Consider the following 223,083-nt stretch of genomic DNA (forward strand, 5'->3'; position numbering starts at 1 on the left):
TCCCTTGCAGCAGGGGCTGGCGGGCACAGTCCTGGCCAATCAGCCGGCAGGACCATCATTTGGGGCGTGATGCCCTTAGAGCCTTGTTAAGTGGACCAATTTAGGTTTTATAGCAGTGATGGCCTCGCCAGGTCGAGCGTTGGGAAGCTCGCAACAGTTCCCGCTCGCTACCACACTTAGAAACCTTTCTATTAAAACGTACCCAACAAGATATCTAATGGCATTGAACAAAAATATCTATTTTGTTTAAATTATTTTAGAACTCATATAAAACATGCACCAGGGATATTAAACATTGTGGGAGTTATATGCATCACTGACCGCACTTTATTTTGGTTTGAGAAACTGATAACATAGTTAAGATTGACGCCTTTGGTTTTCCAGTTGGAGTCACATTGGCGCATCTCCGAGTCAGACTGAGTGCAATGGCTGGAACACCCGCTCTATAAATGTACCAGGTTCAATCAGAGAGTGAAGAGTCCACTTGATTCCGCTGATCCGGAGTACACTGAAGTCAGGCGTCACAGCGAGAACTCAACAGTGGAACAACTCAACCCACTCTGTCCACATCATGGAGTTTCAGCTTCTCTCTGTGATCTGCAGCATCTTACTGCTGGCTCAGCAGTTTGACATTGTGCAGACAGGTAATAATCCACCTTGTAGAAGTTGAAGTTTTCACTTATTTTGAATATCAATGATTAAAAATATTTGTGACTTTACAGAAAAATAGTTGTGATGTAATAACCCCTCAAAGCAATAACTCCTGGAACTGAATCTAGCGGGGCAAACAACTTGATCACAACTTCCTGTGTTTATAGCAGAGATCTGGTGCTCAAGAAGTAGAATTTGCTGTCAGCTTTGCTGGTAAAGCAACAGGAATGAAAAATGGACAAAAGTGTGGAGCATTCTTGATTTTATTTAATCATTTCTGGATGTGGGCACTGCAGGCAAGGCCAGCATTGTTGCCCTGCTGAATTCTGACATTGTCCTCATCATTTTCATTTTATATTCATTTATGGAACTTGGGGTTTGTTTCCATTTTTTTCCAATTCTCTTCCCATACCTAGTGGTGCAATAGTCAGCCGTGCATATGCGCGGCCCGGGACCGGCCCATTCTCCGTCTGTTTACGGCATGGGCGGCGGGAGTTTCAGTCGGTGCCTGTGCTAGCACCTCACCGGTACCGAAATCGGTGAGGGTTTCATGCCAATTTCCCGGTCATTAAAGACCACACATGCTCTGCTAGCGTCAGCATTTAGTCTCCCAAACGGATAATCCAGCCCAATGTCTTTTGACTTGTCTTTTTAGCATTTTTACGCATTGTGTTTGCACAGTACAGCACAGGAACATGCCCGATGGCCCTCTAAGCCTGCACCGATCATAATGCCTGTCTGAAGCGGCACGGTAGCACAGTGGTTAGCAATATTGCTTCACAGCACCAGGGACCCGGTTTTGATTCCTGACTTTACTGTGTGGAGTCTGCATGTTCTCCCCGTGTCTGCGTGGGTTTCCTCCGGGTGCTCCAATTTCCTCCCACAAGTCCTGAAAGCTGTGCTGTTACGTAATGTGGACATTCTGAATTCTCCCTCTGTGTACCCGAACATGTGCCGGAATGTGGAGATTCATGGATTTTCATAGTAACTTCATTGCAGTGCAATGTAATTCTACTTGTGACACTAATAAAGATTATTATTATAAAACTAAAACTTTCTGCACTTCCAGGGTCTATATCCCTCTATTCCCATGCTATTCATGTATTTGTCAAGATGCCTCTTAAACGTCGCTATTGTAGCTACAACCACCTCCCCTGGCAGCCCATTCCAGGCACTCCCTACCCTCTGTGAAAAAACACTTGCCTTGCACTTCTCCTCTAAACTTTCCCTCTCACACCTTAAACCTATGTTCCCTAGTAATTGAATTTTTCAACCTGGGAAAAATGTCTGACTTTGCACTCTGTCCATGCCACTCATAATTTTGTAAACTTCAACAGGTCATTTTCTCAACCTCCTTCATTCCAGTGAAAACAATCCGGGTTTATCCAACCTCTCCTCATAGCTAATACCCTTCAGACCAGGCAACATTCTGGTAAACTTCTTCTGTACCCTATCCAAAACCTCCACATCCTCCTGGTAGTGTGCCGACCAGAATTATACCCAATATTGCAAATATGGCCAAACTAAGGTTCTGTACTGCTGCAGCATGACTTCTTGACTACCTTTGCCACTTCCAGTAATCTGTGGACCTGTACACCCAGATCTCTCTGTCTGTCAATACTCCGAAGGGTTCTGAAATTTACTGTATAATTCCCACTTGTATTAGAGCTTCCAAAATGCATTTGTCCTGATTAATCTCCATCTGCCATTTATCTGCCCAAGTTTCTAACCGATCCATATCCTGCTGTATCCTCTGACAATCCTCTTCACTATCCGCAACTCCGCCAATCTTTGTATTCCGCAAACATATCAATCATTTTCTTCCAAATCATTTATATATATTACGAACAACAAAGTTCTCAGCACTGATCCCTGTGGAACACCACTAGTCACAGCCCTCCACTCAGCAAAAAGCACCCTTCCATTGCTACCCTCTGTCTTCTATGACCGAGCCAGTTCTGTATCCATCTTGCCAGCTCACCACTGATCCCGTGTGACTTCACCTGATGTAGCAATCTGCCATGAGGGAGCTTGTCAAAAGTTTTATTAAAGTCTATACAGACGCCATCCACTGCCCTTCCTTGATCAATTATCTTTGTCACTTCCTCAAAAAATCTGCTAGCCCTTGTTCCCTCTGTCTTCTACTTTTCATAGATTATCATAGATTATCATAGAATTTACAGTGCAGAAGGAGGCCATTTGGCCCATCGAGTCTGCACCGGCTCTTGGAAAGAGCACCCTACCCAAGGTCCACACCTCCACCCTATCCCCATAACCCAGTAACCCCACCCAACACTAAGGGCAATTTTGGACACTAAGGGCAATTTATCATGGCCAATCCACCCAACCTGCACATCTTTGGATTGTGGGAGGATACCGGAGCACCCGGAGGAAACCCAAGCACACACGTGGAGGATGCGCAGACTCCGCACAGACAGTGACCCAAGCCAGAATCGAACCTGGGACCCTGGAGCTGTGAAGCAATCGTGCTATCCACAATGCTACCGTGCTGCTACCGTGCTACCGTGCTTTCTGCTTTTCAGTCTTTCATTTCCAACTTTGTTTCCCCCTCTTGCGTCTCCCTACTCAGGTTCCCAACCCCTGCCACTCTAGTTTAAACACTCCCCCACAGTACCTCTGCGAGGATATTGGTTCCAGTCATGCTGTAGTGCAACACTTCTAGTTTGTACAAACCCCACCTTTGCCAGAATTGACCCCAATGCCTCAGGAATCTAAATCTTGCCCTCCTACACCATCTTTCTAGCCACACATCAATCTGGTCTATTCTCCTATTCCTGATCTCGTTCGCACTTGGTACATAGAGTAATCCTGACATCACTACTTTTGAGGTCCTGCTCTTTAATTTATTTCCCAGCTGCCTATATTCTGCTTTCAGGACACCATCCCTCTTTTTGTCCATCATGGTGGTATCGATATTGACCATGGCCTCTGGCTGTTCACCCTCTCCCTTCAGAAAGTCATTCAGCCATCCAGTGACATCCTTGATTCTGGCAACTGGGAGGCAATGCACCATCCTGCTTTCCACATCTCCATCACTTAAGTAACTGTTTTTCATGTGTTGTTGGATTATTCAATAGGAGAGGCCTGCATCGTGGCAAATTTAATCTACTCCTTATCCACAATTGACGCACATAAACATTGTCTATCAGGAGTGATAGGTCATGGTCAGAAGTGGGAAACAGGCTGATTTTCTTCTTCCTAGTTCAGTGTACTGAGGTGATAGTAACACATTTGATGTTGTAATGGCAAATGTCAGCCACCACCATCCTGGGGTACTTTTACCGGTCAGTAATGGTTTGGTTTTCCATTGATTTATGTTTTTAGGCACCAAGATATTTGTTTACTGGTTCAGTTATTATGTAATTTTACAAAGGTTACATGCAGCAATATGCATTTTTTCTAGATGTGCGAGAATCCTGCTATTTGTTGCCCAGTCCAGGAAGCTGCAGGGCCTTAATGCCTCGCTTTTTTTACAATAGAAGCACGGAGACCTGCGAGCCATTCAATTATGGTGGCTGTGGCGGTAATGCAAACAGATTTCTCACTCTAAGTGATTGTGGAAACCGTTGCAATGGAGTTCACCGTGAGTATATGTGAAAGCATTTCATCCTGTTAAATAATGTACAGCTTTGCCAAAAGGGGATGTTCATTCGGAAAAAAGAAAACATAATAGGAATAGTGAGAGTTTCCACTTATTGGAACTGTTTTAAATAGTTTGGATAGTTGAAAAACTGAACTGTGCAACTGGTGATTATGAACTAAAAGTTAGAAGCACAATACACATTTCTGCATTAATTCTCATGTGAGTGGATTTCTGTTAATATTAGGATTGGGATTCTCTGTGGGCCGACACTGAAATTGGGAAAGACGATTGGGCGGAGAATCAGTCATGAAGTCAAAAATCATGCCGGGCGCCAGGCGGGTTACAGATTGCCAAGCTCAGGTGCCTCGACAGTGGCGCCAATGCATTCTACTCCGCACATCCAGTAAATTCTGTTTTCTATCATTAGTGGGCCCGACCCGGTATTCTCTGGTATCTCTGTGATGCTCCGCCTCCACCAGGGGAATTACCGACGGCTAGTTTCATTTGTCGTTTTAACAATCGGGAAACAGGCGACGTGGCTGATGAGGAAGAGAGACAAGTTAGGACATACAGAGGCTACCGGTCCTGCCGCTGGCAGGGCTGGTGGTGAGGTGCCGGGGTGCTTCCGCCAAGCCCGGGGGAGGCAGCAGGGGGTGACAGAAGTGACCAGGTGAAGGGCCATGGGGTCGGGGTGACCCCCCCATGGGACCAGGGTGTCCAGGCATGAACCGTCATTTTCACGGTCTGCAAGGCAGCCATCTTGTTGCGCACCCCACTGACTGCCCACCGTGGACCTGGTCGTGCAGAGTGACACCGGCATGTGTGCCCCCACCCCATGCGGCCCCGCCCCACTCTCCCCACCAACATTCCCCATCAACTGGCCCCACCCGCTGGTGGGGTAGCATGCAGCCCACAGTAGCCCCTGCAGGAAGGTGGCCAACAGGGGTAGCAGACCGTCCCGCTGGCATGGGTAGTGCCAGCCACCGGTTCAGTGATAGTAGGGATGGGCGCCAGGGCCAGAGGCCCCCATGGTGCCGGGCACTGACGGAGCCAGGGGTGTTGTGGGCAGAATGCCGGGTAACAGCCAGGAGTGTGTATAGGGATGGGGAGGGGAAATGCCAGAGCAGGGACTGCAGTGCAGACCGAGGTCACCATGTACCCGTTGGACCTGGTTGGGCACGGAGTTTTGCACCATGCAAACCTGTCAGACTTTCACCCCTGCAGACAATGGACTTCGCAACAACCAGGAATTGTGGCCTCATCCTAGTCGTCGCAGCTCTGTGGGCTGCAAGGAGGCCTTACGAGCTGGAACTACTCTAGGAGGAGGACGCAGCAGCAGCAGAGCCAGCCCCAGAGGACCAGGAGGCAGCCGGTGAGCATCAGGAACCGGCCTCCCAAGAGGCCGATGAGGAGGAGCTGCAAGGGAGGTGCCTCATGAGGTCTCATGTGTACTGGCAGCCCTTGTCATTCGAGGACCAGCCAGACCAGGTATGCCGTCGAAGACTCTGATTCAATAGTGCAGTATATCTGCCAAATCAATGTGCACCTTGCATCATGGAGGAATAGGGGAGGACTCACGCTCCCGGTGACCATCAAGGTGACGGTCGCCCTGAACCTTTACTCAATGGGGTCCTTCCAGGTGCCGAGTGAGGATCTCACAGACTTTGGTGCACAAGTGCATCCGTGCCATAGCAACGGTTCTTGACCTCGTGAGGGGTTGGTTCCTTGACGATGGAGGTTATCTTCTGCGGTCGTGGCTGATGATGCTTTTCCAGAACCAAGTGGGGGAGGGAGACAGCGCAGCGGGGAGCGCTGGCTGAACTCCAGTGCCTGGGCCAAGCCCACCCTCAATGTTCACCCATCTCTCTACACCCCGCCTGTGTCCCCAGACAAGCCTATACCATCCCTCACACCCTTCTGACAGAGCACCAAGGCAGGTTGTAACATTGTGCACAGGTATTGAATGTGAACAAGTATATACAGATTTGTGCTCTAACCCCTATTGCTATACTGTGCCCTAGCCTGTGCCAACTTAACTGGTGTCTACCTTTCTGGCCTTACAGGCCCTAAGGCTACATCTAGGTGGGTCCCCAGCCAATACATCAGGAGTGGAGGTGGCCTGATGTGATTCTCGCCATGTGACCTGGATCCCCTTTGGCGGGCGACTTCTGGGCTACGGGTCTGGATGGGCCCGGCTGCTGCCTGGGTGTCCCACTTGGTGTGATGCTGCGGTGTTCTGCCCGTTCCCTACCAGGTGCATCAGAACAGGCGGGGTTGGGGGGAGTACGAGGCACTGTGCTGTTGCGGGAGTCACCGGTACAGGCCCCATCACCACCTTCTCCCTCATGCTGTCCTATGGCCCCCGAGCTATTCCATGGGCCGGGGATGCAAGTGGAGCTATTCCCTCCTGCTACCCCGCCAGCTACCACTGCTACGTGGAGACTCATGACCATGGAGTACAGGGAGTGGATTACTTCCCCCTGGGACTGTGCCACATCATGCTGCGACTGTGCCACCTCCTTCTGGGTCTGTGCCATGTCAGCCAGCACCTCAGCAATGCCGCTAATGCCCTCAGATTTGTCATGCTGTGACTCGACCACACTCATGACCGCCGTTGCAATGTCCAGGTTGCCCTGACACATGTAGAACTGTGAGTGGGCAACCCTGTCCTAGGCCTCGACCACTGCCCGCACAGAGTGTCCCAGGCCTTGGACATTCTGAGTCATGGCCAAAACCATTGCCCCCAAGGCCTCCACCGTGTACGCTACTTGTGTGGTGTTAGCCTGGGCGGCACGCATGGTTGACACCATCTCCTGCTCCTGCAGGCGTTTTGAATCCTCCAGTTGCACCTGCAGGCACTGGATTCTCGCCGACACCTCCTCATGCAGTTCCTGGCACTGCGACTGCATCTCCACTGTAGATGGGACTGTCCTTTTCTGAAGCACGAAACCCGTCCAGACGACAGCTGATCACTGTGGTCGGGTCGCCCTCAGAACTTCCCCCCCCTTGGGGGTTCCTACCTCCACCTGCTGTACGTGTGTGATGCGCGCCAGATAGTGCCCCAGGAGCCTCTTCACTATAATGCCGAACCGAGGTGAGTGTCTCTGGAATGGTGAAGTCACCAGACTGGTGCTCCAGGTGTCTCTTGCTGTGGGGTGAGGTCTCCCATCCATGTCCGTTTCCTTCTCCTCCTCGCTGTTCACCTCCTGGAGTAGCTTCCACCTCATTGCCAGGTGATCCTGCAGGACACAGGACAAGACGCATGATTGGGCCATCCCCGGGTGGGGGAGAGCAGTGCGTGCGGAACGGGCGTTAGTGCCAGAGGCACAGTGCCACCAAGGTAGATGGTGACATCTGAATTCAATAAAAATCTGAAATTAAGTCTAATGATGACCATGAAACCACTGCTGATTATTGTAAAGACCATGGGCGGGATTCTCCGACCTCCCCCGCTGGGTCGGAGAATTGCCGGGGGGCGGGGTGAATCCCGCCCCCGCCGGCTGCCGAATTCTCCGGCACCAGGTATTTGGCAGGGGCGGCAATCGCGCCACGCCAGTCGGGGGCCGTTGGCAGCAAACGCCCCTGCGATTCACCGGCCTGTGATGGGCCGAGCGGCCGCCCGTTTTCGACGGGTCCCACCGACGTATGTTACGACAGGTATTTACCGGCGGGACCTGGCTCCGCGGGCGGCCTCCAGGGTACTCGGAGGACGCGGCAGGATCTGGCCCCACAGGAGCAACAATCCTGCGCCCTAGAGGGGGCCAGCACGGTACTGGAGCGACTCACACAGCTCCAGCTGCCGATACCGGCGTCAAACGGGCGGCGCGGGTCTGCGCATGCGCGCTGTGACCAGCGCAAACTCGCGTATGCGCACTAGTTGCCTTTTCCGCACCGGCCCCGATGCAACATGGCGTAGAGCTACAGGGGCCCGGCGTGGAGTAAAAGAGGCCCCCACCAGGAGAGGCTGCCCCACCGATCGATAGGCCCTGTGTGGTATTATCAGGTATTACAGTACGCAAGAGGCTGAAGACCATTGGTTAAACCTCGGAGTTTACCATGGGCTGTTGGTACGCAGCTCCGCCTTGACGGGCGGGGTATAAGAACCGGTGCCGTCCCAGCAGCCCTCACTTTCTGTACCGAAGCTGCTGGGGAACAGTTCTAGTCGATTAAAGCCGTCAGTTATGTTACAACCTCGTCTTTGAGTTTAATTGATCGTGCAGCAATTTAATCGACTACACTTAAGCTGAAAGAATGGATCTCCGAATCAAGCCGGAGTGTTTACAACTCAGCCCCCACGCGGAGAACTCAGCGGCGATATTTAAGCACTGGCTGGCGTGCTTTAAAGGCTACCTCGAGACGACCGGAGGCACCCCCTCAGGAGAACAGAAACTGCATCTCCTGCACTCGAGAGTAAGCCCTGGAATCTTCACCCTCATCGAGGAGGCGGAGGACTTCGATGCTGCGATCGAACTGTTAAAAGGACATTATATCCACCCTGTAAACCAGGTTTACGCACGCCACCTGCTCGCAACTAGACGGCAAAGCCCCGGGGAATTGCTGGAGGACTTCTACCGGGCGCTACTGGTGCTGGGCAGAAACTGTGGCTGCCTGCAAGTTTCGGGCAGCGAGCACAAGGAACTTCTCATCCGGGATGCCTTCGTAGCAGGTATGAGCTCCTCAGAGATCCGCCAAAGTCTCTTAGAAAAGGACACACTGGGACTGAGAGGGACACGGGCCCTGGTTGGGTCCATGGATGTTGCCTCCAGAAATGCGCAGTCCTATGCGCCTGACCGTGCCACGGCCCCCTGGACTGGGTGGCATCCCGCAGCGGCAGTCCCACTGACCTTCCCCGTGTCCCCGCAGGCCTGCGCTGTAAGACGGCCCGCTAACTCCGTCGGGCCCTACTGTTTCGTCTGCGGGCAGGCGAAGCATCCCCGCACACACTGCCCGGCCCGCACCTCCACCTGCAAAGGGTGCGGCAAGAAGGGCCATTTTGTGGGGGTCTGCCAAGCACGAGCCATGGCCGCAGTCTCCAGCGACTCCGGACCGTCGCGGCGATCTTCCCCTTGTGCCCCAGGCGGCCAGCACTCACCACCACCCCCCTATCATAGGGCCACCTCCGATCCACGGGCACGGCCATCTTGCCCCTCGGACACCTTGCTGGACGGATGGGCGCCGCCATTTTGTCCATCCCCGCCGCCATTTTGTGCATCCCCGACCACCATGTCCGATCCATGGGAGACGCCATCTTGGATGGGGCCCCAGGCCCCCAGCATGGCCGACTAGACGCTGCCCGATCACAACCCGCAACTGCTCCATTTGGCCTCGATGACGCTGGACCAAAATCGACCTCGGACACTCACGACTGCAACAACGACGGTGTTCATCAACGGCCACGAGACGTTTTGCCTGATCGACTCTGGGAGCACGGAGAGCTTTATACACCCCGACACATTAAGGCGCTGTTCACTTGTTACCCACCCTGTAAACCAAAGAATCTCCCTGGCCTCCGGGTCACACTCGGTGGAGATAAAGGGGTTCTGCCTAGCAGACCTCACTGTCCAAGGCAGGAACTCCAACAATTTCCGCCTTTATGTCCTGCAGCACCTCTGCACGGCTACACTCCTGGGGTTGGACTTCAATGTAACTTGCAAAGCCTGACCGTTAAATTCGGCGGCCCTATAGACCCCCTTACTGTCTGCGGCCTCGCGACCCTTAAGGTCAGCCCGCCTTCCCTGTTTGCGAACCTCTCCCCGGATTGCAAACCCGTCGCCACCAGGAGCAGACGGTACAGTGCCCAGGACCGAACCTTCATCAGGTAAGAGGTCCAAAGGCTACTGAGGGAAGGGGTCATTGAAGCAAGCAACAGTCCCTGGAGAGCTCAAGTAGTGGTGGTAAAGACCTGGGAGAAACATAGGATGGTCATTGACTACAGTCAGACCATCAACAGGTTTACGCAGCTGGATGTGTACCCTCTCCCCCACATATCCGACCTGGTGAACAGGATCGCGCAATACAAGGTCTTCTCCACAGTGGACCTCAAGTCCGCTTACCATCAGCTACCCCTCCGCACTAGTGACCGCAAATACACTGCCTTCGAAGCAGATGGGCGGCTCTACCAATTATTAAGGGTTCCCTTTGGTGTCACTAATGAGGTCTCGGTCTTCCAACGCGAGATGGACCGAATGGTTGACCGGTACGGCTTACGCGCAACATTCCCGTATCTTGATAACGTCACCATCTGCGGCCATGACCAGCAGGACCACGACACCAACCTCTGGAAATTTCGACAGACCGCAAAAATCCTTAACTTACCGTATAATAAGGATAAATGCGTATTTAGCACCGACCGCCTAGCCATCCTCGGCTACGTAGTGCGAAATGGAGTTGTAGGCCCCAACCCTGAACGCATGCGCCCCTTAGGGAGTTCCCCCTCCCTCACTGCCCCAAGGCCCTGAAGCGCTGCCTCGGGTTTTTCAGTTATTACGCACAGTGGGTCCCCAACTACGCAGACAAAGTCCGACCCCTAATCCAGTCCACAACCTTCCCCCAGTCGACGGAGGCCCGCCAGGCCTTCTGCCGCATCAAAGCGTACATTGCAAAGGCTACGATGCGCGCCATCGACGAGTCCCTCCCCTTCAAGGTCGAGAGCGATGCGTCCGACGTAGCTCTGGCGGCCACCCTCAACCAAGCGGGCAGACCCGTGGCCTTCTCCCGTACCCTCCATGCTTCAGAAATTCGCCATTCCTCAGTCGAAAAAGAGGCGCAAGCCATAGTAGAAGCTGTGCGACATTGGCGGCATTACCTGGCCGGCAGGAGATTCACTCTCCTCACTGACCAACGGTCGGTGGCATTCATGTTTGATAATGAACAGCGGGGCAAGATAAAGAACGACAAGATCTTACGGTGGAGGATAGAATTCTCCACCTACAACTACGAGATCTTGTACCGTCCTGGGAAGCTAAACGAGCCTTCCGATGCCCTGTCCCGTGTCACGTGTGCCACCGCACAAGTGGACCACCTCCGAGCCCTCCACGAGGACCTCTGGCACCCGGTGGTTACTCGTTTTTTTCCACTTCATTAAGACCCGCAACATGCCCTACTCCATCGAGGAGGTCAGGACAGTACCAGGGACTGCCAAATCTGCGCGGAGTGCAAACCACACTTCTACCAGCCAGAGAGGGCGCACCTGATAAAGACTTCCCGTCCCTTTGAACGCCTCAGCATGGACTTCAAAGGCCCCCTCCCCTCCACCGACCGCAACATGTATTTCCTGAACGTGATTGACGAGTACTCCCGGTTCCCATTCGCCATCCCCTGCCCCGACATGACCGCAAACACCGTCATCAAGGCCCTCCAGGGTATCTTTACACTGTTCGGGTTCCCCGCGTACATACACAGTGATAGGGGGTCCTCCTTTATGAGCGACGAACTGCATCAATTCCTGCTCAGCAAGGGCATCGCCTCAAGCAGGACGACCAGTTACAACCCCAGGGGAAACGGGCAGGTAGAGAGGGAGAACGGAACGGTCTGGAAGACCGTTCTACTGGCCCTACCGTCCAGCAATCTCCCCGTCTCCTGCTGGCAAGAAGTCCTCCCGGAGGCCCTCCATGCCATCCAGTCGCTGCTCTGTACAACTACCAATCAGACACCTCATGAACATTGTCTTTCCCAGGAAGTCCTCCTCCGGGACCTCGCTCCCAACCTGGCTAGCGACACCTGGACCCATCCTGCTTCGGAAGCACGTGCGGGCGCACAAGTCAGACCCGTTGGTCGAGATAGTCCACCTGCTGCACGCTAACCCCCAGTACGCCTACATGGCGTTCCCTGACGGCCGGCAAGATACAGTCTCCCTCTGGGATCTGGCGCTCGCCTTAACCCCAAGCGCACCCGAACCATTACCCCCCCCCCCCCAGCATCTCACTGGAGGGACAGTCCTCCCGCTACTCCTACCTGGGCCATCCCACCCACCGACGCCCCCTACAGGCGCCCCCCTCTCGGCCCAACCGTTGGCCCCACCAGCACTGTCTAGGGGTGACGAAGCTGCCATGGAGGCCGACGCCACACTCCCGGAGTTGCAGACGGCCGGAACCCCACCAGAATCACCACCGAAGCCCAGATGATCCAGGAGGACGACCAGGCCACCTGACCGACTGATTGTTTCACTGTAACTGTAACTGTAAATGAACACTGAATGTCTATATCTTCCACGCTTGTAAAACATTCTCGACAACTCTGTAAGGAGATATCACGGTACCTCCATATCTGATCATACCATGTAGATGCAATTGTAACCACTGGCCACCACCCCTGCTGGACTCTTTTTTAACAGGGGGTGAATGTGGTATTATCAGGTATTACAGTACCCAAGAGGCTGAAGACCATTGGTTAAACCTAGGAGTTTACGATTGGCTGTTGGTACGTAGTTCCGCCTTGACGGGCAGGGTATAAGAACCGGTGCCGTCCCAGCAGCCCTCACTTTCTGTACCGAAGCTGCTGGGGAACAGTTCTAGTCGATTAAAGCCTTCAGTTATGTTACAACCTTGTCTTTGAGTTTAATTGATCGTGCATCACCCTGATCGTGGGCCAGGCCACAGTGGAGGCCCCCCCAACCCCCGGGGATGGAGCCCTCCTCCCCCCACATCAAGCCGCCCCGCAGGATGGACGCCGAGGTCCTGCCGTGTAGGACCACATGTGAACGGTGCCGGTGGGACTCGGCCTATCTCGGCGGCCACTCAGCCTATCCCGCACGGAGAATGACAAGCTGCAGCCGCATATACACACTTCACTTCTCATGCACACCATCGCAGCCAGCAAAATGGCAACGAGGAGAGCAGCCCCAAAGTTCGTCGAGCATCCAGTACCTGCAGGTGCAGTTGGAGGAGTCCAACCATGTGCAGCAGCAGGAGGTGGTGCCGACAATGCATGCCACCCAGGCCAAGACCGCACGGGTGGCACTGGCCCAAAAAGGCCAGTGTCACTCTGAAGAACCAGGGGCCAGGGAGGGTGGGTCAGTGGGTGTGCAGCAAGATAGCTGACTTTCAGGCCGTGGTAATGGCGGTCCATGCCTGAGCACTGCCCCAGTCCTGTGGGGGCTCACCCCGGTCACTCAGCCTGTTCCTCCATCACCCCCCCTCCCCCGAACATGACAGGGCCCTCCCCACCCCAGCCAGCCCAGCCAGTGTCTCTCTCAGCAGCCCACGTTCGCTCCTCTCTGTGTCCTAGCTCCTCTATCTCTCCCTCATCAGCCATGATGCTGGTTTCACAATTTTTAAAAGCACAAGTGAACCGCGCCATCAGGAACTCGGCCCATCGGAGGCAGAGAATCGCGGAGGGCCCAGAAAATATCGGGTTGGGCCTGCTAATGATATGCAAACGGTGTTTACTGTACATGCATTCCGGACTGCATTGGCGCCGCTGTCGAGCTGATTTATGGAGAATCGTGATTTGGCATCAAATAAGCGCCCGTCGCGATTTCAGCGTCAGAATCTATTCCCACCCAATCGCGTTTCCCGATTTCGGTGTCGCTAATGGAGAATCCTGCCCATTTTCTTTAAATTAAGTTATTTTAAATGGAATAATACTTTTCAATGCAGAAGGTTAGCTGATTTCAAAGCTATGGTTTCTTTACAGTTGTGCCCAAATTGTGTAACCAGCCAAAAATCGCAGGAAGTTGTTCACAACGAATTTTGCGGTATTTCCACAGTCAAGTGACCTGCAGGTGTGCTGCATTCTATTACGGCGGCTGTGGTGGAAATGACAATAACTTTGTTACTCTTCAAACTTGCCAAAGGGTTTGTCCCACACGTAAGTAACATAATTTGTAGTAACAGGGAGGTGTTCGGAACAGTGGGGAAGGGATGCGATGGCAGAGTTCTGAATGGGAAATGTGAAAATAAGAATTTCCAACATGTTCTGTCTATATTATCTTTAATTTACTGTCGGTTTCACACCCTTGCTGCTTGCTGAGTGAAGAGGGTTGTAGCAGAGGGGTGAGAGCAGGGAGGGAGGGAGAGCGGAAGATGACCCAAACACAAGATCAATAGAGTGCAGATACTGGGAGCGTGATTCACCGGTCGCTGGCGCCGCAATCGTGTTCGGCAATCGACCGGAGAATCAAATCGGCGCCGCTTTCGCGATACACCACCCCCTCCAAAGTTCCACCCCCTCCGAGTACACTGCGCAAAGTATCGATGGCCTCAGGACGTTGCCTGAGGCCCGCCCCCGTAGCTCCACTCCCAACCAGCCGAGTTCCTGGCGGCATGGGTCTCTCATGGTCTCATCCTTCGGGAACTCGGTATGGCAGCTGCGGACTCAGTCCAGCGCCGCCACAGTCGGGGGAGGGCCGATCCGCAGGCAGGAGAGACTTTGCCAGGTGCTGGGGGCACTGTGGGGGGGGGTGGTCCGGGGAGTTTGAGCCGGCCAAAGGAGGGGGGGCACTATTTCGCAGGCCGGGTCCGCGAGCGGCCGGCGCCATGTTGCACTGCACGGCCGCTGCAGGCCGCCACCGTGCGCATGCGCGGCCAGGAACCCGACAATTCTCCGGGCCATATCGGCAGCTAGAGCTGGGTGCTCTATGCTGCTCGACTGCTAGCCCCCAGCTAAATGAGGATCGGTGGCTGTTTTAGCGCCATTTTGTCTGTCATAAAACGCCATCGTTCCCACGCCGGCATGGGGACATAGCCTCAAAATCGGAGAATCCAGCCATGGAAATCTGAGATTAAAATAGAAAATGTTGGAATTACTCATCAGGTCAGGTGACATCTGAAGAGAGAAAATCAGAGAGAATGTTTCAGGTCTGTGGACTTACATCAGATAAGATTTAGATTTAGATTTATTGTCACGTGTACCGAGGTACAGTAAAAAGTATTGTTCTGCGTACAATCCAGGTAGATTGTTCCATACATGAAAATCATGGGACATATGATTGATACACAATGTAAATACATAGACATCGGGTGAAGCATACAAAGTGTTCTGCTACTCAGTAGAGAAGATGCGTGGAGAGATCAGTTCAGTCCACAGGAGGGTCATTCAGAAGTCTGGCAACAGCAGGGAAGAAGCTGTTTTTGAATCTGTCAGTGTGTGTTCTATTGGATACTGTTGAGGGTGATGGCTCACCAGAGGAAAGCAACAGCAGCCATGTTCATGGCACCGTGGCTGGCTCTGCTGCGCAGGAGGGCAGGAAGAAGAATGGTGGGGCTATAGTGATAGGGGACTCAATCGTAAGGGAAATAGACAGGCGGTTCTGCGGACGCAATCGAGACTCCAGGATGATATGTTGCCTCCCTGGTGCAAGAGTCAAGGATGTCTCGGAGCAGCTGCATGACATTCTGGGGTGGGGAGGGTGAACAGCCAGCTGTCATGGTACATAAAGGCACCAACGATATAAGTAAAAAACAGGATGAGGTCCTATAAGCTGAATTCAGGGAGTTAGACGTTAAACTAAAAAGTAGGACCTCAAAGGTAGTAATCTCAGGATTGCTACCAGTGCCACGAGCTAGTCAGATTAGGAATGTCAGGATAGATAGGATGAATGTGTGGCTCGAGAGATGGTGCAAGAGGGAGGGATTCAAATTCCTGGGGCATTGGAACCGGTTCTGGAGGAGGTGGAACCAGTACAAACCGGACGGTCTGCACCTGGGCAGGACTGGAACCAATGTCCTGGGCGGGGGGGGTGGGGGGGGGGGTTGCTAGTGCTGTTGGATAGGGTTTAAACTAATGTGGCAGGGGGGTGGGTAAAGGAAACTATAATTGAGGCATCTTAACCTGTCGAACTACGCCAAGTTTGGGGGAAACTTAGTTGATGAATCAAGTCCTGGCGCAATACGACAAGTTATAAGATTTGTACTATTTGTAGACTGTGTTAAGTTGTTCGATTCCTTGTATTATTCGACTGTGTATAGTTGAAGGAATTTATATCATCTCTGCTATTCGGTTATCAGTAGCACTTTGCGAATACTGGAACTCAGCAGAAATTTGCAGTATAAACTCCTCAGGTGCCAAAAAGAATTGTTTTATTTGTAGTCGCTTGATTACAATTTGAAAGTCATTTAAAAGGCAATTCGTAGACAATTCGAAGCTTTCAGAGAATTACAGACATTATCTTTCTTTGCTTAGGCAGACAGCTCGAAAGTAACTTTTAAAAGGTCAAAGTCTGGCAATGAAACATGAAGAGAGAGAGAGAGCTAATCTTCAGCTAAACTCAAACTCAAAGTCAAAAGTGGACTAACATCACTGACACAAGTTAGACTGACAACCCCCAAAAGACATAAACCTAAAATCTAAACACTAAAACAAAACTGACTAAACTAAACACTAAAACCAAACCTAACCTACAAAGACAATACTCACAAAGACAACAAAAACCCCAACCTAACCTAAAATGGCCGGGAGAAACTTTTTAGTTATACACTTTCATATCTGTCTTAAGTCGTCTAATTACACCCCAATATAATCCTAATTGGTTTGGGTTAGACTCAAACACATTTGATTTGATGGCAAGCCGTCCATCTTCAATGTGCAACATCAGCTTTTCTGACCTAGCTGTTATCTGCATTGTGAACAATGGTGCCTTCATGTTGCTGTGTATTCAATCCCTTGACCTTGACAATTAGCACAAGACAGTGTCAAATTATCTTGCAACTGTGCTTTTTTTAATGTCACACTGTCTTTGAAAATATGCATTTGCCAGAACAACGGACTTCAGTAAAAGTGAATTATGCTGTATAAATGGGTATTAAAAACTGGGGCTCAACATTTATGCTTAAATAGCTATCTTTTACCTATACTAGTTGTATTTGAAATACTTGGCTTCTACAGTCGGCCCTTTGATAAATCGAAAAATTGAGATATATCAGAAAAGATTAAAATACATCATCAATGCGATAGGATAGGTAAAAGCGCAAAGAATCATGGCAGTTTTAAACAATAAAATGGAATTAACATTGCAACAGGCATTTCAAAATAATTATTATAATTAATAAATTAATCAAATTTGATCACATTGGTAATTAATAATAACTTCTTGTCAAATGATTATACAATAAAAGTTGAACATATGATCTAGTAATAAATGGTAAAATGATTATCAAAATTGATGTCAAGTCTTTGACATCTTCTGGATAATACACAAAAGCTTGTTGAAAGGGTTAATTTTCTTGCAGAGACAGAAAGAGGCGTATAGCTTGGAATGATGCCATTCTCATCTTTAAACTTTTTTTTTGTCACTCAAATGGACTGGGAGTAAAAGTTGGATTGCTGCCAAATTCCCGTTATCAAATTTCTTTGAACGATATGTTCTTTTGGCTTTTAATCAAAGATTGTTGTTTTTTTTTTTTAAAAAACCAGCTTCCACATTGTTTAAAGTTTTAATTTCCAGGCTAATTTTAAACATTTATTTTAAAATATCAAATACAATAACTTATTAAATATATAACTGAACCAATCTTGTGCTGTATCTTGATTTTCTGTAGATGAATTTGTCGATTCTGTTAAAGGAAACACAGCTAACAAGATATGTTAATTTCTTTCAATTAATAAAGCAACGTTCAGAATAATTACAGTTTTCTTAAGTTGACAGTTCTTGGCAACTTTTTAGCGATACATTGAGCTTTCTTTAGCTGCTTTGATGGCAGCCGTTGTGTTCTGAGTAAGTTCCCTTTTTCCTTTGGAAATTTTCTGTCCCAAGTAAACATCTTTCTGGGCAATTTGTGCTTTGTGAAAGCTAGCTTTGCGACTGTTAGTACTGAGGTGGTTCAAGACCATCCGTAAATCTTTGTCATGATCATCTTTATTGATAGAGGTTATCAGAACATTATCTTCATATTGGATAATGGTGGAAGGCCGAACAGGCAGTTGCCTGAGATGATTCTGTAAAGCCATGTGGTAAACAGTTGGGCTATTATGATACTGTTGTTGATTAACTGTAAAAGCAACCCATGGTTGTAGTTGCTTAGCCAGTAGGGCTGACCAGAAGCCATACTGGGTGTGTCTTGTTGGTACGTGTTACATGGTTGACCACGAGGTGGAGATGTATTGTAGTGAACATTGTCTACTTCATTATCATCTCTTGAATCCATCCGTTGTTTTTGATAGCATTTTGCCATCCAGTGTCCTACTCTACCACAGGAAAGACATTGTGGTATTTTCTTACGTGATTTTAATGGAGCAAGGGTACATGTTTGCTCTGGCGCTGGTGGTGAAATTGTAGTTACTGCTGATATTCCTGTAGGTGCTGCAACAGCCGCCGCTGGAGCAGCAGGTAACATGGGCTGGATTTGAGCAATAGGCTGCATTTGAGCAGCTGCAGTGTTAAAAGTTGCCTGATTGTGCAAACCACGATCTATCTGAATGCATCGGTCAACTATGTCTCGGTATGTGCCAGCTGTGGCCCAAGCTGGTAAAACCAAATTCAAGGCAGCAGAAACTCCAGGTTTAACACCGGCTATAAAAGCCGTTTTTAATGGACTTAAAGTGCTTGCATCCCATGTGTCATTTTCCTGGTCGAGTGTCATTCCTGAATATTCCATCCAAGTACGTAAAAATCTTTCCTCAAAATCCTGAATATCTTCATTCTTTTTTTGAAAGCAAGCTGTGATCTTAGACCAATTGGTCCTCGGGGGGCGAAATTGTAATAGCCAATTCTTGATTGTTAGCCAACCAGCTTCTAAATTTTGCAAATCGTCTCCAAGGGCAACTTCTACTTCATTTTTAAGGGTTGAACTTATACGAGTACCTAGCATGATAGTCAGAATTTGTACTCCATCAAATGGGTGGAGACTGTAAATGGCTTGTAATCTGTGAATTCCATCCCATGTGGTCTTACCACCCTTTTTAGGGTGTGGAAGACCCTTGGACCATTCGTCAATTTTAGAAGGATCAATTTGTTCATGAACCCATTGGTGGTCAAATATGTTTCTAGTGATAGTTTCACCATCTTCTTCTATTTTTTTGCTTCCAACTCTAACCCGTTTGCGTTTTAAAGGGGCTAGTCGAATTGCTTTAGTATTTTGTATTGTAGGAACACTATCTTCGTCTGATTCATCCGACAGAGAAAATGATTTATTTTTAACAATTGATCTCGGCTGTGCAATTGCCGATTGTGCCACTAGGTGGGTGGCTTGGACTGCTTTCTGAGTTTGTTCAATCTTTTGTACAGAAAGCATGTTTGTCAAAGATTTACAATGTTCAGTCACGCTGGTTATATTTCTTTCTAAAACACATCTTTCTTTCACTAACTTGCAATTTTCAAGTTCAATTCGCTCAGTTTTTAATTGCAATTGTCGGTATTTTGACTCCACTTCAAAGACTTGATTTTGGAATTCTGTTATTTGAAAAGATAACTGCTGGAGTTCAGAGGTTTTGTTTTGCAAATCTGTTTTAATTTCATCATGATGCTCAAGTTTGGATTTTGCAACTCGTAAATCTGTTTTAATTTCATCAGAATGCTCAAGTTTGGATTTTGCATCTTGCAGTTCTGTTTCAAGTTTGGATTTTGCATCTTGCAATTCTGTTTTAATTTCATCATAATGCTCAAGTTTGGATTTTGCAACTTGCAAATCTGTTTCAAGTTTGGATTTTGCATCTTGCAAATCTGTTTTAATTTCATCATAATGCTCAAGTTTGGATTTTGCAACTTGCAATTCTGTTTCAAGTTTGGATTTTGCATCTTGCAATTCTGTTTTAATTTCATCATAATGCTCAAGTTTGGATTTTGCAACTTGCAAATCTGTTTTAATTTCATCATAATGCTCAAGTTTGGATTTTGCATCTTGCAATTCTGTTTTAATTTCATCAGAATGCTCAAGTTTGGATTTTGCATCTTGCAAATCTGTTTCAAGTTTGGATTTTGCATCTTGCAATTCTGTTTTAATTTCATCAGAATGCTCAAGTTTGGATTTTGCGTCTTGCAAATCTGTTTCAAGTTTGGATTTTGCATCTTGCAATTCTGTTTTAATTTCATCAGAATGCTCAAGTTTGGATTTTGCATCTTGCAAATCTGTTTCAAGTTTGGATTTTGCATCTTGCAATTCTTCAACAACTGTAATTAATTGTTTTTTAGTGGACCTATACTCATCATCGCTTCGCTCAGTAGTTAATTGCAACTGTTGGTATTTTGACTCCACTTTAAAAACTTGGATTTGAAATTGCTGGAGTTCAGAGGTTTTGTTTTGCAAATCTGTTCTAATTTCATCATAATGCTCAAGTTTGGATTTTGCAACTTGCAATTCTGTTTCAAGTTTGGATTTTGCAACTTGCAATTCTGTTTCAAGTTTGGATTTTGCAACTTGCAAATCTGTTTTAATTTCATCAGAATGCTCAAGTTTGGATTTTGCATCTTGCAAATCTGTTTAAATTTGGATTTTGCATCTTGCAATTCTTCAACAACTGTAATTAATTGCCTTTTAGTAGACCTATACTCATGATCAAATTTAATTTTAGCAATTGTCTCTTGATGTTTTTGGAGCTGTGCCATTACTGCAAAAGACCATTTCATACGTCTTCCACCGTTTAACCGTGTGGTCTTACCCCATGCCTTCTTGATATTATCAAGGGACCACTGTCCTTTGGGGATATCATATTTTGATTCAATTTTTGTAGCAACTTCAGACAGTCCAAATTGTCTACGAATGAAAGATCTAAAATCCCCCAACATATCTTCAACAGAAACATCTGGTATTCCAGCACCCCCCTTGGATGTAGTGGGGAGTAATTTTCTGTCTGCTAAAGGCTCTGAATCTACACTTTGAATTGGATCAGCCATAACTTTTCTTGACCGCTGACTGCCGTTTTATTTTAGTTACTGCAGTGACTAATCTTCCAGTCACGTCTGATAGTCTGACCGACTGGCACTTGATTTATTTAACACAGTCTATAAAAAATGTTCTTTTCAAGGGTCGAAGTACTGATTGATGCGGCTTTAAGACTTTTAATGGGTGAAAAAGATATTTCTTACCCCAGTCTAGCCGTGGGTTCCGGCTGTCTTCTGGGCCTCCTCCGATTATCTCCGAAGCTTCCCGCAGGTTCCCGACCTCCTCCGATTATCTTCGAAGCTTTCCGTCGTCACCTGGGCCTCCGAAGGTCGTCCTCAGTACTCCCCCCTTCTGCCTGACTACGCCAATTAAAGGAAACTATAATTGAGGCATCTTAACCTGTCGAACTACGCCAAGTTTGGGGGAAACTTAGTTGATGAATCAAGTCCTGGCGCAATACGACAAGTTGTAAGATTTGTAATATTGTAGACTGTGTTAAGTTGTTCGATTCCTTGTATTATTCGACTGTGTATAGTTGAAGGAATTTATATCATCTCTGCTATTCGGTTATCAGTAGCACTTTGCGAATACTGGAACTCAGCAGAAATTTGCAGTATAAACTCCTCAGGTGCCAAAAAGAATTGTTTTATTTGTAGTCGCTTGATTACAATTTGAAAGTCATTTAAAAGGCAATTCGTAGACAATTCGAAGCTTTCAGAGAATTACAGACATTATCTTTCTTTGCTTAGGCAGACAGCTCGAAAGTAACTTTTAAAAGGTCAAAGTCTGGCAATGAAACATGAAGAGAGAGGGAGAGCTAATCTTCAGCTAAACTCAAACTCAAAGTCAAAAGTGGACTAACATCACTGACACAGACTGTTAGACTGACAACCCCCAAAAGACATAAACCTAAAATCTAAACACTAAAACAAAACTGACTAAACTAAACACTAAAACCAAACCTAACCTACAAAGACAATACTCACAAAGACAACAAAAACCCCAACCTAACCTACAAAGACAATACTCACAAAGACAACAAAAACCCCAACCTAACCTAAAATGGCCGGGAGAACTTTTTAGTTATACACTTTCATATCTGTCTTAAGTCGTCTAATTACACCCCAATATAATCCTAATTGGTTTGGGTTAGACTCAAACACATTTGATTTGATGGCAAGCCGTCCATCTTCAATGTGCAACATCAGCTTTTCTGACCTAGCTGTTATCTGCATTGTGAACAATGGTGCCTTCATGTTGCTGTGTATTCAATCCCTTGACCTTGACAATTAGCACAAGACAGTGTCAAATTATCTTGCAACTGTGCTTTTTTTAATGTCACACTGTCTTTGAAAATATGCATTTGCCAGAACAACGGACTTCAGTAAAAGTGAATTATGCTGTATAAATGGGTATTAAAAACTGGGGCTCAACATTTATGCTTAAATAGCTATCTTTTACCTATACTAGTTGTATTTGAAATACTTGGCATCTACAGTGGGAACCGATGCAGGAAGTCGGAGGGAAGTAAAACCGGGCCAGAAACAAAAAGCAGTGAGGGGGGAAGTGTAAGGCAGAGAAGCCATAGTTAAAAATCAAAAAGGGCCACAGTACAGGGTACAGTGACTGAGGAGAGTGTGAAAAGGGAGGTCGCCAATGCAGGATTGAGGGCGTTGTACCTAAATGCGCGCAGTATACGGAACAAGGTAAATAAGCTTGTTGCACACATTGAAATTGGTCGGTACAATGTTGTGGGCATCACAGAGACGTGGCTACAAGGGGATCAGAGCTGGGATCTAAATATCCAAGGATATATGTCCTATAGAAAGGACAGGCAGATGGGCAAAGGGGGCGGGGTTGCATTGTTAGTAAGGAAAGATGTTAAATCGATAGCAAGGAACGATATAGGATCAGAAAGCATAGAATCTCTGTAGGTAGAGTTATGGAATCACAAAGGTAAAAAGACCCTGATGGGAGTTATGTACAGGTCCCCAGCAGTAGTCAGGATGTGAGGCAGAAAATAAATCAGGAGATAGAAAAGGCTTGTAAAAAAGGCAATATTACAATAATCAGGGTGATTTCAATGTGCAGGTGGACTGGGAAAAGGAATTTGTGGAATTTCTAAGAGATGTTTTTTGGGAGCAGCTTGTGACAGAGCCCACTGGGGAACAGGCATTTCTGGATTTGGTGATGTGTAATGAGGCAGACTTGATGAGTGAACTTAAGGTGAAGGAACCCTTAGGGAGCAATGACCACAATGTGATAGAATTTACCCTGCAGTTTGAGAGGGAGAAGCTGGAATCAGACGTAACGGTATTACAATTAAATAAGGGTAACTACAAAGAAATGAGGGAGGAGCTGGCCAGAGTTGATTGGAAAAGGAGCCTAGCAGGGAAGACAGTGAAACAGCAATGGCAGGAGTTTTGGGGGGTTATTCGGGAGGCCCAACAGAAATTCATCCCAAGGAGAGGTAAACATGCTAAGGGGAGGACAAGGCATCCATGGCTGACGAGGGATGTCAAGGACAGCATAAAAGCTGAAGAAAAAGCATACAAAGTGGCGAGGATAAGTGGGAAGACAGAGGATTGGGAAGCCTTTAAAAGCGAGCAGAGGACAACTAAAAATGCAATAAGGGGGGAGAAGTTGAAGTATGAGTGCAAGCTAGCTAGTAATATAAAGGAAGATAGGAAGAGATTTGTTCAATATATCAAAGGTGCGAGAGAGGCAAAAATAGACATTGGACCAGTGGAAAATGTGGCTGGAGAAGTAATAATAGGAAATTAAAGAAATATCAGAGGAACTGAATAGTTACTTTTCATCAGTCTTCACGGTGGAAGACACCAGTGGGATGCCAGAGCTCCAGGAGAACCAGGGGGCAGAGGTGAGTGCAATGACCATTACTAAGGAGAAGGTTCTGGGGAAACTGAAAGGTCTGAAGGTGGATATGTCACCTGGACCGGATGGACTACATCTTAGGGTCCTAAAAGAGATAACTGAGGAAATTGTGGAGGCATTAGTGATGATCTTTCAGGAATCACTGGAGGCAGGAAGGGTCCCAGAGGACTGGAAGGTGGTGAATGTAACACTACTGTTTAAGAAGGGAGGGAGGCAGAAGACGGGAAATTATAGGCCAGTTAACCTGACTTTGGTCATTGGTAAGATTTTCGAGTCTATTATTAAAGATGAGATTGCAAAGTACTTGGAAGTGCATGGTAAAATAGGACTGAGTGAGCACGGCTTTGTCAAAGGGAGTTTGTGTCTAAGAAATCTGTTAGAGTTCTTTGAGGAGGTAACAAGGAAGTTAGGCAAAGGAGAACCAGGGGACGTGATTTATTTAGATTTCCAGAAGGCCTTTGACAAGGTACCGCATAGGAGACTGTTAAATAAGTTAAGAGCTCATGGTGTTAAGGGTAAGATCCTGGCATGGATAGAGGATTGGCTGACTGGCAGCAGGCAGTGAGTGGGGATAAAGGGGTCTTTTTCAGGATGGCAGCCGGTGACTAGTGGTGTACCTCCGAGGTCTGTGCTGGGATCACAACTTTTCACAATATACATTAATGCTCTGGAAGAAGGTACTGAAGGCACTGTCGCTAAGTTTACAGATGATACAAAGATCCGTAGAGGGACAGGTAGTATTCAGGAAGCAAGGGGGCTGCAGAACATCATGGACAGGCTAGGAGAGTGGGCAGTGAAGTGGCAAATGAAATATAATGTGGAAAAGTGTGAGGTTCTGCACTTTGGAAGGAGGAATTTAGGCATAGACTATTTTCTAAATGGGGAAATGCTTAGGAAATCAGAAGCACAAAGGGACTTGGGAGTCCTTGTTCACAATTCTCTTAAGGTTAACGTTCAGGTTCAGTCGGCAGTTAAGAAGGCAAATGCAATGTTAGCATTCATGTCAAGAGGGCTAGAATACAAGACCAGGGAGCTGCTTCTGAGGCTGTATAAGGCTCTGGTCAGATCCCATTTGGAGTATTGTGAGCAGTTTTGGGCCCCGTATCTAAGGAAGATTGTGCTGGCCTTGGAAAGGGTCCAGAGGAGGTTCACAAGAATGATCCCTGGAATGAAGAACTTGTCGTATGAGGAACGATTGAGGACTCTGGGTCTGTACTCGTTGGAGTTTAGAAGGATGAAGGGGGATCTTATTGAAACTTACAGGATACTGCGAGGCCTGGACAGAGTGGACGTGGAGAGGATGTTTCCACTTGTAGGAAAACCTAGAACCAGAGGACACCATCTCAGACTAAAGGGCCGATCCGTTAAAACAGAGATGATGAGGAGGAATTTCTTCAACCAGAGGGTGGTGAATCTGTGGAACTCTTTGCCGCAGAAGTATGTGGAGGCCAAATCACTTAGTGTCTTTAAGACAGAGACAGATAGGTTCTTGATTAATACTTGATTAATAAGGGGATCAAGGGTTATGGGGAGAAGGACAGGAGAATGGGGATGAGAAAATATCAGCCATGATTGAATGGCAGAGCAGATTTGATGAGCCGAGCGGCCTAATTCTGCTCCTATGTCTTATGGTCTTATTGTCTTATGGTCCTCAGACTTCTGTACTTTATACCCGATGGAAGAGGTTGGAAGAGAGAATAACTGGGTGGGAGGGGTCTTTGATTATGCTGCCCACTTTCCTGAGTAAACGGATGGGAGGCGGATTCGCGTGCTGGACTGGGCTGTGTTCACAACTCTCTGTAATTTCTTTCGGTGTTGGGCCGAGCAGTTGCCATACCAGGCTGTGATGCAGCCAGATAGGATGCTTTCTATGGCGCACCTGAAAAAATTGGTAACCATAAGACCATAAGAAGAAATTGGTAAGAGTCAATGTGGATACACCAAATTTTCTTAGTTTCCTGAGGAAGTAAAGGCACTGTTGTGTTTTCTTGATTATTGCGTCAACATGGGTGGACCAGGTCAGATTGTTGGTGATGTGCACAGCTAGGAATTTGACGCTGTCAACCATCTCCACCTCAGCACCATTGATGCAGACAGGGGTGTGTATGATACGTTACTTTCTGATGTCAATGACCAGCTCCTTAGCTTTGCTGGCGTTGAGGGAGAGATTGTTGTCATTACATCACTTCACTAGGTTCTCTAGCTCCCTCCTGTACTCCGACCCACTACTGTCGTGTCATCAGCAAACCTGTAGATGGAGCTGGAGCCAAATATTGTCACACTGTCATGTGTGCATAAGGAGTATAACAGGGGGCTAAGTACGCAGCCTTCTGGGGCCCCAGTATTGAGGACTATCATGGAGGAGGTTTTGTTTTTGTCCATTATTGATCGTGGTCTTTAGTCAGGAAGTCGACGATCCAGTTGGGGGTGGTCCAGGGGTGGCTAAGGGGGTTTCAGGGGGACACTGTCTGGCAGGCCGGGTCCACAAGCGGCCGGCGCCATGTTGTATGGCGTGACTGCTGCAGGTCGCTGCCGTGCGCATGCACGGCCATGGACCCGGCCATTCTCCGTCCAGATATGCAGGTAAAGCCGGGGGCTTTCTGTGGCGTGGCTCCTAGCTCCCCACTGGAGAGAGCATCGGTGTGGGGGCGGCACCAACATTTTGGTGGTAAGACCAGACACTTCCTCCAGACATAGCCTCTAAATCGGAGAATCCAGCCCGTATTGTTCAGACAAACAGATTAACAGGGATGAAAACATTATCTCTGCCCACCTCCAGGGGCAGCCATTATAATCTAAAACCAAGTAAAGACTGACCTTTGGTCTGTGGTTTAACCAACTGAATCTCAAGAGTTTAATATACGTAACCTGCCACACAGAGGCTGCAGCAGATCTGCATGCTGTCATTGCCATGTGTCAGGGAGTTGGAGCAGAAGACGCCTCGGGGAAACAGTCTGCAAGACACTTTGGCTAAGTGGCAGCGAGACACCACAATGCTCCTTGTTATAACATGAGAGTGTCTGGCAACTGAGTTGCTCGTGTTAACATCTCAATGCGAATCTCCATGCTGCACTCTCCTTTATGTCACACCATCAGGGTTCTCACCTAAGCCGTCCAGCAAACTATTCGTTACCCGAAATGTGACTGCAGCCCACTCATGCCCAATAATTCACTGTGTGCTTAACCCAACTCTATACCAAACTCCAAAATACATGCAATGCCAATATCTGAGCTGGTGACACTTGAGTCTTTAAATCAGGATAAAGAGTTTCTTCATTAGTGTTGCAATGTTCTCCCTGTTCCTCCTGGGTTTTCTGTTACTGACCAGGCAGTAGTTCAGAAAATCAGAAGGGGATGGTTGATGTGGTGAACAGGGTGATGCGGTGGGTAGATCCATGGTCACACCATCAGCAGCTTGTTTAACAGAATGTGGGTGAGCTAGGAGTTAAGGCAGGAACAATGTTATCAATTACACCAAAGGCAGCCCCAGAATGCTGATGGCTATCTCCTCTATTAGGCTCAGGAGATGCAGATGTCTTTGTCCCCTGACTCTTCTAATGCATTCCACTTTGTTCTGCAAGGGAGAGGGTAGAATGTCAGTGGTTGTGTCAGACGATGTTTGGGTGATATGTCTACTGTAGCTAAATAACAAGAAGTATGTGGAGACAACGAGTGGTGGGTAAACATTCGGACCAATGGTAGGTGTTTGTATGGAGGGACAGGGTATTGGTGTCTCTGAATGTTAGTTGTGAGTCCTGAGTGCTGCTGGGTAAGTGATTGGGGCGTGGTGCATGGTGCATTGAGTAGAGTGAGAGATTATGATGTGTAGGGAATGTCATGTGAAGATGCATTTATTGAACTTAACCACTTTTTATTAATTCATCTATGGGATGTGGGCTAGTTGGGCCAGCATCTATTGCCCATCCCTAGTTGCCCTTCAGAAGATGGTGGTGAGTTGTCTTTTTGAACCACTGCAGTCCTTCAGGTGCAGGTACACACACTGTGCTGTTAGGGAGGGAATTCCAGGATGTTGTCCCAGTGACAGTGAAGGAATGCTGACATATTTCCAAGTCAGGGTGGTGAGTGACTTGGAGGGTGTAGCGCACAATGACTTACGCGAGACGAGAAGCGATGAAGTCGATCTAGGCTTTATTAAGCGAGACTTGTCCCCAGCAGCTCAGCAACAGAATGAGGCTGCGGGGCGAAGTTCGAGCTCTTATACTCCGCCTTCAGGGCGGAGCCAGAAGTCGGCAGATCCAACCAGGACACGGGACCTGTCAGCCAATAGCCTCTCGGCTTCACCGGTACCACATTACCCCTAATACATACCACCACATTCACCCCTTGTTAAAAAGGAACCCGGCGGGGTGGTGGTTCGCATGGTGGTAAGGGTTTACAAGGCTGGCCCTGGAACAAATTTCGGACTATGTTAATACAGCTTTAGCCCTACACTGGGCTATGTACAAGTTTGTGAGAACTATTTACAATCTGAGCAAAAAAAATTTTACAACAACATTCTTGCTTTTCTTGGTGTCACGCGGATTCCACGAGTCGAGCGGGCGGTCTGGTCTTCCTCGTCGATCGCCTCAGCCCCGGTGATAGTGCAGGTGCTTGCTCGGGCGTTGTCGTCTCCGGGAGCTTTTCGCTGTTTGTTCCTGTTTTACTCCTGGGCGGGCACGGGAGGAGGACCGATCCCCCCGGGAAGGGGGCGGTCGTGGGGTGCGCCGGTGGCAGGGAGGGGGTGATCGGTGTCGGGGGTGTGTGTGTGTTGCCGGCGGGCGCCAGGTCTCGCAGGGAGACCGTATCCTGTCGGCCGTCGGGGTACGCCACATAGGCGTACTGCGGGTTCGCGTGGAGAAGGTGGACCCTCTCGACCAACGGGTCCGATTTGTACGCCCGCACATGTTTCCGGAGCAAGATGGGTCCTGGGGCCGCCAGCCAAGTCGGCAGCGACGTTCCGGAGGAGGACTTCCTGGGGAAGACAAGGAGGCGCTCATGCGGCGTTTGGTTAGTGGTGGTACACAGCAGCGACCGGATGGAGTGGAGAGCGTCCGAGAGGACCTCCTGCCACCGGGAAACTTGGAGATCCCTGGACCGTAGGGCCAGTAGGACGGTCTTCCAGACCGTGCCGTTCTCCCTCTCTACTTGCCCGTTCCCCCGGGGGTTGTAGCTGGTCGTCCTGCTCGAGGCTGTGCCCTTGCTGAGCAGGAACTGGCGCAGCTCGTCACTCATGAAGGAAGACCCCCTGACGCTATGGATATACGCGGGGAAAGCGAACAGTGTTAATATGGTGCCAAGAGCTTCAATGACTGTGGCCGCTGTCATGTCGGGGCAGGGGATGGCGAAGGGGAAATGGGAGTACTCGTCCACCACGTTCAGGAAGTATGCGTTGCGGTCGGTGGAGGGGAGGGGCCCTTTGAAATCCAAACTGAGGCGTTCAAAGGGGCGGGAAGCCTTGATCAGGTGCGCTCTATCCGGCCTGAAAAAGTGCGGTTTGCACTCTGCGCAGATGTGGCAGTTCCTGGTGACTGTACCGACCTCCTCCACACAGTAGGGGAGGTTGCGGGACTTTACAAAATGGTAGAATCGAGTGACCCCCGGGTGGCAGAGGTCCTCGTGGAGGGCTTGGAGGCGGTCTATTTGTGCGTTGGCACATGTGCCGCGGGATATGAAATCGGACGGCTCGTTCAGCTTTCCGGAATGTAGAGGGGCTCTGACCATCACATTGTCCTGCTTGCAGGCAGGCCCCTCACTGCATTACCATTCCCCTTCGATACGTCCCTACCTGCTTGGACCGTATCGACACAGGTGAAGGGCAAACATTTCCTTTTGTGTGGACCGTAGGCCCCCCCCCTCAACAAAACTACAAGTCCCAAGACAGTTCCCTTAATCTAGGCTACCCCTAATTTCATTGAAAGGGAAAGACGAGACCATACTTAATTTAAACACACAGTAACATACACACATTTCACCGGAACCCCAAACGTAAGGGTCCCTGTACATATATCACAATCAAATAACTGAAACCCGCGAATCCATACAACTATTTACATTTGAATCTCTTTATTACACTAAGGATCCTCTTTTCTGGGCTGCACTTCGCTTCTTCCCAAAAGCCCGTTGAAGGCTCTTCATTTTCCTCCGTCGTCGATACCTGCAGCTGAGAGATTCAGTACAACTGAGGCGACAGCATAATGTACCCCATGGTACAACATTTTCTTTGTGGCGACAAACACTAAACCATTCTCAGGCCCCCTGGTGGTGATCGGACAGTTGTGAGGGTCGATTGGTTGGGCTGTGGGCAGGGGTCTCTTTACCTGAACCAGCAGTTCGGTAGCTTTTACAGTCATCCCTTCCCTGGGCGTTACACATCCCTCCCCACTGCGGTCAATTAATCCCGTTCCCTGGGTTCTGCCACCACCTTACAAAAGTGATCGATGCCCCTTGTGGACATGCCTTGGTAGACCCCCATAAACACAAATAAATGCCCTGGTCAGAAGCCCACCACTTATCCCAGCAAACGGTGATCCTACCCGGTGACCCCGTGATGGTCCGGTAGGTGTTGTTGTCCAGGCGTTCCCAGTCCGAGGACCGATCCCTCATGTCCAGGCTCAGCTTCCTGGGCCACCACCATCTCCCCAAAGGAACGTCCCCCTTACAGGTTAAACACACCCGCCTGCCCTCAGTCACCCTAACCCGGTCAGTCGCCACCTGTATCTCCTTGCAGAGTACAGAGGCCTCTCCATAGGTGAAGCTCTGGTGGCTGGAGTACCTGGTCGAGTTCGACCCCAGCCATCCAGGCCACCTCCCCAGGTGTGAGTAGCGGGTCTGCTCTGTGGCCACCTGGTCTCCCTGTCCGGTAGTGACAAGAGGGGCTCTGCCGCCAGAGCACCCATAAACAAAGGACTCTTCTGTCTCGCCTCTGCGGAGTTCTCCCAGTCTCACCATCGCCAAGATCATCAACAAGCTCCACATCGTCGGGTGCCCCATCTGTAAAACAGACAAAACACATCCTTGCCTCTACAGAACTACCTACCTTGAAGTGCATGGCTTCTATCCAGCGGCAGCAGCAGCACTCACTTTGAAGTTGGGAAATCGACATGAAATTGCCGCAGCCTCTCTGTGGTTCTGTGTCCACAGCTCGGCTCCGCCAGGGTCCTTGTGCCTGCTGCTCATTCATTATATTACTGCAGTACGCGCTTCTGTGATCCCATGATCCTAAATAAGCCACACACCACTAAACACTAATTAGAACTAACAGGGGGGGGAATGCTATATACAATGCCACCCGTCTCCGGGTGGCCAAATTAAAACTGGACCCCGCTATACTGGGGCTGTTCACCTGTTTGGACCAATGGCTCGGGCCAGACCTCCCCCTCCCGGGGGTCCAGACTGCCCCTTGCCTCTCCTTCCCCAAAGGGGTTCGGGGATCCCTTTCTGCTCCCTCCGGAGACTGGGCTACCTGTGGCAGCACTGGATAATGTCCTACATCCCTCACCGTTCCCTTCTACTGGGGACCATCTTACCGGGGGCTCCTTCGTCCCCTGGATGGTTCCCAAGCCCAAGGTGATACCTCCCTCTCCTCTGCCTCCTTAGCCTCTATACTAAGGCAGGCCACCTGACCCACAGGTAAGGGCTTGGGAATCGTTACTGTCCCTGGGCTGGGTGCTGGCAGCACCGTCGGTTTCTTTGGGACTGCCCCTTCGGGACAGCACCTTGTCAACGGTTGTGTGACCGTGGAGTCAGGGACCTCCCCCACCGTCGTTAATTCTACGGGGGGTTTCTCCACTACCACCCCCAGTCTTCCCCCCAACTTGCTCTTTCTTGCCCTTACGGGGTGGAACAATTTAAATTGACTGATGTGGCGTTCGCAGGGGTCCCACCTTAAGGGATTTAAACTGCAAATAGCCGGTGAGGCAGCCTCCAGAATGGGACCTTGCACCTGGACCGGACCAGGGTCTAGGGCTAGAACTACCCCTGCGCTCCCTTTTTCCTGAGGCTGCTCCCTGGGTAGTCATACGGGTTCTTGTGGTGTGGGTGCGGGCAGGTCCTGGCTCGTTGCCATTGCCACCTGTCCCGACCCAGCTGCTAGGCTCTGCAAAAAGGCTAAAAGCCTTTTCAAGTTGATGGTTTCCGGGGCAGCTGCTCCTGCCGCTGGGGTCTGACTTTCTACTGCGGGAGCCCTCTCCTCCTTGCCAGGGTTCTCACACTCCCTCTTGAAATGCCCGGTCTTACCACACCCATAGCATACCGGTTTCTTGTCAGAGGTCCGGGTGCCCTCATGCTTCCACTCTCTCTTAGGGGGTGCTGGTGTGATTCCATGCACCTGGCCCTAATGGGGCTTTTCCTCACTCCTCTCCCCATTGCGATATGCAAGGGTGAGTTTTCTAAGGACCTCTGCCTCATTAAGGTCCGGACTCTGCGCGTCGAACCAGTGTTCGGCCTTTGCCCTAACGTGAGGGAGACAGTTAGCCACGGTGGGCTGTTCTCTCATCTAAATTCTGCCTATCCGCGGGAGTCCCGCACGCCTCCACATAGACAGTCCACAGCCTGTCTGCGAACATATTTGGGGATTCCCCTAGCTGCTGCTTGGTTTCCCCCACCCTCATGAAAGGGCTACCCAGATTCAAGCCCATTGCCTCCAGAACAGCAGTCCGTGCTGCCGCCCATGTGTCAGGTCGTCCCCCATTCCCGGAGGTCACTGCCCTGCATAGTTGGGAATCTAGGGTCATCAGGAGCATCCTTACTTGCTCCCCCTCGTCGCAGTCATTAATGCTGGCTGCCTGCTCCACCTCCATAAAATGAAGCGACAGATCCCCTTTCGGAGTTAGCCTGGGAACGTGGGCCACCATCCCCCTGAGCGCGGATGCCCCATGAGGAATGATGATGTCGCCCACAACCAGTCCCCTATTTACCAGCCCCGCTGGGGGACCATACCTTCTCTGCCTGACAGGGCACATCTGCCCTACCTGGGGATCCTGCTCCTCCGCCTCCCCGGTGTCCAGCTCTCCTGCCCCGTTGGGTAGTCCCCCTGTCCCCGGGCTAACTACCCATATAGGAGACGCCGCTATCTGTGGATACACTACTGACCCCCCTTGGACCTGCCCCTGACCGGGCGGTCCGAACCCTACCTGCTGACCCGGCCCCATTACTGGCATCCCAGGCAGCGGTCTGTCCCCATCCCATGGGGACCCACATACGAAACCAGGCGGGCACGCCGCCAGCTGGGTGTACCCTGCCGACCCCCCTTGGACTTGCCCCTGAACGTGCAGTCCGATCACCCCCTGCCGTCCCAGACACAATCCCGGCGCCTCAGGAGGCGGTCTATTCCCCTTGGCCTTTGGGGAATCATCCGCTACGAGGAGCACCTTGCCCCTTGGGAACCCCCCTGGACCTACCAGGTATACCTGTCCCCTGACCTTGGACAAGGTCTCCTCCAACTCCGTTATCCGTGCCTGGCACGGCCCATGAGCACAGTCCCCTACTTCCTCGCGAGCCACTCGGTACGCTGCCTGGATGTCCCGGTACTTCCCCTCCAGCTTCCTACACTGCTCTGTACTCCGAATATAGAGTTCCTGGAACCTCCGTTCCTTTTCCTTACCCTCCACTATCTGGCAGTGGAGATACTCCTTCTCATACCGGTTAGACTCGTTGTCCTGTATGCTGCCCCGCTTTACTTCTGCTAATTCCTCCCGCAGTCGTTCAGCTGCGCTAGCGCTGTCCCCTGCGCTGGCCCTAACTTCTCCCAACTCCTGCTCTAATTCTTCGACCCTTCGCTCTGTTTTGGCTACCTGCTGGGACAAGCAGACCAGCCACACTGCCTTCTCCAAGTGCCTTTTGTGTGCCTTACCTTCTGTCCATGCGGCCGCCGCCATTACAGGTCGCTCCGCATTGATTAATTCTGAGACCCAAGGTTTGGTGAGGTTGACCTTTTGCCACATATACGAGGAGATTCTCTCCTCCATTTTACTTTGTTCCCTCACCCCCTCTGCCAAGTCACATACTCCAAACCACCGGGCTCCTGCCGCGGTCGCCATTGTAGAGGGTTCCATCTTTGCTACTCCACTACTGGGCCGATATCTGGGGTTTGAGTATCTGTGTGTGTCTCCCTCCAGCTGGCACTGAAACTTCAGAGGCCAGGGGATGCCGCACTGGGACACCTCCGCGGGAGAGAACACTGAATCAAGCCTGCCGTTTATCCCTAACCGGAAGCCTGAGGCTTATATCACACAGATATCCAGACCCCCACCAATGCCCAGGTGATTCTCTCTCTTGCCGGTGGTGCAACACCCACCCGGTTCCTACTTCGCTGGAGTAGCTTTCCCAAGAGAGAGAATAGGACACTGCTGTTTATTACCTAACCAGCAGCCTGTCCTGAGTGAACGGGTTCGAATCGTTCAAGATGACCCCAGATTCTCGACCCCGGAATTAAGGTGAGGAATATCTTAACAATGACTTGGTCAGAGATCGCTGGTGAGAGATTGAAGAATTTAAACAACCTCAATTATCAGCAAATCGAGGTTTATTGCAAAACCCAGGTCAAAATCATCAAACAGAAGAAATTATAATAAAATCTTAAGCTCTAACACAAACTATGTCTATTCAGGAAGTACTATAACGGACACAACGTAAAATCTTATTGTTACACAATTTTAGCAATGGTACAAAACACAAATCAAGCCCCCTGCCCCAAAGCCTCAACCACTATCAAAGTCAAGGGAGTTTCGCACGCTGCTGCAGGGTACTTACGGTCCAAGGCTGCGGCTCGAGCGGGAGGTCAAGTCGAAGGTGGAGAGGTCAAGCCAAGAGACCCTCAATCCAAACACAGCCCCTTTTATATTGTTTTACCTGGGTTTTTCCTGTGTTCGGCCAGCCCCTTTTGCATTGAATCGGTAAGGTTTAAAGTTCCCGCTGGTCCCGCCCCCTTTGAGCCGGTCAGACCTGTCGACTTCCGGGTTTCCCTCGCATTTGCATTGTATCGGTCCAAGTTTAAAGTTCCCGCTGGTCCCGCCCCCTTTGAGCCGGGCAGACCTGTCGACTTCCGGGTTCTCCTCGCAGGTCCGCTCCTTCCAGCCAGGCAGACCTGTCCCGATTTGAATTTGGCGCCGACTCCGCCCCCTCCACCCAGTGAGTTCCTGCCGGCGGCTCCTGTCAAGATTGGAGTACCTCCCCCAGGTCCGCCTCCAACTTGGGTTTTTTCCACCGGTTGCCTTGCAGGGCCTGGCCCAGCGCAATACACTAGTTCCAGACAGTCTATTCTTTTGGATAACAAGGTTAAGCTCCCTTTTGAAGATTTTTCAAGGGCTTCCATCTGCTTCGGAGATCGCTGCTATTCTCACCTCGCTATGTTGATGGGGTGTTGATTGGATTTCGCTCTGGTGGAGACAAAGTCATTCACATCTGCATGGGGGCTATGACCATCACATTGTCCTGCTTGCAGGCAGGCCCCTCACTGCATTACCATTCCCCTTTGTCTCTGTTTTTAATCCTATTTAGTTGTCTGGCTTCTTCTTCCTTGTAGCTCCGGGGGGGGGGGGGGGGGGGTGGGGGGGGCGGTTTGTAAATACCCATGCCCCTACTCAGCTCAGCGGGCCAAGCCTGCTGGGCAATTTGGTTATGTTCCAGTCTCTGGGTTTTATTCTTGGGCAGTCCAAAAAGGGCCGAATTGCCCGAAAACCTTACAGGACGATACAAGATCTCATAATTGTAGGTGGAGAGTTCGATCCTCCACCTTAAGATCTTGTCATTCTTAATTTTGCCCCGCTGTGCATTATCGAACATAAAGGCTACCGACCGTTGGTCGGTGAGGAGAGTGAATCTCCTGCCGGCCAGGTAATGCCTCCAATGTCACACAGCTTCCACTATGGCTTGGGCTTCCTTTTCCACTGAGGAGTGGCGGATTTCTGAGGCGTGGAGGGTCCGGGAGAAAAAGGCCACGGGTCTGCCCGCTTGGTTAAGGGTGGCCGCCAGAGCTACATCGGATGCGTCGCTCTCGACCTGGAAGGGGAGGGACTCGTCGATGCCGCGCATCGTGGCCTTTGCGATATCCGCTTTGATGCGGCTGAAGGCCTGGCGAGCCTCTGTCGACAGGGGGAAGGTAGTGGACTGTATTAGCGGGCGGGCCTTGTCTGCGTACTGAGGGACCCACTGGGAGTAATATGAAAAGAAGCCCAGGCAACGTTTCAGGGCTTTGGAGCAGTGGGGGAGGGGGAATTCCATAAGGGGGCGCATGCATTCGGGGTCGGGGCCTATTACTCCATTGCGCACTACGTATCCCAGGATGGCCAAACGGTTTGTGCTAAAAACGCATTTTCCCTCGTTATATGTGAGGTTCAGGGCATTAGCGGTCTGGAGGAACTTTTGGAGGTTGGCGTCGTGGTCCTGCTGATCGTGGCCGCAGATGGTTACGTTGTCGAGATACGGGAACGTGGCCTGCAACCCGTGCTGGTCAACCATTCAGTCCATCTCCCGTTGGAAGACCGAGACCCCGTTCGTGACGCCAAATGGGACCCTTAGGAAATGGTATAGCTGCCCATCTGCCTCGAAGTACTTGCGGTCACCTGAGCGGATGGGGAGCTGGTGGTAGGCGGACTTGAGGTCCACGGTGGAAAAGACCTTATACTGAGCAATCCGATTGACCATGTCGGATATGCGGGGGAGAGGGTACGCATCTAGCTGCGTGTACCTGTTGATGGTCTGACTATAGTCTACAACCATCCTTTGCTTCTCCCCGGTCTTTACGACTACCACCTGGGCTCTCCAGGGACTATTGCTGGCCTGGATTATGCCTTCCTTCAGCAACCGCTGGACTTAAGATCGAATAAATGTCCGGTCCTGGGCGCTGTATCGTCTGCTCCTAGTGGCGATGGGTTTGCAGTCCGGGGTGAGGTTAGCAAACAAGGACGGCGGTTCAACCTTGAGAGTTGCGAGGCCGCAGATAGTGAGTGGGGGTATTGGGCCGCCGAATTGGAATGTTAGGCTCTGAAGGTTACATTGGAAGTCTAATCCCAGTAATGTGGGCGCGCAGAGTTGGGGCAGGACGTAGAGCCTGTAGTTCTTAAACTCCCTCCCTTGCACCGTTAGGTTTGCGATGCAGAACGCTTTGATCTCCACTGAGTGGGATCCTGCACCTAGGGAAATCTTTTGCGTGCTTGGATGGATGGTCAGAAAACAGCATCTTACCGTGTCTGGGTGAATAAAACTTTCTGTGCTCCCGGAGTCGATCAGGCATGGCGTCTCGTATCCGTTGACCAGCCCCGTTGTTGTCGTCGTCTGGAGCGTCCGGGGCCGCGATTGATCCAGTGTCACCGAAGCCAGTCATGGTTGTAGTGTCGCGGCGTCTTCTTCGGACCCCGTGGAGACATCGATGCTGGGGTCCTTTGTTGTCAACCAAGATGGTGGCGTCCATGAATCGCACGCGGCCGGGGGTGGACAAAATAGCCGCCCCCATGGGTCGCACGTGGTCGAAGGTGGACAAAATGGCCGCCCCCATGAATCGCACGTGGCTGGGGGGTCACAAGATGGCGGCGCCCATCCTCCCCTCGTGGTGCCCGGGACCCAAAATGGCAGCGCCCGCAGGTCGCACATGGGGCGCTGGGGGGGTGGGGGTTGGGGGTTGTTTGGGATGTGCTGTCCTCGTTCTTCTCTGGGGATTGCGGTGATCCCCCGGGACCGGCACACTGCGCGAAATGGCCCTTCTTGCCACAGCTTTTACAAGTAGTTGCGCGGGCCGGACAGCACTGCCGGGGGTGTTTCACTTGTCCGCAAAAATAGCAGCGGGCCCCCCCGGGATGGTCTGGCGCTTTAACCGCACAAGCTTGCGGGGGGTGGGGGGGGGGTGCCGGGGAGTTGGTCGCGACGGGGGTCCACGCAGCCCAAGGGGCTGCCGCGCAGTCGGGGCCGTAGGCGCGGGCGTTTTGGGAGGCCACATCAAGGGAGGCTGCAAGGGCCCGTGCCTCTGAGAGTCCTAGCGACTCTCTTTCTAAAAGTCTCTGACGGATTTGGGGAGAGTTTATACCTGCCACGAATGCATCACGAATTAGCAGGTCCGTGTGTTCGATCGCGTTCACCGGCGGGCAGTTGCAGCCTCGTCCCAAAATTAGCAGCGCGGCGTAGAATTCCTCGAGCGATTCTCCGGGAATTTGCCGTCTCGTCGCGAGTTGGTGCCACGCGTAGACCTGGTTTACAGGCCGAACGTAGATGCCCTTCAGCAATGCGAGCACCGTCGGGAAATCCTCTGCGTCTTCTATCAGCGAGTAAATCTCCGGGCTTACCCTCGAATGCAGGACCTGCATTTTCTGCTCTTCCGTGATCCGGCCGGGGGCCGTTCGGAGGTAGCCTTCAAAGCATGCTTGCCAGTGTTTGAATACGGCTGCCGAGTTCGCTGCGTGGGGGCTGATCCGCAGGCACTCCGGGGCGATCCGGATCTCCATAGTCTTTTAAGCTCGCTTAATAAATTGTAGCGCACAATGACTTACGCGAGACGAGAAGCGATGAAGTCGATCTAAGCATTATTAAGCGAGACTTGTCCCCAGCAGCTCAGCAACAGAATGAGGCTGCGGGGCGAAGCTCGAGCTCTTATACTCCGCCTTCAGGGCGGAGCCAGAAGTCGGCAGATCCAACCAGGACCCGGGACCTGTCAGCCAATAGCCTCTCGGCTTCACAGGTACCACATTACCCCTAATGCATACCACCACAGAGGGGAATCTCCAGGTCATGAGATTTCCAGGTATCTACTGCTCTTGTCCTTCTAGAAGGTAGTGGTCATGGATCTGAAAGGTGCTGTCTAAGGAACCTTGGTGAGTTCCCGCAGTGCATCTTGTAGATGGTACACAAGGCTACCACTGTCCGTGGGTCATTAGAGATTTAGATGTCTGGTCCAAGTTCTGGGATTTAGCTCTCTGGCTATTTGCCCCCACTTCTTTCACAGAGTGTGCCGTGAGGGGCAGCTTCCCATAAAGATGGACAGACTTTCTTTGAGAAGTAGAAGCTGGCTGCACCAAATCGCAAATCAGGTCCGCTAGCCTAACTAATGCCATGTTTTATTTTTAGCCTAAGAGCTGTGCCAAAATGTGCCAGACCGAATTGAGACATCAGCTTCAATAAGTCAGCATGTGTTCAGATGGGACAACCATAAGTCATGCTGGTTGACGCTGGCCAGTGTGGAGGTAGGGGTCGGTGTGGAGAGGCAGGCGGAGAAGTGACGGCATGGCCGTAGGTGTGGGGAGGGCGCAGGAGCCGTTGGAGACTGTGTGCCGGGGGGGAGGTGCTGGGGGGGAGGTGCTGGGGGAGGGGCTGGGGGGAGTGGCTGGGGGAGGGGCCGGATTGGGAGGGACTGGGAGGGGAACGGGCTGCGGGGAGAGGCTAAGGGGGTTGGAAGGGATGGGGGGAGGAGCTGGGGGAGGCACTGGTGGTTCTGGGGGGGAGGGGCTGGGGGGAAGGGGCTGAGGGGGAGAGGGTGGTGCTGGGGAGGGTGCGTGATGAAGAGGGTGCGTGCCGGGGAGGAGTGGGGGGGGGGGAACGGTAGGGGAGGGTGCATGCCGAGGGGGGCCGGGGAGGTTGGGTGATGGAGAGGGTGCGTGCCGGGGAGGAGGGGGGGGGAGGCGGTTGGGGAGGGTGCTTGCCTATGGGGGCCGGGGAGGGCGAGTGATGGAGAGGGTGGGTGCCGGAGAGGAGGGGAGGCGGTTGGGGAGGGTGCGTGCCGGGGAGCAGAGGGGAGTTTTGGGGAGGGTGCGTGCCGGGGAAGAGATGTGAGGGGTTGGTTAGGGCGAGTGATGGAGTGGGTGCGTGCCGGGGAGGAGAGGGGGGGATTGGGGAGGGTGCGTGCCGGGGAGGGGGGGGGGAGGGGGGGGGGAGGGGAGGGTTGGGGAGGGTGCGTGCCTGTGAGGAGAGGTGGGGGATGAGCCAGGAAACCGTGGCACACATCTGCCACCTGATGGCACACCTGGCACCGCATGGCACTGGGGGAGGACACCCTCTCCCCGTGTCCGTTAAGGTTACGGTGGCCCTGAACCTCTATGCCACGGGGTCATTCCAAGCGCCGAGTGGGGACCTGTTCGGCATCTCGCAGGCATCAGTGCACCGGTGCATCCGTGCAGTGACAAACACCCTCTATGCCATTGCGGACCGCTACATTCAGTTCCCTGTGCACCGGGCCAGCCAGGATGCCCGGGCAACGGGCTTCGCTGCCGTGGCCAGGGTGCCCATGGTCTAGAGGGCGATCGTTGGGAGGCACGTCGCCGTGCAGACACCTGCGGATAACAGGGCTGTGTTCACGAATAGGAAGGGGACCTATTCCATGAACGTGCAGGTGGTCTGTGACCACCCCATGAGGATCCTGCACATCTGCGCCCAGTACCCGGGCAGTGTAAATGACTCATTCGTATTGGCGCAATCTTTCATCCCCACCATGTTCAAGGGACGCCCCCGCCCCGGCTGAGGGGCTAGTTGCTGGGCGACAGGGGTTACCCGTTGCGGTCGTGGCTGATGACGCCTATACGGAGGCCACAGACTGACGTGGAGAACCGCTACAACGATGTCCATGCAGCGACCAGCTGTGTGATAGAGAGGTGCTTTGGGCTGCTAAAGATGCGCTTCAGATGCCTGGACCACTCTGGAGGGGCCCTCCAGTACCCGTCAGATAGGGTCGGCCGTATCATTGTGGTCTGCTGTGTCCTGCAAAACATAGCCCAGCAGAGGGGCGATGTGCTGCAGGCAGAGGAGGGGGAAGGGGAGTGTCATGAGAATGTCACTTTCAGAAATGTTTGGCTGCTCATGTTACTGCAGTGATGTCAGAGTGTGGGTGGAGCTGAGCTCTGGTTCTGCTTTTTAGTTTCACTTTGAGAAAAGCTTGGGTGTGTCTCTCTTTTTGGTTTCGTTTTTCAGTGTGTTGAAGTCAGCCAAAGCAGCTGTATTGTTGATCTCTGCCGTGAAGGACTATCTCTTGATCGTTTGGTGAATTCAGAATTATAAATGTTTTCAGTATTGAATGTAAACTCTGATGTGCTTCTGTTTAGAGGTTTGTTAAGTCTTTTGGATGTTAAAAGGACAGCATTCAGGTTACTTAGTGTTGTATTCTTTGGGGGTTATCTTTGAATTAATGGTTGCTAAGATATTCACTGTTTGTTTTATAAAGGTTAACTTGAGTACATAGAATAAACATTGTTTTGCTTTAAAAAATACTTTTCCATTTCTGAAGTACCACACTTGTAGAGTGGGCCGTGTGCTCCCCATACCACAATCTAGTAAAAGTTGTGGATCAGGTGAACTCTGACGCATAACAGGAGGAACAGCAAGACGAGGCGCAGACCTCCCCAGATGAGGAGGATGGGGGCAATGGTCAGGACAGACGGGGTGGACATGGACGGGAGGCTGCCCACCGTTACCGGCTGGGCCAGTGGGCACGGCCCGGTTCACGCATTAGGAGGGCGTGGAAGTCGCCGAGTATGGGCACAGATTGCACACCATGGCACCAGCCTACCTCCCTCACCCCACCCACCCAACACCAACCACCCTCACCCCACCCACCCAACAACAACCACCCTCACCCCACCCACCCAACACCAACCACCCTCACCCCACCCACCCAACACCAACCACCCTGACCCCACCCACCCAACACCTACCACTCTCACCCAGCTCACCCAACACCAACCATCTTCACTCCCCCCGCATGCACACCACCCCTCCATTGCACATCCACCTGCGGCACAACGTGCCGGGCTCACACGGTCGCCGGTGGAAGCGTGTCTATTGCAGGCCATGGAGAATGATGACAACCCGCCCTGTGATGAGCTCTGGGCTCTATATCGTTAGACAATGTCTGACTCATGGCCACAGTACCACCCTCCACCGGACCATCCCTGCATGCGGCTGTGACACTGCAGCGCACGGTCCCGTCGTCTGCCCGGGGGGATGGCGAGAGCGACTCGGGGGGGGGGGGGGGGCACACTCACCTGAGGGCGACATTCTATCATCCCTCACGCACCCACTGGTGCTCACCTCACACCCACATCCCCGCACGCATCGGACAGAGCACAAAGGCAGCTTCTGTAGGTGTGAAAGTGATTTTAATGACAAACAGTTCATACACGTGCCCTAGTCCCAGAACTAATCTGTGCCCTGCACCCATGCCAACATACTCAATGTCTAATTTTTTGGCCTTACGGGCCCTATGACTACGTCTAGGTGGTTCCCCAGATGGTGCAGCAGAACTGGCGGTGGACTCCTGTGATTTCTGCCCTGTGACTGGGGACCCCTTTGGCGGCCGTTTCCTGGGGCGGCCCGGCTTAGATGCGCCAGGCTGCGGCTCGGGTGACTGGGATGGCGAGTTGCCAGCCTGTCCTGCCCGATGCCCACCAGATGCACCTGGGATGGAAGGGGGGAGAGTCTGAGGTGTCGCGGTGTTCCAGGACCTCCCCTACAGGTGGACCCGGAAAACTGCCCCAGCACCTCCTCCTCCCTCGGGGTGCCCGATGGCCCCCGGGCCTCTACATGGGTCGGGGATGCGAACGGACCAAGCACCCGACGCCCCCCCCCGAGACCTGGTGCTACAAGGGTCTGCAAGTTTGCAGCCATGGAGCTCAGCGAGTTGGCCATCCCTGCCTGTGTCTGGGCGACGCCGGCCAGCACCTGGGCAATGGCACCGATGCCCTCAGCGATGGCCTGCAGAGACTGGGCCATTGCCTGCAGAGACTGGGCCACGGCGTTGAGCGCCTCTGCGATCTGCTGCTGTCTCTGGCTCATGGCTGCCTGTGAGAGCGAAGCCATATCCTGGGCCACGGTCGCCGCCTGCACGGAAAGCCCCACATCTTGCATACTGCGACCCATGTCTGACACCGTCGCACCCATTGCCTCCACTGCGGACGCCACCCATGAGGTGTCGGCCTGGGTGGCACGCATGACCGGCACCACTCCTGCTCCTGCAAGCGGGTGCATTCCTCCACCTTCGTCTGCAGCTGCCGCAAGCCGGCCGTCACCCCCTTCAGTTGTCCCTTGGTCCGTGACTGCATCGGGTCTATGGGTGGATGTGGTAACTCCAGGAACCCGGGACCCGTCTGGGCGGCAGATGATTGCCTGCGCTGGGCTGTCTTCCGACCGCCCGGCCCCTCGGCTGTTCCTGCCTCCACCTGCTGTACCGGGACGGCTGTGTTGTGCGCACCAGTTAGTGTCCCAGATGCCTCATCGCTAAAGTGCCCAACCGAGGTGAGTGTCTCTGCGATGGTGGAGGGTGTAGGAGACAGCAGTGGTGTAATAGTATGCTCCTCATCCGACCCGAAGTCCGGGTTCTCCTGGAGCGGTGATTCCTGTCCAACCGTCCCCTGTGTGTGGGTGTCGTATGCGTCAGTGTCCTGTGTGTTAGGGTCCTGTGTGTTAGGGTCCTATGTGTTAGGGGCCTATGTGTTAGGGGCCTATGTGTTAGGGTCCTGTGTGTCGGTGTCCTGTGCGTCAGTGTCCTGTGTGTTAGGGTCCTGTGCGTCAGTGTCCTGTGCGTCAGTGTCCTGTGTGTTAGGGTCCTGTGTGTTAGGGTCCTGTGTTTTAGGTCCTGTGTGTCGGTGTCCTGTGTGTCGGTGTCCTGTGTGTCGGTGTCCTGTGGGTCGGTGTCCTGTGTGTCAGTGTCCTGTGTGTCGGTGTCCTGTGCGTCAGTGTCCTGTGTGTTAGGGTCCTGTGTGTTAGGTCCTGTGTGTCAGTGTCCTGTGCGTCAGTGTCCTGTGTGTTAGGGTCCTGTGTGTTAGTGTCCTGTGCGTCAGTGTCCTGTGTGTTAGGGTCCTGTGTGTTAGGTCCTGTGTGTTAGGGTCCTGTGTGTTAGTGTCCTGTGCGTCAGTGTCCTGTGTGTCAGTGTCCTGTGCGTCAGTGTCCTGTGTGTTAGGGTCCTGTGTGTTAGTGTCCTGTGCGTCAGTGTCCTGTGCGTCAGTGTCCTGTGTGTTAGGGTCCTGTGTGTTAGTGTCCTGTGCGTCAGTGTCCTGTGTGTTAGGGTCCTGTGTGTTAGGTCCTGTGTGTCAGTGTCCTGTGTGTCAGTGTCCTGTGCGTCAGTGTCCTGTGTGTTAGGGTCCTGTGTGTTAGGTCCTGTGGGTCGGTGTCCTGTGTGTCAGTGTCCTGTGTGTTAGGGTCCTGTGTGTTAGGTCCTGTGTGTCAGTGTCCTGTGTGTCGGTGTCCTGTGCGTCAGTGTCCTGTGTGTCGGTGTCCTGTGGGTCGGTGTCCTGTGCGTCAGTGTCCTGTGTGTTAGGGTCCTGTGTGTTAGGTCCTGTATGTCAGTGTCCTGTGCGTCAGTGTCCTGTGGGTAGGTGTCCTGTGCGTCAGTGTCCTGTGCGTCAGTGTCCTGTGTGTCAGTGTCCTGTGTGTCAGTGTCCTGTGTGTTAGGTCCTGTGGGTCGGTGTCCTGTGGGTCGGTGTCCTGTGCGTCAGTGTCCTGTGTGTCAGTGTCCTATGTGTTAGGTCCTGTGTGTCGGTGTCCTGTGTGTCAGTGTCCTGTGTGTCAGTGTCCTGTGTGTTAGGGTCCTGTGTGTTAGGTCCTGTGTGTCGGTGTCCTGTGGGTCGGTGTCCTGTGGGTCAGTGTCCTGTGTGTTAGGGTCCTGTGTGTTAGGTCCTGTATGTCAGTGTCCTGTGTGTCAGTATCCTGTGTGTCGGTGTCCTGTGGGTCGGTGTCCTGTGCGTCAGTGTCCTGTGTGTCAGTGTCCTGTGTGTTAGGTCCTGTGTGTCGGTGTCCTGTGTGTCAGTGTCCTGTGTGTCAGTGTCCTGTGTGTTAGGTCCTGTGTGTCGGTGTCCTGTGGGTCGGTGTCCTGTGGGTCAGTGTCCTGTGTGTTAGGTCCTGTGTGTCGGTGTCCTGTGTGTCAGTGTCCTGTGTGTCAGTGTCCTGTGTGTTAGGTCCTATGTGTCGGTGTCCTGTATGTCAGTGTCCTGTGTGTCAGTGTCCTGTGTGTTAGGGTCCTGTGTGTTAGGTCCTGTGTGTCGGTGTCCTGTGTGTTAGGTCCTGTGTGTCGGTGTCCTGTGGGTCGGTGTCCTGTGGGTCAGTGTCCTGTGTGTTAGGGTCCTGTGTGTTAGGTCCTGTGTGTCGGTGTCCTGTGTGTTAGGTCCTGTGTGTCGGTGTCCTGTGTGTTAGGTCCTGTGGGTCGGTGTCCTGTGGGTCGGTGTCCTGTGTGTTATGTCCTGTGTGTCGGTGTCCTGTGGGTCGGTGTCCTGTATGTCAGTGTCCTGTGTGTCGGTGTCCTGTGCGTCGGTGTCCTGTGTGTTAGGGTCCTGTGTGTCGGTGTCCTGTGTGTTAGGTCCTGTGTGTCGGTGTCCTGTGGGTCGGTGTCCTGTGTGTCAGTGTCCTGTGTGTCAGTGTCCTGTGTGTTAGGTCCTGTGTGTCGGTGTCCTGTGTGTCGGTGTCCTGTGCGTCGGTGTCCTGTGTGTCAGTGTCCTGTGTGTCGGTGTCCTGTGTGGCGGTGTCCTGTGCGTCGGTGTCCTGTGCGTCAGTGTCCTGTGTGTCAGTGTCCTGTGTGTCGGTGTCCTGTGCGTCAGTGTCCTGTGTGTCAGTGTCCTGTGCGTTGGTGTCCTGTGCGTCAGTGTCCTGTGTGTCAGTGTCCTGTGTGTCAGTGTCCTGTGTGTCGGTGTCCTGTGGGTCGGTGTCCTGTGCGTCAGTGTCCTGTGTGTCAGTGTCCTGTGCGTCAGTGTCCTGTGTGTCGGTGTCCTGTGTGTCAGTATCCTGTGCGTCAGTGTCCTGTGGGTCGGTGTCCTGTGCGTCAGTGTCCTGTGTGTTAGGGTCCTGTGTGTCAGTGTCCTGTGCGTCAGTGTCCTGTGTGTCGGTGTCCTGTGTGTCGGTGTCCTGTGGGTCGGTGTCCTGTGCGTCAGTGTCCTGTGTGTTAGGGTCCTGTGTGTTAGGTCCTGTGGGTCGGTGTCCTGTGTGTCAGTGTCCTGTGTGTTAGGGTCCTGTGTGTTAGGTCCTGTGCGTCAGTGTCCTGGGCGTCAGTGTCCTGTGTGTTAGGGTCCTGTGTGTTAGGTCCTGTGCGTCAGTGTCCTCGGCGTCAGTGTCCTGGGCGTCAGTGTCCTGGGCGTCAGTGTCCTGTGTCGGCTGCGACGGAGGCCTTTTGCTGTGGCTGCCCCCCTCGTCACTGGGTGTGGCCCACCGGCGTCGCCGCACTCGCACTAGATGTGGGTGGCGTCCGCCTGGTGCTCCGGGTCTGTCCCTGGCTCGTGGCCGCCCTGGAACAGCCTGGGGGCATAGTATGCCTGATGGGCCAGGTCTGTCCCCCCTTCCCCCATATCCCCCCCAAAATCCCCCCTCCCCCCATATCCCCCTTCCCCATATCCCCCCTTTCCCATATCCCCCATACACCCCTTCTCCTATATCCCCCTTCAGCCATATCCCCCTCCCCCATTTTCCCCTATATCCCCAATATCCCCCTTCCCCCATATCCCCTTCCCCCATTTCCCCCTTCCCCCATTTCCCCCTTCCCCCATATCCCCCTTTCCCCCATATCCCCTTTCCCCCATATCCCCCTTCCCCCATATCCCCTTCCTCCATCCCCCTTCCCCCATATGCCCCCTTCCCCCATATTCCCCTACCCCCCTTCCCCATATCCCCTCTTCCCCCCATATCCCATATCCCCCTTCCCCCTGCTATGGGTGAGGCATTTTCAGAACCCCAAAATGTATCCTGGACTTCAACCAACCTCCCCCTTTAATGTATTTGTTGCTTTTCCTAGCACACGGCTTGTTCCCTAGGAGTGGGATTACAATTATGGACACGTGGGTTTTTAAACACAAAACAATGTTTGTTCCATGAACTCAACTTAACATCTTAAATAAACATTGAATGTCTTGACACCCCTTACTTCAAAGATAACTCAGAAAATATTACAACAGTAAGTAATTCCTCAAAATGTTCCTTCAAACTTCCAAGAGACTTAACACCTTTAAAGAGAATCACATCAGGTTAAAGACTTTACTATTATGAGTTTAAATCACCCAAATGATCCACAGATAGTCTTTCATGGCAGAGATCCAGCTCACTGCAAACACAGACACTCACAAGCTCTTTTCAAACTGAAACTAAAAACTTCAAAATGGCTGATCTAAAGCCCAGCTCCACCCACTCTCTAACATCACTGTTTTCTTAAAGGTACATTGCTTAAACATCCATGTCTTAAAGGTACTCTCACATGACACCCCATATCTCCTTCCCCATATCACCCTTCCCCCATATCCCCCATATCCCCCTTCCCCATATCCCCCTTCCCCCATATCCCCCCATATCCCCCCTTGCCCCATAACCCTCTTCCGCCATATCCCCCTTCCCCCATATCCCCCTTCCCCTATATTCCCCATATCTCCCTTCCCCCATATCCCCCCAAATCCCCCCAGATCCCCCCTTCCCCCATATCCCCCTTCCCCATATCCCCCTTCCCCCATATTCCCCCTTCCCCCATATACCCCCTTCCCCCCATATCCCCCTTCCCCATATCCCCCCTTCCCCCATATCTCTCTTCCCCCAAATCCTCCTTTCCCCCATATCCCCCGATATGAGGGAAGGGGATATGGGGGAAGGGTGGATATGGCAGGATATGGAGGAAGGGGGGATATGGAGGAAGGGGGGATATGGGGGATATGGTTGCGGGGGGATATGGGGGAAAGGGGATATGGGAGAATGGGGATGTGGGGAAGGGGGATATGGGGGAAGGGGGATATGGGGGAAGGGAGATCTGGGGAAGGGGGATATGGGGGAAGGGATATGGGAGAAGGGGAGATATGGGGTAAGGGGATATGGGGGAAGGGGGCTATGGGGGATATTGGGGAAGGGGGAATATGGGAGAAGGGGGAATATGGGAGAAGGGGGATATGGGGGAAGGGGATTATAGGTGAAGGGGGATATGGGGGAGGGGAAAGGGGGCAGGCAGTGGGGGTCTCACTTGGCGCTGCGCGGTGGGCCGTCATTTTGCCGGGTCTCCGGGGGGGGCATCTTTTGTGCAGTGATGCCACGCGCATCCGTGACGGGTGACGCTGTCGCAAATGGCATCACGCCGCTCCTAGCCCATTCCCGGCCGCACAATTCACAACGTTTTGGGGGCCCGACGCCGGAGTGATTCGCGCCGTTTTTGTCACCGGGTTCGGGCCATCGCGCCAATTTACGGAGAATCCTGCCCATTATATTTAGAACTAGGTAAACCTCAAATGAAAAATACCTTATTAACACCACCAAAGTATATTAGTTGCTGTGATAGGCACCTGCCTGTCTGCACTAATTGCACCTCCCACTTTGAATGGGTTATTAACGAGCTTGATCATAAAAAACAGAGTTTGGAGCTGGGTGTTGGTCATAATCTTAAATTCAGTTGTTTGAATTTGCCCATAGAGCTGCAAACCATCCAACCTGGGAACATGGGGTGGGGGGTTAAATTTCAGCCCATTACCTAAATCCCAGAAATCTTGTAGGGACCCCCCGATGCAGATTCTAGAGTTGGCCTCCCTGATCTTGAGGGAAGTACAGTGCAATTAGCTGGTTGTCTTCTGTGCTTATTGAGACATTGGGCGAAATTCTCCCCCAACGGCGGGATGTCCGCCGACTGGCGCCAAAGACGGCGCCAATCAGACGGGCATCGCGCCGGCCCAAAGGTGCGGAATGCTCCGCATCTTTGGCGGCCTAGCCCCAACCTTGAGGGGCTAGGCCGACGCCGGAGGGATTTCCGCCCCGCCAGCTGGCGGAAATGGCGTTTGTTGCCCCGCCAGCTGGCGCGGAAATGCGGCGCATGCGCAGGAGCGTCAGCGGCAGCTGTCAGTTTCCCGGCGCATGCGCGGGAGCGTCAGCGGCCGCTGTCAGTTTCCCGCGCATGCGCAGTGGGGAGAGTCTCTTCCGCCTCCGCCATGGTGGAGGCCGTAGCGGAGGCGGAAGGGAAAGAGTGCTCCCACGGCACAGGCCCGCCCGCGGATCGGTAGCCCCCGATCGCGGGCCAGGCCACCGTGGGGGCACCCCCCGGGGTCAGATCGCCCCGCGCCCCCCCCCCAGGACCCCGGAGCCCGCCCACGCCGCCTGGTCCCGCCGGTAAATACCAGGTTTGATTTACGTCGGCGGGACAGGCAATTTCTGGGCGGGACTTCGGCCCATCCGGGCCGGAGAATTGAACGGGAGGTCCCGCCAACCGGCGCGGCCCGATTCCCGCCCCCGCCCAATCTCCGGTACCGGAGACTTCGGCGGGGGCGGGATTCACAGCGGCCAAAGGCCATTCTCCGACCCGGCGGGGGGTCGGAGAATGACGCCCATTGTGTATACTAAAACTGGTTTTCAGTCTTATTACCACACAATAAATGGATTGGTTTTGTAAGATTTGAAATATCTCACAATCATGAACTGCACGGTGGAAGTCAGCAACTTTCAATTAACCAGCTGTAGATGAAAGAGGCAAGCAGGTTCAGAACTGATAACCAATTCATGTCAGGATTGTATCAAACCTAAGAATGGTTACAATTTTATGATGGTCATATAAGCAGATGACAAAACAACACATTTACAAAGACAGAAACCCAACCAGTTGATAATTATCAGGAGCAGCATACTGGAGCATATCTATTTGAATGCAGCATCCTGGAGGATATCTTTTTAATTATAGCATGTGAGATACCCTGAATTACGACTCAGGAGAGGAGTTTGATAATACAAAGGCTTCAATAACCAGAAAACCAGACAGCTGCCGAGACGTGTGCTCACTGCACGCTGCCTACTGAACGTAACCTTATATACAGCTTCCTGGGGGCGGAGCCGGAGGCGGAGTCCCCCAGGGTTCCAAACCCGGTCTTAAAGAGGCCTACGCATTAAAGGTACATATGTATACAGATATCATTCATCACCTTCATCCCCTGTTTAAAAAAACGCATAGTCCGTCGGGGGTGAAGTGGAATTGCGTGTTCAGTCTTTTGGGTGGTCTGATTGCCCGTGTCGACCTTCTCAGCTCCGGTGGTGGTGCGGCGGATACGGTCGTCCTCGGTGGTGGTATATCCAGGAGCACGGTTGTCTGAGCCTTTGCCCGCGTTGGAGCAGGGGGGTATCCGGGGTGACTAGGGTGATTGGTGCCGGCACCGGCTGAGGGGAGGGGGGCATTATGGGGGGGGGCGCTGTCAGAGTCGACCGTCGGTGCGGGGAGGGGAGCGTCGGTGGAAGGGGGGCGTCGGTGGGCGAGCCAGCGGGTGCCAGGTCTCGCAGGGAAACGGTGTCCTGCCTGCCGTCGGGGTGCTCGACGTAGGCATAGTGAGGGTTTGCGAGTAATAGTTGGACCCTCTCGACCAGTTGATCTGTCTTATGGCTCCTCACGTGCCTCCGGAGTAGAACTGGTCCCGGAGTCGTCAGCCAACGTGGAAGCGAGACCCCAGAGGTGGACTTCCTGGGGAAGACAAACAAACGGTTCTGAGGGGTATCGTTCGTGGCCGTACAGAGGAGCGACCTAATGGAGTGTAGGGCATCGGGTAGGACCTCCGGCCATCGGGCGATTGGGAGACTTCTTGACCGTAGGGCTAGAAGAACAGCCTTCCAAACTGTTGCGTTCTCCCTCTCCACCTGCCCATTTCCCCGCGGGTTATAGCTGGTTGTTCTGCTCGAGACGATGCCCTTGTTGAGCAGATACTGACGCAGCTCATCGCTCATGAACGATGTACCCCGGTCGCTATGGATATAAGCGGGGAAACCAAACAGGGTGAAGATGCTGTGCAGTGCCTTGTTACGGAGGCCGAGGTCATATCGGGGCAGGGGACGGCGAATGGGAAGCGGGAGAATTCGTCGATGACAGTGAGTAAGTAGGTGTTGCGGTTGGTGGACGGGAGGAGCCCTTTGAAGTCCACGCTTAGTCACTCAAAGGGCTCAGAGGCCTTTACCAGGCGAGCCTTGTCTGGTCGATAGAAGTGAGGTTTGCACTCCGCACAGATCTGGCAAGCCTTGGTCATGGCCTTGACCTCCTCGGTGGAGTAAGGTAGGTTGCGGGACTTGGTGAAATGGGCAAGCCGGGTGACCCCCGAGTGGCAGAGGTGGATGGCCCGCAGACAGTCTTTCTGCATGTTGGCGCACGTGCCACGGGACAGGGCATCTGGGGACTCGTTGAGCTTCCCCGGATTATATGTAATATCGTACGTGTAGGTGGAGAGTTCGATCCTCCACCTCGGAATTTTATCATTCTTTATTTTGCCCCGTTGTGCGTTATCGAACATAAAGTCGACCGACCGTTGGTCGGTGACGAGGGCGAACTTCCTACCGGCTAGGTAGTGCCTCCATTATGGCTTGTGCCTCCTTCTCGACTGCAAAGTGTCGAATTTCCGAGGCGGTGAGGGTTCGGGAGAAGAACGCTACCGGTCTGCCCGCCTGGTTGAGGGTAGCAGCCCGGGCGACGTCTGATGCATTGCTTTCTACCTGGAAGGGAATGGTTTCGTCCACCGCGCGCATGGCGGCCTTGATGATATTGGCTTTGATACGACTAAAGGTCGACTGAGCCTCAGCCGTCAGGGGAAAAACCGTGGTCTTAATGAGTGGTCGGGCTTTGTCCGCATATCTGGGGACCCACTGGGCGTAATAGGAAAAGAGCCCCAAGCACCGTCTGAGTGCCTTGAGGCTACGGGGGAGGGGAAGTTCCTTAAGGGGGTGCATACGGTCGGGGTCTGGGCCTAGGACCCCGTTTTCCACGACGTAGCCGAGGATGGCTCACCGGGTTGTGTGGAACACGCATTTCTCTTTGTTGTATGTCAGATTGAGGGCCCGGGCGGTCTGGAGGAACTTCCTCAGGTTTTCGTTATGGTCCTGCTGGTCATGGCCGCAGATAGTGACGTTGTCCAAGTACGGGTGTGTAGCCTGTGAGCCGTACTGGTCCACCATTTGATCCATTGCCCTTTGGAAAACGGAGACTCCGTTTGTGACACCAAAAGGGACCCTGAGGAAGTGGAAGAGCCGACCGGCTGTTTAGAAGGCTGTATAGGGGCGGTCCTCTGGACGGATAGGGAGTTGATGATAGGCCGATTTTAGGTCGACAGTGGAGAATACTCGATACTGGGCGATTTGGTTCATCATTTCTGCTATGCGGGGAAGTGGGTACGCATCGAGTTGCGTAAAGCGGTTTATGGTCTGGCTATAGTCCACCACCATACGTTGTTCTTCCCCGGAGCTGACTCCCAGTACTTGTGCCCTCCAAGGGCTGTTGCTAGCCTCTGTGACCCCTTCTTTTAGTAGCCGCTGAACCTCTGACTTAATGAAAGTCATGTCTTGGGCACTGCACCACCGACTCCTGGTGGCGACGGGCTTACAGTCGGGGGTGAGGTTCGCGAAGAGGGGGGGTGGTGCAACTTTGAGTGTCGCCAGGCTACATACCGTGAGCGGGGGCAGGGGTCCACCGAACTTCAGGGTCAGGCTTCGGTGGCTGCACTGAAAGTCCAGACCGAGCAGCAGGGGGGAGCAGAAGTGAGGGAGGAAATAAAGTTTAAAATGGGCGTATTTGGCACCTTGGATAGTGAGGTTCGTGACACAATTCCCCGTGATTTGGACCGAATGAGACCCAGATGCGAGGGCGATAGTTTGGGAGGCGGGATAGGTACGCAGGGAGCAGCGTCTTACCGTGTCTGGATGGATAAAACGCTCCGTGCTCCCGGAGTCAAAAAGGCAGGGGGTGACGCGGCCGTTGATTTGAACCTGCATCATTGAGTTTCGCTGGTGCTTCGGCCGAGATTGATCGAGCGTGATCGCTCCGAGTTGCGGGCAGTCAGAGTCCTTGGTTGAATCGGACTCGCAAAATGGCCGCCACCGTCAGTCGCACGTTTTGAGTTTTGAAGATGGCCGCCGCCAAGATGGCCGCCCCCATGACTCGCACGAGGCCGATGACACGTCGGAAGTAGGCGTGTCCGGCAGCCGCGCCGCCACGTTGTGGGGCCTGTGGTCCCGGGAGTTGAATTTCTGGGCCCGATGAGACTTTTGTTTCTGGCGTTTGGGCCCAGCCAGGCAGACATTCGCGAAGTGCCCCTTCTTTCCGCATTCGCCGCAGATAGCGGAGCGGGCCGGGCAACGCAGGCGTGTGTGCTGGCCTTGCCCACAGAAATAGCATTGGGGGCCCCCGGTGTGAGCGGGTCGCCGCGCGGCGCAGGCCTGAAGCGTGGCCGAGTCTGGAGGGGATCGAGAGGGGTTTGGAAGGTCAGCGGAGTACGTGCAGAGATTATGGTGGGCCGCTTCCAGGGAAGAGGCGAGCGTTACCGTGCCTTAGCGGTCCTTCGCTCCGTCTTCTAGGAGCGGCTGCCGGATGTACGTGGATCGGATACCAGACACGAAAGCATCAAGAATATGTAAGTTCATGTGGACTTCTGCCATCACCTCTTTATGGTCGCAGTTCCTGGTGAGCGCGGTGAGTCTCTCCAAGTATTCATCTAGCGTTTCCCAAGAGCGCTGGCGGCAGGTCAAGAGCAAATGTCTGGCGTGTACCTCGTTTATCGGCTTTACGAAGCGCTTCTGTAGGACTTCGACCGCCGTTGCGTACGTCGTAGCTTTCTCGATCACGGAGGATAGTTGGAGCCCACCCGGGCATGTAGTAAGCTCAGCTTGCGAGATCCGTCAACTTCAGTCTCTGAGGAATTCAGATAGGCCTCAAAGCACCGGAGCCAGTATTTAAAAATTTCAGTGGCTTCCGGCGACCGAGCGTCCAAGTTGAGCTTCTCCGGCTTTGGACCGCTGTCCATCATGATGTAGTTTGGTTTTTAATTTAGATACCCTCAATTACGACACAGGAGAGGAGTTTGATAATACAAAGGCTTTAATAACCAGAAAACCAGACAGCAGCCGAGTCGTGTGCTCACTGCACGCTGCCTACTGAACGTAACCTTATATACAGCTTCCTGGGGGCGGAACCGGAGGCGGAGTTCCATACCCGGTCTTAAAGGGGCCTACGCATTAAAGGTACATATGTATACAGATATCATTCACCACAGCATGGTTTCGATGTAATCATGGCACCACTGTTTTATTTGCTGTCAGAATCCGTTCCCAGGCATTAGTGACTGATAGCTTGGGAGGTCCAGCAAAACGTAGCTCCATTTAAACACTGATTCAGTATTGAGTGCACCCAGGATTTCCCAAAACGGGACTGCAGATGGATGGCCGGCGTCACCATTGCTGACTCATTCCGGAATTTGAGAATGTTGAAAACAAGCCTTGCTTCTAGCATGTCAAGTTGATGTCTATTTTCTTTGTTTCTTCTAACAACCGACTGACCATTGACTCTCACGTTCTTAACTGATTAATATGTTTAATATGAATCAGTTTGTAACATTTCTTATTTCCTATCCTAGGAAGTTGATCAACTGGTGGTGACAACTGGCAAGGTAAGGGCCTTCCGAGGTTGGTAAATACTTCTTGTCTGATTTATTTTGTGAAATGTACTCTTGTAAGTGATTTTTGTCTTCAAGTCGAAGACAGTTTGATTTGCATTGCCTTAAGATCCAATGAAATCTCAAGCATTAACATCATTCAGTTCCCAGGTCTAACCTGATTTGCAATTTTCATCATGACTTCAAGTGCAAATTTAGGTTTGCCTAGGGTAAAAAGTCATTGTCGGATTAAAAAGTTCTGTGCATCAATAATAGCAGTTTGCATTTATTCAATGCATTTAACAGAAAATTGTCCCAAGCTGTTTAACAGAAGTGTATGAAATCTTGATTGTCAACTCCAGGAGGAGAAATTTGCTGGAGTAGTTAACAAAGTGGTTTTTAAGAAGGAGAAAGAGCTGGAGGAGTTTTGCCAGAAATTAACAAGGCATAAGGCTCAGGTGGTTAAGTCATGACTGCCAATGATGGGGTGAATGTGGGGAGAATGCACCATCCAACATCTGGAATGGGGAGGTAACTTTGGCTGGGGTACAAGGTAAGGTTAGGTGAAGCTATAGAGATGGGGAGGGCTGAGGCAGTGAAGGGATTTAATCGGAGGATGTTGACACATTTGAGACATTGGGAACGGGGGCTAATCTAGGTAATTGGAGGGGAGTGATCATGTGATGAATTTTCCCACTGTACTTCTGGACAGAATTGGCCGAATTAATGTCAGAGGTAATTAATATCTTTCTTCTTTCTACTTTCTATATCTTTTTTTAAGACCGTTAATTACCATCTAATTATCATATACTACGCGTCCAGAGTATAGGTGATGGTATGTCACATGAGGCATTTGTTTTTCCGTTTACTGCATTTCAAGTCGTCGCGATCGACCCTGATAAAGAGTCAGAATTCTAATTGGATTCTGTTGCAGGGCTGCTCCCTGTTCTAGCCCCTGAGGATGGGGAGAATGACTGGGCCTGGAGGCCCGTTGACGCCGGTGTCGCTCGCGCTGATTTTGATGCTGGCGTCAACACTTGGCCGGGATTTCGGAGAATGCCGGCCTCAGACTGGGTAAGCCTAATTAGCACTATTGCTGTCAAAGAACAAAGAACAAATTCCTGGTATGTATACAAGATCAACAGTATTTTGAAGAACCAATTGGAGAATGTGTTATTTTGGATCTAGAACTGTAACAATGAGAAAGGGCTAATGAATAACCCCATGGTAAAGGGGCCTTTAGGAAATAGTGACCATAATGTGGTAGAATTTTACATTAAGATTGAAATTCATACAGTTCAATCCAAAACTAGTGTCTAAATCTAAACCAACGTGTAGGAACAAGTTGGCCATGGTAGTTTCAGGAACAATGGACGGGAGAATCACCAGGGGGGCGGCACCGGAGTTGGCGGGGGCGGGAATCGCGCCGCGCCAGTCAACGGGACCCCCCGGCGATTCTCCAGCCCGCGATGGGCCGAAGTCCCGCTTGTTCTATGCACGTCCCGCCGACATAGATTGGACTAGGTCCTTGACCCGCGGGACCAGGCGGCGCGGGCGGGCTCTGGGGTCCTGGGGGGGACACGGGGTGATCTGGCCCCGGGGGGTGCCCCCATAGTGGCCTGGCCCACGATCGGGGCCCACTGATCCGTGGGAGGGCCTGTGCCATGAGGGTACTCTTTTCCTACGCACTGGTCATGTCCGCCATGACCGACGGGTAGGTGAACCCCCCCCCCCCCTGTGCATGTGCAGGGATGACGTCAGCAGCCGCTGACGCTCCCGCGCATGCGCGGACCCACGCCGGCCGGCGAAGTCCTTTCGGCCCCGGCTGGCGCGGAACCAAAGGCCTTCCACGCCAGCCGGCGGGGCGCCGACGACTCTGGGGCGGGCTTAGCCCCTAAAGGTGCGGAGGATTCTGCACCTTTGGGGAGGCCCGATGCCGCAGTGGTTCACGCCACTCCGTCCCACCGGGACCCCCCGCCCCACCGGGTACGGGAGAATCCCGCCCAATATTACAAGTACGGACGGTATTTTGCGATATATTGTCAGTGTCAACCTCGCCTGGGAGGCTATGGCCGTGATTGTGAGCGCCAGCCTACTCCATAAGAGGGCGGAGGTGCAGTACCGGAAGAAGGTGAATGACCTTCTTCGCGCAGCCAGGGTACCTCCTCATGTACCCCATGCACTCATTAACACATGCCTCACATCTCCACTTCCACCCCCATGCGGGGTCACAACACTTGTCATGCAGCCCCCCCTCCCCATAATGCACCCAGTAGCTCCTGTGCCCCTCACATATCTGCCACCACTCACCTCCCACACATACCAGACAGACTCCATCCCCATCTGATGTGGCATGACTCCTGCTTACAGCTCCCCATCTGTCTCATTGCGGGACATATCGAACACAACAGGTGTGAGTGGGCACAGCCTGCCGGAGTGATGCCAGAGCTTAAAACACTGACCCTCTTCGAGGAGCAAGCCCTTGAGCTTGCCGGTGAGGAGCTGGACCACATCTATGGAGGAGATGGGGGCCAAAGGCATTCAGCCATGCGCAAGCCTCACGTGCGTCACTTATCAGTGTTCCCCTGTCCCGCACTAATGCCATCTCCCTTCTATTTCAGGTCAACAGCAGAGCAACCTGGTCCATCCGAGTGGCCCCTGGACACCACAGACCCGACCTCCGAGAGAGATTTGTCAGTGACCCGCATTGAAGAGGTCTCTTCACCCACACCCTCCATCAACACAGATACTCGCAATTCAGTGGGATTAAGTCGTAGTTAAGTAGTAGGCAGGCTTCTGGATCACTCAGTTGTGAGCAATTCACACCTGATGATTCACAGCAGGCAGAGGCAGGGATGTCCTAGGGACACCGCGCTCAGAGGGATGCCAGAGTCCAGCTCTTTGCTGAGTCCCAGTCTGATGCTATGTCCCTGGAGATGGTCGTCCCAGAGCTCCTGGAGCAGTAAAGGCAGACTTGTGAGCACCAGAAAGGGATGATAGCACCCCTCATCGGGCATCAAGGCTGGATTGAATAGTCCCATCGCCTTCTTTCCAAGGAGATGGTTCCGTCACTCCTGCGCAACCAGGCCAACACTACAAGGGTGGCGTCCGCAGTGGAGACCTTAATGCAGGACATGCAGTCCAGGGCCGGAGATCTGCCCTCCATGGTTCAGGTCATACACTCCATGACGAGGGCATGAGCTCCTTGGTGCATGGTTTAAACTGCATGGTGCAGGCACTGGTTGAAACCCACAGGTGTCAGCACCAGAGAATAGTGAGGCATCTGGATCTCACTCCTGCTGCCCCTTCATCCCATCAAAGAGCCCAGGGGCCCCCAGGAATCCAAAGTGAGATAGATCAACAGGAAAGGAGCCTGGGGCTTTGCACCCAGGACACTTTGGTGTGTCGAGCCCACCTGACACCTGCCTCTTGTGAGCAACTCACCTCTAGCCTTGGTTCATGGGCCGAACAGCCTGTACTGTGCTGTACTGTTCTATGTTCTATGGTCTATGAGTGTATGTCCACCTCGATAGTAGGTAGAGAAGCATATGGGGACCTAATGACTTCGGAGGAGACAGCAGCAGCTGAGATGTGTCATTTAACCTCCTGAATCACCCCGTTCATTGGCAGGTCACGTTCAACTCTCTGTGAGGCAGGAGTCAGACATTTTGCAAGGGCTAAGAGAAGCATCATTCTATCCTCACTGCAAATCATCATCCATCTCCTGCAACGCCTGGTCAGTCTCTTTAGTGCCCTGACCATGAATGGTGCGACCATGATGATAACGTCCCAGCCGTACAGTGGTCAGATGATGTAAGACCCCATTGGTAGGAGGGGTCTTGACACCCTAGCCCGAAAGGCAAACCGAGAGGCAATGAGGGCGCCTCTTGCCCTGTGCTCCATGTGGACAATGGCCATTGCCTCAGATTCTTCCTTCACCTCTTCTGCAGGTTTCCCCTCACCACCCTCCTCGACATTTCATCCAAGAAGATGTGGTGCTCCTCCAACTCCTCTTGGTCCAGCTCGACCTGCTGTAGTGCTAGGTTGTGCAGAACACAGCAGATCACTATGAGGAAGGACACCCTCTGGTGGCTGTATTGGAGGGCAGCCCCGACCAGTCCAGGCACTGGTATCGCATCTTGAGCAGGCCACCGCACACATTGACACGATAAGACGAGCTGCAGTTAAATAAGGCCTTGATGAGGCCATACCTTGAGTATTGTGTGCAGTTTTGGTCTCCTAGTTTGAGGAAGGACATTCTTACTATTGAGGGTGTTCAGCGAAGGTTCTCAAGACTACTTTCTGGGATGACAGGACTGACATATGAAGAAAGACTAGATCGACTGGGCTTGTACTCACTGGAGTTTTAAAAAATGAGAGGGGACCTCATAGAAACATATAAAATCCTGATGGGATTGGACAGGCTAGGTGTGGGAAGAATGTTCCCGATGTTGGGGACCACCAGAACAAGGGGTCACAGTGTAAGAATAAAGGGTAAGCCATTCAGGACTGAGATAAGGAAGAACTTCTTCTCTCAGAGAGTTGTGAACTGGTGGAATTCTCTACCACAGAAAGCTGTTGGGGTCAGTTCGCTGGATATATTCAAGAGGGAGCTGGATGTGGCCCTTGCGGCTAAACGGATCAAGGGGGATGGAGAGAAAGCGGGAATGGGATACTGAATTTGCATGATCAGCCATGATCATATTGAATGGTGATGCATGCTTGAAGGGCCGAATGGCCTACTCCTGCACCTGTTTTCTATGTTTTTATGTCATGCCATCATCAGTTGCAATAAAGTGAATAAATTAGCGCACAAATAGACGTAAACGGGTATGACATCGTTGAGATTACAGAGACATGGCTGCAGGGTGACCAGGAGGGGAACTGAACATCCAGGGGTATTCAGTATTTAGGAAGGACAGGCAAAAAGGAAAAGGCGGTGAAGTTGCATTGCTGGTTAAAGAGGAAATTAGTTCAATAGTGAGGGAAGATATTAACTATAGACAGAGCTGAGAAACACCAAGGGGCAAAATTGTGAGTGGGGGTTATATATGAACCCCCAAACTGATTTGGGGAATGGTATTAAACAGGAAATTAGAGACGCGTGCAAAAAAGGAACATCTGTAATTGTGGGTGACTTTAACATGCATATTGATTTGGCAAATCAAATTAGATTCGGCAAATCAAATTCTTCCACTAATCCTTCATTTAATATTCCTGGATTAATGTTTATTAGTGCAGAAAGTTCCAGTGGTATATTCACTGTCGGCTTTTCTTGTACAGGGAATAACCTGACTGTGAAGGAGAAATTCCTGGACTATATTTGGGATGGTTTCTGGCCCAATACTTAGAGGAACCATCTGTAGAAAAGGCCATCCTAGATTGGGTATTGCGTACTGAGAAAGGAATAATTGTCAATCTACTTGTGCAACCATAATATGATTGAATTCTTCATCAAGGTGGAGAGTGACATAGTTGATTGTGAGGCTAGTGTCCTGAATCTTATTAAAGAAAACTACAATGGTACAAAGCGCAAGTTGGCTATGATGGATTGGGGAACGTTACTTAAAGGGATTTTAGTAGGTAGGCAACGGCAAACACTGAAATAGCACATGGGTGAACTGCAACAATTGTTCATTCCTGTCTGGCACAAAAGTAATATGGGAAGAGTGGCCAAACCATGACTTACAAGGGAAATTATAGATAGTAGTAAATTGCAGGAGGATGCAAACAAATTGACCAGAAAAACAATAGACCCGAGGATTGGGAGCACTTTAGAATTCAGCAAAGGTGGAGCAAGTGATTGCTTTAAAAGGGGAAAATAGAGTACGTGGGTAATCTTGTCGGGAACATAAAAACTGGCGGTAAAAGGTTCTATAGGTACATGAAGAGGAAGAATTGATGAAGACAAAGGTAGACCTGTTACAGTCAGAAACAGGGAATTTATAATGGGGAACAAGAAATGGCTGAGCAATTAAATACATACTTTGATTCTGTCTTCACAAAGGAGGACACAAGATTCTATAGTCTCTGGCACAATCCTTGCAGGCTGGAGGGTAGCTAATGTAACTCAACTATTTAAAAAGGGAGGTAGAGAGAAAACAGAAAAATATACCAGTCAGCCTGACGTCGATAGTGGAGACAATTCTAGTGTCCATGATAAAAGTTTTAATAGTGGTGAACTTGGAAAGCAGTGGCAGAATCGGACAGTCAGCATGGATTTAAAAAAGGGAAATTATGCTTGATAAATCTACTGGAGGTCTTCGAGGATGTAACTAGGAGATGTGATGAGGGGGAGCCAGTGGATGTCGTATATTTGAACTACCAGTAGGCTTTCGACCAAGTCCCACATAAGAGATTAGCCTGTAAAATGAATGTGCAAGGGATTGGAGATGCTGTTTGAGATGGATAGGAAACTGGTTGGCAGACCACATACACTCAAGAAATAAACGTGTCTTGTTCTAAGGAATGGCAGGTAGTGACTAGTGTGGTACCTCTAGGATCAATGCAGGGTCCCAAGCTATTCACAATATATATTAATGATTTAGATGAGGGAGCCAAATGTAATATCTCAAAATTTGCAAGTAACATACAGCTGGGTGGGAGGGTGAGCTATGAGAAGGATGCAGAAATTTGGACAAGCTGAGTGAGTGGGCAAATGCATGGCAGATGCAGTATAACACGGATAAATGTGAGATTACCCACCTTGGTAGTAAAAACAGAAAGGCAGGTTATTATCTGAATGGCTGTAAATTGAGAGGGGGAATGTGTATCGAGACCTGGGTGTTCTCGTAAACAGTTGCTGAAAGTCTCGAATCTGAGACCTTTAAAATTCTTCCACTAATCCTTCATTTAATATTCCTGGATTAATGTTTATTAGTGCAGAAAGTTCCAGTGGTATATTCACTGTCGGCTTTTCTTGTACAGGGAATAACCTGACTGTTTTTGTTGCAGTAGTGAATTATGCCGATTATATTCATGCTAGGACTTGTCTCAACATAGGCTTCTTTAACGATGTAATGACTGCCTAAGCTGGGACTTTTTTCTGAATCTTTTTGGCCATCAATCTGTTCACTAGCCCAGACCCAAAGTGCAGTAATTTCTATGACCAAGAGCAAAACTACAGCAGCTGGTGGAAATCTGAAGCAAAAAAAAATCTAAATTGTTAGAGACATTCAGCAGGTCAGGAAACATCTGTTGAAAGAGCACAGTCGTTGACTCAGTCATTGGACCTTTTCTCAGAATCCATAACACTTTCTAATTTGTCTTCTCTTTACAGATGCTGTCTGACCTGTCTCCACCATTTACTTTGTTTGCTTCAGTATTTTATTACAAGATTTAAATGGTTTCAGCAGATTCTTATTGTGAAATGCCAGGAGTAATTGCACTTACTCCTTTTTCTTTCATTGTTGATGGGTATGTCCAATATCCGTATAACCCGAACATGGTTGGACTGTGACAGAAATCCACCCCATGTCCTTCACTCATGTACTGAGCCACCCTTCTTTCATCATGACTCCCTTTAACATAACACACCTCAGTTGACACAATCTATGCTTAAACTCTACAAACTGATCAGATCAGGTTTGGTTACCTATCACAGTGCCAACCATGTGTGCTTTGCAGTGTGAAAATGGTTTAGCTCAGGGCTAAATCACTGGCTTTAAAGCAGACCAAGGCAGGCCAGCAGCACGGTTCAATACCCGTATCAGCCACCCCGAACAGGCGCTGGAATGTGGCGACTAGGGGCTTTATACAGAGAGGGGCAAGGTTTAGAGTAGATGTACGAGGCAAGTTTTTTACGCAAAGGGTAGTGGGTGCCTGGAACTCGCTACCGGAGGAGGTGGTGGAAGCAGGGACGATAGTGACATTTAAGGGACATCTTGACAAATACATGAATAGGATGGGAATAGAGGGATACGGACCCAGGAAGTGTAGAAGATTGTAGTTTAGTCGGGCAGCATGGTCGGCACGGGCTTGGAGGGCCGAAGGGCCTGTTCCTGTGCTGTACATTTCTTTGTTCTTTGTTCTTTGTTCTACACAGTAACTTCATTGAAGCCTACTTGTGACAATAAGCAAATTTCATTTTCATTGTATCTTTGCATGTTGATATTTCTTCCTTATCGTTGCCCCCTGAAACCATCATGATTATCAATTTTGCCAGCTAAACACCTACTTAGAAATATCCCAGGAGGTGTTTGCATTGAACTGATTGAGTTGGATCCTCAGTTGAAATAAAAGGTGGAATTTTCTGCTTCTGCTTAAGTTCTTGGACTTTTTTTTAAAAAAATGTTAATTCTCCTCCTTTTTCACATTTTCTCCCACATTTACATCCATCAACAATAAACAATAATCAGCAAGATATGTCAGTCCCCATAGTAACAACAATCCCATCTACCCACCAACCCCAAACCTCAACCCGCATGTTTACATAAACAAATGACAAAAAGGAATCAGGGATTACCCGTAGTCACCCTTAATCTTACACAGCTCCCCCCCCCCCACCCCAAGTCTCCAGCTCCTCCCATCCACTGTCTCTTGTAAAACTCCTCCTCCCAACCTCAGTTCCTTCCCCCCAACTTTCCACCCCGGCTAGACCACTCGGACCCTGTTCTGCCAGGCTCCGATGGCCGCAGCCCCTCCCCCCACCTCACTCCCATTCACTGGCCGGCTTAAACCGGCCAGCGTGGAGGCCCCCGTGGGACCCGCCTGGGTCCCTTTCCCACTTGCCCGGCCCTAGGAAAGCCCAAAGATCCCCTTTTAGCACACAAACCCCGCATATCCACCTACACCCCAAAGAACCCTCATTTCGAGTGAAAGTCCCGTCCCGTCCCTTGTCCAAATATATACCACATTGGCTCCTTTAGTCTCTACACCCGCGCGCAGTGATACAAAAAAGAAGAAAATACAGTCATGAGGTTACATCGGCACATAGCCATTCCTCAGTTTGTCAGTTCTGCCACAGTCCTTCTGCTTTCACAAACTCCACCGCTGCTTCCGCCGTTCCAAAATAAAAGTCCCTGAGCTTGTAAGTCACCCTCAACTTCACTGGATATACAATGCCGCATCGCACCTTGCTAATGTACAGTGCCCTCTTCACGCGATTGAAGGCAGCCCGCCTCCTTGCCAGCTCCACCGTAAAGTCCTGGTATACACGTATACCAGCTCCAGCCCACTGCACCACCCGCTTCTGCTTGGCCCAGCTCAGGACCTTCTCCTTCACACTGTACCTACGGAAGCACAGAGTCACTGCCCTTGACGGCTCACTCGCCTTTGGTACAGGCCTCCACGACCAATGAGCCCGATCCAGTTCATATCAGGAGGGATCCTCCCCCTCCCCCAATAGTTTTGCCAACATCGCGGCAAAATACTCAGTCGGCTTCGGTCCTTCAACTCCTTCGGGCAGCCCCACAATCCTCAAATTCTGTCGCCTGGATCTGTTTTCCAGGTCTTCCATTTTTCCTCGCAGATCCTTGTCAGTATCCATCACCTTCCGCATCTCTTTCCCCATCGAGGCAAGTTGATCACCGTGCTGCAATAACGTCTCCTCCACTTCCTTCAGCGCCTCCCCTTGCTCTCGCACCTCCGCCACTGCGCTCGCCACCTCCGTCCTCACCGGGGAAACCGCCTCCTCCACCAGCACACTCAAAACTTCCCTCATCTCCTTACTCACCGTCTCCATGCATTTTGCAACTGCGCCAACTGCTTTTCAAATTCCGCAGCCATCACCTTAGTTATTTCTTCAGCCGTAAGCAGTGCGGCCTTCCCTGGTGCTCCAGCCTCCATTTTCCTTGGTGACCCCGTGGTGACCTTTCCACACCCCGACGGACCTTCAGCTGTTTTTTTTCCGGCCGTTTTCTTGCTCACCCTCGACATTTTTCTTTGTTCTTTTTTCCCTCCTGTGTCTTCACTGTGCCTCCTCCATGCCTTCTCCCTGCTTCTGCCACCTCCGTGGACCCCGGGACCGGGCTTAAAGCCCCGAAAATGCTGTTGCCGAACGGGAGCTCTCCATTGTGCGCAGGTTCTTGGACTTTTAAATGGCTCGCCACATATTCCAGCACCAGCCCTCCATGACGGGGCCATGAAATTCAGCCCAAAATAATAAAACTCTGTAACATTTACTCCCAAGCTAGCTGAGGCATGATTTAACAACAATCTGCACTGGAGTGCTGCTTTGGGATGCATCGAATGCTAAATTCAACTTTGGTGAGTGAGGAAGTTTTAAGGGTTAATTTAATGTAAGGGCTAATTTCTACATTAGGTAGAGGGTGGGATTCTCTGGCCAACAGCGGAATCAAGAAACGCGATTGGATGGAGAATCGATTTTGACTCCAAAATCGTGGTGGACACCAGTATCACGCCATACCGCAATTCACTGGTGCCCAAACAGCGGCTTCAATGCATTCCACCCCACACGTTCAGTAAACGCCGTTGGCATATCATGGGCTGGATTCTCCATTCTGGAGACTAAGTCCCCACGCCGGCGTGAAAACGGTGGCATTTTACACCAGGAAAACTGATGCAAAACGGCCACCGATACCCTGTTCCGGGGGGGCTAGCAGCCAGGCAGCATAGAGCTCCCAGCTCTAGTTGCCGATACGGCCTGAATAATTGCCTGCAGCGTCTGCACCGTGCTTCATGGCGGATGCCACTCGTGGATCCAGCCCACTAAATAGTGCCCCCCCTTCGGCCGGCTTGCGTGCCCCATGCCGCCCCACCACAGTGCACCCAGCTCCAAATATTGGCCCCGCTACCCGTGGATCGGCCCTCCCCCAAATGTGGCGGCACTGGACTGAGTCCGCAGCCACCACGCTGTGTTCCCGACGGGTGAAACCACATGTGTCCCACGCCGTCGGGAACTCGGCAGGTCGGGGACAGAGCATCGAGGGACGGGCCTGAGTACGCTGCTTTTCGAGGGGCGGAGCAACGTGAAAGCGACAGCGCCCCCGATTTCGGCATCATCGGGAATTATCCACCCCGTCGCCGAATGTGATTTCAGTGTCGGGGATCGGAGAATCCAGCCCTATTAGCGGGAGGTATTCTCCAGTACCTTCGCAATTCTCCACCTCCACCCGGGCAAATTCCCGATGGCAGGGCCACTTGCGCTTTCAAAAATAGTGTAATTTAACAATTGTGTATTTTGTTGAAAAGCCTTGAATAAAAATATATATTTTTTAAAAGAGCAGTGGCCTTGGTAAATAAGGCTACTGAGTATTTCTACTATCCTTAATCTTCTCCAAACTACAGGATGCAAAAGTAAAGGGACTAATTTAAAGGTAAGTCATGGCAGAGCAACTTGGCCATGTGGAGTGCTTCTGTGCATCGAGGGAAGTTAGGGACATTTCCAGTGTTCAGCGTGACCATGTGTGCAGGAAATGTCTCGAGCTGCAGCTACTTAAGTTTGGGTTCAGAGCTCGAGCTGAAGCTCGATTCACTGTTGGGCATCGACAAGGCTTTGTGGATAGCGCATACAATGAAGTGATAACACTGCAGGTAAAGAATGCACTGGCAGAAAGGGAATGGATAACCACCAAACAGAGTAAAATAACTAGGTTTGGCGAGCCAGTGCAAAAGTTCATCTCTCTCTCCAACAGATTTTCCGTTTTGGATACACTGGGGCTGGTCGTTCCTGAGGTGAATGCAGCAAGAGGCAACATGACTGACTCAGCTGCTCAGGGGGAGGAAAAAGAGTGCGAGAGCAATAGTGAAAATTGATTCTGTCAGAAGGGGAACAGATAGATATTTCTGTGACCGCTTTAGTGACACCAGGATGGGCTGTTGCCTGCGTGGTGCCAGTCAAGGCTGTCATTAACGAGATACATGATATTCTGAAGGGGAGGGTGAACAGCCAGACATCGTGGTCTATATTGATACCAACAACATACGTAAAAAGAGGGATGTGGTCCTGAAAGCAGAATATAGGAAGCTAGGAAATAAATTAATAACAGGACCTCCAAGACTACAGGACTTCACAAAGGGGCAGATAGGTGGCAGATGAAGTTCAATGAGAAGTGTGAGCTGGTGCATTTTGGAAGAAAAACATGGAAAGACAATCTAAAATAAGGGGTAAAATTCTTGAGGGAGAGCAGGAGCAGAGGGATCTGAGCGTATATGTGCATAGAATATTGAAGGTAGCAGGACAGGTGGAGACAGCAGTCAATAAAACACATACTATCCTGGGTTGTATTAATGGGAGCAAAGAGGTTTTGCTGAACTGGTACAACATACCTCAACTGCAATATTGTGGACAGTTCTGAATTTCACACTACAGGAATGACGTGAACACATTGGAAAGATTGCAGAAGAGGTTCACAAGAATGATTCCAGGGATGAGAAACTTCAGTTATGAGAATAGATTGGAGAGGTCGGGACTGTTCTATTGGAGAGAAGAAGGCTAAGAGGAGATTTGATAGAGATATTCAAAATCATGAAAGGGCTGGGCAGATTTTACACTCATAAAAGGATCAAGAACAAGATGGCACAGATTTGAAGTGATTTGCAAAAGAAGCAAATATGATGTGAGAACAAACCTTTGCACACACGTGTAGTTAGAGTGTGGAGTGGTGGAGTGTCAACTGCACTGTCTGGAAATGTGGTGAAGGCAGGTTCAATCAAGATATTCAAGAAGGCATGAGATGATTATTTGAATAGAAACAATGTACAGGGTTAGGAGGAAAAGGCAGGGAAACGGCACAAAGTGGTGATGCTCGTTTGGAGAGCCAGTGTAGGCACGATGGGCCAAATGGCCTCCTGCTTCATAACAATTCTGTGATTTTGTGATTGCATTAGATCCAAAGAGGAATCCTATAAAGTAGCTACAAAAGGTAGTATGGTTGAGGATTCGGAGCAGTTTAGAATTCAGCAAAGGAGGACAGAGGTTCATTGGAGCGGGGCGGGGGGGGGGGGGGGTGGGGGGGGAGGAGGGGGGGGGGGTGGATATGAGATAACCTTGCAAATAACGTAAGTGGACTGTGTCATAATATCCACTCATGTGTATAATGAGATACAGACAGGCAGTGACTGACACACAGAATAACCAATAAACATATAGGACACAGAACAACCAATCACCAGACAGTGCACTGCAGGGGACACCACCACTATAAAACACACGAGGGATCAAGACTCTGCCTCTTCTCACTGGATACAGCTACAGAGATAGTCAGGGTGCACAGTGCAGTGAGCACCGTCCCCATGTGACAGAGAGCCAGTCTGATCAAGCCAGTCAGAGGTTATCAGTTCAGATTAATAGAGTGTCAACCCACAGCAGATTATGTACAGCAACCAGCAGGTTCAATAAAACAGTGTTGAACCATCTCCTGTGTCGGAAGCCAGTTTCTCGTCTCACTGCATCCAGTTGCAGTCAGTGTTAAACCAACTCAGATAACACATCAGACTGTAAAAGCTTCTTCTACAAATATATAAACAGAAAAAGATTAGAAGCCAAGTGTAGGAGCCCTGACAGGCCGAAAGAGGAGTATCCATAATACTGAACAAGGAAATGACAGGACAATTAAACAACTACTTTAGATTTGTCTTCATGGGAGAAAACACAAATTACTTCCTAGAAATGCTCATGAAGAAAGGGTCGAGTCAGAAGGAGAAATTGAAGGAAATTTATCTTACAAAAAAAAATAATGCTGGAGAAATTAATGGGACTGCAAGCTAATAAATCCCCAGGGCCTAATAATCGACATCAAAGAACAAAGAAACAAAGAAAAGTACAGCACAGGAACAGGCCCTTCGGCCCTCCAAGCCCGTGCCGACCATACTGCCCGACTAAACTACAATCTTCTACACTTCCTGGGTCCGTATCCTTCTATTCCCATCCTATTCATATATTTGTCAAGATGCCCCTTAAATGTCCCTATCGTCCCTGCCTCCACTACCTCCTCCGGTAGTGAGTTCCAGGCACCCACTACCCTCTGCGTAAAAAACTTGCCTCGTACATCTACTCTAAACTTTGCCCCTCTCACCTTAAACCTATGCCCCCTAGTAATTGACCCCTCTACCCTGGGGAAAAGCCTCTGACTATCCACTCTGTCTATGCCCCTCATAATTTTGTATACCTCTATCAGGTCGCCCCTCAACCTCCTTCGTTCCAGTGAGAACAAACCGAGTTTATTCAATCGCTCCTCATAGCTTATGCCCTCCATACCAGGCAGCATTCTGGTAAATCTCTTCTGCACCCTCTCTAAAGCCTCCACATCCTTCTGGTAGTGTGGCGACCAGAATTGAACACTATACTCCAAGTGTGGCCTAACTAAGGTTCTATACAGCTGCAACATGACTTGCCAATTCTTATACTCAATGCCCCGGCCAATGAAGGCAAGCATGCCGTATGCCTTCTTGACTACCTTCTCCACCTGTGTAGCCCCTTTCAGTGATCTGTGGACCTGTACTCCTAGATCTCTTTGACTTTCAATACTCTTGAGGGTTCTACCATTCACTGTATATTCCCTACCTGCATTAGCCCTTCCAAAATGCATTACCTCACATTTGTCCAGGTTAAACTCCATCTGCCATCTCTCCGCCCAAGTCTCCAGACAATCTAAATCCTGCTGTATCCTCAGACAGTCCTCATCGCTATCCGCAATTCCACCAACCTTTGTGTCGTCTGCATACTTACTAATCAGACCAGTTACATTTTCCTCCAAATCATTTATATATACTACAAAGAGCAAAGGTCCCAGCACTGATCCCTGTGGAACACCACTGGTCACAGCCCTCCAATTAGAAAAGCATCCCTCCATTGCTACCCTCTGCCTTCTATGGCCTAGCCAGTTCTGTATCCACCTTGCCAGTTCACCCCTGATCCCGTGTGACTTCACCTTTTGTACTAGTCTACCATGAGGGACCTTGTCAAAGGCCTTACTGAAGTCCATATAGACAACATCTACTGCCCTACCTGCATCAATCATCTTAGTGACCTCCTCGAAAAACTCGATCAAGTTAGTGAGACACGACCTCCCCTTCACAAAACCGTGCTGCCTCTCACTAATACGTCCATTTGCTTCCAAATGGGAGTAGATCCTGTCTCGAAGAATTCTCTCCAGTAATTTCCCTACCACTGAAGTAAGGCTCACCGGCCTGTAGTTCCCGGGATTATCCCTGCCACCCTTCTTAAACAGAGGAACAACATTGGCTATTCTCCAGTCCTCCGGGACATCCCCTGAAGACAGCGAGGATCCAAAGATTTCTGTCAAGGCCTCAGCAATTTCCTCTCCAGCCTCCTTCAGTATTCTGGGGTAGATCCCATCCGGCCCTGGGGACTTATCTACCTTAATATTTTTTAAGACACCCAACACCTCGTCTTTTTGGATCACAATGTGACCCAGGCTATCTACACCCCCTTCTCCAGACTCAACATCTACCAATTCCTTCTCTTTGGTGAATACTGATGCAAAGTATTCATTTAGTACCTCGCCCATTTCCTCTGGCTCCACACATAGATTCCCTTGCCTATCCTTCAGTGGGCCAACCCTTTCCCTGGCTACCCTCTTGCTTTTTATGTAAGTGTAAAAAGCCTTGGGATTTTCCTTAACCCTATTTGCCAATGACTTTTCATGACCCCTTCTAGCCCTCCTGACTCCTTGCTTAAGACATCCCAGGGTGCTAAAGGAGATGAGCATGCAAATAGTGGATTTGTTGGTTGTTATCTTCTCTCCTATAGATTCTGGAACTGTCACAGCAGATTGGAATATAGAATATGTGACCCCGTTATTTAAAAAATGAGGGAGGGAGAAAACAGGGAATTATAGACCGGATTGTCAAACATCAGGGGCGGAATTCTCTGGCCATTGCGATTTGCTTTTCCAGCTGGCAGCGCACCCCAAGGCTGAGTTGGATAGATTTTTGATCGACACAGGGGTCAAGGGTTATGGGAGGCTGGCAGGAATGTGGGAGGCCACAATCAAGTCAGCCATGATCTTACCAAATACTTCTGCTCCTAATGTTTGTGTTTTCTCGTTCGTGTACCTGTTTATTGTGATTGAAACTTCTTCTTTAAAAAATCCTGGTGCACCATGACATAATTTTTAAAAGTCAATTCCATGTGAAAAAAATGTTTGTCACAGGATTGTTGGACACAGCAACTGATCAGAGCTCTGTGATATTCTTTTCCTTGACATTTTGTTTCCTTTTTGGCAGGTGACAGAAAAACTGTGTAAAGAAGGAAGTTCCTGCTGCACTGAAGCATATGATAATTAAAAAACAATCAATTAACAAAATTCAAAGACGACAAATTAAATGTTTAATGTTCTTAGCAAGAAGTACAACTCTCACGTTTTGACATTTTTTCAAGTCTTGATTGAAAATATAGCCCGAGGTCAGATTTTCTCCACAATTATTGAATACAATAATTGAATACAAGAGGAGATACAATCGACTTCAAAGCCTCCCAAATCATTCATAGAGTAGAAGGGTTGTATTCCCTGGTCCCATCACCTCCTGTTACTCAGCAGTGAGCCGTATGCTGGCAGCGGGATTCTGGCCTCCCGCTACTTATCAATGGGATTTCCCATTGATGCCATCCCACGCCACCGGGAAACACATGGGCGGGTGCCCTGCCGGCGGGAAAATAGAATCCCAACGATCAGAGAATTCCAGCCGAGATCTTTTCAGATTATGCTTTTGTTACATTTATATCAATGATATTAATTTTTGTTTGAGCAAATATTATAAGAAGGAAGGAAATGCCTTGAATTATGGTTTTTAGATAGTTTTGATGGGCCAACTGATCATTTCTCATTCCAGTTTCCAGTTGTGTTGAGGGTATTTTAATGTTCCTCGTCCAAGTGTAAACCAGTGCCCCACTATCCCGATGGTGCTGCATCACTATCCCCACCCTCCTTCCTTTACCCCCCCCTAATCCCCCCACAAGGCCCCCTCCACCCTTAATGCAGACTCCCTGTGTCCCACTCTCCTCCGAGATGGTCTCATGGGAGCCAGGGGAGAGGGACACCCAAGATGGACCATGCCATTGGCTGGAGGACCAGTGGGAGAATGAACATGTGGTCAGTGGGAGGGATGGGTCTGTCAGTATGGCAATAACAACTCAAGTGTGATATTCGGGTGGGGCCCGGTGGATCCTCACCTCTACGGCATCCGCCGACCTCCGCATTGGTCCTCGGAGTCCCCTATCACCTCCAGGGCTCGTTCCTCGGGTGTTGTGAGGATTCTTATGTCCGGCACCCTTCCACCAGTCTGGGCCCTCTCCCAGCAATTGTGGGAGAGCTTCACCTGAGGAGGCACAGAGAGGACATCATTGGCGTGGGTCACAATGCTGAGAAAGGGGGTATAAAGGGAGAATTGGGGGGACAGATGGCGGGTTGGGTGGTGGGTATGCGGCTTGCCACGTTGGGGGGTGTGAACGTTCCAGGGGGGAGGGGGGGTGGTATCAACTCACCCATGCTGCTTGGTGTGGGTCATTGACATTCTAGCAGCACTGGAGGCCAGTACTCCTGGTCACACTGCGAGAGCCTATGGTCATTGCCACTTCATTCCAAGTGGCACTGGCTGCCCTCTGGCTCACCCATGGGACCCTCGGGGGAACAGGCCACCCCTTCTGGCGTCCACTGCATCTGGGAGCCTCCCCAGGTCCGCTTCTCCAAATCTTGGGGCCGGTCTTCTCGGCGCCATGACTGCGAGCTGAGTGGGATTGGCTGTGCAAGAGCTATTTAAGTGCTGATCGACCTTGTTAGCCGGTGGGGGTGTGGGGGTGGCTAGCGCAGTCCCAGTGAATCAGCTGCCGAGCCTTCATTTATGGCGTGAAGTCCATGGGGCCTCGTTAAGTGGACCAATTATCGTTGAATGGGGTCCCCGGCCTTGCCAGGTCGAGTGCCGGGAAGCTCGTGGCAGTTCCCACTTGCTACCACACTTAGGGCACTGCACCCTCTGTCCTATAGTCTTATGGAGTTCATATGAATATAAAACTCAATATTTACCTAGTCCTCTCATAATTATTCCTTGAATTCAAGAACACTGACAATTTAACTTATTTACTGCATTTGAGTGGTGCTTATCTCTACTTTGGGCTATTTGTGACTGCCAGTGCCACAACTAGGACATGGGCCTACTTAGGCAGGGAAGTTGTGGGTCCCTTGGCAGGACCAAGGCAGTACCATTGGTGGGTGAGTGGGTAGAGGCAGGCAGGGTAGAAGGCTTATTGAAAAAAACCTTCTCTCAAATAATTCCAACAAAGGAGCAATCCAACTGCAATATAAGGAGCCTAAAACACAGAGTATTCCAGATATGGGGCAAGATTCTCCGGCCTCCCGCCACCAAGGAACATGCGAAAGGGCGGCGGCCTGATGTGGGAGGCCGGTGAGATCTTCTGGTCCTACCGCTGTCAATGGGATTTCTCATTGAATCCGCCCCATGCCGTCGGGAAACCTGCAGCAGTAGTGTGCCATCGCTGGGACCAGGAGATCTCTTTGGCTTGAACAGCCAGAAGGTGTCACCCATGGTCTCAAAAAGATTATGTACAGCTGTAGCAACACTTCCCTACTTTCTTTTGCAATAAAGGCCAACATTTAATTTGCCTCCCAATCGTTTGTGTATCTGCATGCTAACTTATTTAACATTCCAGTACCAGGGCATCGAGGCTCTTCCGTACCTCAGCATTCTGCACTCTCTCTCCATTTAAAATGCATTCTTCTTTTTTAGCAAGTATATTTGTTAGAATTTAGTATTTTAGAAACAGAACACAATTACAAAATAATCATAATTACATAAGAAGAACGGCTTAACATACGTGAGCATAGACTAGAACAGGGGAATGTTACGATACTCTGAGCTAGTGCTCGGTCAATGCCAATCCCACTTGATCCGGAGTCACAACATAAGCGAAGTAACCTGTAATTCTTAGAAAAATACCCAGGACTTTGGCCTTTAGCTGCACAATAATTGCAGCCACCAGGTTTGTCAATTTAAACACACCTACTGTTTATTTATAACAAGGACGATAATTAAATATGCAGCAAACACAACTGGTTAACTATTATCTCATTACTAATTCCCAGCTTTAACTTGCCCCCCCCCCCTCCTCAACCCTCTACACACATGCACAAGACAGACAAAGACAGAGGGGAAGGAAGGGTTAAAAAAAAACATATGTAAAAGGAAAAAAGAGATTTTGTTTCCGATGGTGGTTTTTAACACCTTATTCATCTTCAAATTTTGCTTTCAGTTTGAGGCTGTTAATGTAGATTAATTCAGATCTCTGTAGTTTCAGAAATACAGCACTCACAGCCTTTCTGGAGAGAGAGAGCAGTTTATTGACCTTGTTTGCAGCCTGTAATATTTGCTCTGTAGATTCATTCACTCAAGTTCTCTGCAGCTTCAGGAATACAGCACTCACAGCCTTTCTGGAGAGAGAGAGAAAGTAGCTCCTTGTCTTTGGGTGTCTCGGACTCAACTGTTCCGTGAGATTATAGAATCATAAAATCATAGAATCATAGAATTTACAGTGCAGAAGGAGACCATTTGGCCCATCGAGTCTGCACCGGCCCTTTGAAAGAGCACCCTACTTAAGCCCACACCTCCACCCTATCCCTGTAACTCAGTAACCCCACCTAACCATTTTGGAAATCAAGGGCAATTTAGCATGGCCAATCCACCTAGCCTGCACATCTTTGGGCTGTGGGAGGAAACCGAAGCACCCGGAGGAAACCCACGCAAACACAGGGAGAACACGCACACTGCACAGGCAGTGACCCAAGCCGGGAATAGAACCTGGGACCCAGGCACTGTGAAGCAACAGTGCTAACAACTGTGCTACCCTGCTGCCCCACTCAGATCTCTGAGAACCATCTCACTGGGATAGGGCCCAATCACCACCTGTTGGCCAATTCATCGGCCACCAGCCAATCAATCAAACTGAGTCCCACCCTATCTCTCTCTCTCTCGCTGGTGCTTAAAAGCCTGAAGCTCTTGTTCAAACCAGCACAGGTTATCTCCTGTAACATCTGAATTCCTCATTCTCTCTGCTGCTTGACTTAAAGACACATGTCCATTAATCACCCATGGATCAAAAATGATAACAGCAAAATAAAAGAAAGGGGAAATAAGGGAATGAAGTGGATGAACCCTAACAAGAATGACATCATAACTGACGGGTAGCAGAGTCTGGAATTTTCATAACCACGTGATCCTGTTTCCATTGTCAGAGTGCCTGCTTCCTCTATTTTCATGCTGGACGGCAGGGTTTGTGATGAAAATAAGTCTGCTAACTGAAACTCCTCAAAGTCCGAGATGGGCCAACGCAGAGGTGGGCTAATTGCATTGTGGTCCTGATATAAAGGCCTGCCTCCAATGCAGTTGCTGGGAGATGAGGCTTAAGATGAAACAACTGACCCAAAGTCAGCTCCACCTCTTGTCATGTGAGTAGCGATCACTTCTCTGACTGTGTGTGAGGCCAGCACTTTTTTAACTGTGCTAAAGTTGCCCCAGCACTGCCAGTGCCTAAGTAATTGCATTGTTAAGGCTATTACATTGTTAAACAGTGATGGGTTTCGGCCTAACTTTAAATGGGGACATATGGAACTTTGAGGCAAGGAGGAATTGGGAAAATCTGGGACTTTGCTTTGCTGTGTTGGAAATAAAGCTGTTTAAGGTAAAAGTTAGATTTCGACTCACTTTTCCTTAACAGGTAATTATTGGAATTAACAAACATCCTGCCCTATAAACTGTAACTCTGGCTGCCTCCATTTATTATGTAACTGCTGCACATGCCTCACTGTTGGCTCTTGGACCTGCTGCTCTAGCAATGTCTGCATGCTGCAGTAGTTGTGATCAGGAGCGCAGTTTAAGATCTGCTCTGATGATTGTGGAGGATGTCCCTCACACTACTCACTGACAGTACCACGAGCTCCAGGTCCTGATCATTGAATCAAGGTGCACTTGGCATTTCGCTCCCCATTGACAACCTCCTCTGGGATATTCTGGCATGTGAAGAAAGAAAATGCATGGGTCATTAAGCGTGCTTGCCTCATTTGTCACAATCCACAGGTCTGCTTGGATCATGGAGGGACACTTGAGTGAGGTGCTGTTCGGCGCTCAGAATTTAGAACATCTACAGTAAGTGTTTGGACATTTAGTGGAGTTCCTGAAGGTAATGTAAACTCATGCTCTGTGAGTATAAGAGTATGTGATGCAGTGTATGAGTTCTTTGCAGGAGAGAATGGCCAACCTCATGTGGAGCCACAATTGGCAACAGCTGGACTGCATGCCAGCCACACAAAAAGGGCATCTGTAATTGTGGTTATGGTGGGCTGCCAGTTGTGAAATGCTGCATTGGACTGAAATACAGCCCTGGAATGAGCTAGTCGCATAATAAGGCTACTGTAGCATTGATTGTGAAGGGCAGCACCAATTGGCTGTTGGTTTCAGATACCTATTAATGTTTCACAATAGCAGAGATGCCTGTGACCATCTGTTTGGACTTTCTCAGCTGTGTCCTACACTGGTACTCTGACTTGCCCAGGTGGATGCATCTAATGCAACACTGTGCTCAGTGTAATAAGTAAGAAGTCTTACAACACCAGATTAAAGTCCAACATGTTTGTTTTAAATCACTAGTTTTCGGAGCGCAGCTCCTTCATCAAGTGAGTGAAGAGATGGGTTCCACAAACACATATAGAGACAAAGTCAATGATACAAGATGATACTTTGAATACGAGTCTTTACAGGTAATAAAGACTTAATTATGTAATAAAGCCAACGCTGGCATCTCCACATCAGTGTAATAAGGGGAGTATAGGAACAGTGTGGCTGGATTTAATGGCTGTTGCGGTGTCGCCATTCACTGACCAGAATGTTGGTGGCAATCCTGCGCAGCCATTTTCGGGAGCCCTGAGAGAATTGAATGCTTATTAGTCATTTATCAGGCTGCCATCAGGACTCCTGCACCTTTGCAGGTGAGGCGTCTGCTAATCAGATGGCTGGCAGCAGTTCAATGCCAGCAGCATGAATAGGAGCATTAGCCAGTGTAGCAGGAAGTCCTGGAGCAGCAATAACAAGGAGGCGCTGGGAAAGAGGTGAATTGGATAGGCCCATCAGAGCCAGTCAGGCAGGCCCCAGAGAGAGGCCTGGGAATCATCAATGTCATCCTATTATTAATATGGCTCCTGCCTTTGGTGTTAGCTGTGGCCTAGTTGGTAGAAGATTTGTTTCTGAATCACAATTTTATCGGGTCAAGTCCCACTCTAGGACTGGAGCACATAAATTTGGCTGATGCTCTGGTGCAGTAGTGAGGGAGCGCTTGCACTGTGAGAAGTGTTGGGGTGATTCTCTGCCTGGATTCGTTGTTCTGCCGGCAGCGACCGCGCAACCCCCCCCCCGCCGCCTTGCCCGCGGCTTTCCCAGCGGCATGGGATGGCTTCAATGGGAAATCCCATTGGCAAACGGCGGGAGTAGAGAATCCAGCTGCCAGCGACGGTTAATCACTGAGCAACACATGGCTCGGAAGGCGGAGAATTTATCCCATTATCTTTCGGACCAGGGGCAGGATACTACTCCGCTTGCCGAAATCGCGAAATGCGAATAGGCGGAGAATAGCTTTGGACTCCAAAATCGGGGTAGGCACTGGTTTGACGCCAAATCGGGATGCTCCAGCACCCCAGAAATGGCTTAAATGCATCGCCCATTGCGTGGGATAAACATACAGTAGGCATATCATTAGCGGGCCTGACACCCTATTCTCCAGGGCCTCCGAGATTCACTGCCTCCGATGGGCGAAGTTCCCGATGGCATGGTTCACTTGTGGCCTCAAAAATGTTGTGAACCAGGCGAGAGAGAGAGGAGGTAGGGAATGGTGTGGAGTAGCTGCGGGCTGCCGGATTGGACACCAGCCGTGCTGGCAGGAGTAGGAGGCCCCCTGCCAGGGCTGGGGGAGGGGGGATTTAGACCGTGTAGCCGGGTTGCCCCCCCCACAAGACTGGGGCAGTGCCCAGGCAACAACCACCATTACGGCAGCTATCACCCACTGACCACCCACCTCGGTCCCTGGATCTACACAGTGACACTGGCCCTATGTGTGCGCCCACCTCCGCACTCCAGACCCAGCAGACAGAGCACTGAGGCAGGTTTTAACGGTGGTATGAGGTGTTTATTGTACAGAAATATATACACAGTCTGTGCCCTAGCCCCTATAACTCAACTGTGCCCTGCACCCATGCCAACGTAACTGATGTCTAACTTTGTGGCTTTAAGGGGCCTAACACTATGCCTAGGTAGTTCCCCAGACGGTACAGCAGGAGTGGAGGCGGCCTGCTGTGACGCCTGACCTGCGACAAGGGTCCCCATTGGCGCGCATCTCCTGGGACGGCCGGGCCTGGATGGGCCCGGCCACTGCTCGGGTGTCCCGGTGGTGTGGTGCAGCCCTGTTCTACTCACTGCCCACCAGATGCACCAGGGACAGGAGAGAGGGAGTCCGAGGTACTGCGGTGTTCCGAAACCTCCCCTGCGGGAGTCACCGGCACGGGCCCCATTACCTCCTCCTCCCTCGAGTTGCCTGATGGCCCTCGGCTTCTCCATGGAATGGGGGTGCGAGCGGAGCCATTCCCTGAGGTGCCCTCTCCACCTGCCGCTGCCAGTCCTGGAGGCCTGCTCTGGTCTCGACCAGGGTCTGTATGCTTGCACCCATGGAGCACAGGGAGTGGACCATCTCCATCAGGGACTGCACCACATCATGCTGCAACTGTGCCACCATCCTGTGGGTCTGTGTTACATCAGCCAGTGAGTGGGCCACCTCCCTCTGGCAATGCCGTCGACGTTCCCAGCCATGGGCTGCTGTGAATGAGCCATGCTGAGGAGCCGCTGTAATGTCCAGGGGGCTCTGGCACATGGCTGCCTGTGAGAGGGCAGCTCTGTCCTGGGCGTCGGCCACCGCCCGGACAGAATGCCCCAGGCCTTGGACACGCTGACCCATAGCCAAAACCATCACGCCCAATGCCTCACCGCGGATGCCACCCGTGCAGTGTCGGCCTGTGTGGCGCGCATGACCATCACCACCCCCTCCTCCTGCACGCGGTTGGACTCCTCCACTAGTGCCTGCAGATGCTTGATGCCCACTGGCATCCCCCCTTGTAGTCCCTGGCTCTCTGACTGCACCTGCACTGTGGCTGGGACTGGATGTTCCAGGAGCCCGGGACCCATCTGGACGGCAGCTGGTTCCTGGGGCCGATCTGTTCTCCGACCGTTCGGTCCCTCGGCTGCTCCTACCGCCACCTGCTGTACCGGATACGATGTGTGGTGCGCACCAGATAGTGTCCCAGGAGCCTCTTCACAGATGTGCCCAACCGAGGTGATAGCCTCTGGGATGGTGGAGGGTGTTGGAAACAGCTGTGATGGAAAGTCAGTGTCCTCCTCCGACCTGAACTCCGAGGTGTCCTGAGTCTCGGGCGGAGGGCTGGTGTTCGGGCTGCTCTCCCCGTCAGTGCTCGGCCGTCTGGGGGGGCACCGGTTCTGGCACTGGCTGGGGGCGGGGGCTCCGGATGTACTGGCCCCATCTCTGGCAGGTCCTGTAAGACACAAGACGACATGTATGATTAGACAGCGGATCGGGGGGTTATAGAGGGGAGTAGGGTTGAGGGGGTTGGGGGGGTTTGGGTTAAGGGGGGTGGGGTGAGGAGGGTGGGGCGAAGAGGGTGGGGGTTGGGTTGAGGGTGGTGGAGGTGTGTGGGGTGAGGAGGTGGGGGGATGTGGGTTGAGAGGGCTGGGGTGTGTGGGGCGAGGGGTTGGGGGGCTGTGACTTGACGGGGTACAGAGCGGGGGTGAGAGAGTGGGGGGTGTGAGTTGAGGAAGGTGGGGGAGTGTACAGTGATGGGGTGTGGGGTGAGGGGGTGAGGGCTGAGTGGATTGTGGGGTGAGGGGAGTGCAGGTTGAGGGATGGTGAGGGGGGGTGGGGGTTGGGGGGTGAGGGGTGTGGGTGGGGGTGGTGTTCACACTTGTGTCATAGGGATCCGCAACTAGGCAGGGTCTCGCTTGCTCGCCCGCTGCCGAACTCCGCCTCAGCGACTTCCGTTTCCTCCAGGCCGCCAACCACATCTGGTGCCCTCTGCTCGGGCATGGTGAGGGGCTGGCATTTTGGTGGTCCTCCTCCTGTCTTCACCTGCTCCCGACGGTTGTGCGCGACCTTCCCCTGAGGGAACACAGTCAGCACAACCGTTAGATGTTCCGACACAAAAACCCAGCGGTTGGGTAGATGGTGGCCTCAGTGGCCAGGGCGCCCGGCCATGGGGGCTGGCATGGGTGCTGGCATGTGTAGGCAGGTTGGGAGATCGGCTGACCCCCAGGGGAGGAAGGAGTCATGTTGCGGTTGTTTGGGGAGAGGGGGGGTGGGGGGAGGTAGTGTCAGGGGCACAGTGCTGCCTACTCACCCTGGCCGTCCTGAGGTGCGGAGTTTCTTCCTGCACAGCATGCCAGTCTGGGTGACGTTGCCCACAGCGCTGACTGCCTCTGCCACCTGCGCCCAGGTACGGAGAATGGCGGGCCTTCCTCCCGGGCCGGGGTACAGGGTCATCCTCTCCTCGCCGTCCATGAGGGTGTCCAGCTCAGCATCCCTGAACCGTGGCGCTGCTCTCCTTGCAGCCACCTTGTTTACTGGGATGGTGTGTGGAGGGGGATGGATCGTTTAAGTGCGGCTGCACTTTGTGTGAGCCTCATGTGCGCCAATCACGGACCAGGCGAATCCGGCACCATTTTCCATGGAATTGGTTGTGTTCCACGTGGTGATGGTGCTGGCCCATTTAGAGTTGCTGAATCGGTCAAGTTGTTGCGCCGTTTTTTCTGTCGTAAAACACCATGGTTCCCACGCCGGCGTCAGCACTTAGTCTCAAAATTGGAGAATCCAGCCCATAGGCCGGATTCTCCGGTATCCGGCGGGCGGGCCGTACCGGTGCCAAAGAGTGGTGTGAACCATTCCGGCGTCGGGCTGCCCGGAAGGTGCGGACTCCTCCGCACCTTCGGGGGCTAGGCCGGTGCTGGAGTGGTTGGCGCCACGCCAACCGATGCCGAAGGGCCTCCGCCATCCGGCGCGAGTTGGCGCATGCGCAGGAGCGCCAGCATGTACCCAGAACCGCTGGCGTGATCCCTGTGCATGCGCAGGAGGTTTCTTCTCCGCACCGGCCATGGCGGAGCTTTCACAGGCCGGCGCGGAGGGAAAGAGTGCCCCCACAGCACAGGCCCGCCCGCAGATCGGTGGACCCCCCCCCCCCCCCCCCCCACGCTCCCCCGAGGACTCCGCAGGCCGCCCTCAGAGCCAGATCCCTCCGGTACGGATCTGGTCTCATCCACGGTGGCGGGACTGGCCGAAAGCGGGCCGCCGCTTGGCCCATCGGGGACCGGAGAATCATCGAGGGGGGGGGCCACGAAAACCGGCGCCGGAGAGTTCGGTAGGCGGCGTCGGAGTGGCGGGGCGGGATTCACACCACCCCCCGTCGTCCCGCCCATAGTCTCTCAAACGAAGAATCCTGTCCAATGGCTTTGTGTGCTCTTTCTTTATACTGTGTTTTTGGTTCTCACCTTGTGCCCTAAAAGGGAAATAACCCATTCAGTTGGTGGGTAATTACCTTACTGCCCTTTGCAACCCAAGTCGCTGGGTTCAGAGTACATTCTCCAGGTATCTCCTGGCTAGGCCCCTTGCAGCAATCCCCTGGCCATGCTTGAAGTAATAAAACCAGTTTAGCTGCGCTTTGTTATCTCCATCACTCCTCCAAAACTGTGAGAGAAAGAAACACCTTTCCTAGCCTTAAAGAGAGTCTGTCTATAGGCTGGATTTTCAGTCCGTTCCTGCCAGTGGGAGCTTCTGGTCCTGCCGAAGGCGACGTTCCAACCCTGCGGTGGGTTTCCCAGCGGTGAGACAGCTGAACCACGTAGAACTCGATAAACATCGGTGGAGCAGTCAATGACAGACTGCCTCCATCACCGGAAATTACACAAGTGGAGGAGGGTGGAAAATCCTGCTCTATATCTTTTCCCTGATGCAAGCACTTCTACAGTTTAATTCATTTTTCAGAAATGCTAATTCCTCCAAGGCTTTGTCATGGCTAAATCAACCTGATGCTCGATCAATAACTCCAGAAGCGAGATTGGATGTCAATTGAAAGCTTTATTGGACTAGATGTTTCCCCCAGCAGCGCAGGTACAGAATGCGGCTGCTAGGGAGACACAGACTCTTATACTCCGCCTTACTGGGTGGAACCAGCAGGCAGGCTTCACCAATGATCTTCATGTCTCAGGTACCTCCCACACCAATGGTCTTACAGCCTCAACCTAGGTACCGTAATACCCCTAATACAGACTACCATATTCACCCCCTGTTAAAAAAAAGAGTCCGGCTAGGGTGGTGGTCTCGCGTCATACAGTGGTAGAGGTTATGGTGATACCCATCGGTGGTACAGTGTTTTGCCTGATTACATGTCACAACTATTTACAGTATTCATTTTACATGTACATATCAGAATGAAGCAATTAGTCGATCGGGGGCCCTGGTCGCCCTCTGTGATCGTCGCAGTTTCGGCGGTGATGCAGGAGCCGGCTCGGGCATCCGTGACTCCGGGAGAGTGACTTTGGCTTCTTCGTTAGCTTCATCACCCCTGGGTGGGATCAGTGGAAGAACCGATCCACCTGGAAAGGGGGCTACCGTGGGGTGCGCCGGTGGGAGGGAGGGTGGGGTTGGTGGGGGTGTGGGGGGGGGTGTGGGGGGGGGGGGTGTGGGGGGGAAATCCAGCGGGCACCAGGTTCCGTAGGCGTACTGAAGGTTAGCGTGAAGGAGGTGGACCCTCTCTACCAATGGATCCGACTTGTGCGCCCGCACGTGTTTGCGGAGCAGAATGGGTCCAGAAGCTGCCAGCCATGTTGGGAGCGAGGTCCCAGAAGAGGACTTCCTAGGGAAGACAAGGAGACGTTCATGAGGTGTTTCATTTGTCGTGGTACACAGCAGTGATCAGAGGGAGTGGAGTGTATCGGGAAGGACCTCCTGCCAGCGGGAGTCTGGGAGATTCCTGGACCGTAGGGTCTGTAAGACGGTCTTCCAGACCGTTCCGTCCTCCCTCTCTACCTGTCAGTTTCCCCGGGGTTATAACTGGTTGTGCTGCTCGAGGCAATGCTCTTGCTGAGCAGGAATTGACGCAGTTCGTCGCTCATGAAGGAGGACCCCCTACCGCTGTGTATGTAGGCGCGGAAACTGAACAGTGTAAAGATACTGTGGAGGGCTTTTATGATGGTGGCTGCGGTCATGTCGGGGCAGGGGATGGCGAATGGGAACCGTGAGTATTCGTCAATCACGTTCAGGAAGTACGCTTTGTGGTCGGTGGAAGGGAGGAGCCCTTTGAAGTCCATTCTGAGGCATTCAAAGGGACGGGAAGCCTTTATCAGGTGAGCTTTCTCTGGCCTGTAGAAGTGCGGCTTGCACTCCGTGCAGATTTGGCAGTTCCTGGTGGCGGTCCTGACCTCCTCGAGGGAGTAGGGCAGGTTGCAGGTCTTGATAAAATGGAAGAATCGAGTGACCCCTGGGTGGCATGAGGTCCTCGTGGAGGGCCCGGAGTTGGTCCACTTGTGCGTTGGCACATGTGCCGCGGGATAGGGCATCAGGAGGCTCGTTTAGCTTCCCGGGACAATACGAGATCTCATAGTTGTAGGTGGCGAGCTCGATCCTCCACCGTAAGATCTTATCATTCTTTATCTTGCCCCGCTGTGCATTATCGAACTTGAAAGCTACCGACCGTTGGTCAGTGAGGAGCGTGAATCTCCTGCCAGGCAAGTAATGCCTCCAGTGCCGCACAACTTCTACTATGGCCTGGGCCTCCTTTTCAACGGAGGAATGACGGATTTCTGAAGCATGGAGGGTGCGTGAGAAGAAGGCCACAGGCCTGCCCGCTTCTTTGAGGGTGGCCGCCAGAACTACGTCGGACACGTCGCTCTCGACTTGGAAGGGAAGGGATTCATCGATTACGTGCACCGTGTCCTTTGCGAGGTCCGCCTTTATGCGGCTGAAGGCCTGGCGGGCCTCTGCTGATAGGGGGAAAACTGAGGATTGGATTAGTGGGCGGGCCTTGTCCGCATAATTGGGGAGCCACTGGGTGCAATATGAAAAAAAATCCCAGGCAGCGTTTCAGGGCCTTGGAGCAGTGGGGGAGGGGAAACTCCATGAGGGGGCTCATGCGTTCGGGATCTGGGCCTATGACTCCGTCATGCACTACGTAGCTGAGGAGGCTAGACAGTCGGTGCTGAAGGTCCTTGGTGTAGGTCAAGTTAAGGGTTTTTGCGGTATGGTGGAATTTGCGGAGGTTGGTGTCGTGGTCCTGCTGGTCGTGGCCGCAGATGCTGACATTGTCGAGGTACAGAAACGTGGCCCGCAAACTGTACCGGTCAACCATTCGGTCCATCTCCCGTTGGAAGATCGAGACCCCATTTGTGACACCAAAGGGAACCCTTAGGAAGTGGTAGAGCTGCTCATCTGCTTCGAATGCAGTGTACTTGCAGTCGTCCGGGCGGATGGGGAGCTGGTGGTAGGCGGATTTGAGGTCCACCGTGGAAAAGACCTTGTATTGTGCAATCTGATTGACCAAATCAGATATGCGGGGGAGAGGGTACGCGTCGAGCTGTGTATACCTGTTGATGGTCTGACTATAATCGATGGCCATCCTGTGCTTCTCCCCGGCCTTTACAACCACTACTTGAGCACTTCAGGGGCTGTTGCTAGCCTCGATAACACCTTCCTTCTGTAGCCGCTGGACTTCCGACCTAATGAAGGTCCGGTCCTGGGCACTGTACCATCTGCTCCTGGTGGCGATGGGTTTGCAATCCGGGGTGAGGTTCGTAAAAAGGGAAGGCGGGTCGACCTTGAGGGTCGCGAGGCTGCAGACAGTGAGGGGGGTATAGGGCCGATGAATTTAAAGGTTAAGCTCTGGAGGTTGCATTGGAAGCCCAACCCCAGGAGCGTGGCAGCGCAGAGGTGAGGAAGGATGTAGAGTCGGAAATTTTTTAATTCCCTTCCCTGGACCGTGAGGTTCGCTACGCAGAACCCCTTGATCTCTACAGAGTGAGACCTTGAGGCCAGGGAGATTTTTTGGTTAACTGGGTGTATGGGAAGAGAACAGCGCCTTACCGTGTTGGGGTGTATGAATCTCTCTGTGCTCCCGGAGTCGATCAGGCACGATGTTTTGCACCCGTTGATGAGCATGGTCGTCGTTGCAGTCGAGAGCGTTCGGGGCCGAGGCTGGTCCAGGGTCACCGAGGCTAGTCGTGGCAAAAGTTGAACATTTTCTTCGGGCGGTGTGTGGTCATCTGAAGCGGGGTCCTGAGACTGCAGCCAAGATGGCGGCGCCCACGGGTCGCACATGGCTGAGGGTGGGCAAGATGGCGGCGCCCAGGCATCGCACGTGGGCCTTGGGGAACAAGATGGCAGCGCCCGGGCCTGCACATGGCTGGGGAAAAAGAAGATGGCGGCGCCCGCGGCCCGCACATGGCCTGTGGAGAGAGTTGTGGTGGCAGCTCCAGTTTGCCCCCGGAGACAGCAGCGACCGCCCGGGCCTGGCATACCACCACAAAATGGCCCTTTTTGCCACACCCTTTGCAGGTGGAGGAGTGGGCCGGGCAGTGCTGCCGGGGGTGCTTGGCTTGCCCGTAAAATAACAGCAGGGCCCCCGCCCGGTAGCCGCGCGGCACAAGCTTGTGGGGGGATGGGGGATGCATCGGGGTCGGCCGTGGATGGGTTACACGCTGCCCAATGGGTTGTCGCGCGGTCGGGGACGTCCACGCGGGCGATTCGGGAGGCCACATCCAGGGAGCTAGCAAGGGCTCATGCCTCCTTGAGGCCTAGTGTCTTTTTCTCCAGCAGCCGCTTGCGGATTTGGGAGGACAGCATCCCTGCAATGAATGCGCCCCGGATTAAAAGTTCTGTGTGGTCGCTGGCTGAAACATGCGGGCAGTCACAGTTCCTACCCAGTACCAGGAGCTCACGGTAGAATTCATCTAGCGATTCCCCTGGGATTTGTCACCTAGTCGCTAGCAGATGTCAGGCGTAAACCTGGTTTACTGGGCGAATGTAGTGTCCTTTCAACAGGGCCATCGCAGCCTTGAAATCATCCGCATCCTCGATGAGGGTGTAGATCTCTGGGCTCACCCTCGAGTGGAGAACATGCAGTTTCAGGTCCTCCGTGGGTGCAGTCGTGGCCATCCTGAGGTACCCTTTGAAGCACGCCAGCCAGTGTTTCAAGGTTACCGCTGAGTTTGCCGCGTGGGGGCTGAGTTGCAGACACTCCGGCTTGATTCAGAGCTCCATTCTTTAAAATCTAGTCCAATAAATTGATGCTCGATCAATAACTCCAGAAGCGAGATTGGATGACAATTGAAGGCTTTATTGCACTAGATGTTTCCCCCAGCAGCGCAGGTACAGAATGCAGCTGCTAGGGAGACACAGACTCTTATACTCCGCCTTACTGGGCGGAACCAGCAGGCAGGCTTCACCAATGATCTTCATGTCTCAGGTACCGCCCACACCAATGGTCTTACAGCCTCAACCTAGGTACCGTAATACCCCTAATACAGACTACCACACAACCATCAGGCCTTGTTCGATACCCACACTGCACAGTTCTTCAATAATGCTGTCTGGGTTCTCCTTTCACCTCAATGTCCCATCTTTCACCACCTGTCAAATTCCTCACATGTCCCGGGTCACAGTCCATGTGGAGTTTGCACATTCTCCCCGTGTCTGCGGGGGTCTAACCCCCACAACCCAAAGATATGCAGGATAGGTGGATTGGCCACACTAAATTGCCCCTTAATTGTAAAAACAGTGGGCACTTTAAAAAAAAATTTAAATCCTCACATTTTGTCTACACATTAATATGCAAATAATTACATATTTTAAAAATGGTACGAATTAATCACATGCTCTCTGATACATCGGTTTACATTTTGCATTAATCAGTTCAAGTGAATCTGCAGTGGCTATTTTGGAGCATTTATCTCTGCCTAAATTACAACAGTGACTTTAAATGTACTTTTCTGTATTTATGGGTGTTGTGAAGTCCTGAATCTGTATAAATACAAGTTGTTTTTTTCAAAACAAGCTCAGAATGGTAGATTAATGTTTCTGTAGCAGAACTTGATCAAAAATACTTGACCTCGGGCCCTGATTTTTTTCATGTCCATCTTCCTCCTCTGCACACTTCTGAGCATGTCTAATGAAGCTTAAAATGAACAGAATCTCAGAAGTGCTACCTTCTATATTTAGAATTGATAGTTTTCCGCTCTCCTCTCAGAGTTTAGTCAGATTAACTCCACCTACAGTTTACACAGGGAACAACCAACACCCTTACATTAACATGATGTGACGGATTTAGGTTATTCCAGACCTGATAATACTTTCTTACTAACCTATGATTCAGGTTAAGCCACTTTTTTCAGATACAGATCTTTGAAACAAAGAGCTAATACAAAAACTGAACTGTATTTCTCTGTGGAGATAATGGAAGCTGATTACAATCTCAGCAGGAACTATTACTGTCCTGAATTTCATGCCAGACATGTTTGTGATTGCCCTCCTTCCTGGAATACATAGAGTATACCTGAACAGGTGTCGGAATATGGCGACTCAGGGCTTTTCACAGTAACTTCATTGCAGTGTTAATGTAAGCCTACTTATGACAAGAAAGATTATTATACAAAACTATATATATATATAAAGAGGTTAAAACCCAACTGCAACGCTGGTCTCTTTGCGCTAATCTAATATTCCAGTTCCACTGTGCTATTATGTGCTGTGAGCATCACAGTTCAAGAAGATAGATTAGATATCCCTGCTCCTTGCAGGTAAAGTATCGCTCTCTTTCTAATTGCTGGAAGCAAGTGAAGTCAGCAAAGCCTTGGCTGAAAAGGAAGCAGGACATCTCCTTCCAGCTGATATGCAGAAGCAAGAATCTCCAAACCAACCACTCAACTGATGAAGTTACCGCTACCAGAATCACACAACTTAGTGGCCGCAACACTTCACAATCTACTCTTCATGAACAAGTCAAAGACTGATTATCATATCTTTTTTTATTTTTGGACGCGTTACTCCCTTCTAATCTGTGTGTATGTGGCAGGTTATTTTTTCTTTTCACATTACATTCTAGTAACTAGTAACTAATAAACTTACCCTTTACTCGGGAAAGCCTGCTGAAATTGGCTCATTTTAAAACACAAATACGTTTGGACTGGGAAAAGGTGTGCAGAAGGGAGGAGGTTTTTTTAAATTAACCTTGTTATGGCCAACTGAGGGGGTTGAATAAAGACTGGGAACCTTTTTAGTTCCTCCTCATCCAGGAGCAAAGCTATTTTGGGATATCTCGCCTGGAATCATAACACATTTGGAGACATCACCCAGGGACTAGTCATACCACATCTTCAGTTTCTAGATTTTCCTATTCCACCTTTGAGTAGAGATTCTATTAATTTATTTGCAAAATTAATCAAGTAGTTAATCCTTGTATACTGTTACATTTTCAACAACTTCCTTCATGATTCTTTTAGTGCCCCTAACACCCTCTCTACCAGCCATCACATTCACATCTTATCCTTCAATTAGGAACATACAAGACCATGAACTTGGCTTTACAATTTGATCAACATCATTGTTACTCCATGTCGATCTGACTGGTGAAGTAGCATTGCAGCAATTGTAGGCTTTTCCAAAATGGAGTTTTGCTTCTGTAACGTGATCTTTCTGAATGATTAGCTGAGAGTTCATGAAACTTGCTCTTAAACATGGGCAAAATATAAATACTTCGGAACATACAATAAGGATCATGAAGAATCGTTATGATTCATTAGGGTTACCCCTCATGTTTAAAACAATCAAATTGTTTCTTATATTTAAAAACAATCCAAAATCTATTTTTAGCTACCATTTCCATTGGAGATCTTCCCTATGTCAAGTTTATATAGTTCATTTCAATGTAAACACATTCATTGGTGTGTTTTTATTTTAGTGTATTTCTGCGGCTTAATTCACATGTCACCCCACCCCTTGCTTCCACATGTCAATAGGTTTTGAGTTGTGCTGTTACTTAAACTCTATGCCAGGCTTTTCAAGAAGTACATACTCTAGACTGAAAAATGCAACCGTACTTATTATGGATACAGAGCAAAATTTTCTAATTTAACAGAAACTATTATTATGGACCGTTATAAAACATGCATCGGGGATATTAAACATTTTGTAAGTTATATGCGTTATTAACTGCACTTTATTTTGGTTTGAGAAACTGATAACATAGTTAAGGTTGACGCCTTTGGTTTTTCAGTTGGAGTCACATTGGCGCATCTCTGAGTCAGACTGAGTGCAGTGGTTGGGACACTCGTTCTATAAATGTACCAGGTTCAATCAGAGAGTGAAGAGTCCACTTGATTCCGCTGATCCGGAGTAAACTGAAGTCACGAGTCACAGCGAGAACTCAACAGTGAAACAACTCAACCCACTCTGTCCAAATCATGGAGTTACTTCTCACTGTGATCTGCAGTATCTTACTGCTGGCTCCGCAGATTGGCATTGCAAAAGGTAAACATTTCAAAATATTCCAATGTGTAGAAGCTCGGTTTATTCTCTTCGGCGCTTTATTTTGAAATAGCCACGGTCGGAAGCGAGTCACTGAAAAATAATTGAGATTTGCCTTTGAAGAATAAAAATCCGGACCTCAAGTAACAGATGTCGCGGAACTTTAGCTGGGCATCTGGGAAGGGGCAAGAGTCACAGTGAATTCCCACATCGGCACAATTCTGCCATCTCCATTCCGTAGGTTTGCTCAGAATTTTGGGAGATTGTGAAACGCAGAAGAAAGCCTTTTCTTGAACTCACGGTGAAATTCATCTGAACAATGGTTCACAAACTTTCCCCGAACCACAGTTGGGAATCCGGTTGAAATTAGTTCACACTGGGACAGGACTTCATGTTCATTATTTGTAGATAACATTACAGTTTAGGCACTTATTGCTATTCTTGGAATAGTTTTCCCCATTTCACACGCTGGAAATACTTTGTTCCAGAGTGGGTATTAGGTTGCCTGTGTTGGAGAGACATTTTGCAGCATTAAAAGGAACTTTAAACAGTCCCAAGCACGCATGTATGTCTATTACTACCAGTTTTACCATATAGGATAGTGTGAGCAGGTTGAGCTGATGAAACTTGTTAGCTGAGTTCTGACAGATGTATTTATATGTCCGTCAGAACTCTGGTCTATACAATTTTGAATATTAAGTACATATTGAATGCAGAATCTGCAGCTATCAGCAGATTCTAGTTCAAACTGCCCATGTTGTTAGCTTTGGAAAGGACTCCGATAGCAGTCTGAATTTCAAATCTCCACCGCTGAGAGAATCGCAGATCCCTACGGTGCAAACTGGCCCATCGAGTCTGTACCAATCCTCCGAAAGAGCACCCTACCCAGGCCCACGCCCAGCCCCAATCTGCAGCTCCACCTAACCTTTGGACACTTGGGGGCAATTTAGCTTGGCCAATCCACCTAACCTGTCTTTGGACTGTGGGGAAATCCATAGCAACTGGGGGAAACCACCGGAAGACACGGGGAGAATGTACAAATTCCACACAGGCACTCAAGGCCGGAATCAGCCCGGGTCCCTGACGCTGTGAGGCAGCTATACTAACCACTGTGCAATCATGCCGTTGACTTTGAGAAAACAGCAAATTGCTGTGTATCTCACCACTGAACTATATTGAATGGTGTGAAATTACTGTTATTTGTACAGCAGATGCCAGCTAAACTCATCATAGAAAGTTAAGTTACTATTTAATTGAGTATTAATTACTCCCAGTGAAGCTCTCCTGGAATCGGAAATTTACTCAAGTGTGGTGTCACTTTCCTTCATTAATGGCTGTTGGGGATTTACCTATTGTAAAATCTAATTTACAATTTCTTCTCCGTCCTTGAGCTGTTAATTTCACAATCCTTCAAACTGATTCATTAAGGGAAACACAGTTACTTGTTCTGTTTATTCGGGTTCCAGGAGCAGAACATCTTTCAGTCTTTAGAATCTTTCCTGGAATTCATTTGTTTTGGAAAGAAAAATATTTAAAGCAGTGAGAACTGGGTTGAAACAGAGAGAACCAATGGAAATGTGTTTGTATTCTGTAATTTTAAATGTGGAACTACATTTAAAATAAGAAAAAACATGGTGAGTGGCAAGATGCAGTAACTCATTTCATTCATTATTACCTATTGTACCTGGCTAGATCAGTATCATTTTCAGTAGAGATTATTGTATGCCTGAAGATTGTGAAGTTATGACCTCTACTGGGTAATGAAATATTGGATGATCGCCACATACTGCACAATATTCTACAGAATATTAGTACCCTCCTGATGCCCATTTATTTGTAGAGATCAGTGGAGTTGAGATGGTTAGAGCTGATAAAGATTAAACGGCTCCGAACTGACACTTTTGGGCTGCTTAAGAGAAAACCAGGTGCAACAACCTGAATGTATTAACCTCTTAGAATCCCTACACTTCAGAAAGCCATTTGGCCCCTAAGTCTGCACCGAACTCTGAAAGAGCACTCTACCTAGGCCCATGCCCCCACCCTATTGCCGTAACCCCGCGCATTGATCATGGCCAATCCACCTAACCTTCACATCTTGGACTGTGGGAGGAAACCAGAGCACTCGAAGGAAACCCACATAGACACGGGGAGAATGTGCAAACTCCACACAGTCACCCAAGGTTAGAATAAAACCGGCTCCCTGGCAATGAGGCAGCAGTGCTAACCACTGTGCCATCCATAATATAACAGGATCACACAACTTCTGAGGTGAATGAAGAATTTATTATACTTTGATAATAGTTGCTTTGAAATCACAAACTCGAATTGCCGAAATGAACATCAGATGCACAATTATAGAAATGAATTATGACCATGGCACCCCAAAGTGTTTCACAGCCAATCAAATACAATCACAGTGTGACCAACGTGTCCACAATCACCAGTGAGATCACACCAAATAAGTTGTTGTGAGGACTAAATATTCACCAGGATACCATGAGAATATCATGGCTCTCCTTCAAATACTGTCATTTATTCTACGATAGCATTTGACGAAAGCCCTTTGTTAAGAAGTGACAGTTGTGAATTGCTGTAGGTGTGAACTTTTCAGGCTCAGATGATGTTTAATGCATTCACAACATGGCCAAGTCAAAATTTTAGGATCGTTTGCCCATGTTACAGTTCAAGTTAAAAGCCCAGGGCTCCTCCATACCACCCATCCTTTACCAAAACTCTGTTTGGCTCAGTTGGTGACATTCAAAAAAGGAAACTCCACAATTTAGAATAATATAAAATATTTGTTTTTGAATTCTCCAACATGCTTGTTGGGCTGTTGTATTTAATTTGCGATGCAGTTTATTTGCTCTTGCATGCTGAACAGAATCCTCCCCTTCCTGCACAGACTGCTGGCTGAGATGAGAAACCCGCTGTGTAGCTCTCCAGCTGCACAGTCAGGCTTTCTCTCCAGATTTTAGTGCACTCTGTGCAAAATGAATCTAGAGGCACAGGGCGCGATTCAGCCACCGTGCTGTGTCCACAGGTGAATCTCGTGAGAGACCCTAATCAGGCTCCACGCCGGGTGCCAGGCCAATCGCAAGTATTGCTCCATCTGGCTCATTTAAATACTCTTTTGCCATATTCGCCAGGCAGTTAATGGCCGCGCCTGCCTGACCTCAACCGGGTGCCAATTAGCACTGGTTTCTACAAGCATGGACCAGGCATGATGGCACCTCTGGGCATCTCGCAGGTCATTAGAGCCCTGCGGGGGGACGGGGCAGGATAGAACCATTTCACTCCCCCTGGCACCAGGATACCCTTGCTCTTCCAGGGTGCCTGGTTGGCACTTGAGTGCCAGGGGACTGCCAGGGTGCCAAGCAGGCAGTATGCAGGTTTCTGAGTGCCAATTAACACTGCCAGATATTGCGCTTCGGGTCTCTTTCCCACAAGAGTGAGGGCAGGGAGTTTGAGAGCTCAATTAAAGGTTGTGAGGTAAAAGGGGGAGTCCTGAAAGCAGGGGGAGGGGAGATTTGAAGAGGAGAGGTGGAGAGATCATGGTGGCCAGTCACAATGGTGCCCTGATCTGTGAGGAGCCGGTCCTGCTGATAAAATGTTTAAGTGCATAAGTGCAGCCTGGACAGGGAGGAACTCCCCGAGGCCAAAGAAAACGGCAGACTGCTGTTGAATCGTCCCCAATCTCGGCACTGCAACTATCAAGGAACACCCCGCCAAACACACCCAGAAGTGGGCTTCGAATTCTTTCCGCTGAATCGTGCCTGTAGATTTTGCCATCGATCGAGGGGGTGGGGCCTGGTAGAGCTGCCAAAGCTGGCTCCACTGGCACTCCGATCTGCAAGTAAAAACACATTTTGCCTTCTCCCCCTCTACCAGCATTGGAACCCCCCATTCACCAACATTTGGACGCATCCCCTCCCCCTTTCACCAGTATTGGGACCCTCCCCACATCCACCCACCACCCAAAAACCGACCATCAGCATTACGGCAATCCCCCTTCCACTAGCGCCCCCCCACCCCATTCAGCAGCATTGCGGCGCATGCCCTCTCCCTCCACCAGCTTTGGTATGCCGCCACCATGCCCCCCATTCCCCTCCACCAGCATTGGGGTGTCCCCCCATGCCCATCCACCAGCATTGGGGCACCCCTAACCTCTCCCTCCAGACATAAATACGGCTCCCCATAGGTCCTGTCCTGGCACTGAGGTTAGCTTTGCCAGAGTGCCACGGGGTAGTGCCCCATGAACGTCCCTTTTTCCCTGGAGGCTATACTTATCTTTTGCATCCCTGATGGGTTCCCCTCGACTGCTTCAAGGCTTTAAAACCTGTGGTAAACAGGGGCTGGATTCTCAGGTTCTCTAGCCGCGTGATTCTCGGCAGTGTGCCGCTCGCTGACAGCGGCGTTCTGTCTTCCCACTGCTTGTCAATGGGATTTCCCATTGAAGCCACCCCATGCCACCAGGAAACCTGCGAACCTGTGAACCGCAATGACAGGAGCATTCCAGGTCAGGTGTGTGACGTCATGTCGGGGAGGTATGAATATTCATTGAAGGGGGAACATAGTGTGGGGAAGCCCGATAATGACATCAAAATTCAAATGACCGGAACCTCATTGAGTCACAGTCGAGGGGCATAAAAAATCAGGCACAGGATCTCGCTGGCCCTCCTGCTGAATGGCAATATTTGCTTTTTGTTTAATTTTGGAGAAAGATGCTGTATAATCAGCATTGCAGTTTCCTAAAAGGACTTTTAAAGTCTCCAGTTCGACAATGACATGTGAGTGTACCTTTTAAGAAATGGGGGGGTTATAAAATAGCTGTAGTGGATGTACCTTTAAGAAATGGGTGTTTATCAGTGATGTCAGAGTGTGGGTGGAGCTGGGCTGTCTATCTGCTTTTACTTTCACTTTTTGGGCTCGCAGCTACAGGGTGTGTTTAGTTTCGTTTTAGATTTGGAGAAGCTGCAGTCACAGCAAGATGTGTATGAATCTCTGCAAGCTAAGGAATGTTTATTTGGTGATTTCAAAGTGGTAACTGTTCTCAGTAGTGAAGTTAAACCTGATGTCTTTCTGTAAAAAGGTTCTTTTGTCTTATGGATGTTGTGAGGAAAGATTAAGAGTTACTTCGAGAGTACTGTATTTTTGGGATATTTATTGGTGTTGAGAATTGTTAATATGTTTACTGTGGGTTTATAAAGTGTTAACAGGTATCATAATTAAACATTGTTTTAATTTAAAAGTATTGTACATTTCTGTTGCATTACACCTAGAAAGTAGGCCCATGTGCTCCCCATAACCGCACTCTTTTCAAAGTTGTGAGTCAGGTGAACGCTATGATACACTTTGGGGTTCTCTAAATCCTGGCCCATAACAGCAATGATTAGTTGCTGCCCCTGTATTTAGCAGCATAAACACAGCAGGTATGATAGGTTGCAGTATGACGTGAAGAAACTGTTAACTGCCAATCCCCACAGCTCGATAATCATCCCTGTGCCTTGGAAACTCTGGCCAGGATTATCCGTTTGGGAGACTAAGGGCGGATGTTCCCTGCTGGCCTTTTTGGTTTTATTCACCCACACTTAGCCATTTTTGGGGCCTTGGGGAGTTTCTCACTGGTGTTTTGGGCTAGGGCATAGAAACTCCAAAGTGTATTACGAAGTTCACCTGACCTATAACTTTTATGTTGAATTTGGCTAGGGTGAGCACAAGAGCCTTCACTTCAGGTGTAATTCATCAGACTTCCCAGGCGCTTTTATCAAAACAAAGTTTATTATAAGAATGTAGTTAACATATATAAAACGCAGCAAGAATTTGTTATCAATTACAATCAGAAAGAAAAACACAACAGCTACAGTAATCTATGGATAGACCCCTGAATGAATCCCCCTTGGTAGCTGTTCCAATTCAATATAAAATCCAATAAACCAAAGCCCCTTTCAAGGGCGTGGCCCAGCGCACTGTAATCTCACTTGAATGGGACTGGTCCTTTCCCTGAGATCCAGCCTCCAACCAGCAGATTCAAAACTCCTTCCGGAAAGCAACTCTATCTTTAAAGTTATCAAGGCAGTTTACCACAGCCAATGTGCTCTCAGTTCCCTGGGACAGCTTTAAAATGAAAATTAGTGAGAGGCAGCATGGTTTTGTGAAGGAGAGATCGTGTCTCACTAACTTGATAGAGTTTTTCGAGGAGGTCACAAAGATGATTGATGCAGGTAGGGCAGTGGATGTTGTCAATATGGACTTCAGTAAGGCCTTTGACAAGGTCCCTCATGGTAGACTAGTACAAAAGGTGAAGTCACACGGGATCAGGGGTGAGCTGGCAAGGTGGATTCAGAACTGGCTAGGCCATAGAAGGCAGAGAGTAGCAATGGAAGGATGCTTTTCTAATTGGAGGGCTGTGACCAGTGGTGTTCCACAGGGATCAGTGCTGGGACCTTTGCTGTTTGTAGTATATATAAATGATTTGGAGGAAAAAGTAACTGGTCTGATTGGTAAGTTTGCAGACGACACAAAGGTTGGTGGAATTGCGGATGGCGATGAGGACTGTCAGAGGATACAGCAGGATTTAGATTGTTTGGAGACTTGGGCGGAGAGATGGCAGATGGAGTTTAATCCGGACAAATGTGAGGTAATGCATTTTGGAACGTCTGCAGGTAGGGAATGTACAGTGAATGGTAGAACCCTCAAGAGTATTGAAAGTCAGAGAGATCCAGGAGTGCAGGTCCACAGGTCACTGAAAGGGGCAACACAGGTGGAGAAGGTAGTCAAGAAGGCATACGACATGCTTGCCTTCATTGGCTGGGGCATTGAATATAAGAATTGGCAAGTCCTGTTGCAGCTGTATAGAACCTTAGTTAGGCCATACTTGGAGTATAGTGTTCAATTCTGGTCGCCACACTACCAGAAGGATGTGGAGGCTTTAGAGAGGGTGCAGAAGAGATTTACCAGAATGTTGCCTGGTATGGAGGGCATTAGCTATGAGGAGCGGTTGAATAAACTCGGTTTGTTCTCACTGGAACGACGGAGGTTGAGGGGCGACCTGATAGAGGTCTACAAAATTATGAGGGGCATAGACAGAGTGGATACTCAGAGGCTTTTTCCCAGGGTAGAGGGGTCAGTTACTAGGGGGCATAGGTTTAAGGTGAGAGGGGCAAGGTTTAGAGTAGATGTACGAGGCAAGTTTTTTTTACACAGGGTAGTGGGTGCCTGGAACTCGCTACCGGAGGAGGTGGTGGAAGCAGGGACGATAGTGACATTTGGTAGTATGCATTAGGGGTCATGTGGGACTGTGAAGCCATGATGTCATTGGCTGACAGATCCCGGGTCCTGGTTGGATGTTGACCTCTAGCTCCGCCCTGAAGGCGGAGTATAAGTACCTGGAGTCCTCCCCCGCAGGCAGTCTACTACCGAACTGCGGGGGAAACAGTCACGCTTAATAAAGCCTCATCGACTTCACTCTATTCGTCTCTCGGAGTCTTTGTGCGCTACAATTTATTAAGCGTGACTAAAAAGGACTATGGAGCTCAGGATCATCCCGGAATGCCTGAGGATCAGCCCCCACGCAGTGAACGCGGCAGCAGCTTTCAAGCACTGGCAGACTTGTTTTGAGGCCTACCTCAGAACGGCCACCGGCCGGGTCACAGAAGACCAAAAACTACAGGTCCTGCACTCGAGGTTAAGCACGGAGATTTTCTCTTTCATCGAAGACGCAGAGGATTTCCAGACGGCATTCGCAGCACTAAAAAGTCTCTATGTCCGCCCAGTAAACCAGATCTACGCTCGCTATCAACTCGCAACGAGACGGCAAAGTCCCGGAGAATCGATAGATGAATTCTACGCCGCGCTACTAATTTTGGGACGAGCCTGCAGCTGCCCGTCGGTGAATGCAAATGAACACACGGACATGTTAATGCGCGATGCTTTTGTGGCAGGTATGAACTCCTCCTAAATCCGCCAAAGACTTCTAGAAAAAGAGTCGCTAGGACTCTCAGAGGCACGGGCCCTAGCAGCCTCCCTAGACGTGGCCGCGCGAAATACCCGCGCCTACGGCCCCGACCGCGCGGCAGCCCATTGGGCTCCGTACGTACCCATCGCAACAAACCCACCCCCCCCCCCCCGGACACCCCACAAACACCAAGTCGCACCGGGGGCGCCCGCTGCTATTTCTGCGGCCAGGCGAAACACCCCCGGCAGCGCTGCCCGGCCCGCGCAGCGATCTGCAAGAGCTGCGGGAAGAAGGGCCATTTCGCGGTTGTGTGCCGGTCTCGCGAGGTCGCCGCTGTTCCGGGAGAACAGGGAGCCCTGCACGCCGCTTACGCTCCCCAACCCCCCCTGCGCCCCATGTATGACCCGCAGGCGCAGCCACTCTGGGTCCCGACCACCGCGGTCCCGGGAGAACAGGGAGCCCTGCACGCCGCTTACGCTCCCCAACCCCCCCCCCCCCCCCCGCGCCCCATGTATGACCCGCCGGCGCTGCCACTTTGGGTCCCGACCACCGCTCTCCCTGAAGAAGAGGGAGTTCTGCGTAGCTCCAACGCCCCCCAAACCCCCCCCCCCCCCCCGCGCCCCACGTATGAGTTGCCGGCGCTACCAATCTGGGTCCCGACCACCGCTGTCCCCAGAGATGAGGGAGCACCGCGCATTCCTAACACTCCCCAACCCCCCCAGCGCCCCATGTGCGACCCGCAGGCGCAGCCATTTTGGGTCCCGGCCACCACGAGGGGAGGAAGGGCGCCGCCATCTTGGACCACCCCAGACCTGTACGACGCATGGGGGTGGCCATTTTGTCCACCCCGCCGCCATCTTGTGACCCCCCAGCCATGTGCGATGCATGTGGGCAGCCATTTTGTTCAACCCCGACGCCATCTTGGACGACAACAACGGACCCCAGTGTCGACGGCTCCACGGGGTTCGAAGAAGACGCTCAACTACTACAACCACGTCTCGCTTCAATAACGCTGGACCAAGCTGGCCCCGGACACTCCAGACGACGACGACAACGGTGCTGATAAACGGGCAGGAGACACCATGCCTAGTCGACTCCGGGAGCACGGAGAGCTTTATCCACCCCGACACGGTAAGACGCTGTTCTTTGACCACCCATCCCAGCGCACTAAAGATTTCCCTAGCTGCAGGATCCCACTCCGTACAGATCAAAGGCTTCTGCATAGTTACCCTAACGGTGCAGGGGAGGGAGTTCAAAAACTACAGGCTCTACGTCCTTCCCCAACTCTGCGCCCCCACATTACTGGGATTAGACTTCCAGTGCAATCTACAGAGCCTTACCTTCAAATTCGGCGGCCCAATACCCCCACTCACTATCTGCGGCCTCACAACCCTCAAGGTGCAACCCCCGTCCTTGTTTGCAAACCTCACCCCGGATTGCAAACCCGTCGCCACTAGGAGCAGACGGTACAGCGCCCAGGACCGGACCTTTCATTCGGTCCGAAGTCCAGCGGCTACTAAAGGAAGGCATAATCCAGGCCAGCAATAGTCCCTGGAGAGCACAGGTGGTAGTAGTAAAGACAGGGGAGATCAAAGGATGGTCATAGACTATAGCCAGACCATCAACAGGTACACACAACTAGACGCGTACCCTCTCCCCCGCATATCCGACATGGTCAATCGGATTGCCCAATATAAAGTCTTCTCCACCGTGGACCTCCAGTCCGCCTACCATCAGCTCCCCATCCGCCCAAGTGACCGCAAGTACACAGCCTTCGAGGCAGACGGGCGATTATACCATTTCCTAAGGGTCCCATTTGGCGTCACAAACGGGGTCTCGGTCTTCCAATGAGAGATGGACCGAATGGTTGATCAACACGGGTTGCGGGCCACGTTCCCGTATCTCGACAATGTAACCATCTGCGGCCACGATCAGCAGGACCACGACGCCAACCTCCAAAAATTCCTCCAGACCGCTAAAGCCTTGAACCTCACGTACAACGAGGACAAGTGCGTTTTTAGCACCAACCGGCTAGCCATCCTGGGCTACGTAGTGCGCAATGGGATAATAGACCCCGAACGTATGCGCGCCCTCATGGAATTTCCCCTCCCGCACTGCTCAAAACCCCTGAAACGCTGCCTGGGGTTTTTTTCATACTACGCCCAGTGGGTCCCCCAGTACGCAGACAAGGCCCGCCCCCTAATACAGACCACGACCTTCCCTCTGTCGACAGAGGCTTGCCAGGCCTTCAGCCACATCAAAGCGGATATCGCAAAGGCCATGATGCGCGCCATCGACGAGTCCCTCCCCTTCCAGGTCGAGAGCGACGCCTCCGACGTAGCTCTAGCGGCCACCCTTAACCAAGCGGGCAGACCCGTGGCCTTTTTCTCCCGAACCCTCCACGCTTCAGAAATCCGCCACTCCTCAGTGGAAAAGGAAGCCCAAGACATAGTGGAAGCTGTGCGAAATTGGAGGCATTACCTGGCCGGCAGGAGGTTCACTCTCCTCACGGACCAACGGTCGGTAGCCTTCATGTTCGATAATGCACAGAGGGGCAAAATCAAAAACGACAAAATCTTAAGGTGGAGGATCGAGCTCTCCACCTTCAACTACGAGATCTTGTATCGTCCCGGAAAGCTGAACGAGCCGTCCGATGCCCTATCCCGCGGCACATGTGCCAACGCACAAATTAACCGCCTCCAAACCCTCCACGAGGACCTCTGCCACCCGGGGGTCACTCGGTTTTACCACTTTATCAAGTCCCGCAATCTCCCATACTCTTTAGAGGAGGTCCGTACAGTCACAAGGAACTGCCACAACTGCGCAGAGTGCAAACCGCATTTTTTCAGGCCGGATGGTGCGCACCTGATTAAGGCTTCCCGCCCCTTTGAACGCCTTAGTCTGGATTTCAAAGGACCCCTCCCCTCCACCGACCGCAACATATACTTCCTTAATGTGGTGGACGAGTACTCCCGCTTCCCATTCGCCATCCCCTGTTCTGACATGACCGCGGCCACAGTCATTAAAGCCCTGAACACCATATTCACACTGTTCGGTTGCCCCACATACGTCCACAGCGACAGGGGGTCCTCCTTCATGAGTGACGAGCTGCGCCAGTTCCTGCTCAGCAACGGGATAGCCTCGAGCAGGACGACCAGCTACAACCCCCGGGGGAACGGGCAAGTAAAGAGGGAGGACGGCACGGTCTGAAAGACCGTCCTACTGGCCCTACGGTCCAGGGACCTCCCAGTTTCACGGTGGCAGGAGGTCCTTCCGGACGCCCTCCACTCCATCCGGTCACTACTGTGTACTAGCACTAACCAAACGCCTCATGAGCGCCTCCTTGTCTTCCCCAGGAAGTCCTCCTCTGGAACGTCGCTGCCGACCTGGCTGGCGGCCCCAGGACCCATCTTGCTCCGAAAGCACATGCGGGCGCACAAGTCGGACCCGTTGGTCGAAAGGGTTCACCTCCTTCACGCGAACCCGCAGTACGCTTACGTGGAGTACCCCGACGGCCGACAGGACACGGTCTCTCTGCGAGATCTGGCGCCCGCCGGCAACACACACACCCCCCCGACACCAATCACCCAACCCCCCCCTTCCTGCCACCGCCGCACCCCGCGACCGCCCCCTTCCCAGGAGGATCAGTCCTCCTCCCAGGCCCTACCAGGAATGAAGCCCAAGCTGAAACCGTAAGGCTCCCGGAGAAGACAACACCGAAACAAGCACCACCACCACCACCGGGGCCGAGGCGATCGACACGGCCGACCAGACCGCCCGACCGACTCGTGGCGTCGATCTAACAGTACAATGTGGACTTTGTGGACTTTTAACGAGAACATTTTGTCTTTTCCTGACGATTACTGTAAATAGTTTGAAACAAAAAAAAAACCTTGTACATACTGTTATAACATGTGAAAGTTTTCCTCCCAGGACCAGCCTTGTAAACCCTTACCACCATGCGAAGCATCACCCCGCCGGGTTCATTTTTAACAAGGGGTGAATGTGGTAGTATGCATTAGGGGTTATGTGGGACTGTGAAGCCATGATGTCATTGGCTGACAGATCCCGGGTCCTGGTTGGACGTTGACCTCTAGCTCCGCCCTGAAGGGGGAGTATAAGTACCTGGAGTCCTCCCCCGCAGGCAGTCTACTACCGAACTGCGGGGGAAACAGTCACGCTTATTAATAAAGCCTCATCGACTTCACTCTATTCGTCTCTCGGAGTCTTTGTGCGCTACAGGGGCATCTTGACAAATACATGAATAGGATGGGAATAGAGGGATACGGATGCAGGAAGTGTAGAGGATTGTAGTTTAGTCAGGCAGCATGGTCGGCACGGGCTTGGAGGGCCGAAGGGCCTGTTCCTGTGCTGTACATTTCTTTGTTCTTGTTCATGCAAGAAACAACACTTTTCACTGTATACTAATACATGTGACAGTAATAAATCAAATCAAACCTTTGAGCAGAAAATAATGTATAGCTTAGACAAATGGGAAGAGGTAAAGCTGATAGTAATGTGTCTCAGCCAGTCAGTTAGGTCAACCTTGCCATGCCTCAAAACGTGGGGGAAGGGTCCCTAGAGGACATGAAAGAAGCCATACTAACAGCAGAATTGGAGTCCCATTGGTGCATCTCTGAGTCAGACTAAGTGCAGTGGTTGAAACACCCGCTCTATAAATGTAGAGCGTTGTGCGTTTTAGGTCGTTTATCTCCCTGTCTTTCTCGGCTCTCATTTGTTCAAATTTCTCCTGCTTCTCTTTTATTAGTTTGATCTGTTCCTCCTTGTCCTCCTGCAACTAATTTGCTATTTCCAGCTCTCCGCAGATGGTCTTTAGGACCTCCTCAGTGTCCATTAGTTGCGCCAAGTTGCACACTACGGCTATTGCCTTTTCGTATTTTGCAGCACACTTCCCGCCTTGCTGAACAGAGCCTGGGAGAAGGTGGCAGAGGCCATCAGTACTGCCAGCCTCATGAGGCGACAGCTTGTGATCCTGAACGGTGGGGATCACTGGTGAGGCCTCTGCCCTGAAAGCGGCAGTGAGCAGGGAGCAGTCCAAAGGCCACGGTGCAAGTGTCCTTTAGTTGAGTTGATCTTTCCTGATGATCTGCTTCCTCCTGCAGTGGGGCTGTGCTTCTGAGGAGTGTCAACATCCTGATTGAGCTTGGCCATGCCCATCCCTTGATGATACAGCTGGGGTATGAGGGTGTCCAGAAGAAAGGCCTGGATGGGCCCCTACATCACCTGAGGCTCTCTGAAAATTCTCAGGACACGGTGAACAGTCAGCAGTGTGAGCAGCCAGGAACCTGGAAGGAACACCAAAGAGCTGCATTTAAACCCAAATACTGTAACAATTGCGGTCTGGAGGGGGACACCCCGAGTCCATGGACCTGGCACCAGGTAGTTCCCTGCTGCTGCCCCTGGCCCGTGCATATGTCCAGCCCCCCACCCCCCAGCAAGTCTGACAAGTTTTTAGGCTTTTGGGTAATTCCCCTCAGCCATCATGACGCCCACTCTCTGCTTGTAAATACTTGCCTAAGAGGGTTCCAAGCTGCTAATGATAATTAAATCCATGCAAATGATGGCATGGGGTGCAAACTTCGATAATTTTGCCAGCGACTGACAATGGAATCGGCTCCAGACACTATTGTGCACTATTCTCCGCCCAATCGCAATTCTCGCTACCAATGTCGTGAAATGTAGAATTCAATCCCCTTGTTACATTTCAGGTGCTTTCTATCCCTTTTGCGTGTGACTAAAAAGTGACTGTATATCCTGTACTCAGTGCTTATTCCACAAGATCACTGACACATTTATTCCACACGTTATTAGCATGGGAAAAACACAGATGTTTTGGCCCATTGGTTGTTTTTCCAGAATTTTCAGTGTACATAAATTAGTCAGATAAAGTTGCATCACTTTTATGCTGTCTGCATTGTGGTACCCTCAATAACGACGCTTGGAGTGTAAACAGAAAATAAGTCTTTAATAAACTAAGAACTAGACTAGTGCCGAGACGTGTGCCAACAGCTGCACTGCCCACAAGGCGGCCCCTTATATACCGCTCCCAGATGGGCGGAGGCGGAGTTCCCCAGGGTTCCAAGCCCGGTCTTAAAGGGGACATCACCTTACATGACAAGGGTACAGTGTTACAGTAACCATTCATCACATGCATTTTCTAATTTAAAATTTGCCTTCACATTTAGGTTTGTTAATCACACAAATCAGAACAAATATTGTTGTCAATTTGAGAATAACTCCGTAACCCCAAGCTTCTTAAATGCTTTGGAGGAGAAGGTGAGTGAGTGAGAGGGTAGGGAGGGGAAAGTAAAATGCGCAGAGTAGTAAGGTGGCTGAGTGGGCAAGATGGATGCGGTGGTAGGTGGATGAGTGGGTCAGGGGATGTCAAGCTGCTCACTAGTGAGGTTGGTTGGTGGGTGGGCGGTTGAGGTTGTCAGTGAAAAGGACTGTAGACAGGGACTGAGGGCTAGTCAAGTCACGGCCTACTCCAGTTGAGTGGGGTGGGATCAAGGGTTCAGTGGGGTATTCGGGGAATCAAGGCTGGGGGGCTTGGTTGGTGAGATTCAGTTAAAGGGGTGTCGGGGATCAGGAAGCTATTTGAGGTGGGATGGGGGAGGAAACTGGGGGTGGGGGGTTGCAGTCAGTTGTGCAGTTACCTAGGAGTGAGACTTCAGAATTATTCTGTCTAACAATTCCTGAAGAACTATCCAGGTAAATAAGTCAGAACCGTCTGAAGTCTGTGACTCCAATTTCGAGTTGGGAGACTTTTCCAGGGTCAAACTGCTTGAGGAATTCCCACAGAGTCATTGCATTGGAGCTGCCCTGCAGCATCTCCTCTGGGATACATCAAGATCTGGGCCTCACATCTGTGTCCGATTTACAAGGTTGCTATTTAGGTCCAGTTTCCAGGATTCTGGGGAATGTTGTGGGGTGAAATTTGCTCAATTTTTGTCCATTATAAATGCCCTTTTGCAGTACCACCTTCATGCTTTAAATGTTGATTTATTTTAAGTTGAAGGCATTCTTGCAGAAGGAATAACTAAAGGACTCCACTCCCAAATAACTAATGTTCTGACTCTTCAAGAGCATCAGTCATTGTTAAACAAGCTTCTCCTGTGCTGAGCCAAGACATTAGCTATTAACTTTAGCTGGCACTTCTTTCATCCGCTGCTCTCCATCATTGCCAGGCACAGCAATGATCAATTGGATGATGCTCACGTCGAAACATAAAAACACAGAAAATACGAGTGGGAGTGGGGAGTAGTGGGGCGGGGGGGGGGGGGGCGGGGGGGGGAGTAGGGGGGCAGGGGTAAGGGGGCGGGGTAGGGGAGCAGGAGTAGGCAATTTGGTCTTTTGATCCTCCTCCGCCATTCAATATGATCATGGCTAATCAGTAACCTGTTCTCGCTTCCCGCCTCTGGCACCCTATAGTGCGTCAGGTATGTATCACAGAGGGGGTTGCAGGTGAGGGGGTGTCCAGGCGACTAGGGTGTGGGGGGGTGAGTGGCGGTGCGATGCGGTCTCCGTTACCCTGGCCAGTTTCTACCACCCGCCTCCTGGAGGTGATCAGAGCACCCTGTGCACATTGGCCCTGGCGCACACGTTGTGCAGCCTCCCGTGCCTACCTGGGCCCCATGTCCTACCCATCATTGCCCTCTCCCGCATCCTCCTCGTTGGCCGAGGACTGGTGTTCATTCTCATCCTCCATCCTCCTCTGGTGCTCCAGGCCACCCACATCGTCCTCCCATTTCCCCCCTACCCCCACACTTCTCTCTGGCCAACCCAGACCAGCCCACCCCTCACACCCATCTGACACCGAGACAGGCTGTAACAGTATGAACAGGTGTTTAATATGACAACATATATACCGAGTAATGCCCTAGCGCCTATAACTAAACTGTGCCCTGCACCAAATTAACTAGTGTCGCGCCCTAGCGCTGTGTCAAGTTGGATCCCTAGGCAGCCTGCTATGGTTCTCGCCTTGCAAACTGGGTCCCCATTGGTGGCCGGCTTCTGGGTGGACCAGATCTGGATGGCATGGTGCCACCCTGTTCTGCACATCAGAGGCCCGAGGGACAGGAGGGGGGAGTCCAAGGTGCTGCAGTGTTCTGGCACCTGCCCTGCGTGAGTGACCGGCACGGGCCCCATCACATCCTCCTCCCTTGAGGTGCTGATGCCCTTGGGCTAGTTCATGGGACGAGGGTGCAAGCGGTACTATCCCCTGAGGTTCCCCTGCCACCTGGCACTGACAGTCCTGGAGGCAAACTCTGGTCTCGACAAAGGTCTGCATGCTCGTGCCCATGGAGCACAGAGTGGATCGTCGCTGTCTGGGACTGCGCCACATCACCCATTGACTGTGCCATCACCTTCTTGGTCTGTGTCAAATCAGCCAGTGACTGTGGCCATCTCCTTCTGGGACTGGGCCGCCTCCCTGTGTCTGTGCCAAGTCGGCAAGCGCCTGGGCATTGCCGCTGACATTCTCAGCCATGGCCCACTGTGACTGGGCCACACTCAGAAGCACCATTGCAATTTCCAGATGGCTCTCGCACATGGCTTCATGTGAGGTAGCAGCCCTCTCCTGGGCCTTGGCTCGCGCCTGGACAGAATGTCCCAGGCCTTGGACATGCTGATCCATAGCCTTAACCCCCGCCATCGCCCCCCCCCCCCCCCCCCCCCCCGCCTCCACAGTGGGCGACACCTGTGCGGTGTTGGCCTGGGTGACACACGTGGTTGGCACCACCTCCTGCTGCTGCACGTGATTGGCCTCCTCCACCTGTCCCTGCAGGTACTGGATGCTCGCCTACAACCCCTCATGTAGTCCCTGGCTCTGCGACTGCATCTCCACAATTGATGGGACTGTCTGTTCCAGAAACCTGAGACCCGTCTGGACGGCAGTGAGTCCCTGGAGCCGGCCTGCCCTCTGACCAACCGTCCTCTCGGAAGTTCCTACCTCCACCTGCTGTACCGGAGCAGCTGTGTGGTGAGCACCAGATATTGTCCCAGGAGCCTTTTCACTAAAGTGCCCAACCGAGGTGAGTGTCTCTGGGATAGTGGAGGATGTTGGAGACAGCTGTGACGGGAAATCTGTGTCATCCTCCGACCCGAGCTCCGGGGTGTCCTGAGACTCGGCCAGAGGCTGGTGTTCGAGCTGCTATCCCCGTCATTGCTCAACTCACGGGGAGGCCCTGGCTGTGGCACTGGTGGGTGGCAGGGGACACCGGATGACCCAGCCCATCACAAGTAGCTCGTGCAAGATACAAGACGCATGATTAGACAACGGGCCGGGGGATGGTGAGGATGGTGGGGGTGAGGGTGGTGATGCTGAGGGTGGTGTTGGGTAAGTGAGGTTGACACACGTGTGTCATGGGGAACCCGTGGATAACCTCCACCCGGACGACCTCCCGTTTCTCCGGGCTGCCGACCACGTCCAGGGTCCACTGCTCTACCACTGGTCCAGCCCAGTTTTCTCCCCCTCCCGGCGGTTATGAGCGGCTTTTTCCAGGGGAGGGGAAACAGAAAACGAAAGTGTTAGCAGCCCAAATGTTATGCAGCCCATGGGGGGTGTAGCTGGTGGCCACGCTGAAAAAATAACTTTCTAGGTTTCTATGAGAAATCACCCAGTTTGGGTGCTGGCATGTAGTGTAGGGTGGGGATTCTGGTTGATTGTGGGGGGAGGGGGGGTGGGGGGGGGGGGGTTGGGTTGGTAGGGCTATGGGTGTGTGGGGGGGGGGTTCGTGCCAGGGACACAGTGATGCCCACTCACCCTGGTCGCCCTGCTGGCTGGTCCTGCCCATGTTGTTCACGGCACTGACCACCTCTGTCACCTGCACCCAGGCACGGTGAATGGCGGTGGCTGGCAGCCTCCTTTCCGGGCCAGGTACAGAATCAGCCGCCTCTCCTCCACCGCGTCCAGGAGGGTCTCCAGCTCGGCATCAGTGAATCTTGGTGCTGCTTTCCTCACTGCCACCCTGTTGGCTGGGATGGTGTGTGTGGGGATGAGGTTGCAACTTGTCAGCCTCCTGAGTGTCAATCTTGGACCCGGTGAATCTGGCACCATTTCTCATTGGAATCGTTCCATTAGGCGCTGGTGCTAGCCTCTTAACAGTAGCTGAATCAGTCCAGGTGCAGCAACAATTTTGCTGTTGTGGAACTCCACAAATCCTGCGCCGGCACCAAATTTAGTCTCCGGAACAGAGAATTCAGTTGACAATGTTTTGGACTCAACTACTTTCTGTGGTAATGAATTCCATAGGCCCGCCACTAAAGTGTGAATAAATTTCTCCCCATCTCTATCCTAAATAGTCTATCCTGTATCCTTAGACTGTGACTCCTGGTTCTGGACTCCCCCCACTATCAGGAACATCATTCCTGCACCTACCCTGTCTAGTCCTGTTAGACTTTTATAGGTTTCAGGGCGACACAGTGGTGCAGTGGTTAGCACTACTGCCTCACGTGCCGAGGACCCGGGTTTGAATGCGGCCTAGTGTCACTGTCTCTGTGGAGTTTGCACACTCTCTCCGTATCTGTGTGGGTCTCACCCCAACAACCCAAAGATATGCAGAGTAGGCAGATTGGCCACACTAAAAAAAGAACTTTATAGGTTTCTATGAGAAATCACCTTGTTCCTCAAAATGCCAGCGCATATAATCTGAAGGGAACCAGCTATTTCTGATAGGTAAAAGGATCATTGATTTAGCCATTTTGTTTTAAATACAACCCAGTTTAAAAAACATTTTAAAATGGTTTCTTCCTTAAACCACAGAGTTGAATCAGTTACATTACAATTTTTTTTAAAACACATAGCTTACAGAGAAATCTGCAGAATTCATTTGAAACATTTGCAGTCTAACTCGAAGCAAATGCAACATTTCTACTGAAGGTCAAAATGAACACCATAGTTAACATGAATCTACCGTTGTGCAAAATATGAATAATATAGAAGTCAGCAAATACCAAACCTGATAAGTGTAGGTTTACATTCCAACACACAGAAGACACCCAAAGATGCAACATAGTCATGCCTATGTTGCATATTTATGATTGACAACTAATCATCCAATCAAATGTATTGGGAACTCACCCAAACCAATCAGCATGTTGGGACAGATTGACTCAGATTGATGACAAATTCCTTAAAAAAATAGAGGTCCGGGCAGCCATTTTCATTCCAGAATCACTATTTACTATATGCTTGACTATCCACTATCTTATTTTTGTATTTCTACTCTAACTCGAAGTCTGCGCAAGCTGTTTTGCTTTGAGCAAGAAACCATTACTGTATTTTGAAAGTTCAGATCATTTCTACTGAGTTAAAGTGTATATGAGACGACACTTAACCGTAGGGTAGATCCCTACCCTTTGAAGGAACCAAGTCTATTTTAGGACTGTTGTCCGCCATAAATCCTGCCTTAAAGCCAAATTTTTGGTTGTGAACAAGTTTGTGTAATTTGAAGATTACACGATCACAACTATTCAGTTGTATTTTATTTAGTTATACGGCCTGCACTCAATTGAATAGCTCTTTCTTAAAAGGTCCTTTCTGGAGGGGTCGAAGCACTAGCCGTTACGGCTTTAAGACTTTTAATGGGTGAAAAAAGATTTTCTTATCCCAGTCTAGCAATTCTTCGGATAGATGTCTTTGGGTCTTCCGTCCTTCTGGCCTTTCCGTTAACGGTACAATCTTTGGTCTTCCGATTTCCTCCGAATCCTTTCGATCGTCTCCGATTCTTTACGATCGTCGACTTCGCGCTCCTCCCCTTTGCCATCTTACGCCAATTGATGAAATCTACCCTGCGGTTAAGTATAGTCTCGTATACACTTTAACTCAGTAGAAATTTGCACTACACGTCTCAGGTGCAAAATGTAATCTTTATTGGGTGTCTATTGATTATAATTGAGAGTTTGAAATCTTCTTGTGGTTACAAATCAAATATTCTCAATAAAGCCCCTGCCAGCAGAAGACTTTAAGAGACATAATTAAACTTAGCGTACAAACGATCTGAACTTTCAAAATACAGTACTGGTTTCTTGCTCAAAGCAAAACAGCTTGCGCAAACTTAGAGTATAACTTGGATTCCGGAATGGAAATGGCTGCCCGGATCTATTTTTTACGGAATTTGTTATCAATCTGTCCCTACCCCTGTATCGTGCTGATTGGTTTGGGTCAGTGCTCAATACATTTGATTGGATGATTAGTTGTTAATCATCAATGTGCAACATTGGTATGACTATGTTGCATCTTTGGGTGTTATCTGTGTGTTGGAATGTAAACTTACACTTATTATTAGGTCCGGTATTTTCTGACTGCTATACTATTCACATTTTGAACAATGGTAGATGCATGTTAACTGTGGTGTTCATTTTGACCTTCAGTAGAAATGTTACGTTTGCTTCTAGTTAGACTACAAATGTTTCAAATGAATTCTGTATGCTTTGCCGATTTCTCTGTTAGCTATGTGGGTTTTTTTTTTAAATTATAATGAAACTGATTCAACTCTTGTGGTTTAGGGCAAAAAACATTTTTAAATGGTTTTTAAACTGGATTGTACTAAAAACAAAATGGCTAAATCAATGATCCTTTTACCTATCAGAAATAGCTGGTTTCCTTCATAATCCTAACCGACTCAATTTCCCCTCATACTAGTCCTGCCATCGCAGAGTTGCCTGAATTTTAATTCCCACAATACATGCTCTGTATCATCAAGGCTATTCAACAGTTTAGTTATTTTAGGCTGAAGTTCAGGTTTAAGTTGATATAGGTTTTAGCCAAATATATTGAAAGATTCTTCAGCTTTGGCCGTTTTGCGCTGGTGGGTGACAGCTGAGGAACACCAAACTAGTTCAAAATTGATGCTTTTGTACCAATTGATTATCAATGGAAGCACTTACACGTACTTCATTATTCCCTCTACCTTTCTCTTTCTGAAAGAACTAAAGATTCACTTTTCATTGTCCTCTACTGTGCTATCTGAGCTGCGGGGATCTGATTAGTTAAATAGCAATTTATTAAATTGAAAGTACACTCTTGGCACTTATAACTTCTCAAGTTATATTTTGGGCCTCTGGGTTAACACCCTCTGGACTCTCTCCCTTCCGGTTGTCAGCTTTCAATGTATTTTTTGAAGAGGCTGGGACTGATGGTGGTGGCATTTGTGGTGGTCTTGGTGGCTATGTCACCATAAGCACAACATCATATTCCATGGCCCACGATTTTACCATGTTCACAGCTGTCCTTTTGGTTTTGTTATTTCTTATGGGGTTTGTACAGTTTTTATTGATTGATGTGGAACCATTTTAACTTTCTGCATAGTTGTACCTTCTATCCCATCAGACGGGCAGCACGGTAGCACAAGTGGATAGCACTGTGGCTTCACAGCGCCAGGGTTCCAGGTTCAATTCCCCGCTGGGTCACTGTCTGTGCGGAGTCTGCGCGTGCTCCCCGTGTCTGTGTGGGTTTCCTTCAGGTGCTCTGGTTTCCTCCCACAGTCCAAAGACGTGCAGGTTAGGTGGATTGGCTATGATAAATTGTCCTTGGTGTGGTGAGGAAGGGTTATTGGGTTATGGGGATAGGGTGGAAGTGAGGGCTTAAGTGGGTCGGTGCAGACTCGATGGGTTGAATGGCCTCCTTCTGCACTGTATGTTCTATGTTCTTTTCCACTATGCTATACAGTCCCATAAGCACCAGTTTGAACACCCTGAGTGGAGCATAATTCATAACCCCTTCTGTCCTGTTAGCGGAAGAAATTGCTATATGTATCAAAGAATTAATGTAAGTAATAATAAAGATGCTCCAGGTTTATAGCAGCACATGGCAAGGGGAAAACCAGTAGGCAAGGGTTAAAATGTTGACCCTTAAAGAAAAGGCACATGCACTCGGGATAATTCAATCATCCTCCAGGGCATTAGAATAAGAATGGTGGCCCACGTCACAGAAACCATGGCTTCAGCATGTCTGCAGGAGTTTCATTGTCCAGCCTAGAGCAGGGAATAAAAACACATCAACACCCCATCAAGGAGTTCAGGTTAAGGGGAATATTTTGAACAGGATCCGGGAGATTGTAAAGATGCATTGTATTAGTAAATCATTTTCCCATTAAGGGGCCCAGAAAAATATGCCTACTGATCACCTTGTATTGTTTGGAATAAATCGATGACGTCCATGCCTGCTTGTAACTCTGAAAGAGCTTTAAACATATATGCATGTAACCCTGAATATGATCAGAGCTGACTTTTGTGAGCTATGGGTGGCAGCAGAATCTGTCTCTCCTATGTGCACACAGCAATTTCGAATAAACGCATCTTTTACAATTCCACGCAGTCGAGAAAAGACTCTATTTTGAGTAATCCTTTCCTCCAACGTGTCCTATTCCCGTGTTTTGTGTGGTCCTGGATTAATTTTGTTAGCACAGTGTTTTTTTGCCAGTATTCCCTGCAGTTTGCATATGGAGCTCTTCTTTTTCTGTGTGTCTATCACAAACCTATTGCGTGTTTCTTCTTGCTCCTGCCTTTATGAATAAGTGGACTAGTGTTCTCCTAGATCTCTCTGTTATTGACATGGATAGGCTGTTGATGAATATTGAGGAAAGCATTTCTCATACAAGTCACAGTAGCATTGTGGATAGCACAATTGCTTCACAGCTCCAGGGTCCCAGGTTCGATTCCGGCTTGGGTCACTGTCTGTGCGGAGTCTGCACATCCTCCCCGTGTGTGCGTGGGTTTCCTCCGGGTGCTCCGGTTTCCTCCCACAGTCCAAAGATGTGCAGTTTAGGTAGATTGGCCATGATAAATTGCCCTTGGTGCCCAAAATTGCCCTTAGTGTTGGGTGGGGTTACTGGGTTATGGGGATAGGGTGGAGGTGTTGACCTTGGGTAGGGTGTTCTTTCCAAAAGCCGGTGCAGACCCGATGGGCCGAATGGCCTCCTTCTGCACTGTAAATTCTATGAAAAGTCGCAGTTCATTCCGTTTCTTCTTTTTTTCATCCAGTCCATTCACATGTCTTTCTTTTAGGGTTATTTTCACATGCTCTACAATTCCTGAGGACTGTGGATTATCACTTGCAAGCCCAGCAGTTTTAAAGTCGTGCATTACTTGTCCAGGAAAATGGCTTCCCTCATTGATTCCACGGTCTGTGGTAGTCTCCATCTAAAAAACACCTCCTTCAATTTGGTTTCCGGGCAGTGACTGCCTCGCATGGAAACTCCTCAATCTATTTGTTGAAGTTATTTACTAGACTAGTTTGCTTAACATCTCCCTGACTTGCAGATCTGTGCCTTCTGCACTTCCATGAGGTAGTTCGCTTTTGGTGGCTTAACTGCTGCCATTATTGCTATTATCTCATTCCTTGCATGGGATTTGAAGGCATTTCTCCTGCAGCACTTTGCTTTCCTATATCTGGCTTTTCATTTCTTTCCCATCTCCGCTCTGTCTTCAAGTGAAGTGACAACACAGGGTTGCTTGCATGCCAAAGAGTGAAACCAGCATGCGACAGATAGAGCTAAGTGATCCCCAAACCAGCAAATCCAATCTAAGCCTGGCAGCCCCACCACAGTTAACCATAAGTGGTGGTGGACAATTAACTAACAGCCGTTTCCTTGCAAGATAGCGACCGCCCTAACTACAACAAATTTAAAGGAGATATTTTTTAGATGGCGATTGCCACGGAATGTCGGAACAGATGAGGGAAGCTACTTTACAGTGTCATGTGAGAGTACCTTTAACAAATGGGTGTTTAAAAAATGTACCTTTAAGAAATGGGTGTTTATCAGTGATGTCATAGTGTGGGTGGAGCTGGGCTGTCTGTCAGCTTTTTACTTTTGTTTTCGGCTGTTTGCTGCAGGGTGTGTTTTAGTTTCGTTTTCAGAGCTGGATAGCTGCAGTCACAGCCAGAAGGAATTAGTCTCTCTCTCTGCAATCTAAAGACTGTAAATCGATTCTTTGGTGATATAAAACTAATAATTGCTCGTTGTGTTTTAAAGGTTTTTTTTAAAAAGTCTTATGGATGTTAAAAGGAAAGCTTAAAGGATTACTTAGTGATGTATTCTTTGGGGGATGAATTTAATTTGATGGTTGCTAAGATGGTCACTGTATGTTTTAAAAAGGTTAACTTGAGTTCATAGAATAAACATTGTTTCCCTTTTAAAAATACTTCTCCATTTCTGCTGTACCACGCCTGTAGAGAGGGCCGTGTGCTCCCCATACCACAATCTGTTAAAAGTTGTGGATCAGGTGAACTCCATGATACACTTTGGGGTTATCTAATCCCTGGCCCATAACAAATTGGGGGCTCGAGGGGGATAAAAGTCTATCTATTGGATTGGCTAAGTGAACGTAAAGACACTGAGGGGTGAGCATATTGTGGTTGCTTTTCAGGTGTGGTATTTTAGTTTAAGTAGGGAGTGTGTTGTGGACAATGGCTCTTTCAGAGGCTCTGAAGTTTTTGGGGACGGTCACACGCAGTACCTTACGGACAGAAACTAAAAACAGACTTTTAGATTTAGCAAAAACATTGAAGTTAACAGTACCTGACAAAATGCGAAAAGATGATGTGCTTACCGTGGTAGCTGAGCATTTAAAGTTGCCTGAGATACAGTTTGACTCATTAGAAATGGCAAAGATCCAGTTGCTAATTAAGAAACTTGAACATGAAAAAGAATTAAAGCAGCTTGAATATGCAATAAAAGAAAAAGAAAGGGAGATACAGATCGGGGAAAACGTAAAGGAGAGAGAAGAAAGAAACAAAGAAAGAATAGCCCTAGCAGAACAAAGAGAAAGCGATCAAGAGGAAAGGGAAAAAGAGAGAAAGTTTGAACTTCTGAAAATGGCTGTGAAACATAATAGTCAGTTAAAATTGGCAGATGTAAAGGGAAACGTACAGTTGGAGGATAGTGATGAGGATAGTGAGAAAGAGAGTCATAGTCGAAGGCTTGGTGGGAATCTATTTAAATATGTCCAATCATTGCCAAGGTTTGCTGAGAAGGAAGGAGAAGCCTTTTTCATTTCATTTGAGAACGTAGCTAAACAAATGAAATGGCCACATGTCTTGAGGGTATTACTGATTCAAACAAAGTTGGTAGGTAGGGCGAGTGAAGTGTTTGCATCACGACTGGAGGAGGTATCTGTGACGTATGAGGGGGTGAAAAAATCCATCTTAGGTGCATATGAACTAGTGCCTGAAGCCTACAGACAAAGGTTTAGAAATTTATGGAAAGAATTTGGTCAAACATACGTGGAGTTTGAAAGGCTCAAACAGAGTAATTTTGATAGGTGGATAAGGGCTTTGAAAATAGATCAAACGTATGAAGCTCTCAGAGAAATTATACTTTTAGAAGAGCTTAAAAATTCAATTGCTGATGTAGTGAGAACTCGTGTGGAAGAGCACAGGCTTAAAACTGCGAGGGTAGCAGCAGAAATGGCAGATGATTATGATTTGGTCCATAAATCAAAGCTTGGTTTCCGACATCAGTTTCAGCCTGTGAGGGATAGAAACTGGGGACATAAGAAATACTCAAGTGGTATTAGATGAGGAGTTATGGAGTTTGGAAAGAATATTGCCAGAAAAGGTGGGAATAAGTGGAATCCGGGGTGAGAGGAGTAGTGTTCCATTATGTAAGGTTGGAAAGTCCAGTGAAGAATGGTGAAGTGGTAGTAGGAGTAATAGAGAAACTATCTTGTCCAGGAATACAGTTTATCTAGGGTAATGATATAGCTGGATCGCAGGTGGGAGTGATGCCTACTGTGGTTGATAAGCCAGTGGCAAATCAGAGAACTGAAGTGTAGAAGGACGAATATACTGAGATCTTTCCGGATTGTGTAGTAAGTCACAAATTAAGACGAGAAATAAAGAGTGAAGTTGAAGTGCAATTATCAGAAACCATTTTTGATCAGATGGTTGAAAAAGAACAAGAACAAGGTGGAGGACGAGACGGAGATTTTTAGTTCAGGAAAATTGGCAGAGTCACAACAAAAAGATCAGAAATCATACACTGAAGAGGAATCTGCGTGTGTATCAGGGTGTTATTACTGTAAAAGTAATGTCTTGATGAGAAAATGGAGACCTTTACATATGCAAGTGGATGAAAAGTGGGCAGAAGTTCATCAAGTAGTATTGCTGGTAGGGTATAGAAAGGAGGTTTTGCGATTTGCACATGAGGTACCAGTGGGAGGTCATTTGGGAATAAGGAAAAATCCAGAAACATTTTTATTGGCCTGGACTAAGTGATAGGGAAACCTTAAGCAGTGATAAAACCAGCGCCCTTAATACCCTTTCCAGCATTTGAGGAACCTTTTACAAGGGTCCTAATTGATTGCGTAGGACCGCTTCCTAAAACGAAAAGTGGGAATCAATATCTTTTGATAATGGATGTATCTACTAGGTTTCCAGAGGCCATTCCAGTACATAATATTACTGCTAAAAGGATTGTGGAGGAGTTACTTAAATTCTTTACTAGATATGGACTAACCACAGAAATACAATCGGATCAAGGATCAAATTTTACCTCAAAAGTTATTCAAAGAATTTATGGATATCTTAGGAATAAAACCATTTAATCAACTGCGTACCATCCAGAATCGAAGGGAGCGTTAGAAAGGTGGCATCAGACATTAAAGACAATGGTGAGGGCTCATTGTCACGATTGTCACGATTATCCAGAGGATTAGGATAAAGGAATTCCATTCATACTGTTTGCAATTAGGGATGCACCTAATGAGTCAATCAAATTCAGTCCTTTTGAACTAATTTTTGGTCATGAGGTAAGAGGACCACTTAAATTGATTGAGGAAAAATTGGTGAGTGAGAAATCAGAAATTACATTATTGGATTACGTGTCAAATTTGAGGAAACTATTAAATAGAGCAGGTGAATTGGCTAGACAACATTTAAAAGTTGCACAAAATGTGATGAAAAGGGTGGCGGACAAGAAATCCAAAATTTGTAGTTTTGCCTGTGGAGATAAAGTTTTTAGTGTTGTTACCAGTAGTAGGTGAACCTTTAAAAGCTAGGTTTTGTGGACCTTATCATACTGAAAGGAAATTAAGTGAGGTGAATTATGTGGTAAAAATACCATATAGAAGGAAGACTCACCGAGTGTGTCATGTGAATATGCTTAAAAGGAACTTTGAAATGGAAGGAGAGAAAAAGGAGGAGGTTTTAATGATTCTAACTCTGTGACGAACCAAATCCAGATGACTGTGAATTTGACATACCTCAAATTAAATTGGAAAACAAGGATGTTCTTAAAAATTGGGATAAATTGTTGAGTTACCTTCCAGAGCAAAAACAAACTGACCTCAAAGAATTATTGATATCACATGGGAAAGTTTGTAGAGATAAATTGGGAAGTACTAAAATGGCTATACATGATGTAGATGTGGGAAATGCTGTTCCAATCAAACAACATCCATATGACTTAACCCTTTAAAATTGGCACAGGTTAATAAAGTGATTGAGAGTATGCTTAGAAATGGCATAATTGAAGTGGGTTGCAGCCAATGGAGCTCACCCATAGTGATGGTACATAAACCAGACGGTATCCAATGGTTCTGTGTGGCCTATAGAAAGATTAATGCAGTTACAAGAACGGACTCTATCCCACGTTTGGAGGATTGCATTGAGAAAGTGGGACAATCGGCTTTTATTTCCAAACTGGATTTACTTAAAGGTTACCGGCAGGTACCTTTTATCCGAAAGGGCGAAGGAGATTTCAGCTTTTGTGACTCCACATGGTATATACCAATTCAAAGTTATGCAATTTGGCATGAAAATCGCCCCAGCCACATTTCAGCAATCAACTAACAAGTCGTTTCAGGATTACCCAACTGTGCGGTATGCATCGACGATCTGGTAATTTTCAGCCAGACATGGACAGAACATTTAAAACATCTGATTGAGTTATTCAATCGACTTCAGGAGGCGGGTTTGGTGATAAACCTAGCCAAAAGTGAATTTGGAAAAGCCCAAGTCACTTTCCTTGGCCGTACAATCGGACAGGGTCGAATGGTCACACGGAATGTGAAACCAACAGTTATTGAGGAGTTTTCAATCCCCTCGACACGAAGGGAAATAAAGCGATTTCTTGGCGTGAGTGGATTTGATCGAACATTTGTGCAAACGTTTTGTAGCGTGATTGCTCCACTGATGGACTTGCCGAAAAAACGTCGCAAATTTCAGTGAACAGTGGAGTTTCAACAGGCATTTGACTGCCTGAAAGCTGTGATAACCAATGTTCCTGTGTTGGAGAATTACAAAGGGATTCTGTGATGAGATTGAACTAAAGTATCTGACTTTAAAGAGAAATGCCGAGGCGTAGAGAAATGGCTGGATCGTGCATAGACCTTCTTGTTCAAAGAGACTGTCAATCGAGAGGGATTCCAGTTGGAGGAAGAAGAACAAAGAAAAAATGGACTATATTATTATACCTGTTTGCGTGTGTTTTTTGAAACGATAAAGTATATTTACTGTGTGCATTTCTTAAAGGATAGTGAAAAGTTGAAAAATGAAACAATCTTGAAGTTGATGGGTTTTTTTTTCTTGGGGAGGTGTCATTTCTTACTACCCTTAAGAAATGGGTATTAAAGAAATTTACCTTAAATGGGTATTTATCAAGTGATGTCAAGAGTGTGGGTGGAGCTGGGCTGTCGGTCAGCATTTTACTTTTGTTTTGGGCTGTTTGCTGCAGGGTGCGTTTTAGTTTCGATTTTAGAGCTTGATAGCTGCAGTCACAGCCAGAAGGGGTATTACTCTCTCTCTCTGTAATCTAAAGACTGTAAATCGATCCTTTGGTGATTTAAAACTAAAAATAACTGCTCTCAATAGTGAATTTAAACCTGATCTTTTTGTTTTAAAGGTTTTTCTAAAGTCTTATGGATGTTAAAACAAAAGCTTAAAGGATTACTTAGTGTTGTATTCCTTGGGGGTTGTATTTGAATTGATGGTTGCTAAGAATGTTCACTATGTTTTAAAAAGGTTAACTTGAGTTCATAGAATAAACATTGTTTTGCTTTAAAAAATACTTTTCCTTTTCTGCTGTACCACACGTGTAGAGTGGGCCGTGTGCTCCCCATACCACAATCTATTAAAAGTTGTGGGTCAGGTGAACTCCATGATACACCTTGGGGTTCTCTAAACCCTGGCCCATAACAACAGGACAACTAATGCAAGTGGCTTTGAAACCGCTGCGCATGCATGTGATAATCCGCAATCCTCAGGAATTGTCGAGGGTCCACAAGTATCCCCATTCTCACGATGGAGAGCCCAGCACATCAAAAGAAGCTGAAATCTTTGCCACCATCTGCAACCAGAATTGTCAGGTGATGATCCATCTCTGCCTCTACTGGAGGTCCCCAGCATCATAGATGCCAGCTTTCAGCCAGTTCGATTCAGTTCACCTAATATCAAGAAATGGCTGACGACACAGGATTCTTCAAAGGTTATGGGCCTGACAACATTGTAGCAATTGCACTGAAGACTTGTGGTCCAGACCGAGTCGGACCGCTTGCCAAGCTATTCGTGGGCAGTTACAATGCTGGTATTAATCCAGCAATGTGGAAAATTGCCTAGTTATGTCATGTTGGCAAAATTCACTGCCAGCGTCAGGACGTTCAATGGTTCCACCTTCAGATCCCATGACGTCAACAGAACAATCCAGCTACTAATATTCGGGCTGGACACTGTCCATTCATATTTCATCTACAAGTAATCTCATTGGGATATTCCCGTCGCTAAGAATTATCACAGCAGTTTCTGTAAAGACAGCCAAGTGTTTAACGCTTGGCAGGAAGCTAAAATATATCTCTCACATGAGAGTATACCATTTCTACTGGAGTTAATGAGGCGGTTTACATCGTCTCCTTAAGTATGTGAAATGTTCTCTCTCATTCCTCCATTCTCATTCAGTTGACTTATTTGTTAATGTATACCGTGATCCCACTATACATTAGTAATTCTTCAGAAACTCGGCAGGATCCTGTTAGTAAATTACCTTAAAGCTAAAATATCCTCCGTATTGGTAATCCTTATACTGCTATCTTCCCTGCCTCATATGTGACCCTCCCAGCCAGTCTCGGTATAAGCCCAAAAATTGTACCTGATTTTGCTTTATTTGAACGGTTTTAATGTTTACCTTTAACCCATACCATGTTAGGAGGAGCGATTGCTTCAGCGACACAATGGGTGGGATTCTCTCAACCCGGGGTCGGGCTGGAGAATCTCTCCAACCTGCGCGAATCGCGCCCCGACGCCGGCACGTGGTTGACGCGGTGCCGATCAGGACGCTCAACGCGGCCGGCCTGCCAATTCTCAGCCCGGGATAGGCCGAGCGGCCGTGGTAAAAGCGGCAAGCCCCGCTGGCGCCGTCCACAGCTGCTCTAAGTCGGCTGGAACTGAGCGTGGAAGGGTCAGGGGTGGCCTGTGGGGGGTAGGGGGGGGGGGTTGGACCCCAGGGGGGGCCTCCGATGTGGCCTGGCCCGCGATCAGGGCCCACTGATCTGCGGGCCGGCCTCTCTGGATGGCGGCCTCCTTTCTTCTGCGCCGGCCCCTGTAGTCCTACGCCATGTTGTGTCAGGGCCGGCGATTTGAAGGAAGCCACTGCGCATGTGCGCGTTGGCGCCGGTGCCACTGCGCATGCACGGATCCCTTGGCGCCCAGTTCTCACCGGATTTAGCAGCTGGAGCGGCGTGAACCGCTCCAGTGCCGTGCTGGCCGCCTGTAGGCGCCAGAATTGCTGATCCTGAGGCCGCGTTGACGCCATCGAGAAATGCGACGGCGTTTCCGACAGTGTCAACACTTAGCCTCAGGATCACAGAGTCCCGCCCCATATATTTCTCAGGTAGATGTTAAATTTGTAATGGACCACCACATACTGAATCAGCTCGTCCCTGTCCGAGAACTCTCTGAACACTTGGCCACCTGTTGGAGGAATATTGATAGACTGTTGGAAACCCTGTTGAAAACATGTCCAAATGTCCTGCATCCAAGTGTTAGGTAGATTTTGCCTTGGGTGAAATTCTCCCAAAACGTTTCTAAATGTAGGCTGGAATTCTCCAGCCATTGGGATTCTCTTTTCCCCCTGGCAGCGCACCCCAGCCCGTGGATTTTGTGGTAGAGTGGGATAGCTTCAATGGGAAATCTCATTGACAAGCCGGCAGATTGCGTGCCACCAGGAAATATGTGGCTGGGGAGCTGGAGTATCCAGCCCCCAGATTAGAACCCACCCACACTTAGAATTGTTTCTGGGGGTTGGGATCTTTTGTGCCGTGAATGAGGTGTGCAGGACCCAGAGACACGGGCAGATCCGGCTCCTCACAGATTGGGCCCCCCATCTTTAGACAACTCTATAGAACTGCCATGTTGGCATTGCCAAGAGGCAGTGCCAGGGCATTTTCCAGCCATGTTCCTGACCACCCGGGGACTTCAATGGCCTCCCAGCATGGCCATCACGCCAGATCTCCGTTTGTAGAGCCAGTAGGCATTCTCACCAGCTTCACGTTGTGTCGGCAGGTGGGAGAACTACAGGATCATAAGATTTAAGGCCGCTTCTGGGCATTTAAATTAGCATTTAAATATGCTAATCTGGTTCACGCCCTGCGAGGTCACGTCTCCGGCTGGGGGATGGGTGAATCTCAAAATGAATTCTCACCGGCGCAAATTGCTTTTGGCCTTCTCTCTTGGGTGGCACAGTGGTTAGCACTGATGCCTCACAGCACCAACTACCCAGGTTAAATTCCGGCCTTGGGTGGCTGTCTGTGTGGAATTTGGACTTCCTCCCCTTGTCTGCATGGGTTTCCTCCGGGTGCTCTGGTTTCCTCCCACAGTCCAAAGGTGTGCAGGTTTGGTGGATTGGCTGTGCTAAATTGCTCCTTAGTGTCCAACGATGTGTAGGTTCAGTTACGGGGTTATGGACCTAGAGCAGGATGGGTGACTGGGGGAGTGCACCTAGGTAGAGTGCTCCTTCGGAGGGTTGGTGCAGACTTGATAGGCCAAATGGCTTCCTTCTACACTGTAGGGAACCTATTACTCTATGCTATGAGAGTCTGGGCCATAACTCAATTTGCGCATGTGCAAGTGGGACCGGAGAATCGCCCAAAATGTCAAGTGAATATCGAGTCCACAGCCTTCTGATTGAGTGCAGTTTCCACTAGAACGAAGTTTATGGTTTTTCATTTTTGTATTTCAAATAGTCTAATGTTTTCCATGTTGTGTTATTGACACTCAAGTTAAAACGTACAACTGCTCAACTTTAATGTTGAACAGGATGACAAAGCAGATTTGGGTTTGGATTGTATAATTGGCAGAAATAAAGGCCATGGAGGCATTTCAGCAGGAGGATGAGGATTGGAATTCAATCCATTGTAGAATGGAGAAACAGTGGACAGTCATGTGTTGGGTAGGCTGGATCGATGTGGACTGCGCTTGATGCAGTGTAGCGAGAGACAGACCTCCAACACTTGATAAGATGCAACACGATTTTATTTAACATCTAAACTATTATACATGTTCAACTGGGTGTTGACACTGTGCTGACTTGATTTGAGAACTGATACTAGCCTAACCAGACTTACTAGCTACCACATGGTGTTTGCACTGGCCAGCTCACTAACTCTGACAGTCTCAGAGGCTGGGTCCCGAGAGAGGGGGAAAACTGGTGCCCTCTGGCTTTATAGTGGTTGTGTCCTGTCTGGTGATTGGCTGCTCTGTTCTGTGTGCTTACTGGTCATCCTGTTTGTCAATCACTGCCTGTCTGCACTCCATTATATACATAGATGTATATGATGACATCTTCCCCCCCCCCCCCCCACCCCTTTTTTTTTTCTGTATTGTGTGTATTGAGATAATAAATATTTAGGTGCGTGTGGATGTGTATATGTGCGTGACTACATACAGAATGTGCTAAAATGACCTTATGTACAGAGGAAGGTGTCGCGAGTGCAGATATAGGGCAGCTGAAACGGTAACAACGATATTTACAGAGGTCAAAACGATAAGGTAACGCAGTTTTGCAAAAGTTCAGTCTATAAGTTTAGTCTCTGCGGTGGGCGACAAATTCTGGTTGACCGCCTCAATGGTGGATCACGGGCCGCCTGCATTTGGCCAATCCGGTGGTCGCAAGGTCGGCAGGATTGCTGGTAGATCGGTGGCCTCGTGGAAGGGCACGTCCGGAGGAAGCATTGTGTGAGGCGGGACATCATGGTTAGGTGGCGGGCGTGGAACTCTGCGCAGTGCCCGTCTGTTGCGTCGTAGGAAAGAGCCATCAGCCATGCGGACGAGGAACGATCTCGGGGCCACTTGCTTGACCACCACAGCTGTGGCGGACCAGCCGCCGTCAGGCAACTGCACATGAACACGATCAGTTGGGACCAGCTCGGGGAGATCCGTGGCATGAGCATCGTATGCTGATTTCTGTTGGGCCCGTTGCTGCAACTTTTGTATGACCGTGGTGGTCAAGGTCTGGAACATGGATGGCTGGAACCGTGGTTCGCAGAGTGCGATTCATGAGCATCTGCGCGGGAGACAACCCAGTGGACAGCGGGGATGCTCTGTATGCCAGCAGCGCCAGTTGAAATCGGAGCCTGAGTCTGCAGTCTTGCATAGTAATCTCTTGACAATATGGACCCATTTTTCAGCCTTCCCGTTTGACTGCGGGTAGTGGGGGTTGACTGCGGGTAGTGGGGGCTGGAGGTTATGTGACGAAGGTTGTATAGGCGGGCAAACTCAGACCATTCCTGGCTGTAAAAACAGGGACCGTTGTCACTCATCACCGTGAGCAGTATCCCATGCCTGGCAACAAATGAATCTTTGCATGCTTTAATCGCCGCCTTCGATGTGAGGTCGGACAGTTTCACCACTTCAGGGTAATTGGAGAAGTAGTCGACCAGGAGGACATAGTCATGCCCCTTGGCATGGAAAAGGTCGACACGACTTTGGACCATGGGGAGGTCACTATCTCATGTTGCTGCAGCGTTTCTTTGGGTTGAGCTGGCTGAAATTTCTGACATGTGGGGCAGTTGAGGACCGTGTTGGCAACGTCCTGGCTGATGTCCGGCCAGTAGACTGCCTCTCGAGCTCTGCGTTGACATTTCTCAACCCCCAGGTGACCCTCATGGAGTTGGCTGAGCACCATAGCTCGCATGCTCTGCGGAATCACAATCCTATCGAGTTTCATGAGGATGCCGTCCACCACCGTCAGGTCGCCCTTGACGTTGTAAAACTGGGGACACTGTCCCTTCTGCCAGCCATTCGTGAGGTGCTGCATCACATGCTGTCGCAGAGGATCCTTGGCCGTTTCCTCACGAATTTGGATGACCCTCTCATCAGTGGCCGGAAGGTTGGAGGCACACAGTTGCACCTGCGCATCGATTTGGCAGACAAAGTCAGTTTGTTCACACGGTGTGGTGATAGACCTGGAAAGGACATCTGCAATAATGAGTTCTTTGCCTGGAGTGTAGACAAGTTCAAATTCGTAGCGGCGTAGCTTGAGAAGGATTCGTTATAACCGAGGAGCCATGTCATTCAAATCCTTCTGGATTATGTGGCCTGTGGTCCGTCTCAACCATGAATTTTGGGAAGCCTTACACATAGTCGTGAAATTTGTCGATTCCCATTGGGAGGCCCAGGCATTCCTTCTCGATCTGAGCGTACCATTGCTCAGTGGGGGCCATGGCTCTGGAGGCACACGCAACTGGGGCCCATGAGGAGGAGTCATCCCATTGGAGCACCGCCCCAATACCGTCCTGGCTAGCATCAGTGGATATTTTGGTCTCTTTGGTAGCGTCGAAGAACGCCAGAACCGGGGCTGTGGTGAGTTTAGCCCTCCGCTCACGCCATTTGTTCTCATGAGCGGGCAGCCACTGTAATTCCGTTGACTTTTTGACGAAATGGTGGAGGGCTGTGGTGTGTGCTGCCATGTTGGGAATGAACCCCCCCCCCCGGGTTGCGCAGTCTTTTGGTAACTCCTCTATCTTGGTGTTTTAATAATTAAAAAATAACAATTCTTATTAGGTTACTCCTCATTGTTGGCCTCGAACAGGTTTTGGAACAGGCCGACAAACTGCCCCCAAGTATCCAGGAAGCCTTCCTCTGACCCTCGGGTGGCATACTTAATCTTCTCCAGGTGGAGAAATTCCAAACGGTCAGTGAGCCAGTCTGCAGCTGTGGGTGGTGCTGCCGATCGCCAGCCGAGCAGGATTCTCCGGCGTGTGATTAGGGAAGCGAAAGCAAGGGCGTTGGCCCCCTTCCCCATGTGTAACTCTGGCTGCTCTGTAACCCCGAAGATTGCCACTATTGGGCATGGCTTCACCCTCACCCCCACAACCCTGGACATTGCCTCGGAGAAGGCTGTTCAGAACCCTGCAAGCTTGGGGCAAGCCCAAAACATGTGGGTGTGGTTGGCCGGGCCCCTCTGGCACCACTCACATTTGTCCTCCACCTCCGGGAAGAACCTGCTCATTCGGGTTCTGGTCAGGTGTGCTCTGTGCACCACTTTGAGCTGCATTAGGCTTAGCCTTGCGCAGGAGGAGGTGAAGTTCATCCTGCTCAGTGCTTCGCTCCAGAGACCCCATCCGACCTCTGACCCCAGTTCGTCCTCCCGTTTTTGTCTGATCTCGTCCAGTGGAGTCCGGGCTCTGTCCAGTAGCTGTCCGTATATTTTCCCACATAACCCCCCCCTCCGCTTCTCGTTGCTTGTGCCTATCAGGTCCTCTAGTAGTGTGGTTTCTGGGGCCCCAGGGTACTCCACTGTCTCTTTGCGGAGGAACTGTTTTATTTGGAGGTGTCACATTTCCTGTCCTTTTGCTAGCCTCCACTTCCTCGTCAGTTCGTCTAGTGTTGCCAGTCTGTGCCCTACGTAGAAGTCCCCGACCGCCAATGTGCCCCTGTCCCGCCTCCATCTTTTGAAGGTTGTATCTAGCATGGCTGGGGGGAATCTCTGATTGCCGCAGATTGGGGCCATGGGGGACATTTTAGTTATCCCGAAGTGTTGTCTGAGCTGGGTCCATGTTCTCAGCGTGGCCGCTACCACTGGGCTTTTTGTGTATCTTGTTGAAGGGGATGGGAGTGCTGCTGTAGCCAGGGCCCAGAGGGTCGTTCCTTTACAGGATGGCTCCTCCATTTGTACCCAATCTGTGTCAGGTTCTTGTACCCATCCACTCACTCTTTCTGCCGTTGCTGCCCAGTGGTAGTATTGTAGGTTTGGTAAGGCCAAGCCCCCTTTGATATTCCTTCTTTGCAGTGTCTGTTTTGGGATTCTTGGGTTCTTACCCCCCTCTCACACAAACGCCATGATTAGACGGTGTAGTTTTGCATAAAGGATGAAGATTGGAATGGATCTAAACAGGAAGAGGAACCTTGGCAGTACATTCATCTTGATCGTCTGCACTCTCCCCGCCAGGGAGAGTGGGAGTGAGCCCCATCTTTGAAGGTCCCTTCTTACTTCCTCTACCAGGCTGGTCAGGTTCCACTTGTGGATCTGTGTCCAGTCTCTGGCTATCTGGATCCCCAGGTAGCGGAATCTGTTCTGGGCTGTTTTGAACCTGAGCCCCTCCAGCTCTCTCCCCCGTTTGGGTTCACTAGGAATGCCTCGCTTTTGCCCAGGTTAAGTTTGTAGCCCGAGAAGGTTCCAAACTCTTTTTCAGCATTTGCAGTATTGCCTTCAGTCCTTCTTGTGGCTTCGAGACATAGAGGAGCAGGTCATCTGCATAGAGTGAAACTCTGTGCTCTCTGTCTCCTCTCTGGATTCCCTTCCAGCTTTTCGCATCCCGCACGGCTATCGCCAGGGGTTCGATGGCTAGCGCAAACAAGAGTGGGGACAGGGGGCAGCCCTGTTTTGTTCCTCTCTGCAGCTGGAAGTATTTAGAGCTTGTGGTGTTAGTTCGGACGCTCGCTTTGGGAACGTTGTACAAGAGTATCACCCAGGCGGTGAACCCCGCTCCTAGCCCAAACCGTTACAGTACCTCGAGGAGGTATTTCCATTTGACTCTGTCGAAGGCCTTTTCTGCGTCCAGGGAGACGATCACCTCTGGTGTTCTCTCCCCAGAGGGGGTCATTATTACGTTCAGTAGCCGCCTGATGTTCGCTGTGAGCTGCCTACCCTTGACAAAGCCGGTTTGGTCCTCTGCGACCACCTCTGGTACACAGCCCTCCAGCCTTTTGGCCAGGACCTTTGCGAGTATTTTCGCATCCACGTTCAGCAGTGAAATGGGTCTTTATGATCCACATTCCGTCAGGTCTTTATCTTTTTTGGGTATCAGTGAAATTGTGGCCTGTGCTAGCGTTGGGGGCAGGGTGCCCCTTGCCAGTAAGTCTGCGAACATGTCGCTTAGGTGTGGGGCCAGGACTGGTGCAAATTTTTTGTAGATGTCCGCCGGGAACCCATCGGGTCCCGGTGCCTTCCCCGCCTGAATGGACTGATGCTCTCCATAATTTCTCCCAGGTCTATTGGTGCTTCCAGCTCCGCCCGTCTGTCTTCCTCCACAACTGGTAGTTCCAGTCCGTCAAGGAACAGTTTCATCCCCACGTCCCCATTGGGGGGCTCAGAGGTGTACAGTCCCCGGCAGAAGGTCTCAAATGCCCGATTGACTTCCTTTTGTTCTGTTACCAGTCTGCCTCTGCTATCCTTTACCTGCGCTATTTCCCTTGTGGCTGCCTGCTTTCTCAGCTGGTGAGCCAATAGGCGGCCAGCCTTGTCTCCGTGGACGTAGAAGGTCCCCCGTGTCTGAAGGAGTTGGTACACTGCTTTCCTAGTGGATAGCAGGTTAAAGTCCATTTGCAGCTTTTTCCTCTCCGCCAGTAGACCTACGGTCGGGGCCTCGGGGTACTTTCTGTTGACTTCCAGGATGGAGTCCACCAGTTGTTGCCTGGCCACCCTCTCTTCCCTAAGGGAGGAAGGCGTCGAGCGAGGGAACCGTGGTTTACCAAGGAAGTGGAATCTCTTGTTAAGAGGAAGAAGGAGGCCTATGTGAAGATGAGGTGTGAAGTTTCAGTTGGGGCGATGGATAGTTACAAGGTAGCGAGGAAGGATCTAAAGAGAGAGCTAAGACTAGCAAGGAGGGGACATGAGAAGTATTTGGCAGGAAGGATCAAGGAAAACCCAAAAGCTTTCTATAGGTATGTCAGGAATAAGCGAATGACTAGGGAAAGAGTCGGACCAGTCAAGGACAGGGATGGGAAATTGTGTGTGGAGTCTGAAGAGATAGGCGAGATACTAAATGAATATTTTTCGTTAATATTCACTCAGGAAAAAGATAATGTTGTGGAGGAGAATGCTGAGCCCCAGGCTAATAGAATAGATGGCATTGAGGTACGTAGGGAAGAGATGTTGGCAATTCTGGACAGGCTGAAAATAGATAAGTCCCCGGGGCCTGATGGGATTTATCCTAGGATTCTCTGGGAGGCCAGGGAAGAGATTGCTGGACCTTTGGCTTTGATTTTTATGTCATCATTGGCTACAGGAATAGTGCCAGAGGACTGAAGGACAGAAAATGTGGTCCCTTTGTTCAAAAAGGGGAGCAGAGACAACCCTGGCAACTATAGACCGGTGAGCCTCACGTCTGTAGTGGGTAAAGTCTTGGAGGGGATTATAAGAGACAAGATTTATAATCATCTAGATAGGAATAATATGATCAGGGATAGTCAGCATGGCTTTGTGACTCACAAACCTTATTGAGTTCTTTGAGAAGGTGACTGAACAGGTAGATGAGGGTAGAGCAGTTGATGTGGTGTATATGGATTTCAGCAAAGCGTTTGATAAGGTTCCCCACGGTAGGCTATTGCAGAAAATACGGAGGCTGGGGATTGAGGGTGATTTAGAGATGTGGATCAGAAATTGGCTAGCTGAAAGAAGACAGAGGGTGGTGGTTGATGGGAAATGTTCAGAATGGAGTACAGTCACAAGTGGAGTACCACAAGGATCTGTTCTGGGGCCGTTGCTGTTTGTCATTTTTATCAATGACCTAGAGGAAGGCGCAGAAGGGTGGGTGAGTAAATTTGCAGACGATACTAAAGTCGGTGGTGTTGTCGATCGTGTGGAAGGATGTAGCAGGTTACAGAGGGATATAGATAAGCTGCAGAGCTGGGCTGAGAGGTGGCAAATGGAGTTTAATGTAGAGAAGTGTGAGGTGATTCACTTTGGAAGGAATAACAGGAATGCGGAATATTTGGCTAATGGTAAAGTTCCTGAACGTGTGGATGAGCAGAGGGATCTAGGTGTCCATGTACATAGATCCCTGAAAGTTGCCACCCAGGTTGATAGGGTTGTGAAGAAGGCCTATGGAGTGTTGGCCTTTATTGGTAGAGGGATTGAGTTCCGGAGTCGGGAGGTCATGTTGCAGCTGTACAGAACTCTGGTACGGCCGCATTTGGAGTATTGCGTACAGTTCTGGTCACCGCATTATAGGAAGGACGTGGAGGCTTTGGAGCGGGTGCAGAGGAGATTTACCAGGATGTTGCCTGGTATGGAGGGAAAATCTTATGAGGAAAGGCTGATGGACTTGAGGTTGTTTTCGTTGGAGAGAAGAAGGTTAAGAGGAGACTTAATAGAGGCATACAAAATGATCAGGGGGTTGGATAGGGTGGACAGTGAGAGCCTTCTCCCGCGGATGGAAATGGCTGGCACGAGGGGACATAACTTTAAACTGAGGGGTAATAGATATAGGACAGAGGTCAGAGGTAGGTTCTTTACGCAAAGAGTAGTGAGGCCGTGGAATGCCCTACCTTCTACAGTAGTGAACTCGCCAACATTGAGGGCATTTAAAAGTTTATTGGATAAACATATGGATGATAATGGCATAGTGTAGGTTAGATGGCTTTTGTTTCGGTGCAACATCGTGGGCCGAAGGGCCTGTACTGCGCTGTATTGTTCTATGTTCTATGTTCCATCTCTGCTTGCCTTGTTAGGCTATGATCTCTCCTCGAATCATGGCCTTCAGTGCCTCCCAGAACATGGCTGGTGAGCCCTCCCCGTTTTGGTTGTTACTCACGTAGTCGCCTATGGCCCACGATGTTTTCTGACAGAAGGGCTTGTCGGCCAGGAGCTCCGTGTCCAGCCTCCATGTGGGCCGCTGGGCACGGCCTGTCTCCAACCTCACATCCTGTAAATTCTATGAAATCTATGAAATCCATATAGTGTGGAGCATGGTCAGCGATGTCGATCGCGGAGTACTCCGTTCCTGTGATCCCTGGATGCACCGATTTCCCCACTGCAAAGATGTTGATACGGGTGTATAACTTGTGTACTTGTGAGAAGTATGAAAATTCGTTCTCTCCCGGGTGCAGGAACCTCCATGGGTCCACAGCCCCCATCTGCTCCATAAATGCTCCTAGATCCCTAGCCATGCCAGTCTTTTTCCCTGCTCTGGGGTTTGATCGGTCGATCAGTGGGTCCTGTACACAGTTGAAGTCTCCCCCCATGATCAGTCGGTGTGTGTCAAGGTCGGGGATTTCTGCCATGGTCTTCTTTATGAATTCTGTGTTGTCCCAGTTGGGAGCGTACACATTTACCAGTACGACCGGTGCCCCTTCCAGGACACCGCTGACCATGACGTACCGTTCCCCTGGGTCTGTAACTGTCTTGGTTTACGTAAACCTCGTCCTCTTACTAATTAATATTGCTACTCCCCTAGCCCTCGTCCCGTAGCATGAGTGGTATGTCTGTCTCACCCAGCCCTTCCTTACCAGCCGTCGGTCCTTCTCCCTCAGGTGCATTTCTTGTAGGTCGATTATGTCTGCTTTCAGGCTTCTTAGGTGGGTGAAGACTCTGGATCTTTTGAACCGGCCATTGAGTCCCCTTACGTTCCAGGTAACAATCCTGGTGGGGGGGTTTTGATTCCCCCCCCCCCCCCCCCCCCCCGGTCCTGCGGGGTCACCCATGCTTACCTGGTAGACGCGCCCCTGCCCTCCGGGCTTTCCCTTCGTTAGGGGGCCGTGCAAAATGGCCGTGGTCACCATGAGGTCGGGCCCCAGGGCTCCGGGGTTTCCTTTTTGTCCAGGGGGCACCCATCATGGCCGGCAGCTGTGTGTACGCCACGTGGCTGCGCCCCTGCACTCCTGGGTCTCCCTTCGTTCTGAAGCCCTCCCGAGTGGCTGTTTGTGGCAGCATCTTGGTTCCTCGCTCTGCTCCATGCCCGCCGAGGCCTGTGTTCGTGCTGCTTATCGACCTCACCCTTCCCTTTGCTCCTCTTTTGTTCTGCGCTCTCCCCCCGATTCCTCCCCCCGACTCCTCTCTCCCCCCCCCCCTCTTTGTGCCAGGCGCTCCCTCTCCCCTGAGAGGCACGCCGCGGCCCTCCTTTCTTCCTGCCCTCCGTGTTAGCCCTCCTCGCTAGCACGGTGGCCCCCCTCCCAGTACTTGCCCTGTTCTGGTCCTGTTTTACCTTCCTTTTGCGAGCCCTTGTCTCGCCCTCCTGTCCGCCTTTTTCACCCTCAAAGTCACCTTGCTTCACTCCCCCCCCCCCCCCCCCCCCCATTGCATTGAGAGGTGGAACGAGCCCGGGAACAAGTTAGCACAGTCCCGCACAGTGCACCAAACACGTGTGTACAGTTCGTGATCGTACTGTCTCTGTTTGTGGTCTGCCCGCTGCTCTTTGTTCCGATTCTTCCTTTCTTTTCCATCCCCGTCGCTTTCATGATGGCCATTGCGGCTGTCCCTTCCCCAGTTTGTTTGCTCTAACGAACTCCTCCGCTGCCGCTGGGGTGTTAAAACACAGCTCCTTCCCCTCAAATGTTACCCAGAGTTTGGCCGGGAATAACATCCCAAATTTCACATTACTTTTGTAGAGTGCTGATTTGTCCCTGTTGAATTCAGCCCTTCTTTTGGCCAGGTCCGCCCCAATGTCCTGGTACACCCTTATGGTCTTCCCTTCCCACGTGCTCGCTTTCATCTGCCGGACCCACTTTCAGATTTTTTCCCTGTCTTGGAAACTGTGCAGCTTCACGATAATCGCTCTGGGCTGCTCCCTGGCTTTGGGCCTGGGTCGGAGCGACCTGTGCGCCCTGTTGATTTTGGGGGGGTTTGGAAACTTCTCCCTTCCCACTAGCATGCCCAGCATTTGGGTGACGTAGCCTGTTGGGTCTCTGCCCTTCATCCCCTCTGGCAGACCCACTATTTTAACATTCTGCCGTCTGGACCTATTTTCCTGGACCTCCACTTTCCCTCTTAAGCTCCCCTGGGTCATTACCAGCCTTTTCACCTCGGTTTTCTGAGTTACCATCCTGTCGTTCTGGTCCGAGGCAGCCCTCTCCAACTCCTGAATAGTTTTCTCCTGCACCTCCACCTTCCTTTACAGGCCGTTGATGGTTCGCTGCATTTTTTCTGTTGTCTCCGCCAGCATCTCCTTCATCATTGTGTGGAGCTCCGTCCTGAGTGCCTCCCTCATGACGTTTATCTCTGTTTTTATCTCCTCCTTTATGGCGTTTATTTCCGTTTTCAGCAGGCTTCTCCATTCCTCCCCCTGTGCGGGGGGGGGGGGGGGGGGGGGGGATGGTCGCCGCGTCCTGTTCCTGCTCCGCTGTTCGGCTGGCCAGCTTTTCCGCTTCCTGATTCACCTGAACCTCCGCCTCGCCCCGTGGGGTCGTCTGCCTGCACGCTCGCAGCTCCTGTTTTTTTCCTTCGCTGCCGTTCCTTCTTACATCTCGCCGTCCCCTCAATTTATTATTTGGAGGCATATTTCTGTCTGTGCCTTCCTTTTTAAAAACAATTTTTTTTAATGAAAAGGGATTTTTGTTTTGAAAGGTTTTTTTTCCCTTTAAAAAAGTTTTTCTTTTTTTAAAAGAATTTGCAGGAGAGGAACAATGAAGGTTGAATTTAAAAATTCTTATTTTGTCCTTGTGATCCTCTCCGTGCTCCGACTTTCCGGCCGTTTCTGAGCGATCCCCACTCCTCCTCCACGTGCAGCTCACCGGGACCAGTCTCTCCATTTTTTTTTCCTCTCCCTCTCCAGCTCCATGGAACGGAGCTTTGGTGCCTGGGCAGGGCCAAATTTTTAAAAAAAGAAACCCTGGGGGAACCCTCCCAAAAAAGCCGTGATTTTGTGGCTGTGCGGGGTCGTCTTTGCTGCGGCCGCTCCGTTCGCGATCGCCACCGTAAGTCCCCCTGACGGCTTCTTGACACAGACCATGGAGCTGACCCAGTCCGTGGGTTCTGTGACCTTTGATATGATGCCCTGGCCCTGGAGGTCCTGTAACTGCTGCTTGAGGCGGTCCTTGAGGGGTGCCGGCCCCCGACGTGGTGCGTGGATCACAGGGGTGGTGTTTGGTTTGAGCAGGGTCTTGTATCTGTATGGGAGTGTGCACATTCCGTCGAACACACTGTGATACTGCATGATGATGTCATCAATTTCAGCCTGGAAGTTCTCATCAGGTGAGGCTGTCGCCTGTGAGGATGACATGGTGTGAACTCGCTGAACCAAGTTCAGGAGTTTGCAGGCCCGAGCACCGAGCAGGGATGCTCTGTCAGGTCCCACGATCTCAAATCGCAGTGTCGCTTTAAATGACTTATTGGAAACTCCGAGTTGGCATGGGCCACTGGCAGCTGTGGCATTGCCATTGTAGTCAAGGAACTGGCAGGCCGGTGGAAGAATGCTTCGTCTGACGCGGATGGTGTTGAGATCCGATTTGGAGATGAGGTTCGCCGGTGTCCAGTTTGAACCGGATGCGAGCCTTGTTGACTGTGAGGACAGCACACTACTCGTCGTCGGGGTCCACGCTGAGGATCGGGAGGTGCTTCGCTGTCTTGGAGAAAGGCAGCGCATGCTTCGTAATGATGCCCACCCGGTATGGAGATTTGAGGCACGCAGCGTCAGGATCTGTTGGGCTGTCGGGGTCAGTGCCTGGCATGGCCTGCTGTATTGAACGGACGCTTCTGCGCCGCGGCTGGGATCGCTGGATGCTGGGCAGTGGAGCAGATCTACAAAGGGCTGCGTAGTGGCCGAGCTTGCCACACTGTAGACACCGTCATGATTTTGCCGGACATTGCCGCTTTAAATGGGCGGAGCCACAATTCAGACACGTCAGGACACCAACATCAGCACGTTCCGTGCGCCATCGCGCATGCGCAGTGCGGTCGAACGACGTACGAACCTGCGCAGTCTGGTCGTCGGTTTCGCCGTCACCTCGGTCGTGGCGCTCATGCGTAGGGGCCCGGGAAAAGCGGGTGGAATGGCCACTCTCGTCGATACTTAGGCCCTGCATTTGTGCGATGGATTGCACCCGTTCCGCCTCGTGGGAGGTTCGCTTTGCCGTTTCTGCCGCTCTGATGTGGGAGTACCGATTGTTAGCATGTTCGTGGAGAACACATGTTTTGATGGCGATGGTGAGGGTGAGCTGCTTGACTTTCAGGAGCTGCTGGCGAAGGGAATCGGAGTGGACCCCAAAAACGATCTGGTCCCGAATCATAGATTCAGTGGTCGAGTCATAGTTACATGACTGCGCGAGGGTGCGGAGATGGGTCAGAAAGGATTGAAAAGGTTCATCCTTACCCTGAAACCTCTGCTGGAAAACGTACCGTTCAAAGCTCTCATTCACCTCAATGTCGCAGTGGCTGTCGATCTTCAGTTGGACTGTGTTAAATTTTGTCTTGTCTTCGCCTTCAGCGAATGTAAGGGAGTTGTAGATGTGGATGGCGATGTCCCTGGCTGTGGAGAGGAATAGTGCGATCTTCCTGGCGTCCGATGCGGCCTCGAGGTCGGTTGGTTCTAGATAGAGTTGGAACTTTTTGTTTGAAGATCTTCCAATTTGCACCGAGGTTGCCGGCGATGAGGAGCTGCGGAGGAGGGCGGACATTTTCCATGTCACCGGATGGCTGTTTGCTGGTCAACGCTGATTCACTCAAGCTAGGTCCGTCTGTTTGCTGGTCAACGCTGATTCACCCAAGGTAGGTCCATCAATTTTCAGCATCACTCACTGGTACCATGATGTGTTGGGTAGGCTGGGTCGATGTGGACTGCACTTGATGCAGTGTAGCGAGAGACAGACTTCCAACACTTGATATGATGCAACACGATTTTATTTAACATCCAAACTATTATACATGTTCAACTGTGGGTTGACACTATGCTGACTTGACTGGAGACCTGATACTAGCCTAACCAGACTTACGAGCTACCACGTGGTGTTTGCACTGGCCAGCTCACTAACTCTGACTGTCTCAGAGGCTGGGTCCCGAGAAAGCAGGAAAACTGGTGCCCTCTGGCTTTATAATGGTTGTGTCCTGTCTGGTGATTGGCTGCTCTGTTCTGTGTGCTTACTGGTCATCCTGTGTGTCAATCACTGCCTGTCTGCACTCCATTATATAAATAGATGTATATTATGACACGAGTGGCAGGTGAGCAGAAATCAGTAAGCATAATAAGAGTTTTGAGTGAGTTGCTAAGTATGTGGTGGTGAGGAAAGCATTACAGCTAATCCATTTAAGGGTAAATTTGTGAATAGCTTAAGATTCGCTTGTAACAGAATAAATAAAATGCTGCATTTCAATGAAGAATACCACAGTAACTTACAGGGATCACATTTCAATGAAATGAGGTTGGGAGTCAAGCCTGCTGGATTTGTATTGCTCAAATGTATTAAGTTAGCTGTAGATAATACATTCTTATTTTTTAATAGACTAAAATAGTGATGAATGTAGTATTGCTGACTTTCATCGTGTTTACTTTTACTCTTAATGGGTTTGTTTAATACTTGTCCAATTAAGACACATATGCATAAAATCCCATCACTTTTTGAAGAGTCCATTATCTGCTTGGACTTTCTGCACTGTGTTCTGCACTGGTTTGAGATTTGCATTGATATTCATTGTACCCCCAAGTTCGATGTTTTAATAAGTAGCATCCTTTTTATTTATCAAACACTGTAGAAAAGTGACTAGTTTCTTGAAGCTTTAAGAATAGAGAAATTATTCTATTCGTTATCAATGTTTTGTGATTATGATAAACAGTCACGCAGCATTTGTCTTTGTTGTGCTCCAGCAACGTTTTAAGGCAGCTTTTTCAATATACGCTCCCCTTCACACTTCAATGTTAAAAGCTATTTTTAAATTGTGCTTCAGTTATTCTGTCACAACAGGATTTCAAATTGTTTGTTTATTTTGCCCAGCAGTCTTTCACCATCCAGTCACTCAACACAATGGCCTATTTGGGCTGTAAGACACACACGGAAGGCAGAACTTCCTTCAATTGAAAATTTTAAGGACCAAAATCATTTTATTCAGCTTTACAACAAGCCTTATCCTTCGCCTAGCTACTGGTTCAAACCCTACATCATACACCCTCAGGATCACCTGCCTTCACCTCCACAACTGTGTCACTGTATGTTGACTGGGAGAGCAGTATTGCAACACACTCAGTCCCTTCATGCCTCATTCTACACATGCATAATGTCTATCTAGAGTCACTCGTAATGATCAGAAGTGGGAACCCAGCAGATTGTCTTCTTCCCAGCTCAGGATGCTGAAGCAGTAGTACCACACTTGGGGATTGGATTCTCTGCTGCCTGACACCAGCAGAGAGATCCGTAATCGGGCGGCGAATCCAGAGTGGTCAGAAAAATGGGAGGTTTCCAATAATGTGGGGAGCACTGTAGCACAGTGGGTAGCAGTGTTGCTTCACAGCTCCAGGGTCCCAGGTTCGATTCCCGGGTTGGGTCACTGTCTGTGTGTAGCCTGCACGTTCTCCCTGTGTCTGTGTGGGTTTCCTCCAGGTGCACCGGTTTCCTTACAGGTGCCGAATGACAAGCTGTTAGGTAATTTGGACGTTCTGAATTCTCCCTCTGTGTACCCGAACAGGTGCCGGAATATGGCGAATATGGCTTTTCATACTAACGTCATTGCAGTGTTTATGTAAGCCTACTTGTGACAATAAAGATTATTATTATTATTAATCCGGTGGCCTGCTGGCGGCGGTATCGAGGTTGCGCCCTAGGCCAGCAGGAAGATGCGAATAGGTCAAAATAATCAATTTGCATCCTATGGACAGGCTGGTCACTGGATTCCCCACCCCTCCCATGATTCTGAGGATTTACATGGGTGTGGATTGATGCAAAGTCCATTGGAGTCCCCCCACCCCCCTCTCCCCACATTGCAATTCCTGCCTCCCCATCAGTCATCCCTGCTGGAAGCTAAAGAGCTACCCAGAGAGAAACAATGAGACAGACAATTACTCTCTGTTATGGGGGTTGGGTCACCCTCATGTGTGCATACTGGGGGGGAGGGTCTTCCAAACGGAGATTCCAGCCCTAGATGTTGCACTGGTAAAGGTCAGTTACCAGCTTACTGAATTCTACATTTTGGAGGTATTTCACCACCCAGTAATGGTTTGGATTTCCATTGTTTCATGTTTTTAGGCACCAAGCCACTTGTTTACTGACTCAGTTATCAAGCAATATTACGGAAGTTACATGCAACAACTTTGTATTTTTCTAGGCAATCGAGAAGTCTGCTTAATGTTACAAGACCCCGGACCCTGTAAGGCCTCGTCCCGTCGCTTTTATTACAACAGATACACTCAGAAGTGTGAGCAATTTATATATGGTGGCTGCAGGGGTAATGAAAACAACTTTGAATCTCAGACTGAATGTACACTGCACTGCCGAAAAATTAAAAGTAAGTTTCTGGTCAGGTATCTTTTCCTGTTGAGTAATGTGCACAGCTGGGCATGTTCATTTGAGAAAAGAAAGCCTGGCAGGAAGGGTGAGAGTTCCTGCTTATTTGAACAGTCTTAAATAGAATTTGAATAGCTGGAAAATCTGAATTGTGCCCACTGATGTCTATGCACGACCCATTAACAGAACAAAATATAAGTTCGTATTTATCCTCCCGGTAGATTGATTTTTTTCATATTTGGATCTTTCCTTTTTGATAAAGGAAAGTAGCTTCAAAATAATTTTCCAGATCATTTTCTAGAAAATGTTCTATTTAGTGACGCTGCTTTATTTTACTTTACAAAAAATATAGAATTTTAGATTGATTCAATTCTTTCAGTGGAATTTATTCTCCTACTCCATCTATATTGATGCTGCCAAGATAGTATTTTTTGCTTAAAGACCTTTTCACAAGACCAGTTATAAAAGAAAATGGATTTCTTTACTGCAGCACTTGAATTTTGTTGTTGTCTAAAGACGCTTGCTGAGGTCGGTTCCAGATGCTCTCTGGGATCTTGTCCAATAACCATTCTCTTCACAATGAGCTTGATCTTGTCCTCACTTCACGTTCCCAAACAAGCACTTTGCAATAGTACATTAGTCACTGGATAACGATCAGGGCTGGGAACCCTAATGCTTGTTACCTGACACTAAAGTAAATGGTAGCACCCCCATTTCCACCTCAGCCAAGCTTAAGTAATTTAACACTGACGAAAGTTGGAACCTGGGGGTCATGCTAATTATAATTAATAATGCTCAAAATAAAAGTGGAAATTGTAGTCACATGTTTCTTGGTTTTACACAGGCCTGTTCGTCTGCCAAGTTCAAGTCAGTCCTTTAATAAAATGCTGTGTGAAAGATATTTTATTTAGCTCAAAATTAAGAGGAAAATAAAGATAACACACAGAGTGGTTAATCTAACTAAGAGGCAAAATCAGTTCAGAAATCGCATGTAATCTTGAGAAATTTATGACGGTTGTAGGAAACACGTACAAAATTCTAACAGTGATCATTGCAATTTAGGTTTCTGCTTCGTGATGAGCATCTCTGACAGCTTGTCTGGTAATTGTGTGAATAATGCAAACATACAAAACAGAAACAGTAATGTGCCATTCAGCCCCTCAAGCCTGCTCCACCTTTCAATAAGATCATTGCTGATCTGTTTGTGCTGAGCTCCATATTCTCCATCTGCCCCCATTAACCTTTTGATTTCCTAGCCCAATAAGAATCTATCTACCTCTGCCCTTAAAATATTCAGTGACTCCACTTCTACTGCTTTCTGAGGCAGAGTGTTCCAAAGTCGCAAGCCCTTTGAGAGTAAACACTTCTCCTCATCTCTATCCTACAGGGGCAAGCCCAAATTTCAAAACATTGCCCACTAGTCCTGGTCCCCCACGAGTGGAAACATCCTTTCAACATCCACCTTGTCAATACCATTTAGGGTCTTCTATACCTCCATCAAGTTAACACTCATTCTTCTAAACTCTAGTGGAAACAATCCCAGTCTGTCTACCTATCCTCCTGAGACAACCCGCTGATTCCAGCATCAGTCTAATCAACCTCCTCTGAACTGCTTCCAATGCATTTACATCCTTCCGTAAATAAGAAGACCAAAACTGCACACCGTGTTCGAGATGTGGGGCAACCGTGTTGATGCGAGGACTGAACTGTGTGAGGTTCGTGTTCCCGTTGGGGGTGCTATGTCTGGAGCAATTCAGAAAATGCTAAGGGGCCAGTAATCTGCTCACGTGAATCTAGAGCAATTCTCATTCCTGCTGGCATCAGATTCACTGTAGCCAGAATTGGCGCTGAAGAGCTTGACGAGCTGGAGCTGCTTATCAGCACTCCACTCCCCACACACTCATTCCAGCCAAGATGGCTACACAAAGAGTAGCACAATGCTTCGCTGACATGGAGCTCAATAGAATTTTGGATGCAGTGGAGTAGAAGCGGAACACCCTCTTCCCCAGGATGAACAGGAGACTACCGCCCGCAGTCATCAGCTGGACCTGGGCAGAGGTGACCGAGGCGCTCAGCGTGGCGAGCCTCACCAAGCATACACTCCGCTTCCGACATACACCTTGCACTACTTGCGTACCGGGCGACTCCCTTGTCCACTGGCATGTCGCTAGCTCAACTGCTGATGAACCGGGATCTGCGGACGACGCTTCCAGCCATACACCTGCACAACCTTGATCATCTCCCGGTGCTGCAGAAGATGCAACAGCTTTGCGACAGCCAGAAGCAGGGCTATGACGCACATGCCACCGATCTGGACGTGCTATCCCTGGCAGACATGGTCAGGATCAAGATACCGGATGGTGGGTGGCCTGCTCCGGCAGTCGTTGTTTGACAAGCCGTGCCCAGATCCTATGTCATACGTATGGCTGATGTCTCCATTGTGCGAAGGAATCGAAGGACACTGCAAAAAGTTGCTTGCCCACAACCACTTTTCCCCTTCATTTCCACATGTCGAATTGACACCTCGAACCACGAGGCCACCTGTCGTGCCTCCCACTCGCCTGTCAAGACACAGTCATCCCCTCCACCACGTCTCCAGCGGTCGACGAGGATCAGATGCAAGCCTCAGAGACTGGACTTAAGAGCATTTGTTTTATTTGTTTTGTTCTGTATTCCTCAGTCAGTCACATTAAACGGACACATTCACATGTATATACATCTACAAAAGAAAAAAAAAAGGTGCGATGTCATGATATGCAAACATGCAACCAATGAACACTCAGAATAAGACATAACCTCGGAACAGCCAGAGCTACACATGGGGAAGGGGGCCAATGCCCATGCTTTCGCTTCCCTCATCGCACGCCGGATAATCCTGCTCGGCTGGCGATCGGCAGCACCATCCAAAGCTGCAGACTGGCTCGCTGAACTCTGGGAATTTCTCCACCAGAGAAGATTAAGTACGCCATCCGAGGGTCAGAGGAAGGCTTCCTGGATACTGGGGGGCAGTTCGTCGGCCTGTTCCAAAACCTGTTCGAGGCCAGCAACGAGGAGTAAGCCATGGGATTAAAAAAAGGTGCAGAACCAAAAGACTGCGCAACCTGAGGGGGGGAGAAAAATGAGGAAACCACAAGAGAAGGGAAGGAGGAAGTGAGGGTTCTCATAGACCGATCCAGAGGGCAGTAAGATGTACATACAGTTAGTCAAATAAAGGACAAAACAAACCTCTCTGTAAGAAAAATGTAATGTATATAAGTAACAAATGTTTATAATTTGAGAAAAGCCAATACAAAGATTTTCAACAAAAAAAAAAGAATAGGACACAACCAATGGGCAATCAGGACACTCCGAGGTGGCATCACCACAAGGGGGCATGACATAAACACTAAAAGGGATGAGGCACTCACACCCTGCCTCTTTCCACAGACAGACATCTAGAGAGTTAGACAGGGTTGATCAGCAGCATCACACTCCAGCACGTGGCTTAGAGCAAGCTGGTAGAGTCAGACTGAGTTACTACAGTTAGATTAGCAGAGAGTCGAACTCATTTGAGAACTGTGTTAATAGTTGAATAAACACGTTGAACTCATTTCATCCTTTAGTTAAGACTGCATCAAGTAGCAGCCTGTGTTATCCGAAGTAGCATAACACAACACCCGGCACACCCCGGAGGACCAGGCCAGGGACAACACCAACTTCTTGGCACTGCGGTTACCTGCATCCACCACCATCACAGAGACTATCACCTCGGTGGGGCATTTTAGTGAAGAGGCTCCTGGGTCACCTTCTGATGGTCATGTCACACATGTTACAGCATATCAGATGAAGGCAGGCTCTCCCAAGGTAGCGGACAGTCGGAGGGCTGCCTGGTCCCAGGACCCAGCAGTAGTCTGGGCAGGTATCGCGCTTCTGGAAAGTATGATCCCATCACTGGTAGGGACGCAGATACAGAGCTAGGATCTACAGGAGGTGAATCAGCACTTTCCAGCATCTGCAGGTCTAGTTGGATGAGTCCAACCATCTTCAGGTGCAGGCGATGGTGCCAACAATGCATACCCAGGCCAGCACCGAACGGGTGGCATCCACAGTGGAAGCCTTGGGTGAAACAGTTACAGCCATAAGTCAAGACGTCCAAGGCTTGGGGCAAACTGTGGGGTCGATGGCTGAGGCTCAAGACAGGAGAGTCCAGTCACAGGCAGCCATGTACAAGGCCTACATGGACATTGCTCCGAAGCTCCAGAGCTTGGCCCAGTCAGAAAGGGTCATGGCTGAGGGTACCAAGATCATTGGCCAGGTGCTGACTGACCTGAGCCAGTCACACAGGAACATGACCGAGGCGCAGGAGCCATGACTGAGGCTGTGAGGGACATGACTCACTTGCTGAGGGACATGGCCCAGTCTCTGTGCTCCATGAGTATCGAAACTCTGGTTGAAATGAGAGCGGGCCTCCAGGACTGGCAGCGGCAGGTGACGGTCAGCCTCACTCCGGTCTCATCTCTGTCCCAGGGAGTTGCCCGGGGACCATTGAGCACCCCGAGGGAGGAGGAAGCGATGGGGTCTGTGCTGGTGCCTCCCACAGGGGAGGTGCTGGAAACCCTCAGCGTTTCTGAATTCCCCCTCATCACCTGACACTGATGTATCTGGAGGGCAGAATAGGATCGCATTTTGTCACCTGTGATACCCGAAAGTCGGTCCAACCCCTCCAGAGGATGGCCGCCAAAGGTACCTCGGGTCAGAGGGCAAGATATGCATCAAGCTGCTGCAATGATATGTATAGATGTAGGTAAGGAAAGGGTTAATTATTACATCTCAAGTGTGATACAAACACTAGAGGGCACCACTAGTTCCCAGCATATTTATAAGAACTCAGGAAATCTTGGGTACTAGTCAGTTGAGTGTCAGCAGAGAGAGGGATAGATCATGGGCTGGATTGTCCCTTCTCCCAAAATGAGACGATGTCCCCACGCCGGCATAAAAACGGTGGACTTTTACTCCAGAAATTCCTTATAAAAAGTTGAACAAATTCAATGCCCTGCAGGGGGCTAGCAGGGACCTGGAGTAAATCTCGCCGCTTTTGCTGCGGATACGGGCCCCCCCCCCCACTTCCTGTCAGAGGCCGTGCATGCGCATGGCGGCGGCCCCCAGCGGTCGCTCCAAGCTCCAGGGCGGAATCGGACAGCGAGCCACACAAAGAAAAGAGACCCCCCGATCGGCCGTACGCCCGAGTCTGAAACCGCGCAGATTTAATCCCCGGCCGCCTAGAAGGCCTGCGTGCCCCCAACCAGAGCGGCCGCGGACTTATGCCAGCACCCCGACCGGCAATAGATGGTTAGTTCCACGCCATCGGGAACTCGATCGGTCGGGAGCGGAGGATTGCTGGGCAAGCCTCTGGCAATGGCCTGCCGGCGGCACGGCGTACTCCGTGCTCACGCCGATTTTCGGGGCCCGGAAAAGCGCCGGGCCCGATTACGGCGTGAAAGTGGATTCTCCGCCCCCACGCCGGCCGTGATTTCGGCACGGAGCTGCGGAGAATCCAGCCCCATAGCATCGTTAAGATTAGAAGAATGAAGAGGTATGAACGGGATATGGCACTCGACTCATCGATCGACAGTTCCAACGAGCCACAGCAAAAAACCGCACCGACCTCCTCAGAAGACAAACATGGGACACAACCGACAGAATACCCTTCGTCGTCCAGTACTTTCCCGGAGCGGAGAAACTACAACATCTTCTTCACAGCCTTCAACATGTCATCGATGAAGATGAACATCTTGCCAAGGTCATCCCCACACCCCCACTACATGCCTTCAAATTACTGCGCAACCTCAAACAAACCATTGTTTGCAGCAAACTACCCAGCTTTCAGAACAGTGACCACGACACCACACAACCCTGCCATGAGGTGCCGGATCATTGATATGGATACCACCATTACACGTGAGAACACCACCCACCAGGTACGCAGTACAAACTCATGCGACTCGGCCATCGTTGCCTACCTCATACGCTGCAGGAAAGGATGTCCTGAAGCGTGATACATTGGCGAGACCATGCAGATGCTGTGACAACGAATGAACGAACATCACGCGACAATCACCAGGCAGGAATGTTCCCTTCCAGTCGGGGAACACTTCAGCAGTCAAGGGCATTCAGCCTCTGATCTCCGGGTAAGCGTTCTCCAAGGCGACCTTCAGGACGCGCGACAACGCAGAATCGCCGAGCAGAAGCTTATAGCCAAGTTCCGCACACATGAGTGTGGCCTCAACCGGGACCTGGGATTCATGTCGCATTACATTCAACCCCCACCATCTGGCCTGTGAAATCTTACCAACTGTCCTGGCTTGACACAATTCACACCTCTTTAACCTGGGGTTACCCCATCTCTGGATCTGTAAAGATTTAATCACCTGCTAATGCTCACATTCCAAGCATTGTCTGGCATCTTTGAATTTGTCTATATATATATGTTTCTGGAACATACCTTTTCATTCACCTGAGGAAGGAGCAGCGCTCCGAAAGCTAGTGATTCGAAACAAACCTATTGGACTTTAACCTGGTGTTGTAAGACTTCTTACTGTACTTTATTAATAGTTTTGAGTTCTCTGGAGTGTGCAAGCTCAATATTATTTAATCGCTATACAACAAATCAGTTTTGCTTTTAAGTTGGAGATTGGTGGTTTCTTTATGATCACACCATCCGACCATTCTGGATTACGAAGCAAAGAGTAACGATATAATACCAAAGAGTAATATAACAGCCACCTCCACATCTGATGTTCTGTCTAGGGTCACACTTAGAAGGAACGTTAGACCACATAAAATACGTGATGTGGACACCAGTTAAGTTGGCATGGGTGTAGCACATAGATTAGAGGTAGGGGCAGAGCACTATGTATATAGTCACTATTAAACACCTTTTTACCAACATTTCAACTACCTTGATTCTCTGTCTGAAGGGTGTGAGGGATGAGCTGGGCTGAGTGTAGAGGGTTTGTGAGGGATTGGTAGTGTGGGTTTTGGAGGATGGCACAGGGCAGGGTCCTGTTCCACCTGGGGTCGCCCTCAGTCGCAGTAAGGAATGGGGCCAGGCGTGTGTGGCTGCTTTGTAGGAGAGTTTAATCAGTGAGTAAACCATCACCTTTTACCATCTCATAACTACAGCCCCCACCCCTGCAAAGAATATATGGGCCGGTGAGATGGAATGGCCAGGATGCAAGGATCACCCGAGCGGATAGTGAAAGGTGATCCTGAAGGGAGGAGTCCAACTTTGTGAAACAATGAGGGGCATCAGAGCTCACCTCACAGCAAATCGTCATCATCATCCGTCCCATGGACAAGATCCACTGATACTGCCTGCCCAGGGCCAACACCCTTTAGTGATGTTCATAGGGTGTGAGCGGGTTAGTAGGGTGTGAGCGGCTAGGAGCAAGGGGGAACCACTTGCAATGGGGTGAGGTGGGTGGGGAGAGTATGGAGAGGTGGAACAGGGTGGCAGAGCTGCTGGTGGCCAGGTCTCTTACTCGGAAATCTGCAGCTGATGAGGCTGTTCCATGTGCAGAGTGCCCTGGAGCACACTTCGGGCAACCTGTCATGCCAGCCGGGGCTCCATGCCTGGTTCTTCCTGGCCATCTTCCTCATCAGATAAGGCCTGGTGTTCTTTATCCTCGTCCAACATGTCAACCCTCTGCTGCATGATGTTGCGCAGGACACAGCAGGCCAGCACACTGTTGGAGACCCTTTTGGGCCTATATTGGAGAGCACCACCGGAGCGGCTCAGGAATCGGAACCGTATCTGGAGGACGCCGATGCATCATGCTTCTGATTGGCACATGGACATCATTATATTGGTTCTCCGCATTGGTCAGTGATCTCTGCACAGGCATCATGGGCCATTCCCTCACTCGAGGGAATACCTTGAAGGTGCTGGGAACCAACGAGTGTTCCAGGATGAATGTATCATGAACGCTGCCTGGGTATCAGGCGCAGACGTGCATGATGTGCAGTGGCTGGTCAGGAAATAGAAGCCCTTCTGTTTGATGAAGGACACCCCCTGATGAGCTGGTGCTTGTCGGGGAACATCTGTGCCATCGATCACCCCCTGAACCTGGGGAATGCCAGGGATGGCGGCAATTCCTACTGCTCGAGCATCCTGGTGTGCCTGGTTCAGACAAGTTTATGCAGTCCACAGCCCAGGCACATAGGGCATCCATCACCAGTGCGGGTGCACCTGTGTACAGATGTCTGAGAGATCCCAGACAGGTCTCTGCTTGGCCCCTGGAAAGACCCAGAGGCATAGATGTTCAGCGCTACTGTCACCACGAGGCCACTCGGAGGGGGTATCCTCCTCCAAACCCCCACAGTGCAGGGCATAGGCGGCGAACGGTCTCCTTGTTTAGCCAAAGTATTTGCCGGCACAATCGGTCCGGCATCTCTTCGAAGGACAGGTGTTTACGGCATACACGTACCCTGACACAATGCTCCCTTCGCACCTCCTCCTCGACTTAGTGGACGGCTGGCACTCAAGCCTAAGTAGCTAGCCCTGCTCTTCTGGGGCAGGCTCCTCCCCGAGCAGGCCCTGTGCCTCCAGCCTCCATACATCCATAACAGCAGCTGCCGCCAAGTAGATACCGAGCATTGCTGGCTGTACTCTGAAATTCATTCTTTGCAGTGTGGGGAAAAAAAGACATGTTAGCAAGATGAGTATTCACTTGCCCATCCAGATCCAACAGGCTACATGGTGGCACTGAGCTGCATTTCAGCTCCACCCTCCACATCACCCCTCCCCCGATATGTTGCCTTCCATGCTGCACCCCTGTGCCTACCTTGACCCCATCAGTGAGTGCCTCTATTCTGATCACCTATCCCTGCCAAAAGGCATACCGGTGGCTGCTGCAACCTGTGTCAGCGATAGGCTCTATGACCCCTGTCCTGTCTCCCCAGTGGTGTCCGCTGTGGGTGTCCTCATTGGGTGGGTCATGTGTTATCCCGCCAGCTGGTGGCACCTGGTTGTGCAGTGGAGAGGGTCACTTGTGTACCACTAACCGCCTCTATGCTTAGAGGCTTGTGTGTGGGCAGGTCCTACAAATGGGGATGAGGCAGGGAAGTGTGCGTTTGCTGCGACCGTAGCTGCAGTGTGATGTGGGTCCTGGGTGTGGCACACAGGTTGTGGCAACCTGTCCGGCGACAAGAGGGGTGGGAGCAGGGGTAGACAGGGCTTAAAGACAGTTCATGCTCCTACGGAGTGGGCTAGCTGATAGTGTCACTGGTGAGGCCTCTGCCCTGAGTGGGGCAGTGTGCCAGGGAGGTGCCAAAGCATGGTGCATGTGTCCTTTCTTTGGGGTGAGCTCTGCTATTCCCCTGCTTCCCCTGCAGTGGGGCTGCGCTTCTGATAAGCGCATTGAGGAGTGACTGCACCTGGTGTGCCACTGATTGAGCTTGGCCCCGCCCATCCCAGTGATGGGTTCTGGGGTCTGAGGGTTTCCAGACAGGCGGCCTGAGTGGGCTCTCAAATTACCAGACGCCCTGTGAACATTTACAGGACACCGTGTGCAGTCAGCAGAGTGAGCAGCCAGGGGCCTGTAACTTGTCCCAATATAAAACAAATACTGAAAATGAAATGAAATGAAAATCGCTTATTGTCACAAGTAGGCTTCAAATGAAGTTACTGTGAAAAGCCCCTAGTCGCCACATTCCAGCGCCTGTTCGGGGAGGCTGGTACTGGAATCGAACCGTGCTGCTGGCCTGCCTTGGTCTGCTGTCAAAGCCAGTGATTTAGCCCTGTGCTAAACCAGCCCGTAAACCTGCAGCAATGGTGGTCTGAGCCAGGCCACCCCGATCCCGAGGAGGACACCCCGAATCCACGGAGCTGTCAGAAAGTCGTTCGCCGCTACTTCCCCCAGCCCTGCCAGCCATCACCCAGCAAGCCCAAGCACAGATCGCATTTGTGGTCTCTGAGGCAGAGAATGTTGCCTGTTGTCCATTAAGTCAGCCCCATTTGATATTATTTCCTGAAATTATTCAAGTGCTAAATTTAAAAAAAATAAAGGAATCTTGCCTGTAATAATTCATTATATTTTGAATCTTTGAGCATCCTTCCTATTAGCCAGGATTTTACCAGTTCCGCCCACGGTGAAAACGTCCATTGACGTTTGACAGCAATTTCCGGTACACTGGTTCAATGGCTTTTGTGTTTTGTAATTATCCTCTGAAGAGCTTTGGAGTGTTTCATTGCCCTAATTCCATTCCAATTCGCTTCCCGTAACTAGTGTTGCACTAAGACAGCCTTTCGTCCGTTTCCATACATAACAATTCCCGGAACAGATCTCCAAGGGCTTATAGATTGAGGGGTACCACGCCACGTCACGTGTGGCTAACCAGGAGTCTCTCCTCTTACTATCAGCCACTGGAGTATTGGAAGGACTTCGCAGGTTAACACTCAACCTGTTTGGCAAATTTATGAATATACCTTCCTTGGTCATCAAGTCCTGGGATGGGACTCAAACCCAGAACTTTTAGCCTTGTGACGGGGGTGTTACCCACTGTGCCACAAGACCTCCCTCATTGCACTAAGGACACAATATAAATCTAAATTGATGTTGTAAATTCTTCTTATCCTCATATCCCTTTTACATCCTTCAGAGAACTGTTTACTAACTTTTTTGAACTAGTTGAGTGAAGTTGATGGTAATCACAAATGGGTCACTTTTGGCTGCATTTTTATCATTCGACTGGAAGTAATATTGTTTGCCGATTTATTATAGATGGAAACCATGTGGAAAGATGCATTACATAATGCATTTAACAACATTGTGTTTTTAATTGCAGAGGTTCCTAAAATTTGCAGGCTGCAGGCTGTTACAGGACCATGCCGTGCTTCCTTTACCAAATATTTCTATAACTTTACGACAGGAGAGTGTGAAGATTTTACATTTGGTGGCTGCTATGGGAATGATAATAACTTCAACGACATTTCAACTTGCCTGAGGGAGTGCAAACCAATATCAGGTAGATATCTTAAAATATATTGGGCTGGATTCTCCGATTTTGAGACTAAGTGCTGACGCCGGTGTGGAAACTGTGGTGTTTTATGACAGCAAAAACGGCGCAGCAGCTGCACCGATTCAGCAACTCTAAATGGGCCAGCACCATCGTCACGCGGAACGCAACCGGTTCCAAGCGGAACGGCGCCGGATTGGCGCACATGAGGCTCACACGCCGTAGCTCACTTAAACAATTCCTTCCCCCACACACACCGTCCCAGTCAACAAGATGGCTGGAAGGAGAGCAGCGCCACGGTTCAGGGACACTGAGCTGGACACCCTCCTGAATGCCGTGGAGGAGAGAAGGATGATCCTGTACCCCGGCCTGGGAGGAAGGCCGCCTGGGTGCAGGTGACAGACATGATCAGCGTTGTGGGCAACATCATCCGGACTGGCATCCAGTGCAGGAAGAAACTACATGACCTCAGGGCGGCCAGGGTGAGTAGGTAGTGCTAACCCCCCCCCCCCTCTCAACAGAGCAGAGGGCACTGGACATGGTCGGTGGCCCGGAGGAAAGGGAGGTTGCTGACACGGAGGTCAGCGGCGGGCGAGCAGGTGAGATCCCGCTTAATTGCGGATCCCGATGACACATATGTGGACAACCCCCATCACCACAGTCAAATGTCGTTTTGTGTCTTACCAGACCTGCCAGAGATGGGGCTGGTCCATCCAGAGACCCCCATCCCAGCCAGTGTCAGAGCTGGTGGCCCCCAGACAGCCGAGCACTGACTGGGAGAGCAGCCCGAACACCAGCCCTCCGCCCGAGACTTGAGAAACTCCGGAGATTGGGTCGGAGGATTACACTGACTTTCCGTCACAGCTGTCTCCCACACCCTCCATCATCCCAGAGACTATCGCCTCAGTTGGGCACATTAGTGAAGAGGCTCCAGGAACACTATCTGGTGCACACCACACATCGTATCCGATACAGAAGTTGGAGGTAGGAGCAGCCAAGGGGCCGGAGGGTCGGAGGGTGGGCCGGCCCCAGGAACCAGCTGCTGCCCAGGTCCCGGGCTTCTGGAACATCCTGTCCCAGCCACAGTGCAGGTGCACCCAGGGACCACAGGAGGGGATGACGGCCGGCTTCCAGCACCTGGGGGCACAGGTGGAGGAGTCCATCCCCATGAAGGAGCACTGGGTGGTGCTGGTCATGCATGCCACCCAGGCCTACACCGCACGGGTGGCATCTGAGGTGGAGGCAATGGGGGCGACGGTGTCGGGTATGGGTCAGAGTGTGCAAGGCCTGGGGCAATCTGTGCAGAACAAAGAACAAAGAACAAAGAAATGTACAGCACAGGAACAGGCCCTTCGGCCCTCCAAGCCCGTGCCGACCATACTGCCCGACTAAACTACAATCTTCTACACTTCCTGGGTCCGTATCCTTCTATTCCCATCCTATTCATATATTTGTCAAGATGCCCCTTAAATGTCCCTATCGTCCCTGCCTCCACTACCTCCTCCGGTAGTGAGTTCCAGGCACCCACTACCCTCTGCGTAAAAAACTTGCCTCGTACATCTACTCTAAACTTTGCCCCTCTCACCTTAAACCTATGCCCCCTAGTAATTGACCCCTCTACCCTGGGGAAAAGCCTCTGACTATCCACTCTGTCTATGCCCCTCATAATTTTGTATACCTCTATCAGGTTTCCCCTCAACCTCCTTTGTTCCAGTGAGAACAAACCGAGTTTATTCAATCGCTCCTCATAGCTTATGCCCTCCATACCAGGCAACATTCTGGTAAATCTCTTCTGCACCCTCTCTAAAGCCTCCACATCCTTCTGGTAGTGTGACGACCAGAATTGAACACTATACTCCAAGTGTGGCCTAACTAAGGTTCTATACAGCTGCAACATGACTTGCCAATTCTTATACTCAATGCCCCGGCCAATGAAGGCAAGCATGCTGTATGCCTTCTTGACTACCTTCTCCACCTGTGTTGCCCCTTTCAATGACCTGTGGACCTGTACTCCTAGATCTCTTTGACTTTCAATACTCTTGAGGGTTCTACCATTCACTGTATATTCCCTACCTGCATTAGCCCTTCCAAAATGCATTACCTCACATTTGTCCAGGTTAAACTCCATCTGCCATCTCTCCGCCCAAGTCTCCAGACAATCTAAATCCTGCTGTATCCTCAGACAGTCCTCATCGCTATCCGCAATTCCGCAGGTGGGGGCTGAGGCCTAGGACAGGGCTGCCCTCTCACAGCCAGCCATGTGCCAACGCCACCTGGACATAGCAGCGGCGCTCCTCAGCATCGCCCAGTCACAGCAGGCCAGGGCTGAGAATGTTGGCAGCTGTGGTGAATGTAAATACTGTTAATTCACCTACAGTTATGTTCTATGTTATTAACCCTATGGGTTTTATCTGTGGTTTTATCATTGTATGGCTTCACCCACAGGGGGAGATGTTGGAGGATGTTAGAGCATGTACGGGCTCAGCCCATGGCTCAGCCCCTTTGAAGGAGTATAAGAGTAGCGGGCCTGTGGGACTGTCCTCAGTATGTACCAGTCACAGGCAGGCAAAGTTGATAGTTAATTAAAACCACTGTTTTACTCCGACACGAGTCCTTGAGTGAATTGATGGTCGCATCAATTTAATTACCTATCTGAACAAAAACGATTATGGAGTCAGCCCTCAAACCTGACAGACTGGAGCTCGATCCACAGGCCGTGGAGGCGTAGGAAATCTTTTCACACTGGCTGCGGTGTTTCAAGGTCTACCTTGCCGCATCGTCGACGTCATCCGTCACGGACAAACAAAAATTGAGTCTCCTCCACGCACGGGTGAGTCACCGCATTTCTGTGCAACTCAAAGAGGCCACCTCCCATACCGCCGCTCTCGTAATCATCGAGCGCATCTACGTGCGGCCTGTGAACGAGGTCTATGCGCGACATATTCTCACAACTCGATCGCCAGCGCCCCGGGGAGTCACTCGACGACTTTTTGCGCGACTTCAAAGCCCTCGCGAGCAACTGCAACTAACAGGCCGTTACGGCCACTCAGCACATGGAGCTCGCAGTCCGAGACATCTACATTGTGGGGGTCAGATCAAATTACGTGCGGCAGCGACTGCCCGAGAAAGGGGTCCAGGACCTAGACGAGACGGTGAAACTGGCGACTTCACTGGAGGTCGCTTTCCAGAGCCTCACTGCATTTCCGGCTGAACACTCGACCCCCTCATGGGCTCCAGACCAGAGACTACCCCAGGCCTGTGCTGCGCGCCCACCCGCTCATCATGGGGGGTTGCCTTGTTATTTTTGCGGCCAGCCTCGACACCCTCGACAGCTCTGCCCGGCCCGCAACGCGCACTGCAACAGTTGCGGCCGAAAAGGGCACTTCACCAAGGTCTGCCTAGCCAAGCCTAAGCATGCGAACTCTCAGACCCGGACTACCGACACTCAGGCCCGCAGACCTCGCAATGTGGCAGCGTGCCTGCCAACTCCAACTCCGCACAGCACATGCGACTCACGGGGGCCGTCATTTTGGCCATCCTCCCCCACGAGGCCGGCCACGTGCGATCCATGGGGACCGCCATCTTGGACGCCATCTTCCTCGACGCCCGCCACGCTTGATCAACTGGGGCCGCCATCTTGGACGCCATCTGCTACGCCGCTCGTCGCGTACAACCTGCTCGGACAGTCACCGGGGGGGCCGCCCAGCACAGCCGACCATGCCGCCGGTTACCCTCAACTCAGCGCAGTCACCTTGGATCAGTCGCGACCCAAGCACCTCAAGAGCTCAATGGTGGCCGTCCGGGTTAACAGGTACGAGACACCTCGCCTGTTCGACTCCGGGAGGACCGAGAATTTCATCCACCCGGATCTGGTATGCCGCTGCTCGCTCCCGATATTCCCGGCACAACAAACAATTTCCCTCGCCTCCGGGTCGCACTCGGTACAAATCCGAGGGTGCACTACGGTAACCTTAGCGATGCAGAGCGCTGAGTTCACTAATTTCCAGCTGAGCTCCCATACCTCTGCGCCTCCCTCCTTTTAGGGCTCGATTTTCAATGTAATCTCAAGAGCCTGACGCTTAGCTTTGGCGGACCCCTGCCCCACTCACCGTGTGCAGCCGAGCCACTCTGCAAGTCGACCCTCCTTCCCTCTTCGCTAATCTCACCGCTGATTGCAAGCCAGTAGCCACCAGAAGCAGGCGATATAGCATGCAGGACAGAATATTTATTAGGTCTGAGGTCCTGCGTCTCTTGCGGGAAGGAGTCATAGAGGCCAGCAATAGTCCCTGGAGAGCTCAGGTGGTGGTCGTCAAGACCGGGGAGAAGCTCCGAATGGTGGTTGATTACAGCCAGACCATTAACCGGTTTACGCAACTTGTTGCGTACCCCTTCCCCGGATTGCAGACATGGTCAATCAGATCGCTCACTACCGTGTGTTCTCCACGGTGGATCTGAAGTCTGCATACCACCAACTCCCAATCCATCCGGAGGATCGCCACTACACGGCATTTGAGGCAGACGGCCGCCTTTTTCATTTCCTCCGGGTCCCTTTTGGCATCACGAACAGGGTTTTGCTGTTCCAATGAGCAATGGACCGAATGGTGGACCAGTACGGGCTGCGGGCCACGATTCCGTACTTGGACAATGTCACCATCTGCGGCCATGATCAGCAGGACCATGACGCCAACCCCCACCGATTTCACCACACCGCCCAAAAACTTAATCTCACCTATAATAAGGAGAAATGCGTTTTCCGCACCACCAGGCTAGCCATCCTCGGCTACGTCGTGGAAAACAGAGTCCAAGGGCCCGACCCTGACCGTCCACGCCCCTTCCTGCAACTCCCTCTCCCCCACTGTCCCAATGCCCTCAAGAGGTTTTTTTCCTACTACGCCCAGTGGGTCCCCCAGTATGCCGACAAAGCCCGCCCACTATTTAAGGCCACCCTTCTCCCTCTGGCAGCCGAGGCCCACCAGGCCTTCAACTGCATCAAGGCGGACATCACCAAAGCCGCGATGCGCGAGGTGGACAAGTCCGTCCACTTTCAGGAGGAGAGCGACGCATCAGAGGTCGCTCTCGCCGCCACTCTCAATCAAGCAGGCTGTCGGGTGCGTTTTTTTCACGCACCCTCACCGCCTCTCAACTTCGACACTCCTCGGTCGAAAGAGAGGCTCAAGCCATCGTGGAAGCCGTGCGGCACTGGAGGCACTACCTCACTGGTAGGTTTACCCTCGTCACCGACCAACGATCGGTAGCCTTCATGTTCGACAATACGCAGCAGGACAAAATCAAGAACGATAAGATTTTGAGGTGGAGGATCGAACTCTCCACCTATAACTACGATATAGTATATTGTCCTGGGAAGCTCAATGAGTCCCCAGATGCCCTGTCCCGCGGCACATGCGCCAGTGCGCAAGAGGACCGACTACGGGCTATCCACTATGACCTCTGCCACCCAGGGGTCACCCGGCTCACCCATTATATCAAGGCCCGCAACCTGCCCTACTCCACCGAGGAGGTCAGAGCTGTAACCAGGGACTGCCAAATCTGTGCGGAGTGTAAGCCGCACTTCTATCGACCAGATAAGGCCCACCTGGTAAAGGCGTCCCGGCCCTTTGAACGCCTCAGTATCGATTTCAAAGGGCTCGTCTCCTCGAATAATCGCAATACCTACTTTCTCAATATTATTGATGAGTTCCCCCGTTTCCCGTTTGCCATCCCGTGCCCCGACATGACCACCCCCACTGTTATCAGAGCCCTGCACAGTGTCTTCACCCTGTTTGGTTTCCGCAACTACGTCCACAGCGACAGGAGCTCGTCATTCATGAGCGACGAACTGCGTCAGTACCTGCTCAGTAAAGGCATCGCCTCGAGCAGGACTACCAGTTACAACCCCCGGGGAAACGGACAGGTGGAGAGGGAGAACGCGACGGTCTGGAAGACCATCCTACTGACCCTACGGTCCAGGAATCTCCCGGTTTCCCACTGGCAGGAAGTCTTCCCCGATGCGCTCCATGCTATTAGGTCCCTCCTTTGCACGGCGACAAACCAGACTCCTCATGACCGCTTGTTTATTTTCCCTAGGGGTCGACCTCAGGGGTCTCGCTCCCACCCTGGCTGATGACACCGGGTCCGGTTCTCCTCCGGAAACACTTCGGAGCTGTAAGACCGATCCCCTGGTAGAGAGGGTCCAGCTCCTGCACTCAAACCCGCACTACGCATATGTCAAGCACCCCGATGGTCGACAGGATACCGTCTCCCTCCGAGACCTTGCCCCCGCAGGCTCCACCACCATTACATCCACAGTACCCCCCACGCTGTACACCACTCTTACTCCCATGCCCAGCGCCCCCGCGCCCATTTGGCTCCCGCGCTCCCTTCCACCCAGCACACCAGTCCACATGAATGAAGCTCAGGAAGAGCCGCTCCAGGTGTCCACCCTTGGGGCTGCACCGGACCCACTTCCCCAGCCACCTGAAGCGGCTGCAACACCAGTGCTTCGGCAGTCGCAACGTACGATCCGGGCGCCGGGCCGGCTGAACTTGTGACCCATCACCCCCGCCAGACTTTATTTTTTTGACAGGGGGTGAATGTAAATAGTTAATTCACCAGTTACGTTGTATGTTATTAACCCTGTGGGTTTTATTTGTGGGCCATTGTATGGCTTCACCCACAGGGGGAGATGTTGGAGGATGTTGGAGCATGTACGGGCTCAGCCCATGGCTCCGCCCCTTTGAAGGAGTATAAGAGTAGCTGGCCTGTGGGACTGTCCTCAGTATGTACCAGTCACAGGCAGGCAAAGTTGATAGTTAATTAAAACCACTGTTTTACTCCAACACGAGTCCTTGAGTGAATTGATGGTCGCATCAGCGGCATTGCCCAGGCGCTGGTCAGCTTGGCACAGTAACTGGGTGAGGCGGCCCAGTCCCAGAGGGATGTGGCCCACACCCAGAGGGATGTGGCCCAGATCCAGAGGGACATGGCCCAGTCACTGGCTGAGGTGGCACAAACCCTTAGCGTGGTGGCACGTCACAGATGGAGATGGTCCACTCCGTTTTCTTCATGGCAGTGAACGTGCAGACCCTGGTTGAGACCAGAGCGGGCCTCAGGCGATAGCTCCGCCTCGCATTCCTGTCCCATGGACTAGCTTGGGGCGATCGGGCACCCCTAGGTAGGAGGGGATGCTGGGGCCCATGCCGGTGACCCCCCCGGCCTCCTTCTGTCCCCCGTGCATCTGATAGGCAGCAGGCAGAACAGGGTGGCACCACGCCACCCGGGACGCCCGAGGAGCAGCCTGGCCCATCCAAGCTGGGTAGCCACAGGAGACATGCGGTAACGGGGACCCTTGCCGCAGGGCAGGAGTTACAGCAGGCTGCCTACATTCCTGTTGTACCATCTGGGTACTAGGTGTAGTGTTAGGGCCTGTAAAGCCAGAAAGTTAGACAGCAGTTAAGTTGGCACGGGTGCAGGGCATAGTTGAGTTATAGGGGCTTGGGTACAGACTGCATATATTTCTCCACAATAAACACCTGTTAACACTGTTGAAACCTGCCTCAGTGCTCTGTCTGATGGGTGGGGGAGGGTGGGGGTAGTGGACCAGTGCAGGCTCCGTGGGTGGACCGTGCTCCCCATCCTCCCTCGCTCCCCGCCCCCCCACCCCAACCATCCCCAGCAACCCCACCCCAGGGATTCGACGGGACCCTATGAAGGACTGGCCAGCTAGGATTACCCAGGTGGAAGGTGCTACTGTGGGCATGAGTCAGACATTGTCATACGATGTGGAGCACCAGAGCTCATTGCAGAGCAGCTTGTCATCATCGTCCATCCCATGGACCAGACCTGCTGTCACTGCCAACCCAGTGCCCCCAGCTCGTAGCGCCGCAGGTATGTGTCATGGAGGGGGTGTGCATGCAGGTGGTTTGGTGGTGTGGGAGGTGAGGGGATGTGTGTCTGGGATGGTGGTGTCCGTGTGCCTGGCCAGCAACCCCCCTCCCCCTCCTAGTCAGTGAACGGTGTCGCGATGAGGGCTTCCCGTGTGCGCTGGCGATGCCGTTGTGCGGCCTCCTGTGCCTGCCTGGGCTCCATGTCCCGCTCATCGTCCTCGTCCCCCGCATCCTCCTCATCGGATGAGGTCTGCACTTGCTCCTCATACTCCTCCTCCTCCAGCACATCGCCCCTCTGCTGTGCGATGTTGTGGAGGACGCAGCAGGCCACCACGATGCGGGTGACACTCCCAGCATCATACTGGAGGGCCCCTCCAGATCGGTCCATGCATCTGAAGCACAACTCTAGGATGCCGAAGCACCGCTCGACCACACCCCTGGCCGCTGTATGGGCATCCTTGTATCGGATCTCCGCGTCAGTCAGTGGCTTTCGGATAGGCATCATCACAACCGCAGCAGGTAACCCCTGTCGCCCAGCAGCCAACCCTGCAATGGGGGGTGTTGCCCCTCAAACATGTCGGGGTTCACAGAGTGTGCCGATATGAATGATTCGTGCATGCTGCCTGGGTAGCAGGCGCAGACGTGCCTGACGCACATCTGTTGGTCGCAGACCAGCTGGACTTTCGTGGAGTGGAACACCTTTCTGTTAGTGCAGAGCGGCCTGGTATCCGCAGGTGCCCGTAGGGCAACATGCATGCCATCGATCACCCCCTGGACCCGGGCAGATCGGTGATGGCAGCGAACCCCACTGCCCGGGCATCCTGGAGGGCGCGGTCCACGTGGTACTGGATGTACTGGTCTGCCTATGCATATAGGGTGTCCATGATAACACGGATGCACCTGTGCACCGAGATCCGTGAGAAAACAAATAGGTCCCCACTCGGCAACTGGAACAACCCGTCGCATAGACATTGAGGGCGACCGTCACCTTGACGGTCACTGGGAGCAGGTGTCCTCCCCACACCCCCATGGTGCCAAGTGTGCCATCATCTGGTAGATGTGTCTCACAGTCCCTCTACTCATCTGCAGTCTCCGTCTGCATGCGCGGTCTTCGAACGGCATGCGGTTGCGCTTCACGCGGGGCCTCATGTGGTGCCTCCATGGTACTTCCTCCTCCTCCTCGGCCTGTTGGGTGGCCGGCATTCCAGTCTGTACGACCACCACATGCCACTCTGCAGCCCGCTCCACTGCTGCAGCTTCCCCCTCCTCTCTGCGTGGCCCCTGCTCACACAGTCGCAGGGCATCTCGCAGAGCTGCGGCCATCACCACAGCGGCCAGCATCGCGGGTTGGTGTCCGAATGCAATTCTCTGCAGCGGGTGAAAGGCCAACAAGTCAGCATGGCACATACCTCCGTGCCCATCCAGGTTCCATGGGCTACATGATGACCCCTGTTGGCACTGCGGGCCCCACCCATGCATGTCCCTCGGCCACCCCATACCCCTGCCTCATCGGTATCTGGCCCCGCCGGTGTCCTCGGTCCTGGCGCCTGTCCCTGCTGCCAGGGACAGACATGTTGACTGGCACTGTCCTCATGGGGGGCTGCCTTGGGTGTGGCCCTGGGTGGTCCCAGGTGAGGGCTGGCGTTTAGGTGGGGTGCTCTAGGCCGAGGGGGGGGGGTTGCGGTTTGGGGGGGGGTGCACCCATACGGCCTATATCACTGTGTAGAACCAGGGGCCAGGGTGGGTGGTCAGCAAGATGGCCGCTGTAATGGCAGTCGATGCATGGGCACCGCCCCAGCCCTGTGGGGGAGGAACCCTGGCTGCTCACCTTGTCCAACCCCCCCATCCTCCGGCCCTGGCCGGGGTTCGGGGGAACCATTGCAGCTAGCACGGTCGGTGTCCGGGCCGGCAGCCTGCAGTCACTCCATGCCATTTCCTACCTCCTCTCTCTCACTCAGCAGCCAGGACGTCAGGTTCACGAATTTTATAACCACAAGTGAACGACTCGACTCTATCAGGAAATCGGCCCATCGGAGGCGGTGAATCACAGAGTCTCTTGAGTATCGGACGTCAGGCCCGCTCATGATATGCCTGCTGTACTTCTAGCCCGCATGGCGAGCAAAACATTTGTACCATTTTCGGAGTGCCAGAGCATCCTGATTTGGCGTCAAACTGGCGGCAACCGCGATTTCAGTGCCGGAAGCTATTCTCCACCAATCGCATTTCGTGATTTTGGAGTCAGCAAACGGAGAATCCCACTAATTTCCTTGTTTTAAGTTATTTTCAATAAAGTAATAGTTTTCGATGCAAAAATGTGATATTTTCAAGTTAATAATAATAATCTTTTATTGTCACAAGTATGAAGTTACTGTGAAAAGCCCCTAGTCGCAACATTCCGACGCCTGTTCGGGTAAGCTGGTATGGGAATTGATCCCGCTCTGCTGGCTTTGTTCTGCATTACACACCAGCTGTCTAGCCCACTGAGCTATACCAGCTCTATTTTTGATTTCTCAGTTACGATTTCTTTTCAGCTTTTCCCATGTTCTGTACCAAGCCAAAAGACAGAGGATCTTGTGCAGCTGATATCCTGCGTTTTTACTTCAATGAAGAAAATGATGCTTGTGAGACATTCAGTTACACTGGCTGTGGTGGAAATGACAATAACTTCATTTCTCTTAAGCATTGCCAAAGGATCTGTCAACCAGGTAAGCCACATAATCACAGGCTCTGATGTTTGCGAAGATGATTAAATTTGTTCAGAACCGTGGATATGTGGAGGTGTTCTGGACAGAAAATTTGAAATTCTGAGTTTCCTGGATGTTCTGCAGATCATAGAATCATGGAACCTCTACAGTGCACAATCTAATTACTTTTTCCATGTTATTCCACAAACTATGGCAAGTAGAATACACCAGTTGTGCAACTCAACAAATGGTCCCCAAGTGTAGTCCCAGCATAATGTACCTGCCTCAAAGTCTTTTGCATATTTTTCTAATAGTTAAACCTGTGTTTAGATTAACAGTGAATTTATTCATTTTGGGATTCGGCATTCAATACATATAACCACCTCATGCTCATATGGATTAGAATAGGCATTAACACAAACAGCTAAGAAGATAAGGGGCGACATTCTCCAACCCCCCGCCGGGTCGGAGAATCGGCGGGGACTGGCGTGAATCCCGCCCCCGCCGGTTGCCGAAGTCTCCGGCACCTGAGATTCGGCGGGGGCGCGAATCGCGCCGCACTGGTTGGTGGGCCCCCCCACTCGATTCTCCGGCCCGGATGGACCGAAGTCCCGCCGCTAAAATGTCTGTCCCGCCGGCGTAAATTAAACCACCTACCTTACCGGCGGGACAAGGCGGCGCGGGTGGGCTTCGGGGTCCTGGGGGGGGGCGCGGGGTGATCTGACCCCGGGGGGTACCCCCACGGTGGCCTGGCCCGCGATCGGGCCCACCGATCCGCGGGCGAGCCTGTGCCGCGGGGGCACTCTTTCCCTTCCGCCTTCGCCACGGTCTCCACCATGGCGGAAGAGACTCCCTCCACTGCGCATGCGTGGGAAGCTGTCAGCGGCCGCACACGCTCCTGCGCATGCGCCGCCCGGAGATGTCATTTCCGCGCCAGCTGGCGGGGCACCAAAGGCCTTTTCCGCCAGCTGGCGGGGCGGAAATTCGTCCGGCGCCGACCTAGCCCCTCAAGGTTGGGCTCGGCCCCCAAAGATGCGGAGCATTCCGCACCTTTGGGGCAGCGCGATGCCCGTCTGATTTGAGCCGTTTTGGGCGCCAGTCGGCGGACATCGCTCCGTTTCCGGAGAATTTTGCCCCTTGTGTCAGAGGGTCGTGATCTGTGATCACAATTGAATTGAAGCAATGGAGTGTACTTCTGGGTTTCCCACCTTCAAGCTGTAATGACTGTGATGCACACCCACATGACGTAATCTCAACTGTAGTTAAATGGCCAGCGCACAATGGGAAATTGGGAGCTGCTTGGGGTGGATGGTGCTTGCAGACTAATGGCAGCACCCAGATTCAATGATGTGTCACAGGACTGACTGTAGCCAGAATCAGGAGGAACTGACCACAAATAGAAGGAAGGACCCTGAGGCATTCACCAAGGTGTAGTTGGAGGTGAACAGAAGCATCAGGTTTTCTTGCCCCGCTCTTGGATGCAGTGCAGAAAGCGGTTTTATAGTCTAGACAGGTGAAAAAAGTGAGCACATTCGCTGATCCTCCTTTCACTCTGTCTCACCAAGTGTTCATCAACATGGCATTTCTCATACCCACTCCATTTCAGCAGCAAATAGACTTGACTTTCTATCAAATTCATCACTTCCCCATTCATCCATCCACCATTGTAACTCAACCCCAATCCTTAGTGTCACAAAAATGTAATTTCCTGTTTCATATATTTTAGGAATATAACTTTTAGTTTGGAGTTCAAAGGAAAGATACATGAAAAACCCTGGTGAGAAAATGATATCAATGAATGACAACTTGCGAGTCTAACATAATGTAGTTTCATTCAGTAATCGGTGCACCCGATATTTCCTATAGAGGGGCTGCAGCTGGAGGACTGGGCGTGGCCATTGTTGACTCATTCAATAATTTACACAGGTTGGAAATGTGTCTTACTCATTGCATGTCAACTTGATCCATCGATAACAGAAACAGCATGATTAATATTCATGTCTACTTTTTTTTCTCTAACACCAAACTCACTTTTTCCTCAAAGCTTTTAACTGATTAATACAAATCCACTTGTATCACTTCTTCTTTCCTGTCATAGGTATTGCTAATTGATTAACCAGTGATGACAACTAAGTAAGGGCCTTCCTAGATTGGTAAGAACCTTTTAACTATATTGTGTTGTCAACTGAACTCGAAATAACACATTTTGGATTGAACTCAGTTGTAGAAGTCAGATTGGTTTGACTTTGCTGTACGCATCGATGGAATCTCAAGTACTAATATCATTCAATTTTCAGGTCTAACCTTTCCTGCATAATTCATCATTCTGATGCTTGTTCGGGTGTGCCAAGTGATAGAATCACTTCTTGGAGGGGGAAATTCTGTCTATCAATAATAATGGTTTGCATTTGTTTAATTCCATTAACAGAAAAAACTCCCAAAGTACATCACAGAGATGTTTGAAAAAGTTGAATTCCCACCAAGAAGGAGATAGATGATGATCCTGGATTTTCTTAAGGGCATTAAAGGAATAGAGAGAGGTGGAAAGGTTTAGCTGGACAGTTGTAGAACATGAGGCCAATATAATAATCTATTATTGTCACAAGTAGGCTTACATTAACAGTGCAATGAAGTTACTGTAAATAGCCCCTAGTCACCACATTCCAGCATCTGTTCAGGTCCACTGAGGGAGAAATCAGAATGTCCAAATTACTGAACAGCACATCTTTCGGGACTTGTGGAAGGAAACCAGAGCACCCGGAGGAAACCCACGCAGACATAGAGAGAACATGCAGACGCCGCGCAGTGACCCAAGCCGGGAATCGAACCTGGCTAATGTATGGGGTATGACCAATGGTGGGAGAACACCGAAGAGTCAGGAATAGAGAGAGGGTAGTCGGCATTGGCAGGGGTGTTGGTTAAGGTTGGAGGAGGTCACATAGATGGAAAGGGATGAGGCAAAAAGGAGTTTTAGCAGAGGATGAACATTTTAAATATGAGGCATTGAGGACAGGAGCAAAAAGTAGTTCATTGGGAGTGAGAAGTCATGTGTTGAAATGTCCCAGCGTACATCCAGACAGAGTTGGCCTAATCAATATCGGGTACCAACAGTCTTAACACTTTTTTTCTACAAGAATATACACGTGTTTTTTAAGGTGACAAATTAATGTATACTACCTGCTCAGAGATTAAATGATAACTTGCAATATGAAGCTATTGTTTTGCCTTTAGTGCTTTCCAAATCTTCTGGAACAACTCTGAGATCAGATTTTATGCGCAGGGGCTGCCACCACCTCATTAATATAAGATTAATCAGTAGGATGAACGTAAGCTTTCTGTTCCTTTTCCCCTTGGAGGAGAGAAGATTGAGAAAAGATTTGATAAATGTATTCAAAATCCTGAGGGGCCTACACTGAGTGGACAGGGAGAAATTGTTCCTGTTCGTCAAAGCATCAGGAATGGGAGGACAAAGCAATGGTAACCTGAGGGAAAATGTTTTTACCCAACAAATAGTTAGAATCTGAAATGCGCTGGCTGAGAGCTTGATGAAGGTATTCTGAATCATGCCTTTCAAAGTGAATGGGATCAATATCTGAAGTGAAAGAATTTGACCGGTTTGGGGGGAATGGAGATGAGTGGGACAAGGCGAATTGCTCTCGCTAAGTCTGAACTTTGGAATAATGGGCTGAATAGCCTCCTTCGTTGTATCCATTCTATGATTCTAACCTTTGAAGAATTTTTAGATGCAGACAAACATTCTACCCATTTAATGAAAAGGTCCTTGTCCACAGGAATATACTTTACTCCCTTTTGCAGATCTGGTCACATGCCCAACTCAGTAAGTTGATTACTGTCCTGTAATGGGTCCTGTAGTAAACAGTTTGGCCAAAATCTACAACTTGATATATACTTTTGAATGTGGGTCTCCATGTCTTGGAGCATGTAGAGCCAAGTACATATTTTGCTTTGATGTATAGCAAATGCAATTCAGGGAAGCACAGTGGTACAATGATTAGCACTGCTGCCTCACGGCACTGAGGTCCCAGGTTCGATCCTGGCTCTGGGTCACTGTCCATGTGCCGTTTGCACATTCTCCCTGTGTTTGCAAGGGTTTCATCCCCACAACACAATGATGTGCAGGATAGGTGGCTTGGCCACGCTAAATTGACCTTTAATTGGAAAAAATGAATTGGATACTCTCAATTTATGAAAAAAAAATGCAAATGCAATTGATCTGTCCAAGTGTTTTGGTCATCATAAAAGTACCATAATAAAATTTCCCAACAGCGTATGGAAACTACTGGTTTATTTTCTCCTCCTTTTGGGGAATCCTGCCTTTTGCCTGTTACATTGCTTATAGTTCCTGATTTACTGCAGTGATGGAGAATAACAATCCAAATCTAGGTGTATTTTACCCACAACTTTTTCTCCTTTCTGCGTTGCAATTAATTCCATGCCAGAAAAATCTTCACCTGTGAAAACAAAAGGTCCCTGTGATGTTGCTACACTTTTTCATTCTTGTCATTTTCGCTTCCACAGGTATGTTCAAGCTCAAATCGAATTTGATTCCTTCTAAAACATCAACTTTAATTCTTTCTTTAGCGTCATAATTCCTTTCTTTGTCTAACCCGAGAACGACCAAGCTCGTACATCCATGGTTAGAATCTGCATAGAATAGAGTTTCAGCTTAGATTACCCTCAGAATCCAGATGCCAGCTTTTCAAAGTCACAGCCCAGTGGTAGGTTCCCAGGATTAGTATTTGTCTATGGATAGAATTCCAAAAATATTTAGTGATACTGAAAACTGAGGCCTGCAGCACTTTTGCTCCATTTCACTGTGGTGTTGGTCACTAAACAATAACCTGAAAGCTTTTTTGGTATAAAGCAATACTCAACCTATTCATCGTGATGCAAACTATCTCAAGAAAGGTTCTCTGAATGAATTCATGACATGCTCAGCAAGAATTCTTCTTTGGACATTGATCTGTCCACTTTCCTAGATCGAAGAGGCAGCTTTCTTTTATGACCAAAAGGGCAAAAATACTGCAGATGTTGGAAATCTGAAATAAAAATAGTTGGAGATGCTGAGCAGGTTAGGCAGCATCTGTTGAGGGAGTCAGTCTGTACCCTATCCCCCAAAAGTACCATGAAAAGTACAGCTCAACAGATCATTGAGTACATGAAAAGAAAAGAAATACATAATAGGGCAACACAAATTACACAATATAACTACATTGGCATCAGGTGAAGCATACAGGGGTGTAGTGTTAATCAGGTCAGTCCATAAGAGGGTCATTTGGGAGTCTGGTAACAGCAGGGAAGAAGCTGTTTTTGAGTCTGTTCGTGCGTGTTCTCAGACTTTTGTATCTCCTGCCCGATGGAAGAAGTTGGAAGAGTGAGTAAGCCGGGTGGGAGGGGTCTTTGATTATGCTGCCCGCTTTCCCCAGGCAGCGGGAGGTGTAGATGGAGTCAATGGATGGGAGGCAGGTTCGTGTGATTGACTGGGCTGTGTTCATGACTCTGAAGTTTCTTGCGGTCTTGGGCCAAGCAGTTGGCATACCAGGCTGTGATGCAGCCAGATAGGATGCTTTCTATGGTGCATCTGTAAAAGTTGGTAAGAGTTAATGTGGACATGTCGAATTTCATTAGTTTCCTGAGGAAGTTCTTTCTTGGTGGTAGCGTCGAAATGGGTGGACCAGGACAGATTTTTGAAGATGTGAACGCCTAGGAATTTGAAACTGCTAACCATCTCCACCTCGGCCCCGTTGATGCAGTCAGGGGTGTGTACAGTACTTTGCTTCCTGAGGTCAATGACCAGCTCTTTAGTTTTGCTGGCATTGAGGGATAGATTGTTGCCGTTGCACCACTCCACTAGGTTTGTTTCCTATCTCCCTCCTCTATCCTGACTCGTCGTTATTCGAGATCCGGCCCACTATGGTTGTATCGTCAGCAAACTTGTAGATGGAGTTGGAACCTAATTTTGCCACGCAGTCGTGTGTGTACGGAGAGTATAGTAGGGGGCTAAGTACGCAGCCTTATGGGCCCCAGTTTTGAGGACTATTGTAGAGGAGGTGTTTAGTCTTACTGATTGTGGTCTGAGGGTCAGAAAGTCGAGGATCCAGTTGCAGAGTGAGGAGCTGAGTCCTAGGTTTTGGAGCTTTGATATGATCTTGGCTGGGATTATGGTGTTGAAGGCGGAGCTGTAGTCAATAAATAGGAGTCTGATGTAGGAGTCCTGTTGTCGAAATGCTCTAGGGATGAGTGTAGGGCCAGGGAGACGGCGTCTGCTGTGGAACGGTTGCGGCGGTATGTGAATTGCAGTGGATCAAGGCGTTCTGGGAGTATGGAGGTGATGCGCTTCATGACCAACCTCTCGAAGCACTTCATTACGACTGAAGTCAGGGCCACTGGATGGTAGTCATTGAGGCACGTTGCCTGGTTCTTCTTTGGCACCAGTATGATGGTGGTTTAGCTGATGGTAGGATTAGCTGATTTCAGCTGTTGGTGATCTTGGGAGGGTGCAGTAATGTGTTTTTTTTTAGAATCAAAATCCCGGTAAAGAACAAAACCACCAATGTTCAAACTTTAAATCAAAAGAATTTCACTACAGAAAAACTAATTCTCTCACCTCTCAGTGTGCCTACCCCTGCAAGCAAACTGTTATAGCCAGCAAACATAACTTTCTTCTGGATTCTGCTGAAAAGAGATGTTCCATGTCCTGTAGTCAGATTGTTTAATATACCACAAACATGCCTGAAACAGAAAATACTCATAGTGAGAATTTTGACCCCTTTTTTCTATACTTTATCTCCCAAGTTGATCACTTACTGGAAAACAATTTTTACAAGAAATTTTCTTTGAGACATCTAGTCATTAAAGGGATCAACACCGTAACATAATACATAAAGTCCTCCCCCCCCCCCCCCCCCCCCCTCCCAAAAAAAAAAAGGGCCAATGCACAAATAACTCCTTGATGAAATTCAGGAAATAATTACCCAAATCCAGAAAACTGCTTGGTTATTTTATGTTGGTGGGAATATCGTAAATTCAGTATAACTATCATTATACATGGTCCTGCTGTCTCTGAAATCCATTCTTGTGTAGTGCCGTTCTACTTTCATCATTACCCCTTTTTGCAACACTGCTCAGTTGACTCAATCTTTGTTTCAATTTTGCAAACTGATCAGAAGTCTGCCTACCACCTATTGTATCAACAATTTAAGACCAGTAAAGAATAATTGTATATCATTATCTCTTGTGATAAAGTAAGTAGATTTGCATGCCCTCTTTTTCTTTAGCACTGCCAATTGAAATCTCTTGTGAATCTTCTACTTCTTCGCCAATCTGTAGCCATCTGGGATGGCCATATCCCAGTTACAAAATGGACACTCGCAAAGAATGCAGGGAAAATTGGACAATACTGAGAAACAAGCAGGTGCAAGGCCTGTCTGTTGATTAGAACCTTAAACTCTCAGACAGAACAGAAACTGCTAAGCAATCTACATACTAATGAGCCATCTCCGGGGACAAAAGGGAAACATTTAGATACACAATGTTAAGGCAGACACCCCGGCGCCAGAAGAGACTAAAACAAAGCAGACCAACAGTCACCTAGGACACGCCCAGCAATCAGGGAACCACCCCTCTTTTGGAGGAAGATCGATACGAATGATTGGGAAAGACCCAATTAATTGAGGCCAAGTTCAAGGCCCGCCCAAAAGCGCGCAAAGCCCTTTTTAGTATAAAAGGTATTCCCCAAAGGAGACTCTTTCTTCTTTGGCCTTGGCTCTCAGCGAAGAGAGACCCGCCGAGTTGCTGCATCAGACCAAGTAAGTTTCAAGCCAACGCACGCTATGAGATAGACGCTCCTAGTTGATATCCTGTAAACAGCTCAACCCAGCAGCCTCAGAACCGAGCAATGGCCATTGTTCCTCTGACTGAGTGGGCACCCGAAGCTAAGTATAGACTTTAGTAATAGTGGTAGTTTAGTTTGTAGAGTTTATGCATGAGTAGATTTGACTGTGTGTAAATGAATGAGCATTGCTTTTGAACTTACTAACTGGTGTATCGAGTCATTGATCAGTATTCGGTTCTGAACCTTGTGGCGGTGTCGAAAGATACCTGGCGACTCTTGAGCAAACGTAATTAAGCAGAGCTAAATTAAGAAACAGCCAAAGTTAGCAACATTTACTGGCGACTCTGGTGGGACTCGACTTAGAAGTGGCCTAACCACTCCGAGAGAACCCAAATTTGAATTGAGAATCCAATTGGAAACAGAAAACCCCTAGCATAAGAACAGTACTGATCAAGCCTCTGAGATTTGGAAGTATGTTAATGCATGCGTACTTACAGGGATATAAGGTAAACCTGAGAGATTTTGTTGCGTAAAACTGTCGGGAGTTTTGTAGCCCGGAAATTAGCGTATGCCGTATCCGTGTTTACATCACCACTTTATCACCCTCTGTTCCAAATCCAGTAGAGAATATGGCAATGAAGGCAATGGAACGCCTTATGAACCCCCAGGAATTCGAGGTCGCAGCGACCAGTAGAGTAGGACAGTGTCCCGTTTGGGAAGATGAGATCAGGAAATATCTCAAAGGGAAACGATGGCCCCTTTGGAGTGAATTCTGCAATAATGACGAAACAATACCCGGGAGTATAGGACATACTTGGTGGGAGAACCTGTCAGAGATACACAAGAAGAGCTTAGGGAAAGCTCGCAAGCCGATGGCAATCGTGTCCTGTTTGGCACAATTGCGAGGCACAGAGGAGGTCGTTGGGACGCTCCGTAGAGAGATAGAGGAGAGAGACAGAACCAGTGAGATAGATGTGAGTGAGGTAGAGAAGGAGAATCGAGATTTAAAATAGCAGTTAGCAGCAAGGGACAGAGAGGTGTATGATGCCAAGCAGGCACATCAGTCTTGTCTTGCACATTTGAACAGTTTTCAGACGCAATATGATAAGGCCTACCAGGACACGCAACGTGCGGTCTCGGTAAGACAAGAAACAGAACAGCAAGTTGAGAAATTGCAGAAACAGTGCAATGATTTAAAAGCAGCCCTACGAGCACTCCATATTTCCACAAATGAACAAAGGCAGAGCTCCGTAGACCACGCAAAGTGCCAGAAGCAAATTGCAGAATTGCAATCTCTGCTTTCCGTTCAAAATGGATTTCAAAATATATTCGGACTCCAATTAAATCAAGAAAATGGCCCCGACTGGCAGGAATTGAACAAGACTGTCCATAGATAGGTACATGGAACATGTACGCAGGAAAAACCCCAGAAAAGGAGAGCGCCCCAACGCCCAACCGAACAGGCAGAACACCCCCCCATGAATCCTGTAACCACACACCGCAGGGCCGCAGGAGAAAGAGAAGCAGATTTCCTTAACACAACCCCGTTAACCATGACCCAATTACGAGCCTCGTGTGGAAAAATTACACTGTTCCTTCCCACTTCAGACCCCCACAAATTTTTCGCTAAAGTCACACAACAGGCGATCGTGTACGGCCTGGACGAAAAGGAGCAAGTGAAGCTCACAGTTTTAAGCCTCCACCCTTTAGTCGTAGGTGCCCACAGAATGTAGGAGGAGGCACACTCCAAGAGATGCGCACAGCGATCCTTGATGCAATCGGCTTTAACAGAGGAGACCCCGTAGAAGGCCTAAATAAGTGTAGGCAAACGAAGACAGAGCACCCCACAGCATTTGCTGGACGCTTGTGGATTCACTTCACTGCAGTTTTTGGAGAGTTAGCCCGCGCCTATTTGTCCCCAAATAATATGGCCAAATGGACCCGAATTCTAGTCTCCCACGCCACAGAAGCAGGACGAAAAGCTTGCGCAAATTACGACCCCTCAGAGGAGGCCCACAATGTAAAATGGGTTTTGAAGAGATTGTCCCGCGCTTGGGAGCAATCAATTGCAGGCAAAACCGCATTTATAACACCCGATGAAGAGCAGGCAGAGATGAACCCAGTTAAAGCTCACCAGAACCCCGCATGGGTAAATGAGAGCAGGAACAGCCAACCCCAGCCCAAAGCTCAGGAATGTTACAACTGTGGACAGCTGGGACACTTTGCATGAGAGTGCAACGCGCCCCAGAAGCAGCAGAGAAACCAACAGACAGGCACCCTAAACAGGAATAGGGCAAAGCCGATCCATAGCGTTAGCGCCCGTTCAGAGAATGCAGACATGAACGGCACTGAATGACTGTGTTCGGGCTCCCCAACGTGGGTCTGCGACACCCTTTGGGACAAGTCCGGTAGACTGGTAGTAGCAGGCAAAGTCCGGGGACAACCCATAGAATTTCTTTGGGACACAGGAGGGTCCTGCACCACACTCAATTTCTCCACGATGTTTCAGCGAGACACATGGCCCACAACAGACACCATCACACTCAGCGGTTTTACAGGCCATTTACAACAGGGACACATCACAGCCTCTGTAGCAATTCAAATAGAGAACATCACAACTAAGCACCCCGTAGTTTTGGTTGATCTGCCCCAGACAACAGAACATACCTTTGGGATCGATTTCATGAGCTCCCATAACCTTTCTTTTGACCCAGTTAACAAGTGTGTTTTGAAAATGGCAAAGGCAGCACGAGCCCCCACTACGCTCACAGTAGGAGAGTACGTAAACAGGATTAGCTCAGTAGGAGACTTCTGGTTCGACCCTCGAGCCATTAGTGCAGACAAACAGGTTAGGGCAGTCCTGTAGGAACATAAAGCAGCATTTTCACAGCACAAGCACAATTGTGGTAATTTGGCTGGCTTTGTGAACATTACAGGTCCCGACCCTAAACCCCGGGAGCAGTACGGATTTCCCCAGGAAGCAGAGGGAGAAATCTCCAAAGTAATAGAGAGTTTGTTGGATCAAGGCGTACTCAGATCAGTAGCCTCCACAAACAACGCACCGAATTGGCCCGTCAGGAAACCGGATGGATCATGGCGACTGACCATTGATTACTGGGAACTGAACAAAGTAACCCCAGCAGCAGCCCCACCGTAGCCACGAGTCCCGAGACCATGGTCAAACAGGGACTCCTGTCAAAATTTGTTTCAGTTTTGGACATTAGTCCATTCCATTGGCTAAAGCGTGCCACTACAAATTTGCCTTTACGTTCCAAGGGCAACAATACACGTGGACGTGCCTTCCACAAGGCTTCCTCAACTCCCTCTCCATTTTCCACCGACAGCTAGCAAATGGATTAGCAAAATTTTCCCGCCCCGATTGTCTGGTCCAGTACGTAGACGACTTGTTACTACAGACAGACACAAAGGGAGAGCACATTTCGCTTCTCGCCGAGCTCCTAGCACTCCTAAAATAAATTGGTTGTCAAGTGAACCCCAAGAAGGCCCAGATTTTGAAAGAAAAAGTGATTTACTTAGGAACAGTGATCACTCATGGTAAACGTGAGATCGAGCAAAAGAGAATTGACTTGATCGTCAAATTGCCCCTTCCACAATGTCTCAGCCCTCCGAACATTTTTAGGACTGGTTGGCTACTGCCGAAACCTTATTGACAGTTTCGCCACTAAAGCAGCGCCCCTATCCGACCTTCTCAAGAAGCAGGCACCTTGGGAATGGATTTCACAGCATACAGATGCCGTGGACACTTTAAAAAGAGCACTCAGCACAGCCCCTGTACTACAGGTCCCAAATCCACTTTCCCCAGATGCAATCGGAGTTGCAAGCACCGACCGAACCCTTTCGGCCGTACTCCTCAAGGAACGCCATGACCAATTACGCCCCGTAGAATACGCCTCACGCGTGTTAGACCCCTTAGAGCAAGGATTTTCTGCCTGTGAAAGGCACCTGCTCCCAGTTTTTTGGGCAGTACAATACTTCGCCTACATTACAGGACTCAACCCCATCACCATCCTCACAGAACACACCCCGACCCAACTATTGTTAGACGGCCGACTTGATGGCACAGTCAGCCAAATCCGCGCAGCCCGTTGGACCCTTCTTTTACAGGGACGGGACATCACAGTGAAACGAACCAAGACCCACACCTTCCTTGACGATAATTTGCAGTATGCAGGCACCCCTCATGAATGTGAGATCATCACCACTAAACAGAACACAGGCCCATTTATTCCCAAAACACCCCCCAGGAAAACAGGTAGTACACCCCAGAGACCCCAGCTCACAGACATGTGCGCACCCCTGAAGATATATGTGGATGGCTCCTCCACAGTGTTAAATGGAAAGAGAATAACCGGTTGCGGTATATATGTAGAGGACGCGTAAGGACGCGCCCTCGATGAAATGGCATTAAAGTTGCCAGGACACTTAGGCTCGCAGGCAGCAGAGCTGGCAGCAATTGCATACATTGTAGACTACCCCGACTCATTCCCGACCCCAGCAGACATCTTTTCGGACAGCTTGTGCATCTGTAATAGTTTGACAGAATTCCTACCCCTGTGGGAAACAAGAGGATTTGTTTCCACAGACGGTAAACCCCTACCCTCAGCGCCATTACTTCACCATATCTTAGAGATAGCGAAGGATAGGAAATACAGAATAATTAAGGTTTGCAGTCATCACCGTTCTCCACCCCCCCCCCCCACTTCCCGGTAACGTTAAAGCAGACGCCCTAGTGAAGGCAGGTTCCTAGGCATGGTTATTTTTGGACCCCCCCCCCGAAAGTGCCCCAGTACACGCAGTTCAGTTCTCACAGACCAATATTCAGGATCTAGCAAAGGCACAGAAAGAGGACGAGAAACTCAGGGAAGTTTTAAAGGGAACCTTCCCAGCCCCATATGATAAATACAGAAACGCAATCACCACACACAACGGTGTGATTTTAAAGGATGGCATTTATATAGTTCCCAGCCAGGACAGGAACCAGATCAGTTGTCAGTTCCATGACAATCATGGACACCAAGGAATTGAACCCACCCTAGCCTACCTCAGACCGCTCTGCTGGTGGCCTGATTTAAAAATCGATGTAACGCTCAACGTAGAGAATTGCTTAATCTGTGCCCAGAATAATCCGGACAGATATGCTAAAAAGGCTCAACTTAGTCATACCCGCCCCGTTAATGGACCCAGGACAAATCTCCAGATAGATTATATAAGACCCCTATCCCCGTACAGAAATGGTTACAAGTATGTGTTGGTGGTCATAGACACCTTCACAAAATGGGTGGAAGCATGTCCATCAAGAACTAATATGGCCAAGACAATGGCTAAAATATTAACACACCACATCTTTACAAGATGGGGCCTCCCACGCAGTTTAGAGTCCGATCAAGGCTCCCATTTCACCGGACGTGTAATGAAAAACGTCCTCACGATTTTCGGCATTAGACAAAAGTTCCATATCGCATACCACCTCCAATCAAGTGGTATTGTAGAACAAATGAATAGGACATTTAAAGCCACCCTCAGGAAAATGGTACAGCAGAATAACAGCCCCTGGGATTCAGTACTCCCATTTACTTTAATGTTTTTAAGAAACACGGTATCCATGTCCACAGAATACACCATCCACAGGATGCACCCCCCACACCCGCATGACCGGACGCCCCATGAAAGGCACTGAGTATTTATTAGGACTGGATTTAGCCAGCCCCGCAGTTACAGCCCTCACACATGAAAATGCGGTTAAACATCTGATACAGAACATAAAGGCAGCCCAACTCGCCGCAGCAGTGAGACTTGGAACCAGGAAGAAACAGAGAAAGGCTTGTTTCGACAAAACAGTACTCGCCACTGAGTTTACAGTAGGGCAACAAGTTATGCTTTCCCTTTACAACCCCAGTTCATTCCTTTCCCCAAAATTTTCCAGACCGTACTCCATTTCGGGCAAAGTCAGCCCCTCAATATACAAAATCACCTATCCCAATGGTAAGTCTGCGTGGTTTCATATAAACCAGCTCAAGGCTTACGGCTAACAGAATAACCACACACACCACATCCTGCTCGCAGCAGCAGATGAGCACACCGCGCCTACAGATGATGTATTCCTACCCTCCCCCACCCAGTCCAGCCCGTCCTCCGACATGATTTCAACTCCGCCCCCAGAGGCACGACTCCGCCTCTCCCTTCCCTCAACCAGCAGCGACAGCGACAGTGATAGCGATCACGTTGACGACAGCCACAGCACACCACGTTATGACTATACCCCTGTACCAGGCCCCACTCCCAGCGACTCTGAGCATGATTCCACTGACCCATTTGAGATTACTTGTATCAAAGCTCCTGAGCCAGACCCACCACCCGATGATTACAGATTGAGGCATAGTAGCTCCAAACTCGAAACACGATTCTGGCACTGAGACAATTCGTTCAGGCTCATCTGGAATGATGAGATGGACCCCAATTCGCCCCAAGCAGCTTTAGCACGGTTACTACAGTCAAGAGTTTGGCAGCCGGGCGAAGATGATGACTTGGGGTCTGACTCCCACCAAACAAATCTCTTTGCGACCCTGTTCGTTATTGAGCAGTGAAGTGTCCAGATGATGGAGAAAAGGAACCAATGGAGAGATACGGTGTCCTTTCTGATGGAACCTGCACCATGTTTGTTGAATGTTTGTTCGTTAGTGTTCATGTTTAGTGTTGTTCCTAAACTCGAAAGTTTTCACGGCCCCATGTCACCATTCCTTTAACGCCCCCTGGCTGTTAATGGAACAAGTTTGTCCCCAGACAATAGTTCAGAGGAACTAGTTTGTCGACAGAACCCGACTCGTAGTTGCTCTCCTAATTCAAGAGGCAGCCCCCCACGTCGACCACATTCTTACCCGTTCTTGCCGGTTGCTCAGGCAGTGGAGAAACAACATTGGTCCCCGCCCTGCCTGAGGACCCCCCCTCTGGTCAGCTACGCTCGGGTAGAGCACAAACGGCATTGATCACCATCCTACCTGGGGATTCCACCCATTTCTTACCCGCCGCGGCCCATACGCACCCCATTTTGGCTTGTTACGTTCAAAATTATTTTGTTTGGTTTTCGCAACCCTTCGGTTGCTTCCCTATGTTATTTACATCCTCAAACACTGGGATGGTAAATCACACAGGCTGCGAGACGGCTCACAGTACGGCAGTATTTTTCTTTGATGTCTAGTCCAAATATTCGGTTTAAAAAAAAAAAATGAGGATGTCACAGATGGTGACCAATTATAAAGGGAAATTGGCAATAAAGGACAGACAGACATACAAGCTCTTAAGCAAGATAATAACAGAAATTATGCTTGCGTTCACAGAACTCCGAAACCTCAGGAACCCCAGAGGAAGATAAAGAAGAAGACCGACAAAGATTAAGACAGCCTTCGTGCTCACATGGATCTTAGCGGGATCCCTTCAGTTGCACGCGGACGCTACCCCCCCGGACCCCTACCACACAAACCGTAAATGATTTGAACCCCTGCAATACACGGAACCCCAAGATAAATAGCCCAGCGACAGCTAGCAACACCCCGACCCGGTGTGATAAGTTCTCACTCTCATGTATAGTCGAAGCACTTTTAGTGCTGGCGATACTTTGCAGTGTCGTGCAAACATTTAGAGTTAGGAAATGGCAAAAGAGAGCATATCGCTCTCGCACCCCGGTATACACGTTTAGGTCCCCCATTTTCAGATTTCACCAGACCCCCAAACCCATTGGGATGGGTTAAAGAGCATCCATTTTTCTTTATGTGTTCTGTGGAATAAAGAGATGTAAACCTCTGTGTCTGACTGCCATGCCAGAGAAATTTGTGCGCTGCTATTTTGTACAGTTTAAGATGTATAGATTATTTTTGGACTGTTTGTATTTTTGGACTGTTTGAATAAGGATAGTTTATTGAGAATAGTTAGAGGTTTCAGTTTTTTTATTTTTCTGTAATACATGTATTAATGTCATAGCGCCCCATAGAGTTTTATGATAATGAATGTATTTAAAATGGTTTCGGTAAAATTGTGTTGCATAGGATAGGACAGTGTAGAGCCTAATTATGGGTGCCCCGGTTGGTCAGAGGATGAAGACGATGTAGTAGTGAGATCCTTCACGCTTCGCGTTGAGATCACAAGAAGACGATGTAGTAGTGAGATCCTTCACGCTTCGTGTTGAGGATCACAAGAAGGGAGTGTAGCCATCTGGGCTGGCTACATCCCGGTTACAAAATGGACACTCGCAAAGAATGCAGGGAAAATTGGACAATACTAAGAAACAAGCAGGTGCAAGGCCTGTCTGTTGAGTAAAACCTTAAGCTCTCAGACAGGACAGAAACTGCTAAGCAATCTACATATTAATGAGCCATCTCCGAGGACAAAAGGGAAACGTTGTTAAGGCTGACACCCCGGCGCCAGAAAAGACTAAAACAAAGCAGACCAACAGTCACTTAGGACACGCCCAGCAATCAGGGAACCATCCCTCTATTGGAGGAAGTTCGATACGAATGATTGGGAAAGACCCAATTAATTGAGGCCAAGTTCAAGGCCCGCCCAAAAGCGCGCAGAGCCCTTTTTAGTATAAAAGGTATTCCCCAAGGGAGAATCATTCTTCTTTGGCCTTGGCTCTCAGCGTAGAGAGACACGCCGAGTTGCTGCATCAGACCAAGTAAGTTCCAAGTCAACGCACGCTACGAGATAGACGCTCCTAGTTGGTATCCTGTAAACAGCTCAACCCAGCAGCCTCAGAACCGAGCAATGGCCATTGTTCCTCTGACTGAGCGGGCACCCGAAGCTAAGTGTAGGCTTTAGTAATAGTGGTAGTTAGTTTGTAGAGTTTATGCATGAGTAGATTTGACTGTGTGTAAATAAATGAGCATTGCTTTTGAACTTACTGGTGTATCGAGTCATTGATCAGTATTCGGTTCTGATCCTTGTGGCGGTGTCGAAAGATACCTGGCGACTCTTGAGCAAACGTAATTAAACAGAGCCAAATTAAGAAACAGCCAAAGTTATCAACAAATCACTGACGAGTATAATTGCTCATCTAAGAAACTCCGTGTTACTGGTTATTGGTTCTGTGGTTCTTGCATGGCTGACGAGCCCGATCGTGGAGCCGCATCTTTGACTGTACACTTGGCAGGTGTTTCCAGGAGATGGGATCGGTCCTTGGACCCTAGATCACTGGTATTCCTTTCTCAGGGTCAGGCTCCTTTTCCCGGCCTCCTCTTCCCCTTGCGTGCCTTTGAAAAATTGTGTCCCTTCAATCAGGAGGTTCCTCCAAGTAGGTCTCATCTGAACAAGCGTCTCCCAGGTATTGACATCTATGTTGCATTTCTTGAGGTAAGCCGTCAGGGTTCCTTTGAAGCACTTCCTCTTGTTCGGGAGCTTTTTTGAGCTGGCAGTCAGGACCCTGACTTCCTGAGCACGTGGCTGGCCCAGCGGAGTAGGTTTCAGATTATCATGCCTCAATGCTGGCGCTCTTGGTTCCTTCACGGACACTGATGTTAGTGTGCCTGTCTTCCAGCTGATGTGGAAAATCTGTATTAGACAGTGTTGATGGTATCACTCGAGGGCCTTGGGGTGGTGTTTGTACATATCCACCTGAGCTGTATAGAAGAGGAGGAAGGACAACTGCCTTGTACCTGATAATCTTGGTACCAGCACGGATGTCACAGTTTCAAAGACTCTTGTGCAGTTTGGATATGATCTTGGATCTTCACTTGGATGTCAGCCTTCGAGGAGAGGTGACTCCCCAGGTGTGGGAAATGTTCCACATTTGTGAGGGTTTCTCCGTTGATCTTGATCCAGGGAGAGACCGGATCTTTCCCTGGGTCAGGTGGGTAAAAGAGTCTTCTTGAGATTGAGACCAATTCTTTGGAATGTTTATCGACGATGTCAAGCATGGCTTGGAGATACTTTTCTGAGAGAGTGGAGATGCCGATATCATCTGCATAGTGAAGTTTCACGAGTGGTCAGTGTCAGGTTCTTCTTGGGTTTCAACTGGTTGAGGTCGAAAGGTTTCCCATCCTTTAGATGATGTTCACTCCACTGGGAAACGTGTTTTTGATCAGGTGAAGAATGGTGGCAATGAAGATGGAGAAAGGGATTGGGGCGATGACACATTTCTGGTTGACTCCAATCTTGACCTCGTAGGTTTCTGTCTTACTTTCTTACTTCCATTGATGAGGGCTGTGATGCGCAATAAATTGCACAAAGACACAGATTGGGTACAACTGGGGCTTTATTGCAGTCAGATGCGTGGCCTCCTGCTGCAGCTGGCGAAATGGCAGGGCACTGGAGGTCACGCATATTTATACAGTTCTCCGTGGGCGGAGCCAGCCGGCAGGAGCTACCGGCGAACCTGTACTGCAGGTCCTACCTTACATCCCATAATACAGTGGTTCACCACAGGCTGTTGCCAACATATTGTCGAAGAGGAGTCAGAGAATGTTGATGAATTTCTCTGGACAGCTGGCCTTTGACAGGGTCGGCCACAGCACCTCCTGATTGAGAGTCAAAGGCCTTGGCCAAATTGATGAAGGCCACATAGTGATCTTGTTCCTGGCATTAAATTATGTCTGCTGTTCCAGGTTTTGTCGGAAGCCACACTACCTTCTGGACGGGTTTCTTCAGAGACTGGGAGAAGACGGCTCGTGAGTATTCATGGTGATGGAAAGCAGGCAGATTTCTCGGTAGTTCCCACAGTCCGCTTTGTCTCCTTTCTTGAAGGAGGTGGCAATGACAGCATCCCTGATATCAGTAGGAATTTCTTCTGATGGAGATGACAGGTGATCTCTTCCCCTCCAAATTTGAAAATCTCCAATTGGATCCCATCCACTGCAGTAGTTTTTCCATTCTTCATGTGTTTAATGGCAGCTTCAACTTCATCCTTGTTTGGTAGGAGTCCAAGATCATCTTTGATGAGGAGTTGGGTGATTCCCTCAAACACATCCTCATCTATGGTTGCATCACAATTTAGGAGTTGGTGTTTTCTCTCAATTGGAGGCCGATATTTTCTCTGTCTAGCAAGAAGGTTCCGTCCTTACCGTTTGAGACCTTGGGTATTGGGTCCATATATTGCCTTGGTGACACTGAAGGAGCCTCGGATGTCATGCTTGTCAATGAGGAGTTGCAGCTCCTTAGCTTTCTCAGTCCATCATTGGTAAAATGCCAGGGCAATGGAGGTCACGCATATTTATACAGATCTTAGTGGGCGGAGCCAGCCAGCTCTCTTTTGTACCTCCACCTTTGCTAATTGATGAGCTCTCCTCTTTGCCTTGCTGAGTATGTCGTTTTGCCAGACATAGGGGGCTTTCCTCCAGTTCTCAATGAGGTCTTGGATGGTGTGGTCATTCTCGCTGAACCTGTCTTGCTATTTCCTAGTCTTGTAGCCAATGGTTTCTTCACAGCTTGAGAAGATGGCTGTCTTCAGCTATTTCCAATTTTCCTCCACTCCCTTAGAATGGATACTTGTTATTTTGGGAGAGGAGAAGGCACCATTGGATGGGATAAGGCAAAGTGGGAGGAAGAGCTGGGCGAGGGTAATGGAGGAGGGGTTCTGGTGTGAGGTGCTCTGGAGGGAGAATGCCTCCACCTCGTGCGCGAGGTTGGGGCTCATATAGCTGAAGGTGGTGTGTCGAGCGCACCTTACAGGGGTGAGGATGAGCCGGCTCTTTGAGGGGGGAAAAGATGTGTGTGAACGTTGCGGGGGGGGGGGGGGGCCGCAAACCACGTTCATATGTTTTGGTCCTGTCCAATGCTGGAGGATTACTGGAAGGAGATTTTTAGGGTAATCTCTAAAGTGGTGCACATGAAACAGGACCCGGGCCCTCGGGAGGCTATATTCGGGGTGTTGGACCGCCGGGGTTGGAAACTGGCGCGGATGTAGATGTTGTAGCCTTCACCTCGTTGATCGCCTGAAGGTGGATCCTGTTGAGATGGAGAGCAACCTCTCCACCCTGGGCCCTGGCGTGATGGATAATCCGATATCTTCTTTCAACATTAACAGCTCCTTACAGAATGATAATAAATTGCCTTGCCTGATATCTAACTCCCAGTCAATACCTATTCAAACCAATCCCAGAAATTGTTTGCATTTAAATTGAATGGCTTGGTCACTTCTTTGAATATCTAATGAAATAAAATAACTCCGTTCTGTGGCATTTGAACATCCAAATTTGGAGCAGGACTAGGCTACTTGTCCCCTTGAGTCTTCTCTTCCATTCAATAAGATTATGGTTGATCTGATTGTAACCTCAACTCCAGGTTCTCACTTACCCCCAGTAACTTTTCACCCCCTGCTTATCAAGAATCTTATCTACTTTTTGCCTTAAAAAAATTCAAAGATACTGCATCTACCACTTTTTGAGCAATAGTCCCAAAGGTGCACAACTGTTTTACAGAAAACAATTCTCCTCATCTCTGTCTTAAAGAGGTGACCCCTTAGTTTTAAACAGTGACCCCTAGTTCTAGATTTGCCCACAAGAGGAACCATCCTTTCCATATCCACCCTGACACAGAGTCTTGTGCGTTTCAGTCAAGTCACCTTTTACTGTTCTAAACTCCAGCGTTTACAAGCCTCGCCTGTCCAATCTTTCCTCATTGGACAACCCACTCGCTCCAGTTATTGGTTCAGTAAACTTTTTCTGGCCTGCTTCCAATGCATTTACACCCTTCATTAAAGATTGAGACTGATGGTGCTCCATATGGGGCCCCACCAATGTCCCATATAGCTGAAACATAACCTCCCTAATTTTGTATTCATTTCCCCTCCCAATTAATAATAACATTTTATTCACTTTCCTGGTTACTTGCTGTAGCTGCATACTAACCTTTCACAATTCACCCATGAGGACACTTGAGATCCCTTTGCATCTTGGAGCTCTGCAACCTCTCGCAATTAGATTAAATGCTGCTTTTTTATTCTTTCTGACAATATGGACAATTGCACATATCCCCATGTTGTACTCCATTTGCCACATTATTTGCCCACTCATTTAATGCGTTGTAGCCTCCTCCTGTCCTGTTCACAGCTTACTTCCCTTCCTATTTTTGAAGTAAGCTGCAGAAAGAAGAGATTAGAAAGGGCAACAGAGTGTCTTTGGTTGGGCTGAATGACTCCCTTCTGTGCTGTATCATTTCCTTGGTTCCGTGATTCTAAGTTTGCAAGGACATAGTTTATTTGTGAGTGAAGCATTTTATTCAAAAAGTACATTCCTTGTGTCTCACAATAGAATTTCTTCAAAGTCAGTTCCACGTTGAACAAAATAAAATTTGTGTCATAGGATTGTTGGGCATAATGGGCACCATTCAGTAGACAACGGTTAAAGTCCGCTTTTGGGTGCGTTTGGCGGGGTGTTCCTCAGCAGCTGCAGTGTCGTGAATCACCTTGTGATCCATTGGTACTTTGCCGTTTTTTTCTTTAGACCTTGGGGAGTTTCTCCCTCCAGAGCCCACGCATAGTCAGCCAAACTGCACTGCACATCGGGGTGTCTTTTGAATGGCTGTCCTGATCTCTAGCCTGCCCCCTCACCCATTCCCCCTCCAACCTTGTCGACACCTATGGGAATCCCCCCTGGGCCCAGCTGGCCCCTGGAAGTGCCCAGGTGGCATTACCAGGGGGATTGCCAGGATACCACCCTGCTCCATTCCCGGCCACCTGGGGGTCTCTAAAGGCCTGCGAGCTCTCCCGAGGTGCCTGGTCTACGTTTGTGAAAGCCAGTGCTAAACTGCGCCTGATTGAGGTCCCGCAGGTACGGCTGTTCACTCCCGGGCGCCAGGTGAAAATGAACTGAAATACGTCACTGAAGAGCAGACAGTAAATGAACGCCGATGATGTATTTTCCAATTGAATGATTATTTATTTACGGGTGCACAGTGGCTCAGTCAAATATGCAGATCTGGATCTCACCCAATGAGGGCTAGATCCAGATCACGCTGGGCAGAGCGAGTCGGGTGACTCCCGATTGTCCCGGTGCAGAGCCTCCATTTGGGCTCTCGCATGATTCACCAGTTGTTCCCAGATCCACGCTGAATCGCTCCCAATAGCTGTACAGGACACCCTAAATATATGCCTTTCCTTGACATGTTGTTTGCTTTTTGGCAGGTGACAAGAAAACAGTGAAAATCAAGAATACTCCTGCTGCACCAGCAAATAGGAAAAGTAAACAAAATCGAAGGAGGCAGTTTTTAAGAAATCCGAAGAGAAAGGATTGAAGGGTTTACCTTTCTCAGCAAAAGTCTGGAGATCTTACAGTTTATTTCAACCTTAATTAATAATCTAGACTGAGGTCAAGTTTTTTCCATATAATTGGAACATGGAAGGAGGCGAGATACAGTCAACTTTTAAGCCTCCTAATATATTCTTATAATAGGTATATTTTCAGATAATGCTTTTGTTTACATTTACTGGGTGTCATTAACTCGGTTTAAGAAAGTGATGTAAAAAGGACAGGCAATTAAAAAAGGAATCATTTGATGCACCAATTGAATATTTTTCAAGCTGGTATATGGGTGCAAAATGGAATACATTTAAAATGGAATTTAAGATGTGGATCATATTAACTAATATCTTGATGTGAGATATGTGCACCTTTTTAGAATCCCTACAATGAAGAAGACCATTTGGCCCATCGGGTCTGCACCAACCCTCTGAAAGAGGACCCTACCAAGGCCCTCTCCTCTGCCCTATCCCTGTAAACCCACCTAAACTCCACATCTTTGGACTGTGGGAGGAAACCAGAGCACCTGAAGGAAACCCATGCAGACACGGGGAGGAAGTGTAAACTCTGCACAGATGGCCACTCATGGCCAAATTGAACCTGGCACTGTGAGGCAGTAGTGCTAACCACTGTGCTACCCATTAATAAATAATAATTTAATTGGGAAATATATTATCATAGCCCATTTCTTGTCTTCTCTTCAGTGACTTACTCCTCAATTCAAAAACACCAGTAGCTTAACTGCTTGCTGCTGGGACTCCACCATTCATTATGATCATGGCTGATCATCCAACTCAGTAACCTGTTTCTGCCTGCCCCAAGAGCTATGTCTAACTCCTTCTTCAAAACATATGTTTTGGCCTCAACTGTTTCTGTGGTTGCGAATTTCACAGATTCGCCACTCTCTGGCTGAAGAAATGTCTCCTCATCTCAGCCCAAAATGGTTTACCCTGTATCCTTAGACTGTGCCCCCTGGTTCTGGACTTCCCTGCCATCAGAAATATCCTCCCTGCATTTGCCCTGTCTAGTCTTGTTAGAATTTTATAGGTTTCAGAGATTCCCTCCTCATTCCTCTGAACTCCATCAACTATAACTGACTCAATCTCTCTTCGTACGTCAGTCTTGCCAACCCAGGAGTCAGTCTGGTAAGTCTTTGCTGCAGTCCCCTTATAACAAGAACATCCTTCCTCATATAAGGACACTAAAATTGCAAACAATATTCCAGGTGAGGTCTCGCCAGGACCCTGTAAAATTGCAAAAGACATCCCTGCTCCTGTACTCAAATCCTCTCGCTATCAAGGCCAACATTTGCCTTCTTTACTGCTTGCTGTACCTGTATGCTTACTTTCAGTGATTGATTTACAAGGACACCCAGGTCACGCTGCACATTACCCTCTCTCAATCTGTAGCTATTCAGATAACAATCTGGCTTCCTGTTTTTGCTAGAAAAGTGGATAAACTCACATTTATCCACATTATACTGCAATTCTCATGCATTTGCCCATTCACTCAACTTGTCCAAGTCACACTGAAGTATCTCTGCATGCTCCTCACAGCTTGCTCTCCCATCCAAGTGTTGTATCATCTGCAAACTTGGAGATATTACATTTAATTCCCTCATCTAAATCATTGATATATATTGTGAATAGATGGGCCCTAGCACTAACCCCTGCCATATTCCACTAGCCACTGCCTGCCACTTGGGGGAAAAAACTGTTTATGCCTACTCAGTTTCCTGTCCGTTAACCAGTTTTCTATCCCTCTCAATTCACAAACCCCAATCCCATGTGCTTTAATTTTCCTAACTTCTTAAATGGAACTTTGTCCAAAGCCTTCTGGAAGATTTTTCAAGCAGGATTCCCGTTTTGTAAATCCCATGCTGACTTTGTCCAATCTTGCCACTCTTTTCCAAGTGCTCTGCTATTAAATCTTTTATAATGGACTCTAGTATTTTTCCCACTGTAGATGTCATGCTCACTGGTCTATAATTCCTTGTTTTGTCTCTACCTCCCTTTTTAAATAGTGGGGTTACATTAGCTACTCTCCAATCTGGCGCAACTGTTCCAGAGTCTATTGAATCTTGAAAGATGACCACCAATGCGTCCACGATTTCCACAGGCCACTTCCTCATGTACTCTAGGATGTAGATTATCAGGCCATTTCTGGAGTGTTATTTGTGTCCTCCTTGGTGAAGAAAGAACCAAAATATGTATTTAGTTGGTCAGCCATGTCTTTGTTCCCCATTATAAATTTCTATGTTTCTGACTGTAAGGGGCCTACATGTGTCTTCACCAATCTGAAACCCTTCCCCTCACATCATCCCTTCAGGCATGTATTCATCCTGCTAGTTCTACTCTCACTCGCATGTCATTCTGGGATCACTACCTTTTGAAGTCCTACTTTTCAACTTACTTCTTAACTCCCTAAATTCTGCTTTTAGGACCTAATCCCTTTTTTCTACTTTATTTTGTTTGCACCGCTGTGCACCACGATCACTGGCTTTCACCCACCCCGTCAAGAATGTCCTGTAACTGTTCCGAGACATCATTGACCCTAGCACTAGGGAGGCAACATACCATCCTGTAGTTTTGTTTGCAGCCACAAAAACACCTATCCTTACAGTCGAACCCCCTATAACTATTGCATTCCTATACTTTTTACGCTTCTCCTGTGCAGCAGAGCCCACTGTGGTGCAACAAATTTGGTTGTTGCTGCTTTTTCCTGAGACACCATTCCCCAAGTAGTATCCAAAACAGTATGGGCGAAATCCCCCCCCCCCCCCCCACGCCGGGTGCGAGAATCGCCCGGACGCCGCGCGAGTCCCACCACGCCGCCCCGACATCCGCACGTGATTCTCCCACCCTCCCCAAACCGGCGCGGCGCGAATCACGGCTGGCCGCTGGGAGAATCGGCGCTTGCCATTGGTAATGGGTGTGCAATGATTCTCCGGCCCAGATGGGCCGAACGGCCTGCCCAACACGACAGGTTCCCGCCAGCGCCATCCACACCTGGTGGCTGCTGGCGGGAACAGCGCAGGAACGCTGGGGGGGGGGGCGGCGTGTGGGGGGGCAAAAGGGGTTCCTGCACCGGGGGGGGCGCTCAAAAGGGGACTGCCCCGCGATTGGTGCCCACTGATCGGAAGGCGGGCCTCTCTGAAGGAGGGCCTCCTTTCCTCCGACGCCCCGCAAGATCCATCCAACATCTTCTGCAGGGCGGCCGCAGGAAGGCGGCAGCCGCGCATGCGCGGGTGACGTCATTTACGTGGTGCCGGTCGCGTCATTTACGCGGCGCCGCTCCTTGTCCCCCGGGGGGCGGGAGAATAGGGGGCTGGGAACGGCCTCCGACGCCGGAGTGAAACACTCCGGTTTTCACTCCGGCATCTGGGCTTAGTCTCCCGATGAGAGAATTGCGCCCAGTATATCTGTTTTGCAAGGATATGGCCACAGGAGAATTTTGCATTGCCTGCCTAGTCCTCTTTCTCTGCCTGATGATCACCCATTCCCTTTTTACTGTGGTATCTGCAGTGTGACCACCTCTCTATACATACTATCCATGATACTCTCCGCATCTCGGATGCTCCACAGTGTCCCCAGCCATCGCTCCAGCTAGGTTCCAGGAGCTGAAACTGGAGACACCCCTTTAATTAAACCTTTGGAAGATATTTGAAGTAATTTCAATTACTCTGAGGCCCTTCTTCCCTGGTCCTTGTCTGTTATTACAGAATATAGCCCTTACAAACTATAAACCATAAAATATACACCTTACAAACTATAAGCGATAAAAGTAATAAATGCTGACCTGACCATATTCACTCTATGAGCTGCTTTCACTTGCCCTGCTTCACCTCAGGAGACCCAAACTCCAAGCTAGCACTCCTCTCTCAGCCTTGCTCTTTCTCACACTCCTTTATCCTCCTGTCTCTTTCTCGTGCTCTTTTATATCCACAGTTCCATTCTGGTTAGTAAGATTACGTTGTTGCTTGAAATGGTTAGGCTCACTTTAAATCGTATAATGGCCACTGAATTATTTTCATTCGCTACTTTTTGAAATCAATTATGTTTTGGCTACATTAAAGATATATGAATACTGGAATTTATTCTTGGAATAAGGGAAACCTAGTCCTGGTGGAATAAACTCTGTATTGTAACTCTCTGTTAACAACTCTAAATATAAAGCAGGTAACATGTTATGTTCTGAATCAAAATAATAAAATTGAATGAATAACAAATGATGGAATGTGTGAATGTGTTTATTTCTCCGGGTTATATGATAATGGTTCTGAACATCTTGGGCAGAATTCTCTGATAATGGGGCGATGTCCCCACGCCCGCGAGAAAACGGGCGCAAATCAAATTGTCCATTTTGCAGGGGGCTAGCAGGGCCCCGGAGTGCTCCTCGCAGCACTAGCTGCCAATACAGGGCCCTGCACTTCAGGCCGTGGGTCCGCACAACCTTGTGGATCCACAACGCGGGCCAGCCCTGACAATATAGGCCCCCCCCACCCCGAGATAGCGCGCGCGCGCCGATCGGTGGCCCCTGATCGCAAGCCTGGCCATCCTGGAGGCCCCCCTGTGACAGATTCCCCCGCCTCCCACCACTCTGAGCTCCCATCGGGTGGAACCATGAGCGAACCTGGCCAGCGGGAACTTGGCCAGTTGTCAGCGGAGCATCGTCATGGGGGCCCTTTTCAATGGCCCCCAACCGACGCCGCGTCAACCGCGCACGATTGCCGACGATTCTCCGGTCCCCGGAGAATCGCGAGAGCAGCGTCAGACCCGATTGCGGGTCTGATGCCCATTCTCTGCCCCTGCGCCGAGCGCGATTGCAGTGCGGAGACTCGGAGAATCCCGGCCCTTATGTATAGCATTATAGCCATGTGTACACATATATACATAATTTATATACAATTTATGCTTTTGAAGAATTCTCTTTAATGATGTAACTTTCACCCCAATGTTGACCTCTGACCTGATTTGTTTCAAGATGGCCCCCAACTTATCCAAAATGGCACTGGACCAGAATCTTGGAGTCCATCCCCAAAACCCAATAATCCCCATTTTCTGAGGTTGTTGATGAGCTGGTGGGATAAGGGAGCTGAGTGGTTTAGACTGTGTACATATGTGGTTCACGGAGGCAACTGCCTATGGTAAAGTTCAGATGCACTGTCAGGTCCAGTTTTCATTTGTGGGATATCCAAAATATGTGCACTTTACATGTTTCAGGAGAAGCTCTAAAGTTAGCAACGGTTAACCGAAAAGGTACCCTTTTGGAGAGAGTGGATACCCTTTTTGATCTGGTCCTGGGACACCATTGGGAAATATAATGTGCTCTTTGGGGAGATACTTTTCCCTTTGACAAAGGTACGTTGACCTTTTGAAAAGGACAAGTGCCTTTTGTGAATATTAAAAGTAGACATAAATGTACGTATAGAGTGAATTAACTTGTCTCAACTGTCAAGGGAGCTATTAATGGACCAGTCCAGGCATTTATCTATACTACCCTCTAAACATTTGAAAAAGTAGTCTGCAATTTAAAAAGAAAATAGTACTTGCTATTTCACACTGATGGTTGCATAAAACTGTTATTAGAGGATTAGTTCTGCATTACTGATTTTCAGGAGTCAGAGTCACAGATCCGGACCTTGTTTTAACTCAGCATTCCAATTCGAGAGCGGAAATTCAGAAAATTCAATTTCTTATGATCCAGAAGCTGCATATTCATTCCTAATCAATGCTACACAGAAAGGTATAATCAGAGAGTTAACGTTTACAGTACTTGGCATAAAACTCTCTCTGGATTATGAATACTTCAGACAGTTCAAGATAGAGTACCTTAACCATAGTTGCAATTTTCCAGGCGAAAACAACGAATGTGTTTTGATAGCTATATGCAAAGAGTATCCCTGCAGTGCAGAAGGAAGCCATTTGGCCCATCAAGTCTGCACCAACCCTCCGACAGAGCATCTACCTAGACCAACTCCCCTTAGCCCTATACACGTAACTCCATCTATAACCTTTAGACACAAAGGGGAAATTTTAGCATAGCCAATCCACCTAACCTGTACATCTTTTGGAGCATAATGGTTCAGCATTTTCTAAAGTTGATTCAAGGGATGTGGGCTTTACTGGCTTGGCAGACCTTTATTGTCCATCCCTAATTCCATGGGAAGGCTGAGAACTCTTAACTGTTCTTTGAAATGGTGTGGCAGGCCACTCAATTTAAGAGCAATCAGAGTGGGGCACAAACCCTGGCCATGCAATCAATGCACATATCCATGAAAGAATACAATTTTCAAAAGTAATAGCACAATATAAAATATGCAGGGCAGGATTCTCCGTTGGCTGACACCGAAATCGGAAAACACAATTGGGCAGAGAATAGGTTCCGACACCAAAATCACGGTGGGTGCCGATTTGATACCAAATCGCAATTCTCCATCACCTCGACAACGTCGTCAATGCGGCCTGGAACACCTATAGAGTAAACACCATTCGCGTTCATTACCAGGCCCGACTGGTATTCTCCAGGGCCTCCACGATTCTCCGCCTCCGATGGGCCGAGTTCCCCATGGCATGGTTCATTTGGGCTTTTAAAAATCATGAAACCCATGCTGGTGAGGGCATGTAATGAGGCGAGAGAAAAGGGGGAGTTCCTCCTACATTATTGCAAGCGTCTATATCCCTGATACTAAAGAAGGGCAAAGATCCGGAGCAGTGTGGGTCCTATTGCCCAATATCGCTACTAAATGCGGACGCTAATTTGCTGGCAAAGATCCTGGTCTCAAGAATTGAGGACTGTATACAGGGGGTGATAGGGTAAGATCAGACCGGGGTTGTAAAGTGGAGGCAACTATCGGCGAATGTTAGGAGATTACAAAATGTGGAAATGATATCCCCGGAGGAACAGGGCAGTAGCAATGGATTCAGAGAAGGCTTTTGATCGGGTGAAATGGGAGTACTTGTGGGAAGTGTAAGGATGGTTTGGGTTCAGGTAGGAGTTTGTAGGCTGAGTCCAATTGTTGTATAGGGCAGCGGTAGCGAGCGTGTGGATGAATCGGGTGAGCTCAGGGTATTTCGGGCTACACTGAGGGACAAGGCACGGGTGCCCACTCTCCCCATTGCTTTTTGCCTTGGGAATAGAGCTTAGAGCATCAAGGAGCTGGAAGGGGATTGTCCGCGGGGGGAAACAGGGTGGGGAGAAGCGTGAGCACAGGGTCGACCTGCTGCTTTATATCTCAGACCCACACCGAGGTATTGGGGGAATTAGGAATATTTTGGAGAGTTTGGCCGGTTTCCCAGATATAAGCTAAACATGGGAAAGAGTGAGGTGTTCCCGATTGAAGCCAGGGTGCAGGAGTGGAGGTTGGACGAGCTGCCGTTCAAGATGGTAGGGGCGAGCTTCAGATATTTGTGTAGTCAGGTGACGCGGGGATGGGAGCAGCTGCACAAGTTGAACTTGGCGCGGTTGGTGGAACAGATGAGTGGATTTTAAGAGGTGGGATGTGTTGCCACTATCGTTGGCGGGGCAGATGCAGACAGTGCAAATGATGGTGCTGCCAAGACTCCCATTTGTCTTTCAGAACCTTCTGAACTTCGTACCAAAATCATTTTTTAAGAAAGTCAATATTTTGATCTTGGGGTTTGTGTGGGCGGGGGAAAACCCTCGGATTAAGAAGGTGCTGTTGGAGCGGGGCGAGGGGGAGCGGGTTGGCCTTGCCAAGCATACTGAATTATTATTGGGCAACAAACATTGCTATGGTGAGGAAGTGGGTAGTGGGGGAGGAGTCGGAGTGGGGGCAGTTGGAGGTGGCATCTTGCAGGGGTACAGGTTTAGGGGCATTGTTAATGATGCCTCCGCCGTTCTTGCCAGCTATGTACTGCATGAGCCCTGTGGTGGGTGTTGGGACAGTGGCGGCAGCATCTGTGATGGAAGGTGCCTCAGTGTGGACAGCGATTTGCGACAATCACAGATTTGCACCGGGGGGGGGGTTGGACGCGGGATTTCGGTGGTGGCGACAGGCAGGGATCGACCGGTTTGGGGACGTGTTTGTGGGGAACAGCTTTGCAAGTTTAGAGGACTTGGAGGAGGAAAATGACCTGCCCAGTGGGAAAGGCTTCAGATATTTACAGGTCCGGGACTTTGTGAAGAAGCAGGTGCCATCCTTTTCCGGTTTGCCGCCCTTGGGATTGCAGGGGAAGGTGCTATCGAGGGAAGGAGTGGGTGAAGGCAAGGTGTCCAAGATCTACAAGGAGCTAATGGACTGGAAGGGAGCCCCCGATAGGGGAAGTCAAACGGAAATGGGAGGTGGAACTGGGGGGGGAAAATGGAGGCCGGGTTATGGGAGGAGGCTCTGAGGAGGGTGAATGCATCCTCGTTGTGTGCGAGGCTCAGCCTTGCCCAGTTTAAGGTAGTCCATAGGACACACATGACAGTGGCTAGGATGGGCAGGTTCTTTGAGGGAGTAGAGGACAGGTGTGGGTGGCGGGGAGGCCCGCGAACCATGTTCACATGTTTTGGGCATGTCCAAAAGTGAAGGGATTCTGGCAGGGGCTCGCAAACATAATGTACGAGGTGTTGATGGTGAAGATGGTCCCAAGCCCAGAAGTGGTGATGTTTGGAGTGTCAGAAGACCCAGGAGTCATAGGGAAGAGAGAGGGCGAATACCTGACCTTTGCCTCCCTGGTAGCCCGGAGATGGATTTTGCTGGCGTGGAGGGGCTCTGAGCCACCGAAACCGGGTGTGTGGGTGAGTGACCTGGCGGAGTTCCTAAGGTTGGAGAAAATCAAGTTTGCCTTAACAGGGTCGGTTGATGGGTTCGCCCGGAGGTGGAAGCTGTTCATCGACCTCTTCAAGAAGAATTGAGGATTGAGGCATCAGCAAGGGGAGGGGGGAGGGGGTGATAAAGGGCCTAAAATAAGGAAGGCAGGGCGAGAGGAGGGGAATGGCAGGGGTTTGGGGTTTTGGTTATTTTTTTTAATAAAATATTTTATTGAGGCATTTATAATTTTAACAATTTTAAACATTAAAATTTCAACAAAAACGAAAACACAATAATATAACCAACAAACCTCCTGGGCACAGACCCCAGCCAACATGGCTTACACAAACAATGCCACCTTACCCCTCCATTTGTTTTCCTATTGTTACTCGTCTCTTCTATGCCTCCCCTTTTCAACCCCTTCCCCCGCCACCCCCCCCCCCCCCCCACCCCCGCATCACCCCCTCCCCGCCCCTGCTGACAGCTTAATTTTTCTCAAAGAAGTCGATGAATGGCTGCCACCTCCGAGCAAACCCCTACAACGAACCCCTCAAGGTGTAGGGTCCCTCCATTCTAGTAAGAGCCATCTCCGGGCCACCAGGGAGGACAAGGCCAAGATGTCAGCCTCTCTCACCCCCTGGGCTCCCGGGTCTTCCGACACACCGAAGATCGCCACCTCTGGACTCGGAACCACCCTCATTTTTAAGATCTCTGATATGACGTCAGCAATCCCCTGCCAGAAACCTCTCAGCCTCGGACATGCCCAAAACATATGGACATGGTTTACAGGACCCCCCGCTCAGCACCCATACCTATCGTCCACCTCCTCAAAGAACCTGCTCATGCGGGACACAGTCATGTGTGCCCTGTGGACCACGTTAAACTGTATTAGGCTGAGACTGGCACACGTCAAGGACGCATTAACTCTCCTCAGGGCCTCCTCCTATAACCCGGACTCCAACTCCCGACCCAGCTCTTCTTCCCACATTCTCCTCACCTCCCCTATCAGGCTCCCTCCCACTCCATCAGCTCCTTATAGATCTCTGAGACCTTCCCCTCTCCTACTCCCGTTCTCAAAACCACCTTATCCTGCAGTCCCCAGTGCACACGTGCAGGAAGGTCAAAATCTGCCTCCGCTCAAAATCCCTCACCTGCAGATACCGGAACCCATTCCCCCCCTTGCAACTCCTCCTCCTCCTCCAGCTCTTCCAGGCTCGGGAAACCCTCATCAATAAAGAGATCCCCAAATCCTTCGATCCCTGCCCGCTACCACCTCCGAAACCCCCGGCCAGCACCTCGCCCCGGAACAAACTGGTGGTTATCACATATTGGTGCCCACACCTATACCCCCTAACCCCAGGTGCTTTCTCCACTGTCCCCACACCCTCAAAGCTGCCACTGCTACCGGGCTTGTGGAGTACCGAGCCGGCGTGAACGGCAGAGGTGCCGTTAACAATGCCCCCAAACTAGTGTAATTACATGAGGCCACCTCCACCCGCTCCCATACAGTTATTTATTGATTATGAAGTTGCTGTTTGTTCTTGCTTTTGTGTTGGTTTGTATTTATTATTCATATAAATGCCTTAATTTAAAAAAATTTAATCGTGAAACTGGTATCAGGGCTGCTGAGGGAGAGCGAGGGTACGGAAAGTGTCCAACATCGCCATAGTTTGCAGACAGTTATGCCGCTGGCCGAGGGGCTTCTGCCAGGGCCAGGGGGAGTAGCAAAGTATGGCTAGGAGGTAGGCTGAGGGGTCAGGGTGGACGGGCAACGAAAACACCATTGCCGCAGCCGAAAAGGCAGCCATGCAGCTGTGCACACCGCTAACAGTCCACTTTGAACTTAATGCCACGGGTCGTATAGGTATCTCCCCCAGGCCACTCTCATAGGTACCCTCTGGCCCAAATCAACCAATCAGCTGTATGGGCGCACTCCAGCATTACCAGTGCCATCTTGTTGGCTGGGATGGTGTGTGTGGGAGTGAAGTGTGTATATGCAGCTGCAGCTTGTCAGCCTCCTGAGTGTCAATAGTGAAACCGGCGAATCCAGCACCATTCCTCATTGGAATCAATTGTGTTCCACGTGGAGCCGGTGCTGCGCCTTAACAAGAGCTAAATCGATCCAGGTGCGGCGCCAGAATTGCTGTTGTGAAAGTTCATGAATCCTGCCCCGGCGTCAACTCTTAGTCTCAGAAACGGAGAATCCAGCACGTAATGTTTAGGAAAAAAGATGAAAATGGGAAAAGGTTATTGGGGGTAAGCAGGAATGTGGGGCTGAGGTTATAATCAGATCAGCCATGACCTTATTGAATTGCGAAACTGACTGGAAGGAGAGAAAAACTTACTCCTGATCCAACTTGTACGTTTAAGACATGCCTTCAACGAACACTTCAGAAGAAACATGAGAAAGCTTTGAGTAGTTTTGGTCTTCTCATGGGACTACTGAGGAATTTAAGGCAAATTTTCCAGGTGACCTCACCTGAAATTGCTAAAACTACGTGATGCACTATCAATTACTACAAAGACGAGAGTAGTGAATAATCAAGGCTTTATTGAGCAAAGCTGTGTGGCCTCCTGTAGCTGCTACCAGAATGGTAGCACACACATTTATACGCCGCCTACTGGGCGGAGCCAGCATGCAAGGATTTACCCATTGTTGCTCTGTTTACTTGCTATAAATATGGCGGTTAATGAGGTCGCCTTTCTTAATCCTAATTATGAGTATGCTTTCAGAGTCGTCAGGTATATCTCAATACCGCCACAAGGTTCAACCCGAATACCGATCAAAGAGCCAATACACCAATTAATTAGTTCAAAGTCAATGGTCTTTATTTACACACAGTATGATTTACTCATGCACAATAACACTACAAGCTAAACTATCTCTATCACTAACACCTATACTTAACTTCGGGTGCCCACTTAGGTCAGAGGAACAATGGCCGTTGGTTGGATCTGAGATGCTGGGTTCGAAGAGGTAACAGGAGTACAGCTAAGGTCGTCCGTCTGGTAGCGAGCGTTGAACTTGAACTTACTTGCTTCTGGTGATGTTGGTGGAAGGGTCTCTCCGCTTGAGAGCCGAATCCAAGAGACTGAACCTTCGGCAGGGGTTCCTTCTTATACTTGGAGGGGCTTTGCGTGCTTTTAGGCGGGCCTTAAACTTGGTCCCAATTAATTGGGCAGCTTCTTGATCATTGTCATCGATCTAAACTAATAAAGGGGCGGGTGCCTTGATGGCTGGGGCTGTCCTAGGTGGCCGTTGGCCTTGCTTTGTTTGTGTCTTTTGGTTGGGGTAGTGGCACCGGAATGTCTGAGACAGTATCGGCTACCTGAGCATTAGTCCTTTGTTACTCGGATGGGCCATCAATATGTAAATCGACCCAGAGTTTTGATTCCGTCTGCAAACTGCCTTCCAAATATACATTCAGGTTCGGTGCCTGCTTGTTGCTTTGTATTGTCCATATTTCCCTATAGGCTCTGCGAGTGTCCATTTTATACACTGAAAGTGGCCATCCCAGATGGCTACACTCCCTCCTTGTGATCCTCAATGCGAAGCGTGAGGGATCATATTGCTGAATCTTCTTTGTTCGCTGCCTAAGTCGAGCACCCGCAATCAAGGAGAGGTTCTATTCTACTCTGTCTTATAAATTGGAACCTTTACCTAAATTGCTTTATGTACATCACATTATTATAAACTCCTAAGGGGCGCTATGACATTCAGGCATGCATTACATTTATTTTTCATTTAAAACATGGGAATCGCTAACTATTCTTTTCTAAACTATCCTTAGTCAATTAAAAGAATTTACAACAGTATAAACTATACAATAGCAGCATTACATGTCTCTGTATCTTGGCGGTCAAGTACAGAATTTCATATCTTTTATTAGAACAAATGAAAAAATTAGTCGGCGCACTTTATTTACTTAGAGGGAGTGGGGGATTTGCTGAAGTCCGAAAATAGGGTGTCCAAGGGCATATACCGGAGTGCGGGAGGCTTTCCTTCGCCATTTCCAAAGTCTCAGTGTCTGGATGACACTACAGAGTATCGCTATGACTAACAGTGCTTCCACGATGTATAACAGGGAATACCATTTGATAAATTTGTCTCACCAGGTTGGTGTATCAGTGGCTGGCTCTGGGTGTGGTATATGGCAGGGATGGGAAACATTCACGGCCTGTGGGATAGGGGTCGGGGGGTCGCGCCGGCGCGCAACTGTAGTGATCCCACGAAGATCCAAATGTAGATCATGATGTCTGTCTTCATGTTCTCTTTTTCCTTCTTGGTCTTCCTTTGTCTTCTGTTGTTCTGGATTTCCTGTGGACACAAGCTAATGTCTGTTATTACCTTGTTTAAGATCTCATATGTCTGTCTGTCTGTCCTTTTATTATCAATTTTATTATCAATTGTCCATTAGAATTGTCACCATCTGTGACTCCCTCATTTTCTTTTTAAACCAAAAAGTTTGGGGACAAGACATGCGGAAGAAAATACTGTCACAGCGAGCAGTCTCGCAACCTGTGTGATCGATGCGGTGAGTGGGCGGACAATCTCTCCGTCCAGCAGTAAAGTGTTCCATCCAAGTGCTTGAGGATGTAAATCGCATATGGAAGAGCAACCTAAGGGTCGCCGGAAAACGAACAAAACTTGTGGCAAAGAACATTCTTTAAACCACAGACTAAAAGAACAGTAAAAGAGTTTCGAACCAAAAGCTCCGAATGGGGTGGGTATGGGCCACGGTGGGGCAAGAATGGGTGGAATCCCCGGGTAGGACGGTGACCAGTGCCGTAGGTGCACTACCCGAGTGTAGCTGACCAGATGGGGGTCCTCAGGCAGGGCGGGGACCAGTGCCGTTACTCCACTGCCTGAGCGACTGGACAGAACGGAAAGAATTTGTGTTCATCGTGGATACTGCCTCTTATGATTACCTTTGAATCAGAAGAGTAACTATGAATGGGTGTCTGCCGACAAACTTGTTCCTTTAACTGCCACTTGGCATTAAAAGAGTTGTTATGACTATTTCAAGATGTGGCGTGGGGCCATAAATAAACTTTAAGTGCACACAAACAAACATTCAACATTTAAAATTAACAAACTAAAATAACAAAATCAGGCAGGCTCCATCAGAAAGAAAGACACCGTAAATTTCCAGCAGTTCCTTCTTACCATCATCTGGACACCTCACTGCTCTTGTTCAGAGTCGCTGGGAGTGGGGCCTGGTGCAGGATTGAAATTGTGTGGCGGTTGGTTCCATGGGGTCTACTGTATCAGTGCTGTCGCTGTCGGTGCTGGTCGAATGAAGGGAGAGGCGGATTTGTGTCTCTGGGGGTGGAGTGGAAGTGGTGTCCAAGGATGGGCTGGACTAGTTGGGAGAGGGTAGGAATCGGCCGTCCATGGGTGGGGCCTGTTTGTCTGCTGTTGCAAGTGAGATGTGGTGGGGGTGGTTGCTCTGTGTGCCATAAGCCTTAAGCTGGTTTATGTGAAACCATCCTGACTTGCAATTGGGATAAGTGATCTTATAAACGGAGTGGCTGACTTTATCTGAAATGGAGTAGGGTCCTGCGAATTTGGGGGAAAGAAATGAACTGGGGTTGTACAGGGAGAGCATGACCTGCTGCCCTACTGAAAATTCCATGGCGTGTACTGTTTTGTCAGAACATACTTTACTTTGCTTCTTTCATAAACCAAGCCTAACAGCTGCGGCGAGCTGGGCTGCTTTAACATTATCGATAATCTGCTGTACTGCCTTCTCATGGGTGAGGGCGGTGACTGTGGGGCTGGCCAAATCAAGCCCGAACAAGTATTCTGTTCCATTCATGGGTCTTCCGGTCATGAAGGTGTGGGGAGTGTATCCTGTCAAAGTGGATACCGTGTTCCTTATGGACATGAGTGCAAAAGGGAGAACTGTGTCCCATGTGGTATTGTGCTGTTGCACCATTTTCCTGAGGGTTGCTTTGAGGGTTCTAATCATACGTTCTACGATTCCGCTTGATTGGGGGTGTTAGGCGATGTGAAATTATTGTCGGATTCCGAAAATTGTGAGGACATTTTTCATGACGTGTCCTATAAAATGTGAGTATTGGTCTGACTCTATACTACGGGGAAGGCCCCATCTTGTGAAGATGTGCTGCGTTAGGATCTTGGCTGCCATTTTTGCCCTGGTAGTTCTAGATTGAAAAGCTTCCACCCATTTCGTGAAGGTGTCGATGATTACTAACCCACACTGAAAACCATTCTCGCAGGGGGGTAGGGGTCCTATGTAATCAATCTGTAAATTCGTCAAGGCCATTAACAGGGTGGTGTGACTGAGCTGACCTTTCCTTGCATACCTGTCTGGATTGTTTTGGGTGCAGATTTAACAGTTTTCAATGTAATGCGTTACTTTGGATTTTAAATCGGGCCACCAGCAGAGAGGACTGAGGTGGGCAAGGGTTTCATCTATCCCTTGGTGACCATGGTTGTCATGGAATTGGCAGATAATTTGGTTTCTGTCTTGGGTGGGGACCACATAAATACCATCTTTTAAAAGTATGCCGTCATGTGTCATTAAAGTGTTTCTGTACTTATCGTAGGGAGCTGGGAAGTTACCTTTTAAAACTTGCCTGAGCTCTGCGTCTTCCTTTTGGGCCTGAGCTAAATTTTGAATATTGGTCTGTGGAACCTAGACCGCGTGTATTGGGGCAGTCTCGGGAGGATTCCAAAAGTGACCATGTCTGGAACCTGCCTTTGCTAGGGCGTCTGCCTTTACGTTACCGGGGGGGAAGAATGATGGTGGCTACGGACTTTAATGATACCGTATTTACGGTCTTTAGCTGTCCTGAGAATATGCTGGAGTAATGGGGCTGAGGGTAGGGGTTTACCATCCGTGGAAACAAAACCTCCAGATTCCCACAGGGGTAGGAATTCCGTTAAATTATTGCAGACATATAGGCTGTTGGAGTATATGTCGGCTGGGGTCGGGAACGAGTCGGGGTGCTCTGCAATGTATGCTACGGTTGCTAATTCTGCTGCCTGCAAACTTAGGTGTCCAGGCAATTACAATGATATCTGATCTAACACGCATCCCTGCACGTCCTCTACATAAATGCCACAACCAGTAATTCGTTTACCGTTCAAAACTGTGGAGGAGCCATCCACATAAATCTTAAGGGGTGCGTCTGTGTCTGTGCTGGGGTCTCTGGGGTGTAGTACCTGGTTCCGAGGGAGCTGACTTGGGTACAAGTCATTGTGCTGTGCCTGGTGCTGGTGATATCACATTCATGTGGGGTGCCTGCGAAATGTAAATTATCTGCGAGGAATGTGTGTGTTTTAATCCTTTTTATTGTAATGTCCCATCCTTGTAAGAGTAGGGTCCATCGTGCGGCACAAATTTGGCTGACTGTACCGTCCTTTAGTCTACCGTCTAGTAGAAGTTGGGTTGGGGTGTGCTCTGTTAAAATGGTGACGAGGTTGTTATGTAGGCGAAGTATTGAACAGCCTAAAAAATCTCGAACAGGTGCCTTTCGCAGGCAGAAAATCCTTGCTCAACTGGGTCAAGAACTCGTGAGGCGTATGCTACAGGGCCTAAACGATTGTGTCTTTCTTGGAGGAGCACAGCCGAAAGGGTTCGGTCGGTGGTTGCAACCTCAATTGAGTATGGGGAGAGTGGATCTGGGACCTGTAATGCGGGAGCTGTGCTGAGGGCTCATTTTAATGCATCCACGGCATCCGTGTGCTGTGGAAGCCATTCCCATGGGGCTTGCTTTTTTAGGAGTTCGGAGAAAGGGGCTGCCTTTGTGGCAAACCCATCTATGTGATTCCTGCAGTAGCCAACCATCCTAGAAATGACCAGAGAGCTGTGACATTATGGGGTAAGGGTAGTTTGACGTCGATGCGTTGCTGCTCGATCTCGCGTTTGCCACGGCTGATGACTGTGCCTAAATATATTACTTTTTCTTGTAGAATCTGGGTCTTTTTGGGGTTTACCTTACATCCAATTTCGTGAAGGAGTCCTAATAATTCGGTGAAAAGCGAAATGTGCTCTCCCTTAGTGTCCGTCTGTAGAAGCAAGTCGTCTACATACTGGACAAGGCAATCAGGTCAGGAAAATTTAGCTAAATAATTCACCAGCTGTTGGTGGAAAATGGAAGGGGAGTTGTGGAAGCCTTGTGGAAGACACGTCCACATGTATTGCTGTCCCTAGAAGGTGAAAGCAAATTTATATTGGCACGCTTTATCCAATGGAATGGACCAAAAGCCGTTGCTGATGTCCAAGACCAAAAAAGAAAATTTGACTGGAGTCCCTATTTTAGCATTGTCTCAGGACAGTGGGGGCTGCTACTGGGGTTACTTTGTTTAGTTCCCTATAATCGATGGTCAGTCGCCATGAGCCATCGGGTTTCCTGACGGGACAAATTGGGGCATTGTTTGTTGAGGCTACTGAGCAAAGTGCGCCTTGGTCAAGCAAACTCTGAATGACCTTTTCAATTTCTCCCTCTGCTTGTAGGGGAAAACCGTACTGTTTTGGGGGTTTGGGGTCAGGTCCTGTAATGTTTACTAAACCTGCTATCTTGCCGCAGTCGTGCTTGTGCTGGGCAAAAGAAGCCTTGTGTTGCTGCAAAACGTCTCTAACGTCTTTGTCCTGACTAATGGCTCGTGGATTGAACCAGAAGTCTCCTGCAGCGCTAATCTTGTGTGCGTAGTCTCCAACTGTGAGCGTGGCGGGGGCTTGTGCTGCCTTAGCCATTCTCCACACACATTTGTTTACGGGGTTGAATGAAAGATTGTGGGAGATCATTATGTCTATCCCCAAAATGTGTTCAGCTGTCTGGGTAGATCTACTAAAACGACAGAATGTTTGGTTTTAATGTTTCCTATCTGAATCACTACAGGGGCTGTGATGTGTCCCTGCTGCAAGTGTCCTGTGAAACCATTGAGGGTAATGGTGTCTGTGGTGGGCCATGTATCCCGTTGGAACATTGTGGAGGAATTGAGCGTGGTGCGGGACCCTCCTGTGTCCCAAAGAAATTCTACGGGGTGTCCCCGGACTGTGCCTGCCACTACCGGCCTTCCGGACTTGTCCCAAAGGGTATCGCAGACCCAAGTTGGGGAGTCCGAACACCGTCAATCGGTGCCGTTCATGTCTGCGTTCTCGGAACGGGCGCTAACACTATCAATGGGCTTGGCTCTGTTCTTATTCAAGGTATTCGCCAGCTGGTTTCGCTGTTGTTTATGCGGGGCATTGCACTCTCGTGCGTAATGTCCTAATTGTCTACAATTGTAACACTCATGGGATTTAGGCTGCTGTGGGCTATTTCTTCCCTTGTTTACCCATGCGGGGTTCTGATGCGTCCAGACTGGATGCATGTTAGCATCTGCCTGCTCTTCCTCTGCTTTGTCGTAATCTGATTTTCCATGAAGTGACTGTTCCCAAGCTCGGGATAATCTCTTTAGTACCCATTTCTCATTGTGGGTCTGGTCTGAGTGGTCATAATTGGCGCAAGCTCTCTGACCTGCTTCAGTCGCGTGAGAGATGAGGATTCGAGTCCATTTGGCCATATTGTCTGGTGTCAAATGGGCGCGGGCTAACTCTCCGAATACTGCTGTGAAATGAATCCAAAGGCCTCCAGCAAACGCTGTGGGTGCTCGGTCTTTTTCTGCCTACATTTATTGAGGCCTTCTACAGGGTCTCCCTTATTGTAGCCGATCGCATCTAGGATCGCTGCATGCATTTCTTGGAGGGTGCCTCCTCCTACATTTTGTGGGTCGGGAAGGGCTGCCACGACTGAGGGGTCGAGGCTCAAAACTGTGAGCATAACTTGCTCTTTTGGTCACCTTGCAAAATAATGGTGCGTGTCCGATGTGGGTTGGAACGGTGGTATCTTATCGCACGCGTCCCTTAGTTGAGTGACGGTTAACGGGGTGGTGTACAGAAAATCAGGGTCTCCGTCTGTTGTGGCCCTGCGCTGTGTGGTAACAGGGCACATGGGGTTGTGCTTTACCTGTGCAGTCGGGGGTGGGGGTGCTTTTCTTTTCTGAGATTTATCCTGAGTACATATTCCATGTACATGTTCCATGTACATATCTATGGCCCGTCTCATTTAACTCCTGCCAATCGGGGCCATTTTCCTGATCTAACTGGGGTCCAAATGTATTCTGGAACCCAGTTTGTATAGAAAGCAAGGATTACAGGTCTGCAATTTGTTTTCGGCATTTGGCGTGGTCTACCGAACTCTGCCTTTGTTCCGTCGTGGAACTGTGGAGTGCTTGTAGGGCTGCTTTTCCATCGTTACATTGTTTCTTTAATTGCTCGACTTGGTGTTCTGTCTCTTCTCGTGCCAACACCGCGCGTTGCGTGTCTTGGTAGGCTTTATCGTATTGTGACTGAAAGCTGCTTAGGTGAGCGAGACAAGATTGGTGTGCCCGTTTGACATCAGCCATCTCATTGTCCTTTTCCGCTAACTGCTCTCTAAGTTGTCTGTTAACTTTTTCGTACTCGCTAACGTCTCCCTCACTATTCTTCTCTCTATTTTCAATCTCTCTGCGGTTCGTCCTCACGACCTCCTCAGTGTCTCGCAATTGTGCCAAGCAGGACACGGTTGCCATCAGCTTACGAGCTTTCCCTAAGTTCTTCTTATGAATCTCGGTCAGGTTCTCCCACCAAGTATGTCCCATACTTCCAGGACCTGTTTCGTCGTTTGCACAAAATTCGCTCCAAAGGGGCCATCCTTTCCCTTTTCGATATTTCCAAATTTCCTCTTCCCATATGGGACATTGCTCTGCTCTATTGGTCGCTGCGACCTCGAATTCATGGAGTTCATAAGGCATTCCATTGCCTTCATTGCCATCTCTACTGTTATCTATGGGTTGCTACCGAATTTGGAACAGGGGGGAATAAAGTGGTGATGTAAACATGGGTACGGCTTACGCTATTTTCCGGTCTACAAAACTCCCGACAGTTTTACGCAACAAAATCTATCAAGGTTACCTTATATCCCTTGTTAGTACGTATGCAAATAACACACTTCCGAATCTTGGTGGTTTGATTGATATCGGTCTTACGCTTGTGGTTTTTACTTTTTCCAATTGGATTTCTAATTCAAATTTGGGTTCTCTCTGAGTGACACAGCCACCTCTAGGTCGAGTCCCGTCAGAAGTCGCCAGTAATGTTGCTCTGTTTACTCGCTATAAATATGATGGTTAATACGGTCGCCTTTCTTAATCCTAATTATGAATATGCTTTCAGAGTCGTCAGGTATATCTCAATACCACCACAAGGTTCAACCCGAATACCGATCAAAGAGCCAATACACCAGTTAGTTAGTTCAAAGTCAATGGTATTTATTTACACACAGTATGATTTACTCATGTACACTAACACTCCAAGCTAAACTATCTCTATCACTAACACCTATACTTAACCTTGGGTGCCCACTTAGGTCAGTGGAACAATGGCCATTGTTCGGATCTGAGGCTGTTGGGTTTGAAGAGGTAACAGGAGTGCAGCTAAGGTCATCCGTCTGGTAGTGAGCGTTGACCTTGAACTTACTTGCTTCTGGTGATGTTGGTGGAAGGGTCTCTCCGCTTGAGAGCCGAATCCAAGAGACTGAACCTTCGGCGGGGGTTCATTCTTATACTTGGAGGGGCTTTGCGTGCTTTTAGGTGGGCCTTAAACTTGGTCCCAATTAATTGGGCAGCTTCTTGATCATTGTCATCGATCTAAACCAAGAAAGGGGCGGGTACCTTGATGGCTGGGCGTGTCTTAGTTGGCCGTTGGCTTTGCTTTGTGTCTTTTAGTTGGGGTAGTGGAGCCAGAATGTCTGAGACAGTATCGGCTACCTGAGCATTAGTCCTTTGTTCCTCGGAAATGGGCCATCAATATGTAAATCGACCCAGAGTTTCGATCCGTCTGCAAACTGCCTTCCAAATATACATCCAGGTTCGGTGCCTGCTTGTTGCTTTGTATTGTCCATATTTCCCTATAGGCTCTGCGAGGGTCCATTTTATACACTGAAAGTGGCCATCCCAGATGACTACACCATGTACCTCTAGTACAGGCGTCTTACCGTACTACATCTAATAAACATCTAATACAGTTAGTGGTGACTACCACATTCACCCCCTGTTAAAAAAAGAGTCCGGCGGGGGTGGTGGAAAAATTTACAAGTTCAGGTTGTTGGGGGACTTGATCCTCCGCTGTGATCGCATCAGTCCTGGTGGTGATGCGGGCGCCGACTTGTTCACCTGTGACTCCGGGAGCATGTTGTCCTCGTCTTCATCGCCCCCGAGTGGAACCAGTGGGAGATCAGATCCTCCTGGGGTGGGCGCTGCGGTGAGGTGCGCAGAGGGGAGGGTGAGTGGCGCAGGGGCAACCGGAGGGGGTGGTGTTGGGTGGTGGGCCGTGGGTGGGGATCCAGCGGGTGCCAGGTCCCGGAGGGAGACTGTGTCCTGGCGCCTGTCGGGGTGGGCCACGTAGGCATACTGCGGGTTCTCGTGCAGTAGTTGGATTCTTTCGACCAACGGGTCCGACTTATGGGTCCGCACGTGTTTGCAAAGGAGGACGGGTCCAGGAGCTGCCAGCCAAGTTTGGAGTGAGACTCCGAAGGTGCACTTCCTGGGGAAGGCAAAGAGACGTTCATGGGGGGTTTCGTTATTTGCAGTGCAGAGGAGCGATCGGATGGACTGAAGCACATCGGGGAGGACATCCTGCCAGCGGTAGACCGGGAGATTCTTAGATCGCAGGGCCAGCAGGACGGCCTTCCAGACAGTCCCGTTCTCCCTCTCCACCTGCCCGTTCCCCCGGGGGTTGTAGCTGCTCGTCCTGCTCGAGGCTATGCCCTTGCTGAGCATTAACTGACGCAGCTCATCGCTCATAAAGGAGGATCCCCGATCTCTGTGGACGTAAGCGGGGAAACAGAACAGGGCGAAGATGCTGTGGAGGGCTTTAATGACCGTGGCAGAAGTCATATCAGGGCATGGGATGGCGAAGGGAAACCGGGAGTACTCATCGACCACGTTCAGAAAGTACGTGTTTCGGTCAGTGGAGGGGAGAGGCCCTTTGAAGTTTACACTCCGCGCAGACCTGGCATTCTCTCGTGACAGTCCTGACCACCTCAATGGAGTAGGGCAGGTTGCGGGCCTTGATGAAGTGGAAGAACCGGGTGACCCCCCAGGTGACAGAGGCCATCGTGTAGAGCCCGGAGTCAGTCCACTTGTGCGCTGGCACATGTACCTCGGGATAGGGCATCGGGGGGCTTGTTGAGCTTCCCGGGGCGATACAAAATCTCGTAATTATAGGTGGAGAGCTTGATCCTCCACCTCAAGATCTTGTCGTTTTTGATCTTGCCCCGCTGTGTATTATTGAACTTGAAGGCAACCGACCATTGGTCAGTGAGGAGAGTGAATCTCCTGCCGGCCAGGTAATGCCTCCAATGCCGCATATCTTCCACAATGGCTTGGGCCTCCTTTTCGACAGAGAAGTGCCGAATTTCGGAGGCATGGAGGGTGCGGGAAAAGAATGCCACGGGCCTGCCTGCCTGGTTGAGGGTGGCAGCCAGAGCTACGTCCGATGCATCGCTCTCGATCGGAGAGGGGACGGACTCGTCGACCGCGTGCATCGTGGCCTTACCGATGTCTGCCTTGATGCGGTTAAAGGCCTGGCAGGCCTCAGCCGTCAGGGGAAAGACTGTGGACTGAATGAGTGGGCGGGCCTTATCAACATAGTTAGGGACCCACTGGGAATAATAGGAGAAGAACCCCAGACATCGTTTCAGGGCCTTGGGGCAGTGGGGGAGGGGGAGTTCCATGAGGGGGTGCATGCGGTCGGGGTCGGGCCCTAGAACTCCATTTTCCACAACATAGCCAAGGATGGCTAAGCGGTTGGTGCGGAACACGCACTTCTCCTTATTGTACGTGAGATTAAGGAGTTTGGCGGTGTGGAGAAATTTGAGAAGGTTAGCGTCGTGGTCCTGCTGATCGTGGCCGCAGATGGTGATGTTGTCTAGGTACGGGAAGGTGGCCCGCAGTCCGTACCGGTCAACCATTCGGTCAATCTCTCGTTGGAATACCGAGACCCCGTTAGTGATGCCGAAGGGAACCCGAAGGAAGTGATAGAGGCGGCCATCTGCTTCGAATGCAGTGTATTGCCGGTCCTCCTTGCGAATGGGGAGCTGGTGGTAAGTGGACTTCAGGTCCACTGTGGAAAAGACCCGGTACTGTGCAATCTGATTGACCATATCAAATATGCGTGGGAGGGGGTACGCGTCAAGCTGTGTGTACCGATTGATGGTCTGACTGTAGTCAATGACCATTTTGTGTTTCTCCCCAGTCTTTACTACTACCACTTGGGCTCTCCAGGGGCTGTTGCTGGCCTCAATGATGCCTTCCCGCAGAAGCCTCTGGACCTCCGACCTGATGAACGTCCTGTCCTGGGCACTGTACCGTCTGCTCTTGATGGCGACGGATTTGCAATCCGGGGTGAGGTTTGCAAACAAGGAAGGTGGGTCGACCTTAAGGGTCGTGAGACTGCATACGGTGAGGGGGGGTAGGGGTCCGCCGAATTTTAAAGTCAAGCTTTGGAGGTGGCACTGGATGTCCAGGCTGAGTAACAGGGCAGCACGACGGTGGGGGAGGAAGTAGAGCCGGAAGTTGCTAAACTCTACACCCTGGATGGTGAGGGTCTCGATGCAGTACCCCCAGATTTCCACGGAATGGGTTCCGGAGGCCAGGGAGATTTTCTGGGTAACGGGGTGTACCGCGAGGGAGCAGCACCTTACCGTAGTGGGGTGAATTTCCAGTGAGGATTAGAGTTCATTCGGAGGCCTAATCAGGGAACCATGGGTAAAACAGCCGAAGGTTTTTAAGCTGATGGCGCATGAAATCGTGACCTCTGCTCCTTCTCAATGATGCTCCTCGCTGCGAATGTCCAGTTGCAGAATCAGCCCATAATTATTCTTTAATTCATAAATACACAGCATCAAACACAAAAATATAAATAAATGCAGCAACTGTAGAGGAAGGAACTCGGTTAAAGTGATATGTCAAATTTGTCAGGACTTCATTGACCTGTAATGTTAACTTTGTTTTTCTCTCTCCATGGATGCTGGGAAGTCTATTGAGTTTTGCTGAAATTTTCTACTTTTATGTTGTACTTGAATAAATGCATTTATTTAAGCTGCACACACTAAAACCGGTGTCCCAAGGCAGTAGGATTCCACAATGGGAGTTCCCGCCTAGAGAAAGTCCACCTGAATTCTGTCTATGCAAACTGGATTTCTGATCTTGGTGCGAACAGACTGCTGTTTGACTGCTATTTGCATTTTCTTTTTAAATCAAAGTCACTGATGTAAGGGAACACAACAGAATTTGCATTGTACAATTGACTGGACTATCATCTTGGCATGTTATTTCCTTTCAATCAGACAATCCATCAATGAAAGTATCCCCTTTCAACTTAGCATGGTAAGAATTTATTTTTGTCAACTAATAGCTGGTAATGACTTTGTCTTCCGATTGATATATGTGTTTCCTGAAGTTGCACATAATGGGAATGCAGAATATAGTGATATACAAGATGTGGTTCCCTCACCAGTTTCACGAATTAAGAAACTATTTCATAAAACAATGTAATTATCAATCCTCTGTAGAGTTGTGGTTTGGTTGAGAGTTCTTTGACAGTTCAAGTGCAGATAACCCGGCAATTATCCTCGTGACTTTCAATACTTCTCTGTGACCTGATGCTGAAGAATTTTAACCAATTAACCAGTCATTTTACACTTCCATCTCTCGAGCAGCTGAGACTGTTGCAGCAAATGTTGGTCAACTTATATTTTTTCATTTGCCTGATTGTTTTTACCATTATTTAAAATATGTTAAAGGTTTTGGGCGGAATTCTCCGTTGGCTGACGCCAAAGTCGCGAAACACGATTGGTGGAGAATCAGTTCCGATGCCAAAATCGTGGCAGGCGCTGATTTGATGGCGAATCGCAATTCTCCATCACCTTGATGGAGTCAATTGTTCCGGAACACATGTACAGTAAGCACCGTTTGCATATCATTAGCGTGTCCGACCTGGCATTCTCCGGGGCCTCCGCCATCTCCTCCTCCAATCGGCCGAGTTCCCGACGGCACAGTTCACTTGTGCTTTTAAAGATTATGAAACCGGGGTCATTGCTGATGAAGCAGAGCGAGAGGAGGTCGGACATGGGCTGCCGGGCTGGACACTGGCCTTGGCTGGGGTGGGGAGGGGGGCACTGCCAGTGCCGGGGGATGGGGATGAGATGGGGGAACAGACTGAGTGGCCGGAGTGACCCACCACGGGACTAGGGTGGTGTCCAGTCACAGACTGCCATTACCGCGGCATGGAAGGCAGCCCTCTTGCCGCACACCCAACTGACAACCCACCTTGGCCCCAGGTTCTGCAGAGTGACACCAGCCATATCGGTGCACCCACCCCCTTACCCCACCCTCTGCCATACCCCCCCCCCCCCCCAGCCCAGCAGCCGCCAGTCGTCGGCCCACCCAGGGCGACGCCCACAGTAACCCTTCGGGGGCACCGGGTGGGGGCCGTGGAGTGTACCACTGGCAAGGGCAATGCCAGCTGAAGGTACCAGTGGAATCAGTCACGGGCGCCAGGGCCAGAGGCCCTCACACTGCCGGGCATTGACGGGGCCAGGGGTGCGGGAATGGTCGGGGGGGGGAGGTGGGGGGGGGGAACATGCCAGGACATGTAGTTCGTTGCACTTGGTTGGATATGGGGGTGCGCATCATGCTAACATGTCGGTCTTTCACCCTCTGCCGAAAATGCATATTGAAATTCAACCTTCAATGTTGGCCTTCCCGCCAGTCACTGCAGCCCACTCGAAGAGGAGGAGGAAGCTGCAGCAGCGGAGTGTGCAGCAGCAGAGTATGCTGCAATGGAACGGTGGCAGCTGCCCAGGACGTAGAGCCTGTTGTCCAAAAGGCCGTGCCAAGGAGGTCCCACATGAGGCTTTGTGTGTACCGGCAGTGCCTGTCATTCAATGACCTGCTGGTCTGGGCATGCCGTTGAATACTCCAGCTGAGCAGAGAAACAGTGCGATATATCTGCCAGATGGTGGCGCAACTGGCACTGCAGGGGTATGGAGGTGGACACCTGCTCCCGGAGGACATCAAGGTGACAGTCGTCCTGAACGTTTACACCAGGGGGTCCTGCCGGCGAGGGCGTGGCGGTGGCGGGTGGAACTGGCCAGGGGCACGGACACCGCATCCCACCCCCACACCCCCTCACTCCCCCTCAGTGGAGGCGGCCTGCTGAGATTCTCATCCTGCGAACTGGGTCCCTATTGGCAGCCGTCATCTGGGGCTACCGTGCCTGAGTGGGCCCGGCTGCTGCTCGGGTGTCCCAGGTGGCTTGGTGCTGCCCTGTTCTGCCTGCGTCCCACCAAGGACAGGAGGAGGGAGTTTGAGGTGCGCAGTGTTCAGGCGCCTCCCATGTGAGAGTCACCGGTATAGGCCCCATCACCTCCTCCTCCCTCGGGGTGCCCGATGACCCCCGGGCTATTTCATTGGATGAGGGGTGCAAGCTTTGAAGTTAGCTTTCACGGAATTATAAATGCTGAATACCAAAACATAAGAATAAAAGTAATGAATGGCAATCTTTTAATTATTTTGAAGAATTTCACCATGTTCATGATGTGAATAGAAACTCTGTTATAATAATTCCTTAATCAGAGATCAAATTCTTACCTTTTAGGCTTCCAAATCTTCACCTTACATACACTCTTTGGACCATACCCCATATATATATTTTTAAAATACACATTAGCCATGTTCTCACTGATTTTCTATACCTCTGCTCCCCCAAAACTTTAATTAGTGAAGGTCCTCCACACGTTGGGCAGGTTTCCGCATCCCGCCGCATCTGGGGCGGGATTCTGCCATAATGGGGCTATGTCCTCAGGCGGGTGAGAAATCCAGCGCCAATCACTCTGGCGTCAACAGCCTCCGAAAGTGAGGAATTCTCACCTTTTTCGGGGGCTAGGCTGACGCCGGAATGGTTCCCGCAGCTCCAGCCGGCGCCAAAGGGCGGGCGCGTGTTCGGGCAATGTAGTGGAGGAAAGAAGGCCCCCCATGGAACCAGCCAGCCTGCAGATCGGGAGGCCTCGATTGCGGGCTAGGCCACCATGGGCCCACTCCCCCCCGGGGGTCGGATCCCCCCCCTCCCGCTGTCAATGGCACCCGATCGGCGTGGCGGGCATCCCGCCGGTCCCCGAAAAACGGCGCCGGAGAATAGGGCAGCCGACGGCGGGGCAGCGGGCTGGGATTCGAGCCTCCCCCCGGGGATTCTCCGACCCGGCGCAGGGTCAGAGAATCCCGGCCCTGATTTCTGGTGCGTTTTGCCGGTTGGTCAATGGGGTTTCCCATTGTGGTGCAGCCCCAAGCCATCGGGAGACCCCCGGGCTGCCAGCAAAATGGAGGATCCCGACGGCAGACAATTTAGCCCCTTACATTTGTGTCACTCTGGTTTTCAGTGAATTGTTTTCCCTCAACCCCATATCGATTTCAGCCATCACATTGACAGAATTAGGAATAGCTTCTTAATCTTCTCCATCATGTAACATCTCTTCCCATCATTTCTATACAATTTCCTGAACATAATCTTCATTCACATTCTCTAATCTTTCTTCTGTTGCCTGCTCTGATCCAACTCCTCCCTTGTGAAGCATTTTCAGACATTCTGCTACATTAAAGGCAGTATATAAGTGCATACTGGTATTGTTCTGCGTACCTTGCCATCTGAGCCAGGAGATTTAAACCCTGCTGACTGCTTTTGCCTTTCCAGGAATTAGCAGTTGCTGCTTCCTGTGTCTGAGCTAGCACATGTATTGCTCACATGAGAGTTAAGGCAGTGATTTATTTTTATTGCCTCTTTCTGGAATGATCTCTAGCTTCTAGACAGGGGCCTCTCTTCTGGGGGGATTCCTAACAAGTGTCTGTCTTCTGGGGGGGGGGGGGGGGGGGTTCCTGACAGGAGTCTCTCTTCTGGGGGGCTTCCAGACAGGGGCCTCTCTTCTGGAGGGCTTCCTGACAAAGGTCTCTTTTCTAGGGGTGTATGAAATGAAATGAAATGAATGAAATGAAATGAAATGAAAATCGCTTATTGTCACAAGTAGGCTTCAAATGAAGTTACTGTGAAAAGCCCCTAGTCGCCACATTCCGGCGCCTGTTCGGGGAGGCTGTTACGGGAATTGAACCGTGCTGCTGGCCTGCCTTGGTCTGCTTTCAAAGCCAGCGATTTAGCCCTGTGGAGAGTCTCCATATTTAGGAGATCTGTGGAGGTCTCTTTATTTAGGGGGTCTCTGTCAGGAGCTTCCTTATTTAGGGATCTCTGGGGGTGTCTTCTCATTCAGAGGTTCTCTGGGGGAGTCTCTTTATTTAGGGGGTCACTGGGGGTCTCTCTATTTAGGGGATTTCCTTATTTAGGAGGTTTCTGGTGGGGAGGTAGTGGGGGGCCTGGTGGGATGGGGTGGGTAGGTCTTGTATAGGGGTGGTGGGCAGCCCGCAAATGGGCTTTGGGGGTAACTCCCTTAAAGAGTTACCCCCTGTGCCCACCGAGAGGTCCACCATGCTAGTCTGTGAGGACCTGCAGTAATTTTCGCCAATGTGATTCCCGGCCCAGAGGACCAGAGAATCACGAGGGCCCGGTGAATACGGTGCCTGTGACATTATACAAATGTACAGCATGTGAGAGTTAATGTTATGTTACGCCTAGCCACTAGAGGGAGCTAAGGGACAGTACTATAAATTGCACTGGCCCTTGGGCTTGGGGAGGAGACTAGATAAAATTCATAATATTGCAGAGTTAGTTTTGCAGAGTTAGTAGATAGAGATAGTGTTAGTGAGTGCAGTTTAATTCTTATGTGTATGTATGCTATTCAGAATAAGTGTCAAACTCAAATTTAATCGCGTTAATAAAACCATAGGGGTTTTTCACAGTAACTTCATTTGTAGCCTACTTGTGACAATAAGCGATTTTCATTTCATTTCATTTTCAGAATTAGTTTAGTTCTTCAAAAGAGATCTGTGTATCTTTGTGATCACTGCGCCTTCCATCCTGGAAACCCCTCACAAAGATCACCACAGTGCCTGGCCCGTTAAGTCTCATTGACCTATTTTCTCATTGACCTATTTTCATCCTGCTGTTGGTGCGGGACGCGATCCTCAATCCCGATGACAGCAGGAGGGCGAGGCATTTGAAACGAGCCGACGCCCAGTGCCGATCCCGTTTTCATCACAACTGCTAGATTAGCCGGCTCATCAGTAACACCCTACCGGCGGCGTGAGGTGGAGAATTTAGCCCAATAATTCAGGAGTTTTACATTTATATGAACTGAAATAAGTAATTGCAGAGAAGGCAAGAAATAAATGATCATGTAAGCAAAACTGGTGCACACACCTGGCAGAAAAATCTTAGCTAATGAGCTCCAATTGTGAACTCCATTTTAAATTGATCCAAGTTTTCCACTTAAACAGGTTCCAATGGAGCATAAATGTAATAAGAAAGAATGGACTGAGAAATGAACAGCTGGCCCATCAAATCCTTCTACAAACCATATCATTCAAGAACTTTCTTTCATTTCCTGTCTTTTACAACATTTTCTGTGAACTGAAATTAGTGGCAACAATATAAATGTAACAGAAGCAAAATCTGAAAAGATCTCTACACTCCTGATACTTTGGGAGGTGTAGATGTCCATTAAATTTCCTCTTTTCATGACCGAAAAATGTAGAGAAAATGTTCATCACTGTCGAGATTTTTAATCAAGATTAAAAATGGATGAACTCAAGATCTTGGTTTTTTTGCTAAGAATAATAAACACTGACTTTTTCATCTCTGGATATTTTAAAAACTGCTTTCTTTGATTGTATTTTGACAATCATTTTCTCTGGTGCAACAGGAACTTCCTTGATTTTCATTGTTTTCCAGTCACCTGCCAAAAAGGAAACAAAATGTCAAGGAAAATAAATATGAGGCAGTGTTTTGTACAGCCCTCATATCCAACAATCCTGAGTTCGGGATTTTCTAACGTGGAATTGACTTTTAAATATTCAACAACAAGTCACTCAGAATAATACATGCTACAGATTTCAACGAGGTATTCTAGAAAGATCCAAGTCATTCAGTTCAAACACAAACATCTGGGATGTATTTAAATAGGTGTCTCTCTGGCAGATTAATAATCAGTGAAGAAAGTTTCAGTGGACAGTAATAAGGAGGAACTCTCTGTGCAAGACTGCTTAGTTTATCACAACAGTCACAGCCATCACTTATTTTCTGCTTGATGTTCATTGTTTCAAACCGGATCAGGTTAGTGTGTAAAACTGAAACACATATTGAGTTAACGAAGGTGTATTATGTTAAAGGGAGTCATGATGAAAGGAGGGTGGCACCGTGCACGAATGGAGGACATTGGGTGGAATTTTGTCACAAGTGAGCCATGTTCACGTTATGCTGCATTTGGAGATACCAATCAACATGAAATAAAAAAGGAGTTTCCTGGGTTTGTGCAATTACTTTAAGCATTTCACAGTGGAGTGTGCAGAGACCATTGAAGTTTGTAATAACCCACAAAAACAAAAATGGTGGAGACAAGTCAGACAGCATCTATAAAGAGAATACAAATTATCTGATGTTTGGGTTCTGATGAAGGATCACATGTCAGAATCATTGACTGGTTTGTGCTCTCTCGACAGATGCTGCCTGGCCTGCTCAGTATCTCCAACTATTTCGATTTTTGTTTCAAATTTCCAGCACCTGCAGTATTTTGGGTTTTTGTTCATAGGGAAAGCTGCATCTGGGATTGGGGGAAGTGAACAGATTGATGCCTGAAAATAATTTTTATAAATCCGTCTTTAGCGAGTCATGACAGGATTAAGAAACCTATATTGAGACAGGATGTACTTGAATAGAATCGGCAGAATTCTATCCCGAAAAGTCAATGAAAACTATCAGGTTATTAATTGTAGAAGAAATACCTTCAACGAAGAGAAGTGAAAATGTCACAGGATTCAGTTTCCTGTTTTCTGGACCAGTAAACATTTTTGTAATATTGTCCATAGATCTGGGGCGAGATTCTCCGTTATCGGCGCAAAATCCGCCGGTCGGCGCGTAAAACGACGCAAATCTGACTTGCGTCACGCCGCAAAAATTGTCGCGAAGCCTCCAGCCCGAAATGTGCTAGCAGCGACGTGACAGGATCCGCGCTTGCTCACGTGGTTCACGCCGTGCAGCGTCATACACGCCGCACGGCATGACGGCTCATAACGACGCGCTGCTACCCCCCACCCGACCGGATCACCCGACCGGAACACCCGACCGGATGGCCGGCCGCCGCTCAGCCCCGAGGTTCCAGTCACGGGATGTGGAGGCGCTCCTGGACGCAGTGGAGCAGAGGAGGGACGCCCTGTATCCCGGGCACGGCCGCAGAGTTGCCCCTCGCCACAGCCGGCGTCTGTGGAGGGAGGTAGCAGAGGCCGTCACCGCTGTGGCCCTGACACCACGGACAGGCACCCAGTGCCACAAGAAGGTGAACAACCTCGTCAGAGCAGGCAGGGTGAGCCTCCCCACCCCCTGCCCGATATCCATATTCCCCCTCCCCCATATCCCCCATATCCACCCTCCCCCATATCCCCCATATTCCCCCTCCCCCATATCCCCCATATCCCCCTCCCCCATATCCCCCCTCCCCCATGTCCCCCCTCCCCCATATCCCCCCTCCCCATATCCCCTATATCCCCCATCCCCCATATCCCCCCTCCCCCATATCCCCCCTCCACCATATCTCCCTCCCCCATATCCCCCATATCCCCCTCCCCCATATCCCCCATATCCCCCTCCCCCATATCCCCCATATCCCCCCTCCCCATATCCCCCATATCCCCCCTCCCCATATCCCCCATATCCCATATCCCCCATAACCCCCCTCCCCCATATCCCCCCTCCCCCATATCCCCCCTCCCCCATATCCCCCCTCCCCATATCCCCCCTCCCCATATCCCCCCTCCCCCATATCCCCCTCCCCATATCCCCCCTCCCCCATATCCCCCATATCCCCCCTCCCCCATATCCCCCTCCCCATATCCCCCCTCCCCATATCCCCTCCCCCATATCCCCCATATCCCCCCTCCCCCATATCCCCCATATCCCCTCCCCATATCCCCCATATCCCCCCTCCCCATATCCCCCTCCCCCATATCCCCGCTCCCCCATATCCCCCATATCCTCCCTCCCCCATATCCCCCATATCCCGCCTCCCCCATATCCCCCCTCCCCCATATCCCCCCCTCCCCCATATCCCCAAGTGAATCCAGCCCTAACTTTAACCTCTGTAATACAGGCGCAACCGATGGCGTGCATTCATATACCTGTCTAACACTGTTGCCTTTTACTCCTGCCACCACTCCTGCCACCACCCCCGCCCCCCCCCCCCCCAGCCCCCCCCCGCCACAGGAGAAATGCGCACACAACACCAGGGAGCATGTGAGGACTGGAGGAGGCCCCACTGATGAGAGGCCACTGACCGAACACGAGGAAAGGGCCCTGGAACTGGCTGGCGGACCTGAGGACCGGGAGGTTGCTGATGCAGAGGTCGGGGGCGTACTAGCAAGTGAGCCACCGACAGCCCGTCCCCATATCCCCCCTCCCCTATATCCCCCTCCCCCATATCACCTGATCACTGCCTGCGTGTCTAACCATGCATGCTTCATTGTGTATCGCAGGAGCAAACGTCGAGGCACCCATCCCCGCAGATGCAGACCGCCCGCAGGATGCCCCTCGGAGGCCACGGGAGACGGAGAGACCCGGACCCTCCGGCATGCGACGCCCGCAGGATGCCCCTCGCACACCACGGGAGACGGTGAGACCTGGAGCAACAGGGAGACGACGCCCCCGTCACGTGCGGGTGCGATGGCGCAGGCGTGTGCCACCCAGCGACGAGAGGGGCAGCCACAGGCCCCCGTCACAGCCGAGCCAGGACACCACTACCCAGGACACCACTACCCAGGTCACCACTACCCAGGACACCACTACCCAGGACACCACTACCCAGGACACCACTACCCAGGACACCCGGACCCGGGACACCCCTACCCGGGACACCCCTACCCGGGACAGCACTACCCAGGAAGACGAAATACCGGACAGTGACTCAGAGTGGATGGGTGGAGACGAACCCCCACCCCAAAGTGCCGTGGACTCAGAGTGGGACGAAGAGCACGACACAACGCCACTGCTGTCACCAACACCCTCCACCATCGCAGAAACACTCACCTCGGTTGGGCACTTTAGTGATGAGGCGTCTGCTACACTCACTGGTGCGCACAACACAGCCGTCCCGGTACAGCAGGTGGAGGTAGGAGCAGCAGAGGGGCCGGGCGGTCGGAGGGCAGCCCAGCCCAAGCGAACATCTGCCGCCCAGATGGATCACGGGTTACTGGAGTTACCACACCCACACATAGATCCGATGCAACCACCGACCCGGAGACGAGCGAAGAGGGTGACGGCCGGCTTGCTGCGGCTGCAGTCGCAGGTGGAGGAGTCCACCCGCGTCCAGGAGCTGGGAGTGGTGCCGGTCATGCGTGCCACCCAGGCCGACACCGCACGGGTGGCGTCCGCGGTGGAGGCAATGGGTGCGACGGTGTCAGACATGGGGAACGGTTTGCGAGGCCTGGGGCTTTCCGTGCAGGCGGCGTCTGTGGCCCAGGACATGGCTGCCCTCTCACAGGAGGCCATGAGCCAGTGCCAGCGCCAGATGGCAGAGGCGTTCAACGCCATGGTCCAGTCTCAGCAGGCCATAGCCCAGTCTCAGCAGGCCATAGCCCAGTCTCTGCAGGCCATGGCCCAGTCTCAGCAGGCCATCGCTGAGGGCATTGGCGCCAGTGGCCATGTGCGAGCCGGCGTCGCACAGTCACAGACAGGGTTTGCCAACCCCCTGGGCTCCATGGCTGCGAACCTGCAGACCCCTGTCGATACCAGCACAGGCCTCCAGGACTGGCAGCGCCAGATGTCGGGGGGGGGTCGGATGGCCAGTCCGTTCGCATCCCCCACCCATGTCGAGGCCTGGGGGCCATCGGGCACCCCGAGGGAGGAGGAGGTGGTGTGGTCCGCCCCGGCTCCCCCTGTAGGGGAGGACCCGGAACACCGCGACACCTCGGACACCCCCCTTCCGTCCCAGGTGCATCGGGTGGGCAACGGGCAGGACAGGCTGGCAGCTCGCCATCCCAGTCGCCCGGGCCGCAGCCTGGCCCATCTAGGCCAGGACGCCCCAGGAAACGGCCGCCAAAGGGATCCCGTGTCAGAGGGCAGGAATCACAGGAGTCCACCTCCAGTTCTGCTGTACCGTCTGGGGAACCACGTAGACGTAGTCAAAGGGCCCGTAAGGCCAAACAATTAGACACTGAGTAAGTTGGCACAGGTACAGGGCACAGATGAGTTTTAGGGGCTAGGGCACGTGCATGAACTCCTTTGGTTATTAAAGTCAATGTTACACCTACAGAAGCTGCCTTTGTGCTCTGTCCAAAGCGTGCGGGGGTGTTATGTATGTTGAGCGCAAGTGTGTGTGTGAGGGGTGGTCTTACCTCAGCCCCAGGTGAGTCTGCCCCCTTCCCCCTGGGCCGCCATCAACATCCCCCCGGGCGGAGGATGGGACCGTGCGCTGCAGTGTCACAGCCGCATGCAGGGAGGATCCGGGTGAGTGGTGGTTCTGTGGCCATGGGTCAGACATAGTCCAATGATGTGGAGCCAGGAGCTCATCGCAGGGCGGGTTGTCATCATCCTCCATGGCCTGCAATAGACACGCGTCCACCCGCAACTGGGTGAGCCCGGCCATTGTGCTGCAGGTGGATCGGCAATGGGGGGGGGTGGTGTGCATGCGGGTGGGGTGGGTGGGGTTGGGGAGGGGGGTGAGGGTGTTGGGTGGGTGGATGGGTGGGGGGTGGGGGTGGTCGGCTGTTGCCATGGTGTGCAGTCTGTGGCCATACTACCCGATTCCCACGCCCATCTAGTCTGTGAAGCGGGCGGCTATCAGTCTGTCCCGTGCCCGCTGGGCCAGCCGGTAACGGTGGACAGCCACCCGCCTGTGTCCAGCCCGTCAGCCCTGACCATTGCCCCCATCCCCCTCATCTGGGGAGGACTGCGCCTCTTCCTGCTGCTCCTCCACTCCGTCCTCCTCTGCCTGCGGCACATCGCCCCTCTGTTGGGCTATGTTGTGCAGGACGCAGCACACCACAATGATGCGGCCGACCCTATCTGACCGATACTGGAGGGCGCATCTAGAGAGGTCCAGGCACCTGAAACGCATCTTCAGCATGCCAAAGCACCTCTCTATCACTCCCCTTGCCGCTACATGGGCATCATTGTAGCGGTTCTCCGCCTCATTGCGTGGCCTCCGTATAGGCGTCATCAGCCACGATCGCAATGGGTATCCCCTGTCGCCCAGCAACCAGCCCCTCAGCCGGGGATGGCGTCTCTCGTACATGCCGGGGATGGATGACCGCGACAACACGTATGAGTCGTGTACACTGCCTGGGTAACGGGCGCAGACGTGCAGAATCATCATGCGGTGGTCGTAGACCACCTGTATGTTCATCGAATAGGTCCCCTTCCTATTGGTGAACACGGCCCTGTTATCTGCAGGTGGCCGCACGGCGACGTGCATCCCATCAATCGCGCCCTGGACCATGGGGAACCCGGCCACGGCAGAGAAGCCCACGGCCCGGGCATCTTGGCTGGCCCGGTCCACAGGGAAGCAGATGTAGCGGTGCGCCATGGCATATAGGGCATCTGTCACTGCCCGGATGCACCGATGCACCGATGTCTGCGATATGCCGGACAGGTCCCCACTCGGTGCCTGGAATGACCCCCATCCCCCTCCCCGGCACGGACCTCCCACCCTCCTCCCCGGCACGGACCCGCCCATCCCCCTCCCCGGCACGGACCCCCCCCCCCATCCCCCTCCCCGGCACGGACCCCCCATCCCGCTCCCCGGCACGGACGCCCTCATCCCCCTCCCCGGCACGGACCTCCCATCCTCCTCCCCGGCACGGACCCCCCATCCTCCTCCCCGTCACGGACCCCCCCATCCCCCCCCCCGGCAAAGACCTCCCATCCTCCCCCCCGGCACGGACCCCCCATCCTCCTCCCCGGCACGGACCCCCCCATCCCCCTCCCCGGCACGGACCCCCCTCCCGGCACTCCCCCGGAGCCCAGCCCACTCTAACCACCCCCCCCCCCGCCGCACACACACACACACAACCCTAGACACACCTCTCCCCACACATTCAGACTGCGGCCACGCCATCGCCTGCCCAGCGGCCAACCCCCCAGGCCGTCACTCACCTCCACGCTGGTCGGCGTGAACCTGGAGCACAGGTTCACGCCGATGAAAAGGAGGCTTGATTTACGTCGACGTGACCGGTCATCACGTCGACGGGACTTCGGCCCATCTGGAAGGGAGAATATCGGCAGGCCCAAAATCGGCTGCCTTGCGCACACCCGTGCCATTCTCCGACGTCTGCAGCGCCATTAACGCCCCGCCGACTTTTCTCCCGACTTGCCGACTCTTCGGCAACCGGCAGGGGCGGGATTCACGGCGGCCAACGGACATTCTCCGACCCGCTGGGGGGTCGGAGAATGACACCCATGGGGCCCGATTCTCCAAAATGGAGACTAAGTGTTCGCGCCGTCGTGAACGCGGGGGTCTTCTTCAATGCTCCGGCCCAGACGCAACATGGCACGGGGGTTCTGGGGCCAGAAGCAGAACAAAGTAGGCCCGGGGAGAGAGGCCGGCCCGCCGATCGGTGAGCCCCCCCCCCCCCGGTGAAGGAGCGCTTTCCCTGCCCCACAGCCACCCCCCGACCCTTCATGCAGAGTTCCCGCCGGCAGCGACCAGGGGTGAACGGCGTCAGCGGGACTCTGCCGTTTCTGTAAGGCCGCTAGGCCCATCCGGGCCAGAGAATCGGCGGCCCGGCCTCGTTCAGCGGCCCACGACCGGCGCCGTGCCAAACGCGCCGGCGCAAATGCGCCGATTCTCCGCACTTCGGAGAATCGCGTGCCGGTGGCGGGGGGGGGGGGCGGGGCGCAGTTGCGGCGATTCTCTGACCCAGCGCGGGGCTCGGAGAATTGCGCCCCTCGAGTCAAGGGAGTGTAATTTATAGAAGAACAAGATTCTGATGATATGTGATCTGTGATAAATGTGATATATGCCAATTTTAACACTGCATGTAATAGCTCGTGAGACTTTTTGTGCGACAGGAGGATTAAGACAAAGCAAAAGAGAAGATCATTAAGCCTGGGAGATAACGGGCTGGATTTTGCACACTCCTCTTGGCATGTTTTGCAGAGTCAGAGGTGGCCCGCCATTGGCCAGCAGCAGGATTTTCCGGTCCTGCTGCTATCAATGGGGGATCCTGTTCACACCCTCCGCCGCCAGGGAAGCCGCGACGGGGGGTTGCCATTGCTGTGACTGTACGGTTCCACCGGCGGGAACAGCTGGAAAATCACACCCAAATAAAAATGCACGATAACATAAGAATATTAAATAAATAATTATTGTAGGAGTATTAAAGGTCACTCCAAAATCAGGTTTTACAAAGGAAATCAGTAAAATTGGTGACTTAAGAGGAACCAAATAATATTTCAGGTTGAATATAGCTCTGGTGACTGAAAGAAAGACAATGGACATCTCATGGACATTTTGTTTTCATAAGTGTAGTAGCTGCCCCTTTAAGGGGTGATTGTCTGAAGGGTCATGTGACTTGCATCTCCCATTGACAGTTAGGATAAGGGAATCACTGAGCTGAGCTCGGGCTTTTCCCCAGTTCGATCCAGGAAGCAGCGTGGCAGCTTGAGGCTGCACTACCCTGTACATAGCATCAAAGCAAATTACTGCAGATGCTGGAATCTGAAACCAAAAGAGAAAATGCTGGAAAATCTCAGCATGTCTGGCAGCATCTGTAGGGAGAGAAAAGAGCTAACGTTTCGAGTCCAGATGACCCTTTCTTTTTCCCAGCATTTTCTCTTTTAGTTTCTGTACATAGCATGTTGTGTCAATAAATGTTTGTTGTTGGAGCCAAGTTATGCTCACAAGATCATCAGCTCAGAACCTGGTTCAGTCGAAGTCATGCTTGCGAAATATAAGATAGAATAATAGAATTTCTAAGTGCAGAAGGAGGCCATTCAGCCCATCGAGTCTGCACCGATCCCCCGAAGGAGCACTCTATCTAGGCTGACTCCCTTTCTCCATACCCGTAACCCCATCACCTAACCTGCACATCCTTGGCACTAAGGGGCAATTTAGCATGGCCCTAACCTGCACATCTTTGGACTGTGGGAGGAAACCGGGGAACCTGGAGGAACCTGGAGGAACCCATGCTGACATGGGAGAACGTACAAACTCCACACACACAGTCACTCATGGTCAGAATTGATCTTGGGTCCCTGGTGCAGTGAGGCAGCAATGCTAACCACTGTGTCACCGTGGTGCCCAGGCATACCTCCAGACAGACATGCTTCTCTTCAGTAGTGCCAATCCCTTCTATACCTCAGTTGAAGATTGGCTGCTGTATGTTGAACAATTAGATTTTTTTCAGAGCAAATGGAGTTGAGGAAGAGGACAGCGATATTGTGAAGCGAGTGTGAGACCCAAAAGTATCATTTGATTCATAGCCTGACGTCCCCAAATGTACCTGATGCAAACTTCTTTATAGAGTTCGTGAACTTAGTAAAAAGCACTACCACCCAAAGCCCTCCGTAATTTTGCAACAATTCAAATTCAATTTCACGGAGAGAGTTCCGGGAGACCATTGCAACCTACAAAGTGTAGCCACTTAAAATGGCCAACTCCCGATTTAAAATGGCGAACGCCAAAGGCTGATGGGAAAGTCAGCCAACAGGACAAAAACGAGCAGCTGCAGGTTGGCTGTGTATTTACTTCTGGAAAGGCCAGACAAGATCGATACCAGCAACCATCAGCATAACAAAACACCAGCCATCTGCATATTAATGAGCAATCCCCGGGAACAATAAGCAATATTTAGACACACAAAGCAAAACTAGACTCTTCGGCGCCAACAGAAGCCTACACAAAAGGAGGTGAACGACCACCTCAAGACCGCCCATCGATCAGGGAACTGCTCCAGCATTGGAGAAAATCGAACCAAGCGATTGGGACAAAGTCCAATCACTTGGGACCAGGTACAGGGTCCGCCCCGAAAGGCGGGAAGCCCCTGGGGACTATAAGAATTGAGCCCCAAGTTCAAGTTGCTCTCTTCTTCTCCCAGCTCTTCCAGCTCTCTTCACTCTTCAGCAGCCGATCAAACCTGTAAGTCTTACTTCAACGTTCGCTACGAGATAGGCGCTCCTAGCTACCAACCTGTACCAACTTCGAATCCCGAAGGTGGGGTGAGCGCTGTAAACAGTCTTCAAAACTGCTTAATTCTAATTCCCAGTCTGAGGTGCCCTCTTGGTAGGAGCTGAGCCTAGCTGGCTGAGGGCTATGGGCATTTGGCAGAGCTGCCTATGATAGAAAGTAATGATAATTAGTGTGTGGCAGTCGAGTAAAAACAGGAGAGTGCATTCATAGTAGTGTAGACAAGGGGATGATCTGGTGTAGGTTCCTCATGTGGATGTTTACCAATGATGTTACTGTCGCTGGAGGAATGACCATATCCTCTCTGGCAAGCTCAATGGCATGAATTTTGAAGGGAGTGAGGACCTCAATGTCTGGCACTCCACCTCTGGTCTGGGACATCTCCCTTTCATTGTGTGCATGTCTGTCCTGCATAAAGACAGATGGAGAGAGTGTGAGCAACGCAGATGAGAAGGCTGCCAGTGTGTGTAAGTGTATGTGTATTGAGTGGAGCCATGGACGACATGAGGAGGTGATGTCCAGAGACGATGAGGCCAGATGGAGATGTAAGGATGTATGAGACAATGAATGGTGATGTCCATTGAACTGACAGCGAGTGAGATTCATGTGGATGCAAAATGGGCGTGTGAGTGTGTGATTTAAGAGTGATGGGGTGGTTGACTTACCCTGGTGCAATAGATTACATCATTTAATCTCTTTCTGCACTAGATAGCTGGCCTATTCTGGGCTGTATTAACACTGACCACCGCAAACACCATCCCCAAAGTTGGATTTGCTAGACTCCCTGTGGCCACAGTAAGGGTAAAGAACATCGATGCAGGTCTTCATGACATCCAGCAGGCTCTCGAGTGAGACATGATTAGACTTGGGAGCTGCTGTCCTCTTTGCTTTGGGGGCCATCTCTATGTTGTGCAGCGGTCCTGGGCTGCATAGATTGAGATAGGTGTGAGTGCATGATATTAAAATATGATGCCTGGAGTGAAGAAGCGCTGAGGTCATGACCTGGCGCTGGACTATGAGACTGCCTGCCCGTGATCCAGCATATTTTCTGTGTATGAATAATTAATGAGGTGAGAAACAGACAATGGTATGCCATGACCCACCATTGTGCCTGGCATGAAAAAATGCCTTTTTTCATGCCCGCTCCTGCCCTTACTGCAATTCTGGAATAATTCCACCCCAGGTTTTCTGACGATACAAAGCTAAGTAGGTAAGTAATCTGTGAGGAGGACATAAAGAGTCAACAAAGGAAACAGCGAGGTTAACAATCTGTAAGAAGTGGGTAAGTGAAGTATAATTTGCAGAAATGTAGGACTTTTCACTTTGGTTGGGAGTATAGAAAATCAGAATATATTTAAATGGCAAGGACCTACTGAACATTGTTATCATCCTTCATGAAACACAAAAAGCTAGCATGCAGAGACAGCAAGCAATTACGAAGGCAATCTGTACGTTGGTCTTTCTTACAAAGGGGGTTGGATTATCAGAATAAAACGGATTATCAGAGATCTTATTGAATGGCAGAGCAGGCTTGTCCGCTGTGTGACCTACTCCTGTTCCTATTTTGAATGTCCTTATGATATTAGCTAAATGTTTCGACATTTTGAATTTGTGTTTTCTCCCTTTTACCAGTTTTCCACGTTCTTGCTAGTAAACAGGATAAGTTGGATTGACATTATCTCTCTGTATCAATAAGATATTGAAGAGGTCATATTTCCTGTTGCTGTTGCTTGTTCTGCACAGAGAGTTGACATTGAAACAGCGGTGTGTGGGATGACGGGCAGTCAAGTCCCATCATTCTTTCATAAATCATTTCGTAAAAATAATATTGATTCTGCACAATCAGTGATGCTTTCTAAAAATCTAAATGGAGACATGTAGGTTAAAATATCATAATTAATGTTCACTTATACTTGTTAGAAAAAAAATCAAGCAAAGAATTTTGCCATGAAATATTGTCTGTCTGACCATAGCCTCAAACAATTCAGCAATAAGTGGAAAATTAAAGCATGTCTACTTCCAGCAACCCACAGGATTCCACATCATTTGTTATGGAAACATTATTACAAAGAATTTGAAAGTAAAAGATGTGTTTATCCTCTATCAACATGTAGATTGCGGGGGAGGTGAGGAGTGGTGAATACTGTATCTCAAAAGCAAAAGACAAACGTGCATACATTTCATGAATAACATCTTGAAGGAGTAAATATTGGGGTAATATTTGGTCTTAAAGCATGTGGAAGGGATTGTAATAAGTGTTACCGTACTTTAGTATGCTTAAGGTGAAGCAGACTTTAATTCCCGCTTCTCAAAGTATGATTAGAGAGCCTTTATGGCAAAGGTTAAACCTCTCACGCTGTACAGTCAGAGTCATGTGATAGAGATATTCTAATTAAATATTGAGCTGACAGAAGCCGTCTCTTCGCACAGTAAACACTGTTTTCATATCATTAGCGGACCTCACTAGGTATTCTCTGGGGCCTCCACAATTCTCCGCCTCCAATGGGCAAAATTCCCAACGGCGCAGTTCACTTGTGCTTTTAAAAGTCATGAAACCAGCGTTATGGCTGATGAGGGAGAGAGAGGAGGTACGACGCAGAGAGGCGCGACTGTGGGCTGCCAGGCCGGCTGGAGTGGTGGGTGCCCTGCCAGGGCAGAGGGGGGTATGGGTTATGGGATAATGGACCAAAGGCTACGATAACCCCCCATGGGATTGGGGCGATATCCAGTTTCCTAGAACAGTATGTAATGGAACCTACTAGGGAACAAGCGGTCCTAGGTAGGGTGCTCTTTCCAAGAGCCGGTGCAGACTCGATGGGCCAAATGGCCTCCTTCTGCACTGTAAATTCTATGATAAGATGAGTGGTAAAGCAAAAAGTGCAGAGGATACTGGAAGTCTGCAGAGGGATTTGGATAGGCTAAGTGAATGGGCTAGGGCAGATGGAATACAATGTTGACAAATGTGAGGTTATCCATTTTGGTAGGAATAACAGCAAAAGGGATTATTAGACCAGAAGACCATAAGACATAGGAGTGGAAGTAAGGCCATTCGGCCCATCGAGTCCACTCCACCATTCAATCATGGCTGATTTCAACTCCATTTACCCGCTCTCTCCATTATTATTTAAATGATAAAATATTGAAACATGCTACTGTGCAGAGAGACCTGGGTGTGCTAGTGCATGAGTCGCAAAAAGTTGGTTTACAGGTGCAACAGGTGATTAAGGAGGCAAATGGAATGTTGTCCTTCATTGCTAGAGGGATGGAGTTTAAGACTAGGGAGGTTATGCTGCAATTGTATAAGGTGTTGTGGAGTATTGTGTTTAGTTTTGGTCTCCTTACTTGAGAAAGGACGTACTGGCACTGGAGGGTATGCAGAGGAGATTCACTAGGTTAATCCCAGAGCTGAAGGGGTTGGATTACAAGGAGAGATTGAGTAGGCTGGGACTGTACTTGTTGGAATTTAGAAGGATGAGGGGGGATCTTATAGAAACATATAAAATCATGAAGGGAATAGATAGAATATATGCGGGCAGGTTGTTTCCACTGGCGGGCGAAAGCAGAACTAGAGGGCATAGCCTCAAAATAAGGGGAAGTAGATTTAGGACTGAGTTTAGGAGGAACTTCTTCACCCAAAGGGTTGTGAATCTATGGAATTCCTTGCCCAGTGAAGCAGTAGAGGCTCCTTCATTAAATGTTTTTAAGATAAAGATAGATAGTTTCTTGAAGAATAAAGGGATTAAGGGTTATGGCGTTCGGGCTGGAAAGTGGAGCTGAGACCACAAAAGATCAGCCATGATCTCATTGAATGGTGGAGCAGGCTCGAGGGGCCAGGTGGCCTACTCCTGCTCCTCGTTCTTATGCTCTATGTTGCCGACACAGCCATTAGATCACGCCGTTGTCACAGAATAACACTGCATCTTTAATGTTCGATGAAAAGAGAGGCTTTGTCCAGTGAAGGACAGATTTATTTTTGAAAAATCGACCATTTG

General features: G+C 50.1%; 2 protein-coding genes across 3 annotated transcripts; both read left to right on the forward strand.

Moving 5' to 3' along the window:
- The first annotated feature begins 411 nt into the window (after window positions 1-411).
- LOC140425114 (BPTI/Kunitz domain-containing protein-like) lies at window positions 412-70,465 on the forward strand. The gene is made up of 5 exons (XM_072509028.1): window positions 412-644; window positions 4,076-4,255; window positions 13,889-14,062; window positions 54,177-54,209; window positions 70,344-70,465. Exons 1-4 carry the CDS (start codon window positions 572-574, stop codon window positions 54,182-54,184), a joined length of 435 nt encoding a protein of 144 aa, XP_072365129.1. The 5' UTR covers window positions 412-571; the 3' UTR covers window positions 54,185-54,209; window positions 70,344-70,465.
- A 17,827-nt stretch (window positions 70,466-88,292) lies between these two features.
- On the forward strand, window positions 88,293-183,022 carry LOC140425119 (tissue factor pathway inhibitor 2-like). Of its 2 annotated transcripts, XM_072509032.1 has the most exons (7): window positions 88,293-88,404; window positions 88,490-88,743; window positions 136,111-136,290; window positions 147,114-147,293; window positions 157,699-157,872; window positions 159,950-160,004; window positions 179,835-183,022. In XM_072509032.1, exons 2-6 carry the CDS (start codon window positions 88,677-88,679, stop codon window positions 159,961-159,963), a joined length of 615 nt encoding a protein of 204 aa, XP_072365133.1. In that variant the 5' UTR covers window positions 88,293-88,404; window positions 88,490-88,676; the 3' UTR covers window positions 159,964-160,004; window positions 179,835-183,022. The 2 variants fall into 2 exon arrangements, with proteins under 2 accessions (XP_072365133.1, XP_072365132.1); XM_072509031.1 differs by lacking the exon at window positions 159,950-160,004.
- Window positions 183,023-223,083: the final 40,061 nt, after the last annotated feature.

Source organism: Scyliorhinus torazame, chromosome 6 (genome assembly GCF_047496885.1).
Source record: "Scyliorhinus torazame isolate Kashiwa2021f chromosome 6, sScyTor2.1, whole genome shotgun sequence".
Taxonomy (NCBI): Eukaryota; Metazoa; Chordata; class Chondrichthyes; order Carcharhiniformes; family Scyliorhinidae; genus Scyliorhinus; species Scyliorhinus torazame.

Bases quoted from the DNA above. Each gene is read 5' to 3' on its own strand.
- LOC140425114 (XM_072509028.1), top strand. From the start codon at position 572: ATGGAGTTTCAGCTTCTCTCTGTGATCTGCAGCATCTTACTGCTGGCT. The intron at 645-4,075 runs GTAATAATCCAC...CATTTTTTCTAG, and splicing joins GTTTGACATTGTGCAGACAG to ATGTGCGAGAATCCTGCTAT. The intron at 4,256-13,888 runs GTGAGTATATGT...GTTTCTTTACAG, and splicing joins CCGTTGCAATGGAGTTCACC to TTGTGCCCAAATTGTGTAAC.
- LOC140425119 (XM_072509031.1), top strand. From the start codon at position 88,677: ATGGAGTTACTTCTCACTGTGATCTGCAGTATCTTACTGCTGGCTCCG. The intron at 88,744-136,110 runs GTAAACATTTCA...GTATTTTTCTAG, and splicing joins GCAGATTGGCATTGCAAAAG to GCAATCGAGAAGTCTGCTTA. The intron at 157,873-179,834 runs GTAAGCCACATA...GCTTTTTGGCAG, and splicing joins CCAAAGGATCTGTCAACCAG to GTGACAAGAAAACAGTGAAA.